Source organism: Mauremys mutica, chromosome 19 (assembly GCF_020497125.1).
Source record: "Mauremys mutica isolate MM-2020 ecotype Southern chromosome 19, ASM2049712v1, whole genome shotgun sequence".
Lineage (NCBI taxonomy): Eukaryota > Metazoa > Chordata > Testudines > Geoemydidae > Mauremys > Mauremys mutica.
This window is the reverse complement of record NC_059090.1, coordinates 7,681,184-7,958,846: the sequence shown is the minus strand read 5'-3', so window position 1 is coordinate 7,958,846 and position 277,663 is coordinate 7,681,184. Positions and strand designations below refer to the sequence as shown.

At 54.8% G+C, this 277,663-nt stretch overlaps 2 protein-coding genes across 2 annotated transcripts; both read right to left on the bottom strand.

The window, feature by feature from the left end:
* Positions 1-37,927: 37,927 nt before the first annotated feature.
* On the bottom strand, positions 37,928-43,228 carry HSPB1 (heat shock protein family B (small) member 1). Its single transcript, XM_044994301.1, has 3 exons — positions 42,734-43,228; positions 38,907-38,970; positions 37,928-38,242 (listed from the first exon to the last, which is right to left on the bottom strand). Exons 1-3 carry the CDS (start codon positions 43,125-43,127, stop codon positions 38,053-38,055), a joined length of 648 nt encoding a protein of 215 aa, XP_044850236.1. The 5' UTR covers positions 43,128-43,228; the 3' UTR covers positions 37,928-38,052.
* Positions 43,229-66,924: 23,696 nt separating this feature from the next.
* Positions 66,925-233,582, bottom strand: SRRM3 (serine/arginine repetitive matrix 3). Its single transcript, XM_044993365.1, has 17 exons — positions 233,461-233,582; positions 167,904-168,032; positions 145,198-145,451; positions 118,687-118,788; positions 105,070-105,195; positions 102,996-103,076; positions 98,567-98,596; positions 97,037-97,105; positions 94,741-94,776; positions 92,193-92,243; positions 91,981-92,085; positions 90,628-90,805; positions 82,614-82,616; positions 75,006-75,343; positions 73,290-73,502; positions 71,970-72,107; positions 66,925-67,560 (listed from the first exon to the last, which is right to left on the bottom strand). Exons 3-17 carry the CDS (start codon positions 145,419-145,421, stop codon positions 67,350-67,352), a joined length of 1,905 nt encoding a protein of 634 aa, XP_044849300.1. The 5' UTR covers positions 145,422-145,451; positions 167,904-168,032; positions 233,461-233,582; the 3' UTR covers positions 66,925-67,349.
* Between the last annotated feature and the right edge of the window lie 44,081 nt (positions 233,583-277,663).

Here is a 277,663-nt window from a genome sequence, read left to right as displayed (position 1 = left end):
TGGGCCCGCTAGGGCTCCATCCTGTGCTGACTGGGGCCCTGACTCAGCAAACCATTTACATGCACGCTTCCCTTCCACTGAAGTTAATGGGACCAAAGCGCATGCTTTGCTGAATCGGGGCCTTGGCCATGAACCAGCTGGAACCCAAGGAGAGCCACCCCCACCCAAAACCCTTAGACCGCTCCTGGGATCCTACCCCTCTGTCCGTTGCGCTGGACCATTGCAGCCCAGGCTATGTGGTACAAGCTGGGTGTCTGGTGCTCGGCTTCAACCGACAAAACGCCACCCCAGCCAGACTCGGAGAACGGGGGCTTGCGAAATAAACGACCCGCAGCCCTGGAATGCCACGTGTTTGCGGTATCGACGTTCTTGGGTACTTCCTCTGTGAAAGTGTTAGAGCCCGAGAACTGCTGAGTACTCCCTCCCCCTGCCCTCCCCCCCCGAGCTGCACGTTCACCAGATCGGGAAGAAGTGAGAAAAGCCGAGCCAGGTGCCGCTCTGTGTGACATCAACACTGGTCAGCTCTGAGTGTCCGTTTCACATGGGGACATGACAAAGAGTCACGTTTGCTCTTTGACTGACTACATGCAGGGGATCTCAGTACTTGTTAAATAAAACTGCTCAGTACTTGTTAAATTACTGGTATAAATGTAATTTATACATTTATACCAGTAATTTATAAATTACTGGTTTGGCGTTTCCTTTCAAGGGTTACTGGTTATCAAATATACTTTGGCAGAACTTTGAATGATTTGTTGATTCCCTGGCCAAAAGGAACCGTTGATCATCCAGTCCGACCTCCTGTATAACACAGACCACAGAACTTCCCCACCTAGCACAACTGGGTCCTGGTGCAAGGCACTAGGGGCTGCTAGTGTGATACAAATAATACATCATCATTCTAATTAAAATGGTCATTCTTAGCACATCTGTATCAATCATTCATGTAGACGCCTATTTTTAAAAGACCCACTAAATAAGAGACTATATGATTCCTGTACGCAGACTTCGATTAGCTTAAGCAGCTCTAAACTGGCCTCTGTGCCTGACCGTTTTAGCTATTTGATGCTCATTCTTTTGATTATGAGGATGAAGACTTGAAAATTAGCACGACGCGCGTAAGAATCCAAGAGGAATAGCATCCTGTCAACTCTGGCTGTCGTGGTGTTCGGTTAAAGAGTTGAAACTGATTTTTCTCCATCGTTTAGGGGATAGAAATAGCGAAATTGTGACCGTGACTTCTAAAGCCTGTGTCGAAACGGGCGAGTCTCGATCTCATCTACTAGTTAATCAATCGTGCAGCTTCTTTGCTCAGCTCAAGATAACCCTGGCCCTTATCAGCTCCATCAAAAGCCCTAATCTTCACCAAACAAATACTGAGAAGCTGGGACCCTAGCTAAGTACAGGCTCCTGTATGAGATTCCTTCAACCTCTAGGCCAAGACAGAAGGGGAAGAGGTCAGGTTTAACTCTGAATTTCTTTGCTTTTAATTGGTCTGTGTCATGGCCTTCAGCCTGGATGCTCTTTGAAAGCAGCTGTCCTAGCAGGGTCCCAGCTTCTTCAGACAACTGCTCTAGTAAGAGCAAATCCCCCTGCCAGTCGCGCCAAGAGCTGAATGGACTGTTTCAAGGTTTCCCTTGACTGTGGAATCAATGACGGAGCTCGGCAAGCAGGAATTCCTCCCCGCTCGAGTCTGACTCCTCTTCCAGCCCCCGCATTCTCTTCCCAGAATTTCTTTAAACAACCTAGAACTGTGCGGCGCTTTCAACGCCCCTCTGCCCGCATGAAAAGCCGCTCGTGGGAAAGAAGGTTCCCGACGTCCGCCTGACTTGCTCTTCCAGCTGAATAGGGGCTGCAGGGGGCTTGGGATCCCCAAGGAACCCACCCATGATCACGTGGGGCCACCACTGGAGAGCTCAGCACCTAGAAAGTTCTGCTGAGCCCTTTTGAAAACCAGGGTCGTAGGTCGTAGCTGTTGATTCCTGCAGCTGTTACAGCTGCCACAGGCACGGCTCAGCCCAAGTGAGGATAAAAATGCACCCTGGGCACTGTCCTGGAGCAAGGGGACCCTTAAAGCAGGGGCTCTGCAGCCGGGGGAGGGAGGAAGAGCACAGAGCAGGTGATCACTAACGTCCTTTGTTCTCAGCGTTTACTGCTTTTTACTGAAAAATCCCGACTTCGACAGAAACGGTCACTCCGTTTTTACTGACGCTCACCCCAGTGTTGGACCATTCAGGCACCTGCTAATAGTGACTGCGTGCAGGCACTCCAACCCATTCCAGCAGGCGGAGGAGTTTGTTAGTAAGAAATCGGTTGACGTGTACACGTGGGGCTGCCCGTTACAGCACACGCGTGTAGGGTTAATGTACCATCCATGAAATAAGCCACGGCTGGCAGCTGATGTTATAGCTCCCTTGGGCCTGCGGCTCCACCCCGTTTTTCCCAGTGATGACCCAGGGGTGAGGGCTACCCGAGGGCTTTGCAGGGTCCATCTTCCGAGCAGGGCGCTGGTGAAGGAAGCTGCGGCTGATGGTAGGCAAGGGAAGTGCTGAGGCCTGAGCTTACCGGGAGCGCTGGGAATTCCCCCCCTCCCAGTGCTCCTAGAGGCGCACAGAGCTGGGCTTGCTGGCGGCAGACGAGCTGCGGAAGGGGTGAGTCACCTCGGTGCTATTTGCCTTCCTCTCCTCCTGTACCCAGCCCTCCCAGGCAGTTGCTGCGCTCTGGCTAGCTGCTGCTACCAGAGAGCTGCTTGCTTTCCGGGCCCAGAGCCTTCGCCCAGCCGGGGAAGCTCGGCCCATTAGCCCTGTGCTGCGAAGCGTGGGCCTGGCTCCGGGCTCGGCCGTGATCCCAGCCGTGGGGCTGCACCGGGGACTCTGCAGCGGGCTGGAGCACACCGGTGCTAAACGAACACAGGGCTGAGTGCGGTCGCTTGCCACGGAACAGCCAGGTCCAGCTGGAGAGAGGCCAGAGGAGGGAGATGGCTACTGATAGGGCTAACTGGCTAGCTGTAGGCCTGGGCCAAAGCCCAGTCAGCTCCCATGGGCTTTGGATCCAACCCTAGATAGCCACAATCTAGATTAGATTTTGCTTCTCAGCTTTCGTGGCCAGTCCATGCTAAGACTGCCCTCCCTGCCACATCATGTTGCACTGCACAACCCGCCCTCAGCTTTCCTTGCCAGGGGCAGGGGTGACCACCAAGGCCCCCTCCGGTTGTCCACTCAAAGCCACTTTGAAGTGCGTGCTAGCCACTGCGTGGCAGCCTGGCCCCCTGTCCGTCCTAGCACAGCTCCTGCCAGTGCCTGGTTTTCAGCGCGTCTCCCATCTTCGCGGGATCTCTCCCGGGCTTGGCCCTTACCCCGGCAGGCCATGGGCGTCCTGGGCAGGTCACACTCTCTGTATGGACTGAGGGAGCGGGACAGAGCCCACTCACCACTCTGGGCACTGTGAAAGCAGTGAGGAGGCACTAAGTGACTCAGGAATGGGGTGGGTGATTCAGCTTGGGAACAGCTCAAAGAGAGGCGTGGAGCTCCGAGAGGTGTGATCTCTCCTGCCCTGGGAGGGAAGGGCTTGGTGGCGGTGGGGAACGCGCACGTACCAAGCACGGTGTAAGTAACGCACTTGGTGCTGAGCCAGGCACGGGCGATCAGGCCAGCTTGCACTAAGAACCCAGGCGGAGGGAGGGACCACGAGATCGGTCGATGTTCCCGCTCAGTGGGCAGCCCTTGTGCTTTGCCAGGTGCTTCCCCGCTCTGGTGGCTCTGGTGCCCGTGCCTGCCGACGTGGGCACCCTCTGGCCATTCACGCAGCAGCGCTTTCTCCGAGGAATCTCCCGGGTGGTGGGTTATAAAGCCAGGCCCCTGGGAGCCCTCACCTGCCCCAGGCTGACCGCTCACCCCTGGCCCAGGCCCAGCTCTGGCCTGCTGCCCCGGCAGTAAGGCCGTTTGTTCCGGCAGGGCTGGCCTGTCGCCATGGCCGTCGGCTGGAGAGAGCGACTCCAGGGCTCTGCCTGCCCCGGGCAATCAGTGCACACAGGGGAGAGCCTGGTCGCCACGTGCTGCCCGGGCAGCGGACGGGGCCCTGAAAGACAGGGGGAGGATTCCTACAGTGCAAGAGCAGTGTAGGGCCACTGTAAACAGCTGCAGGCTGCCCGCACCCCTGGCAGGCCCTGGGGAGGGGGGGATCAGGGCTAGGCCTGTTGTGACCAACACCGGGGGGGTCCTGTGGCTGCCCTGTCAGTCCCCCCAGCTGCTGAGACTGTGGGTGGTGCAAAGTTGGGGAGTAAGATGAGAGGAGATGGGATAGGAGCCAAGTTAGCGCCGTGAGATACCACGGGCTCCATTGCTCCTGCCTTTGCCCGTGTCTCTCAGTCCGTCACGCCCCGGCACCATGCAAAAACCCCAGTCGTCCCTGGCTTCAGTGGAGTCAGCGTGGATGAGTGGGGAGAGCCGTAGTGCTCTGGAAGGCAACGTAGTCTAGTGGTTAGAGTTGGGGGGCTCTGGCATCCAGTGGCCGGCGTTCCTAGCCTTGCCACTGACTCCCCGCCAGTGAGGTTGGCTAACCCAGGTCCTCGTTTTGGTAAATATTGAAGAGGGCAGGTCACCGATACTGGCTCGTTTTCCTAAGCTAGATGCAAGCAACCGCAAGGTGTTTTAATACGGCTAAATGTTGACCTCTAGGAACAAAGGTTGGCCATGCAGGGTGTTGGCCAAAGGACGGGGGGTGCTATCCTGGGAATCCTGAAAAAGGTGCGGGGGTCGTGGTGGATAATCAGCTGAACGGGAGCTCCCAGTGTGACGCGGTGGCCGAAAGGGCTAATGCGATTCTGGGATGCATCAATGGGAATGCAGAGAAGGAGCAGAGAGGGTAGTTCACCTCTGGATTTGGCACTGGGGTGGAATCCTGTGTCTAGATCTGGTGCCCGCAATTCATGAGGGATGTTGATGAATTGCCGAGGAGTCAGAGAAGAGCCACACGAATGAGCTCCTGGGGTGTCTCACTGTGAGGCAGGTTTTCGAATCTCTTAATCAGTCCGTTCAGCTCACCAAAGAGACAGTTAAGGGCTGAAGTGATTAGTCTGTATGTATCTACGTGGGGAACAAATATTGAATAATGGGCTCTTCAGTCTAGCAGAGAAAAGTCTAACACAATCCAACGGCTGGAAGTTGAAGCTAGACCAATCCAGACTGGAAATAAGGTGCCGTTAATGGTGGGAGTGATTGACCAGTGGAACAACTTACCGAGGGTTGATGGATTCTCCATCACTGGCGGTTTTTAAATCGAGATGGGCTGGCTTGGTAAAAGCTCTGCCCGAGGAATGATCTTGGGGCAGTTCTCTGGTCTGGGGTCAGACTAGATGATCGCCGTGGTCCTGTCTAGCTTCGGAATCGCTGAGTGACTCTGTGCCTCGGTTTCCCCTTCTTTAAAAGGGGGGCAATGGCACGACTCCGCCTTGGTGCGCCTCGGGCTTCTGGCGCTGGGGCAGGGTAACGGATGCTCCTCCCTCGCTTGCAGAAGCTCTCCTGGGGGTAAGAACTTGCCTGCAAGACGGGGGCGGGTAAAGCTGGGCAGGTGGCTGTAACACAGCGCTCTGGACTAGCCCCAGCTGCGGTCACCGGCTCCCTGCCGCAATTCAAGCTGGCAGCAAGGGACTAGCAGTGACACCCGCGGCAGCAGCCTCCCCACCCCATGTGCCAGTGTCCGCTCAGCAATGCTGCCATCTTCAGAGCAATCCCCCGCAGTGCAGCGGGCTCACAACCCTGCAGCCCGGCCCTCTCCAGCCGGGGAGGGATGTGGGGAGGCAGAGCTGGCTGAGAGGGCTGGTTCTCGGCTGGCATCGTGTAGGTCTCCGCAGAGCGTGTGCGAAAGGCTCCCGGCCTGATCTGCTTGTGTCGCACGCCCACTGGGCACAGCTGGAAATGAGTGTGCCCGGGGCAGACCAGCAGAGAACCAAGGGCAGCAGGTTGGCTGCAGGGCTCCAGATCTGTGCCAAGTCTGCTGCAGTCTGCATGGTTCTCTCTGCCCACGGTCCCCTTCAGAAATCTACCTCAGTCCTTGGGCATGGGCAGACACCATCACTTTGCCCTTTCATCTGCGTCCTGATCATCCTACGCCGGACCCCCGATCACCTTACCTTGTGTGGGGGCAGCGTACAGACCCCTGGATCTAAATGGATCCTGCATGCGTCTGCCTGCCACACGCTGAATCCCCTGCAACAGCTCTGATCTCTGGTCTCTCTCTCTTCTCCTACCTGTGTGTGCGTCTGTCTCAGTGTGTGTCTTGTCTCTGCTGTTCTCTTCATGTCTTGCTCTCTGGATCTGTCTTCCCGAGTCTCTCTCTGCGTGTGTCTCTCTCGTGCTGTGAGTCTGTCTCTCTCTGCGTGGTTCTCATTATCTCTTTCTCATTCCCTCTCTTTTCTTTGATCCGTTTCGTGGTGGAGTGTTTTGAGGGGGGGAACGCTAGAGCAATGACCGTTCCTGCCCCCCGAACCTGTATGTGCTAATCACATCTGTGGCTTTGCACAGCCCCCGTTCTCTCCAAATCACACCACCACCAAAAGCGCCCAGGCTCGTTCAGCAGTAGATCTCAAAGCACTTTACAGAGAAAGTCTGTATCAGGAGCCCCATTTTACCAGGGCGCAAATACCCGGGCCTGTCCCAGGTGAACGTGGCGCTGGGCTGGAGCCCTCGGTGCAGCACTGGGGTGATGGATGGTGGGGGTTGTGAGCCCCCTTGACATGTCACTGGGGAGTGAGTTGTGCTTTAACCGTGAACTTTGCAGTGGCTCTGGAGTGAGTCCCAGGGCTGGGACACCATTCAAAGCAGAGATGTCATAGCATGCTCCACTGGCTAGGGCCCAAGCCCGGGGAACCAGGAGTCCTGGGTTCAAGTCCTGGCTCTCCCTGTGCCCTAGGGCGATTCCCTATTTCCCCGCCCACCCTCCGCCTTGCCTATTTAGGCTGTAAGCTCTTTGGGGCAGGGACTCTCTCCTACCGGCTGTGTCTATGCTGCAGCCGGCCGTGTAATTTCCAGCTCCGGTCGATATACCCGAGCTACATACGATCAAACCAGGGGGCTGCAGTGACCTGGGCAAGCCGCCTGCGTGCAGTCCCGTGGGCTGGCGACGCTGCTGTTTTCAGTGCGCAGACTCAGTCGAAGCCGTCCCCATGGGGACTGAGGCAGTGCAGCGACTTGCAGAGTAAGGTGTTACGCGGTAGCAGTGAGGATGCCAGGCAAAGTCTGAAGAAGTAAAGGCAGGGGCACGTGGCTGATATGCAGAAGCTGGTAGCCGTGAAAGCTTGAGATCGAAGCTCACCAGCTGTGACCCTTCCTGGCGTTCATGGTGCAGCAAGGCCCACCTGAGCTGACCCTTCCTGAAAATGACCGGACAGAGCTCATGTATAGGGCCCTACTGAATTCACGGTCCATTTTGGTCAATTTCACAGTCATAGGATTTTAAAGATCGTAAATGTCATGATATCAGCTATTTAAATCTGAAATTTCACGGTGTTGTAATTGTAGGGGTCCTGACCCAAAAAGAGGTGGTGGTGGGGGTCACAAGGTTGTTGGAGGGGGGGTTGTAATATTGCTCTCCTTACTTCTGCGCAGCTGCTAGCAGCAACGCTGCTTTCAGAGCTGGGTGGCTGGAGAGAAGCAGCTGCTGGCCAGGATCCCGGCTCTGAAGGCAGCGCAGAAGTAAGGGTGGCAATACCATGATCCCCGCCTAAAATAACCTTGTGACCTCCTTTTGGGTCAGGACCCCCAGTTTGAGAAACGCTGGTCTCCCCCATGAAATTGGCATAGTACAGGGTAAAAGCCCACAAAAGACCAGATTTCACAGGGGGAGATCAAAGTTCATGGTCCATGATGTGTTTTTCATGGCTGTGAATTTGGTAGGGCCCTATTCATGTGCTGTGACCCTCCTGGGAGCTCGAAAGACTCAACGCCCATCTGACCTAATCCTACCTGAAGCTCTCAGAGAGTGACCCCGACATGTGTAACGGGGAGAGCAGAGGCAGTGTAGCCTAGCGGATAGGGCTCTCCACTGAGAGTTGGGTTCAGTTCCTGCCTACGTTGCTGCTTTGCTGGGTGGCCCCGTCCCTGGGCCCCGTCATGTCGCTGACCTATGTTGTAAAGTGCTTGGAGATCTGTGGCTGGAACGTGCTAGAAGAAGCTAGGTATTACTGTCATTAACTCCCACTGGCCTCTCCACTGAACCGGCTAGTGGAGTGTGTGCGCCGTGGACACTTGAAGCAGGACAGAACCAGGCCAGCTCATCTCTCATGAGCCACCAAACAGCCATTAAAGAGCAATCGCTGGAGGCGGTGGTTGTGCTGCAGCCAATGACTTAACGGTGAAAAGGGCTTCTGTGTCCAGTAGCCACCTGCCCTGAGCCACCCAGTTCCCCGGACTCCTGCCCTGAGGAGCTCTGGGGCGGATGAACATACACACAGGATATAAAGCAGAATAAAAAGTCCACCCCCCGGACACACAACGTCTGAACAGATGGACGCTCGCTGTCAAGGAATGAGGGACCCACAGAAATGGAGGGGCTGAGTCTGCTAAGTTACAGCAGGGTAAATCGAGAGTCACTTCACTGAAGTGAACGGCACGATGCTGGAGGAAAAGTGGTGTAAGCGAGAGCAGTGGTCCGGATACCACAGAGACAGGCGCAGTGTCAGAACCTGACTGCAATAGACGAACTCGTCAGGCCCAGGGCTGCAGGGGGCAGGCGTGGGGAGGGTTTTGCACCTTAAGGGCTGACACGGTACAAGCGTGCTCCCCAAAAGGCATGTGGCCGGGTAACTGAGCAGCTCCTCGGCACGTGAAGGATGTGGTCCTGCCTCGGTGCAGGGGGTGGACGCGATGACCTCTCAAGGGCCCTTGCAGCTCGACATTTCTGTGATTCAGAACCAGCAAACTTTGGGGATATTGTCTCAGAGGGGCCAGTTCCCCCAGGGTCATTTTCTTCAAGTCCCTTCACCACCTTCCGCATGCCCATCCACGGACCCCCTGTGGGAACCAGCTGGCCTCCTGGCCTGTGCAAACAGCCAGCCAGCAGCCCTGCTGCCTGACTCACCCCTCCCCGGCCCTGCTCCCGCTGGGGCTCCGGCTAGGATTCCCACCGCCAATCCCCGCACAGCCATTGGTGGCCGAACCCTGCCGGCTGCCTGTCAGCTTCCCTGCCTGTTGCTAGGGCTGTGTGATGCAGCAGCCTTTGGGCGGCGGGGTTTCTGCACAGCTCCCCAGCTCTGTGCTGTGGCTTGGGTCTGCGTGGGTGCAGCCTACAGAGCTCAGTTCCAGGCGGTTCGCTGGGCAGGGGGCCTGGCGTCCCGCCGCCCCCGGCAGCCCCTCCAGACACGGCGTGCCGGCTTGGCCGCCTTCACCTCGCTCGGGTGGGATTCCCAGCGCCAGTAAAACAACCCCATTTCCCATAGCCGCCCTGCAGTGGCATCCAACGCTGCAGAAGGGCGATGCTCCCAGAGAGGGGCTGGAAATTAAACCAGGCCTCACGCTGCCCAGCCGTCTCGCGTGGGGACGGGATGCCCCAGCCCCTTCTTCCATCGCTCTGTCCCTTAGGGTGAGCACCCGTCCCGCACCGGGCGATGTATTCAGACCCAGAAGTACCATTTAAATGGGAAACTGAGGCCTGCGATAATGGCATTGTACCCGTGGGAGAAAAAGCCACCGTCCGCGAAGGGAATTCAAACAAAGCGCTGGCCCTTATCTGTCACCCGGCCTGTGTTTATTTCCTCCCAACCGAGCGGGTCGCCTAAGCCGGGAGCCTGTAAAACAAACCCTGCAGCCACCTGGCAAATCCCTGCAGTCACCGGTAGCCACCGGGGCGGTTCCAATCTCTGTGTCTCATGCCTGGTTTGGGCCGTGTAGACCGGCGCACTGGGACGTATAGCGGGATAGCGATTCCGAGGATGGGAAGGGAATAAGCTACACTTTTATACCAGTGTAACTGTGCCCACGCTAGGGACTGCACTGCTAAGTCAACCGAACATCACCCCCTGAGCCGGTTACAGCCGTACAAAGCCTGCCTGCGGAGCAGGCCTGAGAGAAGGGGGCGGAATTATGTTACTGATCAGCGTTACTGACTCCGGGTGGGTTGACTTGCTGGTACCTCAGGCCGTGCGCTGGTCCCCTCGTTCCCATGGTGCATGAGGCTTTGCTTTTTTGTTTTTGGGGGGTGGCACCTTGACACTTCTAAGCATCCAGAGGTCTGATCTGCACACGGCGCTTGGACCGTTTAATGCTGCCGGTGCTGATTGTAGGACATGGAAGCCCCGGCTGAGATCGGGCCCCCATTGCGCTAGGTACTGTACATACATCTAGTAATGGACAGTTCCCGGTCCAAAGAGTCTAAACAGACAAGACAGCAAGTAGGAGAAAGGAGGGATCGGTGTCCCCTTGTCCCAGATGGTGAACGAAGGCCCAGAGAGACGAAGTGACTATAAGAACCTGTTACCTTCCCAACTCCCTCTGGGACACCTGGCATCAGGGCTGGCTTTACGCCGATTCCGCCGATTCCCCGGAATCGGGCCCTGCGCCGAAGAGGGCTCCACACCCGTGCCTAAGGGGGCCCCGCTCCGGGGGTCTTTGGCGGCATTTCAGTGGCAGGGGGTCGTTCGGTGCCACGGAAGACCCGGAGCGGACCCCCTGCTGCCAAAGTGCCTCCGAAGCCCCGGACTGCCACCAAGTATTTCAGTTGGGCCTGTGGGTCATAAAGCCGGTCCTGCCTGGCATTGGTCACTGTCAGTAGACAGGATACTGGGCTGGATGGACCTTTGGTCTGACCCAGCCTGGCTGTTCTTATGTTCTAACCCGTCTCCTTTCTTTCCCCCGCTTAGTGCTGTTAGCTAACGAAACAGCCGGTGGCGCCGCCGACGGGACGTGAGACCTGCACAGGGTATGGATGTGACGTCGTAATCTCCGTAGTCGTGTTCCATCTCCCCTGGTGCACTTATTTTAATTGGCAGCAATTGAAGCAGGTTGCACGGCTGGGTGCACTGAGGTGACTGACTAGACGGTAGGTGCTGTCAGCGGGGAGAGCCCTGATAACGGGAACGCAGGGGACAGCCTCCCTCCCGCTTTGACCCCTTGGTGCTGGATTAAAGGGCCAGAGGTACATTAAGGGATCCTAAAAGCCTCCTATCCACCCAGGTGAGGCGTGTGGTCCCATCCCCGAGTCATCTCATTTATTATCCTGACGCACGAAACTAAAGCTGCGTCTGCTGGGTCACCCCGAACTCCGAGATCGTGTCTCTGTGCAGACACAAAGCATCGTCTCTGATGAGTATTTGCACTTAGCCGTCCATCCCCATAGGCACGCAAGCACAGAACGAGCCCGGGGCCTAGCAGAGAGCAGGCCATAGCCCCCCCCCCGCCCCCATCAGAGCTGACATTAATCAGCCCCTTCGTCAGAAGTCTCGGCAGAGAAAATTGATTTGCGGGGGGAGGAGGGGGAGGTCTCATCCCTGGCAGGGAGATGCTGATCACGCCTCTGAGGTCACAAAGCAGGGGGAGGAAGTGACTCTGAGCAGAAGGAGAATGAGGAACGCTGGGGCGTCTCTGCATGGCGTAATATGAAAGGTTTCGGAGAACAGGGCGCTCCTGTTTTCTCCCTCGAGGAATGAGGGGGATGGGCCCGGCTCCGGGGCTGCTGAGATCTGCTGAGGTTGCTATAGAAATCCAGAGCTGGGGGCTCCGTGCTGTCGCCATGGTGAGGAGTGGCTACCTCGCCCAGTTGAAGCCCCGTGGGTCCTCCTGCTGTTTGGAGGAGCTCCGTGGGGATGGAGAGGGGGGATTCCTCCGTCCCACCCCAGGTGGCCTCTCCTACTAGCCCTGAGGCCTCTACAGCTGCCTGGCCGGTGGCTGCGAAGGTTTCCCCCTAGATGTTTGCCTGTTGCCTTGAAATCAGAGCATGCTTTGGGAGCGTGAGGCGTGCAGCCAAGATTCGAACCTGGGACTTAGGATATAATGATAATAATGTGATGGAGCTGTAAAGCAGGAGCCAGACTCCCCGCTCCATTGCATATCCCCATCCTTCCTCCCTCCTGGCTGAGCAGGGACTGCCTTTCCCGTCAGCCAGGTAAGGAGAAAGGTCTGGCTCAGTTTGGGAGTGGGACTGAGCCCGTGGCTTCAGGGAGCTGGAGAGAACCCCCAGGAATTGTGGCTAGAGCCGCACGTGGAGCAGGCTGTGATGGCCAGGACTGTGTAGGACTTATGGGGGAGCAGCCGGGCAGGGAACTGGGACCCACCAGGGCTAGCTCCTACAAGCACCTACACCAGGGATGTCACTCGCACCCAAAAGCCTTGGGGTACAAAGTCACCCCAACAATTTCAACAGTAGATTTCTACATGGTTTACAAAGGAGGTCGGTATCACTGTCCCCATTGTACAGATGGGAACACTGAGGCACAGAGTGGGGAAGGGCTGCTAGGCCAAACCCTGAACTCCTCACTTAGTTTCTACTTGGTCCCATGGCCTCCAATGGGAATCATGCCTGAGTAAGGATTTCAGGGCCTGGCCTGGTACCTGTCTGTGCCCAGCTGATGGCAGCTGGATGGCCTATATTAAATGGGATGGTGACTCCGGCAGCCACGGCATCCATCCATTGCCATCCCAAATGGCACCCTGGCTTCCTGTATGTCCCTGGGCCAGTCCCGTAGGCCTTGTCTGCGTGTGCAGAATTGAGTGGGGTAGCTAATCCAGATGTTTTCAAAAGCATCTGTGGTCCAGAGCATCAAAGATATTGAGGCCCCCTAACCTGCATTGAATTAAATCCCAAAAAGAGCAGGGGCCGAATCATCTTAGGTGACTAAATCCCCATGGCTCACAAGTGCCTAATGGCCAGGTTTGTAAAGGTATTGAGATGCCTAAAGTCCCCTTTGAAAATGGAATTTAGGGGCTTTTGAAAACGTTAGGCTCGGTGCCTCAGTTTCCCCATGTCGCATGGGTGTCCTAAGGGTTAGTTAACTAATGGTGATTGCAAAGCGAGTGGGGCTCCTGGGATGGGCGGGACGAGGGAAGTGTAGAACACCAGAACTAAACCTGTTCCGTACTGACCTGTGGGAACACGGGGAGGCATTAGCAGAGACAGGGGGCCAGGAGGCGGGGGAGAGGGTGAAACAGGCACACCTTTCCCCCAGAGATCCCAGGAGCATCCTGCTGCTGTTATACAATTTCCCGTCGCCATCGTGTGTGGGTCCCACCCCCAGCTGCAGACGGCAGTGACCCACACTAAAGCCATAACCCCCTCTGCATCCAACCTCTGGATTTCCATTCAATTGCTCCCACTTCCATTGCACTTCCGCCTGTCCCTCTCAGCCCTGTGCCGATGGCTTCTCCTTCCTGCTCCACACCAGGACCACCCGTGATGGCCATTCTCTTGTCCCAGTGCCCTCCCTGACTTGCGCCTCTTACCCGCTCTGCTCTGTGCAGGGTGTATCTGAGAGGCGTGATCTAGCAGGAGAGGCGCAGGCTAATTGGAGCCTGTGCACCGCCCTGGGAGCCAGGTGTTCCTGAGGTGTAAACCCATCTTTGGCACTGAATCCTTCCGGGGCCTTGGTCAAGTCATCTAACCACTCTGTGCCTCAGTTTCCCCATCAGAAATGGTGGATGTCAATACTGCTCCACTTGCCAAGGTGAGGATCAAGCCATGTCTGCCCTGAATATGACTAGGGCTAAGCCTGAGAGGGCAGCTCCATCAGCTGAGCCTCTGGTGCATAACTCAGCTGAACCTGTCCCAGACTCAGCTTCCGAACTGACCCTCCGTGCGTTGCCGACCCACCGATGCCGCCTGCTTCTTTTTGCTGGCCTGGCCTTGGGGAATGTCACATGCCTCGTTGCGGACACACTTCAGCTGCTGAACTTGCAAGGGCCACCAGAACTGCTGCGCTCTGGTAGAAGGGGCTGAAACAAGATGCTGGGGACACACATTGTCCCCGTTCTCCCAGCCTCTTTTGATAGGAGGTGCCCTGGTGTTTAATGTGTCTGAACCTTGTGACTTCGTCTGCTTGGCACTGCGATTACTTGGCTTCCGCAGCGACTTTGCTTGATGCCGAATGGGCCGGATGTTCTGGAACAAATGCATCCCATTTCACTGGGCGAATAGCCAGCCCGGGGGATCTTGCCAGCCTGCTGTGAGCAACAACCAGACGGATGCTACCTCCTAGCAGGGAGATGTACATTGCAGAGGGGGCTGGTCTGAGATAAGCTAGAGCAGCTAGGAAGGGTGGCCCAGACTCGTGAAGCCTAGGGTCAAATATCTGCTGTGCCACTGACTGTCTATGAGGCCTTAGGCCAGTCACTTAGCCACTCTGGGTTTCGGTTCCTCATCTGCAAAGGGAGGAGAGCAGCATTTCTCTACCCCCCGGGGCTGGGCCGGGAAGACAAACGCACCGGAGATTCTGAGCTGCTCAGGTCCCTCAGGAATGGGGGGCTAAGACAGGTGGACAGGAGCGTTCCCAGCAGGGCTGGCCCATGCAGGCCCATAGTTAGGGGCCAGATGTTCAGAAGAGCATGTCGGGTGCTGAGCGCTTTGGCAAACATGCCCGTCAGTGTCACCCTGGGAGCTGCTGGGCCATTTTCCCTTGGGGAATCTGCCCCTGAATTATACCGGCACCTTTATCAACTGTCTTTTGGGGAGGGACAGAATAATACATTTGGGCTTGCGGTGCCCTTCCCTGGCCCCCCTCCTGGCCTCACGCAAACCTTCTCCCCTGAGGTGAGTGGGGTTTCCAGCCCAGGCTAGCTGGCCCAGCTGGGGGCGGGTGAGTGTGTGGGTGACTGGTGCCACTGCCAGAGCACTGCAGCTTCTGCCCAGCACCACGGGGTGAAATCCTGCTTCCTTTGAAGTCAATGGCCAAACTCCCTTTGACTTGGATGGGGCCAGGATTCTCCATCCCACCCCGCACTGCTTCAGCATCTCCCAGCAATACCTGCAGCTGAGATCTCTAAGGGCGGGTGCTCCCACCGGTGAATGGGGCCATTGGGGAGGGCAGGTGGTATTCCCTTGCCTCTGGGGCAGTCCCGCCCCACCCCGACAGACAGCACCCAGCTGCTGCGGTGCCAGGCGCTACCAGCTGGGCTTTCAAATGGGATCTGCTTCCCTGCTCTGGAGTGAATACAAAGCCAGACAAGGCTGGGATGTGAGCTGCAAACGAAGCGATGCCTGGCCGGTTACTGACATGGAGGTTTGCTGGTGTTTTCAAGTACATTCCCTGCTTGCGTCTCAATAATTCAACCCTCTCGGCTTCCACCCACGCCAATTCCCAGCTTCACTCCCTGCTCCGGCTCCACTACGGGTTCTGCTGGCAATGGAAAGTGAAGGGGAATCAGATGTGTGCATCCCTTTGCAGACGCCTGATCTAGCTCACCAGCCCCAGACATAACCGTCGCTCTCGCTCGCCTTCAGAGCTTCCGGCAGCGCCGCGGCTCAGATGGAATTGCTCTCCTGGCAACGGAAAGGGAATGAGAAGCAAGACCACAGCATTGTAGCAATCAGAAAGCCCCGTTAGCTCCCACTATCCATCTCTCCCGCTGCGAATCAGAGCTGCTCCCTACCTACTGCCCTGCTCAGCGTTCTGCTGGAGGTGAACAATCCCAAGGGCTTTGCCAATGCGCAGCAGCTAAGTAGGGTGACCAGATGTCCCCATTTTATAGGGACAGTCCCGATTTTTGGGTCTTTTTCTTATATAGGCTCCTATTACCCCCCACCCCCATCCCAATTTTTCACACTTGCTGTCTGGTCACCCTACAGCTAAGGAAAGGGGAGGGTTCCAGGAAAAGTGTTTCCCCCTCCTGAGCGTAGGTGATTGTCTTCAGCCCGGCTACCAGTGGTCTGGAGAGCTACCGGCGTCCTAGGGCTGCCTGCCATAAAGCAAACAGGCTTGAGGCAGGAGACAGGAAACGCTGGCGAGAGGCCCGTTTCCCCTGGGGGAGTCGAAGGCTCTCCCAGCACGAGGGGCTGTCAGCGCGCAGCCTGCCTGGAACTCATTAATCTCCTTCCTGCATGGGGCCCCGGCTGCTCCAGGGTGCAGGGAAGCAGGTGCTCTGCTGCTAGGCAACAGGCTGCCTTGCGTTCAGGGGGCAGGAGGGTGTGTGTAGGGGGGGGCACTCACGCCATGGACTGAATGTTGATTTAAGGGCAGGGTGAAGGCAGAGTCCAGGGCAGGGACCGGTGATGGGCCTCGACCCTTTGTCCATCTCTGTTGCCCACTTTGTCCGGCCTCCATTCCTGGGGTAATAAAAAAAAAGGTAATAATTGGAGATATACCAATCTCCTAGAACTGGAAGGGACCTTGAAAGGTCATCTAGTCCAGCCCCTGCCTTCACTAGCAGGACCAATTTTTTTCCCCAGATCCCTAAGTGGCCTCCTCAAGGATTGAACTCACAACCCTGGGTTTAACAGGCCAATGCTCAAACCACTGAGCTATCCCTCCCCCCCAGATAAAAAAAAAATTATAATTGGAGATATACCAATCTCCTAGAACTGGAAGGGACCTTGAAAGGTCATCGAGTCCAGCCCCCTGCCTTCACTAGCAGGGCCAATTTTTGCCCCAGATCCCTAAGTGGCCCCCTCAAGGACTGAACTCACAACCCTGGGTTTAGCAGGCCAATACTCAAACCACTGAGCTATCCCTCCCCCACTGAGCTATCACTGGGTATCGGGTGTGTTTATCCCCCTGGAGGCAGGCCCGCGCCGGAAGGAGGGAAAGGCAGAGGAAAGGGGCAGGGCTGAAGGCCCAGATTCACAAAGGGGTTTAGGCACCTAACTCCCACTGATCAGGGCCTGCAGTGCCTGACTGACAGGCCGGGGGGAGGCGCCTGCCTGCACTCGGGGTTCTCAGCTGTGGCCCTCTCCTGGAGTTGGGGTCCAAGCCTCAGAAAGCAGGGAGACCCCAGCCATTTAGCTGGCCAGGGTGGAGAATTCCGCCCCCGCAAAAGTCTGACCAGCACAGCAATCTGGTGCCCCCTGGAAGCTGGTGCCCAGGGTGACTGCTCTGCTCAGCCGCCCCATGAACAGGGCAAGCCAGGCAGGGGAACACCCCATTGGAGCTTCCCACCAGGGCTCCAAGCAGCTCGTTAGCTGGCGGGTGGCATCAGGACTTCCCACCGGCAGGAACGTAGGCACCTACTGGGCTGATGTCAAAAACCTGTGGTCACAATCTGCTCTGCACCTGTGGGGCTTGTCAGGCCTGGGGCAGGCCCTTGGAAGGAGCTGAGACTCCAGTCGATTCGGTGTTATCGCACAGTGGACTGAGCATGGGCCAGGGGACTAGGAGCTCCTGCGTTCTAATCCCAGCTCTGCTTGATTTGATATTCCTGGGTCAAATTCTGCCCTTCCTGCCACCTGGGTAGCTGCATTGGCCAGTGGAAGTTGCCACCATCCCTTCAGAAGGTGTACAGCAAAAAAACAAACAAACCCAAACGAAAAACGGGGCCGGATCCTCAGCTGGTATAAAAACCATGTCTTTCCATTGACTGCGATGGATTTACACCTGCTGTGGATCTGTATGTAGTTGAGCTGTCTAAATATTTCAGTGGGATTTATGGCTGAATAAGAAACTCCCACAGTGGCAATTTTCAGTAATTATAACAATAGCAAGCCTTGTCATCTTCCTTGGGTGTTAACATGGGCTGATGGGGCGAGCGGGAAGGGTTCCTACCTGCCTGGAGCATTTGCTAGAGCTGCTGCTTGCTAATTTGAGCTCGTGGTTGCTTAGGTGAACAAAGACCAGCTCCTAATGCAACTCACTAGCAAGCCCCAAGGATCTGAATCAATAACCAGTGTTGATGAACTGCGGCCAAGCCTGGGTGTTCAGAAATCATGGCTCAGGCCTCCCAAATCAGATCTACTTAAGAATCATGAGACTGTAAAAAATAATAATAATAACTATGGGGTTTTTTTTATTGGCCTTCTGGGTTTTTCCTGCCTTTAGACTTCACATTCACAAGCCTTTCTCTGCAACCAGGAGAGGATTTTTTTTAATGAAAGCTGAGATTCCCACATAATCACAGGACTCCAGGAGCTGGGGCTTAGGAAACTAACCAACTATTGCAAGCCACATGGTGAAATTGTGAGAGCTGGCACTTGGCAATCCTGGTTAAAAACACAGCTGGATGCTTATTTACCATGTAAGTGATCTAATTAAACCTTCTCTCTCTGATTATACAGCCCTCTCGCAGCAGCATAGTATGTGGTGCATGATCTGTGGATTTAATCCTCATTGCATACCTAAGAAGCGGGGACGGATTATCCCCATTTTGCAGATGGAGAGCTGAGGCCCAGAGGGGGATGGTGACACAAGGAGTCCAGGGCTGGGTTGAGAATTGAATACAGCCCAGAGAATTGAACCACCCTTCCTCTGCAGAGCTGCCTTTGGCTCTAACCTCTCCGACAGCAACCGGATATTTGGAGGCGGTCGTGTTTCGAGGAAAAGCAGCCAGGATTCCCAAAGTGACTTTACAGAAAAATAACAACCGAGTTTAGCAATAAGAGCACAGTGGAGCCGCACAAGCCATGGACAATGCCGCACTCCAGTGCCATCTAGCAGGATGTGGCAGGAGCTAGAGTGTAGGGTGGCGTGTGAGCCCCATGGCCTGTGGCTTATGGACACGGGGTCTGTCTCAGGAAGGTTTCCCTGGGGTATAACTAGTGCAATGCGGGTTCCCCGGGCTGAATGTTTCTGTGGGGCTTGACTGCTTCGTGATGTCCCGAGGAGTCATGTGCAATGACAGACCCAGGCTGGGGGCGTCTGAATACGATCTGCTGGCTGGGACCACAGAAATTGGCACGTGGGCACAAGGGAAGGCTCCCCCCCCCATTCAGCAGTAGGAACCCAGTGCCACAGCCGAGCCTGAAGTCCATGCACCAGGCATGAACCCCGGGTGCTCTGATGCCCGCGGAACAGGTTGGCCAGGACCCAAGAGTAAGTGGCATTAATTATTATTGTTATTTAGTTGTACGGCAGCAGAGCCTGGCTGCTCCAGTCCTGGCTAGGGCCTCCTGGCACTAGGAGCTGTCCAAACACAGAACCAAGAGACACTCATTGCCCCCGAAGAGCTGACAATCGAAGAGACACACGGGACAGCCCAAGGAAACAATGAGAAGCATGAGAGATGGTGGGTCCCTACCTAGCAACAGGCAGGCACTGAGCTGAGCCTGGCCCAATTCGTGACACTAGTGACCTTCCCCCATCTCGCTCAGCACTGCAGTGAAATACCTGCCCAGCCTCTCAGAGGCAGCCTAGGTCTCCCAGCTGCAGCAGCCACCGGGTCCCCTTTTAGTCTCTGTCTCAGGCAGCCAGGAAAATGCAGAGCAAGCAGGAGCAATTACAGGATGCAGCAGTGTGGTCCACCCTGCAGCCAGCAATCCCTCATGCTTCAGCCCACAGTGGGAGAGGGGGGAGGGGAGGGAGTTTCTCTCCCTTTTTCCCCCTGGAGTGAAAAATCGGGACGGGGTGTGTGTGTGCGCAGGGGTGGGGGGGAATAGGAGCCTATATAAGAAAAAGACCCACAAATCGGGACTGTCCCTATAAAATCAGGACATCTGGTCACCCTATTTCACTCCGGCCTGATCTGTGCTGAAAGCAGCAGCGTCCAGAGGAGCTCAGGCTGCAGGTGCACATCACGCCTTCCTTCTACCCTCCGGCTGTCCCCGGCTGACAGCCCCCTGTCGGAAGAAGGCCTGATGCCTCTCTCACTTCTGGAGGCTGCCTCACGTTCAGGGGCCGGGGATCTGCCTCCCGTAATAACCTGAGAGTCGTGTCCAGTCTGGGAGGCACTGATGGACGGACGTCCCTTTTCTTCTCCATTCACGATCTCTAGCTGGCGGGGGGAGACAGGCTGGGTTCCCCTCCCAGTGCTGGTGGCAATGTCCCGGGAGAAGATTTCTGAGCGCTGCTGGTTCCCTCTTCCAAGCCAGCCCCTCTCTGGGACAGCTCCGGTACCCATGTGCAGCGTGGTAGCCTGCGTGCCCAGCTGGAATGAGGAGACGGGCTGGAGGAGAGGTCTGTCCTCCCGGAGACACCAGCAAAAGATGCCTGGGTACCATCAAGCCCCTGGGCTGTGCACAGGAGCCTGGCCTAGTCTGCGTGAGCGTGGGGCGGCACATGACGCATTTTGTTTCTCCAGGCACGCGGGGGAGCGAGGAAAAGTCCCGGCCTAGCTGGTGTGGTTGCAATCTGCACTGCTTTCCCATTAACAGCTGACAGTGCTTCACGGCCTGGCCCCCGGCCAAGCAAGGAGAGTGGGTCATACGAACCGTTTGATGAGTCGAGTGGAGACACGGCCTCGTCCCCAGCAGGGCCCAGGTCTTACAGGGTCTCAGCTGCCGTAGAAGTCAGTCCAGGCATCTTGGTGACTCAGTTACAAGGGTGGGGCCACCTATGAAACAACAGAATGGGGGTCAGCCCTGCGTTCAAGCCCCATCTTTGCCACCTTGGGGCAGCCATTCGAGCTCTGTAAAACAGGAAGCCCGACGCTTTGTCCGCCTTGCCTAGTGAAACTGTCCACTTGTCTAGGAAGGGACTGTTTCTCACTCTGTGTACGTACAGCACCTAGCACCGTGTGGCACTGGGCTTCTCTAGCAGCTACTGTAATGCAATTCATAATTCGTAGGGGAGTGGGATGAGCCAGCCTGTAGGCATGGCTTGGTGTTAGAAAAGCAGATCCCTGTGCACAGTGGATGGACCTGCGGATATTGCTGGTGTGACAAGGCTGGGCATATGGGCAGAGAATGCACTGGGTGATACAGTCCTGGGTAGAGAATGAGCTTTCCATAGGACATTTTGAAATGTGTTTTTGTTCCGAATCAGAACAAAAAAATCAGACTTTCTTGCAGAACTGCAATTCCACAAACTTTCCATTTGGAACCCTCAAAAACATTTCATTTCAATAATGTGAAAACAATACAGTGTACTATGGAGAAGGCATGGGCCTGGGACACAGGGAACCTGGGTTCTGGGCCCAGCTCTGCCCTTGTGTTGTTCTGTGCCTCAGTTTCCCCATCTGTAAAATGGGGATAACGATACCCACCTCCTTCATAAAGCACTGTGAGATCTACTGATGGAAAGTGTGAGATAGGAGCTGGGTATTAGTAATATTATTGTAAAATATATAGATACGTGTAATATATTAAAATTTGATATAAATAAATCGAAGTCAAAACAAGAAAGTTGACAGGTTTTTACCTCATCAAAATGAGAAATTTGAAACAAATCATTTCGACTTTTCCCTCTCAAAAACTTTGTTGGGTTTGACATGTTCCTGCAAAACGTTTTGATTCTGATGAAGCCACATTTGCCGACGGAAAACTGCTCCAATGGGATGGAGTGAACAGAGTTTACCTAGCCCACAGGGGCGCCCCCCCAATGGCAGTGCTCCTCCTACACGGGACAGTCTACCCTCACATTTCAAAGCACGAGCCCGGTAGCTATTTTGTTCTCAGACTTGCTGCAGATCGTCCCAGATGAGAGACGTACACGCTGGCCACTCTCTCTCGCGCACGGTGACATGACTTTGGTTCTTTCTTGAGATTTCTTCTCTTCCTCTCAAATGGCAGTCAGGAGAGATTGGAGACGAGAAAGGGCGGGGCGCAGCCTGGGGCTCACAAGCTAGTATGTTTGCGTTACTTGCGTTACTAGTTGCGTTACTTGGCTTGCAGCCTATTTAAACCCATGTATCTTTTCAAGGTGAGGCCACTGAACGCAACCCATTGATGTGTCTAAAGGGCACAGCCACGTAATCGGAGCCCCCTCAATACCTAGACTGGGTAGAGACCAATAGAATTGGGCTCGGGGACTATTGCCTTGGTTGTCTGCCAGCAACAGGCATGGCACTCAGCCACACTCAAATCTGCAGCCCAAGTTGCTTAGCAACCGGCCAGCTAATTGTAGGCCCCAACCTGTCGCTCACCAGCCGCAGCACCGTCCTGAAGAAGTCAAAGACAACGTCTGCCCTTCTTGCCAGCTTTCAGCTGTTCCTTCTTTCTCCCGGGCTGCTTCCTCAGTCCTACCCCGCTGTTCCTTTCCAGCGAAGAGCCACGGTCGCACCCCCGCCCTGCTAAACAGGCGGCGGGCCTACCTCCGAAACTCCCCCACCGCTCTACAACCGGCCAGAAATCGGTCCCTGCTTGCCCGCCCCACGAGCAGATTTCCAAGTCCCCGGGGACTGTCCGTTTCCCCGTGAGTCCCTGCAGGGAGGCGAGCCAGCAGCTCATCACGCAGAACTTTCCAGGCTGTTTTCGGCACAGCCTAGAGCCAGAGCCTCCTGAGACACCCCCCTCCTGGCCCAACACGTCTCTAGGTCCGGCCCCGGCTGGTGATTATTCAGCTGATTGTGCGGCTTTGTACACTCACTGCACAATCATTCACACGCACACTCGTACACACACCGTCGTTCACACACAGGCTTTTATTAATACACAGGCTCCCACACGTGCGGTATTACATAGTCATTCACTCACACACACTTGCTCATTCACACTCATTTACACACACGGTCACTATTCCACAGTAAGCCTTTCACACACATACGTGCCCTGTGACACACACATTCATTCACACTCATTGGCTGTTACACACACACACACATTCTTATTCACTCACACTCATTCGTGCACACATACACCCCCACTTTTAGGCTGATTCACACTCACCCATTACCCACATTCACACACTTACCTTCATTCACTACTATTCATTTACACACATTTGTTCACTATTATGCATTCTTTCAGACACACCCACTCACTTACTTACCCCTCCCCCCCACACACACACTCATTCCTCGGCTCCATTGTGGCCCAGAAGAGCACAGCTTGGTGCAGAGCAAGGACTGTGACGGGTTCACAGGTGTGAATGCAGCCGCGCTTTTTGACGTGAGCTACCAGAGAACATTGCCGGGTGGGAACAAACCCCACAGCTACTGCTGCGTCTTAAAGCCCAGGAGCTGCCTGGAGGATGGAGCCTTCCCAGCCCCAAATGGGCAGGTTTGTGTGTGTAATTCTGGCTTTGTGGCTGGCCACCTGGCCTGTGTTGTGACAGCGTTTGAAGCTTGGTGAGATCCCCTCCAGTGGCCCGTTCACCTTACCCAGGGAGCCCACGGGGGTGGTGGACGCACTGCATCCTGAGAGGAGATAGAAGGGGGGTGAGGGAGTATCTTTTATTGGACCGACGTCTGTTGGTGCGGGAGACGCGCTTTCGAGGGGCGAGGGAGGAAGCAGCAGGCAGAGAGGAAGGGGAACGGGGTGCCAATGGGTGAGCTGGAGTGGGGAGCCCAGGGCTAGCAAGGGGATGATGGGGTGCAGAGGAGGGGGGTACAGACGGGAGGGGCAGAGGGAGACAATGGAAATGTCCAAAGGGCCCAGCATGGTGGGTGCACTGTGGGTGCTGAGCGCCTATGGAAGTCCAGCTTTGTGGCACGAGGGGAGGCATCTGGAAATCCAGGCCGACGTGAAGGGCTGGCGGGGAACACAGAGGCGCAGAGAGCACAGGCAGAGAGCGGGACTATGCTGTGTTGTCATTACCAGAGATGATAGCTATTTGGGGTCACTTCACCAGCGCAATAGCCTCCCCAGGGGACGTTAGCAGGGTCTGACCGGGTACCTTCAGCACCCGCCTCGATCACTTGAGCTAGAGGAATAACGGCCTGTCATAGGTCCTGCACTGGAGCACAGGCCCTGCTGCACTGGATCAGACCACAGTGGTCTCTGACAGTGGCCAGGAAACCCCATCTTGGGAATGATTCATCTTCCTAGCCTCAGGCAGTGAGTAACACATGAATAATAGCACCTCGCTCGTCTGTAGCGCTTTTCATCAGTAGACCTCAAAGTGCTTTACAAGGGAGGTCAGTATTATTACCCCCATTTAACATATGGGGAAACTGAGGCCCAGAAACTTGCCCAAAGGCCATGCAGCAGGTCAGTGCTGGGGATAGAAGCCAGGTCTCCTGAGCCCCAGTAGGCCACACGGAGTAGCTGGCTTATGTCCCCTAGCTATTGTAAGTGCAGATCTTACTGTTTCTATAGCTAGTGGATCCTCCTCCATTTTTTTCCTCAGTAACATTCTGTGGCAATGAGTTCCACAGGCCCTTTGCTGCTGAGCGAATGGAGATTCTCCATTGGATGGTGGTGCCTGGGGAGCAGGAGACTCTGAGTACCCTGCTAAGCTCGGGGTGGCCCCCATGCGTGGCACAGAAACCATGGACGGGGTGCAGTCTGCATCCAGCATCTCTGGCCTGTCTGTCAGGAGCAGGCTCTGTGGGCATGCCGGAGTGGGAGGGGGCTGTGCTGGTTTAGCTCTCCCTGTGCCAGGGGAGAGCATGCCAGTTCCCACCAACCTGCTGCGCAGCTTTGTTTAGTTATTTGCTCTTCTCCCATAGGGCGGCTGTGTCTCCTCTCCCCAGCTCGTTGCCATAGGCTGCCGCTCTCTATGGCAACCGTCTCCATCTCCTCTAGTCACTGTGGCCGCCCATTGCCAAAGCACAGGATGGCTTGCCCTGGGGGGGTGGGTCTGGCAGTCCCACACAAACACACGCTGACTGAAACACCCACCCGGAAGGGAGACACCCGCACAGCCTGAAACACCCACCGACACACGTACCGATTGAAACACCACCTGTGGGGAGAAGCGCGCACACACAGAGAGACAGACTGAAACACCCACCTACGCGACACACACACACAGAATGGAAAATCCACCTAGGAAGGAGATGCATTCAGAGAGACTGAAACAGTCTGTTACAGGTCACACCCGCAGAGATGGGAACACCCACCTACAATGTACACACAGGAACACCCACCCACAGAGTACACCCACCCACACGCACCCCCACCCCCACAGTACAACTACACTTGGGGCAGGAGGTGGAATTTCCCGCTCCAGGAGGCGCCCCCACGCCAGCTGACTAGAAGTGGCAGTGTAGCCATGGTGGCTGCCATGAATACGTACCCAGCGTCTTGGGTACTCACAGCGGCTAGCCCAGGGGTGGGCAAACTTTTTGGCCCAAGGGCCACATTGGGATTGCAAAACAGTATGGAGGGCCAGGTAGGGAAGACTGTGCCTCCTCCCAAACAGCCTGCCTGCTAGCCCCTCATGCTGTTCACCCCACGACAGCTGCTCTGTCTGTTCAGCACACGAGCTCCATGAATGCTAGTGGGGACGGGGGGAGAGGAGGAGGGGACTCCCTGGCTGGAAATCACACCTCCAGCTCCGTGCAGATCTGCCCCCAGCCTGGGACACTTTTTGGCACCCGGCCGGGAGCCTGAGCGCGTGTGTCTGAGCAGGGCAGCCTGTGGTACACTGCCTGTGGGAGTCTGCTCCGCTCCCCAGGGCAGCACGTGTGGGGGCACCGCTCTGCATTGGCGACCTGTGGGGACAGGCTGGGTTTGTTTCAGGACTCCCTGGGTCTGATCCCCCACTGCCTCGCCCCTTGTGGTGGTTGCTGCAAAGGACAGCCTGTCCCAGAGGGACTGGCCCCTTTAAGGGGGAGCAATAGGGCTAAGAGAGAGCACCTGGGCCATTCCAAGGGGGGAGGCTCTGGCAGGCAGGCAGGAAAAGGGAAGTCACACATGGGTAGGGGTGAGCTGCCTGAGGAGGGCAGGAGAGACCTGGGCAGAAACAGAAGCGGCAGAGGAGAGCGGGACCAGAGAGCTGTTGGTGAGGAGCTGGACTGGCCAGAGCTGGGTGAGTCCAGCTTGTGCAGAGGCCCCAAGGAAGAAGGGAAGGAACCAGCCTGGTTAGGAGAAGCAGCTGAGCCCTGAATAAGAGGCTTGCTGCTGGGGGGGATTCCAGGTGCAGAGGTAGGAGTCCCAGGCCTGGGTGAATGGGGCACTGCCTGGAGCCCTCGTGGGGGAGACCTGACTTGGGGCTCCTGGGGAAATGCGGTGGGTGAGATGGGAGTTTGGGAGCTCTTCGGAGGAGCCCTGGAGAAGGGTAGAAAGGTGGGGACTCGTCTGCAGATGGGCCCTGGGGTGGGGGAGCTGGAAATGGTGCTCCTGAGGGGGAGTAGAAAGCTGCCAGGTACCTACTGGATTTGGGGACGAATGGGGTTTTTCACAAGGGATCTGTGGATTGTTTCATGTGAACATGAAAATTCTGCCTAGAAGGGGGACTTTGACTGGATGCTTTGGGCTTGTCTCCATGAACAACTAGTCTGAAGCAAGCTGGGCTTTGAATCTGCCGTGCACTAGCTGCTCCCCTAGTCCTCTCTGAAACAGGCCTGGATCAAGGTACATTAATGAGTCAGCAGTTTCCATATGGACGGTGAGTCCAGGGCAGACTAGTGTGGGGTAGATTCACATCCCAGCTTCCGCAACTCATTGTGCAGATAAGCCCTGAGAGACTGTTCCTTTTTAATGGGCAAATGAAGGGGAAACTGAGGCAGGGGTACTGGTTGTGCTGTGGACGTGTGCTTGAGGGGTTGCTCGCCTGCCTTGTAACACTTGTTGGGGATAGGAGCTGTGAGCCACTGTGTTATCTCTGCCTCTGCAAACCTGAGCTTTGCTGGTGATCACATTGTGGGTCAGCTCCTTCCCTCACCACCTTGTCTTCCTTCCCTGCCAACTCCTCGAGCCTCTCCCGGCCCAAACCTGGCCCGGCAGGTAACAGTCCGTGAACTCCAGCCCCTAGTGCTGTACAGTTGCAGAAGAGATTAAGTTTGTTCCTCTTTCAAAGAGTCAGCACATTACAGCTGATCAGCGTAACTGGGGGAAACGCACCCCCTTGCCTTCAGTCGCAGCACGGAGTTGGGTTAGCGTAAACACACAAGTTTATTAACTAAAGGCTATAGGGTAAGTGATCCAGGCAGAAGGAATAAAGATAGAAATGGCTACAAACAAATACAAGTAAAAATGTGTTTTCTAATGACTCCCACCTAACTTAACAAGCTACCAGGGTGACCAGATAGCAAATGTGAAAAATCGGGATGGGGGGTGGGGGGGTAATAGGAGCCTATATAAGACAAAGACCCAAAAATCAGGACTGTCCCAATAAAATCGGGACGTCTGGTCACCCTACAAGCTACAGCCTTGGTACAAGGTAGTTTCCTCCCCAATCTTCCCTTCCTAGCAATAGCTGGTTAAATTCTAGACCACATCTCCCCCCTGCCCACCCTTGAGTCCACAGTGCTGGTTTTCCTTGTCTCCTCAGGGGAAGGATAACTTGGGGGTTTGCTCCCCATCTCTGTACAGTCCAGTCAACCTCTGAAATGTGTTCTCCTGCAATGTCTGCCCAGATAAAACTCCTTTTCCCTGCCGGGCGTAGAGGCCATGTTCTCTTCCCCTCTGCTGGTGATATTTTACAATGCAAATGACTTCTGCCTGCAGCCTCCAGTACAAATGAAATGCTTGTTGAACTTGGCCACACGTGGTTTGAGGTCTTGGCCTCTTTTCTTTGGAGAAAATCTGTTTGTCAGCTCCCCCTGACTTGCCTGGTTAATCACCTTTTAGCGCTTTACCCGCTGGACTCCTGTACAGCGTTGTCCCGTATGTTTCACAGTGATATTATTGACCCATGAGCTATTAGTTTTCCAAAGATGCCTCCCAAGGCACGTTCTGTGCAAATATCACTGCAGTAGTGTGAATGCAGCCGTGCTAGGCTCAGGTAGGTCTGATAGCATTTCAGTCTCACTTTGCATTCTCTTTGCCAGGGCTGACCAAGGCGGGAAGTAGAGGGGGATCAGGAGATCTCTGTGTTTTCGTGTTTAAACGTTAGTCAGTGTGACTGTTATAGAAAACGTATCCAGTGACTAATGGGAGGCAGTTTGGGCCAGTGGTTAGGGCACTGGGCCAGATTTCAGCAGACTTTGGTTATGTTTCCAGCTTTGCCACTGAATTGCAGAGTGACCTCAAGCAAGTCACTGCCCCTCCGTGCCTCAGTTTCCCTCTCCCACTCTTGCTCTGTCTCTTCTATTTGCAGTGTAAGCTCTTTGGGGCTGGAAATGGCTCTTACTGTGCGTTCATAGGGCAGTCGGCACAGCGAGGGGTCGCTAGGTACTGCCGTAATACAAGTAAAATAAGGAGTGAGTTGACCCAGCTTTGTGTTTTGGCTTCCAGTGGCTAGTGCTGGAAAATAGCATCTGTGACTATTTAGTCCTGTTCAAAAGCCAGTTTCAGTTCGACCACGTTCGTGGCCCTTTTGCGGTCGCTTTCTGGGTTTGTTTGCGCTCTTAAACGTCACACGTTCAAATGTGTGTGTGAAAAGTGAATTTTCAGCTCAAACCTTTCACCAGGGATGGATTTGTCTGCACGTCTGCTCGTGGAATGGTATGACTGACTTTGTTTGTTGCGTGCTGTAAGCTGCCTGACAAACTAATAGAACCAACACTGTCTGTGTGTAACTAACCACCCCCTGGCTGACTGTGTATGGGGAACCTCTCAAAAATGTTCCTTTTCAGCCTGGACTAAAATAATCCCCCCTCGCCCCCCACAAAAAAAACCAAAACAAAAAGCCACCTATTTAAAAATGCCAATGAACTAAAAAACCAGTTATTCACATTGTTCTATTGGAAGACTCCTGGCAAGTGAACTGAAAGAAGTCATTGGCCATTTGGAATATACCCCCTGGCATTTAGGACACCCAATGTGATCCTCTTAAACCCGCCTTCTTTTACTTCAGTTCTGCCATTAGGTGGACCCGACGCAACAAACTATCTACACTTATTGCCGTGCTTAAAATGACCTTCTACTAAACTGAATACTCGAACAACTCTAAACTATCAAAGGTGGTATCAATTGAGGAAAAAACTCCAGATTTGTCTGGCGCAGCGGTTGGAAGGAACTGAGGTGGTAAAGGATGTGTGGTGTCCAGCCCACTTGTATAGCACCTCTCTCAGAACGATCAGGGTCAGTAACCGTGGGGGCAACCATGCGTGCTAGCAAACTGCTTGGAGAAACTTCTACCGTGACGCACCGCCAGACGGCGCGTTACCCCAGAAGTGTGAATGTTAACAGTTCCTCGAGAGGACTCTGATCAATAACCTTCATTTATGGCCCTACTTCTGAAAAGCACATGCTTAAATCCACCCCGATTTGGGCAGCACTGAAGCACGTGCATAAGTGCCGGCCTGAAATACTTTTTAGGCCGCAATTCAGGAAAGCAAAGGTGCAGGGTTAGCCCAGCTAATGAAGGGGTTTGCATGTCAGATGAAATGCAAACGTGCCAAGCGATCACCACAGCGCACTCCGTAATCTATTTTAAATGATTTTCTATTTGCTCAGTGCTTTGTGCATGAAAGAAATTTGGGCCGTTCCGATGATAACTGTCAAGATCTGAACGTCCCTGGTCAATCCAGTCCCACTCTGGATCCAGCCCAGGCTTTGCCGAGATTTTTAGACTCCTCAGAGCCCAGCACATGATGTGCTTAGTGGAAATGATTTGCCACAGGGAAGGGATCTAATTAGCTCTGTGTGTCAGCCCTAGTCCTATAGGTGGAGATTTTCAAAGCCAGTTCCTCCCCCCCCCATTCCCAGGATTGTTGGTGTGTCTCTACATTAGCACCATGCTTACAGCCCAAGAGGATTGGGCCTGGCTTCTTGATCGAGAACGGCTGTTCCTTGACCAGCCAGCTGGGACACTCTGTAAACCATTGCCGTGCCCTGGGGCTGTGCAGCGTGGGCTGGGGTAGAGACCTAGCCCTGGTTCAGCAGGCTAGGCCACCCGGCAGGACAACTGGCCACGTGCTCCTTCCCCTCGGCACCCTCCTGTCGCCTGGTTGCAGGAAGGAGGCCCTGCTGTCCTGGGATTCCTCCTTTTTGCATATGCTCAGAAATCCAGTTAACCGGGCTGCACCAGTCGCGGGCAGGGGCGGCTCTACAAATTTGGCCGCCCCAAGCAGTCATGCCCGGGAGGCGCCCCCGAGCCGCGGGAGCAGCGGACCTTCCGCGGGCATGACTGCGGAGGGTCCGCTGGTCGCGCGGCTCGGCTGGACCTCCCGCAGCTGCGGGCGGTTCGCTGGTCCGGCGGCTCCGGTTGAGCTGCCGCAGGCATGCCTGCGGGAGGTCCAGCCGAGCCGCGGGACCAGCGAACCATCCGCAGTCATGCCTGCGGGAGGTCCACTGGAGCCGCCGGCCGAGCGTCCCCTCCGCAGGCATGACTGCGGCAGGTCCGCCGGCCCAGCCTGCCGCCCCCCCGGGAAAGGGCCGCCCCAGGCGGATGCTTGTCCCGCTGGGCTGTGGAGCCGGCCCTGGTCGCGGGCTCCATCTGTGCTGCTGGAACGGCTGCTGGTTAAGTTCATTTAGGGAGTCTCTGTCCCTCCTGGGGCTGAGCCCCTCCTGCCAGGTGCTGAGCAGCCTGCGGTCGGAGGGTTCTGAGGGCTCCCAGAAACTCACAGGAGGGGTCCCCCACCGGGATCAAGCCCTTTCCTTTGTGCGCGTACAGTCGGCGCAGCCTGCTGCTGGCGCAGTGTTGCCGAGGTTCCCCAAGGTTGGTGTTTTCTCTTAAAGCCCCAGCTCCTGCCGCTCTCGGGAGAACCTTGCCAAAAGACGAACATTTCTAGCCTTCCTGGTTGCAGAGACCAACGTGACCGGGGTGCACCCTGAAGGCTCAGAAACCAGGCGTTAAACGAAAGGGTTGCCTGCGATAGGAGCTGCTGGGCGTGGCAGAACCGAAGATTTTATTTGGTTTGAAGTGGGGTGTTCTTTTAACTCACGATTTTGGGGGCCTGACTCATGGTTTTGGAACACTTGGCGCTGGCAAGGCTGGTGACCTGAGAGTCTGTCGACGGTGATTAAAACAGGCACAGCTGGCCTGGGTCACTGACTCAGCCACTCGGGCTCCGGCTTTGGAGCTACAATTTAGAGTACGTTCAGGCTCCGGCTGGAGCCCAGCATCTGAGACCCTGCAAAGGGGGAGGCTCCAGCTGACCCTGGCTCAGACTTGGTGCCACAGGCTTTTTCTGGCAGCGTAGACGTACCCAGAGAGAACTCGCGCCTGCGCTCGAGGACCTCGGTTTCCGACAGGCCTGTCTGATTTGACGTCTCCCCGAGAACACACAGCTCTCCCCGGCACACGAACCCTTCTGCACACACGCTCATCGCTAGGCCGGTCGGGGCGGGGGACACAGATCCCTTGCTTCCCTTCGCCTCTCTGCCCTGAAAGCCTGGGGAAACCAGATTCCTCTCTTTGCAGCGTGCTGGAAAGCCACAGCACCAGGCTGGCAGCAAATCCCAGGGGGGCAGGCCTCTCCCATTGACAACTGGGGCCTGCGGCTTGAGCTGGTTTGCAGGGCCGGCTTTAAGCCGATTCACCTGATTCCCCGGCATCGGGCCCCGCGCCGAAGAGGGGCTCACGCCTAAGGGGCCCCCGCTCCAGGGGTCTTCAATGGCATTTTGGCGGCGGGGGAGGGGTCCTTCGGTGCCACGGAAAACCCAGATCGGACCCCCCAGTGCCGAAGTGCTGCCGAAGCCCCGGACTGGCGCTGAGTATTCCAGTGGGGCCCCGCGGGTCATAAAGCCGGCCCCGCTGGTCCGGGTGGAGGGGAGAGGTTCAGGCAGTCAGGGCTCACCCTGTTAACAGCGATCAATTGCTTCTGCTTGTGAACACGGGAGGCCTGAGGGGCGCTGGCCTGATGAACGGCAGGGCCAGGGCGACAGCAAAGCCAAACCCGCTGCATCGCCCAGCCCCTGTCTGAATTCCAGGCATTCCCCATCCCTTGCACTTCTCTCCATATAAGGAGGGATCCCTCCAGGGCTGCACTCAGCTCCTTGGGAGGCCGGGCGCCTGGGATCTGCAGCAGCCCCGGCACAGCGTGTTTAGGCTGGCCTAGGCCCCATCGCCAGCCCAGGGGGCTGGGTTCCCTGCTGCCTGCGGGGGCTGGCTGGGATGGGGAACCAGCAGGTCGAGACCTCTGTATCCTGCTGGCATAGGGGCAGGATGGCAGAAAACCAGCAGGGCACCGGCGGCTGCTCTGCGTGTAAACGGCGAGAGCCGATCCTCTTCTCCGACTACCAGAAACAGCTGCCCCCAAGTGCTAGGCTGGCAGGGCTGGTCCTGTGCGTCATAAAGGACAGTGATCGCAGTAATGAGCCGGATCAGAGCCCTGGAGCCCAACGCTCCCAGGTGTGGGGCTTTCACACATCCAGATCCGGGTCAGAGTTCGCGGGTCTATGGCGGAGCCCAAACCCTCAGCCTGAATAATTCCCCCCTCCCCTTGCCCCATGCAGTGTGTGGGCATTCAGAATCCCCCCCCCCCCCCCCCGTATCTCCGTTTGGTGGCTGGCTCCTATCTCTAGAAGCCTCGGGTCTGGCTGACCAGAAGTTTGGATGGGTCCTGAATTCGAACCCAGACTTGGACTAGAGTTTAATAAATGGGCCCCCATTTATAGCTGGGAGGGGAAGTTGGGCCTCTGGTTAAGACACTAGGCTGGGACTTGGGAAACCAGAGTTCAGGTCTCTCCTCTGCTACTGTTTCTTTGTGTGACCTTGGGCAAGTTGCTTAGTCTCGCTCCATGCCTCAGTTTCCCAGGTCCGCAGCTTGGGTACAATGTTACTACCCTGTCTCCCAGGGGTGGGGCCTCGAAGAGTAAATTAACGATATGTGAGGTGCTGTGTAAGGGCCCAGGTAGGCAGAGTGTAATCTGAACACCCCTGACCTCTGCAGTGTTTGGAATCTGACTCCGGCTGCAAGCTGGCTCCTCTCCCCATGCCAGCTTGCAGCCAAACCCCCAGCACCTCCAAACTTCGGGCGATTGAAAACCCCATCAGGAATTGTGCAGTTCAGCTCAAAGGGAGGGAGAAGTCCAGTGCCGGGTTTCTTGGGGCAGTTCTAGGACACTTCTGCACTAGGATCTGGGCTGACACTCACCAGCTTGAGTTCCTGGAGACCTCTGGGCTCCTGCCAGGCCTTGTGATTTGTAGGCTTCTACCATGGTTGGCTAAAACGGAAGGAAAAAGGAATAGGAAAGAAAAGAGAGAAGGTTGGGAAAGACAAGGGCACACAAAGGGGAGGTGGTGACAAAGTCTCGTATCCCTGATTTAGCTGGAGCCACTGGAGGTGGTGATGCCATCTGGATCCCTCTCCTGACCAGACTGGGCCTTTACGGCTCTGATCTCAAGAGAGATCTTGGCCCATAGGTGTGATGGTAGATCTTGGAGTCCACAGAGATGGTGGGGTAGCAGCTGTGATGGGGAAAGCCCCGTGCAGTGGTTGTTGGCAGCAATTGTTGCGTTTATCTCCCCTACTCCAGCCATCTAGTCCTCCCTCGCCCCCCCAACACACACAAGTCACTTATTTGTTAAAGAACCCCAAAGGGAGTGATGGGTGGAATAGCCCATTGCCTCATTATGATGTTCAGCAACAAGTCCTAATTTCCGACATCCGAATTTGGGTCCACTAACATCCGTTCCTACGCGTGTTTACCAGGGATGATCTTGACACAGTCCTTGAGTTTGGACTAATCTCATCTCACTGATGTGGAAGAGTCAGAGTTTAGATCGTTTAGATGCAGTTTGTGGTGGAACTTTTGGGTTCTTCTCTTGAATGGGACCTGTGACCCTTTCGAGCTTTGCCCAAAGCTCCAATCGTTCTGTTTCTCCATCTAGGTTTTTATACTATGCTTATGGCTATTATATCTAAGCTTTTCTCAGATTACTAGAGTCTTGACCACATCTGTAAGCTATGAAATATAGTTTTAAGAGAATATCTGTGCATGTCTCTATCTGCCTGGTAGGCTCTGAACCCACTGCCTATGGAACAGTTGGTCAGTAATGATATTAGTAACACAAGACACATTTGTCGCGAAGAACCTGCCGTTTCTCAGCAGCTCCAAAGCTCTCATGAGTTTGATTCCATCACTTCTCTGACTCTTGTGAGTGATGCTCCCTCAGCGTGATGGGACGGGCTAGTGAGGGTAATTCCAGAAGTGACGTCTGATGCTGCGCTGAGCAACAGGCATTGACCCAGGGGCTATAAACAGCCTGCATGACTCACAAGGTGCTGTCTGGAGAGGAGAATTATTGCACTGCAGGGAATGGCTCTAGAACAAAGGTGGAAAGATGAGGTGCAATGGGGAAGGAATTCTCCAGGGATGCAGTGATAGTCCTGATGCATGTTGCGGCTTGGCTGTGAGACTAGACATTTGAACTGGGATAAGAATAATCAGAATGCGTTCTGCCCACAGAACGCTGATATTAAATTAGGTCATTGGACTGAAGCCTCATGATGTTCCCCTATGAAGTATGTCACGATCCCCCTCATTTTACCCATGGGAGGTGTGAACGGGGAAGAGGCCATGCAGGGAGTCAGGGATAGGGCTGAAATGGAACCAAGGTGTCCCCTGCTCTAACCACTAGGAAACACACTCCTGAGTAGATCCACGGATGAGCTCTGGGTTAAGAGCCAAGGATGTAAATGATATCTCAGTCCCATCCTCATTGCCAGCAGCAAGCAACTGCAAACACTTCATTTTTTTTTTTAATCGTTATAAACTTTCCGAATGAACGGCGGGGCTGCCCAGGACTGCAATAGGAGTGTGCACAAGGATTTGCGACAGCGGGCTGGGAAGTTTTTGCCAGCACATTTGTTTGTTGGAGAATGCCGGGTTTTTTTGTTTTTGTTTTTGTTTTGGAAACCAAAAGTGTTTGCTGGAAGTGGATCCGTTTTGAAGCGTTGGTTGGAAAGCTTTCTGGGGCCAGGGTGTAATTTCTGGTCAAAACAGCCGCACAGGCGAGCTCCAACCCTGAATAACCAGTAGCCCAGGGGTTGGGATAGTCGCCTGGAAGACCCAGGTTTAAGTCCCTGCACTACTTGATTCCGAGGGTCCTGAGCCTGGGCCTCCCACAGCCCAGCTGCTGGGCTGTATTTCCAGGAACATGTTTGATCCTCTAATACTGAAAGAAACCTCAAAATGTTCTTGTTTTCTGGCCAGCTTTGCTTGCTTCTAACACTGTTTAACCGGGTGCTGGACAGTGAAGTCCATCTCAGGCTGGGAAGGGTGTGCGGGGGGGCACTGCCTGTCCCGGCCCCCAGGCATTCAGCTCCTATTCTCGCTCTCCTAAACAGACGCTGCCAGTTCTGCTGAATCATGTTTATTTGAGACCTGGATTCCTGTCTGCTGACAACCGGGTCTGAGATCTATCATACTCGTCCCACTACGGACCTGGGATTGGATTGGCTCTCCGTGTCCCGGAGGAGATTAACGAGAGAATCGTTGGTTGATAATGAGCAGTTAACCCTTTCCAGGCCGGGGCGGTGTACAAATGCGGCTGGCTACACAGGTGAAAGCTTTGGCCGACTTCTGGAACATGCCTGGATTCCAAGCGCCAGCTCTCCAGGCTCCCAGAGTCTCTGGGATTCTTTTCAGGTCACTAGCACCCGGCAAGTCTCTGTCTTGGAGTCTGACTCAGGAAGGGGGATTAGCTCAGGGATTTGTCAGAGCAATAATATAGTAACAGTGAGTGAGACCGCGCTGCCCATCTAAGGCTGTGTCCGTGGGCCGGGCTGCGGGGAGGGGGGGTGTTGAGAATCCTCCCTGCCCATGGTATCTGTGGGGCCTTTGGCGATCCCTGCACTGGCAGCCCAGAGAACCCCGATCAGTCCAGCCTGGTGCTGGCTCAGCCCTTCCCAACCCAGAGAGGTCAATGCGACGTGCCGGCTTGGATTGTCAGGGCTCTCTGGGACGATAAGCCAGGGGTCCCGTCACACCCATCCCGCGGCCCCAGTGCACACCTGGGGCAGGGCTGTGGGACGCCATGTGGGCGCTGCCATGTCCCAGGGCTGCCCTAGCAACCATGCAAGGGGCTCTGGAAATGTAGCTCATGCAATTGGCAGAGGCAGCCGAAGGAGGCACCTTGGAGCCCCTGACGAGCTTTCCACAGCGTGATTGGGCTCCCTCTGCCCTGTGCTGATGGGCCTTGGCTCCGGCCGTCACCTACCCCCTCCCTCAATTGCTTCATGCTGCACCCGCCCCTCTTATCCTCTTCTGCCCTGTCCCCCTCAAACCCTGCCCTGTCGACTGAAAGCTCTTCAGGGCCCATCGGTGGCTATTTGTACAGCACCCTGCACAATGAGGCCCTGTTCTAGGCAGCTCCTCAGGCACTAGCCTAATAAAGCTGATTAATAACAGCGGCTGTGGTGGATGGGCAGTGCCTCTCCCCAGGGGCCTGGGTGTGTCTGGAAGGGGCAGGGTGGCAGCCACTGGCTGAGCTGCGGGCAGCCTGCCTTGATAGGCACCCTAAGGCTCAGCAGGGGGAGGTGGGATCCCCTCTTTGGGTCAGCCGGGTCTCTTACGGGAGGGCGGGGCCTGGCCTGGGCAGGGCTGGAGCAGGAGCTTAAATTTCTATTTCTTGAACCTCCGGGTAGAAATTGGCTCCCAAGTCCAGGAGCTGGATCGGCATCCAACCCCCTCCAGGCGTGGGGCGCTCAGCCCCGGGGCACCGGCTTGGGCCTGTCTCTGTCTCCTGGGGAAGCTCCTCCGAGCTGGCCTTTGGCCCAAGCCCTGGCTCCGGGCACCAGGCAGTTCAGGGGTTTGCTGCCAGCATTTGGCCCAGCTTGGGACAGCTGGTGCTGTTTTGTGCCCAATCCGGCCTCCCCCCATGGGGCTGGGGGGACAGCTGCCTGGGTGCAGCTCTGGGACCTGCTCTGCTGGAATGGCTGGGCTCCTCCGCAGCCCCCCGGAGAGGCTAGAAGGTCTCCATTAGCCCTGCTAGGCGCTACCATTGTATAACTAAAGACTAATAGTCATTAATGCCAATGCTAGCGCTGCACTGGTGGGGAATCATGGGTCGCTGTTTCCTAGTGTGGATAAAACCCCACTGGGCAAACTGAACGGCTGGAAGCTCAGCAGAGTCCAAAGGTTGCCTGGAGGTTTCCAGAAAACGGTGGCACGTTAAAGGAATGCCAGGGACGGGCAAATCCCAGAGCACGGGTCTCAGGAGCCCAGCAGAGAGCAATTCCTGGCGGATGAGTCAAGCCAGCGTTGATAAAATCAGGCCTAGTTCCAACCTCCGGCCCGCCAAAGCAGAACCGCAAACCTTGGCTGTGGTTCAAAACTGATCCCGGTTACCCTTTAAAATGAAAAGGTTCTTCGCCAAATCCTGGGCACTGCTGCGCACTGGACTTGAACGGGGCTGATTACACCCAGCACCGCTCAGGATTTGGTCCATTGATTCTAATCGCCGTCAGGAGGAAACAGCGCTGCAGCAGGGTTTCCCGAAGTTCACCCCCTCCCCCTGAGCACTAAAGAGGCGGCCTGAGGCCTACAGAACAAGCTCATCTCCTTCCTTCTTCCCAACATGCTGCTGCCAAGAGACTGGGAGAAAATCATTTCCCCTCTGCTTGCTGTCGAGCATGGGAATGGACCTGTGGCCACACCCCGAAGGCCATCACCAAGGCCACAGCAGAAGCCATGAAGCGCTGCTAGGCTGACCAGGTGTCCCGATTTTTATAGGGACAGTCCTGATTTTGGGGTCTTTTTCTTATATAGGCTCCTATTACCCTCCCTTACATCCCCCGTCCTGTTTTTTCACATTTGCTGTCTGGTCACCCTAAGCGCTGTATCTCCTTCGTGCCATGCATGCTGGAGCTCCTGCTAGCCACAGGGGCAGGAACCGACGTGGTCCCCACTCCCACGGGATGCAATGCCTCTAATGGCGAGAAGCCCCAGGTTCAATTCCCAGCTCAGCCACTGACTGTATGAGCTTGAGCAAGTCACGGAGCCTCCCTGTGCCTTAGGTGACAGCTATAAAAGGAGAATAACCATTCCCTGCCTCGCAGGGCTCTTGGGAGGAGAAATACCCTGGTGGTTGGGCGGCACTCAGACATTATGGTGGAGAGTATGCAGAGCATTTCTCTTGGGTTTTGCAGCACTCCCTTACAAAGCAATAGGCCCCACCAAGGACGCAGCAAGGATGTGCGGATGGCTACGCGCTAGCCACGGGGGAGCACAGGGGAGAGGCAGCCGGAGGGTTGGCTTATTTGATTTTTTTTTTTCAGATTTATTTGGGCAACTCAGTGAATGCGCTAGTACAAAATGAAAACAAACAAACATGGTTTTGGGGTGCGAGTGGCGCCAGACGGGCTGCGATCTTCCTCCGTGCCAGGTGCCTACTTATTTCTTGGCAGCTTCCTCAGGCTTTTTGGTATCAGTCGGGGTGATCTGGGCATGGCTCTCAAAGGTGACGGGGATCGTGATCTCAGCGGACTGGATGGCCGGCTTGGGCAGGGGGGCTTCCACCGTCAGCATGCCGTCCGGGGAGAGTGAGGAGCGGACCGAGGTGGCGTCGATGCCAGGGGGCAGGCTGCACAAGGGAGAGGAGAGTGAGGGCTCATGGGGTCAGTGGGCTTGTCAGTGGCGGATTCCTGTCTACACTAGTACCGGATTCCTGTCTACACTCTTCCAGCAGCAATCCTATGATGCTGCCCCATCCTAGCCATAGAGGGCTGGAAGTTGATCCTGCCTGGAACCTGCCACCACTGCTCTCTGCACCATCCTTAGCTTCTGCCAGCCCAGGGAGAGACGTGGCCAGGAACCCAGATTCTGAGACCTGCCCTCCGCTGCATTGCCTCTCATAACCTTTCCATGAACTTTGCTACCACAGGGCTAAGCTGGAGCTGGGGGACTGAGCACCGGGGAACCTTTCTATCCAGGGGAATCTTATCACATGGGAGCCTGCCGGCCCAAGTCTCCCTGGAGAGCGTGTTCCAAATGGTGCATGGCGATGCCAGCCTTCTGGGCATGGCACTGTCTCCGCTGTCCCTGCCCCACTCATCCCAGTGCCAGGGGTTGTCAGCTGAGGTCCGTCCCCTAGGTCTAGCCAGAACCACCCCCCCTCACCCCACCCCCGTGTCCAGTGTGGTGAGCTGCACTGTACTTCTTGCAAAGAAATCTTCCGTGGCTGGTGGATGATGGAGGCCAAGTGTCTCCCAAGAACCTTCTCTTCTCCAGCTGAACCAGCTACTTACGTGTATTTTCTGGTGAAGCACCTGGAGATGAATCCATGCTCGTCCTGCCTCTCCTCGTGTTTGCCTGGAAGAGGAGGTGACAGACAGTGTCAGGGGGGCGAGCGAGGCATGCAGGGGGATGATGCCTGGTTCAGGGGCAGGGCCATGTCCCCAACTCCCCTGAAATTCTGCAGCCAGGGGGCTTACCCAGCTGCTCCATTGCACCGGGAGAGTGGAGACGGGAATGACTCGCCCCAGTCTCTCAGGGGACGCCTCCCGAGCCCGCCTCCCCGGCCATCGTGCCCACCACAGGCCTGCAAAGGTGACTAGGAGCTGCTTGCTGGGGTAGCAGAGAAGGACGTGCTCCTGTTGCAGCTTCATTTCAGAGCTGGGAGCCTCGAGTCTGAAGCTGGGGGCGAATGTGAGGACTCGAACCCCAGATCAGCCCTGGCAGTTCGGTTTCTCCCGCTCGGCCTCCAGTGAGGGATGGCCTGTTTTCCACACAGCCGAAATCCTACGAGATTAGATTCCCACCACCGGGTGGAGAAGCTTGCCCATGGGCGGGGTTGGGCAGAGGACTATGATAGGACTGTCTGGTTTTTATTCTGTGTATGTACAGCACCTAGCGCCGTGGGGTCCTGGTCCGGGACTGGCCCACCGAGGGGCTACAACTACTAATGTAATAGGATGTTCTGCCAAGGCTCCTCCATTGCCCGGCCCGCCATCCGGAAGCTCCTCTGAGCTGAGAATGCCACTGTATTAGGAACGAATAGGCTGAGACTGCCAGGCTGGCTGGCCAGTGGTGAAAAGCTGGTACATCCCCACGTGCAGGCAGCTTCCCTGGCTTGCAGTGCGACCTCCTCTGCACGGAGGGGGCTGGGAACCAGGCCAGAGCCAAGCTGGGCTGAAAGTCTTACAGCTCCCAAAACCGCCGCTCGGCCTCCCCTCCTTCTAGTTCGCTGATCCTCGGCTTCCCTGTTACCATGGTTACCTGCACTCGGGCGGGGCGGCGTTTGCATCTGTTATTATTGCAAATGGAAAAAAACAGCCCCCCCACTCGTCGAGGCAGCTTTGTTACAAAACAGGGAGGTGGGACGCCTCTGAGCAAGGGATGCAGCATCTAGGTTGCTCTCTCTGGTGTGCAGAGCATGAGCCAGGCAGAGCTGAACAGCCGGGAAAAGACCAGGAGAAACTACAAGCTGAAGAAACGCCCTGAGTCTCTCCCCTGCCCCCGTCCATTGCCAAGGAAAGCTGGCATCCAATTCATCTCCTGGATTTGCATCCTCAGGAAGGTAACATGCCAGCTGCAGTCTGAGTGGTTCAAGCGCAGGCTGGCTCAGAGGGTAGCCCTCCGCTCCCCCTGTCCGCAGCTGCCATGCCCCAGGTTTTAGAGGCAGACTTGCTGCATTTTCCCCCACAGGCTGAGTCTAGGGGCAGGTGCCCGGTTTGCAGCCCCTGGGCTTCTCATTAGGAGCTGGCTTCTAACAACCCCCAATTCTCTCTTATGCAGCCCTTTTCACTGTAGTATCTGAGTGCCTCTCAATCTATTCTTGCCAGGGATGTTATCCCTGGCTTACGCAGATGAGGGCCGAGGTCCTCAGGTATTTAGGCACCAACTCCCAATGACCTAAATCCCTTTGGCAAGCTGGTGCCAAGTCCACACGAGGCCTCCACGGCAGAGCAGGGATTTGAACCGGTGTGCTGGTATCTCTGCCCAGCCGGGTCCTGACTGCCGACCTATCGTCCCACAGGAGCAGTGGGGTGTCCTATGAGTGAGCCCTGTCTACCTTGGATTGAATCCCTCATTTTAAGCTTTGATTGTGAGGGTCACCGTTCTGAGTCAGTTTCACCTGCATGTTCTCAAACGTGCACCAGCCCTGCCAAGGGTTAATCACCAGAGCTTCAGGCTTTGCCAGGAGCTGCTGAAGTCCGAAGTGTTGGCTCCAGCTGGAATGGCGTCTGGAAGGGACCTAGATCCTGTCCTGTAACCCATCGCTTTACAAGCCCAGCAGGCATTTCCCCCAAACTGTCGGTGTCTTCTCTGTGCCGCAGATCTGCGGAGCCTTTGCCTGGTCTTAGCGGCTGATGGCAGTGTGGGATGGCTCACGCCGGGCATGCAGGCATCTAGCCTTTATTCTTGAAAGGAAAATGAACTCCCAGGCGTCAACTAATCGAACTGCTGCTTGTCAGCTCCTTCTTAGCCGGTGAGATCTCATTGCTCACGGGCTAGTTGTGCGGACTTCAGTGCTGAAACAGAAGTCGCTTTGCACACCAAAAAACCCAGTTACCACAACTCACCTGCCTCCAGGCTTCCCGGCAAACACTGAACACAGGGTCAGATCCTCAGCTGGTGTGAACTGGCATCACTCCATTGAAGTTTGTACCAGCTGGCGACCTGGCCCTCACTCCATTGAAGTTTGTACCAGCTGGCGACCTGGCCCTCAGCTGGCTGCAAAAATTCCTTGAACAAAGGGTGGGAGGGGATGGCTCAGGGGGACCAGGGCTGATCTATACATGAGCTGATCCAAACCAATTGGGCCAAAGCACAGGGCCATTGGTTGTTTGACTTAATTTCATGGGGTGTTTCTCAGTTGGAAATTTTTTCGGGGGTGGGGAGAAAGGAGGAGTTGAACAGAAGTGGCTGAAAATGGAGGAGGGGGGGAATTCATCAAAAATGCCATCTTCTTCACACACTTTGCTTTTCTCCTTGACATTTTGATGGAAGATGTTGGGTTGTGAAAGATTTTTGCCCAGCTCTTGTTTGGAATCTGATGCAGTGCGGGGAGGGGGAGAGGAGGCTGGAAGGAATAGGATTCAAATCCCCCAGCAGCGGTCATATGATTCCCCTGAGAACCAAAGCTGCCATGTTTCATGCCGTTCTAGAAAATGCGCCAGAGCATTCACCGCCAAGTACGTGCACGTGCTAACGGAGCACTTGGGCCCAGATCCTCAAAGGTATATAGGCTCCTTGCTTTCATTGGAGGATCCTAGCAAAATCTAGAACCGCTGGAGGTAGCGTGGGCTGGAGGTTAGGCTGCAAACCAGAGACTCTTGGAAACCTGGTTCTGTTCCCAGCTCTGTCACTGACCTGCTGGGGGATCCTGGGCAAGTCATTTTCCAGCTCTGGGCCTCAGTTTCCCTTCCCACCCTTTGCCTATTTAGATCGTGTGCTCAGTGGGGCAGGGACTACTCCTTAGTACAGTACCCAGCCCAGTGGGGCCGTGATCTAGGTTTCCATCTCCGGGTGGGCATGGGATTACAGATATTTAATAATAGTAACACGGGCTGGTATAACCAGTTTAGTCCCCGTGTCAATTCCTTCCCCCATCCCTGGGGTCCATGTATTGTATGCACCTAGGTGGGCAAGTCCTTTCCCTCTTCTTCCATCACGGGAGCAAATGCCTTCCTGGCTGACAGCAAGGAGGAATGTGGCCTCTCCCCCTCACTGCAGGCACAGCTGCATCCCCCGTGTGATTGGGAAGGGGCAATGGGCAGCAGCCTGCGGGGGGCCCCGAGCCAGAGGAAAGCGAGAGCTGCCAAGCCGCAGCATGAAGGTTTGAGAGGGCAACGGCTGCACCCGTTCCCCAGCACTCGCCACGCAGGGACCCGCCGGTGCCACAGTCGTCGCTGGCGATAGAATCTGGGCTCGCCAGCGCCACGGGTGGCAGCCAGGCCTGCGGGAGGGGAGCTGCCGCTGCCTCAGGTGGACCGGCCCGGTGGAGGCTGGGTCACGGACCCCGCCCAGGGGGCGGCATGTGCAGCAGGCCTAGGGCTGAGAGCGGCTCAGGTTCAATGGAGACCAGGGCTGCCCCTAGCCTGAGGCGAGAGGAGCCGAAGGAAGCACTCACCGGTGATCTCCACCACGCCATCCTTGGTCTTCACCACCAGCTCCTCCGGGGCAAAGTGGTTGACGTCCAGGGCAACCTTCCAGCCGTCCGAGGTCTGCCGGATCTCCGAGATGCCGCTGCTGAGCTGGCGGCTCAGGGCCCGGCTGTAGGCCGGGTTGGGGGAGGTTGGCGAGGTGACGATGGGGCTGGTGACGGCGACCGGCTCGGCGGCCTGGCTGGGCATCAGGCGGAGGTAACCCGGCCAGCTGGTGCTGCTCGGCCACTTGCCCCAGTCCTCGAGGATGTGGGGCAGGCCGAAGGGCTGGTCGAAGAGCCGGCTGCCCAGGTACCAATCCCGCCAGGGGTCCCAGCTGGGGCTGCGGAGGAAAGAGAAAGGCACCCGGCGCTCCGCCATGTCGCGCTTCCCCGACGGTCCGGCCTCGCTGCTGCAGCTGGAGGGGGAGCGAGTGCCTGCTTCTCTCTGGAGCCGCTCCCGCGGGCCGGCCCCTTATGAAAAGGCAGCCGGTTATTTTTAGCCGAGCATTTCAGCTGGCTATTAATGGAGATTACACAGGGGCTGAGTCACTGCTGATGAACAGCAGGTCAGCTGTCAGGCTCGGCCCGTTTTCTCCCAGCCCCTTTGTTATCCCCACAGCTGCGCTGTTTGTGAGCGGGGGAGAATGGGGCTGGCTCCCCAGCATTGAGCGGCAGGAAGGCTGGCTTGGGAGTGAAGACACGACACTGGGATTCAGGAGAGCTGAGTTTCGTTCTTGGGCCCTGCCACAGCTTCTCTGTAACCCTGGGCAAGTCACTTAATCTCTCTGGGCCTCAATTCCCCCACCTGTAAAATGGGGATAATGATGCTTGTGTATTTGTGTTGTGACCTCTGCAGGCCGGGGACTGTTTCTTACCACATGGTTGTACAGCACCTAGAGCAATGGGGCTTTACTCTCAGGGGGGCTCAAAGGGTACGTCCACACTGCATTGTAAAACTGTCAGAGGACCCGGGTTTGTGGACTTGGTGTTTCAGAGCCCACGGTTGAGCGTCCACACTGCATTGTAAACCCGTGTTTCCAGTTGCTGGACTCGGGTCTCACAATACTAACCTGACTCAGCTCTGCGGCTTGAGCTGTGTCCACACTGCAACCCGACAGGGCTTGGCCTGAGACACAGCAGGACTCTGGCTCTGACTCTCCCACTAGCAGGAGTAAAGGACCTGGGTGCTGAGTGCTTGTCAGACCAATTTCAGTGTGGACAGAAATGGGCAGGGTGGGCCTTGGACTCAAACCTGAGTCAGAGCCTGGGCTCAGTGTCCAGGGGAGAGATTCCCCAAGACTCCTGCAATGTAAATGCCCTGTCCAGCTCCAGCTTGTGGTCCAGGGGTTAGGATGGAGGGACTCTTCCCCTGCACCTTCAGGCTTACCCCTGGCTTTGGGGCTTAAGGGGTGCAATGGGCCACCAGGGAGCCCGCTCGCAGAATGGCTTCGTAGGTAAAATGCAACAGCCCAGAACCACTGGACTCTTTGCTGCAGCTGTATTCCCCCCGCCCCTGCATCTAGCTGTGGCTGGTCTCCCTTGAGCTACTGGTGCAGCTTCTTTGGCAGCCGCGCTGCCGGTGGCGGGTGCCAGGGAGGGGCTGGCTGCGGGCGGAGGCTTTGGAGCCGCATTAAGCTAGAGGCTGGGTGCGGGAGGGGAAGGGGGCTGTGGCTGGGTGGATGGAGCGGTAACGGGGAAGTGCCTGGATGGGTGGGGGTGGCTGTGGGAGGAGGTGGACAGGGGAGGTGTGGAAGGCGGGGCAGAGAGTGCATGAGCTGGTGAAATAGTGGAGAAATAGGGAGACCAGGCCCGGGGAGTTCAGGATGTGGACTGCCGGGGAGCAGCGACAGTGGCCCATGAACGGAATTACTGGCTCCTCTGTATGTAGTGGGGGAGGGAAGTGGGGCGAACGCATCGGCCAGCTGGCCGCACTCTGGCCACCTCCAGCTCAGATACCCCTGGGGCGGCAAGGGTCCCTCTGCCCCATCCTGCAGCCCCGTCTGGCGGTGAGAGGCCAGGGCACGATCCCTCTCGCCCGTCCCTTCTCCCAGCGGGGGGCAGAATCCAGTTTCAAACCCGCCGCTGGGCTGAGCGCAGCTGTTCGGCTGCAGAGGAGCCAGTGCCCACCAGGCCGACGACGAGGCAATTGAGAGCCTGATCCCGGCGCGATTTGCCAGAGGGGTCTCGCTTCTCACCGCCCTCTTCCCTCCTCCCGCCACTTAGCACAGCCAGGTCCGTCTCCACTGCAGCTGGGGTTAATGCTCCGCTCGTACCCGCCGTAGCGCCCAGTGAGCCAGCGCACTAAGTGGAGCGGTGTGGCCGGGGCGGAGCGGGAGGTGGTTTGGGCTGGCTGCACGCGTACGTGACACGGGGCTCGGATGGGGCCTGGGCAGCGGAGAATCCAATCCAAGGGGTGCACAGTGGGGGTCTCTGGAGTCCTGGGGCGAGGAGCAGGCAGGAGAGAAACAAAAGCAGTGGCTCTGCCGCTATGCAGCTGCGGGAGATGGGGCTATCGTGCCCCAGGGCAGCGGGTGGCAGCTTGGCTGGGCTGCCCGGGGAGGGAGGACGCAGGGATGGCCGACCAGCCGCTGCACGCCCCCGTGGTTACAGCCCCCCAGCTAGCCGTCTCAAAGCAGGCGGGGTCTCAGCCACGCGTCCCGATCCCAGCCAGGCCCAGGGCAGAGATGGGGCTGGTGCCAGAGTGGGCAAGGTCACAGCCTCGCCTTTCCCGGCTGCCTCCCTTGGCCGCGACCTGCGCAGGGGCCGGGGGGGCGCGAATGTCGCTTGTTGCCTCAATTACCGGAGACTGACAGGGCCCATCTGCCATGCACCATGCGGCTCCTACAGCTGCAGTAATAATAGAGCCTGATGAGGCGGCTGAGTGCGGGGGAGGCAGGGAGAGACTCTGGGAATCATCCAGCACCTTCCCCCCCCCCCCCCGCCGCGGGGGGCTCCATTCCCAGAACACCCAGGCACAGCCAGCTGCTGCCAGCGGGCTCTTCAAACCCGTCACCCCAGCTTCCCCTGCCGGCCAGCTGCAGCTACCGCACCCGGCCGGGGCACACGCCCCTGGCCTCTGCTCTGTCCCCTGCTCCCAGTCCCTTCTAAATCATCCCAGGGATGAGGCTCCCCCCTCTTTATGGGGCTGGGAGCAAATCTGCTCTTCACCAGGCAGCTCCGCCATGCCCCCCCCACCCCCCCGGGGAGAGGGAGCCCCAGCTGATGGCAAGAACGTGCCTGTCCCTGTGCGCTGGGGTGGGAGGTGACGATGTCTCACCTAGTGGAGCAGTGGCTCAAAGGGTTGGGGGAGCTCATGGGTTTCTTTCTCCTCAACCCAGGCTGATGCTGGGCCACCCCTCCCCTCTTCCCTCCCCCTAGGCAGATGTGGGGCGCGGTGGCCCTGGGGGAGGGAGCCGGTCTGCCCCCTCTGGCTCTCCGTGGCTTTTTATAACAGCAGTTTTTTGTCTGAGGCCCATCGAGGTGTTGGTGGGGAAGGGTCCCCGAGAAGCAAACCACACTGTTCTAAGGAGATGCCCTGGTGATCCCAGCCCACCACCCGCCTGGCCCCATAGCTCTGGCACAAGGCTGGGCAGAGCTCCCAGGATGGAGCAAGAATGAGGACCAGGGTTCAGGGCATTTTCTGGGAGTTAATGGTGGGGGAGCTGGTGGCCATGTTGAGTGGAGGAGGGCTTAGAGAGTCCCCATGTTCATGGCAATCTTCCCTCTCTGCAATGGTGGGGCCAGAATCTCAGCGGTAGCATAAACAGAGGACTCTCGAGTAGAAGCAGAGACATTATTGCACCTGTGTATTTGGCACTGGTGCGATTGCTGCTGGAGTCCTGCCCACAGTTCAAGTGGGATGGTGATAAATTGGAGAGGAGTCAGAGAAGAGCCCTGAGAATGATTAAAGGATTAGAAAACCTGCCTTACAGTGATAGCCTCCAGGAGCTCAGTCCATTGAGCATAACCAGGAGAAGGGTGTAGGGTGACTCGATCACAGGCTATCCGTATCTACATGGGGAAACAAATATTGAATAAGGGGCATGACAGCCCTTTCTCTGCTAGATGAACACGATCCCATGGCTGGAAGTTGACACTAGACAGATTCGGAGTGGAAATATGGCGTCCATTTTTACCAGAGAGCGCAATTAACCACTGCACCAACTTCCCAAGGGTCCTGATGCTGACAATGTTTAACTCCCGATGAGTTGTTTTTCCAGAAGCTCTGCTCTAGGGATTATTTTGGGGCCGTTCTGTGGCCTGTGCAAGGCAGGAGGTCAGACTAGATGAGCACAGCAGTCCCTTCTGGCCTTGCAATCTGTCTGGCTACCTGGCTGGGACTGACACCTTCAGAGAAGATTAGGGTTGGAAGGGATCTCAGGAGGTATCTAGTCCAACCCCCTGCTCAAAGCAGGACCAACCCCAGCTAAATCATCCCAGACAGGGCTTTGTCAAGCCGGGCCTTAAAAACCTCTTAAGGATGGAGGTTCCACCACCTCCCTAGGGAACCCATTCCAGTGCTTCACCACCCTCCTAGTGAAACAGTGTTTCCTGATGTCCAACCTCGACCTCCCCCACTGCAACTTGAGACCATTGCTCCTTGTTCTGTCATCTGCCACCACTGAGAACAGCTGAGCTCCATCCTCTTTGGAACCCCCCTTCAGGCAGTTGAAGGCTGCTATCAAATCCCCCCTCACTCTTCTCTTCTGCATACTAAACAATCCCAGTTCCCTCAGCCTCGCCTCATAAGTCATGTGCCCCAGCCCCCTGATCATTTTCATTGCCCTCCACTGGACTCTCTCCAGTTTGTCCACATCCCTTCTGTAGGGGGGGGCCCAAACTGGACGCAATACTCCGGATGTGGCCTCACCAGTGCCGAATAGAGGGGAATAATCACTTCCCTCGGTCTGCTGGCAATGCTCCTACTAATGCAGCCCAAGATGCTGTTAGCCTTCTTAGCAACAAAGGCACACTGCTGACTCATATCCAGCTTCTCATCCACTGTAACCCCCAGGTCCTTTTCTGCAGAACTGCTGCTTAGCCAGTTGGTCCCCAGCCTGTAGCAGTGCATGGGATTCTTCCGTCCTAAGTGCAGGACTCTGCACTTGTCCTTGTTGAACCTCATCAGATTTCTTTTGGCCCAATCCTCCTATTTGTCTAGGTCACTCTGGACCCTATCCGTACCCTCCAGCAAATCTACCTCTCCCCCCAGCTTAGAGTCATCCGCGAACTTGCTGAGGGTGCAATTCATCCCATCATCCAGATCATTAATGAAGATGTTGAACAAAACCAGCCCCAGGACCGACCCCTGGGGAACTCTGCTTGATACCGGCTGCCAACTAGACATGGAACCATTGATCACTATCCATTGAGCGCAACAATCTAGCCAGATTTCTATCCACCTTACAGTCCATTCATCCAGCCCATACTTCTTTAACTTGCTGGCAAGATACTGTGGAAGACTGTATCAAAAGCTTTGCTAAAGTCCAGAAATAGCACATCCACTGCTTTACCCTCATCCACAGAGCCAGTTATCTCTTCATAGAGGGCAGTCAGGTTGGTCAGACATGACTTGCCCTTGGTGAATCCATGTTGACTGTGCCTGATCAACTTCCTCTCCTCCAAGAGCTTCAAAATGGATTCCTTGAGGACTTGCTCTATGACTTTTCCAGGGACTGAGGTGAGGGTGACCGGTCTGTAGTTCCCCAGATCCTCCTCCTTCCCTTTTTTGAAGATGGGCACTATATTTGGCTTTTTCCAGTCATCTGGGACCTCCCCCGATCGCCACAAGTTTTCAAAGATAATGGCCAATGGCTCTGCAATCACATCAGCCAACTCCCTCAGCACCCTCGGATGCATTAGATCCGGCCCCAGGGACATGTGCTTGTCCAGCTTTTCTAAATAGTCCTTAACCCGTTCTTTCACCACCGAGGGCTGCTCTCCTCCTCCCCAGGCTGTGCTGCCCAGTGCAGCAGTTTGGGGGCTGACCTTGTCTGTGAAGACCGAGGCAAAAAAAGCATTGAGCACTTCAGCTTTTTCCACATCCCTCTGTCACTAGGTTAGCTCCCCCATTCAGTAAGAGGCCCACACTTTCTCTGACCTTCTTGTTACTAACATACCTGTAGAAACCCTTCTTGTTACCCTTCACATCCCTTGCTAGCTGCAACTCCAGTTGTGCTTTGTCCTTCTAGAACCCACCCCCCTGCATGCTCCAGCAATATTTTTATTCTCCTCCCTAGTCATCTGTCCAAGTTTCCACTTCTTGTAAGCTTCCTTCTTGTGTTTAAGCTCACTGAAGATTTCACTGTTAAGCCAGTCTGGTCGCCTGCCATATTTGCTATTCTTTCTGCACAGCGGGATGGTTTGTTCCTGCGCCCTCAGTAAGGCTGCTTTAAAATACAGCCAGCTCTCCTGGGCTCCTTTCCTCCGCCAATTAGCCTCCCGGGGATCCTGCCCATCAGTTCCCCGAGGGACTCTACATCTGCTTTTCTGAAGTCCAGGGTCCGTATTCTGCTGCTCTCCTGTCTTCCTTTTGTCAGGATCCTGAACTCGATCATCTCATGGTCACTGCTGCCCAGGTTGCCACCCACTTCTACTTCCAATCCCAGTTCTTCCCTGTTTGCGAGCAGCAGGTCAAGAGGAGCACGGCCCCTAGTTGGTTCCTCCAGGACTTGCACCAGGAAGTTGTCCCCAACACTCTCCAAAAATTTCCTGGACTGGTCTGTGCATTGCTCTCCCAGCACACGTCTGAGTGATTGAAGTCCCCCATGAGAACCGGGGCCTGTGATCTGGAAACTTCTGTTAGTTGTCCAAAGAAAACCTCATCTACCTCATCCTCCTGGTCTGGTAGCAGATGCCCACATCACCCTTGGTGCTCTCGCCTCTAAACTTAACCCAAAGACCCTCAACAGGCTTTTCTCCAGTTTCATGCTTGAGCTCTGAGCAATCATGCTGCTCCCTTACACACAGGGCAACTCCTCCACCTTTCCTCCCGTACCCTGTCCTTCCTGAACAGTTTATACCCATCCGTGACAGTGCTCCGGACATGTGAGTTACCCCCCACAAGTCTCTGTTATTCCAAACACGTCGTCATTCCTTGGCTGTGCCAGGACTTCCAAATCTTCCTGCTTGTTTCCCAGGCTTCTTGTGTTTTGTGTAAAGGTACCTAAGATAACTAGCTGATTGCCCTGCTTTCTCCGTATCAATCAGGAGGCCTCCCCTGTTGCACCCTCCTCCTCGTGTTTTCTCCTGGTTTCCCAATTCCCTACATGCTGCCTCCCTGCGGTGAGTCCCCAGGGGGCTGTTCGTGAGAGCTGGGCCATCTCCATGAGGATTTTAAAGTGTCCGTGTTTCTGTCCTGCCAGCCTGGGTGACTGAACCCCCTAGAGCAGGCACTGCCTGGACAGCTCCTCTGACACTGCCCCTCCCCAGGTACAGCCTGTCTGCTGAGCCAGCCAGCCCGTGGGCCAGGTGTGCTGCTGGGATTGTGAGGTGGACACTTGTCCATTGAGAACTAGTGTAATTGATTCCTAGGTTTTAAAGCCAGGAGGAGCCATGCTCCCCCAGTGAGTCCTGTCCTGAGTCCTCAGGTGCGTGGCTGAGTGAATGTATCCTCTCCAAAGTGGGAAAGCCTCCAAGTGATGGGGGATTTGCTGCACCCATGAACCCAGACCCCAGAGCAACCACAACGGCTTTCATCACTATGAATTGGGCCAGGTTCAGGGAGAATCTTTCTTTTCATGTCATGCCGGATTCCCTCCACTCCCATGCCCATTGCCACTTTGCGATTGTAGGGTCGGTCTCGGGCCCAGGGCTTTGTTGCTGTAGGGCCGCTTTGCAGCGCGAGCTGGTTTTATAGGATCACACGTGCGTGCTGGGCCATCGGTACTGAATTGACGTTGGAGAGCAACGAGACTAGCCTAGAAACCAGGTGCACATTTTTAACAGCGGGCGAGCGACCCTGGGAACCAGCTCCCAAGGGAAGAGGTGGATTCGCCTTCTCTCGAGGGCTCCAAAGCCAGACGTGAGGCCTTTTGGGAAAAGATGCTTTAGCCCTATACACGTTACTGGGGTAACTGGGTGAAGTCTGCTGGCTGGTGTTACGCAGGAGATCAGACCCGATCAGCCAAGGTTCCCTTCTGCCCTGAAAATCCCCAACGCTACAACTGCTGAATAATTAGTTATGGAGGAACCACCACCCCCGGCTAGCAGGGACTCGGCAAACGTCAGCAGAGCTGAGCTGCAGCCCTTTAAAGCTGGAGACGGATGCGCCCCCCACGGGGACTAAGCACGTGCCCAGACTGGAAAGCCAGACGAGGCCTTATTAGCTTTCTGCAGCTGAGACATTACCATGGCAGCGTCTCCCCTGCTTGCAATGAAACCACCTCCGGGCCAAGCAGCTGCTGTGCATGGAGCCTCAGATAGCACCATTCCCTGCACCCGCTAATGTACCTGCTCTGAGTAGCACTTCCAGGGCTCAGGCCCACAATCCCTGCTCCGTCTAGCAGCAGGGTGACCGCTTCAATTAGCGCCAAGTCCCAGCTCTTAGTTCTTGATGTTTATAGCCCCACGAGCCCTTGCTCCCTCTCATTGGGATCAATTCCCTCTTGGAAGGTGTTGTCTGTCTTTCCTTCCGGCTTCCTAGTCGTCTTCTCATGCTGTTCTTTCATCTCCATTGTCTGCTCTAGCTTCTCTCTCCTTTAGTAGCCACCTAGTTTGTTCTCCCCTCCCCGTCCGTTCATTTTTGTGCCCGTGCTCCCTTTCCACCTCTTAAATGGAAAACAAGCAGATCACCCTGCCAGCTCCCAAAGGCTAAAGGCCCTGGTTGATTTCATGCAACCTGCAGCGCTGAGTTGATTGCAACATCTTTCTCCGTTCCCCTGTGGCACGGAGCTTGTCAAGGAGGGAGAGGAATGACTGAAGGTGGTGGGATGGGGTGAGGTCAGGAACAATGGCCTCACTCCTGCTAGCAAAGCCCTGGATGCTTTGCAGGCAGTGTCGGTATTGAAGTCACATGTGCAAAGTACGTATACACACACACACACACACACACACAGCTGATGATGTCTGTAGGCTTATTGGTGTCAGGGCATCTGCGCTTGGAGGAGTGAGCGCTGCCATGGAAACGGCTGCAGGGTAAGAAAAGCTGCTGACGGGAGTGAGGAAAGTACTACGAATATCAAGGGTGTGATCCTGCCAGGCGCTGACCACTGCGCCCCGACCGCAGGGCAGGGCCGGCTTTAGGAAGTACGGGGCCCAATTCGAACATTTTTGGCGGGGCCCTGGCAGGGATGACTTTAAAAAAAAAAAAAAAAGGCCTTTCATTTCTTCCTTGTATTATTTACTTTCCATAACTATATAAATAATAAAATAATATATTATGTACATTGATTCATATATGCTGTTGATTGGTTATTAATGACCGCCGTTTCACATGTGTGGGTCACCGCCAATTCCTGAGGGTGTGCACATGTGTGGGTCCCATCTGCTCCCTGCCCCCCCTCATTGAAGCAGGTGTGCAGGGTTACTGCCCTGGGAACTGTAGGGCAGCAGTGGACATGGGGCTGGCTGGAGGCAGGGCAGGGGCTGACTGGAGGTAGGGTCTGGCTGCAGGCAAGGCAAGGGGTGCGGGGCTGGCTGGAGACAGGGGTGTGTGGGGTGGGCTGGAGACAGGGGCAGGGCCAGCTTTAGGAAGTGCGGGGCCCAATTCAAACAGTTTCAACAGGACCCCGGCAGGGATGACTATAAAAAAAAATGTAAAAAAATACACGGAGCTTGTACTCACCACGCGGTGCTCCAAGTCTTTGGCGGTGGGTCCTTCACTCACTCCAGATCTTCGGTGGCACTGAAGGACCTGCCGCTGAAGTGCCGCCGAAGACCCGAAGCGCCACCAGGTGAGTAAAAATTAAAAAGGCGCCTCTAGCCAGGGAAGAGATTCTCACTGGGTGCGGGGCCCTCTTAGGCGCGGGGCCCGATTCAGGGGAATTGGTGGAATTGGCCTAAAGCCGGCCCTGCGCAGGGGTGAATGGGGTGAGAGATTAGACAGAAAGAAACGGAGAGGGACCCACTGAAACATGGAGAAACCTAGAGACAGACGCGCTGATAGATTAGCTACCTGTGTGTACCAGGCCTAGATAGCGATCTGGAGACAGAACAGGGTTCATATTGGACAGTCTTTGCAAAACCCACCCCGCATGCACTCTCCAGACACAGACCACTCAGCACCCTGCGAGTCCATTACAATATATACTGTATGTTTTATTAGAATCCATCCAGCTCACTGAGTCTACAGCTGTACTCACAACCCGAAAAAGGGGGCGGCGGGGGGTGGGGAGAGGAAAAATAGGCAAATACTGAAATATTTCTACAGAGTGTTTGTTCCAGTCAGCTCCCTCTGCCGGGCAGGGGACGGACACTGTAGACGAACTCGAGGAAGACTGGACTTTTTCCCTGATGCGCTGTCTTGGTCTGGTGTGTCGCTGCTGTTGGGTGTGTCCGAGTAGAACGCCGGGCTCGAGGGGAGGAGGCTGTGGCCTTTCTTAGTACCTCATGTCACCGGTGGGTCTCCGAACGCAGTCCCTCCAGTGCAGGCCAGCACAAGGCTTTGTGTGTGGGAGGGGAGGGTTTGTGGTCGGTACATTGTCCTTGCTGTGGTATGGGGCACACAAGGGCAAATAAACCGTAACAGCAGGAAATCTTAATGGCAGTTGTTCCAACACGCTACAGAATATCGTTTTGTAACAGCACGTTCCTTGCTTTGCGTCTCTGCAGGAGCCAGTTAGCACAAATGTCTGGGAACGGGGTCGTTGACCGGAGCAAAGCATCGCTTTCCTCCACCAGGAACCTGTAAAGACAAGTTGAACCATAACCCCACCCTCGCTGCTTAATCTGGCCAGCCAGGGCGCTCCAGCCCCGGACAGCGGCGCAGGGTGGCCAGGGGCGTTGGAGAGAAGGCCAATGGCGCCCGATGCGAGTGTGACGCAGGTTGGACGTGCACAGTGATGAAAAGGGCTGTTTGTTCAGGTCCCACAGACTACAGGCGGAGTTTGTGAGGGGCGTTGCGTTCCATCGCAGGGGCTGTGAGCTGCCCATGGGAAGCCCCATCACCTGGGAGAGTCCAAACGCGGCCAAGTAAACACTAGCCAGCAGCCGGGGAAGAATAGCCCTGCACTGGCCGGTCGATTTGTTCCAGCCCTGCCTTTTAAGGGTGGGTCAGTCGTTGAGAGTGGGGCTTCACTGGGGAGCGTCTCCCTCCCATAAACAAACATGGGCGTGACACATGGAGATGTAACAGGCTGCTCCCCCTATTTAAAGCCCTGGGGCACTGGGGCCAGCCTGTCCTGTGTGATTACAGAACACAGCCGGGACGGCGTCAGGCGATCCCTAGCCAGGGCTGGGAGAGCGCAGCTGAAGGGGGGCTGCAGGGAGGAGTGTGGGGTCTGTGACTTGCCCTGGTGGCGGCGAGCAGCGTGATCCGCCTCGGTCCCGGCAGCCTGCTGTGCTTGGGAGCGTTGTGTTTTGTGCCCTGGGCTATGAGTCCTCATGAGCTGGGCAGACAGGCCAGCAGCCTACAGGCCCACCGGCCCTGGAGGCTCACTGGAGTTTGAAGCCAGGCCGGTCTAGGCGTTGTCAGTGGGACGCATCGGGGCTAGGAAAAGAGGTGAGGCTTTCCTCGCCACTCACAGGGATGTAGGTCGAGTGCTCAAATTATTGGGGGGCTGGGTCCCCTGACTGCTTCTAGGTGCTACCTCACGCCTGGCTTATGGCCCCATTACTTCTCACTTCTCTTTAACATGAGCAAGCCACTTGCTATTCAGGACCTGCCTTGGTTTTCCCCCTAAAATTCAAGCCCTGACAATAGCCAGTTGGGTCCCATCCTCCACCTCTGGCCCACAGCAACAGGTCCACTACCCAGTCGCTTAATGTGCCCTTGCTCTGTAAAGAAGCCGCTTCAGCCTGTGCTCCTAAATTAGTCCAAGTCTTAACCCCACTGGGCGATAACTCAGCAAGGGGGGGATAGTATCTAGTATCGTATGAGAGAGTGGCGCCTTTAAACACGGTCAGCCTGTGGAACTCCTCGCCGGAGGATGTTGTGAAGGCCAAGACTATAACAGGGTTCAAAAAAGAACTAGATAAGTTCATGGAGGATAGGTCCATCAATGGCTATTAGCCAGGATGGGCAGGGATGGTGTCCCTAGCCTCCATTCCCAGCTTCTGGCAAATAGGTGACGGGTGGATCACTTGATGACCTGTTCTGTTCATTCCCTCTGGGGCACGTGGCATTGGCCACTGTCAGAAGACTATCACTGGGCTAGATGGACCTTTGGTCTGACCCACTGTGGATGTTCTTATTTCTCTTTAAAATCAGGAAGTGCCCCCAAGTCTTTGGAAAGTTGTTCTGTTCCTAATGTCAGTGGCTGGTTTGCAACGTTTGCTGAAACCAGACTGATGATCTAGGGATGCAGCCTGCTGTTAGCCGTCCCTCGGCACTGTTCATTGCCAATTTCTCAGAGGACGCCTGGTCCATGCAATGCTGGAAGATGGTAGCTCGCTCAATTGGCAGTACAGGTCGAGCTGGTGCCAGAGAACAAAGGAGTTTGCCAGCCTGCATTTACAGAGCGAGGGGTTGTTCTTTAGCAGTGGATACAGTATAAGAAGCCTCCTTGGCGAATTTGATGTCCTGGTCCTTATCACGTCTTTCCTGCTGTGCTGCAGCTGCCAGAGGGCTCAGGGCTGAGGGCCAGGGGATAAATGCGGCTCTATCATGTGTTAGGATTTTTGAGACCACACCGCTGGGCTGTTCATTAACCATTTCTTCTCCTAAACCTATAATAGAGACGGGCTTGAATTGGAACCCTGGAGCTGAGCAGCCTGAGCACTGGAGCTGTTTGAAATATGAACTAGAGCCCTGCTTTACAGAGGCCCCAGCCAGCCTGCAGGGTGCTCAGAATCTGGCCCAGCCTCTGTTTAATGGGTTGGGCCCATCTCTAATGTTAAATCTCTATTGTGTGCATGGGTCCGACACCCACCCACCCACCTATACCCAGTGAGATGTTTTACTCATTTGCACACGACAGGGATGCCAGGATTCAGGAAGTAAAGTTAAAGGCTGAGTGCTTCAGAGCTGACTAGGGGATTTAGGCACGCAACTCCCCTTAGAATTAATTCGTGTGAGATCCTGGCTCATTTGAAGTCATCCTCTGAACGACAAAACTCCCACAGAAATTCAGTGGGCCCAGGATTTCACCCCAGGTGTTTAAATCCCCAAGTCAGCTTTGCGGCGCTCAACCTGGAGGTTCCATGTGTTCAGAACGTCCTACTTTCTGTCTGCGTTCCGATAACGGGACCAGAGTCTCTGCTGTTCCCCGCCCCCGCTTGGCCAGTTTCTCTTGCCCAGGGAAAGGCTGCCATAGCAACACGAGTCCATGCTTTGAAGCACATGGTCCCTCCGTGGGAGGGAAGAGGAATGTTCCTCTAGCGAGTAATGCTGCTGCACTCCAGGACTGGACCCGAGTCAGCCCCCCCGTGGCCCATCGCCTGCCCTGCGGAGCCGCCCAGTCACCGTGCCCATTGGCCTGCGCTATTGTGACCCATGCCCTCCGGCGGGCTGAGGGACTCGCACAGAAATAAACGAGAACACTTTGCACGGCTGCTGGGCCCATTCTCTGAGCGCCACATCGCTCCTTACCCAGGCAGGCATCTGCCACCCTGGGGCCTGCTCTGGGAGGTGCTGAACGCCCTCAACTGCCACTGACTTCGATGGGCGTTAAGGGTGCTTAGCACCTTGGAAGATCAGGCCCTAGGGGTGCAAAGTGCCATCAACATCAGCCTGCTGCATAATGCCCTGGGGCGGCAGCTGTTACGGCCTCTCCTAATGCAGTGACTAGGCGTGGGAGTCACAAAGGGAGTTAGGTGCCTAACTCCCATTGAAATCAATTGGTGCCTAAATACCTTTGGGAATCCCACCCAAGGAGCAGTGGCCCTTCGCTTCTTGCGTGCCATACACTGCCTCTGATGCCATCGGTGCCCACGCCGGGATGTATGACGGGCCAGGCGTGCCGATCTGACAGCATCCCAGCGCCTAGGCGCCAGCAGCCCGGGTCTCACTCTGAACACCAGGCGTTTCAGGCTAATGCAGTGGGATGAGCCAAGCTATCAGGAAACACTCTTATTTCTCCTCCTTACCTTTCAAAGCCATTTGTAATGGCCTTTCTTTCTAAGCGATCAGCCCAGCCCCTCTCCAGAGGCGGAAAAGACCAGCATGGAATAATAACGAACTCCTCTCGGGAGGCGGAGGCTTTTGTAAGCAGTAGTGCCAGGCTCCCGTCAGAGGGGGGTGTTTACTCAGCCAGACTTGGCCTCAGGAGAGTGGCTAACAGAGGAATCAGAGCAAGGCTTGGTTCCCCCCGGAGATGGGGCTGAGGCTGCCCATCAGATGCCAGCTCTGATGAGAGGCGTTGCACTCAGCGGCTGTACCTAGAGCTGAATTGTAGGGGCTGGTGGAATCATTCTGGCCCAGATCCTCAAAGGTATTTAGGTGCCTAAATCCCATGGGGGCTGAGGTGCCTAAGTACCATGAGATTCAGAGCCTCTGCCCTTGATTGGCCCAATTCCTAGACTTGGGAAACAGTTCCCAAGACCACGTCAGCCACTCGCTTCCTAGTCAACGGCATAGACACGGACTTCTGGTTTTGCTGGTGGATGCTTTTGACGAGGGGGCGCGTGTGTGTGTGTTTGGGTGGGGCGCTCTGCCAGTTTTGGGGGGAGGCTATTTTCAGCATATTTATACATTTAGTTCATATTCTAGTTCCTGAATGTGTCTACCATCATTGGTATCTTTACTATTTTAATAATGATTCAATTGTTATGAACTACATAATTACATACTACACTGTAATTCGGGAGCAAGGTCATTGCAATCACCTACAAGCTGTCTTCACTAATGTCCCAGTTTAAAGACATTACGTCTCACTGTAGCTTTCTGGGTGAAACGGTCCGCAGTCTTATTTCCATCGAGTTGCCTGGTATGGTCTTGATGCATGTTAAAGACAGCTACATTATTCAGTTGCATCTGTCCCATTGACTCTAGATAATTTGTAAGTCTTCTGAAGCAGGAGAATGAGCATTCCACAGTTCAGGATGCTCCAGGCACAGGGAGCAGGATTCTTATCAAATTGCAGTACTCTGCAAACAAAATGCATCCAGAGTACTGCAAATGACACCATCGTTTGGTATGTATTGTTGGGATTCTATCTTGCCACGTGCATTACTTTGCATTTAACACTGAATTTCAGCTGCCATTTTGTTGCCCAGTCACCCATTTTGTGAGATCCCTTTGTAGCTCTTCGCAGTCTGTTTTGGACTTAACTATCTTGAGTAATTTTGTATCATCTGCAAGCTCTGCCACCTCCCGGTTTACCCCTCTTTGCAGATCACTGTTGAACAGCACTGATCCCAGACCAGTACAAGTCCCTTGGGGGACACCTCGATTTATTTCTCTCTATTCTGAAAATGGGCCATTTATTCCTACCCTTTGTTTCCTATCTTTTAACTGGAGACCTGGGAATGCTTTCAGGATCATTTACCGATGCTTAATTGAATGACAAGCCTTTTGTTACCTTAAACACCCTGCCTCTGTTTCTAAACAAACACCCTGCCCCCAGGGCAGAAGTTGTTAGCAGCACAGAACTCATCACATTCCACACTCAAGCTCTGACTAGTGGGTGCTGAGCACCCACTTCTCTTCCCCCCCCCATGGGTGATTGAGCCCTGGAGCACCCCTGGAGTCAGCGCCTATGATTGGAGGCCACCACGCTAGAGAGCGGCCGGTGTTAAGGCTTGGTGGACAGAGTATTTAGCTTTTTTCTCAGCAAAACCAGGCTTGGCACCTCCATCTAGCAAGAGGGTGAGGGTGTGTGTGTGTGTGTGTGTGTAACACACACACACACATCACTGTTTTGGCAAGTCAGTGCGCGGAAGGAGCAAGCATACACTAGAGAGTAGCTTATACTCGGATGTCCTTAAATCTCTACTGTCGCCTTTGTAACTGGATAGAGTGACTGCAGGGACCCTACCGTGTCTGCCCACTAAGCATGGGGAACACGTGTATATGTAACACGCTGGCTTAGTATGTGTGATCATGTCTCTGGCCAGTGAGGACAAGACAAGAGCCTATTAGCTGCTAGCAGTGACTCCTTTCAGCCCACGTGCTTTTGGGGCTGGGGGTCCAAGGTTTGATCCCCGCTGATGACTGCAGAGTCGACAGCCTGGACATAGGCCGACCGTGTCTGTGACACTTGCGTTGTATGGAGGGGCCCCTAAGCCCTGGGGGGCAGGCCTATTCTGTGCACATGGGGCTGGGAGGCAGCAGGTAGTGATGGGGGGGCCCCCAGGGAGATACGCGGTTCTGGTGCAGTGATGCACACAGACCACCAGAGCACCCCCTTGTGGAGGGGTGTGATGTTGCGGGGTTTTGGGCTCCGGTGCCCCCCGCAGGCTGTCTTTGCACCCCTCTGGCTGAGAAGCAGCTCGTGTTGCACAATGTGCAGCTGTAGGCCGAAGTCCCAACGACTCGGCCTGTCCTCGGGGCCCTGTGCTCTGAGCTGGGGCAAGGGCAGGCATCTAGCACTGTCCTGCCCAAGCTCAGGCTTCCTGAGGCGTCTCGCTCCACCGGCCTCTGGCGTTTTTGGCCTTTCTTGGGCGCCAGGGAGCCGAACTCTCTCAGCCTGTTCGTAGGGCCCAGCGTCTGCCACGTCACCTCCTGAGCCTGGGTATGTCCCACCCTGGCCGGCTAACAAATACCAGTGCAACTCCTGCCCAGGTGGGCCTGTGCTGGGGAAGGGTCCCCCAATCACAGCTGGGAAAGGGGGGAGGAAGGAATGGAGTTAAAGATGGGGAACATGAGATGAGCTCAAAGGATCAGCCAAGAAAGAATCCCACCACCCCCAGCACCTCAGCATTACAAGGGATCTCCGCGGCACATGCTGGCAATAACCCTTTCCTTGTGCTGCCCTCTCCTGTCCTCCCTGTGCTGCTAACAAAGGACGGCTGCAGACAGACAGCCCTGGCTTTGGGGTGGATCTCACGGGCCTGGGCTGCCAAACGCCCAGGCCTCTAGCCGCTGAGATAACGGGGCAACCGGAATGAAGCAAAGGAGCAACCTGCATCCATCAACTCCACATGTGGCTGCATCCACCGTTCCAGTGGGTTCGGTCCCGGCAGGGCCTGAATTCTGCCCCTCGTTACTCCGGTGTCGAGCAGGAGCGGCTCCCGTGAACTGGGCCAAGGTTCAGTTTCTGAGCCAGCAGATTTCAAAATGCTTAAGCAGGTGGCTCGCTTTATGGATAAGCCCACAAGGTGAGCTGGGTGCCGCTCCCCCTCCTTCCACTCGTGTCCCCACTCCCCTCCAGCCAAGGAACTAGAAGAGTAATTTATTAACTATGGGCCGCACACATATATGTTTGGCGAAGATTTCTGCTCTCCAGAATGCACCCTGGCTGTGGGCTGAGACCTCCAACTCACCCCACAGCAAGCATTCAACTGCGGAGACCACTGAACTGTTAACCCCAGCGGGATTCAAAGAGGCGGCTGGCTCCTCCCAACCCCCCCGAGCCCTTGGACCCTCCTGCAAACAAACGCTGGAAAAGAACAATAAAGCCCAGCCGTGGACTAATCTGCAGCAGCTGCTCCCTCTGCCAGGGGAGGCTCCGATACATCATCCCTCCAGCCAGGCAGAAAGCATGTGGCTCAGAGAGATTAAGTGAAAACAACAACAGAGCATTGTCGTGCCGGCGGAAAGAGGAGATTTTGGAAGCCGCCTCGGAGCCCCTGCCTGCCGCCTGCTGAATGACAGAATGATTATTAAAGCTGATAGAGATAAAGCTTTGCATAAATGTGTCCACAGGCTGCCCCAATCCCAGCCCCATTTCCACTCAACAAAATCCCATCGACAGCACATGGAGCGCCCTCCACAGGGCACCCTGGCCCTCTTAACATTCAAGCTGTCATCCAGGCAGTGCATTGTTCTGCTGCTACTCTGTCCTTCCCTGGTCTGAACTGGTGCAATTACATTCAGGAGCAGCAGCCTCCTTACCGACAGGAGACCTCTGAGCCACTGGTGTGCAAAGGTAAAGAGGTTGTGAGGGCCAGGTGAGCGGGTAAATGGTTGGGCCAAGGTTCATATCTGGAGCGGGCGTTGGAGGGGAAGGAGTGGGATTTGATGGCTCCGAAATCTCTTGTGAGATTTCCACCACTTGGGGCCAAAATTTCCCAAGGTCAGCTGATCCCACAGGGATTTCAGTCCTATCCAAAGCAGGCCCCTTCCCCGTTCAGATCCAACCTGGAACCAGAACCGCATGTTGTATGAAGGGACAACTCAGTGCAACCAGAAGAAGACAATTTACAAGACTGCAGGGCGGGAACTTGCTGCTTTGATTAAGTGCGGAGAGGAAACTTCCACGGAAGGGAGGGGTGGGGCATGGCTCCATCCCATAATACTCCTTACCCCGACTTCTCCAGTATGGTGAGGACACTGAGGCAGGGGAACTTCATTTAGGTGTTGTGATAAGCCAAGGCCTAGGTGTCAGCTGAGAATTGACACACTCACAGCTGGAACCCAGGCCAGTTCACTTGGGTACTAGTATAGCTCAAAGGGATTATTAAATAGATAAGAATGTATTTGGGGTTTTAAACTTCATGAAAACGAATGGGATGCTGCATGCATTGTTTTCACTTATCTGTATCCTGTTAGAATATAATGGCAAACGTTGACATTGTAACATCCCTGTAACTAAACAAGTCATCAAACAAGGAAGAAGCCTTGTGAAATGCCAATGCAGACCTTTACCAGGACAGTGTTAATTCCTGTGCATTTGAAGACGAGTGATCATTGTGCGTGATGGTCGGAGATCATCAATAACTCTACATGCATGCCCCTCTCTCTGGCCTCAAAGAAAGAGCCCATGTGGGTAGTGACCCTGTCAGCTTGGTTTTTGTGAGAAGAAGCTATAAGTAGGGACACACGAGAAAATGTTTCATCTCTGGACTGTTTGGATTCCAACAGGGCCGAGTAACTGAGTGAGAAGACTGAGATCCTCATAGTTCTGGGTAGCCCTGAGCCACTTTTGGGAAACTGGCAGATTACTACAATTCTGCTACCATTTGGAATTATAGCCCATGACTCGCCTACAGATAGATTTAATCTGCTTTAGCCTCTCAATAACTCTTACTTCCTTTTCTTAGCTAATAAACCTTTTACAATTGGTTACCGGCGTTGTCTTTGGCGTGAGATCTGGGATGCAAATCAGCCTGGTGAGTGGGACTGGGTGGAACCTGGTGTTTTGGTCATTTTTGGGTGGAAATGACCATTTATCAGATAGTCCAGCTTGCCTGGATGGCAAGCTAGCCTGGAGTCTCTAAAGGGAGCGTCTGTGACCCCATTAGAAGACTTCCGTAGCACTTTGGGAGTTCACATTTATTACTGGGTTGGCGAAATCTAATTCTAAAACATGCCACCCGCTGGGGGTTTGTGCTGCTTTTTGACATTTTGCCCTGAGGTTGGTCGTGACTCACTCCAGACAGGTGTGTGTGTTAGGCTGTTAAGTACAGAGCAATGGGGCTTTAGAGTATGTGTATGTGCTGTGCTACACCTCGCCCATGCCCCTGAAGAGTTCACCTGTGAGCCCAGGCTGGTACCATGGCTAGAGCCCTGGGAAGCTTGTGGGGAGGCCAGCTCTGGGCCCTGGGCTGGGCCGTTGAACCATAGAGGTCTCAGGGCTTGGCTACACTTGCAAGTTGCAGCGCTGGTAGAGGCTTTCCAGCGCTGCAATTAGTAACCGTCCACACCTGCAAGGCACATCCAGCGCTGCAACTCCCTGGCTGCAGCGCTGGCTGTACACCTGGTCAGGTTGGGGTGTAGCGATTGCAGCGCTGGTGATCCAGCGCTGCTCATCAAGTGTGGACACACACCAGCGTTTTTATTGGCCTCCAGGGAATAAGGAAATATCCCAGAATGCTTTTAACTAAATTACTCTCTTTGTTTTGTTATGCAGCCTCTCTTTGTTTTGTTGTGAACTCCAATCGGAGCGCCGTTGAACTGCTTATCTAAAAAACAAACACTGATCACAGCAAACAGGAGCTATCTGTACCTGGCTGTGAACGAGCAAATGAGAGGCAGGGAGTGAATGTTTGCTTGACAGAGAAACAGTGTTGGATGCAGGCTGTTTGCAATTAAGACTAAGGGTTCGCGAACATTTTGTGATTTTTCAATCCAGGGAAGCTAACACACAGTGTTGGCTCCAAAAATCCACTCTCTCTCTCTTCCCCGCTCCCTGTCACAGTACACCACCCTCCACCCCCCTCTTTTGAAAAGCACGTTGTTGCCACTTGAATGCTGGGATAGCTGCCCATAATGCAGCACTCCCAACAGCGCTGCTAATACTGCAAATGTGGCCACACACCAGCGCTGGTAGCTGTGAGTGTGGCCACACACCAATGCTGTTCCTGCACAGCTGCATGACCAGCGCTGCAACTTTCAAGTGTAGCCAAGCCCTCAGTGCTCAGGGGAGATTGCTAGACAGAGGAGCTGTATCCTGAGATTGTGCCTAGAAACCCCACGTGAGGCGCAATTCCTGGACTCTGTTCAGAGTCTAGAGCAGGGGTCGGCAACCTTTCAGCAGTGCTGTGCCGAGTCTTCATTGATTCACTCTGATTTAAGGCTTCACGTGCCAGTCATACATTTTAACATTTTTAGAAGGTCTCTTTCTATAAGTCTATAATATAGAACTAAACTATTGTTGTATGTAAAGCAAATAAGGTTTTTAAAATGTTTTAAAAGCTTCATTTAAAATTAAATTAAAATGCAGAGCCCCCCAGACCGGTGGCCAGGACCCAGGCAGTGTGAGTGCCACTGAAAATCAGCTCGCGTGCCGCCTTCGGCCCCCGCGCCATAGGTTGCCTCCCCCTGGGCTAGAGGTTTAAGGTACGTGGCAGATCCTGGGCTGGGGTAAATTCTCATGGTGCTGCTGACGCCACCGGCGCCCAGTCACTTTTCAGCAGCCGAGGGTCTGCCCCTGATGGTTCCCGAATGGTGACATCTGGCAGGGCAGGGATTGGCAGGGGAAGGAGTATGTGGCTATAACCCACCTGGGCTATCAACAGGGTTTGAACCTGGGACCTCCACTGCTAAAAGCTCGGGCCTGTACTGCTTGAGGAAAGAGGAACGAGTCCATCTGCTGGAACCTGCAGAGGACTGTCATCTGCTGATGTGGACCTGAAGGTGGACAAAGAGACTGGTGCCCCACTTTTACAAGCAGCAGGGGCTCCCATCAGAGTAGGAACTCAGGCCTTCTAGTGCTTAAAGCACACATCTAGCAAGCAGCTGTAGTTCATGCTTCACTTATCCTCCTGGGGGGACTGCAGCAGGACAACGTCCTCTGCTCCCTTTGGGCATATGAGGCCAGGCACCTCTAGGGTGACACCACCGATCTGATTAATTCCCTGTGCAAACTCAAGGAGAAGGAACGGCTTATAAGTGAGGTGTAACGAGAACCATGGAAAGCTCTGGAGAGCAAGGAGGAGGGACCCATAAGGGATGTGGGAGGAAGTGATCAAAGAGAGACGAAAAGAAAATGGCGGGGGGTGGGGGAGAAATCCGGAACTGGAACTTAAAGGAATAAATGCCAACGCAGGAGCAAGAGGTCGCTCCAGGGATCTGTTCAATTTATCAGCGCACAAATGCAAGAAGGATAAGAAAAGTAGAAGTGCTGTGTATGCCCAGGGAGAAATTCACCTCTAGGTCCTGCACCAGGCCTTAGTGAATTTCACCCAGAGTGAGAGGAGCTTTCGCCCTACAGGCTTCCTTCCACTGAGATACATCAGGAAAGCAAAGATCTAGAAGTCAAATGCTTAGAAGTGATCAGGGGCCGTGGCATGGACAAGGCCTTTGAACTTATTTCTCCAAGGAAGTTTGGAAGAAGGGACCCTGGCGGGATTCTAGCTGGGGAAGGACAGGCAAGGTAAAGGGAACAGAGGACTAACGGGGCAATGGTTTTCCCATCACACAAGAATTCTGAGATTTTTGAAGAATGTTCCCGTCCTGGAGCAGGATCAAAAGTCAAAGTCTTGAAAATTTTCTGAACCAAACATTTTCCTGGATGGGTCAATCCGAACGGTTCCTTTGGCTTTTCAACCTGCTTTTCTTTCGTCTCACCTTTCCTTAGTCTGAAGTCGCTAACGCTTTTGGAACCAAAAATCATTTTGCCTCAAAATACTGAAACTTTCCTGTTCAAAAAAGTTGGATTTTTTTTTGCAAAAGAATTTTGCAATGAAAGATTCAAACTAACCCTGGTTCATGAACGGGTTTAACAAATCGGCATTTTTTGGCAAACAATTCCCCGACCAGCTCTAGTGGCCCCCCCCAGTGGGAGCCTGGGGTGGAAGCATGAAGGGGAATCTCCAAGCAAGGCTCTGCCTTTGGAATTCAGGGTGTGATTTTGACATCACACCCGCAGAGTTATGGGGAGGAGCTACGTTTTGGTAGGACCTAGCGCTCCCAGCTCCCCACACTGAATGGTATTCGCTGCCTGCAGGCGTTTAGTCTACATAGTAAGACTCACAAAGGGAGACACTGAGACAAAGAGCGAGGGTCTGTGACTTACCAAAGGCTACACAGCAGGGCAGTGGTAGTGGCAGGAACGGAACTCGCATCTCTTAACACCTAGTCCAGTTCTTGCTGCGCTAAACCCTGCTGTCTCCCTTGGTCCAAAATGGGCCAGGCTCCTCGCTCATATACATCAGCCTGTGACATGGTGCTAGGTGGATATAAGGGATGTCACTAGGTTGTAACTAACCCTTGCACGGCAATTACCTGAAACAATTGTTCTGGACGGGTAGCTTATCCCCTGCCTTACCCCCCCCCATGGCACTCAGGGTGAACCCTTTCCCTTACACTGGGGAGCAGGCAGTCACCCCCTGAAGTCAATGGGACTAGATGGGTGAATAAGGGCTCCCCGGGGCCGGTGTGGGGTTCACAGCCTGGGCCTCAGAAGAGGCCTGTGACCAGTACATACTCGACTCTCTGCAACCTCTTGCGTTGGGTAAGGACTGGCTACTCACCAGGGCAGGAGGAAGGGAGGCAGGTGCTGGAGCAGCAGCTGGGGGGTCTCTGATGCACACAGCCCCCTAAGCTGGAGCATGAAATGAATTCCACGAAAAAGGCAGCACCAGTTCTGGAAGACGAGCGCCCCTCCTTAGCCTGCCATGCTGGGGGCTGCAGCGCCTGGGGCCCAGGTCCTGGCATGGGCCATTCTGAGGGTGAGCAGATGCTACCGCTGCCAGTCGTGTGACTTGAGGTCATGTAACTGTGACTCCTGTGAGCTCCGCTGCGCCGAGCCTGGAGTGAGGCCATGCAGAGACTCCTCCGCCATGCTGGAGTGTGCTGCTGTTCTACAGGGGCAACTTGCCACGGAGTCGCTGGGACTGGCTCGTCCCGCCGGGAGCAGCTCAGAATGAACAGGGTTCTGCAACGCACCCCCGTGGGATCGGCTGCACCGCTGGGGTGCTAACGGACCTTCGAACTGCACCCGAAAACAGACGCGCCATCCATAACTCTTCAACGGGGGCTGCCTTGCAGCCGGGTGCTCTCCTGGCGGCCGCGCTCCCAGAGATTTGCTGATGGCATCAGCACCCCGCAGCTGGCTGCTTGGCTAGCAAACAGCAGAGGCGAACTTTGTTCAGTGGAGGCTCTTTGGGCGTTGTGTAGCTCCAGGAAGTGGGGGGTGCCCCCTGGCACCTCCCACGGGTGTGATACAGTCCCAAGCAGCCAGGGATTCTACGCGGAAGCAGCGGCTCCTCCGCTGTGCCAATGTACAGTAAGAGCTGGTAGGTTTCTCTGGATTGCATCAATCCCACAGATCTAGTGTCCCCTGACACCCCCACCCTCCCCAATAATTTATACAGTTGTGCTCAAAAAATAAATTAACTGAAATAAAGCGTAAGGACCTGTGACAGGCTTGAGCAACATACATAGAAACAATCCACCCCCACCCTTCCTTGTGTCCAGGAGCTTTTTGTTCATGAAAGGCCCCTCTCCTCTCCCCCGCCCCCGCCCCCCTTCAGGAGGGTCAGGTCCAAGGTCTCTGTTAAGTATTTTGTTCCCTTGCTCCATGCCCCCCTCCCCCACTCTGGCCTTTGTTTGTAGAAATGAGAAGACCCCCCCCGCCCCCCCTCAAAAATTCATGACGCTTTGGAGTCCGCCCTGCCCCTGGTGATGAGCAACAGCAGGGTTGTATTTGCCCAGGCACCGGCGCTGGCTGGGGGTCCCCTCCTCCACTGTCTGGCCCCCGCCTTCATCCAGCACAACAACGGGGGCTGGGGGCTGTCTGCGTCCCTCGCGGTCTCCTCGAGGGCCGGCTGTTAGCAGCTGCCACCGTTGCCCCTGGCCGCCCCGCTCAGCTGTGTCCGCTCCTGGGCTGGAGGGTCTCACCTGGCGGCTCCTCCTCGAGGATGTGCTGGAAGGGGCCGGCCGGCGGGTGTGGGAGGGGTGGGCACGGAGGCGGGTGCCGGGTGAGGGTGGGGGAGAGAGGGGGGCATGCCTGCTGCTGGCTCAGAACCCGGCGCTCTCCGAGCTGCTGCGGCTGTTGTAGCTGGGGCTGGGGCTGGGGGTGCGCGAGCGGCTCTGGGGGCTGCGAGTCCGGCTCCGGCTGGTACTGTAGCTGTCGTAGCTCCGGCTGTAGCTCCGGCTGTAGGAGTAGCTGCTCAGGGAGCTGGAAGAGGAAGGGCTGGGTCTGTAGTAGGGGATTGGGCGCTTGCGGGCACTGCAAAGGAAAGGGAAACTGAGTCAGGGCCAGGCAAGCCAGCGCATTGGATTTGGTTCTGGGCTTTGGCTTGAGCACAGAGGGAGAAGCTGGGGGGGGGGGGGTTGCTCTAGTTTAGGGCCAGCTGTGCCCCACGTTAACCCCGCAAACAAGGGGCAAGTTTAGATTCAGATCTGGATCCGAATGTCCGGGCTCAGTCGGCCGGCCCCAAGGCCAGTTCTGGGCCAGACCTCCGCCCAACGTAGCAGTTTCAGGGCGTCTCTCCAGAGCGGCGGGACGGGCGGGCAGGCGGTGCTGCCGCTCGGGAACACGAGGCCCTGGGGGCCATGGCTCACACCTGTGCAGTGCGGAGGCAGGAGCTGCCTGCTGTGTTAATGTTCTCTGGGGCATCGCCTCCCCCAACCCCACTGCCAGCCCCCCGGCTGCCCCCACAGTGCCCAAGCCGTGCCCCTGGGGTGTTAGTCCTGGATTAGGCGGCTATGACAGAGCAGGAAAAAGGTTAATTGTAGCGTGTGGTTTATTTCCCCGACACCAAAGAGTTAAAGCTGCTGAAAAACAGAAGTTAGGGATTAGTGGGAGGGCTAGGGCAGGCCCGGGCCTAAGGCCCCCCCCCCCAAATCTTCCCCCCGGCCCCTGTGGCCTCCAAACCCTCCCCCATGGGCCCTTGACCGCCACACACTGCTAGGCTGCTGTCTCATGGCCTTCCAGTTCCTTCCCCCTAAGCCTCCAGGTGCTTTCGCTGGGGGTTCCCCCAAACCTGCCCCAATGGCCCCCCACCCCACTTCCTCAGCACCCTGCCCCATGAGCCTTAAGCCCTTCCTCAGCTGGCCGCCCCACAGCACAGCCCCCATTCAGCCCGCCTCACGCTCAGCCCCATTCACAAACGCCCCCCCCCCAGACTCAGAGGGCAGCTCAGGGCGTTAGCCCCTCAGGCCCCCAGGCTCTGTGCAAGGCTCTGTGCCGCTGGCGAAGGCAGGGAGCCAGGATGCCGGCCCCGGCAGCCCCTCAGTCAGAAGTCACAGCCCATCCCCCCGGACCCCGGCATTCGCAGGCTCAGGCCCGTGGAGCTGGGGCTACCAGCAGGCAGTGAACGGGTGAGGAAGGTGTGACTGTCACCGACCCAGCACCCCGGAACGCCACCCGCCGCGGTGAGTGGGGTTAGTGGGAGCGACAGCGCGAGACAGACGGCACAGACGCGGCTTAGCGCTGAAGGCCTCACGCTGTGAATTCAGGGAGACACGGGGAGGGGGGTCCTGGGCCCGCGGCGACGCTCTCCGAGAGGCACCTGGAGATGGGCTGGAAAAGGAGAGGTTGGCATCAATAATGGAGGGGGAGGAACAGGTCAGACAAACACCCGGGGCACAGAGGCAAACAAGGACACTCCAAGCGCCTGCTGAATCGTCCCGCAGGCTGGGGGAGGGGGAGGAGGGCTTGGTGCTCCTTTGCAAGCAAAAGGCCCTGGGGCGGCATCCCGTGTTCCTGGCTTAGGTACGTACGTGGCCGCCCCATTCCTGCAGTGTCCTGGCCCCTCGCCAGCTTTGCAGCACTGCTGGGAGGCAGGGCCAGGCTTTTCTTCCCCATTTTTACAGAAGGGAAACTGAGGCACAGATGGGGGACGGGACTTGCCCCAGGTCCCACAGCAAACCTGGGGCAGAGCAGGGAACTGAGCGCAAGGCTCCCATGTCCTAGGCTCATGCGCTAACCCTTGGACCATCCTGCCGCTACCTATTTGGGCCAAATGCCCCATTTCTGCCTCTAGCCACCTCCCAGCCTAGCCACCCCCAAACAATCAGGACTCAGGTCCCCCCCAAAAATCATGAGATTGGCTTAAAAAAAACAACACACCCGAATGTGACTACAGTAAATGTCAGGTGCTGCTTAGTTGCTGTCTGGGTTTTATGCCTTTGGGGTGGGGGGTGTCATGGTTTCGGGTTTTTTTCCCCCAGCGCAAGGGCTAGGAGCTCCCTTTTCTTAAAAAAAAAAAAAAAAAAAGCTGAGATTCTCTGTAATCACAGGACTCCAGCAGCTGGGGCTTTAAGAGAACCACCAAGCACTGCGAGACTGGTAATAAAATCATGTGGCTGGGCAAGGCTGCACCAGGGCTGGAATCCACTAACACCAGGGGGCCCCCACCCAGGTCCTTGTGTGACAATCCTTTCCAGCCCGTGGGAGGCAGGGAAGGGACAAAGCAGGGCCTCTGTCCAGGGTGATTTGGAGGACCAGGACTGAGCACCAAAATAGGACTGTGGCCCAATTCTGCATTGCCCTGTGACAACGCCCATGGCCTCCCTGGGGGCTGCAGGAAGTGCAAGCCAGCAGCAAGCTTGCCTCCTTACTATAAACACGTGTCTAGGTGACTCGTGGGGTGCTGGGGTGGTATGTCGCAACAAGCCCCCCACGGCCTCCCTCTGACTCGGGAAATGCAGGTCCTGGGGAGGCCGGAAGCTGAGCTGCAGAGGTTTGAAACTGGCCTAGGTCTTACATCGGGGACTCTCTGCCCGTCCCATTCAATGGACGTCACTGCAGCTGAGACACGGTGCCCGATGGCCGGGTCCCCGCCTTGCCCTCTGGAGCTGGTGCCATGGTACCATGGCATTGCTTTCCCATCCATGGAAAGGGAAGCTGCCAGTGGCATCACCCCACCCATACACCCTCCAGTGGCTGAGGCCAGTACAGCCCAGAGCACCAGTGCAGACGGGCTCACAGGACACCGGAGCATCCCACAATCCCAGGGAACTGAAAATGCAGCGCTTTTTTATGGGCCGCTACATCCATTCTTGTCAATAGGGTCTCACAGCCAGGCCCTGTAGGTGTCACACACTGAGAACTCACCCACCTGGCAAACTTCCAGTACCTCCCCTTCATGGAGGGAAAAGCCATTAGAGCTGAAAGGCAGCTTCAGGAGACGATGGCGTAATTACACGTGGGGGTGGGGGACGGGCAGACCCCCAGGTGAGCTCTGTACAGTACCGGCTCACTAAGCCATGGCAGTAACACGGCTTAGACACACGCTCATCACAGGCGCAGCAAAGCAAGTTACTGCGCCGTTACCAATGGTGTCACTTCTCTTTTGCAGTAACGATTTGCCTTGCTTCACCAGCCTGACCCTGCAAACCCCGACCTGCGTAACTTCGAGCAGCCCCGCAACATTACCTGGGTGCGTCGCTCTTGGCACGGCTGGGGCCTGGGTACCCATGATGGCCTGTGCTGCTCTAAGCGTCCTGCTGGTGCAAACGGGTGAAAACTCCTTCGACTTCAGGGGTGTTTTGCCTATTTACATCAGCAGGGCATCTGGCCCATAATAAGGCAGGACTGCACTACTCGAACGTAGCAAAGCCGGGTCAGTAACACCAGCACGTGTTTCATGTACAGAAATCCGCAGAAAGCTTTAGCTCAGGGGTTCTCAAACTTTTGTACAGGTGACTCCTTTCACATTGAGTGCGACCCCCGCAATACATTACAAACACTTGTTTATATATTTAACACCATTATAAATGCTGGAGGCAAAGCGGGGTTTGGGGTGGAGGCTGACAGCTTGCGACCCCCCCCCCAGGTAATAACCTCGTGACCCCCTGAGGGGTCCCGACCCCCAGTTTGAGAACCCCTGCTCCATCTCATTGCACTGGTACTAATTTTCCTCTCCTCTCCGCCTCTTAAGCCTTGAATCTAATTGTCATGGGCAAGTGAGTGCTACACTGCTCACCACATGGCCTAAGGCCTGTTTGCCATAAATCCAGGTGTCCAAATATTAAGGCCCAGTATCTCACAACTGACAATAGCTAGAAACAAACAGGTTAGAAAAGCCAAATCTCAGTTTGCGGTTTAAGTTTCTAGCTCCGAACAAGGTTCTAGACTTTCAAACTGGGTCTGGGCTCAGACTAAATATTGCCCACGCTGGAATTTAGGGCCGTTTAATTTCAAAGAGGGGGAGATTCTGCATTTACAGCTTGAGAGAAAAACAGATCTGGGGCAGGATTTTTTGCTTTACAATATAAATAAAATGTTATTAAAAGAAAATCTGTATTTATTTACTTATTTTGAAGGCGCGTAGAAGCTTGTAATGTTGGTATCTATCTGTTTCCATACTCACGCATCTATCTATCAATCAATCATGGGGCCCACGGGTCGCCACAGAGGCCTTGTCCAGACTAGGATTGGGACAGTGCTAGCTAACACATGTTAACAGCCTAGTGTAGACAAGGCAGTGTACCTTTAACACCTGGGCCATTGATTGAATTAACTCCCTCTTTGCTGACCAGCTGCAGCAACCTGGGCTCTGTCTTTGCAGAGGCGCAAAGGGCGTTTTTGGGACGGACACTGGGGGTTTGAGGCTATCAGTGAATGAGTAAAACCCCTGAGCTGAGCCAGCGCCGGACCCCCGGGCTGAGCCCCTGTACCGAGAGCGCTACCTTGTAATTCTTCTGGGCTCCATGAAGCTGGGAGAGTCACGCCTCCTCTTCCTGATAGGGGAATAGCTTCTGGAGCGGCGCCTGGCCCGTGCAGGATCCGTGTCACTGTGCCGTGTTCGGGGCTCATTGTCTTTCTCTCTGGAGCCAAACCACACATGTTAGCTGGGTCTGCATGTACCACGGTGTGTGTGCATGGCTGCTACAGGCCTATCCGTGTGCGCTGTGTCTGTGAGAGTCCGTATTTACTTGTGTATACACGCTGACCCCATAGGTGGGTCATGTGTGGGCATGGAACCCAGGACCAGTGGAGTTAAAAACACAAGCCTCTACTGGTTGAGCTGCAGGAACAGGGCTGGTACTTTGGAGGCAGTAGCAGACCCATAAACCCCTTGCCTTGTCTAGCTACTAGGGGGAGATGAAGAACCACCCCGTTAGCATAGGTTACAGCCGTGACCACACATGGCTTCCCTGTTCCCTGGCGCTGGAACAGGTCTATTCAGTCCTATCTAGTGCACCTCACAGGGGCCAGTGCAGGACTCTGCTTTGCTTTAACTGTCCCATGAGATGGGGCTTGTCCAGCTACCCCCAGACATGTGGGAAGGGCTGGCTGCAATGGGGCTAGCTCTGGGGGCCACGCCGAAGCCTCAGCTAGTGCAGAATGGGGCAGCATCTCTATGGGGCTGGTCACCCCCAGGCTGGCCTGGCTGCCCTCAGATCTCCGGGTGCAATTCACCACCCCCTGCCTGATCCATTCAGCCCTGTGTGGTTTGGGTGCTGACCCTCTTAGAGATGCTGGTATCTCTCTCCCTGTCACAGAATCACAGACTATCAGGTTGGAAGGGACCTTAGAAGGTATCTAGTCCAACCCCCTGCTCAAAGCAGGACCAATCCCCAGACAGATTTTTACCCCAGATCCCTAAATGGCCCCCTCGAGGATTGAGCTCACACCCCTGGGTTTAGCAGGCCGATGCTCAAACCACTGAGCTACCCCTCCTTACCCCAGCCACTGAGCGAAGGGAAAAGTTGTGCCCAGTGAAGGAGGTGGTTTCCTTCACCTTGGTCTGACAGAGATTGTTGCCCTTCTGGGACATTTATTTACTCAGGCCTCTCCTGATTGGATAGGTTGGTGTGTAAGGCCCGTGTCTCCATGGGTACAGATCTGTCCCCATGTGTGTGCTGCTGTCCCTGTGCATGTATCCATGCCCCAGCGTCTGCTGGCATCCTGACCTATGCCTTTGCCAGTGTGTCTCTGTGCCCAGGCACCGCCCCCCCCATGATCCTGTCTGGGGGGGGGGGGGTCGTGTGCTGCTAGGGCCTTACCTGCTTGCGTTTTTTTTCTGCAATGGAGACTGGCTCCGGCTCCGTGCTGCTCTTTTCTCCCGGGATCGCGACCGGGATTTGGAAGGGGAGCCGCTGGAGCTCCAGGAGCTGCTACGGGACAGGCTCTTCCGTCTCTCGGAGTTGTGCCTGGAGTGCTTGACTGGGGATTGGGAGCAGCTGTTTGGCCTGCCCCGGTGGTGTCTGTCCTTCACCCTGCAAGACCATTGGATCAGACAGCCAGTCACTATCTCAGTCTCACCCCCTGTCACCCGCTGGCGTCCGCCATGTTTCCCAGGAGACAGGAACACCCCACCCCACTTCCAGTTAAATCTCTTAAGAACAGTGCGGTGTGGGCATCCAGGAGCAACAACCGTTAGGGCCTGATTTTCAGAAGTGCTGGGCACCCATAATGCCAAATGACGTCAATGGGCCCCTTAGGTGCTCTGAAAATCAGGCCATGAACATTCAGTGACCCCACACAACTGTGTCAGTTAGGGTGCCCATCAATGACTAATGTAGGGCTAATCATAATTCTACTCTTCAGTAGAATGGCTACTTCTGCTGCCAAGGCACTCCGTATTCTGTACATAATTAACCTATGGAACTCACTGCCACAAGATAATACTTAGGCCAAGTTTAGCAGGATGCCAAAAAGTCTGAGACAGTCATATGACTAATAGGGACCTCAACAGTTCCACTAGATGCGACAAATATTTGTGAAAGGGATACAAATCCTCATGCTTCAGGGCATACGCCAACCACTTACTTTCAGGGGTCAGGAAGAAACTTCCCCAAGGAGCAGATTATCCCACTATTGTCCACTAAGGGGTTTCTAGCACCTTTTCCTGAAGCATCTGGCATGAGCCACTGTGAGGCCACAGGACTGATACAGCCTAGTGATACCTGTCTTCCTAGTATTGGGAACAGAGGCTACAGTGATTTTGGGTTGCCATGTATAGTGTCTGATCCTGATTCTCAGGGGATTGCCATGTGCTCCACAAGACGACCAGAAGAGAATCAACTGGAAGTGGCTTTTCTCCTCTGGGCGCGTTTCCCTGGAAACCGGGAATGTGCAGCTCTAGGCCCTTTCCATTTCCAATCTATAGACAGGGCAGATAAGGGAGGGCAGGTGGGGTCCCGCTCACTGGGCCAGTGAATCCTGTGCCGTGAAAGCAGCTATCCAGCGTACATTTCCCCTTCCGTAATGCTCCCACCCAGCCGGAGCGATCCGTGGTGCGAATGGCCTTTGGAGCCGGGTAGCCTGCGCTCACATCTCCCCTTTAGCAGCGCCTCTGCCTAGCGGGTGGATCCGTGCAAGCCAGTCCCTCCAGCGCGAGGCTCATTTCCGGCACTCTTCTCTGTGCTGCTCCCAGCCCGTCAGTCAAACCTGGCCCCATGATCACCCCACCCTGTTAGCTCCAAGGCCTCTGCTTAATGGGTCTATCTACCCACCCACCGGCATCTCCGCCTCTCGCACGCTCTAATGTGTTTACCCGGCTCCGGCGTGGCTGGCCAGGGCTACGAGCCCCATTGGACAGGCAGGGAGCTGTGGCCCGGAGAGCCAACGAGACACCCAGGGGAGTGCAGGGAGTTTATGGCGGGGCAGGGACTTGAACCCAGCTTTCCGGGGTGAAACGCCAGTCAACCTCGCTGGTGGAGGCAGCGACCGGGCTCTGAGCTCTCCGGGGCCCCTCCCTTCCTGGCCCCGACTCTTACTTTTTCAAGTGCGCCCCGTGGCTCTTCTCCGCCCCCCGCGCCGCCGGGTAGGGGTGCGAGCAGGCCGACCCCTCCGAATCGCTGCTGTAGTCGGTGTGGCTGAGCGAGTGGGGCGACGCCTTCTGGGCCGAGGCCTGGCCCTTGCCCCTCCCCTTGTGTTTGTGCAGCGACGCGGACCGGGAGCGGCGGCGGTACTTGTCCCCGCCGGAGCATCGGCCTCCTTTCTCCGGCGACACCGACCGGGGGCTTCTGGGGCCGCGTCGGCCCCCCTTGGAGCGGGGAGAGGGCGGCTCGGTCCTGACGTGCCCCCTGGGAGAAGAGGACGCGGAATCCAGCCTCTGATGGGAAGAAAGAAAACAGGGGTGGGGAGGAAAGAAGAGAAGAAAGAAGGGGAGAGAGGTCTTTAAAGGGGCACCCCAAGCCAGAGGGGCAATTCACAACGTCAACGCACATTGCATAAGGCAGGCTACACAGAACTCTACTCTGAATCTGCCCTCCTGCTCAGCCTTTCGACCTCAACAATGCAGCTCATGCAACTCTCCGCATGCAAAACACAAAAGAAATCCAGAAATCAAAAACTGGGAGAAGGAAGGGAGACTTCAAAGGAAAAACCATCTGAAAGGGAGTTAAAAAAAAAAACCCAAAATAAACTGCGTGTAAACACCCAACAAACTAAAACAATAAAATCAGAGCGAGGTTGGAGGGGGGAAATAAATTGGACGCAATGAGGAAAAACCAAACCGAACCGGGATGTTGAAGGAAGTGGGCCTGAGGGGCAGGGATGGAGTGGAGGGTCTTATAGATGGTGTTTGGGTTGAAACAAACCAAGGGGTGAGGCAGACAGCACAGAAAGATGGCGAGGGGTGGGGCCGGGGAGGGAGGGAGGGAGGGGCGGGGAAAACAAAGTATAAAAAACAAAAAGAAGGAAGAGAAACATTAAAGAAAAAAAAAAGAAAAGAAAACTCCACATCATTACTGAAATAAACGAATGGTTCTGAACTCTTCCTGGGAAACTGCTTTTATCTGTGACTGCAGAGCCCTGCTGAGTTCCGATCCGCGCTACACGGACTCCTGCTTTCTGCTGCCTTTTTTTTTTTTTTCCTTTTTGTTAAATTCTGATTTTTTTTTTTAAGTCCCTCTTGGTTAACATCCACTTACCAAAAAAGTGGCATTTCCTCCTTTAGTAGGTAAGGTATGAAGAGAAGGGAAAAGCGGGGCAATATAAGTGCATCATTAGATTCACAAAAATGCAAGAGAGAACGAGAGAGAGAGAGAGAGAGAGAGAGAGAGAAAGAAGAGAAATAAAACGAAACAACTCACTTCTCCTAGGCCTCGGAAACATCAACCATGTGAGAAACCAACTCTAGCTGGATTTGCATTTGCGTCAGCCCTGCTTTGTTTGGGAAGCAAGTTCAGCGTAGGAGCACCTCTTTTGGTTGGCTGGACGGCTTTGACTTAAAAAAAAATCGAGTTCAAAGCCTTTAGTGTCTGCATATTTCAGCCAGCGCCCTGCTACGTAGGCCTTCGACAGCATCGTGTCGGCCTGCCAGATCAGCAAAGGCCTGGAAGGAATTCTCAAGGACACGGGCAATGAAATCCCATGGTGGGGATGGGAGCGGGGCCGTAGGGAAGTGGTACCAGCAAGGGTTTTTTTTTCCAATGGTCATATTCCAGAATCTAACCAATGGCCCACGTGGCCCAAGAGAGGCCTATGAGAAAGCAGCACAATTGTACATTGACTCGTCGCTATGATAGGGCATGAGCCTGTGTGTTGGCTTGAATCCCATCTCGCATGGAATTACTGTGGCTTGATATGAAATAGACACACATGGATTTGCACTTGAAGAACTAACTTCCGGGGCCTCGCAGTACATCAGCAAAGCGAAGGGGGGGAAACGGGGCACTTTCTCCCCTGATTTTAAAAGAGTGGAAGTAGGACAAAATGCCGCTGACGCTGCCTGGAACTGCGGGCGTGGCAGTTTCATTCTGTTCCGACTGGGTGAAGACACCCCCTGGTGATTGACCTGCGCTGCCCAGTGGTGGCTGACAGCTCAGCTACCCTGTGACTACCGTGTGATCACCCTAGTGCACCCCGCTAAATAAAGTGAATCAACAAACGGTGTCTGTTGTTGTGCTGCCAGGCTGTTCATGGCCACCCTGCCCGAGGGGTTCGCTCGCCTAGAGAGCTCAAGTGATACTGTAGAAACATTAGCCAAGTCATACCCTTCCGGGGAAGCTCAGCATTATTGGCCCCGTTCCACAGATGGGAAAACTGAGGCACAGAGCAGTTATGCTCACTCCCTAGTCCACACTTGAGTGGCTGGCTCTTGGGTTTCTATTTTACCCTGTGCCCATTTGTACAACCCATAGAAGTGTCCGATATGCTGACAATGGAAACCTAGCAATGGTTCCTTCTAATTATTGTCAGTGCAAACCGCCCCAGGAATCACTATTGAACGTCACACAAATGTTCGTATGTTTCACTAGCATGTGTCTTGACCCCACCCCAAATACAAGTTAGAGAACCTAGGGCTGATACTGCTTCGAGGGGAACGTGGGCCGTTAAAGTCAAGGGAAAGGCCCCCCCTGACTTCAGTGGGTTTCGGCTCCAGCTGTATGAGGCTGAGGATCTCCAGCACGCCTGCAAGCCGGCACAGCCTGGTTCCGATGAGCAGCCAGACGCCATTGAAAAGAGTTTGAGCTAATAAACTGGGGCACAAAAAGGGGTCCTAAGTCTACCCTTAACTCTGCCCCACTCTCATGCCTTTCACCTTTACTGGGTTTTCACCTCCCTGTTGCAATAGTGCTCGCTGCCGAGTCACAGCTGCTAACACAATTGTTTTAGTCACACGTTCTCACCAGTGCCGCTTGCCACACGTCCTTACAGTTCAGGCTGCTGTTTATCCTTCGCTTCGCTGGGGGCAGGGCTAGAGGGCGGACGAGAATAATGGCTCCATTCCTCCAGCTGGATTCAGACCTGCATTTACCCAAGCTGCCCGTGCGACTTAATTCTGATCTGGAGCACCACCTGGGACCCACACAGCGCTGCCCCTGCATCTCACGTTAGACCTGGATTAGCCTCCTGCTATTCCAGCCCTGGGACTCCACACAGTCTACCACCGGCCACGGTATCGTGCACTACGGCAATCCTAGTCCGGGCTAAGCAGAGATTGCCAGCTGCGGCAAACTGATTTGGGGCAGTTGCTGGCTAGGGATTAACCCGAGAGTGAAAAGTTCATTGCCAGGTGGGGCAGGACCCAGCCCTAGCTCCCCCATGGGGAAGACTGCGGCATCCCCCTAACCAATGCTAACGGTGCTCTTCGGCCGCGTCAAAGGGGAACTGGGCTAGCCTGTGCGGTACCCGGTAGGCTGCCAGCTCTGGAGACGGACGTCCTCTCTTTACCCACAGATCAGACAATGTGTCTCCCACCCCACCTCGGGGTCGCCGCACTGCTAGGGAGACATTGTGTCCTATGGGGCAGGGTCGGTCTGTGCTGGACCGGCCAGCGTGGGGGGCTTAGTGACGGGAGTTTACGGACATGGATTCCAGTGCAGGTGGCACTGAACTGAGACCACTGGAATTCACACCGGGAAAATGCTGTCTGCCCGTTGGAAACCCGGGGGCCCCAATCTAACTTTAGGCTCCTAAATCCAAGTGGCCTCCTAGTCAGAGCTGCTCTCAGTCCCCGGGGGCGACGCCCAGTCAGTGAGCTTGGTGGGTGCACAGCACCTTGGAAAACCGGCCTCTAGCTGCCCAGATTCAGGAAACGGTTCCTATGATATGCCAATGGGGGGGGTCAAGGTGCCCAACCAAGGGGCTTCGTGCCCAACTCCTGTTGGATTCCAATGAGATTTGGGCACCTGCCTAACCCCCTGGGGCTCCTCTGAAAGACCCAGCCTGGATGCTTAAGGTTCGGCTCCTACGTCCATAGTTAGGCACCTGAGTGGTCTGATTCTGAAGACTGCTTGAGCAGCAGCCAGTGCGTTCAGTGGGTACAGGACTGTCCCATACGTGATGACGAGGTCTCAGTGTGAACGGAGTTCAATGGCTTGCAATGGGGAACTCAATTCTGCCTCTGAACCCTCCCTCTCCTGGTCTCTCTTGCAGTATCAGGGGCACAGACCTGAGCTTTGAGTTCTGCATCCAGACAGGCCTTTTCTCTCAGTGTCCTTTGCTGCTGACACTAGGGGTAGGGTGGGTTACAGCAGCTTGGCTGGCTTTTCCTGGACGACTGACGGGTAGCAACGCACTGAACATCCAGGGGAAGGAACACCAGGCCGTCAGCCGTTTCAAACCCAGAACAACTTCAAACCGGGCCCAATCACCCAGCGACACGCCCTTGACTCACAGCATGAGCATTTCCACTCTCGTCTCCTGGCCCAAGGACACCCACTCCCCTCCCGGCTCAGCTTCTCCTGCCCAGGGGCTTTGTAACGGCCCCACCCCCATGATTTATCCTCCCTCGGTCTCACAGCCCAGGGATGCTCGTTCCTGCGTTCCCACCTTGTATCTACATCGGAGGATTCCCCCATGCCCCACATCATGGAGTCCCTGACCTTCTCTCACATCCTGGGGGGGTCCGAGGAGTCTCCCTGGCATCTCAGCACCTTCAGACACAACGAACAGTAATAACAGTCACAGCGAATCAAAGCTGCAAGCAACGGCCCTGAACTAAGCGACTGACAATGGCACACAAGTGGCTAGTGTGGAGCCCTGTAACAATCCCCTCGGCTGCACCGCGGAAGCACACGTCCATTCCCCACTTCACACGTATTCAGCCTGGCACTAAGGCCTACATTTTTGACAGCGATGGTAATTAACCGATGGAACAATTTTCCAAGGGCCCTGGCGGATTCTCCATCGCTGACCATTTTTAAATCCAGACGGGAATATTTTCTAACAGCTCTGCTCTAGGAATTATTTTGGGGCAGGTGTTAAATCCAGGCTACGTGATCACAATGGTCCCTTCTGGCCTTAGCAGCTATGAATCTACACCCCCGTCACAACCACCACCAACTCCCCCCCACGGGAGAGGCGCTTAGCTACCGGTGAACACAGCACATTCGAAGTGGAGAGCGCTGCTCTAGTTACCTAGTTCAGACCAGGAGGTCAGTTTTTACGGTTAGGCTCTTGGGTTACATCACCAGCTTCCACATCTGGGTGGCCAAGTCGGCAGGTAGGCCCGGATTTTCAAAGGTGTTTAGGAGTCGCTCCACTTGGCATCGCTGTGCCTAAGTGATTTGGGAGCCCGAGGCCCAGATTTTTAAAGGGATTTGGGTGTCTAATTCCCTCCTAAGCCAGTTAGGTGTTGCATTGCTGAGCGGCGCACCGCCTAAATGCCTGTCAAAAGCTGGAGCCTTTGAGGATCTGGGCCGTAGCTCTGTGCTATACATTTAGCTCTGATCCGAGGACCCGAAGGCTCCATCCTCTCCCCATTCAAGTCAATGACAAAGCTCCTGTTGATTTCAATGAGCTTTGGATCAGACCCCAACCGCCCAGCGGGGTGACTTGATTAAGATGCCCGTGTAGCATAACAGGACTGTGCCTCGGTGGGTTGGAATCGGGGCAATTTCTGCATGTGCTGCCTGGCTTTCAGGGACTCGCACGGGGAGGGTTTAGACGGGCCATAGGCAGCAGCAGGAGAGATTGCTAGAACGAACAGCAGCTGCATTGCTCGAGGTTTCCAGCTGAATTTTGTCTGGGACATCACGGCTCAATGCCACGGGTATGCCTCTGGGATGAGAGACGTGACCCAGGCAGGACCAAAAAGCTGCATTTAAAAGGGACGCGCTTAAAGTTCCTTGCAAGCGAACGGGTAATTGGCAGGGATGGGAAGCGGACTCTGGACAAAGCTCATGGGCGTTAGCGAGGCTCTGGGGAAGATACGCAGGCTGGCACTGAAAGTCACCCCTAGCTTTAAAATGTACCTGGATGTGGCAGGGCTCCTTTAATAAGGTGCCATGGGGACTAACTCCCCCAGGTTGGGAGGACAGGATCCACTGATTCAGGCTACCGCGTACACACATCGAAATTCCATCCAGTGCCCAGGAATTGGGCGGGAAGACACCGCCCGCTTCATTTCCCTTCCTAGCAGGCTCTCCCATGGCTCTGCAGTGGTGAGACTGAGCAGCTCTCTCAGCCTCTGGCCAGTCACACTCTTGTAACGCTGAGAACGACCACATGCTAATTTCGGTCTTTACCGACACAGGGAGAGAGAGAAACAGCCGATCTGCTTGTTGAACTAAAGCTGCCCTCCAGACCTACCCATCTCTGTGTAGATCTGTTTCTTCGCTATCGCTACTAGCACCGGGCGTGAACTCTCCTAAAATACTTTGTCAGGAATAAAAGCAAAATTGACCAACATTGTAACATTCAACCAGAGAAACTCAAGGGCAACAGTGAGCAGGCTCCATTTGTGAGAATGGCTATTATTTTAAATCGACAATGCCTTAGCGGGCGGGGAGGGGCTGGAATACCTCTCCCCAGGCTTGGAACCCAGGCGGGCAGATGCCTATTCCCAGCAGGAGTGGTTTCTAGCAGGAGGTGGGCTACTAACAGCGGTAAGCACGGTGGATGAAAGTCACCCTTGTGCATCCACGCAGCCCAAGGCCTGCGCAGGCATTACGCCCCCTTAAGCTCTAATTTTAAGGCCCGGTGCTGGTCCTGTGAATGTCACCCTTGCGCGAAGTTAGCACGGCCAAGCTTTTCCAAAACGAGCCCCTCAGCTGGCTCATTCCCATAGCAGTGAACGGGAGTTCTGGGAGGCTGGGCACTTCGGACAGTCAGCCAGGTGCCGCAGTACCAGTTTGGCAACCTACCGGTGTGTCTCCTCCCCACCCCTGCATTTGCGTGATCAGGCCCATAATTTACAACACGCTCTCTGGTCTCGGTTCAGCAAAGCACCTACGCACACGTATTAAAGTCAGTGGGACATAAGCAGGTGCTTAAAGTTACGCGTGTGTTTACGGTTTTTCCATATAGGGATGATTTGCTGAATCAAGACCAAGTCCAACCAAAATTGCTTCTTAGCCTGAACCAGACACCACAAATGGAACAAGAGGCTGATTAGAAGACGGGAAAAAGAACATCTCTATATTGTCTCCCCCTTAATGACCTAATGGACTAAACTTCCAATAACCCAAGAAATAAGCAGGCTGGAATAATCATCAGATTTTTTTTTTGGTTTGGTCTCTATTTGTCATTAAGTTTGTCTGTCTTGTTACCCAGCCCCTAAAAAAATCACAGAGGAAATCAAATGGACTAGACAGAATTATACCATTTATGGAAACAAACACATAGTTGGAGGGCTAAACCACACAGAAATGCATTCTAACAACGGAACAAGAAAAGGACCGGGGAGAAAAGGAAAGAAAGAAAGAAAAAAAAGTTACATGGACAGAAAAAAAAACGTGAAAGAAGAGCATGGCTTTGTAGCTAACTGGGAAAAATAATACAAGTTAAAAAATTATACAGAGCCACCAAAAAGAGACAAAGAGAGAAAAAGAGAGAGCGAGAGAGAGAGAGAAAATAACATTAAATCAAGCTACGGTGCTTTTCAACAGGCTCATCTGCAGAAGTGAACGTGCAGAGGCGGACAAAATACCTACCTTCTGCTTTGTCAGTGACAGGAATGCAATAATAAAAAAGAAAACAATAAACTCCACATTTGGAGTGCAGAATGGGAAAAAGACAATGACTCTTTAGTAATGTGATTTCGACCCCTTTGTGAGCAAGTTAGCTTTGTTCTGAGCTGCGTTGGCTTGGTGGCATGGGGCTGGTTTTTACTGATTTTGTTCAGCGGGCGAGCGGGGCAGTCGTATTGGGGTTCGTTTGGTGGGTTAACCAGCCCTCTAAGTAGCAGCACTTCTGTTCTGTTTTAAAGTCTCTAGGTACCATCACAAAGTCCCAAAGAGCATGCAAGGAAAGCAATGGATGAAGGCAGAACATGTCGAGGTTACTGGGTTATTTGGGCACTGGGGTAGGCTAGGAGTGGCCCACAGAAAAAAAAGAGAGAGAGCGAGAGAGAGATACCAGAGAGTGGGGGGAGGGAAGGGAAGGGAAGGCAACCGGAGTGAAAGGATGGGATGAAAATGTGAATGGTCCATTTAAAAGGGAAGTCAACTCCACCTGTTTGCCCCCGACAGGCCAATACTCCTCCCAGGCTAATTTTAGGGGTGGGATTTGGTGAACACCATTCAGGAAACACACTCAGTCAATACAACCTCCCTGACTGTTCTCTGGAGGCTAAAGGACGAGCAATGCTGCCTGGTGGATGATGCAGTAGCAGCCTGTGTCAAGCCCCGCCCCAGCAAAGCATGCTGTGTGGCCAACTCTTATGATGTTACCTCTTACGCTCTTGGGTGGGGGGGTTTAAAGCTTCCGGTCCTGAAGTCGCAAACCCATGAGACACTCAGCTGTCAGGTTCTAGTCCCCGTGACTGTGGGGCAAAGCTTGAAACCAACGTGAAGCCATTTCCTGCATACGCAGGGTTGACAGTTTGGTTTGACGGCTCTCAGCACCCCCACTGTACAAATTGTTCCAGCACCAGGGCAGGGACTACCTTTTTGTTCTGAGTTTGTACAGCCCCTAGCACAATCGTGCTCTGGTCCATGACTGGGGTTCCAAGGTGCTACCACAATACAAATAAATAAATACATAACCAGACTAATAATTAGATCTCGTAACTGACTCCTGTGCCTTGAGAGCAGAACGAAAAGGCCATATAGGGGTTTTTTTTTGGGAGCGGGTTAGATTTTGAATTTGGAAATAAGCCCAGCGACTTTTCTTATCTACACAGTTATCTTCCCTTTTAAATGCTCAGTTCAAAATATAGAGATGGAAATACAACGTTGTCAATATTAAGATAACACGGCTGCTTTTTTTTTTCCCTTCTCCACATTAACACGCAGCAAAGCAAAAAAATTCTAAGACGACACAACGACGACGGGAAAAGAAACAGAGAAATAGAGAGTTTGCATTTCTGTACGTCACGAAGGGAAAATAAATCAATGATTTTTAAAAAAAAAGGAAAACTAAACAAGGAAAAAGCACGTTCAGTCGCCCTCCCTCCCCCCGCCCCAGCCCTGCTTCTGCTGAGCAAGAAATGGAATTGTATATTACCGTTGTCAAACGGGAGGCTAAAGAAAAACACAGATGGGATTAAAAAGAAAACGAACCAAAAAAGAGAGAGAGAGACAGAGAGAGAGAGAGAGAGTTGTCGGAGAAAAGCCCCGCCAGCGCTTGTTAACAAAAGGAACTCGTGTTTATTCAGCCGTGACTCTGATGGGATGGGGCAGCCACGAAGGGACACAGAGATGGTGGGCTCTTTTTGGTCATCTCCGCATCGTTATCCAAATGACACGCTCAGCGGCTTGCTAAATCCACATGGGACCTTTGATCCGGGGGCGGGGGAGGGGGGTTGGGATTTCAGGGAAGGGTTCACAAAGACCAAGGACAATCGATAAATCGCCATGGGTTTGTGAAGGGAGGTGGGGGTGCTTGTGGGATGGGAAGTAGAATCATCATAAAAATAAACCATGTTAACCCCCCCCCACCACAATATAGAGGAAATCAAAGAGCCGCTACAGGGATTGGACTAAATCTCTGGGTTGGGCAATATAATGGGTGGGAATTAGCCTCAAAGGCAGTGGGGATTGGGGGGAGGGAAGGAAAGGAAGGGGAATATGAAAATGTAAAATTTGATTGCCGAAGTATACTAGAGCCATAGGATTGCATTTGCTTAAGGCCACGATACACCATCCCCCCCTTCCCCCGCCACCCCCGTGCAAGAAGATCTCCAAAGCCTCTCTCATCACATCCTGATCATTACAGAATGAACAGGAAATCAACCCCTGCTCTCTGCACTCTGTCCCAAAGCCCCACCAAGTCCAGGCAGAGGCACCCGCTGATTTCGATAGATTTTTGATCAGGCAGCATCCTGATACAGGAGGCAAAAGAGGAGGTCTCTAGTGCAAAGCTTGAAAGCACAGGTCAGAGTTCAAAGGCAGAACACTTCTCCCTGGGAGAAGCCCTCTTGGCCAGAAATCCCTGGGGAAACGTGTCCTAAAGCAAAGAGCGGAGTGGGAATGGGGATTTCTGTCCCCCCCGGAATTCCGACACTTCAGCAGTTGTTTTCGTCCTAAATTGGGATAAAAACGCTGAAAAATATTGACATTTTTCCTGGACTGAAATGTTCTGAAAAGTGCCCATTTGGAAATGGCGAATGCTTCTGTTTCGGCAGTTTTGATGGAAGTGAAACATTCTGATGTTCCCAAACTGAGATGTTTCCTTTCTGTTCGTTGAAATGACCCAGCAGGTTTCGTTGTGAGTCAGTTCACCATTAAACGGCATTTCCCCTGTGTGCCGCCTTGCCCCATGGGAGCTGGAGTTTGGCTGTGACATGCCCAGTCTCCTCTATGGGCCAGGTTCAATGGCCAGACTACATTTCCCATGATGCAGCACACCATCAGTAAGAGGAGAAACTATGTTACATCATGGAAGACGCAGTCTAGTCAGGGTGCCTGACCCACAGGAGGGAATGGGCTCTTCAGATACCCTGAACTACAAGTCCCATGAGGCAATGCTGTAGTTTAATGCTGAACGGACTGAAAATGAAACATTTTGGATCCATTCAACAAACCAGAATCTTTGGGCAAACTAACCCAAAATGAAATATTTTGTTCCCATTTTCCTAATGGAAAAATGGAAATTTTCTTTCAGAAAATTTTGATTTTGCACAAACTACATTTTCCATCAAAAGTCGTTCAAGTGGAAAATTTCCAATCAGCTCCCTCCATTAGAGCCTTCTGCTGAGGGTGGAGGGGCATTTTTTTGTAAGAGGGTGGGGGTGTTCCTCACTGATAGGCAATACTCAAAACCCAAGAGTCAGATCTACCTAAAATCATGAGATTGGCTTAAAAAGTCATGAGAGTTTTTTTTTAAAATGTGGTGCTCTTTCTGAAGGAAGGCAGTGTTTCCTAGTGCATAGGGCATGAGAGTCCAGTTCAACTCCTGACTCTGCCGCTCAGTGACCCTGGCCAAGTCACTTCCCTTACCCGGCCCTCAGTTTCCCCATCTGTAAAATGGGAATAATGACCCTGCTCACCCTTGTGCTTTGAGATCTAAAGATGAAAAGTGCTATACAAGAGCTAGGGATTTATTATTATTTTTATTTGTCTCTTATCTGAGCCTTTAGGTTTCGCATTTTCAAGCATTTTTCCACAACTAGAGGGGCTAGAAAAAAACCAAAGGAGATGCTCACAATCACATGACTCCAGGAGGTGGGGTTTTAAGAAAAACTCCAAATAGCACGAGACCTGCAGTAAAATTGTGAGAGCTGGCAATTCAGGACAGGCGCATGGAGGGCAGAGCTGGTGGAAGAGCAAAATCCCTCTTCATGGGCAAATACTTTTGCAAATAAAAGTGCTGGGCTCCGTTTGTTGGAATTTACGTCAGCTCATTCATTGCTCAAGTATCCAGACGGCTCCTGTGGGATTCCCAGAATCCTCACAAACAAGCATTTGTCCAAACCTTTGTATCGAGAAGTGCTTTGCTCACTAACTGGCTATTGGCCAGGTTCCTATTTAAAGTCAGGAATCAAACACCACGCCCCGACTCAGGCGGACAAGGACGCTAGAGCAGAGCATGTGCTCGAGGCAGCTGGCTGGTGACCGTGCTGTGGGATGGACGCTGTCCAGACAGCCTATTTGCCAAGTGCTAATGAATGATGCACCGGATAGAAACCAGGCAGTGCGAGACATTCGCTGCCCAACAAAGCGGGTAGGGGCCCAGGCCTGCAAAGGGATCCGTGTGGAGAAATTCCTGCTACCTGAATGGCGCAAGGTCCTGCACTCGCCTCTCCCTTTGCAGAGCTGCCAGGGTTTGTGCAACCTCCTCTGTGACGTGAGCCAGTCACTGATTTCCCTCTTGGGACACCCCAGGAGTGGGATGGGTGAGGAGAGGCAGCAGCCCGGCTCTGACATCCCACAGCTGCAGGGTGGATGGGCACAGCCCTGGTCAGCCTGGAGAAGCCAACAGCTGGAAGGAGTTGGGGCTGACTACGGGGGAGGCCACTTCTTTGGGAAGCAGAGAGGCAGCTGAGGTGGGGAGAGGCAGGAGTATTGGGGGGCTGTAGGGGCAGGGGCAGGCTCCCCATTCTGTGCTTCTTACCCCCCCGCCCCCCATTATCTCAGCCTGAGCCCTTCCACTCCTACAGCCCCAGCCTGTTCCCTAGGTCGCTCTTCTGCCCCGGTCCCCACCCCCCGCTCCCCACCCCCCGGTCCCCACCCCTCTGCATTCAGCTCAGGTTGCTTCCCCCTTCTCCTCCCTGCAGGCCGGGCACGGATGAAACACCGCTGAGACCACAGCAGCCCCTGCTGGCCAGGTGTAGCAATTGCTGGGAAAGTCTGGCAAAATCCCTCTGTTGGTTCTCTCATCTGTCCGCTGCCCAGAGGTATCCCGAGTTCTGGGCACCGGGAGAGCGTCCCCCACCTAGTGCCCAGCCCGGGGGAGCCGCGCTTTGATGGCCGATGCCCCCAGCACACAGGAGGAAGCTGCCTGGGCTCAGGGAGTGGGGGGAAGGGATGTAACCAGGCAGACGTCGACAGGCCCAGTGCGTGCCAGCAAGCGCTAGGGGCACGCTCCTGGGTGCCTGGTGCAGTGCAGGCATCTCCTGGCTGCGTGCAAGCCACACACTGGCCAGGCTGTGCTAGGGGTGTTCTTGCATCATAGCTAAGTTCTGTGTTGGCCTGACTGAGTCAAGAAGAACCGTTTCCGTGTGAACCGGCCTCTGTGGCTCCTGACCCAGGGCAGCTCAAAGGGCCCCAAGGACTGAACCCCAGAGAACAGGTGGCTAATGAAGAAGGATCAGTGATAACTATCCTCAACTCCTACATCACTTTTCATCCCAAGATCTCAAAGCACTTTGCAAACATTAAAGGCTGGATTCTGACCTCAGAGAGACTGATGGAAATCTGGAGCGACTCCACTAACATCAGGGGACTTCCTCTGGCTTTAAAGCAGGGGGAGTGAAATCTGAATCTGGCCCTAGATAATGAAGCCTCCAGGCAAGTGTCAGTCATCACCCCCATTTTACAGATGGGGAAAACTGAGGCACGGAAAGGTTAAGTGTCGTGCCCAAGGCCACTCAGCAAATCAGTAGCAGAAATAGGTCAGAACCCAGGAGTCCTCACTTCACTAAGCCCACTTTCTAAAAACCCCACCATTTACCCTTCCTTCCAGCAACTCTGGGAGTCTCCATCAAGCATTCCACCCTGTCCCCGGCTCTGGCACAGATACGTTTGGCTCAGTCAAGTCCAGCTGCTGTGTACTGCAAGCTGGTCACCGCCAAAATGCCAGAGGGACTCTGCTGAGCCTGCCCCTGGGGTCTACCACTATGGTGGTGGACTGGTCCCGATTTCAACTGTGGAGCAGATGTACTGGAGGGTGGCAAAGGAAGGATGGCCTAATAGTTAGGGCAGTAGCTAGGTTCAATTCCCTGCACTGCCACAGGTTCTCTCTGTGACCTTGGTCAAGTCACTTAGTCTCAGTTCCCATCTGTGAAATGAGGATCACGGCAATGCTTCATCATAACTGGCACTATTTATCCCGGCCTCACGGGGGACAAATGCCAGAGCTGGTGGGAAATTTTCAACAGAACAGGTCTGTCAGAATCTGCAGTTTCACTGAAATCAAAGTGTTTTGCAGGAACATCTGGATTTCTGTCGAAAACGTCATTAAAATGTCTAAACAAATAGTTTGGACTTTTTCATTTTCTTTGGAGAAGGTACAAAGTGTTTCATTTTGACTCTCATTTTGTTTTGTTTAGACTTGTATATTATATTAATTTATTATTGCATATACTTAACATTAATGGTAATATATAACGTTTTATATACACACAAGCTTTATGCCATTATAGCTCATTAACTATCTAATGTTTCCGCATTACCAGAAGAGAACATTTAAAGGTTTCCAACTTGACATTTTTCAGAATTTCCTTCTTATGAGAAATTGACATTTTGCTCCAATTTGGATCAGAAAAAATGTGAAAATCTGGAATCTCCTCTGGGAAGGAAATTCTGTTTTCCAACCCGCTCTGAGGGATGCGTTCAAAGTTTGTGAGGTGCCCAGACGCTCTGGCAACAGGGGCCAAAGAAGGGCCTGAGATAAAGAGGCAAACCCTAGTAAGTCTGCTTCTCCTGGAAGCACATTAGGAACGGGCCATTGGCTCGTACAGAGGCACAGTCCAGCATTCTGCACCGATAGCGCCAAGTACCGTAGTGACTTGGGCCATCACCATCATACATTGGCCTGAGGTCTCAATAAGAAGTCTGCTCAGGAGGAGTTTTGGGGTCCATCCTGCATGGTGCTGAGCACTCTGTCTCCCATCCATCGGAGCATGAGCACAGTCCCATGGGAGTCATGGCAGGTTTGAGGCCTGTGGGCAACTTTCGTCGTGAAACCCGCAAAGCACCTGAAACTCGTCCGGTTTGGGGACAGCTCTGAACCCCAGCCAAGGTTCTCCACCTGGAGCCAGGTCCAGTTCTGAGCAAGCAAGGCCTGGCTTAGGCTCCTGGGGGACTCACCATCTCACGTGGTCTCAGCAGGATACCAGGAGAAGCTCTGAAGCTTCTACCAGGTTTTCTCCCCCTTGACTTTTTCAGGCTCCCAGGGGTTGAGCTCTACACGGGGAGAAACCAAGGCTTCCTACCAAGCACCAGGGCCCTCGGGAAAGGCCCAAAGCTTTGTACGAGGAAGGCGGCTGTAGCCAAAGTGGGCATGAAGCCTCCAGATGCAAGGGGAATAGCCAACATCTCTCCAGCCCCTGCTCATGCAGAAGGACTGAGGTTAGCTAGCCAGACCTACAGGCCATGGTGACACTAAGCTGCAGGCCTTGCTCGCTCCATTGACTTCCATGGAGAAAGGGCGGCAGGGTGTGGCCGTGGGGACGGATCTGAGAGTGGAGTTAGAGGATCCCGGTGGATGTGAGTCGAAGGCTCCCACCACAGTGAGCTCCCTGACTCTACTGACGCTGGGCTCCTTCCTAAGAGGCTTCCACCATTCTGGCTAAGGCAGATGCATCGTGGGGAGGGTGGTGACCAACTTTCATCAGAGATGCTGCTACCCCTTGGTTATTGAATTGGGTCCACCGGGAAGCACCATGCAGGGCGGAAGATGGCACTGAATGCTCCCTGCCCCTCCTCAGTGCCCTTGGGAAGAGTCAGTGAGGAAAAGCCCCACTATCTGCTCCCCTCGGCGGTGTTTATTGGGAAATCTTGACGCGAACCGTGAAATAAACCTCAGAAAAGTGCTTCCTGCTCCCACCCACGCCACACGTCCCTCCAGCCACACATGTCCAGTCCCCCAGCAGTGCATCGGGCTGCCCAGGCCTGGGCCCTAGGTGCATGACAATGGTGATGGAGGGGGCGGGGTGATGGAGGGGGCAGTGCATGGCCTGGCCTGTCTGGCAGACACAGGCGCCGGGAGCTGGGCTCGCCCAGGTGAGTTTGCCAGCTCTGGCTTTGCAAGCGCTGAGCGAAGGAGGAGGGTAGATGATGGGGAGGGGAGGAGGAAGGCAGGGCAGGGCGGGGGCGAACGGTGGTAACAGAAGAGCATACGTACATCCTGCTGTTTTTCGCCCGGGGTGCCGTGGCTGTGCCGGCCGTTCTGGGCGCTGCCCTTGTGCCCGTTCTGGTGCGGCGTGGCCGAGCGGCTGTGCCAGGTGCGAGAGGAGGACGGGCTGCGGCTGGAGCGGAGGCTGCTGGGCTTGTGTCCATCCTCTCTGTGCTTGGGGGTTAGTCTGCGGGAGAAAGCAGAGAGCAGATGACTGCGGGTGATCTCCTAGGAGAGGTGAGGGGGCAGCTATGGGCTGGGGGAGAGGCAGGCTGGCATAGCTCCAGTACTTTCTGAAGGCAAGCATCTCCCTGACCGGCATTATACACATACACAGTCACTGGTGGGGCTGCCCCCACAGTGCTCCCTGCTGGCCATGCATGGTGCTGCAGGTGTCTCCTGCCTCAGTTTCCCCCTCCAACATGGGCCTGCCCACACAGGCTGGAGGTGGTGTCCTCGCTGAGCCCTCTGGCCAAGTGACTCACTAAACCTTAACCCCTCCCAGGGTAACAAAAGGCCAAACAAACAAAAGGTTCTGCCACCCGCTGGGCCTCTCTTCAGCCCACCCTGCGGGCTCAGCTCCAGCCCTCCGGGCTCCCTTCCAGTCCCTCTGCTCTGGGACAGAGCCCTGACTCCCGGCTGCTTCTCTGGAGCCCTTCCAGACCCGGCTTCAGGACCTGCCACAGCAGCCCACATGCTCCCTGTGGTTGCTCCCCAAACTGAGCCCTCTGCCCTTTTAAAGCCCAGGTGTTTACCGGGCTGTCACATGACCCCATTAGTCCCTCCCCCTCCAGCTGAGAGGCAGCTAATTATGGCCCCGGCAGGGCTGGCTGGTCCAAAGCCGCCTGGCCCTTAAAGGGGCAGGCCACCCTGTTACGTGCACACAGATACCGCTACACCGACTGCTCCAAAAGCGTGAGTCAGGCCTCCCCAAATCACGAGATTGGTGTAAAAATCAGATTTGTTTAAAAAAATAAATCCCAACCATTTGGGGCTCTTTATTTCTTGTCTGGTTTTGGAGCATTCAGGGGTCACATTTCTAAGCTTTTCTCCAGACCTGCCATGGCTGGAAACGCCCCCTGACTCCAGGCGCTGGCGCTTTTGGAAAGAGCCCCCAGGAGCGCCAGGCTGGTGGTGCTGGGAGGTCAGAACCAGCCCCCCTCTTCTTGCCCCATAACTCAAGGGGAAGGGAGAGGCAGGTCTAAATGGAGGAGCCTGCCTTTAAATCGAAGCTCACGCGCACCTCTGACAGCCTCCCCTGCACTCTGCTCACCCAGCCCTTCCCAGCCCGCCACCCCAGAGCCGCCTTAAGTCTGCCCGAGGTCCAGGACAGGCCAGCGTTCCTCGGGGGACCAAGCTCACCTGCCGGGCGATTTGGAGTGGCTGTAATCGGATGAGAGCGAAGCGCTGTGAGAGCTGCAGCTGCTGTGCCTGTGGCACCTGCGGGCTGGGGAGTTGCTGGGGGATCTGCGAGAGAGAGAGAAAAGGGAGAGGAGGCGGGTGAAGGACCTGGCCAGAAATCAAGGCCCTGCTCCCACCTGGAACCTCCCCCGGGCTTGCATCTGAACCCTCACCTCTTTCGCTCTTTGGTTTTCTCTTTCCGTTTGTTCTTGGGGCTCCGGGACCTACGGAACAGCAGAGAACTGAAAACACAGAGGCAGCGCGCGGCCCAGCCCCGAGAGGGACGTGTGGGTGGGGAGGGGTTGTCTTCCAAGCTGCCATCCAACCGGCCAGCCCCACATGCGGCGCTCAGCGTGGGTGCACACGGGGGGCTTGCACCGGGAGCAACACAACGGAAAAGGGGCTCTCAGGCCCTCTGTCACGCCCATCCCCATCGTAGCACGTGGGCTGAGACCGACAAGGCAGCACACGCCCCACGCTGGGGCAAATTCGCTGCTGGTGTCAGTGGGGGCGGCTCCAATGGCATTTCACCCATTTACGTCAGCGGGGAATTGGTCCCATCACTGCTAACGGTGAGCTGAGACCCCACTGAACTGCTGGGTGCATGTTTACCTCGGCCCATCCCGGGTCATCTCCAGCCTTGGGTGATTTGCATTGGTTTCCAATCCCCGCACCCCCCACTTTGAATTTTGAGTTCAGATGCCCTCTCCCCACCCTCGCTCCAAATTCAGAGCAAATCTCCTTCAGCACAGCGGGAGTCTGGCACCGGTTTCGATGCTACGCCAGCGAGCAGCCCAGGGTTTGCCGAACACTGGGCCCCACGTTCTGAGAGCTCCCCGTGACCCTTGGCTCCGTGTCACGGGGATTCTCCATCAGGCCATGGGTGCGGCAAGGCAAGGTGCCTAACCCCCCGCCCCAGCCAGGACGTCTCCATTGGAGCTGGAGGTGTCGTTGCCAGCTCAGAAGGAACCCGCGCCAGCTCTGATGGAAACAGCAGGCTGAAAATAGCCGTGCAGGCAGCGGGAGGAACTATCCGCCCTGAGCACGGCCCCAGCGTCTCGGACCGGATCGTGCCCCGGGGTTGGCCCCTGGCTCCACCGCACCCACACGGCTGTTACCGGGTGGGTCTCCTTGGGCTGGAAATCACACTCCGGCGCCAGCCTAGCCCTGCCCCAGGCCTGGAACCATTGAATCCCAATAGGGGGCCTGGCTTTTCCGTCCCCACTTGAGCCTTGTTTCAAAACACAAGGCAGAGGGCAAAGCCTCGTCCTCCTTGCTGGAGCAGAGCGATGTGCTTGGAGTTAGACCGGCAACCTGAAATAAGGCACGGATTCTCATGCTGCTGGGGGGCAGGGGGAGGGATCCTGGATCTGGGGGTGCTGCTGGAGGGCAGGGGGAGGGATCCTGGATCTGGGGGTGCTGCTGGGGAGCAGGAGGAGGGATCCTGGATCTGGGGGTGCTGCTGGGGGGCAGGGAGAGGGATCCTGGATCTGGGGGTGCTGCTGGGGTGCAGGGGGAGGGATCCTGGATCTGGGGGTGCTGCTGGAGGGCAGGGGGAGGGATCCTGGATCTGGGGGTGCTGCTGGGGGGCAGGGGAAGGGATCCTGGATCTGGGGGTGCTGCTGGGGGGGCAGGGAGAGGGATCCTGGATCTGGGGGTGCTGCTGGGGAGCAGGGGGAGGGATCCTGGATCTGGGGGTGCTGCTGGGGGGCAGGGGGAAGGATCCTGGATCTGGGGGTGCTGCTGGGGGGCAGGGGGAGGGATCCTGGATCTGGGGGTGCTGCTGGGGGGCAGGGGGAGGGATCCTGGATCTGGGGGTGCTGCTGGGGAGCAGGGGGAGGGATCCTGGATCTGGGGATGCTGCTGGGGGGCAGGGGGAGGGATCCTGGATCTGGGGGTGCTGCTGGGGGGAAGGGAGAAGGATCCTGGATCAGGGGAGTTGCAGGGGGAGGAATCCTGGATCTGGATCCCCCCGGCTGTGTAAGCTGGAAAGCTCGTCTCTCTCCCCAACAGAAGCTGGACCAATCAAAAATACCCCCTCCCCGACCTTGTCTCTCTAATTAGCACGGGGGTCAGGGAGGCACATCAGAGGCAGGACAGTGGGTTTCTTTGCCTTCTCTGAAGCATGGAGCCGGCTATCTGGAGGGCTAGACAAGCGGCCTGGTGGCTCCCAGGGCCTGTTCCAGTGGCGAGAGTCTGTTACGTCTGCACGCTGAGGAGCAGCTGTAGCCCATTCGCAGCGGCCCGGCCTTGCCGAATGCACAGGAGGCTGGGATCTGTTGGGAGCTGCCGGGCCGGAAGGCAGCGTCCCTGGGGCCCAGCCGGTATACATGGTACCAACCTGGAAGCGTCTTACCGGTGGCCTCTGATGGAGCAGGGGAGGTCGGTGCTGGCGGTGAAGTGAAGATGGGGCGTTACCGTCGGGCAGTTCCGCCCCGAGCCCCCTTTGCTCCTGGCTCTCAGGGGGAATCCTACTGGCGGCATGTGCCTCTGGGGTGCAAACGCACCTGGCCCTGCTCCCACACCCACTTGGTGTGGACACAAACAGCCCAGGGGCACCCGACCCAGGCCACCCCTGAACGGTCCCTGGAAGGGAGCGAATTTCCCTCGGGGCAGGGGACGGCAGAGGCCAGAGGGAGGAGAGGGTGCCCTGGGGGCACCAGCGGGTGGGGTGGGGTGGGCCAAGCTAGGGGATCAGGCTCTTGCTCCGTTCGCTCTCACCTGCGTCTTCTCTTCTTCCGGGATCCGGACTCAGACCTGAGGGACGACAGGGACGAGAGAAACAAAGCAGAGGGGTTGAGATGCGCTCTGAGGGGGCAGCTCACAGCTGTGACACCCCGAGGGAGGGGAAACTGGTAGCCAGGGGGCTCTGGGCAGAGGGACAATGGTGCATCTACATACCCCCCTACAAACCCTCTAGCCACTGTCCCCATACACGCCTGCCTAGCCAGCCCCCCAGCCCCAGATATGCCCACCTAGTTATCTACCGCAGACAAATGTATCTCTATGTTTTTCAGCCAGCTCTCCGGTGAAATCATTTCACCCGCAAACCACCTGCTGCTGAATCTGGGTGGGAGGCAGCAGCGGTTTAAACAGCCCATGATACAGCAGCTTGGAACAGGGGAGGCAGAAGACTCCTGTGTCCATTTGAAACGGGGCTGGGATTTAGTTCAGAATAGAATGACCTGCCCCGGGACTGAGGCAGGACCCCGGGGCGAACACCCCGACTCATGCAAAACATGGGCTCTCCACTAACGACAGCTGGCCAGGACCTTGATTTTACATCTGGGCTCAAAGAAGCCACGTTCACCAGCACAGCGCCCCCGGCACCATGCCAGGCCAGCGGCTCCAGGCTGATTCAGAGATATTGTGCCACCTACACCAGCTGTGACTTTCCTGGGGGGTTATATTCCAGGCCTGAGCCAGCCCTGCCCCGGTCACTTCATGAGAGCTGATGGGCTTGCAGCTCAAATCTACTTGCTACCGTAACTCCCGAATGTAACGTCCCCCAGTAACACCAGCGAACGGCTGCCGATGGCCAAACACTCAAGAATATCCACGTACTGTAGTAATACCAAGTATGGCTGCATATCACAGCAGCACCTGCATGCTAGAAGGCCTAAGCCAGCTCCTCTAACAGTGTCTGGCCACCTTCTCTGGTTCTGGTCCAGCTGGGACGAGTGAGATGCTGGCAGGATCACACCTCCCTGGGGCATGTTAGCCCAAAAAGCGGGAGGTGGGGGGGATCAAAGATTTATTAATGATCATGGATTCAAACTTTGGAATCCTTTAACCCAGTAAGATGGCAGCGTGCAAAGGAACCAGTCAGCTGCCCGGCAGGCCGGAAAAGGATTGGCTGAGCCACCCCTGATGTCACCCAGGTTGTGCTTTCGCTCTCGGGATGCTAGTCGCAGAGGGACACAGGAACCAGAAGGGCGGGTGTGTAATCGAAAGGAAAACGACCCTGCCCTGTGTGGTCTCTGGAGTGGGGGTGACCCTACGTGACTGATCTGAGGAGGGCAGGGGGCTCTCCAGCTGGACCCTGCCGATGCCACTCCTTGGCTGGCCCTTGGGATTAGCACCCGGTGCAATCTGTCCACCAGGGCCGAGCCCAGGGAGCGCCACCCCCTGGTGAAGCCAGGTCCAGTGTGAAGCCCAGGTTCAAGGGGAGACACAGGCTCAGCGAGGTTGGGATTTCATTGGCAGAATAGGAGGGACTCGGTGTCACCCACTCCCTGGCCGTGCAGCCAGCCGCTCCTTCTGCCACGGCGGCGTCTGGCGGGGAGAGGCCAGGCAGCGCGAGCGGAGAGCCAGGGAGACAGTGTGGCCAGGCCATGGAGAGAGGTTGACGGGCCCGCTATGGCCGTGGCTGACAAAGGGAGCTCTTTTAGCTCAGGCAGGAGGCTCCTGCTTCGGGGTCCAGAGGTCCCAGGGTGGATCCCCACTGCCGACGACCCGCCGCAGTGGTTACAGCCCAGTCCTGCCTCTCCTTCAGGACGCGGGATGCCACCCGCCTCCTGCCAAGAGGCCATTTGCAGCTGGGCGGCCCCTCGCCCTTCCAAACTCCCTCAGCCCAGGGCTTGCTGCAGGTGCAGGTGCTGCCTGGAGCCTCTGCCCGCTGCATCGGATTCCCCAGCCAGCGATGTCCTAATTGCTTTGCACGGGTCATTTATAACATCCCGCTGCCCTCCTAGCCCAGGGGCCGGGGGGAGGGGAGCGCTGAGTTCAGGTTTAAGGGCCTTAGCCCAGGCGGCTGCTTTGTAAGCAGGATCGGCTGCCTGCCCTGCATTATTCACGGCCCCGGAGATCCGCAGTGCAACACCCGCAGCTGCCGGAAGCTGTTTTGAGTCAATCCAATTACACCCAGGGGAGCTTTGGCCCTTCCCCCCAAGCCACGGGCGGATTAACCCTTCCTGCTGCATGGCCCAGCCCAGCCCAGGAGGGAGCGAGCCGGGGAAGGAGGGTGGAGAAGGATGGAGCCGCGAGGGGAAGGATCGCAGCTCCCCCGGCCCAGTACCTGTCTCGTCTGTGTTTCTTCCCATTCTTCTTTTTCTTCTCCTTCCGGAGCGGCGAGGAGCTGTCGCAGCTGGAAAGCAAACACGGGAGCCTTTGAGTGGTGGGTGGGGTGGAACTTCCCTGCCCCGGGACAAGGCCTCCTCAGGGCCGCAGATTTCGCTAGGACCAGTGTCTGAGAACGGCCCCCTCCTGCCGGATACCCGGCATGGGCCCGACCCCTGCCGAACAGCCAGCGTCGTGTCCCCATGAGCCGGCGCACACCCAGCCCGACGCAGGGAGGTTTAGAGAGAAGGGCTGAGATTAAGGTGACCAGATGTCCCTATTTTATAGGGACAGTCCCGATTTTTGGGCCTTTTTCTTATATAGGCTCCTATTCCCCCCCACTCCCTGTCCCAATTTTTCACATTTGCTGTCTGGTCACCCTAGCTGAGATCCCTCCAAGCGGCCAAAGGGATTTGAACACCGAATTATAACAGGGTGTTCAAATCCACCCGGCGGCTCGGAAAGTCTCAGCCAGCAAAAATAGTCGAGAGCATTAAAGAGGGTCTGAAAAACGGGGGAAAGAATTTTCCTGGGGGGTGTTTTGATTGAAATTTTGTTTAAAAATGTGATTGAAATGGTTTTTTTAAACCTTTCAGCTACCTCTAAAAACACTTTGGTTGCATCTCAGCGCCACCTTGTGGTCCCTGCAGGATCTCACAGGAAACCGGTCACAAAGCCCATGGGCCAAAGATTCCTAATTAGTATTACGAGTTATGCTAATCGTAGGCGCTGGACAAACACAGACTGAACTGAGAGCCCTTGCCCCAAAGAGCTTCCAGGCTACAGAACCTCAATACACCCAGCTGGAATCAGATTTGCCAAAGCCCTCGGCGCTGGTGCCTCCACTGAAGTCACCCGGAAATCACCCGTCTGCAAATCCTGGCTCCAGAGTCAGCTTGTGGGCGCCAGCTGGTGCCAATCAGTGCCGCCCTGCAGGCTTCCCCGCAGCCAGCCCCAGCTGAGGATCTGACTCTGAACCCACCATGTTGTGGACACGATGGTTAAATGAAAGCACTTCACTGACCCCTGAGGGTATCGCAGCACTGCAGTCCCGGGCTGCGACCGCAGCACAAGTAGACACTCCCTAGCTGGCTTTGATCGCGTGGCCACTCCGCTAGGTAGCGGGGGTCCTGGGCGGGCAGGGCCGGCTGCAGATTCACAGCTAGATCCAAGCTAGCTCCGGTCTGTCTCCATGTGCTGCAGTCCCACCTGGTGGAGACATGCCCGTAGATACCCACCTCGCTGGGTCAGGGAGGCAGCCTGGCTTCAGCGGGGGGTCGACACGGACACGGCCCGAGCAGCAGCTGGGGAGGGAGCCGAGGGTTTGGCCCATGGCCTGCAGCTCTGGGAATATGGACTTACCTAGAGTGAGGGAAGAGGCCTGGGCTGGAAAGAATGGCCAGCCTGCTGCCTCCTGCCCTCCCTTACATTTCAGGGGCGCCCGCGAGGAGGGGGAGGGGGAGGGGGAGCAGGCTCCCACATCACTCACCTGCGCTCTGATCCGGGTTTCCTCTTTTTGCTGACATTGGGGGAGGAAACAGATAAATCACGTTAGTGGCAGCAGCGTCTTTCCAGTGGGCAGAGGGCCAGAGCCCAGGACCTATTCAGGAGCTGGGCCCCTAATGGGGACCAAGCTGTTCCACGTAGCCCTTTCTGTGGGGCTCGGGGCCCGAATCCTGCTCAGTTACCACCCCCTGATGCTGAGCATCAGTCTCCCCACGCTGGGCTGGGCCTGCTCCCAGCATGTGCCCTGGAGTGCGTTCGGCTGGGTGATGGCACGTCTCCTAATGACATAATTCCATGCCATGATTATCTCATGCACGCACAGTAATTGCCTCGTTAGGACGTGGCAGTGCAGAGGGGAAACATTACGGGGCTGGTTGCGTTCCAGGACAAAACAAGAAGACATTTAGAAACACAGACTCCCGTCAGAGGAGCCAGTGCTCCCAGCGGCAGAGAGAGCCGGGCAAGGAGGGGATGGAAGCGGCCACAGCGACAAAGGGTCCTTGAATGTGTTTGGCAATCGGGGGCGAAGGGAATTACCCCTCCGCTGTTATCTCCTGTTCTCAGTTTGCATTTGGGCCAGGGTGGCCATATTTACCAAAGTAAAATCGGGACCCCGCACGGGGCTGGTCTGAGCTGCCTGTCTGACATCACCGCTTGCCTGAGGACACACACAACTCCCCGACTCCCACGGGGCTGTCCCAAGCCACCCGGCATTGCTGCTCACCCAAGCCCCATGGCACCCAGGACTGGGGCTGACCACCCACACCCCACACGGCCCTGAGCTAACTGCCCGAGCACCATGATGCCCGGGCCTGGGTTTGTCCACCTGAGCTCCATGACTCCCTGACTCCCCAAGACCCACGTCGCCCCGGGCTGACTGCCGGAGCCCTGCCACCCGGCGCCTCGTGTCGCCACTGGCCTCCCCAAACATTCCTCCGCGCCCCATCAGCTGGCACTCTTGCCAACTGATCAGAGCAACTTGCAGCTGGCAAGGGCAACAGGGACAAATGCCCAGTTTTGCCAAAAAAAGTCAGGACGTCCGGGACAGGGCTTAAAAAGGGGACTGTCCTGGCCAAAATGGGATGTATGTTGGTCATCCTCATTTGAGCCTTACTGTAAGGTGTGTGTGTGCATGTCTGGATGTGTGTGTGTCCTTCCCTCTGGCGGGTGTGTGTGTGCGCATGCCTGGAGCTGTGCATGTTTCTAGCTGTTATCTTCATCTGTGTGTGTGTCTCCATAACAGTGTCTTTCCTTCTCTGCATGTCTCTGGATCTGTGCGTATGTCGGTGTTGTATCTCACCGTGTGTGTCTGTGCATAGCGGTCTCAGTGAGGTGTGTGTCTGTATCTCTGTGAGTGTTTTGTGTGTGTGTGTGTCTGTATCTCTGTGAGTGTTTTGTGTGTGTGTGTGTGTGTGTGCATGTCTCTGTCACAGCACCTTGCTATCAACAATCCTGCCTCTCTCTCCGCCTCGGTGAGTGTCTCTGGATCCCCGCCTGGGATTACAGGCAGCCTCCCCTCGCCCTGTCTGACCCCAGCAATCCAGCACCGGGCACTTGGCCAAGCATGGCAGGGCAGGGAAACACTCTGCCGCCCCGTGGCGGCTGGGACCCCTGGCCCGCCCCTGAGCTGAACCACGCTCCCCCCTCACAGGGTCACACGCTGACTCCGGGAGGGGCGGGTGGAATTTACGACTCGGGGCAATGTAGCGAGCCGTGGGGGTCCTGTTAACATGCCTGGGAGCTGGGTGACTAATTCCCATTGACCCCAAAGCTCGGTGCTGGCTTCTGACAGGCTCCGATGATCCTAACGCTGCATATTCCGGGAGTCACCTTGACTCTGAAAGTGGTGGCACCATATCCATTTCTGGGCCCTTCCCTCTCAAGTTAAAGCTTGCCAAGCGGGGAAAATGAATGGGGCAGACTCCCTCCGAATCGCCCTGTCGCTGGAGGGGGAGGGGAGACCCAGGGGGTGGTGTCGGGGTACAGGGAGTCCCAGGGGACGGGAAGGGGGAGCCGAACAAACAGAGGGAGAGGGTGGATGGAGAGGAACAAGGATAGGCAGGGGTTCGGGTTGGCTGGGGCACAGGAAGGGAGCGGGTCCCACAGGGTGGGGCGGGGGGGGGGTCCACACTCCTGTGGGGAGAGAGCGAAGGGCCCTGTGTCCGACTCCTCTTCCCTCGTTAAGCGCGGCTCGTCCCAGCCTGCCAGGGAGGCAGTCGGTCCCTGATTAATCACCAGCCAGGCCAGGCTCGTTAAAGGTGCTGGCTCAGCTCTGCAGTGCCAAGGCAGGGGGAGGTGGCTGTGCCGGGCGATGAACGTGAGGAACTGCGGGGACAGGGCATGGGGCGGCACATCCCCAGCTCAGAGACCCCCCCCCCGTGCCGAGGTGCCCCCAGGTAACGGGGCGAGGGGCGAGGCAGGGCCTGATCAGGACCTTCCAGACACAAGCTGGGCTCTCTGTTTGGGAGTCCAGCAATGGCGGAGCGGGCTCCTGTTTGGGCTCAGCATGTCTCCCAGCAGGGCCGGGCCCAAGCAGGGGGCTGGGGCTGAGCGGGACAGGTCTGCACACCCCAGCTGGGGGTGGGGGCGCCATGGAATGGGCCAAGGCGTCTCTGCACAAGCTATGGGGACAGTTTCTCCTTCCTGGCTGCCCCACGCAGGGCTGTGGCAGGGCGCCGGGTGGGCTCGGCCAGCAGATCCCCCATGCAGGGGTCTGAGCCCCATTCTAACGCCCGCCTGAGCCGCCTGGACAGCTGCATGGGGCAAAACGAGAGGGGACGGCACCCGGCGCGGCTAGAGTTCGGAGACACCCCCTCTGCCACACTCCCCCTCCTCTCTAATACGCTCCCCCTTTGGGGGCCAGATCCTTGCCAACAGCTGTGCAAAAGGGGACCCACACCTGCTGAGCAGCCCCCCAGCACCTCGGCTCTCCAAACCGGGGCAGCTCAGGGGCGTGACATGGTGGCCAGAGGGAGGTAGGATCGTAGCAGACAGATTCAGCAAGCATAAGCTAGAGCAGCCCGGTGGTCCCTCTACTTTACGCGAGGAGTCAATTTAGCCCTAGGATCGAGGGTGGGGGGGGGATCCATCCCAGAGACTCTAGGGGGACAGCCAATATTGCCTCCATCTGCCCTGGGAATGCTGGGATTTCTGTGAGGGGCTGGGAGCCTGCCAGACAGCAGTGGCGCCACCAATGCATATGGGGCTTGGGGTCAGCACACCAGCTTGGGACAGACAGCAAGCGAGTGAGCTTTTTGCACCAACAGCTTCCTGTCTGGGCGGAAAACACTCCAAAGAAACTTGCAATTAAGCCATAAAACCACCCCCAGTCCATGGACCCAGCCCTGGTCATGCGTCATTTCCAAGGGAGGCGGCGTGGCTAAACGCTGGGCTGGGGCTCCGGACTCCCGGGTTTTATAGGCACGGACTCCCTGTGGGTGGGGCTACACTGCAGTGGGAGGTCTGAGGGCTGCCCGGGTAGGTTTCCCTGAGCTTGCTTTGGTCTAGCAGTGAAGCCAGAGCAGTAACCCTGGGTACTTCTTCAAGTGGCGGCACTGGCTTCACTGCTATTGTTACTGGAGCTGGCTGGATCAACGCTAGCTTGGGTAGGTCACCAGGTGGGGCAGGCACCTCCCACTGCAGAGTAGACATACCCTAAGTGACCTTAGACAAGGCATTCCCCCCCCACACACTTTGTGCCTCAGTTTCCCCATCTGTAAAGCAGGGATAAGGAAGCCCTTTAAATGCCAGCTCCAGGGGGCGCATCTCTCCGAGTCTCCCCTCCCCACAGTCTGGCCGGTCAGCGTCCTGCTGAGGCTGCAGCGTGAGCCGCTCAGTGCGCCAGCCAGGGCTGAACTATGGCAGGTCATTGTGGGCCCCCGGTGGGGCGGGCCTGAGCCTGCTGCTTGGGCACGAGATGGGGGACGAGTCAGGGCAGGGAGCTGGGGGGACGGCAGGAGGCCGGAGGAGGGGCAGGTTGCTGCATCGATGGGGGAAGAGAAGGTGTCTGGCAGGTGCTGGGGAATATCGGGCCCCGGGAGCAAGCCAAGGGCACACTGCAGGGAGAATGCCAGCACCCCGGGGCTGCCCTCCCCCCGGGAGTCCCTGAGAGCCAGCCCAGGGCATGAGGGATGAGGGCAAAGAAGGGAACCTCAGGCTGGGGCGAGGGGAGCATTGCGGGAGGCGCTGCAGCCGTATAGGGAAGGCACAGGAGTCCCTGGCTCTGGCACTGCAGGGGCAGCTGTCGGCTGCGGGGAGAGCCCTGCGGCCCAGCCCCACAGGGCTAGCTGCCCCGCCCTAGCCAGGGGAAGGGGAGGGGTCCCCAGGGAACCGGCTGGAGAGGGGGTCAGGCAGGTATCCCCCTCCCAGTGGCAGGGCGCAGAGGAGCAGGGCGGGGCGGGCAGGTGACTCACCGGCTCCGGCGATGACCCGATTTCTTTTTCTTTTTCTTCTTAGGTGGCGGCGAGGCGGAGCTGCTCATCCTCCTCTTCAGCCTGCGGGGGAGGGGAGAGGCTCAGGGCGGGGCCCCCCTGCGCAGAGCGGTGGGGGGTGCCCCCCCCCGAGTGTGTGCGCGTGTGTCGGTGGGGAAGAAGTGTGTATATCTGGCCCTGTCTTTGTTAAGGATAAAGGTGTTTTCAAACCTGTTTTAGGTGACATAGCAACTAGCACATGTTAAAACCCTAGTGTAGACGCAGCGGTTTATATCTCAGCACGTGCGGGAGGATGTCAGCCCTACGGGGCAGCCTAGAATGTATCGTAACAGCTAACACCTGTTAAAACTTCGGCCTACTGCTGCTCCCCGCTAGGATAACAACCTACTACTGCTGCCCACTAGCAGAGCTGTGCCTGTAGCTCAAACAACAGAGGTTAGTGCTGTGACGCTGAAGATCCCAGGCTTGAGGCAATGTGGCAGGGGGAGGTGATTACAGAATCTCGGCAGCGAGCCTCCAGGTGATCGTTGCTTAGGAGAGGAGTAACGGGTGTGCGCACAATGCACCGCGCCGTGCTTCCCCCGGCCGGTGTTGGACGCTCACCTTAGCAGACCTGGCCGCAGAAGGAGAGACACCAGGCTTGGTTTCTGAGCTCATCTGCGGCCATGGCCCAGCCGTGCTGCCTGGGAACACCCGGGCTCGTCCTGCTCCCACCGGTGGGTGGAGTAGCTTGTCCGTGTGATGCACTTGCGCAGGGCCTGAGCCAAAGCTCTTTGAAACTGCCGGGAAGATTCTCCCACCACCGTGGGCTTTGGATCGGGTCTGGCGGGCTCGGCCCAGGTCCCTCTCTAGTGGCTCTCCCAGCCTGCCGCGTGCGCCTTTAGCTTAGGGCTTGTGCTTGGGGCCAACCGGGTTCCTTGGGGGCCGGCAGCTTGTTCCTTTAGACCCAGGTTTCTACGCCCACTGACAACGCTGACGTGTGTCTAGATGTGTCCTTACGAGGGGGCTGTGCGGCGACCCCTTGTGGTGGATGTGTGCATCGGCCTGGCAGCACCTGCCTTGGCAGAAAGATTCTGCAGGAAGCCAGAGGCCTGGCTTTGGCACTGGGCTGGCAGCATTGAAATGTTCATTTATTTTTCATCTCAAAGCTCGGGCTTTCCCGCCCCCCCCCCCCCCGGCACCTAACCACCAGAAGGAGGGAGCCCACGGAGAGCAGCAGTATGGGAAGCCATCAAAGGGCTGGGAGGACTGACTGCCGAGGGAAGATTAAAAGCGCGAAAGCTGCGTGGGTTGATGAAGTGGGCACACGACTTTCAGCAAACATGTGATGGCTGGGAACAGCTGGGAGGGAGCGAAATCTGCTCAGGGCGTGAGTGGGGCTGTGTGCATTGCTAGAGGCGATGGGATCACAGGAAGGAAAGAAAGATTTAGGCTAAACATTAGGGAAAGCATCCCAGCCTGGGAGGTGTTAAGCGGCACTGGAGGGTCCCAGGGAAGGAGTGGGAGCTCTGTTACTTGGCCACTGGAAACTAGATGGTCCCCCCGTGGGGGTCGGTGCCTCCTTTGGAAAGCTCTTACTGCACACACAAAATGTACGTGCAAATGACTGCACGCCTGATTGGCACGTGCAATTCCCGTGCTTCGCGGCACAGGCTGGGCACTATTCGGCACGCACTCGGCCGCCCGCTGGGCGTGGGCCATTGTTGCAACAGGCCCCCGTTTGACTGCACATGTGGCCACACAGTCCCAGTCCGACCCTGTTTCCAAACCGGGCCTCCTGTGTCTTTCCCATGTTGAACATTTGTCGAACCCACGGCTGAGAGCAGCTCACTGGCCCCGAATCCCAGTTCAGTGGGACTGGGAGGAGCGCTTGGTTCTCAGATGTACCCTTGGCCGCCTGCAAACACCTGAAGGCTGCGTGTGTTGGACTGTGAGTCTGTTCTCCCAAGAGCCCTGGAGCAGAGCTGGTGCCAGTAATGTCAGCATGTTCTCCGGGGCACCCGGGCATGGACCTGGCACTCTCCAATGGCCCCCTGCCAGCCCCCCAGCCATTCACCTGTGCTCTCTGTGGCTGCAGTGGTCTCGGTAGCAGTCGGCTGGGCAGTCACACGGCAGCAGGCAGCCCTCTCCGTACGCTGGGTACTCCACGGCGTACTCCTCCATGTGGTGGTTTTCGATCACTCTGCCCAAGGGAGAAGACACAGTTTGATCAGGCTTGTCACTGACTATAGACCAGGCTGTGTCAACGCCACCATCGCCCCAGGCCTGTGCCTAGCCTGTCCTGGGGGGGCATCTCTCCAAAGGCCTGGTTTGAGGTGCCTTCTCCTCCAGCACTAACCACTGGGCCATCTGTCCTAGCCCAAAGCAGTTCACTGGCGACCAGGCCAGCGGAGCAATGCATCAGCAGTACAAATGCCCCGGGGGTGACTTTCCTTGAGCCCAGGTGCAGGCGCTGTTTCATTCAGACGCGACTGCTAATTACCCTGGAATTATCCAGTGGCCCCTACGTTCCTCGGGCAGCAGCAGCAAACCAAGCCCCAGAGACGGCAGGAGTTCACGCGAGCGAGAGAGAACGACATGGGACTGAAAATCCTTCGGGAGACAGCGAGCTGCGTGGGCAGCAGCCCCGGGCCACACCAGTGGGGAGACCCATCCTGCCGGAGGGCCGGGCCCCTTTTTGGAAAGCAGAGACTGGCAGCAGTTCCCCCGACCGCTCGTTCCAGCCTGAGATGGGATCTGAGCCCAACCTGTCCCAGGGGAGAGCAGATACCTCCCTTCCTATTGCAGAGCCAACACAGCACCCAGAGCAAGGGGGTGCTGGGCCTAGGCGCTACCGTAATACACCTAATAAACAACATGCAGCCCCCAGCACAATGGGGTCCTGGTCCGTGACGGGGGCGCCTAGGCGCTACCGTAATACACCTAATAAACAACATGCAGCCCCCACTTCAATGGGACCCTGGTCCGTGACGGGGGCGCCTAGGCGCTACCGTAATACACCTAATAAACAACATGCAGCCCCCACTTCAATGGGACCCTGGTCCGTGACGGGGGCGCCTAGGCGCTACTGTAATACACCTAATAAACAACATGCAGCCCCCACTTCAATGGGACCCTGGTCCGTGACGGGGGCGCCTAGGCGCTACCGTAATACACCTAATAAACAACATGCAGCCCCCACTTCAATGGGACCCTGGTCCGTGACGGGGGTGCCTAGGCGCTACCGTAATACACCTAATAAACAACACGCAGCCCCCAGCACAATGGGCTCCTGGTCCGTGACGGGGGCGCCTAGGCGCTACCGTAATACACCTAATAAACAACACGCATCCCCCAGCACAGTGGGGTCCTGGTCCGTGACGGGGGTGCCTAGGCGCTACCGTAATACACCTAATAAACAACACGCATCCCCCAGCACAGTGGGGTCCTGGTCCGTGATGGGGGCGCCTAGGCGCTACCGTAATACACCTAATAAACAACATGCAGCCCCCAGCACAATGGGGTCCTGGTCCGTGACGGGGGTGCCTAGGCACTACCGTAATACACCTAATAAACAACATGCAGCCCCCAGCACAGTGGGGTCCTGGTCTGTGACGGGGGCGCCTAGGCGCTACTGTAATACACCTAATAAAGAAAATGCAGCCCCCAGTTCAGTGGGACCCTGGTCCATGACGGGGGCGCCTAGGCGCTCCCACCACACATATAACTAACAATCCGATGCCCCAAGAGGCCGCAGCCCAGCCAGCCTCACCTGGATGAGCTTCACAATCTGGCCCTTATGGCCCTTCTTACAATGGAAGGACTGTGGTGGATCTAAATCAAAGAGGGGAACTTGATTGAGCACAGAGCCTAGGGACCAGTGAGACCTACGTCAGCCCCACGAGGACTCAGTGGGGGGTCTGGCCTCAGTCTCTGATTTTCCGGGTGATGCTCCGGGGCCCATGTGACTTTCCCACCCGGATGTTCTCCCATGGAGAACCCCACTCCACTCTCGAAAGAAGCAGAATTCTGCCTCTGCCTCCTTCCGTCCAAAGAGCCCAGCGAGTGGCACGAGCCCTGAGTGAGAACTGGGCCTACTGAAGTCAATGGGTGTCTGGTAGCGCTGGGATTCCACCCATCATGAGGAAACTGAGGCCTGGGGAGCTGAAGGGAGTCACACAGCGAGGCAGAGGAACCCAGGAGTCCTGATGCCCTGCCCCTGGACTGCACTCAGCAGCAGGGAACCGATTCAAGGGGTTGGACTCTGGAGCACGCTATGCCCAGGAGGTGGGGGGCTCACGGGGGTGGCACAGAAGGCACCAGGATGAAGAACTCGGCCACCCCAGCAGACCAGAGGTTACTCCCCAAGGGCTGAATGTGCAGCATATCTCCGCCCTGGGATCTAATAGAGGGCAACCACCAGCTGCAATGCACCCAAATGCACCAAATGCCTCCAGTGCCTTAAAGTGGGACTCCCCTAGCAGGAGGCAGCGCCCTGCCTCCAGGCCCCCCGCAGCGTCCCTGGCTTTGCCCGCTGAGATCAGGCAGCATCTCCACAAGACACCTTCCTGGCTGCCCTGCCCTCATGCACTGGGGCTCCTCCTTCCCTCAGCACTGCCTGGCTGGAGCCCCAAGCTCTGATGTGGCTCATGTCAGTGGGGGGCATCTCTGCTCCCAGGGAGAAGCAGCAGCAGGCGGCGTAACGCGGGGCAAAAGTCCCTCTAAGAAAATGCTACAGAACCCCCCCCCCCCACACCACCATCGTGTTCCACCAGGCTCTGCCGGGGGCGCGGCCGATGTCCCAACCTCAGCGGGCCTGAGGCTCTGCACTCACCGATAGGGTGACCAGATGGCAAGGGTGAAAAAACGGGCTGGGGGTGGGGGGTAATTGGCAGGTATACAAGACAAAGCCCCAAATATCGGGACTGTCCCTATAAAATTGGGACATCTGGTCACCCTGCTCACGGAGGCACTTGCAGGGACAGCCTCGCCGGGGGTTCAAACCTTGCTTCTTCCCTCTGATCTCGGCTCTTCCTCCTCCCCGGGCATCGCGGCGTTCGCTGCTTCCCCGTTTGTGAGCTGGGTCCCCCTGCGCACGAACGGCTCCATAGGGGCAGCTCCGCCAGAGACACACGGGGGCCAGTGAGGGGGCCTAGCGAGTGGCTGAGAAAAGCGAAGGGGGCGCCCCAGGCCAGTGGGAGAGGCTGGGGGCCAAGCCCTGGGGGCAAGTCATGCTTCTGAGACACATGGCAGGCTCCGGGGCGGGCGGATGTGCCCTAGGCAGTGCAGCCGAAACGGGCCTCCTGTCTTTGCCCTGCGGAGAGCTGGAGCGGTGCAGCCGGGCTGGGGATTTCAGGCCACGGCGGCTGAGGCTCGGCAGCTGTAGTCACAAGGAAAGGCTGGCTAGGGAGAGGCGCTTTGGCCCAGCCCGTCTCCCACCTCTGCCCTGTCCCCTCCATGCCAATGACCCACACTCATTTATACTCCTGGCTTCAGCGGCTTTTCTAGCTGCGCCTGCATCCCCCTGGTGTCTTGGGAGTTTGGCTCATGCTACAGCATGAAATTTGCTGCTTCCCGCATCGCCTGCGTCACCCAACGGCAAGCCCGGGCGCTGCAGAAGTTGCTTGGCATGGCTGGCAACGTCTGGAGCAGGCACTCTTGCCATTGGCTCCAATGCCCGCGGAGAAGGTGCAGAGCACAGACCGATCTCCCCCCTGGCTGAAGCTGCAGGGAGGCATGGGGCAGAGCTGTTCGGAGCCGTGGAAAAGCCAGGTGACGGAGGTAAGGAGGCAAATCTCTGACCCTCTGGGTGGATTTGTCCGGGCGCGTCTGGCCAAAATGCGCCCCTGCTTGCTATTTTGCAGCATGGTCCCCGTGGCTGCATTTCACTGCTGGGGTGGGCACCGGGAGCCTGCTTTGTAAGGGCTCTGGGACCCTCCTGGAAGAAAACCGCTCGATAAATGCAGGTTATTGTCCCCTTAAAATTCCTCCCACTCTGAAACCCTGCGAAGGAATATTATTGGTTGCATGGTTTTCTCTCTTGCCTGTCAGGACCGTGGGTGTATCAAAGTGAGCGAGCAAGAGGAAAGCTGCCTTCTGGTTAAGGCAGGGGCTTGGGAGTCGGGAGAGCAACACTTGGCTCTACCATAGATTCCCTCTATGACCTTGGGCAAGTCACGTCATCGCTCTCTGCCTCAGTTTCCCATCTGTAAAATGGGAATAATAATTCTGTCTTGTCTATGTCGATGGTAATCTCTCACTGAATGTGTGCACAGCACCTTGCACAATGAGGCTTTGATCTCAGTTGGGGCTTCCAAGTAGCAGTCAGGCGATAAGAGGGAAGGTCCTTTCATTATAAGATAGGAGCCAAAGGGGAGGAATAAATGGTCAGTTTTCAGAACGGAGAGAGGTAAACAGTGGTGTCCCCGAAGGCTCTGTACTGGGCCCAGTCCTAGTCAACATGTTTGTAAATGATCTGGAAAAAGAGGTAGACAGTGAAGTGGCAAAGTTGGCAACGGGCACAAAATTACTCATGATATTGAAGTCCAAAGCTGACGGCGAAGAGCTACAAAGGGATCTCACGAAGCTGGGTGACTGGGCGACAAAGTGGCAGATGAAATTCAGTGTTGATAAATGCAGAGTAATGCACAGTGGAAAACATCATCCCAACTGTACATACAAAATGATGGGGACTAAATAAGCTGTAACCGCTCAGGAAAGAGATCGTGGCATCACTGTGGAAAGTTCTCTGCAAACATCCGCTCAGCGTGCAGCAGCCGCCAAAACCGCAAACAGAATGTTAGAAACCTTTGGGAAAGGGAGAGATAATAAGACAGAAAATATAATGCCACTATGTAAATCAGGAAGTTCCTCTTCACAGCCCGCACAGTCGACCTGTGGAACTCACTGCCAGGGGATGCTGGGAAGGCCAAAAGTCTAACTGGGTTCAAAGAAGAGTTAGATAAGTTCCTAGAGGGTAAGTCCATCAGTGGCTATTAGCCAAGATGGTCCGGGATGCAACAGCCTGAGGATGTTGAGGGCTCTGGCTGAGCTCACCACAGTGGTTGCAATATAAAGGTTCGATGGGGTCACACCCCATTGGCTGGGGTCAGTGGAATGGAGCTGAGGTTGTGCGGGGCTCAGAAGATATCTGGAGTTGCGGGAGATGTTAGCCTGGATTTTCGCAGTTCCGGGGGGCTTGTGCGGTCCCTCCGTAGATCAGAGAAGGATTATCCGGGATTAGCAGGGGGGTGAAGAAGTCAATGAAGATCACTGGGAGAGGGTTATACCAGGTTATCACTGAAGGAGCTCAGCCGGTGTTCTGTTGAAAGCCGGGATGGATTATCCGAGGGGAAAGAAGACTGAACAGCAATCTGGGGACTCAGCAGGATTATCTGGTCATTGGCAGGAGCTGCCCAAGATGATGTAGGATTTTGAGCTGCTCACCTGAGTCACCAGCGGGATATTTGGAGCTACTGAGGGTCACCTTCCGTCCACCTGGGGTCAGAGGCCATGTGGCAGTTAATTGCCAGTGGATCAGATCTCACCACTGGTGAGTGCAGAGGCTTCACAGCGGCCACGTAGGGTTACCTGGGAATGGTAAGGGTCACCTGGAGTGGTAGGACAAGGTTATCTGAAGGTCACTTATGACCACTTGAAGGTGAGATGGTTTCAGTGTCAACTGAGGCTAGTCTGTGTGGGATACCCAGGCCAGTCGAGATGGGGCGGGGTCTGGCTTGCCTGTTACAGAGAAGCTGGGAGAAGATGGTTAATGAGAGGAACGGCATGAGGGAAACCCTTGGTGTCTCTCCTCCCACCAAGGGGTTTATCTGCTTAATACCAATGGGTGCAATCATGTTCCCATGGAAAGCAAGGGGCTTTGCCATGGGCTACAATGAAGGGCAACAGGGTAGTACTCACTGGGAGAAAGGGTGTCGCAAGCTAGCCCCCAGGGAGGGAGGATGTGGGGGGCAGGGTGTGGCCAAGGCACTAGCCAAGCCTAGAGGATCTCGGAGTCTGACCCCCAGCTCTCCTACTGCCTCCCTGGCCCCGGCTCTCCAAAGCGAATTCAGCCCCCAGCAGCTCTGATTGACACACCTAAGCAAGTGGCTGGTTTTTCAAAAGTGGCCGGCTGCCATCAAGAACAATGGGAGGTGTAGAGTGCTCCTGAACATCTGGCCTGCAGTGCCACATCTGTAAAGCGGGGTTACTAGCACTGCCTTTCCCCCACCGGGTGTGCTTAGACCGTCGCTCTCCAGGGCAGGGACCCTCTCACCTAACACATCCGGGCAGGGCCTAGCGCCAGGGTCCAGAGATGAGCTCATGTAACGCTGCTGCTCATCACTAACCTGAACTGCCGCTCCTGCAGCACGATCTGCAGGGGCGCAGGCCAGTGCTCGTGCTGGGCCCCCCGGGCTGCCCTGGGGCTCTGCCTGGCTAGATCAGACTGCAAATCATGGTGGCCTAAAAACAGTGAGCCTGGGCTGGGCTAAAAATCAGGCCCTGGACCTAAACACTCCAGTTCTCCAGCATTTCCCTGTGCACACAGCTCCCACATCCCCCGCTGGAAGGGGGCGGCAAACAAGGACTGGCCAGAACCAGCTCCTAGCGAAATGAAGGTGGGGATGAGATGGGCTAGGGTGAGACCCCCTAGCTGGGGAGTTGGAAGCTGGAACTGGTGGGCAGTGACTCCACATTGTTCCCCTCGGATGGCTCGTTGGGGGCCTACAGAACGCAAGTCAGGCCGGTCAGTTCCTAGTGGCTGAGCATCCGTCCCATTTGCCCCTTGTCCAAGAGGCCGAGGGCTGAGGGGCCTCAGAGACAGAATTCTCCATCTAATCCCTAAGGCTGGTCTCTCCGGGTCAGCAGGGTTGGCAGGGCAGCGTAGGGGAGCTCTGGGGCTGTACCACGGCCATGGCCGTCAAGCTGACTCAGGCTGCCTGCGCTGAATCGGCTTGTAAATCTTCAATAATGCAGCAGACAGAGGCAGACAGCTCTGCTCAGAGCCGGCGCCCACTGTTGCAGCGGGATTTGCAGGGCACGTGCTGCCCGCAGATCTGCCCCTCCCTTCAGTAGTTGAACCCTGCAGCAATTTCATTGACTCCTGACCAGCACCGGGGGACGGACCAGGCCCGAAGCCTTGACACTACTCCAGTGCTTGGAAGATGGCTCCTTAGCCGCTCATTAAGCATCAGATAACTAGTGTCACACTCCTTCCAACTGGAAACTGCATTTAACAGAGCCGGCAGGACCCAGCTCAGGCTTCCCCTGGGACTCCGACAGCAATGTATTTTTGTGATGTGATTTACATTAAGGCCGATAAACGCTCTTCGAAACCAGCCTCGCTTTGCGCCTCCTTCCCCTCTGCAGCCATTGAGCAGGGGACGACAAGCGGCAGCATCTCTCCATGCACATGAACCTCTGCCACTCGGGGAGTTTCACGCAATTAAGAGCCGAGTGAACAATCGCCTGTTTTAAGGGAGTGAAAACCAGGGTGTTGTGGACTCAACGTACAAGCCAGATCGCTTCCTTTCTACTGCAAATTAGCCTTCCTCCCAGGAGGCTGCCAGCTGCCAGCCAGAGAGACAGGGACGGTGGCTGGTATTAGAAAGGCTTTTCTCAGGTTAGCTGCCTTCATTTTTCCAACGGCGTGTTTCTCGGTGATTGGGTTGTGTGACTTTTGCCTGGATGTGCATGCAGGCCAGGCAATGCCTTTAGAGTAAATAAATATGATTCTTGCTGAATTTTGACCACTTGGCCAGGTGATAACGTTCAGCACCATGAACAGCTCCCAGGCTAGGCTGTCCCGGCCAGAGTCCCTTACTAAAATCACCTCATCCGAAGATTTTCTCCTCTTAGCTTTGCTTAACCGGTCAGGACCAGCTTTTGCTGCCTGGCTGATTTTTTTTCTCTTCTCCTGAAACCTGTGTAAGATTTTTTTCAGTAACAGCAAGGAGCCCCTTAGGAGATTACCAGGATGGGAGGGGAGCTGTTTGGCTGGGCTAGAGGGGGTTAGAAAAGAAATGCTGGAGTAGGAACTCAGAGGTAGTAGGAAAAGTGAGCAGAAGACCTGGGTTCTATTCCTGGCTCTGCACTGGCCTACGGAGTGACTTTGGATAACCCACTTTAATCTCTGTGTGCCTCAGTTTCTCCATCTGTAAAATGGGGAGATCGCTGCTGATGTTGACAGGCGTTCTTGGCGCTCAGTGGCTTCAGAGAGCTCTGTGATTGGTATGTAGCACATACACCAAACCGACATTAGAAGAACATGAAGGTTGCAAAGCCGAGCACCCAGAAATGAGGAAATGCCAACAGTCAAGTGTGTGACCCCCTTGTGCACACGCAGCATGAGCCAGTCTTTAACGACATGACCACACACGCTTTTTGCCCCAGAACCCCGGCCTCATTCAGAGACTGGGCTGAACTGCGGCCCCTCAATAGTTTGTCGTCTTCTCATTACTCACTGTGTGGCCCCAGGCGTTAGCTACTGCCCACGATTCAAACCCCGCATCTGAAGCCAAAATTGTTTTCTTCCTGGGATTTCTGTTGCGTCCGAGTGCTTCACAGCCGTTAATATAGCCTCACCACTCCTCTGCGGGGTGAAGGGGTGGTATGATTTCCATTTCACACCTGGGAAACCGAGGCACGCAGAGGTTCAGGTCCAAAAGTCTCCATTCCTTTGCGGTGCCCACTTTGAGACAGCATTATCCAGGGAAGGACCTGCTCCGGTCACTTCAGCTCTGGGCTGGGGCATGCTCGGTGTGGATGGAATGTTTGGGAATTAGCCTGGGCTCTAGCAAGGCTCCTCTGACTATGCGCAAGCAGCAATTTTTCAGAGGCTTATAGTTTGGCCTAATTTGGGGAGATTTCCACAGGGACAACAAAAGGCACAGCCCTGGGACAAAGGCTGCCCCCTGCCAAATTTCAAGTCCCTGCTCCAAAGCCTGCTGGGTGCTAGAGCTTCTAACAAAGGTCACGAGGATTTTTTACCATGGGCAAAACAATGTATGTTTCCCTAACCTTGTACTCGGAAATGGCTGAACCAAGATTGGGTTTAATGCTTGTAAAGGAAATGTGTCTCTGAAGCACTAAGGGTTGTTAGCAAGGCAGAGTAGAAGAACCCTCATCCGAGCTCAGCAATTCCCCTCTATCCCCAGGGGTAATGCATGGAAATTCATCAGCACATAGACACCTCTGCAGGGGAAAACTACTATACTGAACTACTACTACTAGATGAACACCATTTGTTGGGGAAGAGTCAACATGATTTTTGTAAAGGGAAATCACGCCTCACCAATCTACTAGAATTCTTTGAAGGGGTTAACAAGCATGTGGACAAGGGGGATCTAGTGGACACAGTGTACTTAGAGTTTCAGAAAGTCTTTGTCAAAGTGCCTCACCAAAGGTTTGTAAGCAAAGTAAGCTGTCACGGGATATAGGCTGGATATTAGGAAAAATTAGGTTAGATATTAGGAAAAACTTTTTCACTAGGAGGGTGGTGAAGCACTGGAATGGGTTACCTAGGGAGGTGGTGGAATCTCCTTCCTTAGAGGTTTTTAAGGTCAGGCTTGACAAAGCCCTGGCTGGGATGATTTAGTTGGGAATTGGTCCTGCTTTGAGCAGGGGGTTGGACTAGATGGCCTCCTGAGGTCCCTTCCAACCCTGATATTCTATGAAAATGGAAGGTCATCTCATGGATCAGTAACTGGTTAAAAGATGGGAAACAAAGGGTAGGAATAAATGGTCGGTTTTCAGAATAGAGAATGGTAATAGTGGTGCCCCACAGGGTCTGTACTGGGACCGGTCCTATTCATCATATTCATAAATGATCTGGAAAAAGGGGTAAACAGTGAGGTGGCAACATTTTCAGATGATTCAAAACTACTTAAGATAGCTAAATCCAAAGCAGACTGTGAAAAGCTACAAAGGGATCTCACAAAACTGGGTGACTGGGCAACAAAATGTCAGATGAAATTCAGTGTTGATAAATGCAAAGTAATGCACATTGGAAAACAGAATCCCATCCACACATATAAAATGATGGGGTCTAAATTAGCTGTTACCCCTCAAGAGAAAGATCTGGGCGTCATTGTGGATAGTTCTCTGAAAACATCCACTCAATGTGCAGCGTCAGTCAAAAAAGCGAACAGAATGTTGGGAATCATTAAGGGATAGATAATAAGACAGAAAATATCATATTGCCTATATATAAATCCATGGTACGCCCACATCTTGAATACTGCGTGCAGGTCTGGTCACTCCATATAAAAAAAAAGATATATTGGAATTGAAAAAAGGGAAACAAAAATTATTAGGGATACGGATCAGCTTCCATAGGAGGAGAGATTAATAAGACTGGGACTTTTCAGCTTGGAAAAGAAACGACTAAGGGGGGATATGATAGAGGTCTATAAAATCATGACTGGTGTGGAGAAAGTAGATAAGGATGTGTTATTTACTCCTTCTCATTGCATAAGAACTAGGGGTCATCAAATGAAATTAACAGGCAGCAGGTTTTAAAACAAACACAAGGAAGTATTTCTTCACACAACCCACAGTCAACCTGTGGAACTCCTTGCCAGAGGAAGGCCAAGACTATAACAGTGTTCAAAAAAAGAACTAGATAAGTTCATGGAGGATAGGTCCATCAATGGTTATTAGCCAGGACGGGCAGGGATGGTGTCCCTAGCCTCTGTTTGCCAGAAGCTGGGAATGGACCACAGGGGATGGATCACCTGTTCTGTTCATTCCTTCTGGGGCATCTGGCATTGGCCACTGTTGGAAGACAGGATACTGGGCTAGATGGACCTTTGGTCTGACCCAGTGTGACTGTTCTTAGGTTCTTATTCTTAGCTTGTAAGAATCTTGGAGCAGAGATTGTCCTTTTGTGATGTGTCTGTACCACACCGAGCACAATGGGTCTAGGACCAGGGCTCCTAGGCACTGCTGACGTACAAATCAACAAGAACATTAATAATATCAACCTCACTTACGCCCGGGACCATCTCTGTTCTGTGGTTGTACAGCACCTAGCACAACGGGGTCCTGGGCCAAGAGTGGGACTCTTTGGCGCTGGGGTTTCTTCTATGCGAGTCCACCGCCCCCTCCGCCCAGCATAACCTGAGAGCGACATCTACACTTGAATTCCTTCCCAAGTCCATTTTCTAATCCTGCACTAAGTTTCCAGACTCTTGCTACCTCGACAGCAGCTGGAGCATGATACACAGGATTGCTTTTTTATTACTTAGACGCCAGCCTGCACCTACCCCCGCCCCTGCTTTACGGCCTGCAATGAAGATCCACGTCTGTGCGGGTGAGCTGGGAGAAAGCAGTGCGGTAACTGGCAGGATTTATAGAATGCCGACCAGGTGTCAGACAGCTCCGTTTCCTGTCCAATGTGCCGCATGAGTCTCGCAGCCCTTCGCCCCCCGTGGGACTCCCCGTGACATTGCCAAGTCTGCAAATAGTTCGACTGCAAACCCCGCCGCCTACGCACACTGCAGAGGCGTCAGGAGGAGCCCAAACCCGGCATCAACCACAGAGCAATGCCCATTTAAGCCAGCTGGCCCCCTCCGGACCCCAGATCTGCGAAACTGCAGGTGCGCCTGCAAAGCATGACTGCTGCCAAGGTCCCGGTGAGCAAGGGGTTAATCTTAGCTCACACTGCCTGCTTAGAGGGTGGAGATGGAGGCCCAGGGACCAGAGGGCTGGGGTGATCTCCAAGCTGGTGAGTGTTTTCCTAGTCGCTTTCCGCTCCTGGGGGTCTTATTTTGCCTCCTCGTTCGGAAAGCCCCCCCTAGGGGAAGAGATGGTGCTGACTGCAGCTGGATTTGCTGCTGAGTCCTTCCACCAGCCCCTCGAGTGAGCGACCGAGCAAAGGAACAGATCTCAGCAAGGCCTTGCGACGCTCCCCGACACCGAAACCCGGGTACCCTTTGAGCCGTACCATGCTGTGCTTTTCGGCTGGCGTGTGGTTACAGAAGTTTCTGCCGCCCCCCACCCATCCCCCTGTGCTGCAGTTCTTTCTCGCTGCCCTGATTTCCTGAAGCATTAATATTCAGTGAACCTACAGGATCTATTCCTGTCCCGGAGTGACCTGCTTTCCAGGCTGATAGACGATGTGTGGCTTGCCAACGGCGCTCGCTGTGCCATTAAGCATTTCACAGATAAATCACGCTCAAGCTGGGGCAGAACCAAGCGCTGACAGGGATATTCCTGGAGCTGCGCCAGGGGAGGAGGGAGAGGAGAGCGGGGAACAAAATCACAGACTAAGACTCGGGGTCTTTGCAGCACAAGCTGTGCCACTCACCTGACCGATTTGAGAGTGGAAACCCCTTCATCCCATTCCGGAGACACACACACGTACACAGGATGGGAGTTCTCCGAGGCCAGAGTCTGACTTCAGAGGAGTCGCTCCCGATGCGGAGCAGTGTAACTGACATCAGTGTGTTCACATGCCTCAGGGCAGCCAGGGGAGTTACTTTGGATTTACACAAGATGCGAAGTGAAAAATGAGTGGGGGCAACTCTGGATTTATACTGAGCTAACCCTAATTACAGCAAATTCAGTGCAGTGCCTAGCAAAATGGGGCCGAGGCAGGCGGTGTAATCGATTGGCACAACAGTGACTGATATCAGGCTCTGCTGAAGTCAATGGAGTTACTCCAGATTTACCCAGATCTGACCCACTCCACTGGAAATTAATTTCAAGGGCTGACAGAGAGCTGCACCCCATGGCCTCCCCGATGCAGAAAAAAGAGAGACTGACAGGAGAAGAGCAGAGGAGAGATTTTCTGGAATGGCAGGAAGTGGCCAGAAGCTTGGAACGGCCTAAGCTGGGAAACCCTGGAACTCCTCACAGAGCTGAGACTCAAGGGACTTGGGTTCTCTTCCTGGCTGTGCCACTGGCTGACCTGGGGCAAGTCACTTCCCTCCCCGTGCCTCAGTTTCCCCATCTGTAAAATAGGAGTGATGGCACTGATGCCTTCTGCTGATGAACAGTGCGATATAAAAGCTAGGCGTTCTCCACAGGCATAAGGGCACAGAAGGCCCCGCTTCACATATTTCTTACCTCTGCTGCGGTGAAGGGAGATCACCACTGCTCATCCTCCCTGTGCACCATTATTTATCTGAGTAACCGCAGAGGTATCGCATGCAGTGAGACTTCCCAGGAGAGCTGAGAGACGTTGGTCCTGACACCCTTTCTCCCCGGCGGGCGAGCAACTGGCCACTGCGAACCTGCTGTTAATGACTCAATACCATTCCAGATGTTGGGATGTTCTAAACCCATCGCTCATATCTGTGTGTGCTTCAATCTAATAAAGTGCAGTGTTGGAGCTACTGACTTGCATGAATCTTATCAGCCGGAATTGCTGTGTTCCCATTGACATTGCCTGGAGTGAAATCGTTAAGCTGCCCCTGCTGGGGGTTCTGAAAACACCAGGTAACAATCTCAGACCCATTCATTTCCTCCACCGTCAGCCTGTGCAACGTGATGGGGGCACGAATGCAGCTCCCCGTCGTATTTACTGGGTGGGGAGAGAAGGGAAGGAGAACTGCCCTGCGTCAGTGGATCCTGATCCGCGAAATTGGCGTGACAAGAGATCAGGAAGCGAGGCCAGGGGTGAGGTGAGAATTCAACCCTTCCCCATGCACCCCCGCACCCGAGCCTGGCGGAGTGACCCTTCCATACTCACATCTGGCGCCCGTGCTGGTCCTCCCTGGTGAGCACTCCCTCCTTCTCCATCAGCATTTGCCGGAAGGTCCCCACTTTCTGCCGGATCTCCTCTTCCGAATACCTGGGGCGGAGAGAGAGCTGGAGAGTCAGGGACGCCGTCGCCCTGAGCTGGCACTCCGCTGACGACGCCTCCCCCACCCCCGCACTTCCTCCCCTCCCTCTCCTCTCCGGGCCTTCAGCTCACCGCTCCCTGTGTCCGAAGCCCCCGCCCTGTGCCGGGGCATCGCCCAGCCCCCCCGGCTGGCGGGCTCAGCCGAGCGGCCAAGGACGGATCGGCCCCTGGGGACCCAACACCCTCCCTTTCCCCAGAGGATAAGGGGGGAGAGCAGGGTGGGGAAAGCACCCACATTGTTACAATGCCTGTGGGGCAGCACACGTCTGCTGCCAGCATGGGCCAGGACAGAGCCACCGCTGGGTATTAGCTCTGCCAGCTCTCCCCACCCCTTGGGGGCAGGGCCTGGCTCTCCTGGGGTGGGAGTGCCCAGCTCTCCTGGCGGGGCGGGAAGTGCCCGGCTTCCACCCAGACTGGGCTAGGGGACCAGCTCCATACCCCTCCCCACCCCCTGCACACTGCAGGCTCCCGAGAAGGGCCGGGCAGGACGTGCCCTCCCTCCGCTGTCCCCCACTCCCAGTGACTTCGCGGAGGGCGTGTGGCCTGAATAAGGGCTTGGGTCTGTGTTAAAGCAAAGGGGCCAGACCCTGAGCACAGACTCCCGACTGGGGGGCGTTCTGGGGTGGGCAGAGAGCGTGACGGGGCACAGCCGGAGCTCTGGGGACCTGGGCTGGAGGGGGGGACCCCTGCCGGCTGGGCGGTAACCTGCTCCGTGGCACAAAGCCGACGGGAGCTGTCAGAACGAAGGAGGAGAGGATGGATAGCTTCCTCCCCAAGGGCTCTGCCTGCTCGGAGAGAAGCAGAGAACAACAGACCCATCTCCTCCCTCTCCCGCGCACGCACACGGCAAGCCAAGCGATATCGACCAGCTGGCAAAGGCAGCAGGGAGCCCGCCGGAGACCACAGCCCATGAGCCGCGGCTGGAGAAACGGCCTGGGCCAGCAGAGAGGCCTGAACTCAGGATTAACAACTCGTGTGAGCTAGAAGACGAGGGAGAATCACCCCCTAAATGCCGGAGCTGGCAGCTCGGGGCGGCCTCAGCATCGTAGCAAGGGAAAACAAGGCCAGGCTTTAATCGCCCAGGCCAAGTGAGCGGGATAAACTGGCCCGATCCCTGGGGAGTTTTCACTCCCATCGCCCTCTTCCCTTTGTCCCTGGTAACCCCCGAGGCCCATATCTTCCCGGAGAGGCCCTGGTGTGCCACTGCCAAGCTGTGCTAGGGCTGGCAGCTTGTGCCGTCCCTGCCGGGCCTCCGAGTGCCACTGGCTGCCCCAGGCGGCTTTTGCCTCAGCCCCTGGAGGCAGGAGGCTGCCCACTTCTGCCTCCAGAGCACCACATTGTGGCCGCACAAGGAGAGTGCAGGCCCTAGGAAAGGAAGCTCAACCCAGCAGTTAAGGAGTTTGCCTGGGACTTGCGAGACTCTGCCACAGACGGCCCGTGTGACCTTGGGTAAGTCACTTGGTCTCTCTGTGCCTCAGTTCCCCCTCTGAACAACTGCCCTGCCTCTGAGGGGTGTTCTGAAGATAAGTATGTTAGCGCCTGGGGTGTTCAGACACCAGCGTGAGGGGACCATGCGAGCACCATGGATAGAAGGGCCCCAGGCCCCCAATTTGCAACTATCCCTGCAATATCTGGGTACGGAGCCAGCCCCTGTGAGGGGCGTGCAGCTGCCGAGAGCAATGCTCATCCTTCCTCGTGGACAATGGGGCTTTGAACTACGGAAACGGCAGGCTCCGGGGCTCATTAGCATTAGGCCTAGTAATGGACGCGTCGGATCTCAGCGGTCGGTGCTGTACGGGGGGGTTAAAAACACCACTTTACATGCATGTCCATGGGTACAGACAGCTCATCCTGCCGTGCTGGGCCCCCTTGCTGGGGATGACTGCTGGACACCCCACGCGGGAGGGGCAGGCGGTGACACCCCTAGCTTGGTGCGAATTCCTAGGGATGCAGACAGCCAAGTGCCTCTGCACCAGAGGGCGAGGCCCGACTCGCTGCCAGATGGCGGCGAGGGTGCGTCTCCAGGGAAGAGCCCCTCCCCTGGGCATAGGCAGCACAAACAGAGCTCGCTATGTCTGGCCTAACACCAATGGTGCAGAGAGCAAACTCTTGCCACTGACCTCCTGGTAAGCTGCCTCGGCTCCATCCACCTCCCAGCTTCACCCTCCCTCCCCCCAGTGGGCTTTACTGCCCAAAACAGACTAGGATTTGGTTTATTATTCACAGGGACCAGCGTCTATTTGGCACCCATCACCGTGGCATCCAGACACCCACAGTGCTTCAGTGGAGATGATCCAGATCCCAGCTGGAGACACTAAACGCCCAGACGTGGTAGCTGCACTGAAGAGCTTTGCATCAGGAGCTAAGTAGCCAAGGACGGTGGTGTTCATTATCCCCACAGTACAGATGGGGGACGGAGGCAAGGGGAAATTGTGTGACTTGGCCAAGGTCACCGACACAGCTGAGACTGGAACCCACAAGCTCCAAGTCTGGCCTGTGGATGGATTCACCCTGGAGCAGGGCCCTGGGCAAGGAGGTTCTTCATGGTTTGTGCTGTGAGGTGATCCCCTGCTGCCCAAGACGGGCTGAGAGGTCCTCAGTGACAAATCCCATCCCAAGGATGGTTTATAATTGGGTGGGAGGCAGGCAATCCCTTCAGCAAAGCCTCCGCCATCCCATGGCTCATCACCTCCTCCCCTCATGTCTCCGAGCCTCTGTGGCTACTCAGGGGCAACCTTGAAGCCATCTCAGACACGCCACCCAGTTTACAGCCACCTCCTCAATTATTCTCCCCGCAAGTGACAAATGGAAACGCGATTTCTCCGTCCCAGGCAGGGACGAGCTTAATGCAAGTCCGTGACTCAGCCACAACCAATCGGTCCTGGAGCTGGCACCATCGGGCCGCATCGCAGGTAGGGAAGCCACAGCCAGAGAGCTGGGCGGGAACCAGATTGACTGTCTTGCAGGAAATTCTGTGATTTGGAAAATGCTTCTGCTCCACATGAAATGAACACGATTCTCCACCCCACCCCACCCCAAAAAATTTCCCCATGAAACGAAATTGTGAACAAAATTTTGGGTTGAATTGTTTCATTTTGATCAAACGGAAACATTCTGTGCTGATTTTGACTTTTCAAAAGCAAACGAACACGGGATTCGAGAAATTTGAAAACAAAGTTATTTCAAACACAAAAAACAATGTCAACACAATGTTTCAACCCACTGAAAACTCCCCCACTCCCCCTCTTATTTCCTTCCACCCGCCAGAAACAAAGTTTCATTAAAATAACACGTTTCGGAGAAACAAATCGGCGTTTTCCAGCGAGGTCGTTTGCCCTCAGGTAATTTCTTCCCAGCTGTACGTAACATCCCAGGGTCTGTGTGAGAGCCCTGGTCCCCCACAGGGAAATGCCACTGACTGGCACTGAGGTCACGTGACTTTCCTGCCAGACAGGTGGCATTAGAAGAGTCGAGCACTCTGAGCTGTTTGTGGGCCACCAGCTGGCATGAGCCACAGGTCACGCGCTCCATTCTGGAGCAGGGGCGGCACGTTCTACGCCCTTTTACAGAACTTTCTCTGCCAGAGGGACTGAAAGGCACCAAACCAACAGGTCTGGGAGCTGGAGCTTTTGCTACCCATGGAACAAAGGCAGCATCAGTGAAAGTCTCCCATATACACCCGCCAATGTGCCATATGCCTGAACAAGAGTGGCTGATTATGGGACGTTGGTGTCATTGACCTTCCTAATGACGCCACCGAGGGATCAAATCAGTGGCAGACGTGGGGGTGGTTTCAGGGATGTGGCTGTTAAATGAGAGTTAAACGGTTTAAAGGGCTTAATTCATTCCTCCACACTGGGGTGGATTTCAGCCATTGCATATGAACTTGGAGCACTCCTGAACCAGCCCTGAGCACAGCTGTGAAGCAAGGAATCTGGAGCACTTAAGTAGGGGTGCATGAGGAAGCTCTCGCCCAAAGCAAGCAGGGGCTGCAGCGAGATTAGGCAGTGGCCCGCTTGTCTGGAATAAGCCGGGAGAGGAAATCCCGCGTTGGCTCATTCAGCTACTGAGTTTTGTCACCAATGTTCTTTTTGCCCTGTTGGGCTGTCCGCAGTATCATTCGATTTCACCCACGTAGGCTTCATTTTCCTGGGACTGTTTTCTCAGGGCCAGATCCTGAGCCCTGCAGAGCACTTGCCACTCGTTCCGGCAGCTCAGCGCCCTTCCCAGGATTGGGCCCTAAATGTGGAAGTTCTGGTAATTAGGAAATCAATTATTCCGATTCATCTAACTTCAAAAGCCGCCCGGATGTGAAAAGCCAGAGCGCTGAACCTGGCTGTCAGTCAGCAGGGCTTTGAAGAGGAGGGCGGCGGTTCAGAGACATGGAAGATGTGCCTGCTAGAGGGAGAGAGCCACCGACGTCTTAGCGCAGAGCAGATGAGTGGCAATTTCTGAATCCAGCTGGATCCAACGGCTCATTTGAGGCCTAGTGGTCTAAGCTCAGGACTGGAAAGTCGGATGACGGGGTGTAGGCGCCGACTCCGTGGGTGCTCCGGGGCTGTAGCACCCACGGGGAAAAATTAGTGGGTGCTCTGCACCCACCAGCAGCCAAGCTCCCCCCCTCGCCCCCTCGCCCCACCTCACCTCCTCCCCCGAGGGCGCTGCGTCCCCGCTCCTCCCTCCCAGCCAAACGGCTGTAGCGAGCTCTGGGAGGTGGGGAAGAGGCGTGGCCGGGGTGGGGATTTGGGGAAGGAATTGAATAGGGGCAGGGAGGGGGACTTTGGGGAAGGGGTTGGAATGGGGGCGGGAGGGGCAGGAGAGGGGTGGAGTCGGGCCGGGGCTTGGGGGAAAGGGGGGGTCGAGCACCGGCACCTATGTGACTGGGGATCTAGTCCCACTCCTGAGAATGCCTCACGGATTGTGTTTACACAGGCTTAGTTGCGTGGATGCTCTTACTTCAGTTGAACACTGGCTTACTGCATTTCACTGGTCCCAATCGATGCGAGCAGAAAGGAGAAGGGCCCCTCTGAAACTGAAAGCCGATTATCCGCAGAGAGGTCTGCGCCAGTTTCACTACATCAGTTTAAATTCACACCTTAGGTTAAACTGGTGAAACTTTTCCACGTGGACAAGGCCTAACTGATTTAAACTAAACTTGATTAAGGCTGGTTTAAACCAAAATAAGTCAGTCGACGTGGCCTTTTGTGCCAGTTTAACAAAGCCAGTTTAAAAGTCACCCCTCTATAAACCAGCGCAACTCTGCGTGTAGCCAGAGCCAGAGGTTGGACAAGCCACTAATCCGCTCTGCCTCCATCCTGTGATCTGTAACTCAGAGATACAAACACTCATCCCAGGGCTTGTCTACCCAGGGGAACTGACCACAGTTAAATTCACTCCCTCTTTTATTCTGGAATAATTTCCCCATGCAGACACGCCCTACTTCACAAGACCGTGGAGCAGATCGGTGAATGTTTGAAAGGTGCTTTGAGGATGAAATACACAAGTGCTAAAGACTACCAGGTTCCAGCTAATCTCTATTTCCCCGTAATCAAGTTTTCAGGTAACAGCAATAGACCTGTTAAGCCATGAGTTCTTTGCTGGAAAAATCTCCCCCTACCCCGCCCCTTGAATTTGATTTGATATTGGAAATAATTTGCTGACTCATTTCCAGGAATAACGCTCAATTGGGAGACCTCTATTCAAAATGTAAGCTATTGTGATTGGGCACTGTGATGAAGTGGGACTCTTCCGTAATATTTTTGTGCGGCCTGTGTGTGCCTCAGTTTCCCCTATGTGCAGCAGGGTTACCTAGTGGGTAGAAAGAGTTGTTTGCTCTTTGCTGAGGCTATGACACAGGTGTGAATGGTACCTACCTGTCTGGGGCTTGGGCCAGCTTTTGAGAACACCATGGCAAACCCAATCACTAGGACTTTGATACCTAACCATCAACTCCTACGGGTGGCTCACCTTTCTGCAGGAAGCCAAGCAGCGTTTGCCCAGCGGGGGAATGGAGGAGTGGGGAGGTGCCGGGGGATGGTTAAGGGTTGGCTGCTGAGGGCTGCCGGGGGGCCGTTCTGACAAAGAGAGGTCAGAGAGACAGAGCTGGACCCCAGGGGTTCACCAGTGGGTCTCAGACTTACCCGATCACACACCCCTTCTTTGTGTCTGTAGTAGTCTATGTCTCGCCCTCCCCCCGCCACACCAGTACACACACCAACAAAACCCCCCACAACGTGCGTCTCTCACTGACTGTTGAAAACAGTCTGGCGCTGATTCAAACAAAGCCAACCCCCCATTGTAATACGCAGGGCCGCCCAGAGGGGGAAAGCAATTTCGGAGGCCCCTTCCATAAAAAAGTTGCAATACTATCGAATACTGTATCTTGTGGGGGCCCCTGTGGGGCCCGGGGGCTGGGGCAAATTGCCCCACTTGCCCCCCTCCCCCCCTGGTAATAAGAACAAAAGCAAAACTGGGCTCGTGGGCGACGCTTACAATTAACCACGTGCCCCGCGCCGTAGCCGACGGACTGACGTACCGACGGCAACGACTCTGTCTAACGCGCCGCAAGCGTAACAGAAATCCAGCCGCACGCACAGCGCCATCTAGAGTCAGGGGCGCAGCACCGCCGGGGACCTGATCTGTCGGGAGGAATCCGCGTTGGATTGGGAGGAATTCAGTGTTGGGGCTAAAATGTGAGCAGTACCTTTTCCCCCAGAGCGTCTCATGCCCCCCCCCCATACAACCCCCCGCCCACCCCCCCAGTTTGAGAACCTCTGCTCTAGGGTAACCGCAACGGACTGGACTCCAACGCCCATTTCTCTGTGCTCACCGCAGGACTTTCTGCGCTGCCTTCCAGCCGCCGAACAAACCCGGCAGGGGCTGAGCGGCCTGCGTTGGTGCACGGCTCCCTGGCGGCGTGCCAGTCGCAGCTGGACTCCCTGCGCAGAGCTCAGCAGGAGTGCGGGCAGCCCAGGTCCAGTCCAAGGAGGCGGTGAGGCCATGGGGCTTACCCGGGGGGAGGAGTGAGACCCCGAGGGGGTCGGGCACACTAGGGGGGTTACTGACAGAGACTGCTCTAAAGCGAGACCCACAGCACCAACCCTGTGGAGCTATGACTGGCACCATCACCATGGCAAGGACGGGTGGTGCAGAGGCCACCTGCCTCAGTTTCCCCAATCAATACTTCCCCCACCTTCTCTGGTGGTTTCCATGACTCAGCCCTCCAGCCAAGTCACTACAAAGGCCAATTCCTTCCAAGCTAGCAGAGTCCAAAGTCGCTATCCAAAGCACCACAGACTAATCAAATCCATGCTACAGCCGGGTTTGCTCTGGGTCCTTTCAGGCTTATCCAGCTCTCCACCGCCCCACTGCCAGGGCCTGGCCTAAAACCCATCAGCAGGTCCAAACAGGTCCCGGTCAGAGCCTCCCTGCCCTCCGGGGAGGCTCAATCAGGCATGAATCCTATCCTGGCTTCTCTCGCCGCACCAGGGCTGCTGGTCTTTTCTGTAAGGAAGGGGAGCTGCGGGCGGTGACATTAGCTAGAACGGTGAGCCTGCAAGGAAGGCCACGTGGGACAGGGGGATTGAAGGCAACAGCTGTCCTGGTTTTTAGGAGCCAACCACTGGAGCTAACCAATGAGGGGCCCAATCCTCAGCGGGTCTAAACGGGTGTAGCTGCATTGACTTCAGTGGAACGACGCTGCTCACTTCAATGGGGCAACACCGAGCTGCACTAGCTGAGGGCCAGACCTGCAATTTTGGAGGCCTCCGAGATCCTGGAGCGTCCCAATTCCCCATTCCGAGGAGACCTGCGCCATGTTGGACTAGATACCTCCTGAGGTCCCTTCCAACCCTGAGATTCTATGTCTCTGCGCCTCTCTGCTCCCTCGCTTTCATTCTGATCCAAAAACCCACCTTCCTTCCTTCTCCCAGAGGCTCCGTTACGTATCGCTGACAATCAGCGCTCTCTGGCTCACGCCACCGGCTCTTGAAACACAGCCAGGCACGGCCTCGGCGCTAGGTCTGTGCTGCCCAAATCTGGGGCTCTTTGGACCTGGTGTTTTGGTTCGGTACGCTAGAGAGATGGGAGACATCAGCACAGCATCACTGCTGAGAATCTAGATTAGAAACCGGCAGAAAAATTAAGTTCAAACTCTGAACCTTCCTTAAGTTCAAAGGTCTTGGGATCGGATCCAGGCCCATCTCTCCCCAGGTGTATCCCGTGCCCGTTCGAGTGAAAGGGAGATGAGGCTAGAGCCGTTACCATTCTCCCTCCCTGTGATCCTGTCTTGGGTGACAGCTGGTGCTACCAGATGTGAGCAGCTCAGGAGAGGCCTGTGCTGATGCCCTTGTCCGGCTGAATTTATCACGCTTCAAAAGCCAGCCGGTCCCAGAATTCCCCATCTATTGGGCCCTGTGGCACGGCCCCGAAGGGACACTCTGTGTTTTCTGCTCGGTAACCTGCTCCGCCATTTGCCAGGAGCAGCCCCTGGTCTGAAAGTCTGGTGTATTTTTAATGTCATGCCTGGAAGAGGCAGACCGGCCCCCTCCGTGGGGTTGCGATTGGCTTCTGCAGGCCGCGGCTCGTAAGAGGACACCAGGGAGCTTGCAAGGCCGGGAAGGAGGGGAGCAGGAGAGGAAAAAGGCAGAGGAATGTGACAGGCTCACGGGCCGCTCTTTAAAATATGCATCAAAATGCGCAGCTGGAAGAGAGAAGCTGGCTGCAAAGCGAATGGCTGCCAGAAGGCGAGCGCCAAGCCGGGATCCGCCCCGAGAATAGAAGGATTCGTGGACCCCGGCACTGCCCTGACTTTAAATGGCTGACGCCGCTTTGAAATGTCCCAGCAGGGCGGCTGGGAGCAGGGGAAGGATTAAGGCACCAAGACAGCAGTTTCCTTCGGTCCTTCCAAACGGTTTCTTTTCCGTAATACCTTTAGGCACCATTCGCCTGTGGAATTCAGGGCCGGAGCTGGGCAGGACATGGATTTCTTGTCCTGGAAAATGGTTTGAGATTTAGAAAAATTTCCCATCCCGACTCCTGGGAAGAGAAGTCGAACTCCGGACCATTTTTGGCAAACTGAAAATTAGAAAAATCCTTCAGCTGGGCTCAGTTCGGGTCCCGCCCCGGAGCGAGCCCCGTGACCGCTGCAGCAGAGCGATCCTGATACGTCGAAGGAGACCCGCTCTGTGGGTAGGACTAGAGTCATGCTCATGCCTTGTGCTGGCCTGAATCTCACCTGCGGCGCAGCGAGTTCACTACTCTCACGCCCAGCGTGGCAACCAAGCACCCCCTGCCCCTAACCCCCCACTTCAATCCGAATAGAATGAAACCGCGTCCATTTACACGAACTGCGGGCGGCTCTGGCCCGTTCGCTCCAAGGGAGCGACGCCCCGTTGACACCAGTGGAGGATGCAGCCCCACTGACTCCAGAGCAGCGGAGGGTCCGAGCCCCGGTTAGTCGGCAGGAAGACGAGGGCAGAGAAAGCAGAACGCCCTGGTCACGCAGGGGAACGTTTTAACGCCCTCACTCAGAGGTTCCGCGCTTGGATTCACACTGGCCTCGGAGGCGCAGTCCCAGCCAACCCGCTCTCCCTCTGCTGAGCCCCGAAAGTTGGTCTGTGTCACAAAAGGATGAAATGCGGGAGATCCCCTGACATGTCTGCACAGGGCAGGGAAAGGGCCAGCGCCAGTCTCCGGGCAGAGCGATCTGCCCCACATGGGCTCAGTGTCTAGGTGACGCTTTGTCTCGTGTATAGGATGAGATAGGAGCCCAGGGTGCTGTTCCCAGCATTGGCACCGATGTGCTCTGTGACCATCCACACGTTACTTTCCCTCTCCATGCCTCAGTTTCCCCTCCCACCCTTACTCTGCCATGTCTGTCTAGATTGTAAACTCACTGGCACACTTAGTCTCTCTCCCCAGGTGTACGTACAGCACCTGGCACAATGGGGCCCTGATTGTTGCTGGGAGCTACTGTTAAACAAATAGTAATCCAGCAGGGAAGCTTGCAACTCTGCAGGAATGATTTCCCCTCTGCTAAGCCCTTCACTCCCATTCCTGGGGTCTGTGGCCGGAGTACAGGAGGATCCATCACCGAGAGAAAGAAAAGCCGGCTAGGAGCTCGGAGGGAGCAGCGTGGGGCTCCCGCTGCGTCAGACGCAGGCCCTTCCAGACGCTCTGGGATACAGCAGCCTGCAGAGCAGGAGGATGTGCGTCTGCTCAGTGGATAGCGCTCCAGAGGGCCTGATCTCGCCAGAGACTGCCTGGCTCGCTGCCCCGCCAACAGGAAACCCCAATAACAGCGCTCTGCCCTTCCCAGCCGAGGGCTCCAAACGCTTCAGTGATGCTAACAAATCAATCGCTCTGCGAGGCAGGTATCGTTAGCTCCAGTGTACAGATGGGGGAAATTGAGGGCCAGAGAAGGAAAGGGACTTATCCAAGGGGCTGAGCTGGAAACTGAACCCAGGAGTCCGGACTTCCAGTCCCCAGCACTAACTACATCCTTGCACTTAACAATACCATTGCCCAGCTCCTGCCATCAGTAGATCTCAAAGCGCTTCACAAAGGAGAGCGCACTCATTATCCCCATTGTACAGATGGGGAAACTGAGGCATAGGAAGGTGAAGCACCTTGTTCCAGGTCACCCACCAGGCCAGTGGCACAGCTGGGAACAGAACCCACGTTTCCCGTACCTGAGTCCAGGGCACCGGCCTCTGGACCGTACTAACTCCTAACTGCATTAGTCACATGGGCAGCCAGCCCACACGAGGCAGAGAACAGTCACCGCAAGGAGAGCCAGACGTAGCCAGGCACGGAGGCTGCAAGGAAGCCCTGGGGTGGTGGGCGTCTCAGCGGCTCGCTGTGCTATTCCTCCTCCCCCATCTGTCTCATCCTTTTGCTGCCATTCATACAGCTTTGTTCCTTGAACGTTTCCAGAACACGGAGCGTAATGAAGCCACCTCAGTGCCCCAACCGCACCTTGGGCGGGGACTGCATTCATCCCAGGATCTGATTCTCTGCTCTCCTTTCCCTTAGGAAGTCATCTCCGTCAGGGCAGGGTGGGTGCACCATGCTACCAATCAGGCATCTCCAGTCACCCCCCTCCCCCGGGGAGCATTTTGCACCTAGTTGGCCCAGGTGTGAATGACAAGGCAGCGGGGAAGCAGGCGCACAGAGAGGGGAGTGAACGGGCCTGTGGCAGCAGATGGTCTATGGAGGAGCGAGGAGGCTGCGGTGGCAAGGCTCCACACGCACGTGTCCCTGGTAGGTCGGAGTTGTGTGCGGACACACGGTGGGTCGGATACACCGCTGGCATAGCCCCACTGACCGCGCTTGCTTCCATGGAGCCGCCCTGGTTTGCACCAGCACAGCCGAGCTGCACACACGAGCGCCCCGGAGCTGCCAGGCTGCAGCCCATGGGAAATCCCAGCAGGCAGGCCTCATTGGCACGAAGGAGTATCTCCCTAATCTCGGTGTGCGGCGCCGGCAAAGCAGGGCGGAGGCCGGGGAACACAGCAGGCAAGGCCTTAGAAACCTTGGCAAAGACGGGCCCGAATGGAACCGTAGCTAGGACGTCCTGCACAGAGGCAGTAGGGACTAGAGCTCCAACAGCCCAGGCTCGGGTTTGCCCCGACGTTAAATCCCGCCCCGAGCAATGCCGGCGAGTCAATCAGGGCCGGGATTCCCACAGGAGCAGGAATCATGGGGACCACGGGTGGGTGTAAATCGGTGGTGTGACCCGAGGACGCTGGCCCGTGGATGTCGAGCAGTGCTTCGGCACAGGGCTGGGACTAAAAGGGGTGGCTCGGGGCGTAAGCCAAGCAGGGGAGCCGAGGGTAGGTCAGCCAGGGCTGCGAGTGGGCCGGGTACCAACTGTCAAGGCGGTGACTCGACGGGGGTGCAGTGAGTGATTGGTACAGGCCACTCCACTCCCCGTCCAGCCATTGCTTGCGCTGTATCTCTGCTCTGAAACGCCAAAGGGCTCCGGAAACTGCCTCTCTCCCTGTTCCCAGAGCCTGCACAACCAGCCCGACTGGCCAAGCACGAGCGAGCTGGGTACAGAGCATTCAGGGGTGGAAATCGAGACGGGCTGATGAATCGGGAGTGTCAGCTGATCAACAATCCAGTCCGGGTGTACGTTAGCCAGGAGTGAAGTGACGCGGGTGGGAACGGATGGCGTGAGCCACACGGGGGTGTAACCAGGAGTGCAAGCTGCTCAGTGGTGTAACTGGGGCAGAAGGGGGCCAGGTGTCATTTGCACAGGGGGTGTGATGCAGTGCAAAATCCCGCCCCCCCACCATTAGATCTGGTGGAAGTATCAGCCCTACCCTGAATCTTGAGCCACACCAGGCTCCCAGGGCTGAGCATCAGGCCACACGTCTCTCTCTAGTTGCCAGGGTGTCTGGGCTGGGCTGCGGCCGGCTGCCTATCTGAACCCCTATCCCTTATCACTGGCCCAGGACACGTCGGGTTGGCATGATCCCTCCTGCCGTTTCCACCCGCTGTCCTTCCACTGATGGCGCTGCATCTGCTCTGAAACGTCTGGGCTCCGGAAGCTGCCTCTACCTATTCCCAGAGCCTGCAGAAATGTTCTCAATCAGCCGGCTGCACATGCTGTGAACGCCGCTGCATCTCAGAACCCACCGTCGGACTTGAAAGAGCCGCTAGCATCCCGGGGCGCCTGTGCCCAAGGGGGACCCAGAGTGGGGATGAGGCAGGAAAGCGAACAGCACAAAACGAAGGCCCGTACTGAAATTGGAGACAGCAAGGATAACGCAGACTGCAAACATGCTGCTCGACAAACATCCTCCCGGCTTCCTGGGGACCGGAGAGGTGTCCATGGGCTGCATACGGGGGATCAGGGAGGTGTATGGGAGGGCGCGCTGGCTTGCGGGGTGATGGTGAGTCTGTGTGCGGGATACTGTGTTTGTGCGTATGGTGGGGGTGGATAGGCTGCAGTGGCAGGCGTGGGTGGGTGCTGGGCATACAGCCTTGTCACCATCCCAAGGTCAGCATTCTCCAAGCACAGCCATTTCCTCTTCCAAATCTAGGGGAACTCCGCACTGTGTCGGGCAGCAGCTGACCCGTGGGCCAGGCTTCAGCCCATGCAAGCTGCAGTGCCGTGGGCTGGGTCCTGGCAGAACCGCCTGCAACCCTTCCCCTCCCCAGATTTTCTAGGGCTATTTAATCTCCTCAAACGCTCTTTGAAAGTGTGAAATTCACAGAGCGGCTCGGGAAAGAGGGGAAGGAATTAATATGAACGAGCTCATTTGCACCGAAATGGCCTCATTAGCACGCAAGCTGGTGACAGTTCCTGAAACCTGCTCATCGTGTGGACCTCCCACCCCCTCCCCCCGGTCCTAAAGACAGAGCCCCCCCATCTCTGCTGGGGAGAACCCCAGCCCCGCACTGGACAAGTCTTAACGACCACCGGGGCCAGCCCTAGGCTTTGCCAGGTATGTACAAAGTCCCCTGGGTCCCCTGCAGAGGTCCCAACCCCCCTAGCCGGCAGCGCGGTGACATGAAGTGTGGGGATTTCGTGGCCGGAAGCTGGGGGTCGTTAGTGGGTTTGCTACTACTGGGGGCAGGGAGCAGAGCAGGTGCCAGCATGTCAGGGCCTGGCACAAATGGGGGGGTTCAAGTGGGCGGGGGCAGTCGTGGGCATTTGCCAGGATAGGGAGGGAGGTCGGAGAGCAGCATCCCCAAAGGGCCTGTCAGGAAGCTGCATCCCTGGACCAGTCTATTGTCCAACCAATCAGTCCATTTAATGCGCTATCCTAGATCTCTCTCTCATCCCCAGACACACCCAGCGTCCATCGATCCCCAGACACACCCACCCACCATCCATCCATCCATCCATCCATCCATCCATCCCCATACACACCCACCATCCATCCCCAGACACACCCACCCACCATCCATCCATCCATCCATCCCCAGACACACCCAGCGTCCATCAATCCCCATACACACCCACCATCTATCTGTCCTTCCATCCATCCATCCCCAGACACACCCACCATCGATCCCCAGACACACCCACCCACCATCCATCCATCCATCCATCCCCATACACACCCAGCGTCCATCCATCCCCATACACACCCACCATCTATCTGTCCTTCCATCCATCCATCCATCCATCCCCATACACACCCACCATCTATCTATCCTTCCATCCATCCATCCCCATACACACCCACCATCTATCTGTCCTTCCATCCATCCATCCCCATACACACCCACCATCGATCCCCAGACACACCCACCCACCATCCATCCATCCATCCATCCATCCCCATACACACCCAGCGTCCATCCATCCCCATACACACCCACCCACCATCCATCCATCCATCCATCCATCCATCCATCCATCCCCATACACACCAGCCATCCATCCATCCATCCCCATACACACCAACCATCCATCTATCTCTCCATCCTCAAACACACCCAGCATCCATCCATCTATCCTTCCATCCATCAGTTCCCATACACAGCCACCATCTATCCATCCATCCCCATACACACCCAGCATCCATCCATCCATCAGTCCCCATACACACCCAGAATCCATCCATCCCCATACATAACAACCATCTGTCTATCTCTCCATCCCCATATACACCCAGCATCCATCCATCTATCCTTCCATCCATCCATCCATCCCCAGACACACCCACCACCTATCTATCTATCCCCATACACAGCCACCATCTATCTATCCATCCACACACACACCAAGCATCCATCCATCTATCCATCCAACCCAATACACACCCATTAACTATCTATCTATCCATGCCCATACACCCCCCTCTATCTCGCTTTCCATCACCATGGCATCTGGGCCCTTGATTTAAGGTTACTGATAGAAACCCCATGGAACTCAGTGGCTCAGCCTAGTTCTGACCCCAAGCTGGCCGATCTCACATGCCTTTTTCTTGGGGTTACTGTGTTCAATCCCAGCCATCCAGGAACGACTCAGGGGCCACAAGCAGAAAGTGACCCAAAGGTTTGCACTGCCTGAGCTCCCCACAACCCCCAAGCAATGCCCCCCCAGCTCGGCATGTGACACAGCCCTAAGCAGATTACGCCTCCTGGAGAACAAGTTCCTGTTTGCAGGGCCTGATGTGCAGGGGTGCTGAGCACTACATGATGCCAGCAGGCATCAGGGGGAACGGTGGGTGCCCAGCACCTCTGAGAACCAGCCTGCACCGGAGTCAGTCCCAGCTGCAGCCTCGGGCCAGCTGCATGGGTAAGACCCATGGAGAAGGCAAAGAGGGGAGGGGGTTTGATTCAGAGCTGGAGCAAAGCTCTGGAGTCCAATGCAGATGCCACGGTCCCCAGCATCCTCCTTCCCCCGTGCACCCAGCAGCCTCCGCTCAGAGGTTCCACAAAAGAGGATTCCTCACATAAAAACCGTCCCCGTCCCCCCAGGAGGCCACACTATGATTCAGCTGCTCTCTTCCTTAGGCCGAGCGCCTCACGCTTCTTCTGCCTGTCGCCCCTAGATTAAAGAGCCCTCTTGGAGCCAGGATTTTCTCCCCCCAAGGTCAAGGCACCTCTGGAGCTCCCTTTTCACAAACCCAGCGGATCGAGCTCTTTAAGTCACTAGCTGTGAGGCCTTGCCTCCAGCCCCCGAGTTATCTGTGGGGCTCTCCTCTGCACCCGCCCCAGTTTTTCAACGTCCTTAGAAAAATGTGGCACCCACCAGGGCTGGATTAGTTGCCCCGTCTCGCCCGTGCTGCATACAGAGGTAACGTCCCCTCCTGGCTCACTACTCCCCTCTGTGCACTGCTGCGTGGCAGGCTGCCGGCCAGGAAAGCTGCAGGGCGGTTATCGAGCCCCTAGGGAGATTCAGTGGAAAAGAGGCTCAGAGAGGCCTGGGCATGATGAGAAATTGCCAGGATGAGGGTTGCCAGGTGTCCAGTTTTTTACCAGAATGTCCGGGCAAAAAGGAACCCTGGTGGCTCCAGTCGGCACCACTGACCAGACCATTAAAAGTCTGGTTGGTGGGGCAGACAGGCTCCCTACCTGGCTCCGCGCGACTCCCCAGAAATGTCCTTAGGCTCCTATGGGCTCCTAAGTGGAGGCGCGGCCAGGTGGGCTCCACGTGCTGCCCCCACCCCAAGCACCAGCTCCGCAGCTCCCATTGGCCAGGAACCGCAGCCAATGGGAACTGCGGGGGGTGGTGCCTGTGGGTGGAGGCAGTGTGCACTGTGCAGAGCCATACGGCTGTGTCTCTGCCTAGGAGCCAAGGGGCACGTTGCCGCTTGCGGGGAGCCCCCTGAGGTAAGCGCCACCCCACTCCCGCTCCCCCTGAACCCCTAATTTCTGGCCCCACTCTAACCCCCTCGGCTCCACCCCCCAGCCCGGAGCCTCATCCCCAGCGCCACCCCAGCCCCTGCACCCGCAGCTGGAGCCCTCACCCCCTCCCGCACCCCAACCCTGCCCCATCCTGGTGAAAATGAGTGAATGACTGAGGGTGGGGGAGAGCGAGTCACAGAGGGAGGGGGGATGAAGTGGGGGCAGGGCCTCGGAGAAGGGGTGGGGCAGGGGGCGGGGCAAGGGTGTTCGGTTTTGTGTGATTAGAAAGCTGGCAACGCTAGTCAGGACTAGAGGGATTTGGCTCATTAAGGAGAAGAGCTAGAAAGGCCTTGACGCAGGCAGGGAAAGTGATTGAGGGCCTCATGCAAGCTGCTCAGCACCTCCTCTTTGCATTGCTCTGGAACAGGGGTTCTCAAACTTTTGTACTGGTGACCCCCTTTCACAATCGAGTAGGGGCACTGGCAACACCTTCGTTTTCCTCTGCAGCATCGGGCACCAGCAGGGCCTGGATTGCAAACCAGCTAGACCGACAGGCTGATCCGGCGTGTAAACCCCTACCCGTGCCATCACACCCTAACTCCTTCCCCAACACAAGTGGGGCAAACTTCGTCCCGGGTCTAACCCCCGCTGAGGTCAATGAAATTAGCCCAGGGAGACTCTGGTCCATGCCAGCTCGAGGGTGGGACAGGAGTGCTGGCCTTTTTTGGACATAGTCTGGAGTCATCTCTGTAGGTTGCGCATAGTGCTAGGAAAGGCCGTAGCACAACGAGGAGAAAGAACGACACAGTGGCTAGGTCACAGACCTGGGTTCAAGTCCCTGCAGACTCCCCATGTGACCTTGGTCAAGTCACTTAACCTCAGTTCCCCATCTCTGAAGTGGGGATAAAACCCTGCTCTGCCTCACAGGGGTATCATAAGGATAGGGATTTTACAGACTGTGAGGCACTCAGATATTGCTGTACGGGGGCCATGTAAGTACCTGGATAGATCCCTGTTCAGTGCATGGTTGTTTGCTGACTGGTGTCAGAAATAATGCAGAGGCAGCAAATATGGCAACTCCCAAGTTGCTCAGGGTTTTGAAGCAGGCGATGGAGAAGCAGGAACAAACACGTTGCTGGGGGTGGGCTGTCCCCAGGGACACAGTTAATTCAGGTCTTCCAGGCTTTGGCTTTTATTGACGGGACGCTGAAGAGTGGGATTGTAGGAGCTGGGTCTCCAGCCCTTTCGATGGAGCCTTCTGGGACTCAGCAGAACCGGGTTCAGGTCCTTGTTCTCTCTCCGACTCCTGGCTCGTTCTTTGCCTCCATCGCCCAGCTGGAAAGCAGAGGGAATGATCCTTCTTTCCTCTAACCTTCTTGTGTATTTCAGTTCTAAGCCCTGCGGGTCAGGGCCTGTCTCTCATTCACAATGGGACCACGCTCCGAGGCTGGGGCGTCTAGGGTCCTCATGCGGGACACATAATGAATGAGATTCCCTCAATCTGTGGCTAGGTCTGGAGTGAACAGGTCACAACGCAGCTAAGGGTGCCGGCTTCTAAAAGCAAATTGCATCTGGTTGGTGACAGATCTTCTGTGACTAAATTGCTTGGTAACATAAAAAGCGGAGCGGGGACTCAGAGGCTCAGTTGCTCCCTTGAATGGGGTCTCCACCTCCTGTTAGTTCTATCTCTGGGCTGCCACTCTTCTATATACTTACAGTCTGGCCTGTTGACTATTTAATGGACAGAGACTGAGCTTTTCCTGGAGTATTTTGTGCCTCTCTCAAGCGGATCCTTTCCACTGGGGCTGAAAGTTTCTTGTTTCCCTTCCCAAATGATTAAGCGTGTTAAATGCGAAACATCGACCCGAGGGAAGGCAGCAGGGTTAAAAGCAAAGCCAGGAAATGCAGAAAAGAGATGCAGAGGGGAATGTGCGGTCTTTACACACACTTCGATACGATAGGCCAGATTTTCCAAAGGACTCTGGCCCAGATCAAAGGTATTTAGGCACCTAACTTCCACTGATTTGAGGGGTGGGCCTTGGGTGCATCTGGGTGCTGAGCCCTTTGGAAAATCTGGCCTTATGTGTCCCACGGGGACTTGCGGGGTGCTGAGCAGTGTTTAAAATCAGGCCCTTATTTTGGCACCTAAATGAGAGTTATGTTCTGCTACACATCTGCCCGGGTGGGTGCTGAGATATGTACAGCTAGTCCTCCACTGATGAGTATGCGTGAAACACCAGAGAGAGGTTATGTTTCGTATTCCTTTTTGTGGGTGTGCACGCTAACGTTTTCTGTTCATTCATTATTATTCTAGTCGAGCCCAGCAATAACGATGCCTGGCTCTTACATAGCAGTTTCACCAGTAACTCTCAAACCACTGGGGAAACTGAGGCACGAGGGGTCGGAAGCGACTTGTCTAAGGTGACCCAGCAGAGCTGAGGCTAGAATCCAGGTTGCCTGAGTCCCACTCCAGGGCTCCATCCCACTAAACCACACAGCCCCTAGGAACGCAACACAAGGATCAGGGCCTCAGCAGGTGCTGCACAGCAAAGAAACAAACAAACAAAAAAATACACTCCCTGCCTTGGAGATCTTTTGCAGTGCTGAATCTGCTTCATAAAATATACTTCACTCTCACAGAGAAATCTCCATCCATGGATTTCAAAGCACTGAACAGAACAAAGACAGCCTCATTAGCCTCATTTTGCAGCTGGGGAAACCAAGACGCAGCTTGGTGAAGTGTCTGGCCCAACAAAATCCAAAAGCCCAGAAAACACCCCTGACTGGGCGCAAATCTAAACAAGAAACTGGAAACAGCCAAGCGTTTCTCCAGGGGACAGTCTTGCCCTGGCAGGGAGATGGACTGACTGAACAAGTCCCACCTCTAAGGTCTGTGATGCTACGCTATATACCCGTAGGACACACCTTGTTAGATCTGAGAGGATCTAAAGAGCTGAGAGCTCTTTGCATCTCATCAGAGGAGACAATCCCCCACTTGTCTGTAGCCCCCAAAGTCTGGAGTCCAGGGGAATGTCTTCAATCCACCTCTCAGGACGCCGAGGTTCCAGCCAGAGACCTGTGCTGGCAGCTGTATCGCTGTGGTCCGAAAGCAGCCCCCAGTGGTCAGTGAAGATAATCCCGTCTCTATCTCCGCTTCCCTCCTCCCTTCTTTGAAGGTGACCTCTGCAAATCTTCTGACCTGTTTCTCCCAGCTGTAGCTACATGCACTGAATAGCAACATGGCCGGGCATTTCAGCACATTGTCAGCTAACCAGGACCTGCCAAATAACGCACCAACGGGCACCCTTGCAAATCCCGCACAGCAAATTGGGCCCCGTGAAGTGATTTGGGCAAGAAGAGGCCCGCAGGCAGGAGAACCACAGACTTCCCAGCTATAACCTGAAACTGCTCGAAATGCACTTGCTGGCAAAGGCAGAAATACAGAGCGTGAAACACCTTTCAGAGTCAGAACACGCTTGTCAGTTTCGATTCAGGAAGCCCCTTGCCCAAAGAGAAATGGCAGTCGGCTAGTGCTTAGATGCCAGTCACGCTGCCCTCCCTTTGCCGTTCAAAGCTAAAATTCAGATCATCAAGAAAGCAATTTAGAAAAACTCCAAAGCAGGTTTCTCAGCCGGTCTCTGTCACTCACACAACCACGAACGCTGGAAGCTATAGGGCTGGCTCTGCTTTTTGCAGTACTGCTTGCTTGGTGCTGGGACAGTCTGTTGATTCAAAGAACAGGCCCCAGGGTCTATCGCAGGGTTTTATTTTGCCGTTTGTCCCCATGCCCTCTGGGTGCCAGTGTTCCAATAAGGATAAACGTACATAGGTCAACTTTTCATTCAAGATCTAACAGGGTCCCTGTTGCGAGTGCCAATTATGGGAGAGCCGCAGGGTACGTCTACAGTGCAATCCGCGGCGTGACTGGGGTGTGTGTAGACACCCAAGCTAGCTTTAATCTGGTTCCAACAGCATGAGTGCCGCTGTGACTTCACTGCTCCTGTTAGTGGTGCTAGCTAGACCCAAACGAGTTTGGGTTTGGCTACACATGCTCCATTCACACCTCTGACCGCATTGGAGACAAACCCCCAGACTGATTTAGGGGTAGTTGGTCAGGGTTTTAGGTTGACCGCCCGGTATCCACCCCCAGGCCATCAAAGGTTTTGGACCCATGTTATTTACTGGGGAACAAGTGATAGTTTTGGTTTTTATAAACGTTGTTAAAAGCTCTCAAACAAACCTAAAAATATCTAGAAAACATCTCTCCAGAGCTGAGCTGCTATTAACACTGCTAAATTCAAAGGATCAAAGCAAAATCAAACAAATTAGTCTCAGTATTGGATTGGCGCTGAATCATCCAATTAGTACTAAAAATAATCAATCCTTATATAAATTCTAAGGAGTCTAAGGAGGCGGCTCTCCATTGAGTTCTAGATCCCAAAGCTCAATATCCACCTCCAAATACAACTTCCCCAAAAATAAGGACTGAGAAACCCCCCGGCACAACTTGTTACTCATAGGCCACTTTCCATCAGGAGATTTCAAAGCGCTTTACAAAGGAGATCAGTGTCATTATCCCTGTTTTACAGGTGGGGAAACTGAGGCACAGAGCAGTGACGTGACTTGCTGAAGGTCACCCAACGGGGTAGTGGCAGAGCCAGAAATAGAAGCCAGGTCTTCTGAATGGCAGGCCACACCCCCTCCTGCAACAAAGCCAGCGGATTAAACGCTCACTCCTCAGCGACCTGCAAATAAAATCAAACTTCTGCCATCAGCGTGACCATCTCCACTTTCTTCTCTGCTAATCGAACCAGAGACATATGTTCTTAGGCTTCCTGGAAGCGAGGCGATTACTGTGACCTTTCTATGCTGGCCTCGGACTACAGGGCCGAGAGCTTATCCTCCGAAATCTACATCTCGACGGAGAAACGCTACTTGAAAGATCATCAAGATGAACCTACTTCAAATGAAAGGAACTGGGACACACGTGCCAGGCTAGGTCCAGGCGGGCTGTCCCCAAGCCACGCCGCAGTGGAAGTGCTTTGGATCTGCTGGGCCAGGCTCTGAGCCGCGGGGAGAGGCGAGTAACAAGAATCTCTCTAGAGAGACAAGCCGGGATGTAATTCTGACCATGGTGGGTGGAGGCAGAGAAGAGAGGGGACCTAGCTGGAATGAACATCCAGGGACGTTTCTATTGGGCAGCTGGACACAGACAGACCCTGTGGTTCTCTCTGGCTCTGCTGGCCACAGCCAGTGCTGCCTAGGGACACCACAGCTGCATCTTCCCGAGGCTGCCGATTAGTCGCTCCACGCCAGAAAGGAGCAAAGAGGGGACGGGAACAAAACATCTAGGGGGGAAAGAGCAGGGGGGAGGTTTGGGTGTGGATTCGGGTCTGAGACGGAGCCTGGGTTCCGACGTGACCACAGCAAGAATCGCGCCTTGCTGCTGCTGGGACGTTTTGGCTGAAGAGGGCAGAAATTTCACATGATCTACTGACCTGGCAAGATTCCGGCCATCTCCCTCCTTTAGATCGGACCCGGACCCACAAGTATGGGAACCCAGATCCCAGACACCAACCCTGCCCTATTCTCCAACACTCAGGGGAGTGGGGAGAGTTGGTTTGAGGTTCCTTTTTGGCCCCATCACTACAATAGCTGCGATGTCCGTACCACACACAGACAGCCCCCTACTTCCAGCCAAGCAGCTGCATCTGGCGCAAGGACCAGAGTTGGTTGTTTAGCCAGAGATACACGTTTTTAACTGAACCACTTGAAAAAACTACCACTCCATGAAGTTACATTTCAGAGGGGAAAAAACCCCTTTTAAAACGAGGTAGCAGCAGTGTTTGAACCATGCACCTGCCACGCGGAAAAAAAGCAAGCGTCTCTACCCCTTGAGCTAAAGCTCCATTAGCTTGCAGCAGTAGTAGGCTCTTATAGTCTTACGCTGACCAACCACTAGAGCGCAACAAAGCCCCACCCTGTGCTAGTGGCGGTTACACGAATTCACACCCCTTTTGTTAACCTAAACGGAATCGGTTCCAAGGCCCCAGAGGCTGCTGGGTTCTCCCCAACCCCGGAACCAGACTGGGCCCAAGGGATTGCGATGATGAACAAACACATGGCTTGATGCACGACAGGAAGGCGCTCAGAGGACGAGCATGGTAGAAGCTTCCCTCTCCCCTCTGCTGCTATTTCTTGTTACTGCCCTAATGCTGCAGAGGCAGACAACACAAGCCAGGCCTGGGCTGGGGGTGAGGAGGGCAGGTGAGCCCAGAGCGGTGAATCGCACCCAACGTTTGCCTTGGCTGCTGAGCGTGAAATGCAGTCTCGCCCTGCGCGCCAAGCATGTCAAGTGCCTGCCACCGCCGCCCCCCGGGAGGCCAGGGAATAATTGAAAACCTCAATAATTTATCAGCTACTTTCACCAAGAGCAGCGGTAAACAAAGCAAGCAAAGAAACACCCTCTCCCGCCTCCACTGTAAACCAAGCCATGGAGCATTCAGCTGCCGCCCTGCTGCTTTATTTTCTCCGCAGCCTCTTTCCCAAGCCCTGCGAACTATGGGAGGAGGTCAGGGCTTCAAAGCAGCGTTTAGCTGTGGAGCAGTGCAGGGGTCCCCGGTTATATATCGAAGGCCGGGCACATGTCAGGCCCGGGCCGGCATCAGCCACTGGGGTGATGCACTGAGCAGGAGCAGAGCTGACACGGGCTCTGGGGGACGTCCTCCTGGAGAGATTCGCGGCTTGGGGAGTTGGACACAGTTAGATCACTTAGATTCGAATCTATGCTTAGCTCCCTTCTACGAGATCTCGCGTTAAACACCGTTGCAGCGTCTAACCAACGATGTGGCCAGATCAGGTTTCAAACAGGGTTTCTAGTGCAAATCCCCAGTCAGGTGGTGAAACCAGGCTAGAAACGAGTTTAGCGGGCAGTTCGGAATCCCTGCTGCAGTGATCGGAGAGCAGAACGCTGCCCCCTGCTGAAGGCTCAAGGACTTCTCTTGGCAGAGATACTCTTTGCAACATAAACCCACACAACGCACCACCCCATTGTGTACCCAGCTCTGGTACTGATGTGCTTGTCCCTTAATATCCACATGCCACAATCTTTGCTGCATTTAGCCTCACAGCACCCAGCAGAAGCAAGGCGAGGCTATTACCCCCATGGTACAGAGAGGGAAACTGAGGCACAGAGAGACGACATGACTTACCCAGTCTGTGTCTGAGAAGAGAATTGCACTCAGGTCTAGGTTCTTGCAAGCAAACAAGCAAACCACTGAACTATCCTTCCACACATGGAGGATCGGTCCATCAATGGCTATTAGCCAGGCTGGGCAGGGATGGCGTCCCGAGCCTCTGTTTGCCAGAAGCTGGGAGTGGGTGACGGGATGGATCACTTGATGAGCATCTGTTCTGTTCACTCCCTCTGGGGCACCTGGCATTGGCCACTGTCGGTAGACAGGAGACTGGGCTAGATGGACCCTTGGTCTGACCCAGTATGGCTGTTCTTATGTTCTGGTCAATGACTCACTCACAGCACAGGTAACCCTCAATCCTTCTTGACTTCAAACCTGTGTTACTCCTGCGCACTGAATTGCTAACCTGAATCTTGCCAAAGACACTGTGAGCACTGGGTGTCAACACGGATCATAGCCCAGTTTTCGGAAGAGATTAGGGCCAAATAGCCACCCGCTCAGTGCCCACTCGCTCCCACGTGCACCTTCTCTTGAAAATTTGGATCTTACGTGCATGAGGCGTTTGGCCTTTGTTCTCGGTAAGACTTTCGGAGAAAGGTGCCCCCTCCTCTCCGCCCAAGAAAAGCGAGAAGAAAATTTTAGCAAACAGAGAAAACATGCATTTCTACAGCCCCGACTCTCAAAAATACCTTCAGGCATTCCAGAGGGCCTTTGCACGGACACTGAGGACTCCCACCCATACGGAGAATTTAACCCAGACAGGGAACAACTGGGGCTGAAATATGCATAATTAGACAGTGGAACTCATTGTCACTGGATGCGGCTCAGGCCAAGAACATAGGAAGAATCAAAGAGGGATGGGATATGTATATGGATAACAAGAATATCCGGAGTTATAACGGTTAATGTTAATACATTTTTGGAAGGGATATTAACCTTCCTGCATCAGGCCTTAAACCAATCCCTAATTAGGATGAGACCTTCATGGGGGGCAGATATCTGCTATGGTGGGGTCTCCTGCACCTTCCTGAGGCATCTGGTGCTAGGCGCTGTCCGAGACAAGATCCTGGACAAGTGGATCATGGGTGTGATCCAGTCTGGAGTTTCCTGTGTCCCTAATTGAAATATGATCACCAAGCTCCTTTCCCCATGCAAACCACATGCTCTAGCTTGCCCAGAGCCCTAACCCTAACTCAGTCTGCTGGGCATTTCCTCTGGAGTCATTCCTGTGGCTGAACATTGCCAGGATTCTCCAGGCCCATCTACGCCCTGATCAAAGAGACACCCTGCGCCACCGGGCTGCCAGCCAGTGAACCTGGCATGGGACCGGGCTTGCTGCAAAGCTCTCTGGCGATGGAAAGATGGAGACAGCCTCTCTCCATGTGTGAATGCCCCAGACTGGCAGCTCCAGACAGCTCTGGGTGTTGTCAGTGCAGATGACATCTTGCCTGCCTACCCAGCTGGAGAAATGCCGAGGGTGAGAAGCTGTCAGAAACGGCTGGGAGAAAATGACAGAGATGGAAAAGAAGGGTCAGACGGTTCCCCTGCGATCAGACAGAGAGAGGGTATTCAGAACCAGGAGGCAGCCACTTAGCCACCTTGTCGCTTCTGAGCAGGACAGAAAAACACAAACACAAACATCTCACTGCCCCTCTGCTTATCTGCCTGTCTCTGATCGTACCCTGCAGTGCACCCACCTGCCTGGGCTCAGTAAGATCCAGCCCCAAAATACTTTGGGACAGATCCCCTGAGGGCGCAGAGCAGCCTGGCAGTCTGGACGGAGGAAGAGGGAATGGAGAAGAGACCCACGTGCTAGTCATCTGGGTGGCAGCATTCTGGGTGAGATGGGGCTGATTCCTGTGTTCCCGGGAGAACATGATGTGCTCTGAGAGGTGCACGAGCAGGATCTGGCAGCCTTGGGGTGGACCGTGGATCTGCCAGGACCTCTGGTTTGGTAGCAGCAGCTTAGCCTTGGTGCTTTCCCAGTCTTACACCCCATACGGGAGAGAACCCACCGCAGGAACCACCCTGCACCCCAACCTCTCGGCCACTCCAGCCTCTCCCTTGCTTCCTCTGACTGATCACTGGAGCGGCAGCATGGTCTGCATGAATGGGCACGAGGCTGGGAGATCCTGAGTGCGAATCCTGGCTCTCTGTGCTCTTGGGCTGTCACTTTGGCCCAGGTCCTGGGGCTCCCAACTTCCACTGAAATCCACAGGCGTTAGGTACCGAAGCCCCTTGAGGAGCTGTCAGGGGACACAGAGCTGGAGTGAGGCAATGGCCAATGTTTCCAACCAGAGGAGCCACAGCTTAGTCTCCAAAATCCATAGCCACAGATTTCAGAAGTGCCTCTGGGAGGTAGGCGCACAAGCCCCACTCAAGTCAAAAGGACCTTTGCTCCTAACTCACCTCGGCACTTTTGTAAAACCCACCTACATTCAGCCACAGGGGCCTTACTTGAAGCCCGTTTTTGATCCTTTGGGGCCAGCGTCTGTCGAGCACTGGGGCTGTATCAAGCACTAGACAGCTGCCTCCTGCCCTCAGGCTGTAACATGAGCAGCCCTGGCCTAGACGGCAGCGTGGCGAGGGGTGGAGAAATCCAGCATGGTCTAGTGGATTGAATGTGGGGCTGGGGCCAGGGATTCCCAGGCACTGCCCTGCTGTGGGTGAGGACGGCCAATGGCCTGCGCCGGGGCGTGATGTACTGGGTTGCAGGTGGCCTGGCTCTGATGGCCTCTTAGGAGAGCAGTGTGCCTAGACTGGAGTGTCTGGTGTGGGCTTTGCTAGGGGAGAAACGGTCCCCCCCTGCCACACTCAGGAAAGCCTCCTCCTCCAGAAGGCCATCACTCACCCTTGTTCCTCCATCATCTCCTGCAGCTCCATGCACTTCAGCTCCACCCGCCGCTTCCGCTCGTGATCCAGGATCTCCCGGTGAGCCTTTTTCACCAGGCTGGGCTCCACCAGCCGCACCTCCTCCTCCGGCTTGTGCCAGGTGCCGGAGGCGCCGGGTTGGGGAAAGCCGTTGGCCGCCTCCTGGGGGGAAGGCATCTTGGCCCCGTTATTATATAGGGCCATCCCAGCGTGCGCCCTCCGACTCCACAGCCCCTGCGAGGGATAGAAACAAATTCATGGTAAGTCATTTCCAGCTTCCCTATCCCCAACCAGGAGGGAGGAAAAAAAATACAGCTGAGCACTAAGCCACTCTGCTAAATTAATACTGACAGCTTAATGGGGGACGAGCTGTTCTAATCTGCTTCTCAGCACATCGGGGACGCACGCCGGCAGCCAGGCAGGGCGGCTGCTGTTAAATCAGAGAGAGAAGGAGATTCTAATCCAGGAGGGGTCCTGGAGCCATGGGGATACAAATGAAAGGGCCGTGCACAGTGGGCACAGATCCCATGTCATCCGGCAATAAAAGCATCACGTGAAAACCCTCCTTCAACAGGGGATCCCATCCCTGGACCAACTGCAGCGAGGTCCAGCTTGGTTGGCTTTAGAAAGTGAGGTCCTACTCAGCAAAGAGACTGTAGAAATAGCATCTGGGTTCGTCGTGTCAACAGGATTTCCAGCTCAAACCTGATCAGTTTACTAGCAAATGCCTGGGATCTGAGAGTCAAGCTGGGTTCTTTTCTTTCTTGCACATCATCACCAGTAATCAAGGTTCTGCTGGCCAAACCATGCCGCTGGTGACATCTATGCAACCCCACTGTCTTCCTCTTTGCCCTGGATCACAACTCTGCAGCCGCCACCCCCACATCTAAACCAGCATTCCATGGAACTTAGCAAACAATTCTGCCACTGATACACCGGGAGGGCCGACAGGCCACAATCCATTTGGGTTCCTAAAGGCAGCAGATCCGACTGACACACAAGGAAGCAGGGCTGTGGAACTAGGAGGTGCCTCAATAGAGGACAGCTGCATTTCAAATAGCACCACAAGACCGTAGTCACCTACCCCTGGAAAATCTAAGGAGAGCTGACCCAGCTGGGATTGAAATCTGTATTCACAGTAAGGCGACCCACGTGCTTCTCGCTGTAGCCAGACTTCCAATGCAGCTCTGCTGTCTCCCTGTAGAGGCTGGACCATGCACAGAGCTGTGTGAATCTATTACTGCCTGAGAGCTACAGAGCTGGTTATTAAGATCACACAGTAACGGCTCACGCTTTTAGAGCCAGACGTCCCAGGTTCAGCGCTCCCGGACAGCCAGAGCAGGGGGCTGCTTCCACACCAGTCAGTCGTCCCCTCTGGTAGTGGTAGCATTCGACCTGCTTCAGAACCGCTTCCCCGCATCTTAATTTGATCCTGGAGTTTGGCCACTGGCTTCAAGGGAAGCCAGATTCAGCCGTCTCCGAGAGCTTTTATACAATTCTAAGACATGCAACTTGAGAAGAGATCTCTCTGCCCTGCTGCACTGAGCCATCTCTTTTGATTCCCTGGCTGTAGCAAAGCACGTGGGTCATCTTGTTGAACTGGATTATTTCATTAAACACAAGCTCAAGCCGGGCATTTTGCACAAGTCTAGGAGGTTCTATGATGGCCACATTGAAGCCTCACTGCAGGAAAACCCCAGCTGAGCTCCTCAGCTAATGATAAAGGTTTGAGAGAGCTGGGCGTGCTGGGAGGAAAGCCACAGCTACTTGCTAGCTGAGACAATGATTAGGTGCCGATTGCGAATCACCAGGCACAGTGCAGCCTCCCATATCCCTAGAGCCTGTAGATGAAATCTGGCTACTGCGTGTCTCTTGGAAAGTAGGTTATGAAATTAAGCACAAAACTTAATTATTCGTATCAGGTGCCCATTGCAAAAAGCCTTGGGGGTGCAGTTTGCTTGGCTTAGAATAAAGGCAGGAACATCCCCCCAGTACAGGGAGCCCCCTGCAGCCTCCCCGTATTTAGAGGACAGAGACCAGGAAACTTGCTGAGCAATCCCAATGCCTGAGTTCCAGAGCTGGGACAAAGAGGCTCCCCTACGGCCTAGAGTGCATCAGTCTGGTTTGCCCGTCCGCCTCGTTGCAGCAATGCATTGTGGGACAATCGAGGGCGCTGGCCCGGAACACCTCAGTGTCACTGAGATGAGCGTCTGGCCCACTCAGGCTCTTGCTGCTGCATCCTGAGCAAGCGGGAGCAGAGAGGAGCCCAGAACAAGCCCAGACTTGTGGCTCACCACTGAGGGGGCGGCTACAGCTGGTGCCAGTCTGCCAGGGAGGGGCTCTGCCAGGCCGCCGCCCCTTTGCCTCATCCGAAGGGAGCTGCAGGGGCGGGGGGGGGGGGAGTTTCAGCAGCGCCCTGCACCTGTCTAACCCTGCCCCAGTGGACGTCAAGGATAAACCCCCCCAGCACTGAAACCCCCACTGACTTCAGTGGCCATGGAGTTCTCTCCCGCCAAGGCGAATGGCTCTTCTCCTCCAGAGCCCAACCTCGGCGAGACCTTAGGGGCACACGGCTCTGGCCAGGAGCCCATGCTCCGGTCATTTCCTTCCACCCACGAGACTGGAGGGAGTGACGTCTCCAGACTGCCTTGGCCAGCCGCTGCATCCCCGGCTTCCTAGGGGACAGCACTGCAGGTAACCTGCATCCAGGTGCCCACCCTGGCAGGCTGCTTGGGAACGAATGGGACTCCCGGTTCGGGTGCCCTGGGCCAGACCAGGACTGACCCACTGCGAGAGCAGGATCAATGATCAACGGATCCAGGCAGGAAAGGGCCCAAACCATTCAGCTCCCATGCCCTGAGTGCGCTGGGAGCCTGCCTAGGGAGGTCAGGAGGGCTCTGCATCTCGGAGAGGCCACAGCTGGGCAGACCAGGCTCCCCACCCCCCGAGCCCCCGTGCAGAGGGACTGGCCCAGTGCCCCCTCTGCAGGTGCAGGAGATGCCAGTGCTAACCCGTTTCCAGCTCCCTTCCCACCCAGAGGACACTCCGCTTGGCATGGAAATCGTACCCACAGGCACCATTTAGCCCCATACATGTGCCAGTTAAGAAGAGCTTACGCTAATGGGGGCTGCTCCGTCTCTCTGTCTCTTCCCCCACAGAGCTCTGAACTCGTCCAGTCATCTCTTTGCATCTGGGTAACAAACTGAGCAACTTGTCTTTACAGAGTCGTTAAAGCGCCGGTCTGGGACGCTGGAGAACTGGGATCTATTCCCAGCAATGCCACCAAAGCCATTCGTGACCCTGGGCAAGTCACTGCCCTGCTCTGTGCCTCAGTTTCCCCCTTTGTAACAGTGGGGGTCAGCGCCTGGGTGCAGGACTGGTATAGGGGGCTGGTGTGTTTCACGGTGGGGGGAGGTATCCCCTGGGGTTGGTTCTCCCCTTCCAAGGCCCCTATGCCCTACCCAGGTGTTGTAAACGCCTGGCAGATTGGAGACGGGGGGTGTAATTCACCCAGGAGTGGGTTCTGGGCCAGGACCACAGAGTTTGCCCTGAGGAAGGACTGAGTCAGGCCCCCAGGCCCCGGCACGCTGCTCCCTGGCAGCATGGCTCCAGGCCACGCACTGGGCACAGGGACAAATGGCAGCTACGGGGCTCCTTAACTGCTCCAACTTATATTTGCAAAGGGTCAACATCCAGAGCTATTGTAATTCACTGATCCAATGTACTGCCAGTTGCCAGGCAACACAGCCCTCTGTTGCCGCCTGTGCGGAAGCTTGTAAGGACTTCGGCGGCGGTGGAAGGGGAGGGGGAAGGAAAACGGCTCCGAAAATGCCATCCCCAATGCCCACTGCATCCCCTGCCCATTCCAAAGCGGGGGGGGGGGGGCTCCAGGGCCTTGTGCCAGAGATGCTGGCTGCCACGGGCACTGTACCACGAGGGGGGAAGGGCAAGGTGTGGTGGGGAGCCCATGGACAGTGCCTGGCTATGGGAAAGCACAGCATGCAGCCAAGCTGGACACCACCACAATCTAACCAGACAAAAGTCCGGAGGGGAAGTGGAGGCACAGAATGGAAAAGTGACTTGACCAAGGTCATGCAACACATAAGTGGCAGACTCGGGACTAGAGCCCAGCTCTCCTGGCTGCCAGCCCTGTGCCCTACCCACTAGCCCATGCTGCCTTGCTGCCCAGGGGTACTGAAGAAGCCTAGAGCTCCGCCTCCTAAGGGGACCCAGTGGGGTGCATACCGCCTTTTGGGGGAATTTCCTTAATGGCTCCCAGCATGCCTAGGGGCCACTGCCCCCACCCCAGTGGGCAAAGCGCCTCTGATCTCAGCTCTGCTGAGGTGCCCCTGTACCATGGCTGTAGCCCTCCACATGGAGGCATGAACAGGAGTGGGCCAGATCCACAGCTGGTGTAAATCAGCTTAACCACACCGCTTAGCACTGGGGGCATGTGGAAGGCCACCCCTCCTCTTGTGGTCGGAGCCAAGAAAATCCTACCCTAGTACATATCCGCTTTGTTGTGCGGATGGAGGAAGGCGGAATCCAGCCAAGCTTGTTCTAACTCAGCTGGCCAGAAGGAAAATTTTCCTGCTCCTGCATCTCTCTTACGAGTGATTCTTGTCTCAAGAAAAGCTTTTATCTATTTATTTGGTCATCAAATATTAACACGTGTCTGGGACGCTCCTAGAGCCTGGAAAATTAAACGGGAGAGGGGAAGCCCCACAGGGTGGCTGAAAATTCAGAGGTTCCCATGCAAGACTAGGTGAGAATTAACGGCTGGGTTTTCTCCGCAGCTCAGCAGGTTGGCTGCATGGCTCTGAAAAAAATCTGCCAATTGAGTCTACAGCAGAGACGGGAATTGAGTCTACAGCTGTGTGACGAAGGGGGAATGTTCTTAATGTTTTCTCTGAATACTGCGAGTGCCTCAGTGTCCCCAATGCATTTCTCAAGTATCGAGGGGCTGGGACAAGGGGGTGTGGTTGTTGCAGCGCCTGAGAGGGCCAGTGTGATGCTGTCTGCACAGAGAATGGCCGACACCCTGTCTCCCGGCAGCCGATGGCCTGGGCCCCTCCCCTGCAAAGGTGCCAACTGAAGGTGTTGGAGAACAAAGAGATCAGGTGCCCCCTGGCCCTGGGAAAGAGACAAAGGTGAGAGGAGGTCTGGAGAGTTTCAGGGAAATGAGGGAGCCCCAGGGCTGGGCTCTAAGCTCCCTGCCCCCCAAGATGGTCCTGTTTCCTGTACCTACAAGCTCTGTTTGGGACTGTGTTCCTGTCGTCCAATAAACCTTCTGTTTTACTGGCTGGCTGAGAGTCCCAGTGAATCGCAGGAAGTGGGGGGTGCAGGGCCCTGACTCCCCCTCACTCCGTGACAAGCTGCGTGATGGATTAGGTGACCTCCTGAGGTCCGTTCCAGCCCTGTGATTCTACAAGCCACAAGCCATGTGTTCAGCTCCAAACACCGCGTCCAGCTCATCCCCTCCCTCTCTCTTCACACACACTAGTACCCTCCAAAGACCCACATTCACTGGCGCACCGGTAGGCAACAGCACTTGGATGGAGGACACAGGCGCCTCTGAAACAGCGGGGTACCCGTGCATTGACTCATGGCTCACGCTTTGATTCCAGGACTGCGGAAAATGACTGTAAATGAACAGACCAGCTGAACACCAGGGCCCGGTTTGCATCCTGCTCTCGCCTCTCGCACACAACCACGGTGCATCCGCTCCCTTCCAGACCCAGTCCTGAAGCCATCTCCCCTGAGCTGGGCTGGGAAGAGGCGCTCTTGTCCGGGGAAGCAGTGGCAGGCCAGGCCAGGCTGCTCTGATGAAGATGAATTGCCAGTGAAACGACCCAGCTGTAACGCGGCACCCAATCTGCTTCCAAAATTTCGCCTACCGCCGGGGAAAGCTGTTACGCTAATGAGCTAATCACTCATGGCGGAGCAGCACATCCAACCATGTCAGTTTCAGGAAGTCCTAGAGGAAGCTTATCTGGGCGATAGCAGCCTCTTGCTGGGGCTTGGAGCCAGTCACCTTCTCAGAGCAATTCACTGCAGCTACAAAACATTTCCACAGGGCTACGGTCGAGGGAGGGGAAGCATCCCCTGCCCCCACCCCTAAATCTCAGGGGCTCAGGTGCAATCTGATGGTCCCCAGTCGTTTGCTGTCCAAGCAGAAAAGCGTATTGGTGTGGCCTGCCGGATAAATACCCTCAAACAACAGAAATATGACCCGGCTTCAGGATCATTCATTCATTAAGCCTCACAATCCACTTATGAGACATTATCCTCATTTTACAGGTGGGGAAACTGAGGTACAGAAAGGTTAAGTGACTCACCCAAGGTCACAGAGCGAGGCAGTGGCCAAGAGCCACTAGAATGAAGGAGGCTTATCTCTAACCACTAGACATGCTCCCTGAAACTTTTGATCTCGAACGGCGCCTGCTCGGATTTCATTTACCAGGCAACCCTTGGGCTGGTAATGCTCCGATTTACAGACATTTCTGAGGCAGTATTGGGCCCAAGCAAAGCCAGGAGTTCTGTGGGGCACCCCCAAACTCCATGCTGCTACAGTGAATGGGCTTAGGACATATGAGCAGGTCTACCGGGGTGTATAGCTGCCTGCTATTGAGTGACAGCTCCAGGAGCTGCCTGGTTTGATCGCCAGGGCCCTACAGGGTGTTCTCATGCACACAGCCACAGCTTCTGGCACACTTTCTGTGGGGCGTGGGGAAGAAACAGCTCCCAACGCCAGGCCTTCTACAGCAGGTAGGACCACCAATCGAGGCCCTGATCCTCCACCACGGCAGTTGGAGGCCAAGCATCCCTAGTAAACTCTGCAGGTCATTGGCTGGCCCCGTCTCCCATCCCAATGCCGGCACCAAAAGAGGAGTTGTCTTACTTCCTGGCCCTGGGGCCCTGATCTTCTTGGCCCTAAATTCCTTAAAGTTTAAGGGCTCAGGGATTAAAGGGCCAAGAGATCCCGCTGCATCTGATCCTCCAGACCCTCTGGGAATCGCACGGTGCAGCTGGAAGCCGGACCATTTGCCCCTCCGGCTGCAATGCCAAGTGCCTCACAGCCCATCCCTGTCATCTCTGTCAGCTGATCTTAACCCCACAGAGACGCACGCACCTTCCTTGTATGCTGTGACGTGCACACATCGGCCAGGGCCGCGCCATGGCGCCACCCTTTAGTGCTTGGGTCCTGAGGGGCCGTGCCTGCCGGCTGCTTTGATTCAGACCCTCCCCCAGGTGGAGCTGAAGACTCAGCCGGGGGCGTCCCTCCCTTGGATCCATCCAGTGCTCACTCAGTGCCTCGGCAGGGCACTAGGCGCCTGTGTTGAGGGAGGGGCTGCCTCTTTGGGGAGTGATCCTGACCTCTCGAGGTCACTGAAGCTCCCATGGCAAGTCTACTGCCAATGTGTGTGTGTGGGCGGGGGGAGGGCTTGCTAAAAGCCCAGTGGGGTCAGTGTTAGGTGCCCCAAGCAAGCCCCCATCCCAGATATTCCACCTTTCCCCAGTGAATCCTCTGAGTCGACCCTCCTGCATCTAGTGAGTGCTGCTCAGGATGGGATGGATGAGAGTGGAACCCCTTCTCCCGCACTCCCATCAGTCCCAGGACCCCTATCGCACGTTTCTGTGCTTCCCAAACAGCAGCTTGGTCAAATCCCAGCCCTGGCAGTTTCTTTCCACCTGTCCACATTCGCCCTGTGGTTTCCATTAAATACGCAGCCCTTCATTCCCCGTCCTACACCGTCGGCTGGGGTCGCCATGTGCAGTTCAACAGCGGCCATGCCCCACCCCAGAAGTGGCTACAGCTCTGCAGTACAGTCGGCTGTTGCTCTTGTATGTACTGCAGCAGCACCTAGCTGGGATCAGGGGTGCACGGTGCTGCACGGTGTATACACCTGGGCCTCGTGCAGCACAGATTACACTCCGTACGTGCAAGGGAGAGAAACAGGAGCCTTGAGCAGTAACTTGGCCACGTCGCACCACGGGGGCAAGAAACCAGAGCTCCTGAATCCCAGCCCACTGCACCGCAGCCGGCTCAGTCCCCCTGCTAGTTTGTCAAGCGCTTCGAGAGGCGAGCCCAGTATGGACTATTAACGGCTGGACCACGCCAGCGGGTGGAAGAGCCTTTGAATAGCCGACGCTGTGGCAGAGGTGAAAAAGGCAGCGATTCTACGCTGGTCACGCAGCCGGCTCTGAGCTAATCCATGAACAGTCTTTGAATTGCCGATCGCCGCTCAGCACTTCTAACCCACAGGGGGGGCAATGGTTCCCCAGCCAAAACGGGCGCCCAGGGTCTCCCTGCAGCCCCACCCGCCTCCCCAGCACCTGTTTTCCATGGGAGAGGAAGAGCCCGTAAGAGAAGAACGACACTTCTTGTTTATCATCCTCTCTCTCCTCCCCCACTGTTCTCTCCTGCTCTTTCACCTTCACGTGTCCCTGTCTCCTTCCTCCATGATCAAATTCCATTCTCTTTTTCTTTGCTCCCAAAATAACCAGCAGAGGAGGAGACACCTGGGTCTCAGCAAACATTCCCAGAGGCCGGGGAGGAGAGACATCATTACTCTTGGATCCAGGATGCCCCAGTTCAATCAGGAAGATGAGAGGCGTGGCCTGGGCGTCTATGCAGGTTGTGACATTCTGCATCCACCACCGCATTAGGCTCAGCTCGGACTTTTCCTGGTTTGACAGTCAGGCCCTTGTCTTCTGGGGAGCAACAGCACACTTGTCTTTCCTACCCACAACTCCAGCAGGACCCAGGAAGCAGAGCCAAGGGCCTTGCCTTGTCTGTACAACGGGGAGCCAGCCTGATCTGTACATGCAGATCTAGGCAGCGCTTCCAGTGACTAGATCCAGGAGTCCTGTGGCCCGATTTTCAAAAGAGCAGCATGCCCAGCATCTCCTACTGGTGGGTGCTCATGCAGGTGCCTAAATAGGGATTTAGGGCTGTGAACTTTGGGCATCTAGTTTTCCAGATCCCAGCCCTGAATTCTAGTCTTGGCTCTGCCAGGAGTGATCTTGAGCAAGTCACTGCCCTGCTCTGTGCCTCAGTTTCCCCATCAAAAATTGGGCTAATAATACTTCGCCACCTTTTGTAAAATGCTTTGGGATTCTTGGCTGAAAAGCCCTATCTGAGTGCTTAGTGCTCATTGGATATATTCTTCTTCTTAATAATCAAATCAAATCTGTGAAGCGGGAGTCTTTGCTTTGCCTTTGATGTTCAGTGATTCTTTCTGTTGCCAAAGAAGTCTCCAGAAATGGAGAGGTCTGACATCGCAAATAATCCCCGTGATTCTCAGCGGTCAGGTGCGCCGCGCTCTCTGCTAATCAAGGCCCCTTTAAGGCAGCACAAACTGCGCAGTGAAAAATGGATTTTACCAATCTCGGCTGAAACCCTTTGCGATTCCTTGGGACGGGCGCAAGCCCCGTTTGGATAATCCCCCTGGGTCAGCCGTGCAATCCTTAGCGTAGGCCCAGCTCCCTCCCAGGGTAGGTCTACACTGGGGCTGAACTCAGGTGGCTAGTCTGAGCCGCTGGCCATGCAGAAACGGCCACGTTACCAGTATGCTAGTTTGATCCCTTATAGCTCCTGTCTGTCTACCCAAGATGCTCCCAGCTGCAGTGCAGACATCCCCACGGATGTCCCCTTATAACCATTTAGCATAGGCACCTCTCTCCCTCTCTTTCCCCTGCCATCTATCCATCCATCCCCATATCATCTAATCTACCTAACCCAGTGGTTCTCAACAAGGGGTACGTGCACCCCTGGGGGTACACAGAGGTCTTCCAGGGGGTACATCAACTCATTTCGATATTTGCCTAGTTTTTACAACAGGCTACACAAAAAGCACTGGTGAAAATCAATACACACTAAAATGTCATCCAGACAATGACTTGTTTATACTGCTCGATACACTGAAATGTATGTATATTTATATTCCAATCGATTTATTTCATAATTACACGGTAAAAAGGAGAGAGTCAGCACTTTGTCAGTCATAGGGCGCCGGGACACTTCTGTACTTTTATGTCTGATTTTGTCAGCAAGTCGTTTGAAAGTGAGCTGGAACTTGGGGGAAAACTCGAGACAGGGGTACCGTACTCTGGAATGGTTGAGAACCACTGATCGAACGTCTGATGCCACCCCCCTCACGGTCAGGTCTAGAGACATGAGGTTGTAATGTTCTGGGGGGATTTTAAAGGAGAATCCCAAATATTGGCGACTTCTCACAAGTGCAAAAGTAGCTTCATTGTGGGCTTGTGTCTTGACAGCATCATCCGAAATGTCTCATTCTCTGCTAGGACTTTCCTCCCCTCGCAGCTGGGCTGGGAAGGGCAGAGCTGGCAGTATAGCTGTGTGGTGGGAGCTGTCCGCAGGGCTGCGGTGCTGAAAGTATCAGTGAGAGACCTCGGGATAGCTACTTCCATGGAGGAGACAGGCTCCCCAATCCGGCTGTGTAAGGCCACGGCCTTCTGCGGCCTTCCTTCCTGGGAATTACTTATGGGTTCTCCTGGGACTGAAAGTCCCTGCAGCTCGAATCGTTCTGGGACACACAGTAAAGCTGTGTCAAACAGCCTTGCACAGTGGTTAGAGAAGAGGATCGGGAGCTGGGACACGTGGTGTGAACAGCACCTGTGTTGAAGCTCAGATACACTTGAAATCAGCTCTGGCTGGAGTCTGATCTGTTTGCAAGATCATCGATAGGCCACTCAGGGTCTGTGTCCATCCTGTTCAGGGAAGCTGGATAGGAAATTTGGGGTCTCTCTCTGGGTAGCTGAGATCTTGCTGAGTCTTCCCATCCCCAAGGCCCCCAGCCATGGTCCCATGGGACGCATCGCAGGGCTCAGTCCAGCATGGCCAGTACTCCCTCCTCCTGGTCTCACCACCCCAGAGCTGCCTTGTGGGGCACAGCGAGATCCAGCAATGGGAAGATCAAACCTCGACCTTTTTCTGTTGTTACACTGCAGAGCCTGGAAACCCACACAAAGCTGTTCTGACAAAAGCCATTCGTAAGCCGACTCTGAACAGCACTTGGAAGGGTTCGCTCAGGACTCCTGGGTTCTATCTCCTGTACTTACAGGGTCTCCTTTGCCATGGAATCTGAGCACCTCACAATCTGTGATGCATCTGTCCTCACAACACCCCTGGGAGGCAGGGCAGGGCTGTTATCCCCATTGGACAGATGGGCCCCAAGGCACAGAGACTAAGTGACTTACCCAAGGCCACGCAGCGACTAAGGAAGTGAACCCAAGTCTTCGGCCAATGCCCTAACCACTGGACCCATTCTTCCTCTGTAGGGCCCACCTCTGCTACTGACTCATTGTGTGACTTAGAGCAAGCCACTTAGCCCCGGATTCTGCCAACACTTAATCACATGCTCCACCTGAGCACTGCCATTGAAATCAATGGGACTTACTCACATGAGAAAAGTTAAGCACATGCCTTGGGGTTTGCAGGCCTCTTTGTGTGACAGTTTCTCCACCTGTAAAACAGGGGGAATAATACGGAGCCCTTTCAGTTTGTCGAACTGACCCAAAGTGTTTCATTTTAAGTCAGTTCAACATGAAACTGTATTTCCCTATAGTGCTGCATTGCCTCCTGGGAATTGTAGTTCATGTGCCCTGAAGCCCCCATTCTCCGCTACGGGACTGGCTGTCTGGCTGGACTACATCTCCCAGGAAGCAATACGGTCTCCCCTCTGACTGAGCTGCGTGGTACATCATGGGACCATCTTTTTATTATAGTTTTTTTTATAGCGTCCAGCACAATGGGGCCCTGATCCCTGCTCTGCAATACAGAAATAAAGAATAAAGACATGCTTCAAGGAAGACAAGTGAAAAAATGATAATACAACTGGCCAATTACACAGTACTAAACCTTGGGGTCAAAAGGTATTCTAAAGCCTCTGTCGAATACTAGTTTTTATTTCCTTATTCCATCACGGTGCACCTAAGCAGTCATCTTAACTCTATTGCTTATGCACTGGAGTACGTGATCATGCTAGTGCCAGTCAAGCACTGTCTCTCTCTCTGTATATATATATATATTTACAGAGCTACAGAAAAGAGAGGAGGAAAAAGCGGGCACTTGAAAAAATAATTCATTCCCTAACGGGAGCTCCTCAGCTCTGTTTCCCAGTACAGTCTCTGGGGAAAGCCCCCTCAATCCATCTACACTTCAAACATCCAGTCTCTGATTTGGACACGCTAAAGGTAGGTGCAGTTGGATATGAGCTACTCCTAGAAAATTAGGGGCTGGCAGTCAGAGCATGGGCTAGTGGCGAGGTAATTTCCCCTAGATTGGCAGGAATCACATTTGACCTCCGATTTCAGGATACAGTTATCTCCATATAGGAAATAACCATCATCAAAATACCCGGCTCTTTCAGCTCTATGTCGGCTCCCACGACCATTTCGTCAGTAGATTGCAAAGGCGGTCAGGATCATTATCCCCCATAGAGTCTGATCCATGAACTATTATTATTATTACAATAGGACTCAGAGGCCGCAGTCAGGATTAGATAAATATACTGACACATGAAGACAAGGGAGTTCTCTTCATGTGTCGGTATATTTATGCCTGCATCTGTCATTTTCACTCCATGCACCTGAAGAAGTGGGGTTTTTACCCACGAAAGCTTACGCCCAAAGAAATCTGTTAGTCCAGTGGCACCTTAAAAACACCTTGTTGTTTTTGTGGATACAGACTAACATGGCTACCCTCTGATACTCGACAAAAATCCATGAAATTTGGCCTCCGCAGAACTTTGTGAGAGCGAAATTCTTCTTACCGTGTGTTACTGAGCAAGCGGCCTGACCAGCAGCACATTAAACTCCAGCGATGAAAACAGGATAGATAGATAGATAATGTGAACAGTCTGATTGAAGTCAATGGGTTTTGTCACTGATGATGCAAAGCTTTGTAGAGATGCCAGATGCTTCTAGGCGTTTTTCTAGGTGGATTCCCCCTCCTCCCCGACCCATTCAGATGCCTCCCTGGGAGCCTCAGTCTGATCTCATTGATACTAGTGTAAATCAGAAGTAAACCCACTGAAGCCAATGCAGCTTCACCGGTGGCGTAAAACCAGGGTCAGCGAGATCAGCACCCGGCCCCTTTGTATATTAGTGGGAGCATCTTGTCCCCTGTTTGCTTCCTTGAATTCAAGGGGACAGTGAAGCCTGGGGGTGGTGCATGGCGGAATGGGGGGGAAGTGCTGAGGCAGGGACGTTTCCTGGGGCGAGCTGCTGGGGACCGAGGGGGAACCACTGTGGTTGTGAGGGAGAACAGGATTCGGGAGAGAGAGGAGGAGCATTAATAGAGACGGAAGGCGAGAAAGTGAGAAAAGAAAAAAGAGAAAATGAAAGAGGGGAAAAGAGGCTAGAGGGAGCATAAATGAGCGAAAATAGAAAAGTGAAGGTGAACGAAAGAGAGACCAAGAGACAAAGAACCCACCCCCACCCCAAACACACATGCCTCACTGTAGTCCACTTTCCGAGGCAACGTTTCGATGTACTTAGATTCAGAGACGAGAGGGACGCCCTGTCGCAAAGTGAATACAAATCAGCCGCTCGCAGCCGTGTCCTGCTGCGTGTGTTGCTAATTCCCTGCAGCCACCTGCTTTCCCCGCTATACCAAAGGGATCCGAACGGAACACGGAAAGAGTCTCCACCGGCTCAGATTTACCTCCCAGTGACTCTGAAACTTACCAACCTGCCCAAATCACTCTAATTGGGAAACATCGCTTGGATCCCAACCACCAGGTGTCCTACCTGTCCCCAGACATTTGAATCTGTCGAGGGGACATGGGAATACATCTCCAATGCACAGCTGCAGTGCAGCCATCTGTATTTTGTCATGTTTTACCCAGCGGCCATTGGTGCGGTCAGCCCTCCTGAAAGGCTGTCCAATGTTATTTGTACGAGTATCATCGAATCATTTCACAGACGGATGAAATCACCCTCCCCAGCTATGTGGCTTTCCCAGGTAATCTGTCCTCCAACAGCAGAAATGGGGCGAGCTTTGACTTGAATCCTGATGAAACTCCTGGAGTCAGATCCACTAAGGCCCTGATTCAGCGAAGCACGTGCTTAAGTGTTTTGCTGAATAGGGATGAGATTCCTAAAGCTTCGTGCCCACTGGCATAGATCCTGACTCCGTGGACCCCCGAGGTCCTGCAGAAAGGGCAGGAGATGTTTTATCACCACCTCAGCCCAGATTCCCCCCTTTCACAGGGAGAGGAGGTGTTAAACCAGCGTCTGGGACAAGCGCTCTGGCCTATTCCTTTTGGGGCTGCCCGGTTTAGTGCTGCCTGCTTCACACCTGGGGCCGAAGCCGGCTGGGCCATCGGGCAGGGTTTCCAGCTTGTACGAAACCTGCACAGACCAGCCCTTGGCGTCACCTTCCAGGACTGATAAACCAACAGGGGAACACGGGGGTTGTAAGGCCAGAAGGGATCATTAGCTCACCCAGTCTGATCTCCCGCATGCCACAGAGCATCAGCTAGTTAGGCCCGTACGGAGCCCAAAATCTGCATCAATGCGACTGGGGCTCGGCCATGCTCAGTGCGGTTCAGGGGCAGGGCTCAGGTTCAGACCCGGGGGCGGACCCGTTCTCCCTTTTCATACCCCTCTGGGGCCCAGGCTGGCTCAGAGCTGGACCAGTCTCACTCTTGGAACAGGGCACGAGGCTGAAATCGGGGCTAGCTCAGTTGGGGAGAGGCCTGGCGACTGGGTGCATCTCACCCGGCTCTGCATTGGGCCTAACAATCCTGCCACCCACCGTGAGCCCAGATCCCTTTGTTCTTCCGCCATCTGTTCGCTCCGCTGCTCAGAGACGCTTGTTATTTTTCTGAAACAAACGCTGCCCCCATTATGCTCAGATCACGAGTGAGTGACACCCCCAAACTGCGACTGGTCTAGAGATCCCCCCGACCGGGTTCAGTGCCGCGAGCTAACGGAGCCCTTGAGAACCACACCCTTAGGCATCATCCAGGACTTTTCTTTTGCAAGGGGCGAGGGGGGAGACAAACCTGTTACTAGAGCAGCCCAAAATTTGCACGGCTGGTGAAACTGGCGAGGGAGAGTGATTTGTCCTTGCCTCACATTTATGATGCAGACACAAATGGCTGTTTCACTCTGCCTCGCAAATCTGGTGAATTCTCTCTCTCTCTCTCTCAGACACACACACACACAATTTTTGCCCCCACCTTTTTGGGTCTGTTCAGTGCATGGAACGGCGCGAAACTCAGCAAGGAGGGAATCCACCTGGCCTGGAACTGAAAGGAAACATCACCTGGATCCCTACGGAACCCAGTTTCTGGCTTTGTCCAGCACAGTAACTGGCCTGTAAACAATGCTGGGAAAAGGGGGCGGCTTGGGAAATCTAAGAAACCGAAGGCTTGAACTTTAAACTCCCATCCAGGAGCCCTCATTGAATCAGTGGGAGCAGGATCTGGCCGGAAAGGGGGGGTGGGCCGTTAGTAGGGGTAAATCAGAGGACGCGTCAATGGGTAAATGCAATCCCTCTGCTCTCCTCAGCGCGGGGCCTGCCTCCTAGCAGTGCCAGCTACCCCAAAGGGGGCAGGGAGCAGGCAGGGTGATTGCACGGCCCATCGGACGGCCTAGGGGTGCTCTCCCCGGGGTGGCACAGCTCTGCACCATTCCCAGCACAAGGGTGCCCCTAATCCGCAGAAAGCAGGGCTGTCTCTCCCACAGCCCAGCAAGGCCCTGGCGCAGAGACACTGGTCTTGCTAAGAGACCCTCAGAGCTTGTGGAACATCCCCGGATTTCCCTCTGCAACGGGCTGCCCCTCGCAGTCACTTGACTCCTGATAACTCTGCCTTCCCAGCCTCGTCTGATTACTTAATTACAAGGCTTTGTTCTTATTGCACTGCTATCAGCTGGCAGCCTCTGCAGCCGCAGAGACCGCGGAGGGCAGGCAGCTGTATTTATTGCCTGTCCGTTATCTGAACGCGCTGCGCTCTCAAAATGAAATGCCCTGAAGATCTGTTACGCCACAAGCCCGCCCACAGGATTTCATGCTAACTCATTACAACTCCTCCTTCATTACACACACACACACCCTGCCCCGCTGCATCTGCTCGATTTCTTTATGCTGGGCGCAGAGGGAGCTGGATCTAGGCAGCAGCACCGGTCAAAATTCAGAATTTCCACGTGGGAGAAGGGCAGAAGAGTCCATCAGATCATCTGGTCTGACCTCCTGTATATCACAGGCCACTACGCCCAGCCCGGTTAGGCCTGCATTTCAACCCCATAGCCTATAGTTAGGCTTGGAAAGATTCGACGGTTATCAGGAAATGTCGGTAAATGTGTTTCACCCTACACACACAAACCCAGGACAAAACATTTCCATCCATAATCATCGCAATTTACAAAGTAAAGAGAAATGCGGCTTGAGAAGGTATCCCGCTTTGATTTAAGGATATTTACTTTGTATATTTTGACAGGTGGATGTTAACAATTTACATTTTAATAGTCATAAAGCGTCAGCTTTCGGAATGTTAATATCTACTGCCATTAACACGTCTCTCCGCCCCCAGTGTCTGATCCCCCATAAGTTCCTGCAACTGGGAAATTTTAAAGTGATAAAAATAAAAATAAGTGCTTAAAATAAACATTGATATTATCCGTCTAAATGAAAAAGGTAAATAAAAATCAAGTCTCCATACAGTGAACTAACGTATTAGACAAGAGCCCACCAGAGACTAACCAGTTGTGTGCCACAGGCAGAGAATAGGGGGATGTTTTGACTTTTAAGTATATTAGAAAGAGCCAGACAGATGCCCAGTGCGGTTTCAAAGCCCCGTGGCACCTAACTCCCATTAAAATCTTTGGAAAATAGGGTGTAGGCTCCTAAGTCACTTAGGAGTTTTTGAAAATCTTACAATAAGTGACTTGCATAAAGGACCCTCTGGCCAAGCCCCTAACTGAATCCATATTCCTCACCTCATTGTTCAAAACACTTCAACCGTTTCCTGTGAAATTTGAGCTCCATGTGTACTCATGCAATTGTCAAATCGGCATTTTCCGTTGCAAAGTTTCTGACCAGGAATAGGGTAGGGTGTTTGTGCATTCTGTGCACTGGATGGGGATTCGGGAGATATGGATTCAATTTGGGACTTGGCCAAAGATTCCTCTGTGACCCTGGGCAAATCACTTGGGCGCTCTTGAAAATTTGACCCCAAGTGACTTAGGAGCATAAGTCCCATTTCCAAAAGATTTCAAGTGGAATTAGGTGCCTCAGGGGTTTGAATACCCCATTAAGAGTCTATCTGCATCTTTAGGCACCTAAATACCTTTGAAAATCTGGCCCCCAGGAGGCTAAGTCCCATTGACTTTAAGTGCAACTTCGGCTCATTTTTGAAAATGGCACTTAGGCTCCTCGGTCATTTCAAGGCTTTTGAAAATGTTCTTACTTACTTTTGCATTAGTAAAATGGGGTTAGTAGCATTTCCTTTCTCCCACCCTGCACCCGCCTTGTCTTTTTAGACTGCAGGATTGTTTACGTACAGCACCTAACGCCGTGGGCCCCCAGTCTCAGCTGAGGCCTCTGCTTACTGCTGGAATACAAATAACAACAAGCCAGGGACTAGGATTCAAGAGACATGGAATATGGCCCTGGCCATGCCCTGACTCACTGTGGCACCTTGGCCTGGTCACTTCCCCTCTCTTAGCCTCAGTTATCTTATCAGTAAAATGGGAACAACTCAGATTCTGAAGCCTGACAGGCCCACTGTGATCATCTGGTCTGGCCTCCTGCAAAACACAGGCCTTCGGACTTCCCTGAATTAATTCCCATGTCAAGCCTAAGGCTACGTACCCACTTGGTAATGTGCTTTGAAATCTGATTATGAAATATTGATGCTACTCCGTAGTACCGTGTTCTACTTTGCATAGCGCCTCTGCCCAAAGAAATTTAGACTATTATGTTATTATTTACCACAAACAGTGAGAGAACAGGAGATGGAGATTCAGAGCAGTAAAATAATTCAGATGATATTTCCATATTATTTTTCATACTAGCTGGCTAGATGGGGACATATGGGGATAACCAGGTAGATAGATGGAAGGGGAAACATAGGGATAGCTTGCTAGCTCGAGACACATGGAGACAGATAGATAGATAGATAGATAGATAGATAGATGGGATGTATGGGGATAGATAGATAGATAGATAGATAGATAGATAGATAGATAGATAGATAGATGGGACGTATGGGGATAGATAGATAGATAGATAGATAGATAGATAGATGGGACGTATGGGGAGAGATAGATAGATAGATAGATGGGACGTATGGGGAGAGATAGATAGATAGATAGATAGATGGGACGTATGGGGATAGATAGATAGATAGATGGGACGTATGGGGATAGATAGATAGATAGATAGATAGATAGATAGATAGATAGATAGATAGATAGATGGGACGTATGGGGAGAGATAGATAGATAGATAGATAGATGGGATGTATGGGGATAGATAGATAGATAGATAGATAGATGGGACGTATGGGGAGAGATAGATAGATAGATGGGACGTATGGGGATAGATAGATAGATAGATAGATAGATAGATAGATAGATAGATGGGACGTATGGGGAGAGATAGATAGATAGATAGATAGATAGATGGGATGTATGGGGATAGATAGATAGATAGATGGGACGTATGGGGATAGATAGATAGATAGATGGGACGTATGGGGATAGATAGATAGATAGATAGATAGATAGATAGATAGATAGATAGATAGATAGATAGATGGGACGTATGGGGAGAGATAGATAGATAGATAGATAGATGGGATGTATGGGGATAGATAGATAGATAGATAGATAGATAGATAGATAGATAGATAGATAGATAGATGGGACGTATGGGGATAGATAGATAGATAGATAGATAGATAGATAGATAGATAGATAGATGGGATGTATGGGGATAGATAGATAGATAGATAGATAGATAGATAGATGGGATGTATGGGGATAGATAGATAGATAGATAGATAGATAGATAGATAGATGGGATGTATGGGGATAGATAGATAGATAGATAGATAGATAGATAGATAGATAGATAGATAGATAGATAGGATGTATGGGGATAGATAGATAGATAGATAGATAGATAGATAGATAGATAGATAGATAGATAGATAGATAGATAGATAGATAGATAGATAGATAGATAGATAGATAGATAGATAGATGGGACGTATGGGGAGAGATAGATAGATAGATAGATGCAAATCACTTTAGGAAGTGCTCCCTGATATGAGTAAAGGGGTTGTAATCTGAATGGTATAAAACTACCCTATGCCTTCCCTTCCGGTAATGGCTGAGTACGGAGGCTGCATTATCGGAAGGCAGTTTGGGGGAGCCGTGAGCTGAAAGCGCTCCGGTGGAGTACTTTGGTAGGCGGGATGAGAACCACTCCAACAAGAGCTGAAGGAATTTCTAATGTGGCTTGGGGGAGGGGATTGGGGCCTATCTGTCAAAGACAGGTTGGGGATTTTTCCAGAGCGGGTTTGAGGAAACGGAGGAGAAAACTGCAAGGTTCTGGCCAAAGGACATTGTGTGGGCACCAGAGCTGATGGGGCATTTCGGTGTATTTCAGCCAGATGTTGGCGTTTGTGATCCAGGAGAAGTTCTGCTGAACGTGTGTCCCAGAGCAGTTATGGGGCTAGCACTGTCCGTTGTAAGAGCACAGATACTCCGGCACTGGACTGGCAGTGTCAGACGAGATTATGCCTATATCTGGTTACGGGGCAGCACTTATCCACTCAGCGGGCAGCCAGAGCCAGCTAGGAAGCCCCTTCCTGCAGGATCAATGTGATAACCATTAGTTGGCAAATCTGCGCCGTTGTTTATTTTAATGCTGGCAGGGTAGCGCTGCGCGCAGGAGCTCATGGGCATGAACACAGCACTGCTTTGATTGCCCCAGATGCCACAGTGGACAACTCTGGCTAACGGAGGTGTTGGATAATTGAGCGAAGGTTCAATGCAATTCACAGACGTGGGCAGGCGTGACCCTGTTTCAGATAAGAGGGAATCAGGGTTAAATTAGGCTCAGATAACTGAGGCTGTGCGGGGCTGGTTTAGGTTTATATATAAAGGATCAAGGAGACGTCTGTTCTTCTGTGAAACTCTGTTCATTTTGTTACCACATCTTCCCATTCACCCCTTCCCCATGTGTCTGATCATATACTTCATCCTGCGGGCAGGGGGTGGGATTAGATGACCTCTTGAGGTCCCTTCCAGCCCAACATTTCTGACCCCTTGCCAGCAAGCTTTCCTGGGCAAGGACTGTCTTCTGTGCTATTTGTCCATGCAGCACCCAGCACAGCGGGGCCTCATCCTTGACTGGGGATCACAGGTGTAACCGCCGTCACCGCGGCCTGAAATTCTCCAGCTGCTATTCTGCAGTGGGTCAGAACAGATGATCAGAACGGTCCCTTCTGGCCTTGAAATCTCTGGCTCTAGGGAGCAGAGGGGAATCCCGCAGTGTTTGATGGGATGAGGGGCAGCGTCAGTTAGAATAGCCAGGGGTTGCTCTAAGTTGCACTCGTCTCCCAAGAGCTGCCTCTGGGACTCTGGCAATACCCCTCTCACACTAGCTCACCCGATGTGCCAAAGTTTACAATGGCAGCTGGCAACGTAGGGGCGCTTCTGGTTGGCATAGGCAGTGCCTCCACCGGGGGGGATTCTGCCTGGGGCTTTAGCAGTGGAGGGGAGAATTTCTCCCTAGAGCGGGTCAGGAATTTTCAGACTAAACATATTTTCGCTGGGGGATGCCGATTAGTTGAAACTGTTCATGGAAAAGGATCAGTTTTGACAAATAGACTCCTAGACTTTAAGGTCAGAAGGGACCATCATGATGATCTACTCTGACCCTCCTGCACATCGCAGGCCACAGATCCTCACCCACCCACTCCTGTGATAGACCCCGAACCTCTGGCTGGGTTACTGAATCCTCAAAGCATGGTTTAAACACTTCAAATTACAGAGCACTCACTATTTACACTAGTTTAAATCAGCAAGTGACCCGTGCCCCATGCTGCAGAGGAAGGTGAAAAAACTCCAGGGCCTCTGCCAATCTGACCTGGGGGAAAATTCCTTCCCAATCCCAAATACGGTGATCAGTTAGACCCTGAGCATGTGGGCGAGACCCACCAGCCAGACACCTGGGGAAGAATTCTCTGTCGTAACTCAAAGCCCTCCCCATCTAGTGTCCCGTCACCAGCCATTGGAGATACTTGCTGCCAGCAGTCACACACTGCCTACAATGGGATGTAGCTGGTCTCATACCGTCCCCTCCATAAACGTATCAATTCAAAAATGTTTTTTTAAAAAGGAAACGTTCAGAAATGGTTGAAACATTTTGACCTTTTTTTAAACAAAAAGTTTCATTTTTTGGTCGGACACAACTTTTTAGTTTGCAATTAAATACTTTTTGAAAAGTTTAAAAAACCTCATGAAGGTTCGAAATCAGAACAAAACATTTTGACATTATCAAGACCAAATGATTTGACTGAACCGATGCAGAGTTTCTTTCAGGGCACCAGTGCCGGAAAAATGTTGAGATTTTGATGTTTCATCGTGATTCAGGATGGGGAAATATTTCAAAATCTCAAAAACTCTCGTGGGATGGAACAACCATTTCCCAGCCAGTTCTGCTGCTCCATTGCTTTTAGAAATGCACCTCCGATCCAATCCCTGTCCATTCATGCCTTTCCCCCCCGACCCCATCCCCTTCCGCCCAGGCACTGCACCTTTTCTGACTCCCAGGGGCATTTCCAATTCAATTCGTTCCACCGGAACTCAAATCCAGTGTCACTGAGAACCCTCGCTGCAGCCCTGGAAAGCGGCGGTCAGGGATGCCCTAGGCTGAAGCCATATTTCTCTCCAGCCTCGGGAGAGGACAGCAGAGCCATTCCTTATTCAAAACTTCAGATAATCTACTCGAATGAAAAAACAGATCGATAGGAGAGTAAATCTGCTCAAAGGGGATATTTACTGCTGAGGCACTGCCTGGATTTGAGATGCAGCAAGGCCGTGATGGGGGCAAAACAGTGTTAAGTGAGATGTACAGAAGAGCGCAGCTCCCTGGCGCAACGCAGCACAGGGTCATGAGACACTGGGGGGACGGGTGTCCCGGTGAGGAATGAAGTGTTGACAGGTTATCATCATTCCTCACCTTATAGTACCAACTCAATACCCCTAAACAAGCGCAGCTCCCTGCAGCGCTAGGTGCTGTACGTATACATTGAAACACTCCCTGCCCCAACGAATTTACACTCTCAATTAACACAGGGAAGATTATTACCCCTTTTTACAGACGGGAACTGCGAGACTAAGCAACATGCCTGAGGACACACAAGGAGTTCGTGAACTGCAATGACCCTACATCTCCAGAGGCCCAGCCTCGCTCTTCGACCACAAGCCCAGCTTTCTCCATTCCTGCTACGGGCTGAGTTCTGATCAGTGTTTTACAAGGGACAGGGCGGACAGACCTCTCCAGAGACCTGCGGTGAAATCCGGGCCCCACTGATGTCAGGGGCTAAATTTCACTTGACTTCGGTGCAGCCGAAGAACCACCCTAGTAAGATACAACAACACACCCACCCTACGACCGCCCAGGCCCAGGCTCACCTCTCAGAGGGCACGGCCCATCGGCCGCTGCACGGCTCCGGTCCTAGCCAGCTCAGTTCGCGACCTTCTTGCCCGCAGCAAACTTTTCCTCTGGAAGCCTGACCGGTCCAGCACTGCTGGCTTCAATGCCTGGGAGAAAGGCAGAGAGGAGATCCCTGTTAATCCCAAAGCGGCTGGAATTCTCCTTTTCCCCCACTCATCACCCTCCGACTGCCCGTTCTCCATGTCAGCGGCCAGCCCTTCCTCCAGTGCAGCCGCCTGCCAATGATTAGAAGGTAGAAGCGAGGCCCGTGTGCTGCTCAGGGATCACTCCGTGCTGAAGGCACTTGCCAGAGATCTGCTTTATTCTGCGTCCACTTACAACCAGCTGTGCCTAACAACCAGAGCCTCAAGGCATCTCGTCCAGCCTCTCTGGCTGGGAAGCTCAGCCCTTAAAGGTCCAGTCCCCCATAGCACAGCCTGGAAGCCAACATCCCATTTCAGCTTCTGGAAGGAAAGGCCATGAGATAGTAATATAGATCGTCATCCCATTGCTGCCCAGTTACAGGCAATCCTCATCTTCCAGACTGGGGGTCAGATCTTCCCCTCTCCTTCCACCCAGCCCCAGCGGAGGAGAACTTTCTTAGTTGTCAGTTTCACAGTGGGTTAAACGTGTTTTGAATCCCAAGCAGCAGCATTAATCACAGCAGGTGATTTCCACCCCAGCTATAATAATGTTGGATGCCTTGTTCATTAGCCCAGCCTTGTCTTCCTGCCAGGTGTCTGTGTTGCAAACGGGGCCTTCCTGAACCAAGATCGGCTGTTTCTCCTCCAAATCCACCAACTTTTTTTTAAAATTTATCATCTGAAAATCGCATGGATTAATTTTTAGTGTGGGAGGCCAAAGTTCTACCACACGCAGGGGTGTCCGTGTGTCACGGGAAATGGATCCATTGAGAAGTCCAAACAAGCCTCAGAGTCTGTGTATCATAGCCCAGGGGTAGCCGTTAAACTACAGGTTCTGTTTGCACCTCTGGTCTGTTTATTTTGGGCTAGCTTGGGACCCATTTGGTCACGTTGCTGAATACTCACGTAAGCAGTCCCCCTAGAAACACTGCCAACCCCAAGTATCCGATAAATCATGAGCCAAGCCCCCCAAAATCATGAAACTGACTTAAAAATCATGAGAATTAAAAAAAAACCCTGACAAATAATGGCTTTCTTTTATGTTTCTTTAGATATTCCTGCACCCCACATCCCATTACACCCTCATTCACAACCATGCAAAGTGGAGGCCAAATTCTGCCATCTGATCCGGTAGAGTTTTACATCCACATTGTTCTCACATGGCACTGGTGTCAACGACCACCTAAAATGGAGAGTCCTGGCTTTGTCCCTGATTCACAGGGTGACCTTGGCTATGTGGTGAAATCTGCCTGTGCCTCAGTTTCCTCCTCTGTAAAATGGAGATAACGTGTCCTGGCCTGATTCACGGGGGTTAGTGAGCAGTTTGGTGGCCTGCAAAGTGCCTAGAGATCTTGCTGTGGCTGGTGTTAGTAAGCCAGGCTAGCGCCGGCATAAGGGAAGGTGCCTGCTTCTTTTCATATTGACATTCCCGTCAGAGAAAAGCCAGTAACAAAAACCCAGTCCGCTGGGAAGCCGCTCAAGGGTTAGCTGGTGAATCCGTTGCTCCCACTGGTATGGAGGGTTTTTAATCAAGAGACTGGCAATCTTTGGGGCTTTTCTTAAAGCCCCAGCCCCTAGAGTCAGGGGATTACATGAGACTCTCGGGTGTCAGTAATAAAAAGTTTTTTAGCCCTCATGGTTGAAGGGAAAAGCTTGAAACCGTGACCATTTTCAGGTCATGGTTTTTATGTGTCTAAAGCAGGGGTTCTCAAACTGGGGGTTGGGACCCCTCAGGGGGACATGAGGTTATTACATGAGGGGTCGCAAGCTGTCAGCCTCCACCCCAAACCCCACTTCGACTCCTCACCACTGGCCCATCTCCCGAGGAGCTCTGCAAGCATCCCTCTCCCTCCCCGCCCTTTGCACGTCCTTGCACAGAAAGTCCAAGGGCAACAGAGCCAGCAAAGCTGCCTACACGCAGACTGCAGACCTGGCCTAGACCCAATGGCTGGGGCACTTGCCTGTGCTCTGGACGGCATCTCTAATTTCGTCCGTCTTGGCTAATCTAGCCTGAGGGGAACGCGCAGTCAAACGACTGTGCTCCTCCCAGCTCAGCAATGCAGCCGGGGCTGGTTTAGCGCCAGTCAAATCATGTAACGCAGTGACAGGGCGACTTGCCCAGGCCGTGCGCTCCTATGGGACCGGGGTGGCTTTCAACCTTCCAGCGACACCAGACATCCAGACACGGCGGCAGGCGTTGGAGCAACTGGCGGGTGTAAGCAAGAGAGATGGTCTAAACGCCTTGGGAACCTGCCGGGAGAAGAGATGGCCGGGGCCGGGGAGGGCCTGGCATTGCTCGGCTCCCGGAGCTGTCCCGGACAGGTGCCACCTTACACACTGCAGCACGAGCTGGGGGGCTGGTGGATCCCTGCCTCGTAGCAGGGAGGATGGAGATCGCTCAGGGCTGCGCTGGTGGGTCATTCCTGCAATTGAATGGGGCTTTCACCAGGGCCTCACTTTCTCTGATCAACATGGTTGTGGGCCCAGACACCAGGCTTCTAGCTGGACAGGCTGGGATCCAAATACGGCCCTAGATGGCCGGAGGGGACAGGAGATTGGTGGCTTGTGCTTCGTTCCCTCTTTGTGCAGAGCATGAGAGCTGGCAGCCTATGCTCGAGTGGAGCTGTGCTAGTGGGGGATCGAGGGGCGTTGGCAGAACTAGGTGTATGTGCAGAGGCCAGGAATGGGCTAGCAGGGGCTGTGGGTTGGGCTGGGACTGAGGGGTCATGGCAGAGCCCAAGTCTGAAAGAGCAGCGGATGGGGGAGCCGGCGGCCAGGAATGGGTTGAGGAGTGGACACTGCACTGTACCAATTTCCAGCCTCACTCTCATTAGCATGTATAGTTTTAAGCCCCAGATCCTTCCTATAACTGCCCGGTTTTTAAAATAAAGACACCACGTCTCTGTACGTAAGAGGCCAGTCGCGCATTAAATCACTGGGAAATCGCACCTCCTTACCCAGTCTCCTTAAAAACCCACGCCAGAGGGAGCGTGGAAAACCAGTTCCAGGAAGTCACGAGCCCAAATCCCGTTAGCAAAGCAGCGTGGCAGCTAATTCCAAACACAGACCCGCCCTCCTTTCAACAGAAAGCCGGCCACAGCTTAGGAGAGCAGCCGAGTGAACCAAATTGTGCTGATTAACATTTAGGGCAGCCAGTCCTAAAGCCAGTTCAGATGTTCATCAACATCTGGCTCGCACGGCGCCTACAGAACGCAACCGTCACTCGGCTGGAAGGCAAGGGAGACGTCGGGACATGATGTGACACACACACACACACACACACACACACACACACTTATGCCTTTAATAGAGGGTTTGATTTGATGCTTGCCGGGGTTTGCCTAGGTCTCTGAGGGTACGTCTACACTGCAATTAAACAGCCGTGGTTGGCCCATATCAGCTGACTTGGACTCACGGGGTTATGGGGCTCTAATATTGCTGTGTAGACCCTCGGGCTCAGGTTGGAGCTTGAGCCCTGGGATCCGATGTGGGGTGCCAGAGCCGGACTCCAGCCTGAGCCTGAATGTCTACACTGCAATTAAACAGCCCCCTAGCCTGAGTCAGCTGACACGGGCCAGCCTCAGGTTACCGGCAGTGTAAGCCCAGGGTTGGTAGAAGGCGAGTTAGCAGACCCTGGGTTTGTTAACATAAGGCTTGAGCGTCTACACTCAGTTAGGGATTGTTGAGCCCTGGGTCCCAGCCTGGGGCTCCAGCGTCTACATTGCATTATGCGGGCCCAAGTCCAGCCACTCGTCTCCCAGACTTCTCAGCGCTCTCCCAAAAGGTGGCCGCTGTAGCCCTTTGTTCATGGAGCAGTTTGGGAAAACTTGACTGTCCGGAGGACAAAGGAAGTCGGCCTGTGGGATACTTTGGGAGGACTCCAATGCGGCTATGTCTACACTGCAGAGCAATAGAGCTTGAACCCTGGGTCCCAGCTTGATTCAGGCTCATACCCTCCACCCCCCGTGGGGTCCTGGGACCGAGTCCTGGGTTAGTGCAATTTGTGTGTAGACGTAAGGGGGTTAGGCTTGAGCCCGAGTTCGAACCCTGGGCTTACGCTGCAGTGTGGACATACCATAAGGGCTATAACCCTCAGACAGGCCAGATCCTCAGTGGTGTAAGTCCACATAGCTCCTATGACTTCAGTGGAGATGATTATTTCAATGGAGCTATGTCGATTCACGGTGCCAGAGGCTCCGGCCCTTTGCACTCTCCCTTGCTGTCCAGGCGCTAGAGGTGACAGGCGGGAGAGCGGCTATTCTTAACCGATGGGAGGTTTTTCCTACCGGCAATGAACCTGAGTGTTTTACACTGGTTGGACCTGGGCAGACACAGCTCATGTTTCCCACCCCCAGCAGCAAACAAGGCCACCGCATCTCAGCCCTGATGTGCAGCCACCTCGCCCGCTCCCCTCCCGCTGCAGGGGTCGCTGGGCGGAGGTCCATGGGCGGAGGTCTGTGGGCCATGCTATGCAGGAAGGCAGCCTAAATCATCATAATGGTCCTTCCTGGCCTTCACATCTATCAATCTACAAACTGCCCAGCGGGAACGGGACTGAAATAACCAGCTCGCGCCCCCTGGGCCATCCAATAACCAGGCTGGTGGGTGGGGGCCAAACCCCCCCAGTGTAAGTTTGGTGACATCCAGGGATCACCCCAGGGATGGACTTGCCTCTTGATGTCAAGTAGCAGCGTCGAGAGCCAGTGGGGTTCAGTGGATAAACCACTCAACATGGAGAGCTGGGGTCTGGTCCTGCCTCTGCCACTGAACTGCCGGGCGACCTCGGGCTGAGTCACAGCTACAGCTGGTTGAAAATTTTCCAGTGAAGCAGCTTTGGGCCAGGGCACGCCCGTTCCATGGGAACCCAGCGACACTGCCAACATTTCTGTGGGAAATAATCTAAACGCTGTGGATTGACTTTATAACAAAATTGGAAATGATAAAATCATAAGAAAATATTTTTGGACTGTTTCATTCCACAAAATATTTCAAGATTTTGACTTTTCTTCCCAATTCAGGATGAAACAAATTTTGAAATCGCCCTTTTCCCACAGGACAGAAATTCCAGTTTCTACCATTTCTAGTCACTGCCACTCGGTTTTCTCTCCCAGGGGCGGCTCTATGTATTTTGCCGCCCCAAGCACGGTGGTAAGGCGGCTTCCGGCGACACGCCTGCGGGAGGTCCGCCAGTAATGCGGATTTGATGGCTTGCCTGCAGGACGTCCGCCGGTAATGCGGATTTGATGGCTTGCCTGCAGGACGTCCGCCAGTAATGCGGATTCGGCAGCATGCCTGCGGGAGGTCCGCTGGTAATGCGGATTCGGCGGCATGCCGGCGGGAGGTCCGCCAGTAATGCGGATTTGATGGCTTGCCTGCAGGACGTCCGCCAGTAATGCGGATTCGGCAGCATGCCTGCGGGAGGTCCGCTGGTAATGCGGATTCGGCGGCATGCCAGCGGGAGGTCCGCTGGTAATGCGGATTCGGCGGCATGCCTGCGGGAGGTCCGCCGGTAATGCGGATTTGGCGGCTTGTCTGCAGGACGTCCGTTGGTAATGCGGATTCGGCGGCAGGCCAGCGGGAGGTCCGCCGGTAATGCGGATTCGGCAGCATGCCTGCGGGAGGTCCGCTGGTAATGCGGATTCGGCAGCATGCCTGCGGGAGGTCCGCTGGTAATGCGGATTCGGCGGCATGCCAGCGGGAGGTCCGCTGGTAATGCGGATTCGGCGGCATGCCTGCGGGAGGTCCGCCGGTAATGCGGATTTGGCGGCTTGTCTGCAGGACGTCCGTTGGTAATGCGGATTCGGCGGCAGGCCAGCGGGAGGTCCGCCGGTAATGCGGATTCGGCAGCATGCCTGCGGGAGGTCCGCCGGTAATGCGGATTCGGCAGCATGCCTGCGGGAGGTCCGCCGGTAATGCGGATTCGGCGGCAGGCCAGCGGGAGGTCCGCCGGTAATGCGGATTTGGTGGCTTGTCTGCAGGACGTCCGTTGGTAATGCGGATTCGGCGGCAGGCCAGCGGGAGGTCCGCCGGTAATGCGGATTCGGCAGCATGCCTGCGGGAGGTCCGCCGGTAATGCGGATTCGGCAGCATGCCTGCGGGAGGTCCGCCGGTAATGCGGATTCGGCGGCAGGCCAGCGGGAGGTCCGCCGGTAATGCGGATTCGGCAGCATGCCTGCGGGAGGTCCGCCGGTAATGCGGATTCGGCGGCATGCCAGCGGGAGGTCCGCCGGTAATGCGGATTCGGCAGCATGCCTGCGGGAGGTCCGCCGGTAATGCGGACTCGGCGGCATGCCGGCGGGAGGTCCGCTGGTAATGCGGATTAGGCGGCTTGTCTGCAGGACGTCCGTTGGTAATGCGGATTCGGCGGCATGCCAGCGGGAGGTCCGCCGGTAATGCGGATTCGGCGGCATGCCAGCGGGAGGTCCGCCGGTAATGCGGATTCGGCGGCAGGCCAGCGGGAGGTCCGCCGGTAATGCGGATTCGGCGGCATGCCAGCGGGAGGTCCGCCGGTAATGCGGATTCGGCAGCATGCCAGCGGGAGGTCCGCCGGTAATGCGGATTCGGCGGCAGGCCAGCGGGAGGTCCGCCGGTAATGCAGATTCGGCAGCATGCCAGCGGGAGGTCCGCCGGTAATGCGGATTCGGCGGCAGGCCAGCGGGAGGTCCGCCGATAATGCGGATTCAGCAGCATGCCTGCGGGAGGTCCGCCGGTCCCGCGCCTTCAGCGTAACCGCTGCCGAATTACCACTGAAGCTGCGGGACCAGCAGACCTCCTGCAGGCATGCCGCTGATGGCAGCCTGACTGCTGCCCTCATGGCAACCGGCAGGCCGCCCCCCGCCCCACAGCTTGCAGCCCCAGGCACGTGCTTGGTGCGCTGGTGCCTGGAGCCGTCCCTGTTCCCTCCAGCCGTTCATTTGCATAGACTGTACGCTCTTCGGGACAGGGGCTGTCTCTTACTCTGTGTTTATGCAGCACCTCACACAGTGGGGGCTCTAATTTCACTTGGGTCTTCTAGGCACTACTGCAATGTCATTTACCAATGGTTTCTTTTGCCGCCAGAGCCCTGCATTTGGGCTGTGGGAGGGGCAGCGTCACCGACGTCGTTCTGTGCCGGTATTTCTGTGTTTCCTTCTTCTCTTGTTTGAAAGGCTCTGTTGGATTTTTATAGGCAGTTTAGGACAATAGGGGAAAACATACCCAGACATGAGTAATAATAATAATAGGTAATAACAGCAACCATTGCACTGAAGGTTTAGGTGCAGACATGAAAACAATGGAACATAAAACCACCGTGAATGCAATGCTGCTATAAATAGCCAGGGAGCAGCTACACAGAAAACTGAATGGTCGCAATCCCCGCAGCGACAATCACGGCAGAATGCAGCCATAAACGGCGCGGGCTCAGAATGAGCCCCCTATCCCTAGGGGAATGGCTTACAGAGCGGGCATTGAACCACCAGGCAGCACGCAATACATTTGGCCATGGGTTCAGCTCCCCCAAAATACAGGGCTATGGCTGGTCTCTAAAGATCAAGGGGGATTTTGGGATCAAACATTTTTTATTCAGCTCATCAGAACTGAAACTTTTCACAGCCATGTATCAATTTGCTCTAGGAATTATTTGGGGGGCAGTTCTCTGGCCTGTGCTCTATAGGGGATCAGACGAGATGATCCCAATGGCCCCTTTTGGCCTTGCAATCTACGAATCTAGGACACCTGTTGCCAGGAGGGTCTGTCAGGACCAGGAATTTATGATCAAACCCAGAGGGCAAGCCCCCTCCCAGAGCCAATCAGCTTGGATGTGGGAGACCTAGGTTCAAGTCCCTGCTACCCCTGAGCTGGAGCAGCATAACTTGAAGCTGGGCCTGCAGGTCATGTGGGAGAGCCCCAGCCAAGCAGCAATTGGCTACCACTGGGTTGGGCTGCCTCCTGCTGGAGCTGTTCCAATAATTAAATATTCACTGAGCCAGAGCCTGGTGGTTGGGGCACTCACCAGGGACATGGGAGAACCAGCTCTGAATCAGGCCTGCCATGGGAGTTCTGGGCACTCTCTCTCTCTCATTTTTTGGTGAAAAATGTTGCAGAGTCTTGGTTTTTGCCCTGATGTGGCAAAAAACCAAAGGCCAAAACCGCCCCATTTTTCACAAATCACCATTCTTGTTTCCTAGAGAGCTGGGCGATACCCAGGCCCAGGGTGGGAGAGGTATCATCTCTTCAGGATCAGTCAGGCTTTTTCCATCCCAGAGGAGAGCAGAGAAGTATTACTCAGCTGATCCCCACCACTGCAGTCACTCAAGCAATGCCAGCTCTTACAGCCATGGTCTGGGGGAGAAAGCACGTGACCGGGGCTCAGGAGATCTAAGGCACCATAGGATCTGAAAACTTCACACTCTTGAATGTATTTATCTTCACAGCCCTGCTGGGAGGCAGAGCAGAGCTGTTATCTCCATTGTACACGTGGAGGAAAATGAGGCAGGCAGCCGCTAAGTGACTTGCCCAAGGTCACACAGGCAGTCTGTGGCAGAGCCAGGAATTGGAATGCAGCTCTCGAAAGGGCACCTTGACCACCACGCCATCCTTCACAGCCCTGCAGTGGGTCGTTTTAATGACCGTGAGCAAACCACTTGCTCTCTCCAGGCCGTAGGTCCCCCTTCCTTGTCTTGTGTGTTTAGACAATGTCTCTTATGACATGTATGTACAGCACCCAATACAACTGCTACTGGAAAATAAATCACAAGAGCCGGCTGGCAAGACCATCACAGCATGGCACTTATGATACCAGTTACTGCAAAGATGCCCTTGCCCCATTACAGAGCCTGCAACATGATCCAGGCCTCCAGCAGTTATTACTCATCACTGGAACACAATAAAATGACCAGATGCTTTGAGTGCATCAAGCCTCAACCTCCGGCAGCACTAGCTGGGTTGACAGAGGAATGTTTGCCAGGCCCCGAGATGTCTGTTAGTTTAGCTCTCGGAAGAGCAGCCATCAATGCATTGGACCTCGGCCCCCTACCAGGGAATTGGTACGGAGCTGAAACTTCAGACGTGCGAACGCGCCGCGCAGCCACGGGCAGCGCCGGGAAAGAGTGATTGTTAGAGAGCCGCGTGCGGGAGGGGCCCAGATCCAGATGGGGGTATAAAGGAAACGAACGACCCAAGATAATACTGCCACGTCTCCACCGACACACATCCTGTCTAGTCCATTAGGCTTAAATACCCAGTGAATTCCACATTTAATGGATTGACATTTTGCAGAGTCATTTTAGTTTAATGCAGCATAGAGCGTACAACAGACCATCATTCAGCTCTTGAAAAACACTTTGTACACTCCCGGAGGCTTCCTACCCCACCTGTCCTACAAGGAGGAAGCGTCCTTCTCTTTAAGAAACAGAAGCTTAATGTCATGCAATGGAAATCCTTTGCAAGACAGATGCCAGGCTCTGCCACAGCCACCTTGTGTGATCTTGGCCAAGTCACTTAATTGCTCAGTGCCTCAGTTTCCCCATCTGTACTATAAAGACAATACTGCCTTTCTCCCACCTTGTCTCTTTTGTATGTTTAGACCCCAATTCCGTAAAGGAGGTGCTTAAATACCTTACTGAATCAGGGCTGGAGCTGCAAAGCTCTTTGGGGGCAGGGACTGTCTTTCACTATGGGTCTGGACAGTGCCTAGCGCACTGGGGCCCTGGTTTTCACCCGGGGATGCTCGGCACTACTGCAATACAAAGGAATAAATAATTACTAATTATCATTACGTCTCCAGGATTGTTTATAGATAACGGCACTAAGATACAGGGGGAACGTGGTATAAAGTAGCTGCACGGAATGGCTACTGCCTCGCTATAGTCTAGGTAGGTTATCTAATGCAGAGAGGGAGAAGAGTGATTCTGTACAGTGCAGCCACGCAGAGGGAGGGGCTAGCTATCATCTCATCACAAGCTGGCCTCCCTGGGGGTACCCTCCGTTCCCCAGCACTTGACCAACAGGATAGGCTCAGATCTTGCACTTTCTGTCCGTTCACCCTGTTATGCAGATCCCAGGTGGACTGCCCGCATTGGAGGTCTCTTGCTCAGTGGGCTGGGCTTCCTCCAGCTATTGGACCTTTCCTCCGCAGGGCCCAGCCCGTTTTCCCTGCGAATTACCACAGAGGACGATGCACATGCTTGGCAGCGGGGGTTCCAGACTCATCCTCTCCCCTCCCCATCCACGGATCACCAAGAGGAACATGATGCTTGTTGTTTGGTGATCAGACAGACAAACAGCATCCCTGTCACCTTCAGTCTCCTCAGTTCCGGCTGCAGCCCAGCATTGCCAGCATCCACCCTTCTCTAGACGCTGCCGCAGCTGAAATCCCAATTCGGGCTCAATTCATCTCCTGCAACTGGTGTTTCCTAAGTCCCTTCCCCAAGAGGAGCCAGCACAGTGTAGCTCCAAAGGAGGAGGACAAATCTGTCTCCATCTGCTATCGGCTTTCCTGGTTTCCGCTCTTTCTCTGGAGCCAGTTATAAATGGTGCTCCGTGGTGCAGCTCCATCCAGCCCTTCAGATACCACACCCACCTTCTCTCCCTGTTTGCTCAGGCATTCCACGGTTCCCAGCGACATCGACTCTCCACCCCATTGGCCAAGGTTTCCAAAAATGACTAGTGATTTTGGGCACCCAATCTGAGATGCTTTGAAAGGGCCTTAATTTCAGAAGGCGCTTGAGCATTCACCCTCTGAAACTCGGGCCGCTTTAGGACACCCCGGATGGAGCATCCTTGAAATCATTAGTCACTGAGGCCCATGGGTGTTAGGTGCCTAAATATCTCTGAGCATCCAGGCCCAAAAATCGTGGCCAATCAGCCTTGGGGTGTGCAGGCTCATCTGTTAATTAATTAATGTCCTTATTTAAGGTTTTTATCTATAGATTAAGTGGGGCCCTGTGCCTCTGTTAAAATCACTTGCCCTTTTCAATATCACCTAGATGCTTTCCTGTCCTCCCTCTGCTTGGATGACTGTAGGGCTAATTCTCTCGGAAGCATCTGGGGACACTCGAGATGACGGATGTCACATTAATATACACGGTGTTGTGTTTTATGAAGCTGTCAGAATATTGCTATCCAGTCCCTGGTTACGTTGCACAATCATCTCATAATGTGCAGAAAGAAAGGCAAGTGTGTCCTTTAATTGAGCCCTTCAGCTCCTCTGCTGTTCAGTCTATAAGTCTATGAGACAAGATCTGCTCTGGTAAGCAGCAGGACACAAGCTTCTCCTTCACTGCCATGGATTGGATGGCATCCCAGTGCCAAAATCCGGCTGTCCTGACAGGGCAGGGTACCGACAAGGGGACCTGATCAAAATGCGTCTGCCAGCCCCTGCAGCTGCCTCTGGCCCACGGGCCTTGTTACAATGGGGCACCCGAAAGCAGTCCAGTCTGCCCAGTGCTGAGAGCACCAGGCTCGTACTTTGCTTATAAATCCTCCTGGATTTCTTTTGGCTGGGAAGGGAAGAACATCTCAAATGTGGCAGTTCGGGTGATGCTCATCCTTAACGGGCCTGATTCAATTCATGCCGGCGGCAGGCGACATTCCACAGAGCTGTGTTAATTCCCCCTTTCGAAAGGTCACGGTAAGAGGCTGCCTCAAGCAGATCAGCTACAAATCCTTCCCATCCAGCCCTCTCCCCGCCAGTATCCAGTCTCCTGGCCTTGCTGGTCTTCCGTGTCTCGGAGATGGAAACCTGGCCAGTGGCCTTGGGGCACTCGAGCGGTCACTGCCCAGGGTAGCGCTTCAACTGCCCCTCTCAAACGCCATGGGCATGCACGGCTGGTGGGTGCCCGCGAGGAGGGATGGCTAGCAGGCTGCTTTGTCAATCGGCCGTGGCTTATTCTCTCTAGTCCCAAAGCTCTCGAAGGGCCCAATCCTGCACCCTCAGCCCTCACTGAAATTGTCCTCGCAGGCTCAACCCATGGGAGTCAATGCAAGTGCCTCTTGGTTTCAATGGGATCCAGATTGAGCCCTAACAGCATGACTCTATTTAGGGGCTGTCTACACTAGCCCATGGAGGCCAGGGACAGTGAGGGGCGTCTGTGTTCTAGCAGGGTTTTGTTTGCAGCCTGGACAGGACAAATCCGTGAAACACAGGTGCATCGAGTCAAGTATCAGGGGTAGCCGTGTTAGTCGGTATCCACAAAGACAACGAGGAGTCCGGTGGCACCTTGAAGACTAACAGATTTATTTGGGCATAAGCTTCTGAGGGTAAAAAACCCACTTCTTCAGATGCCTGGAGTGAATGTTACAGAGGCAGGCATTATATAGTGACATACGAAGAGAAGGGAGTTACTTCACAAGTGGAGAACCAGTGCTGACAGGGCCAATTCAATCAGGGCGAATGTGATCCACTCCCAATAATAGATGAGGAGGTGTCAGTTCCAGGAGAGGCAAAGCTGCTTTTGTAAGGAGCCAGCCAGGGAATCCCGCTGGGCCGAGATCATGGCGGTTCTACGACCATGTGGCCACCCCCCCCAGCCACACCAGGGTTGAAATGTGGACAGCCCACTTGCGCCGTCGGACATCTACGGTCCTACAGACAGCACTCCTGTGTTCCTGGTGCCTGCTCCTGCACCATTTACATCAACAGGGTCCCGGCCGGAGCAGGTGCGAGTCAGTGCAGTTGCTTTACCTACACTGGAGCTAATTCACACCAGCTGACGGCCTGGCCCAGTGTAGTTTCCTGAGCACTTATAAGGATGGGAGATATCACTTCTGCTGGGCGGGACAAGGGACGATGCCGGGTTAACCCTTTGCTGGCAGGCAGACACGCTGGGTTATCTAACGAGACGCCGCATCTCTATCTCCTGTGATCCAGAGTCATCACAGCCTGTTGGACTCTTTCTCCCGCACTCAGAAGATCCCCAGCAATGAGAGGCTGCTGGAAAAAGCCACACCACTGCTGTCCGATGGCCCCTCCTCTGCCCGTTGCTGTGGTTTAGTGGCTTTGATCCCATGCTCTGACAGGTGCTGGAATACAGCCGGGATGGCTGGGTCTTTCATCTCACAAGTTCAAACCTTTTTAAAAGGCATTTGCTGAGCAAGTTCCACCGCATCCCAAATACAACCATCCCCATGTTACAGAGAGGGGAAACTGAGGCACAGAGCAGGGACGTGATTGGCCCACGGGCACACCCCAAGTGTGTGGCAGAGCAGGGACTAGAGCGTGGGAATCCTGGTTGCTAGACTCAGCCTCTAACCACTAAACCATGAGCTGTTTTAAAGCCCTTTGAGAGCCTGGCATGAAAGCAGCTAGCGCTGGATGGAGTCTCACTGCAAACCTGCTTCCCTTGTACTTCATACGTTCCCTTGCCAGGGCGGCTAGTCACCAGCGATCCTGGTGCTTAAAAGGAGGGGATCCACCTCGATTATTAAAGCAGCTGAGATTAGAGCCCAGAATGCTGGACAGCTCCAGAGCTAGCAGCCTGGGGCTGTAACACACTCCCATCCGCGGTGGATCAGGGCCCAGTGGGTTACCCGTACAGCCGAGGCAAGACGGACGAAGCACGGCAAGGAGAAACAGAGGGGAGGCGACCTGCCCAAGCGCAGTGTCAGAGCGACGATTACAACACAGGCCTTCCAGCCCCCAGACCGGTGCCCCAACCCCTAGGCTGCTGCCCCAACTCATGCGTCATCCGCTGCTTGCAGGGAAGCCTCAGGGCCAAAGCCAGGCCTGGTGGGAGCAGGCCCCACTTCGCTGACTTCGAAGGACCCGCACCGGCTTACAGCAGGGCCATCACTAATCACTGGAATTATGGTTAAGCGCAGGGGGACTCCGCCTTCCCCCCGGCTTGTGAGGGGCTTGTCAGGGCCCGACTGCCGCAAAAGGGACACAGAAGGGCAGTGAAATGTCCTCTCTTCCCAGCACATCTCAGCTATGAAAGCCCCCCTTGAAACTCCCCAAGCGGCTCGGCCGAGCGCTGACATTTGGAAGGACGGGTGTTTGCCCAAGAGACGAGACGAGCCGCAGCTCGGGCGGATGCATAAGCAGGCGGGTTTTCCTCCCCCGCGAGCCGGTATAGCCCAGCAGAACGGCTCCTAGCCCCTTGCGCCGTTACATAACGAGGAGTCAGACACGTGCCATCTGCAGCCAAAATCGTTATGAAATTACACGAGCTAAAGACACCCAGACGTCAACGTCCCCATCTCCAGACGCTGACGGGGACCGGGGCGCCTGGGGCTGGGAACTCGCTGCTTCTCACAAACACACCCCGGTCGGAACGGCAGAGTCTGGGGGGAGACGGCCGGAAAAGTGAGACGCCTCAAGCCCCAAGGAACGGCCGCTGGAATGTGCGTGCAGGAGCGGGAATTGCTGCCCACTCCGAGAGCGAGCCGTGGGAAAGCGGGGAGAGACGGAGTAAGAGAGACGGGGAATGAAGCCAAGGCCCAGGGAAGGGAAGGAAACGCAGAAGTCAGTGTCAGTGGGATGCAGCCAGAAGTACAGAGGGCGGGAAAGGGAGACTGGAGGAGCGAGCATGGGGGAGACAGAGAGAAGGCTGAGGGGGAGGAGGAACAGGACTGAGCCCTCGCGCTCGGAGAGGCCCAAGGCAACACCCTCCGCCATAAACTCCGAGCGGTGAGTGCAGCGTGAAGGGGCCAGCGGGGCTGGAACTGCCCTTGGCCGCAGGACAGGGTGGCTCAGAGAGGTGAGGAGCCACATGGGAAATTAGAGCCCAGCCGGCGGAATTCTCTCTCAGGGAGAAATATCCAGGAGCCCTATTTTCTGTTCCCAGCCTGGGCCTGGTATCTACCACTGCGCTGGCCCTTCGGACGTCAGGGGAGCCAGGCCGATTGACGCCCGCGGAGCTGCTGGCCCAGCGTAAGCAGATCCAACTCCACTGCTTCAAGGGCCCTGCGTCTCTCTCGGAACCGAGCCCAGCAACACTCGGCGTGGCCCGTCAGTCCGTTCTCCTCAGCACGGCTAGTCGCGTCCCACCGACAGGTGCCCCATGAGCCGCCCTTGGCACGCCACCACGGCAGGATTATTTGGATGAAGGGCAGCTGCCTCAGCTGCTCCTGGGTCTCTCTACAGATGCCGCATTTGGAGCTGGCTTTAATTCTTCATCTGCTTTGGAAATAGCTGCTCGGAGAATCGGACAAAGCCAGATCCAAAGCAAAAGGCCTGCCAGGATCAGGGCCGGCGGAGGTCAAACGCTTCACAATCTGATTGGCCTTTGGGTGCTAAGGGCTGGCAAGGGAGAGGGTTAGTAATTAGAGAATTAGGCAGGCGTTAGCGTCGGTTGCTAATGAAGCTGGGGAAGGGACATGACCACACATCCGACCAACTGCCCAAGAGAAATCAAAAGCCCCAGCAGGTGTCACAAATGATTGCACGGCCCTGCCCACCCTAAGCAATGGAGACCAGCTGCTCCAGTGGGGTGGGCCAATGACTTCATGGCGAAAGGAACAGAGGGGCCATTCCTGAGGTCCTCACTCAGGCAAGACTCCCGTTGTCTCCAAAGGAAGCTTGGAGAACTCAGAGCGTGTCCCTTTATGGAGCCATACTGGGAAGGGCAGGGAGTTTCCACCCCACCAGGAACCTCTGCCCCCATCCCACGTCTAGGGCTCTCTGCCCCACTCCAGCGCCTGGCCAAGGTGGCTCTGCTGAAGCCGACGTGCCAAGGCTGCCTACGCAGGCCGCTGCCCTGCAAACCCCAATGCAGAGCAAGGTTTAGTGGGGACAGACACGGATAAGCAAAGCAGGACTGTGGATTTCCCAGGGGGCTTGGAGCTGGTGACATGCAGACTTAGATGGTCAGCTCTTCGGGGCAGCGACTGTCTTTCTGTCCTGTGTTTGTTCAGCCCTGCCCCATGGGGGCCTGGGCCGGGACTGGGGCTCACAGGTGCTACTGCCATATAAATAACCCAGAATAATTCCTCCTACCCCACCAAGCCGGGAGTAGAAATCCCTTACAGCCCAAAGCCACCCCCCCACCCCCACTACGTGCAGCAGAATAGAGCGACGCCCTGTCTGGGCCCAGTCCAGGAGCCTACAGCCCCACCTCCTGCACACGGGGCTTTCCCAGCCGGGTGGGGCCCGGGCCTCTGAAGGACACTGAGTTAGACCCTCCCTGGGTGGGGGCAAATGGCCTTTTAAGACTCCAGGTTTGTCTACCAACCCCCCATCCGCGGCTCGGCACAGCACCTGCAGCGCCTCCTTCCGGGATGGAACGCGTGGGGATGCGGCACCGACGTCTCTGTGTGGCCCATGGAGCTGTAAACCCACAGCTGGGAGGGGGGAAGCAGAGGGTGGGGGCAGCAGCCAGCACATTCCTGCATCCCCCCAAGCTCCCATCCCCCCATGGCCCACCCCCTGCATTAGCTCTGACCGAAATGCCTGGCTAGACTCAGCTAAATGGAAAAGCAGGGTCCCCGAGGAACGGCCGATGATTGATACCGGGCCGTTTCCCTCAATTAGCATCAGAACGCAAGTCGACCACATTCACTCTCTTACTTGAGCTACCAGGTGGTCTGGGAGCCATCTGGGGGTGGGCCTAGCGGGCCAGGTGCCAGCTCCTGTTTAATGTGAGTCGTAGTGAAAGGTGATTCACGCGATTTCAGGGACTGGCAGCCAAACTGCCTCAGTCTTTAAGCCCCGGACTGAGCCTAGCGCAGGGTTTGCGTCCAGAGACAGAGAAGCTGCCTGAGGAATTCTACCCCTGGAGGCGTGATGGGGAGGAAATGGGTATCTCCCCCAGGGGCAGGTGAGGGGCCGGGTGGCAGGGCCGCCCAGAGGATTCAGGGGGCCTGGGGTCTTCGGCGGCGGGGGGCCCCCGCCACCGAATTGCCACCGAAGACCCGGCACTTGGTCCCGGGGCGGAAGGTCACCCCCGCCGTGGGTCTTCGGGGCACGTCGGCGGTGGGTCCCGGAGTGGAAGGACCCCCGCCGCCGAATTGCCGCAGAAGATGCTCTGGGGGCCCGGGCCCGGTGGAGCGTCTCCAATACTCACAGTGATGCAGCTGTGAGCAGCATCCTTCCCCGGCGGGTGCAGCGCCGGAAGGAGCTGGGCACCAGGCCTATCTGTCAAACAGAGTTTGAACCTGAGCATCTATTACAATAATGAACAACCCACCTGCCCTCAATTTGTACCTCCACAGCCGTCCTCGCCCCATGGTCTCAAAGCACTTTACACACAGTGGATACTGCCCCCCCCCCACTTATTTCTCAGATGGGGAAACTGAGGCAAGGAGCGGCTCAGCGCCTTACCCAAGATCCCACACTTGGCGGCAGAGATCAGAACAGATCCTTCCTTTGTATCTAGTCAGCCCTGCTCTCCTTATGTGTGTCCCACCTATGTTAACTGTCCCTCCGAATTCTGCCACCTCTGCCTTTACCTCGGTGCACGACAGAGCACATGGCCTCCCGTGAGCCGGGCGTTAATGTAACCCCACGGACTGGCTGGCATGGGGCTGAAGAATGCCCTTCACAATGTTATTCTCCCCCTCGGCCCCAAACACAGCTGGGACTGCCCAACTCATCTCACACTCTGCTCTTCTCCAGCCACTTCAAGCCATCAGCTGATTGTGGAACCTTGGTGTCCGACCGGGACGCCCAGCTGCTCTCTGGCTTCTCTCCACTGGGGAGACTCCTTCTCCACTGCGGCTGGCGGCACTGACCTACCCCCTGCGCCGCGCGTGTGTGATTGACCTCGGCCTGGCCCGATCTTCCAGCTCCCTCCCCTTCCCGAGCCCAGCTGGAACGGGCGACAAGAGGCCAGGCTGGAAGGGGCAGGCCAAGCGAATCCCATTACCTCGCCACGGGAGCGCTGGCCTCCTGATTATCCTCTAATTCTTTCATTCCCACTTGAACCTTAACCGCCCCCTTTTATACAATCGAGGGAATTAGAGCCAGCCCGCTCCTGCTGCCGGGGAGCTGGTGATGCGCTCTCCTGGCCTGCTCCACACCGAGGCAGCAGACAGCCACCAAAGGCCCCCAATTATCCTACCGAGTTCCGTTCGCAATCCCACGGCCAGGAAGTGACTCCACAGCCTTGCTCAGCCGGTACCTTACAAGCACATAACACAAAGGACCCGTCACAAACTGTACTCCAAGGGATCTCTGCAGCTACCTCTGGGGCAGAACGTGGCAGCGGATTGCGGTGCACTATTAATCACCCGCCATGCTCCACCCCAGAGGTAGACGCAGGGCTCCCTCTGTGAATATGGTTTGTAAATCACCTTTGTGCTATGCCCATGGGACTGTGTAGCATTGTTGGGCTCCACTTCATAGTTTATGTGCAGCAAAAAGGTCCCCAAAGTGCTTTATGAACTAGCCACGATTATTACACAGTGATACTGGCAACCAGTTTGGGCCCCACTGTGCTAGGAGCTGTACAAATGGCCCTCCCTCCCCCCAGGAGCGTATTGGTTAGAAGATAGGACAGAAGCAGTGGCGGAGACAAAAACAAGTAGGTGAGGCTGGGGTGGGGGAGCCAGGAACATAAATGCTATTTATGAACTATATCCATAGAGAAACGCCTGCAGCCAACTCTGGGGTGGAGCATGACACCTCACCAAGGGCGCACAGCAATGCTTGAGACAGAACGGAGGGAAAATATATATCTAATTGAAACTGCAGGCTAGGCCCCAGCACCTGTCCCTTTAGTACAAATCACCAGAGGCTCCTTGGAAGCCTTGAGCTGAGAAATAAATCCCCTCCAGTATGGAGACCTTTGTTGGCCAGGCTATGAACAGAACAAGAGAAGTGGGCTCAGAGGTGCCCCGTTGCCCCGGGCAGGTGACACAAATAGACCAGAATGCAGGGCGCAGAGAGCACAGCGATTGGGGACACACACACACGATCCCACGGCTGCTTGCGGGGATTCCCCAAGAAGACTGCAAGCTCCTGGGGAGCAGCTCCCCCTGAGAACTCCCCTTCTTTCACAGGCTAAGGGTGTGGCTGCCCTCATTGTCACCAGCTCCAGAGGATCCGGGACAGTAAACACTCCCTCGGAGCACGGCTTCCACGGGAGAAGTCCAACGCCACTCCCTTTACTAGGGCACGGCGTGGGGCGTCTGAGGACTCAGGGGCCTGAAGGATCTGCAGCCTAAATTCCAGGAGAGGAATTTACTGGCCTACTCAGTGCCAGTGACCATGGCTGGTATGATGAGGCTGAATGGTCCCTTCCCACCCGGGTGGGAGGACACCAACCTGAGCTAAGGGTGAACTCCTCCCCATCCCGACCGTGGGATTTCAGCTCCCAGCATGACCGCGCCAGCATGATTCCCAAGGAGCGAGTCTGGAGGAGGAGAGCTGAGAACCAGAGTCAGGTGCTTGCTCTTGGCCAGGGGAGGTGAGGAGGCCCAGAGGTGCTGGCGAGCCGGCCAGAGAGGCGGGCGGAAGAGCTAGCGCTGTTGCTAAATGCTCAGCAGGCCAGACCAAGTTTTGAGACTGGGTCTCGGGGCGCATTAAAGGCAGTGGGCCGGGGCAGGTCGTCCTGGGGAGCTGAGCCCCCATGGCCTTTGGGGATGCTGGACAAACGCCAGCATGCTAGACCCCCGCTGGCTTCCCTTTGAGTTTGACCTTTGCTCAGATGAACCAGAAACATGAAGCAGTTCTGAGGCGTCTGGGGATGGCCACCACTGGAGACGGAACTAGGCGGGCGTGGGCGAAGCCCAGCTGGGGAGGACACGCCCAATGAGCTGAAATCGACAGGTTTCATGCAGCTGGAGAAATCAAATTCCATCGAAACCATCCCCTCCCCGTCGGGATCAGCATCCAGCCAACAGGCTCGGCAGGGCGAGGGACGTGCGGGTGAAGTGACAGGGTCCGGAGAGCTGAGTTAATCCGATTTGCTGATCGCCTTGTGGAGCTGCATGCGGATTGGTGCCGAGTTCCCACGGCTTTCCAAGGTCGCGGCCCACAGTGATTCGCCCTGGGTCAGGGCCCTTTCCTGCAAGGCTGTGGCAGATCCCAGGAAGTGCCACTGCCCGTGTTCAGCTCTGACTGACAGAAGCAGCTCGGCCCATTCCTACTGGCTTTGTCACCATGGCTTTGCTCCTGCTGTGGCGCGGGCTTGGCTGTGATCCTGCAGCCAGCCCAAAGCAGGCTCAGTGCCTGGAAAGCTGAGGTCAGTCTCCTCAAGGCTCCAGACCAGATCCTCCCCTGCTGAAATCACCATGGATCTGTGGGAGTCAATGGGACAGCGCCCCCAGCAGGTGTAAGACTGCACAGCTCCACTGGAGTCAAGCCAATGGCAAACTTCAGTAGCGGAGATCAGAATCAAGCCCCTCTTCCTTTTCCTGAGTGTCTGCATTTGGGGATCACGCCCCCAAACCGCTCCAGGCATTTCCCCGTCCACACTGGCCACCGGAGCTCTGAGATTTGGAGATGCTGAGGCCAGAAGGAACCATTACCGGCTGCCAAGCGGCTCTCCTGCAAAACACAGGCCAATCATTTCTGCCTCAAGCCCATAACTTCTCTTTGCGCTAGGGTCTGGCTAGCCAGCAGGGTAAGCTAGAGGGCTGGTCAAAGGGTCTCTGTCCAGCCGCTCGCCTTGACCCCGTCCGCTCCGTTCCACCACTGGCCAGCTCAGCACCCTGTCTCTGTCTGCCTTAGCCAATGCCACCTTCCACTCCACTGCATCCTCCGATGCAGCATGGGCTGGCCAGGTCAGTCCCCGCTGGCCGCCTGTCTTACGGCACTCCACGCCTGACTCCGGAGCATCAATCCCCCGGCTGGCCCATCTGACAACACCCCGCTGCTCACACTGACGCAGCACAGCCCAACAGCTAGCACACAGGGATGGCAGGGACTCCTCTGGCACCGGAGGAGCTAACCATCTGCCCGAGCCCCTCGGTATCCTCCCGGCAGCTACTCCAGCAACACGGTCCTCAGTGATGAGAGAGACAGAGACATGAGAGAGGAATCACGTCCTATCTCAGATTGTTATGCCACAATCCTTCAGGTAAAACCACGCGGGGACAAATGCCTTCCAACAAGCAGAGCGCGCAGATCAGCTGGGCGGATGGACTGCCCCAGCGGCAAGCACGGCGAACCCACACACGCTCGCTCTCCTCCAGACGTCCCTTGGGCTCTGCTGCAGCCGCCAGCGCAGGCGACCGAGGGCCAGACCCGCAGCTGGGGTAAAGCAGCTTAGTGCCACTGGAGTCAGTTCAGTGATGCTGTTTTACACCAGGTGAGGGTCTGGCCCTGTATCCACACAGCCAAATTACTGCCAGCCTCGTGCCTGTTAATTGCATGGCAAAGGGCTGTATTAACCCACCCCCCACCCCTTATATCGCCCTCTCCCGCTAGCCGGAGACGCCTGCTTTTGTGTCCAACAGGCTATGGGGCACAGGGGGAGGCTGCGGCTCGAAGGCCCAGATTCCGATCTCAGGGACACCAGTGGAAATCCAAGGGGAGCCCAATGATTTAAGCAGCCTGACTCTATTTATGCCGGAGAAGCAGCTGGCCGCAGCGGGGTCCCATGGATGGCGCAGGGGCCTGGGAATCAGGCCGGGCCTGGTCCCAGCTCTGCTGCTAACCCGCTTGTAACTTCAGGCAAGTCTACGTGCCTCTTTCCCTGCCCACCTCTGTCCGTTTGGACTAAGTTTTCAGGGCCAGGACTGGCTTGTACTGTGTGCGGCTGTGCAGCGCCTTGCGCAGAGGGACCCTGAGCAGGGCCCTACTGGAATACAAGGCAATGAGTGAGAGAAGAAAAGCCGCAGGAGAGGCCACGTTCTCAGGCACAGGGTGGCTACTTCGCACCGGGTCACCTTCCGGGAGGAGGCCACAGAGCCAGCGGGAGGGGCCGTGGGAGGATCAGTCCCGTGCCCCGCAGCTGGTGTAGGGGGTGTCGCTGGAGGCTATCGGGCAGGGCTTTTGTACAACCTCGTTATCTCCAATGGCTCTGTCAGCCCCTCAGGGTCATGAGCTACCAGCACAGCCCAGAGCAGCTTTCAGGCTGCTCTAACTTACGCCTTCGGACTGGATTGGCACACAGCAGCCCCAGGATCGGGGGAGGGCAAGGAGGAGCCTTACTTCACTCACCCCCCCCCCCGGCTCCTCTCATGCTCACAGAGTGGGGTGCTGTCCTTTAACTGGAGCCGTTACAGCACGGGGGCCCAGGTCCGCTTCCCCACCTGGGCAGGGGTGGGGATTCCACAGGCAAAGATCTGACCCCTTATCTTGGTTCTCTCTTTACACCAGATTTGGGAGGTGCCTGCCCAGCTGTGTGAAGCCCACACTGGCTATTCGATACTGGCACTGCCCCCCGGCCACCTTCCCACCTACCGCACAGGAGCGCTTGGGCACCACGACGGAGTGCAGGCTCCCTGCCCCCCCGGGGATGGCTCCGTGCCATTCTCATCACACCACTGGAGAAGACGATGCCCAGCAAAGGGGAGCTTCCGGCCTGGGGTCGCACAGAGAATCGCTGGCAGAACCAGCCTCCCTGCGCTAACCACTAGGCCGTCGCTCAGTTCCCCATCCGAAGGGGGGTGCCATGGGGGTCAGATCCAGCAATGACTGGCAGGCGCTCAGCAGTGAGGAGTAGCTAAGCACTCCCCCAGGCAGAGAGAATCCCTCCTGCCCAGAGAGCGCTCTCGGTCTTCTGGGGAGGAAGGCTGCTCTGATGAGTTCAAGTTCAGAGACGAGGCACAGAGTGTATTCCCACCCCCCCATACCCGGTGCCTTGAAAGCCAGACACTTAAATCCACAGTCAGGCACCCAAGTGGAAGTGCCTGTTTACCCCGTAGCCCCCAGTGGAGCTGGCTGCTCAGCGCCAGGGACCATCAGGCTAAAATGTCAGCCTGTGTGATTTACCCGAGCTCAGTTAGAAGAGAGGGGTCTAGAACCTGCCCCCATCCTCTGCCCTAACCACGCCTCCCGGCCCCTCCAAGCCCAGCTGCAGGCTGCATGACAAATACATTTTAACGCCCCACGGGCTGAGTCCTGGCAACCTGTTAAAATGGCCAGCACAGCCCGGAGGGGAAGGGAGGGATTTTTCCCTGTGACCACTCCCCTTCACACTGGTGGGGTGGGCTGACACATTTGCTATTCTCTTATCCCGGCAGCGGAGCTGTGATGGCATCATAGAGCTGGGACCATCATTACTCTGAAAAACACCCCCGAGACAGCGCTCCGTGAGTGGGAGGAGGAAGTTACCAACACCAGCAGCTTTCTCCCCGGATCAGCGCTACAGATCCGAGTAAACAGAGTGGCTAAATATTTCATTGCAAGCGGTAATTACACACACATCATCTAACACCAGCAGCAAAAAGTCCAAATTGCCTTTTGCAACTCGCCAGGTTTACAGTGAGGAGAGAGAAAGGGAGCAGATGGGAAGGTGTATTTCCTCCCGTCACACACAAAAAGCAAAACGACGCTTCTAGCCTGAAGGTCGCAGGGCTGACATTAAGGGGCGGGAACACGTCAAAGAGGAACAAGTCACATTTCCAGGAGAGAGCACAGTGTGTGCATCTCCTCTTGAACATGCTTCATTAACTCTGCCTTGCCAAATGACTGACACTCGGCCGCAGACTCCTTAGATATTTAAAGCTTAAGGGTCCCTCTCCCGCTAGCCAGAGACTCCTTCTTGTGTCCAACAGGCCATGGGGCACAGCTGGAGTCTGTGGCACTAAGGCGCAGATTCTGATCTCAGTGACACCAGTGGAAATCAAACGGTGTGACTGCCAGCAGCTGTGCTGCATGGGGCTGAGTCTGGGGGAGGTAAGCACATCCCCCTCCCAACCCGGGGGCCAGACCTGGCCTGCTGCACAGCCCCTCCACACCTGCTATTCTCCATCCACAAACCTTCCCCACGCAGTGGCCAGGGCCACTGAATTTGTGTTGCTGCAGATTTAGCAGCCTCTCCGCGTCAGCCTGTTCTGGGCCAGCACTGGGTACATTGGAGGTACAGTCAGAGGGGCCCCCAGAGTATCTAGGCTGACCTCCCGTAGAGCACCAACCACCAACACCCGGACACGAACCCCAACAGCCGAGATGAGACCAAGTATCACAGCCCCTGGGAGACTAGACTATTACATGCCATGGGCAGAGGCGCAGCAGTGCCCGAGGCTCCTGCAATGTCAGGGAAGTGATTAAGTGAGATATACCCGGATTATCCTGGCAAGTTACCTGCACCCACGTACTGCAGAGGATGGTGGCAACCTCCCCAGGTCACTGCCAATCTGACCTGGCGGACATTCCTTCCTGACCCTGTATATGGTCACCAGTTAGCCATGTGAGCAAGGACCAGCCACCCCAGCACCTGGGAAAGAGAGAATGTGTGATGCCACCTCAGAGCCCTGGCCCACCCTGCCCAGTGGCCCATCTCCAGCCTTGGCCATCCCTGATGCTTCAGAGGAAGAAGATGAAAAAAGAACCTTCCCAGAATCAGAGGCGGCTCTAGGTATTTTGCCGCCCCAAGCACAGCAGGCAGGCTGCCTTTGGCGGCTTGCCTGCGGGAGGTCCCCGGTCCCGTGGATTCGGCGGTACGCCTGCAGGAGGTCTGCCAAAGCCGCAGGACTAGCGGACCCTCCGCAGGCACGCCGCTGAAGGCACCCTGCCTACCGCCCTCACGGCGACCGGCAGAGTGCCCCCCGTGGCTTGCCGCCCCAGGCACGCGCTTGGCGTGCTGGTGCCTGGAGCCACCCCTGCCCAGAATATATTGCAAGAGAGGTGAAAAAAATCCCTTCCTGACCCCTGCCAGGTGAAACCATGAAGCATGAGGCTTAGGAAAAGATGACAAACCGGAAGGGAGCCCCAGGGCTGTTGAGCCCTGCCCCCTACCATCACAAGCAGCAATATTATAAAATTGCACTAATAAATATGTCCAGCTCTCTCTTAAAGCTAATTACGTTGTTTGCCCCCACATCTATTGGGAGGCTGTTCCAGGACCTCACCCCTCTGAGGATTAGAAACCTACTGCAGAACGTGCCCCCCCCCCATAGCCTCACCCCACCACACACCCTGTACTGCCCTAACAAGTGCTTCACTAGCATGGAGGGCCTTGAGCCACCGCCCTGGGGTGAATTTCCCCTTGAAGGTTTGGTGAGCACAGGGCTATTGTAGGGCAGGATTCTGGGTGTGGGACCTGAAATCCAAAGAAATCACCAACAATCAGGCTTTTCTCTCAACTGCAGCTGGTCACAAACTTTGTCAAAAGACTGATTTTGGGGGCAAAACCCGGGACCAATTTTTTTTGCACAGCACCAGCTGCGTGTGGAAAATTTCATGTTTTTCCAACCAAAATATTTTGTCTGAAAACTCAAACGCGGGTGGCAAATTTCAACACAGACAGAATTCTCATTTCCATTCAACATTTCCACCCGGGGGGCGAGGGAGGTGGAGAAAGGAAATCGGGACGAGCTCCAATCTCAACATCAGCCTCAAAGGGTCACCGCCTCCTGCTGGGCCCTCGGCAGTGCCCTTTCGAGTCAGGGATTCACCGGCCCACTGTCCCGTCCTCGCTTGCAAAGGGATGAGCACACAGCAGCAACCTGAGCCAGGCCCAAGCTCCCAGGAGGAGCCGGGCTTCCAACAGAGAATCTTGCAAGGACATTTTCCCTGCACCAAGATGCAACTGAGGTTTGGATCCCGGCTCCACCACTTTAGGCCTGATCCAAAGCCCTTGACCTGCGGTGGGTTTTGGACCACACCCTAGCTCAGGCTGAGCCGACAAAGACCTGACTGACGCGGTTCAGCTGGCGTAGCTGCTTTCCCTTCCAGCCAGCCATTTTCCTGACACCTTCAGACCCAAATCGGGCCTTTATAAAGGGCAAAGGCCAGCCAACATCGCCTGTGTTTGTACAACTCCTAGTACAACCTAGGAGCTCCACAACGGAGAAACCACTCCCAGCCTCAGCCTTGGGGCAGGTCACCAAGGAGCCATCGGACGTTACAGCCACATTTTGCTCCAGCTGTTTTTCCTGCGGGGCGGGTGATGCCACTGAATGCCAGTCCCACCAGGGGCAAAGACCAGCTCCGACTGCCCGTGGGTGGAGCTACTCATGGTATTCAAGGGAAGATGGGAAACGCTTCACCACTCACGGATGCTCTGGGCTGTGCCAGACGCCCCTTCCGGTAGGTTTTTGCATGCATCCATATTAAGAGCCGCACGTGAACTGAAAACCACCCCCACTCATTTCTCCCCCTCACTCCTGGGTCCCCTGCCTCTGCCTTTGATCTTGAGAGTCTTGCAAGCTGAAGATAGTCAACAGTTGGGTAGGAATCACTGAAGAAAGAGCCAAGTGCTGCAGGGAGCAGCATGGGCCATGCAGGGGGGAACTGCTCTTCCGTCTGAGCTGGTGTCGAGTACTCAGCGCTAGGAAGCAATGATCTGCGGAGGCAGGACGCACAACTCCGCACGGGTGATCTCTCCTCCGAGTCCACATGGGATCAATGCGTAGGAGAGGTGCTGTCTTTTGGCCGAGATGTAAAACCAAGGCTCTGAACGCTTAACGTCACTGGAGACCCCGGGGCGAGGACAGGATCCCTGGCTAGAGCTGGCGGAAAAGTTTCCTCTGAGGCTGTTTCCCGACAGGAAGTGGCTTTTGACTCAATGGATTTTTTGTTTTTGGTTGGGGCTCTGTCCAAAAAACTAGAAAAAAAAATAGTCAGTTTTTCAGTAACCGATTTTAACCCCCCAAAAGGTTGGTTCGTGGTGACTGAAAACCAAGACAATTATTTCAACCACAAAGAAAACTCTTTGTTTTCACTGAAATTGTTGTCCGGGAAGAAAAATCCTTGAAGTTCCTTCAGTGCCTTGTACTCTGTCTCCTAAATCCCCACCTCAAGTTCAACAGGACACGGGATTCTCCTTCACTTCCTGTCCTAAACTGTTGCACGCCGTTTTAACAGCCACAGCAACAATGGCGGCATCCGCTCCAGGGGACGCAGTGTGCTCGCCCCTATTGTAGGCCCGGCAAACACAGCTCAGCCATGTATGTGCTGAAGCCAGCAGGCAAACACTGACTCTAGCAGGCGCAGAGCTGGCCTCCAATCGTCCCTACGGGGCCTGGAGATCCTTCGATGCTATGGAAATGATTCTTTCCACCACCAAGCAGATCCCACGGGGGCCGAGGCGTTCACACAAAGCACAGAGAGGCAGCAACGGCCCCGATCATTTGGCAGCTGTTGTGCCTTGCTCACGCAGGGCTCCCACTCCGCCAGAACGGGCCGCGTAGCCTCACCGGGCCGCGCACAGAGGCGATCCCAGCACTGCGGGGGTTAAGGCTGACCTCATTCAGCAGATGGCGACCTGACTTCCCCTGCCCGGGTTGGGGCTCCCCTGGGAACTGCTGCCGCCAGTTAACAAAGGGAAGGCAGCAGTAAAAGCATCCAGCTAAATTATTCATTTTCATCAAGGCAGCTAATCCCTTCCAGGGGAGACAGGCTGCCGTCACCCACCCAGCCAGCCCGCCCCGGGCAAGGGGCAGCCAGCGACAGGGCTCACGGGTGCCCTGCTAGGGGGGTTATTGCAGGCAGGGAGGGGGCACATGGCCACCGGGAGGCATAGCAGGGTTTGTAGAGGCACAGCTGTGCATGAGGGACTTGCGGGGGGTGGGGGGTGTCTGTGTCCGGGGGACGGTATCTGTGGGTGTGCACGTCCGGGTGCAGATACGTCCAAGCGTGCCCGTGGGCGAATGGGCACGCGTGTGGGAGTGCTATCCCCAGCTGTGGGAACCGCCTCCCCGGTCTGACTCCCCGCCATGTGTCCCCAGCCTGAGGGGATCTCTCCTTCCTGTGAATATGTTCCCAGTGGCCCAGCCATGGCACTGACCCCATCAGCACCGCAGAGCTCATTTGTGTGGCGTGCTCCTGTTGCTTGCCACGTTGGCATGGGCATGGGCTGTTCCTTGGGCCACGCGGCCCCTTGCTGCAAAGCTGGAGACCTCAGCAGCCCTGGCTCCTGGCATCTAGGCAGAGCTGTGGGTGCGTGACACTCCTTCCTATGCACCCTGCTCTCGCTACAATGACCCACGGTGCCATACTGCCGAGGACACAGATTTGCTACCGAGTAGATGGCTCTGGCTGAGGCAGAGGATGTTAGCAAGTGCCACATACACGCAGCATGTGTGAGGCCACATTGAAAACGTATCCCGGCAGGGCCCCATGCCAAAATGGCTCCTCCTCACCCTAGCAGAGCCAAGCAGGCTGCTCCGGCTGCAGACTCAGAGTGACGGAGAGAGAGATGAGCGCCTGTGAGCCCTTCCCAGCCTGATGCAGCTGTGGCACCCGTGCCGGATTCTATTTCACTGCATGCATCAAGAGAAGAATCTAAATTCCAACCACAGTATCATGGGTTCACCACATGGGCTGTTGGGAAACCAGAGCTCACTGGAGATGCAAGTTGTTGAGAAGGAAGAAATATGGAACCTGGGGATATTATTTCCATCAGGCTGCTTTTCTTGAGCGTAACGGTGTAATTTGAAGACTAGAACTGGCTGAAAAAAATGGGGAAACGACCTTGTGAAAAAATCAGAAAAAAAATAATAGAATCTCAGGGTTGGAAGGGACCTCAGGAGGTATCTAGTCCAACCCCCTGCTCAAAGCAGGACCAATCCCCAAACAGATTTTTTTTTTTACACCCAGTTCCCTAAATGGCCCTCTCAAGGATTGAACTCACAACCCTAGGTTAATGTGAGCGTTCAAAGTTGTTTCCATTTTGCAGAGGACCAAGCAGCACTATTTTTAAGTTACATTTTTAAAACAAAACTTTTTTTTTAAACTTTTCTTTTACTGAAAACCTGGGTTTCAGTAAGAAAGTGAGGTTTCCGGTAAACAAAAGGTTTCCAAAACAATAAGGATAAACATTCTGGGAACACTGGATAAAATGGGAAATAACAAAAATGTCAAAATTTTGACATGAAAATTTGTGTTTGGTTTTTTTTTTTAAATGGCCAATTCTGATTTTAAAATTTTCCATGCAAAACAGTTTGAGCCGCTGTCCTGCTGATTTAGCGCAAGTGATTGAAACCCACTGGTGATATGTTACCAGTCTCTGTCTGTGCCTAATCCACAGCTGGGAGGGCTTGCAAGCGTTGTGAAGGACAGAATTAGAAATAAAAGTGATGTTGACAAACTGGAGAAATGGTCTGAAATAAACAGGATGAAATTCAATATGGACACAGGCAAAGTGCTCCGCACAGGAAGGAATAATCAGCTGCACAAATACAAAATGGGAAATGACTGCCTAGGAAGGAGCACCGCAGAAAAGGATCTGGGGTTATAGCAGAGCACAAATAAATATGTCAGACACTTTTGCAAAAAAGAAGCGAACATCATTCTGGGCTGTATCAGCAGAAGGGTTGTGAGCAAGACAGGAGAAGTCATTCTTCCGCTCCACTCCGCGCTGAGAAGTCCTCAGCTGGAGTGTTGTGTCCAGTTTTGGGCACCACACTCTGGGATAGATATGGACAAATTGGAGAAAGTCCAGAGGAGAGAAACAAAAACGATTAGAGGTCTAGAAAACATGAGCTGTGGGGACAGATTGGGGCGGGAAATGGGTTTGTTGGAGAAGAAAGAAGTCTGGACAAGAGACAACTGAGGGGGCACATGGTAACAGTCTTCAAGTATGTAAAGAGTTGTTACAAGAAGGAGGGAGAAAAATTGTTCTTCTTAATCACAGAAACAGGAAGCAATGGACTTAGATTGCAGCAAGGGAGGGTTAAGCTGGACATCAGGGGAGGGATAGCTCAGTGGTTTGAGCACTGGCCTGCTAAACCTAGGGGTGTGAGTTCAATCCTTGAGGGGGCCACTTAGAGATCTGGAGCAAAATCAGTACTTGGCCCTGCTAGTGAAGGCAGGGGGCTGGACTCAATGACCTTTCAGGGCCCCTTCTAGCTCTATGAGATAGGAAGTTTTTCCTAGTAAAATAATACATGGTGATATACCTGTCAGAGAGGTTAAGCACTGGAATAAATTGCCTAGGGAGGTTATGGAATCTCTGCCATTGGAAATATTTAAAAGCAGGTTAGACAAACACCTGTCAGGGATGGACTTAGTCCAGCCTCACTGCAGGGGCCTGGATGAGGTCACCTATCAAGGTCCCTTCCAGTCCTGCAATTCTAGGATTGGAGCTTGTTACAGCTGCAGCTAGTGACCACCGGGTCTTTAGCTCACGCTGCTCGTGCTTCTAGCTTAAGATGTCTCCAGATCAATCCCCGAGGTATCAGCTAAGATGGCGGCCATCACATAACGACGTCTCCCTGGCTTGTCGTCATTGCAGCGTTAGCATGAGGTGTAACTCGAGGGTTTCCCTTCATCCAGCCCCGGCCCACCCACAAATCTCTGCTTTGAGTTACTTTAAACTCCAACTAGCCGGACCAGCGAGGGCGGGTGGAAGCGTGAGTGCTGCTGCTTGAGCTGGGAATGCAGCTGCCCCATGCCGCTAATCCAGGCGCTCCGTGGGGCACTGGCTGTATTTCTGCTGACGGGGCACACCGACAACTGGGCCTTCGTGCCAACACCGGCCTTGGGCCAGACAGGGAGCTGGAGGCAGGGAGCCTGCCTGGCAAGCCAGGGAAGAGAAGAGTGACCCGAACGGAGCGGTTGCCTTCCTTGAAAGGCGTTCGGAGAAGGCCTGCCTGGCGACTTCCTCCCCAGCTCCTGTCAGCTGGCAAGGAGCGAGAAGGCAGGTCACTCCCAAGTGAATGATTTTCCTGTGCGGAGCTGAAGGAAGAGGCTGACTTCAAAGTCACTGCAGCACTTGAGCAGAGTGAGCGTGAAGCTGCCGCTGGCAACAGAAAGGACCAGATGGCTCAGTATCACCCGCCGAGGAATGACAGCAGAGAGCCCCGGGACGGGACGAGAGAGCCCCCAGGACTGGCTCCAAGCTCTTACGGATTCAGCTGCTTCGAACGCGGCATATCCGAACCCATCGGCTGTGAGCCACCGGGCCGGAGATCTCACAACAAGCAGGCTGTCGAGTGTGAGACTTGCACTGCGGTGTGGCAGTCGAGAGGGGACTCTGCCCTTCACTGCTCCTACTACAGAGGGTATTTTGTCCTCGTTCACTTGCTTTGCTGGGAGATGCTGCTGCAGACAGGTGCGGCTCTGCAGTGAGCTCTGAACACTACTAAAGTCAGAGCAGCGGGGGCGCAGTCCAGCCTCCAGGCCACAATATTCTGCTACCAGCTCCCCCATGTTTCGCCCCAGGATCTAAGGGCTTGAACAGTTAACATCAGGACTTTGAATTTGATCTGTTGGGCAGCCAGAGGCGGGACAGCACGGATGCAATACTCAGCAGGCTGCAGAAGATTCTTGCTCTGTTATTTCATGCAGCACGAATGCTGGGTATCTTCTGAATATGATACAGACATGGGGCAGGTTTAAGATGCCCCCCAATTCAACTGCAACCTCCTAAAATGATCGGCAATCCATGATCCGACACCGCGAGTCCCAGCTGCTAATGTAGCTAAGCCAGTCAATGGCACACGGCTCCTACCCGTTGCTCGGGACATTAACCATACTAACTCCCAGGGGACTGGGGGTGCCCCATAAATATGTCAGCCTCACTGAAGCAGATGACAGGTTCTAAGCAGCTGTTATGCAAATCAGGGCATGCCTCCAGGAGTCCATGGAGATTCTGGTCTCTGCTGTGGTATCACAACCTGCCCTGCCCTGCCCCCTCCCCCGTAGACAGAGGGTACTTAGTTCCCCCACCCATCACTTTATCAACCACACTTACACACCTAGGAGGCAATGTACCCTTGTGGCTAGTGCCCTAGACAAGGTCTCAGGAAACCTGGGTTCTAATCCTGGCTCTGCATTAGCCTGTTGAGTGACCTTGGACAAGCCACTGCTCCTCTCTGTAACTCGGTTTACCCATCTGTAGAATGGGGACAATGACACCAAATGCCTTTGAGAGGATGGAAAGTGCTATGACCGGCCTGGCGGAGGGCTTGCAGGATCAGGCCCTGTAAAATACCTACGGTTTTTCTAGGGCCCAATCAAGCAAACCCCAGCTCAGGCCCTGAGTCTTAAAAGGGATCAAGGTTCCTAACTTCTGAAATCAGTGGGAGCTTGCAGCCTCACTCTTTCTGAGGGCTACAGAGGGAACTGCAGGATCGGGCCCTTCTCCCCCCAACTGGGATTTTCAAACAAACTAAGGGAGTTAGGCACCTGAATGACATTGAAATTCAATGGGCCCAACTCCCTTTGAAAAATCCCAGCTCATGTGAAAATGCCCCCTGCTTCCAACACCTCCTCTGGTTCCAACCATCGGCCCGCGGCAGCCGTCAGAGAGGGTGGTGGCTGGGCTCCAGACAGGAAGTCCCCACCTGATGCCGTTCAGCATCCCGCCTCCTCCCCTAAGTTAACAAGCAGCCGTTTAAGACGCGCCCGGCTCAAGCTCATCGTTTTTATGCCGTTCAGACATTCTGCCTCCCGTCTCAAGGGAGCCAGCAGCCTCCTGACGTTGCCAAGGAATGAGGCGCTAGCCGTTGATAAGCATCCCTGCAGGACAGCCTGGGGGCCAGCGGAGCAGCTACAGCCCATCAGGGCAGGGGGCTTTGGATTAATATGGGCGAGAGTGGAGGTCACACTGCCGAAGCTTTCTGCTTCCCTGGAGTCCCAAAAGAAAGGCTTCCTATACGTGGTGTGACAAAGTTCCTCCTCTACCTTGGTGGGTCCTGCGCTTATTGGCGGATTTGCTCACTTCAGTGATTTCCCCACAGTCTGGGTCATCTTCTCCTGTGTCTGATCAGGAGTTGGGAGGAACCTGGGCCCGCCCTCTACTCCGGGTTCCAGCCCAGGGCCCTGTGGGTTGCAGCTGTCTAGAGTGTCTCCTGGAACAGCTGCCTGACAGCTACAACTCCCTGGGCCGCTTCCCCATGGCCTCCTCCAGAAACCCTCTTTATCCTCACCACAGGACCTTCCGCCTGGTGTCTGACAACGCTTGTGCTCCTCAGTCCTCCAGCAGCACCCTCTCACTCTCAGCTCCTCACACACACTTCCTCTCCTCTGGCTCCCTGCACCTGACTGGAGTGAGCTCCTTTGTAAACCCAGGTGCCCTGATTAGCCTGCCTTGATTGGCTGCAGGTGATCTAATCAGCCTGGCTGCCTTAATTGGTTCTAGCAGGTTCCTGATTACTCTAGTGCAGCCCCTGCTCTGGTCACTCAGGGAACAGAAAACTACTCAGCCAGTGACCAGTATATTTGCCCTCTACCAGACTCCTGCACCCCACCGGTTTGGGTCTGTCACAGCGGCCATGCAGTCCAGTCCAGCGTGCTGGGAATCAGGATGGCTGGGTTCTGGGCCTAGGGTTAGTCACACGTCGCTGCCTTGTGCCTCAGTTCCAAAGGGAGATGTGTGACACCGAGACCCCTCAGCAAAAGTTCTCCTGTTCTTTCCAAACAACTCCCACCTCAGACCTGACAAACTCACTGCACCAAACACATCTCACAGGAGATTTAGCCATAAAGAGTAACAGGCACAGAAAGCTCATAACTTGCCATGGTTCATAATTCTTGCAAGAGGTACATACAGGTAATATTGACAGAATAATGTCTTAATGTTCAAAATTTGCTTTATGGACTTGGAGTAGAAATTAGTCACTGGGAGATAACGTCGCTCTCTGATGGCCCACTCAGGCCAAGGGGGTTTTTCATCCCGCCCTGTTTGGCCAGTGATGCAACGCCAGGCTGAGTTGTTTCACCTTGCACAATACTACAACTTTCAACAAACAATCGAAACCATTTAAAGGTAAAAAGGAAACTTGACGACAAGACCGTGGTTTGCCCTGTCTGTGAACAGAAACAAAAAGCTGTTGGGGGTATAACACAGAGGAGGGAGAAGCACTCTGTATTCATTCACTGAGGAAACCCCTTGTGGCGCAGGGTGGCTTTCATGAAAGTTTGATCCTGGTTCTTGTAAAACCAGCCAGCCCTGCAACAGACTAAATGGGGGGAGGAGAGACGCCTACTTTTGTAGGAAGGGAAGGTAACTATTGATACGTGTAGACCCATGTTAATGATTTTGTTGTGTGTTGTTTCTATCACTTTAAGAAAGTAAGAACAGCCACACTGGGTCAGACCAATGGTCCATCTAGCCCTGTCTCCTGTCTTCCAACAGTGGCCAGTGCCAGATGCTTCAGAGGGAATGAACAGAACAGGAATATTTTGAATGATCCATCCCCTGTCATCCAGTCCCAGCCTCTGGCAGTCAGAGGTTTAAGGACATCCAGAGCATGGGATTGTGTCCCAGACCATCTTGGCTAATAGCCATTGATGGATCTATCCTCCAGGAATTATCTAATTCTTTTTTGATCCCAGCTATACTGTTGGTCTTCACAACATCCCCTGGCAACAAGTTCCACAGGTTGATTAATTTCTTTCACTTCCAGTTAAATCTTTATCCTTCCTTAAATAAACCTCCTTTTGTCGTGTGTGTGCTCACAAGTGTTGTGTGGCACCCAGGAGCGGTGGTTTAAGGTGAAACTGGGGTGCATGGTTCCTTCGTGGGGCAGAGGGCCTGGAATTTCTGGGAGTAGCCAGTGTCAGGGGCTGGATATCACAGAGGATTGAGTCAAAGGGACGGGAATGCACTGGAAGGGGAAGCTAGGGCTGGCATAGCCCGAGGAGAGTGCAGGAGTGGCTGAAAAGCTGGCGGTGAAATTCACAATTCCATTTTTTTTTTTGCATCCACACTTGAGTGGAGGATGTAAAACTGGATCCTTGCCCCTCCTCCGTTATTATCTGACTGCACGTGCGAACGTAAGGGAGGGGAATCAGCCCTTTCGAGACATAACCCTTATACTGCCTCCACAATAGAGCGGATGGGAGTCAATTATAATTAGCCTTTGTGAAGGGCTTTGAGATCCTTAGACCAGGGGTTCTCAAACTTCATTGCCCTGCGACCCCCTTCTGACAACAAAATTACTACACGACGCCAGGTGGGGGGACTGAAGCCTGAGCCTGCCCCATCCCGGATGCCTCAGGAGCAGGAGCCAAAGCCCGAGGGCTTCAGCCTCAGGTGGGGGGCCTGTAACCTGAACTCCGCCACCCAGGGCTGAAGCCCTCGGGCTCTGACCCCAGGAGGTGAGGCTTGGGCTTCAGCGTTGACCCCCAGCCCCAGCAAGTCTAACACCAGTCCTAGTGACCCCATTAAAATGGGGCCCCTACCCACAGTCTGAGAACCCCTGCCTTAGACTATTAGTGGCAGTACTTAGGGCTGCAGCCGAGATCAGAGCCCCACCCGCTAGGTGCTGTGCAGGGCAAGAGAGAATCCCTGTCCCAAAGAGCTTACAGTCTAAATAGACAAGAGAGGGTGGGAGGGGAAACTGAGTCCCAGGGAAGGGACGTGACTTGCCCAAGGTCACCCAGCAAGTCAGTGGCAGAGCTAGGAACAGGCCAGAGCCCTGGATCTACCAGACCATGTAGCCTAAGGGACAGGTTCTATAGCAGGAGAAACTCTAGAACAGGTTCCAAGGGGGGTTGTGGAATCCCCTCACTGGAGGTTTTTAAGGAAGGTCTGGGTTGACTTGGTCCTGGCTCAGCATAGGGGCAGGGGCTGGACTCTTGAAGTCCCTTCCAGCCCTACATTTCTATGATCCGCGATGAACACTGACAGCCTTCAAAGTATGTGATTGCAGAGCTGGCTACGCAGCCTGGCAGGCAGGGAATCCAGGCGCTCATCCCCAGGGCTCTGGCTGTTCTAGCCATGTTCTTAGTGCAAGCCCATCACCCTGGTGTCTGAGCACCTGGGGGCGGGGGGACAGATGCGCTTTCAAGTAACCCTCCCCAGCCAATCAAGCAGCAGCAGCTAGGCCCCGCTGGCTGGAAGGACAGCTCAAAGGGGGCAGCCTGTCATGAATCTCTTCCTCAGGGGCACCTGTCCCTGGCTGCATCGTGGCATGAGACCCGCCCCCTAGTCTCCCCAACCAGCGCCAGTATCAGCCCCAGCTCTGCAGGGAAATATCCGGCGAATGCCACCAAACAACAGCGAGCCCAGGTATCCTCAGCTGCCCGTCTGCTGCTGATTAAAGCTGTTCCCGCCGGGTACTTAGCAGAGCCCTTTAATTAATTCTCCCCACATCCAGATGCACCAGACACAAAAATGTCAGGCTCCAAATGCCTGGAAAGAGGTCACGTTGGCGGCGAGCGCAGGAAGCGCACCGGGCAGGCTGCCACCATGCAGTCGGTGGCAGCAGCTGGCTGGAGGCGGCAGAGGGAGGGCAGCCTGCCACACAGAGCTCACGCTGCGTCTAACAAAGGTACCGCAATGGCCCACAGTGTCGTAGTATCTCACCCCCTCCCCTCCCCTCACCCTGAGGCGCAGAGACTAAGTGACTTGCCTCGGATCATGCAGGAAATCTGTGGCAGCGCAGGGACCCGAACGCAGGCCTTCCAAGGCCACCGAACCACTCGCCCATCCTTCCTCTCCCTTTCTGCGGTGCTGACAGCCCCAGGACTGGAAGAACGGTGTAGCCAAGAGCATCATTCATTTCAGACAGGTCCCCTCTGCCACCCGCTCGAGGCAGCCTTTCCACTGACCTGAATGGGCCCATGCAGACACCTGGGACAGACTCGCTGAGGTGGGCGCAGCAGCAAAAATCCTTCCTGCAGAACGTGGGTGGACGCGGAGGGTCAGAAGAGCTCTGCCCTGTTCATTGGCTCCCTTCCACAGCTCACCTGAGGACTTTGGAGCGCACTGGGCTGGGACCAGCAGGCGTCCTAACTTGGTCGAGCAGGTGGAGCGGGAGACCACGAATCAGAACCCCGGGATTCTGTTTCCAACCTTATCTTTGCTACTGTGTGCGTGCAGCTCGGACAATGCATTTCCCCTGTCTGGGTTGGCGCCAAAGACTTAATGGATTTTGTACTGGGCCCTTCTGTGCCTCAGTTTCCCCAGCTCTGGAACAGGAGTGATGCTTCTTAGGCTGCCCTTTGAGATCTGCAGCTAAGAGGGATGCCGTACCATGTGTGCCAGGTCCGAAAGGCGCAGGAGTGATCACTGGAACGCTGTTCCTGGTTTGAGAAGAGCTGTATTTTTCAAACCAGCAAAAGTGTTTACCTGCTCCCATTATATCATTAGCAACATGAACAAACCTGTTCCTGGGAGACTTCCAGGGTCTTTGCAACATAAAAGGCAAGCAGCCCTGTTAGAAAAATCAATGGGGCTCTTCTACCTCTGATCTTTTGGGCACTTGTCTGAACAGAATCTGCAGCATTCCACTTAGTAACAGAGACCAGGGGTGACGTGCTGGGCTTCCCTATTGAAATCAGGGGGAGGTTTGCTAGTGACTACAGTGGGGCTGGGATTTCAGTCTCGGGACAGCTGGGCACAGGGGAGAATTTATGCCAAACTGAGTCACAGATCATCTGTAGTCTGAGCTCCTGCCAATCACAGGCCACGGTCACCCCTCTGCTCCCCCCCACAACCACGCAGCACCTGAATACCGAGCCCAACAGCTAGAATCAGGCCAAAATGTGTTACAGCTCTCAAGAGACTCACCCATTGGGTGCCACAGGCAGAGGGCGGGGGGACCAGTGCCCAAGGCTCCTGCAATGGCAAAGAACTGATTTGGTGAGCGGTACTGGGCTGATCCTAGCCAGTGACTTGCAGCCCACGCAGCAAGCAGAGGAGACCCCTAGAACTCTGGTTTTGATGTTCAAAGGAAGCTTTTCGGAGTCGGGAGCTTTTCTCCCTTTAATCTGAAACACTTGTGTGATCAGGGGAAATGTGATTAAGGGAAAACAAAACCTAGTCTCTAGCTGGCAGCCTGTGCTAGGCAAAACAGGAAAATTTCCCTCCTTTAAAGGGATTTGTGCCCAGTTTCCCACATGATCCAGGGAGCAAGTCAGCATGAAGCCGCCTCCAGCCTGCAGTTTGCTAGAGCCAAAGGGAAGCAGACCCTCTGAAAGGACAAGCCCCGTTCATAAGCTAGAACCCCCGTTTTTCAGGTGGGTTCTAAATCTCAACACGGGTTCTCCGATGACCACAGCCTGAACCAGCCCTGTTCTAAGCCAGGCACGAGCCACTTTAGCATCTTACTTCCTGGAACGTTGCCTCCTTGTTGTTGGAGGAGCAGTGTGGCCTAGTGGCTAGGTCTGAGCCCCAGTCCCTATCTAAGGTTATTGGACTGTAGCTGAGTGTTTTGCTAGCAAAGCTTAAACCCGCTTCCCGAAGGGAATGAGCTAGGACTAGAATCCACGTCTCCAAGGTTGCTGACATCCCACCAAGGGGCTTGGGTTAAACAATCAGCAGCGTCTAAGGAGGTTGAGGGGGGGCCTTTTGCTGCCCTTTAAGGGCATGTCCACACTGCACACAATGCCTGGGCCTGTGGGAGCTGGGTTTGTGGACTCGGGGTTTCCAAGCCCACACGTGAGCATCCACACGGTGTTGTACACCTGGGCTTACATTAGCTGGACCCGGCTCCCCCAGCCGTGCTAATGCGTCCATACTGCACCATGCCGACCTTCTGACTCGGGTCTGCGGCTCGAGCTGTGTCCGCACTGCAAAATGACCGGGCATGGACCCAAGTCCTAGCAGGACTCAGGCTCTGACCCACTCCCACAGCAGGGTCCTAGGACCCGGGTCCTGAGCACCTGCTGATCAGTCAGACTGATCTGAGCGTGGATGGAAGTGGGGCTTGGGCCCATACCTGATTCAGAGCCCAGGCTTAGTGTGATGTGTAGACACACCCTCGAGGGAGTCGCACCTCGCACCAGCAGAGAGAGACATTTAAAATGTTAACTGAAGTGCTAGAGTGCCTGTACCAGAACAGCGCCCAGCCCTCGCTGCCCTGCGTGCTCCCGCCTGGCAAAGCCACGGTGCGTTTGGCATTGCTTGACACGGGAGCAGTCACCTTTCCTGCACCGGATTCCAGGCGCCGCTGCCAGTCTGAAGTGGCTTGCAGTTGGGGACTGCAGGGCTGCTGTGTCAGCCCCGAGGGCAGATGTCTGCCATGCAGAGCTGGGACGCTGACCTTTCCGCTTGGATTTTAAAGGTCTTTCTGCTTCCTTTATTTCACTTCAGATTATGCATTGACCTAAGCACGTCTAAATCTGGAAAATGCCTTTGGATCCCCTCACACAGTGACACACTCGCTAGCAGGGGATTTGGAAGCGTCCCTTACTTTTGCAGGAATTTTCCTCTTGCAGTGCATTATTCACTCCACTAGCATCACGCCATCACATGGGCTCGAGTTCCCCTGTCACCAGCTCTTCCTGCAGGTTCTTACCCCCTTCCTTGTGCCTCCTAGCTGAAGCATTCAAAGCCCGTTCTACCCATCACATTAGCCTCCCCATGCGCCTCTGGGAGGGAATTTTTAAAAAAAAAATACACATTCCACACATAGGGAAACCGAGGCACACAGGAATCAAGGGACTGAAAATGGTACCTGCGTCTCCCAATTCAGAGATCCCGATTCTAACCTCGGGACCAAGATCGGCTAGTTTTTGGATTTTGAAGGTGACCTGCAAAGGATTTTGAAAAATTGGGCTTGTGTCTCTTTTTTAAACAAATCCTCAGATGGTGAAAAAGCTAGGGAAATTTTAGACCTGCTCAGGATTTCTTTTTATCTTAAAACATCAGGTATGTAAATCTGGTCTTCCCTGGTTCTTTGTCAGACTTCCCTTGAGCCCACTGGCCGCAGAGCTCGGCCCAAGCAGAGCCCTGTGGAATAATCCCCCCTTTCGATGCCTGTTGAACACCAGCACCGATTGTCTAGGCTGGAGGGTGAACCGACCGTAGAAGCCCCCTCCTGGATAAAGTGATTTGGGACTTGGCAGGGAAGTGTGGTGTATAGGATTGGGCCCTTTGTCCAGCCTTCTAGTGGGCCCCCCGATCTGCTTTTGCAGAAGCCATCAAAACCCTGCCAGGGCAGCAGCGCACAGAAGTGGCGAGGCCTTGGAGATTTGTACCTGGTTAATGAACACGGTTATTTGCAACCCAACGGTGTCGTTGTGTCAAGAGCAGGATGCGTTCAGCTTTTCCACTGCTCCTCCTGCCCGACGCCCAAAGCTCTCCCAACAACCCGAGTCAAAGATGCAGGATCCCGTGGCCCGGCACCTGCCCCGTCGCCATTTACATCGGGGGGGGGGGGAAATGCTCCCTAATCACCATGGCAGCCGTTGCACGGGGCTCAACGGCTGCACAAGGAGCATGACAGCCGGGACCCGGGCCCAAGATGCTGCACAAAGGAGAGCAGCAGACGCGTTCTGCTCAGGGCTTTCCTTAGCGCGAATGCGAAGAACCAGGGTCCGTCTCCGCCCAGGGGATTATTGGAGAGGCTCGGCAGCCACGGCAGAAAAGGAAGCAACGAAGATCATTCTGTTGGAACTACCTCAGCTCTCTCCACCCCTGCGTGGCCTCTCCCTCTGGGCTTTGCTCAACACTTCGTCAGTTCCCCATAAGTCAGGGCTCATCCCACTCCCAATGTACCAGGCGCAGGGGGCTGGAAGGAACATGGCACAAATGGGCAGCAGGGAGGGGACAACCTGGAGAAAGCGCCACGCGTGGGAGAGGAACTGGGGTGCTCGGCTGACTGCCGCTCTTCGGGGCCCTCAGTGCTTCCCACAGCTTGGCTGCAGGGGGCGCTTTAGAGCAACTGTCATAGAATCATAGAATCTCAGGGCTGGAAGGGACCTCAGGAGGTATCTAGTCCAACCCCCTGCTCAAAGCAGGACCAAACCCAACTAAATCATCCCAGCCAGGGCTTTGTCAAGCCTGACCTTAAAAACCTCTAAGGAAGGAGATTCCACCACCTCCCTAGGGAACCCATTCCAGTGCTTCACCACCCTCCTAGTGAAATAGCATTTCCTGATATCCAACCTAGACCTCCCCCACTGCAACTTGAGACCATTACTCCTTGTTCTGTCATCTTCTACCACTGAGAACAGTCTAGATCCATCCTCTTTGGAACCCCCTTTCAGGTAGTTGAAAGCAGCTATCAAATCCCCACTCATTCTTCTCTTCTGCAGGCTAAACAATCCCAGTTCCCTCAGCCTCTCCTCATAAGTCATGTGCTCCAGCCCCCTAATCATTTTTGTTGCCCTCCGCTGGACTCTCTCCAATTTATCCACATCCTTCTTGTAGTGTGGGGCCCAAAACTGGACACAGTACTCCAGATGAGGCCTCACCAGTGCTGAGTAGAGGGGAATGATCACATCCCTCGATCTGCTGGAAATGCCCCTACTTATACAACCCAAAATGCCATTAGCCTTCTTGGCAACAAGGGCACACTGTTGACTCATATTCAGCTTTTCGTCCACCGTAACCCCTAGGTCCTTTTCTGCAGAACTGCTGCCCAGCCATTCGGTCCCTAGTCTGTAGCAGTGCATGGGATTCTTCCGTCCTAAGTGCAGGACTCTGCACTTGTCCTTGTTGAACCTCATCATATTTCTTTTGGCCCAATCCTCTAATTTGTCTAGGTCTCTCTGTATCCTATCCCTACCCTCCAGCGTATCAACCACTCCTCCCAGTTTAGTGTCATCTGCAAACTTGCTAAGGGTGCAGTCCACACCATCCTCCAGATCGTTAATGAAGATATTGAACAAAACCGGCCCCAGCACCGATCCTTGGGGCACTCCACTTGATACCGGCTGCCAACTAGACATGGAACCATTGATCACTACCCATTGAGCCCGACCATCTAGCCAGTTTTCTATCCACCTTACCATCCATTCATCCAGCCCATACTTCTTTAACTTGCTGGCAAGAATACTGAGGGAGACTGTATCAAAAGCTTTGCTAAAGTCAAGAAATAGCACATCCACTGCTTTCCCCTCATCCACAGAGCCGGTTATCTCATCATAGAAGGCAATTAGGTTAGTCAGGCATGACTTGCCCTTGGTGAATCCATGCTGACTGTTCCTGATCACTTTCCCCTCCTTTAAGTGGTTCAGGATTGATTCCTTGAGGACTTGTTCCATGATTTTTCCAGGGACTGAGGTGAGACTGACTGGCCTGTAGTTCCCTGGATCTTTCTTCTTCCCTTTTTTAAAGATGGGCACTACATTAGCTTTTTTCCAGTCATCCGGGACCTCCCCTGATCGCCATGAGTTTTCAAAGATAACGGCCAATGGCTCTGCAATCTCATCGGCCAACTCCTTTAGCACCCTTGGATGCAGCGCATCCGGCCCCATGGACTTGTGCTCGTCCAGCTTTCCTAAATAGCCCCGAACTACTTCTTTCTCCACAGAGAGCTGGTCACCTCCTCCCCATACCGTGCTGCATCCTCTCACTACTACACTCAGGCTGGGATTCTCAGGCCCTCCGTTCCTGTGCTTGGCACAGGGGGAGGGGGCTTCAAGCCATCTGTATGGTCCCTGTATTGCCGGGCTTGCCCAGCCCCTGGTTTAAATTAGAGCAGCCCCGGGGCTGCTCTAACTTACACTCGGCTCCCCATGGGCTCTGGGAAATGCCCTCCAGCCATGCCCCCAGCACAGCCAGTGCTAGGAACAGAGCCCACCTGCCAGCTCTACCTATGATGGGGAGGCCCCGTAGGCAGGGAGGCTGTTTCCACTCCTTTACCCTGCCAGAGCAGCACAAAGAGACCTCGGTGTCACTGAGACTCAGGCCCTGAGCCTTTCCTCTCTGGGCTGGCTGGCTTCCCCTGCTGTAACCTTTACGCATTCCCCACGGCTCGCTGCACGGGCACTTTCACTGCTGAATAAAGCATCAAGCCTTCAGCCCTCTGCCACTCTGCCGAGAGCCATATTGCATTCGGCAGCGAGTCGGCAGCTGCTGCAGAAATGGGCCCTGCAGGACACGGGTCTCTCAAGCTGGGAGCAATATCCATGCCACTCTGCTGTCTCCCAATGGGCACACAAAGGGGATGCATTTCTGCCCCCTCGTACAGGGCACAGAGTCTCCTCCAACCCCACCTTGCATCCCCATCATGCAGGGGCCAGGCACAACCGCAGGCTCTGCTGTCTCCTGAGTGCAAGTCAGGGGGGCAGGGAAGAGGGCTGGCCATGCTGCCCCTCCTCAAATCAACCAATGGAGCTGGCTTCAGAGGGGCACGCACGCCCCCCTCCCGCCAAACAGTGGGACAGCTGGTGCCAGGAGCTCTGGGAGAGATAGCGCCTCATGGAGATACAGGAGCTGCTACAGGCTAATACAAAATGGATCCACCATTGTGCCAGGAGGCCACGATCAGCTGAGCCAAGTTATACCCTCAGGCCAAGTGCACTCTAGTGGCCAGCCACAGCTACATAACACGCTGCCGCTTGCAACTAGCAGAGTGACCTGCAGTGCAGGCGAGAGGGCCTCGTGCTGTGGTGTTTACAGCCCCTGCTCGAGCCCTGCTCGTGAAGCATGGTCACGTGTAGCCATGATTCACTGCACAAGTACCTGAGATAGCTCTCATCTTCTCCCCCGCTCCAGCCCCGCTGCTCCTCCCATAGCGAAGGGCCGGCCACAGACATGCACTGCGGGTCCCAGGAGAGGAGAGAGAATTCAGGACCTTCTGCACCAAAGCGCAGGCCTCTGCCACTTGAGCAAATGGAGACTCTCCATCAGCTGGCAGCAGTACTAAGGCTTTTATCCTCTAAGTGGGGCCTCCAGCTACCAAGTGATATGATAACCAACAGCAGGTCTGGCAGAGTCCAACCAGTACAAAACACACACGCACCAGCCAGTTCATTGCACCCACACTCCTTTATATACCATAGGAGCCTGATTTGCGAAGGTGCTGAGGACCGGCAGCCCCAATTAAAGCCAATGGGAGCTCAGCACCTGTGCAAATCAGGCAGCACCACATATGTATGTAGAGTCCTCTCTCCCTGCCCCTCCCAGCCCGGTCCATCAGGGAACATCGCTGTGTGGCCAGTGCAATGGGAGGAGACAGTGGAAGAGATCCTGATTGCTGGCCCACACGTTCCCAGTGGAGTACAGAGATCAGAGCCCTGTTAGATGCTTCTGCCTGCTTTGGCAGGGGGAGGACACAAAGGACAATCCAAAGGAACGTGGGCATTTACTATAGGCCACCACTGCTTCCTCCACCTCCCCAGGTTTTGTAGCATCGGTTGTTTGCTTGGATCAGTTTTCACAAGCTGGTTGAGGTGAGGGATCTCTCCTGCCAGCTGTGGAGAGAGCTCACGGGCACAGGGGGATGGGCCCGGCACAACAGGGACTTAACCTGTCTCTTACAGCTGCCTGGAGTCCACTCACATAGCTCAGCCAGGGGGAGGAGCGGGGTGCCCCCCCCCCGCCCCGCGGGACTCGGCACTAACACAGCAGGAGATGCTGAGGATGCAAATTGAGAGGCAGGTGCAGGACCTTTTGGTCCTGGTCTGGACTAACAGGGGTTGATATAGGATGGGAATTGAGGGACACTGTGCGTCCAGGGGTGGAACAAACTGGGAGCAGGAGCGCTGCGCACAGATGGGGCTGTTGGGGGGTTCAGAACCGGACTAAGGGACTGTAGACGTGGATTACTGTGCATTGGGTGCTCCCGACTGAGACACCAGAGGGGGCTGCAGGGGAGGAGAGAGCTACATTACCAGAGCCATGTGATGGACCCAGGGAGCTTTCGAACCGTTGGTGTTGGGGACACTTTGCTGTATCAGTCGCACCCCGTCAGAACAAAGCCCTCGGCTGCTTCAGGCACTGTGTGAAATTAGCAGAGAGGAGAGGTCCATGCTGCTGGCCGGCTAGTGTCCTGTGATCATTTTGTTACCGAAAATTCTCGCACCCAATAGCCTCGGTCTGCGCTTCCCTTTGTGCCTGCCACGTGCTGCTTCCAGGAGCCATAAAGCACCAGTCAGGGTGCTTGAGAGCCAGGAGACAAGGGCGCCTGATTCTGATCGCTTTTACACCACTTACTCTACTAACTTTAATGGAACTGCTCCAGATTTACACCGGTGTAAGTGACAAGGAGGATCAGACCCTTGATCTATATATTTTTTTAAAGCTTTGGCTAATGGACTTTGTTTAGGCTCTGCAGGAGGAGGGGTACAGTGGGAATTGTAGCCACTGATTGGCATCTATCCTGGGTTGCTAAGAGACTCAGCTCCTTTGGCCAGCACTTGCCACTAGGGCTTAGGTACCAGAGGGGCGGGGAAGAAGAATACATATACACATTTTTAAAATAGATCAGTCATCTGGTACAGAAGCTAGAGGGTTGCCAAGCAACAGGGCTCCTTCCTGACTTCGTGGATTGCAAGCAGCTGGGGGAGCGACCCAGCTCGGAAGGGAGAAAACTTTGGAGAAAGGGTTAATTTGGCTTTTCAAAAACGAATCAATATTTAGCCTTGCTCTGCAACTCTGAGCGTTGCTCACATGGGGCTCAGATCCAGGTCAGCAGGGAATGCCTCACTCCCGCCCATCACTTCATGCTGCCGCCTCCAGATGAATCAGACGGGAGGAGAACGAACCCTTCCACATCTACTGCTGAAGGCAAGAGGAAAGCGGGTGCTACCACCAGCCAGGCCAAAATGAGACGGGCCTGTTAAAGGAGGGATGAGTCCTCAGTTGCTAGGGCTGATCCTCCACCCCTCAAAGCTTGCAGGTGGTTGGACTGACTCTTTTCAAGCTCAGGCAGGAGGAGCCCGCATGTCTGAGGACGGATACATTAACATGGAAGACACAGTCCACACAACATATGGATTCAGCTTGTGTGGTCCCTAATCATAGAATATCATAGAAGATTAGGGTTGGAAGGGACCTCAGGAGGTATCTAGTCCAACCCCCTGCTCAAAGCAGGACCAACCCCAACTAAATCATCCCAGCCAGGGCTTTGTCAAGCCTGACCTTAAAAACCTCTAAGGGTGGAGATTCCACCACCTCCCTAGGGAACCCATTCCAGTGCTTCACCATTCTCTGAGTTCAATAGTGTTTCCTAATATCCAACCTAGACCTCCCCCACTGCAACTTGAGACCATTGCTCCTTGTTCTGTCATCTGCCACCACTGAGAACAGCCGAGCTCCATCCTCATTGGAATCCCCCTTCAGGTAGTTGAAGGCTGCTATCAAATCCCCCCTCACTCTTCTCTTCTGCAGACTAAACAAACCCAGTTCCCTCAGCCTCTCCTCATAAGTCATGTGCCCCAGCCCCCTGATCATTTTCGTTGCCCTCCGCTGGACTCTCCAATTTGTTCACATCCCTTCTGTAGTGGGGGGACCAAAACTGGACGCAATACTCCAGGTGTGGCCTCACCAGTGCTGAACAGAGGGGAATAATCACTTCCCTCGATCTGCTGGCAATGCTCCTACTAATGCAGCCCAATATGTCGTTGGCCTTCTCGGCAACGAGGGCACCCTGCTGACTCATAATGCAGCTCCATTGCTAGTCATAAACCTGCACTTCATACTAGATCCGGAGTAGTGTCTATTACAGCAGTCCCTAAATTTCCCCCTCCAAAACCAGGGCACCATGGTGCTAGGTGCTGTACGTAGACACACAATCCCTGCCCTAATGACCTTCCAGTTTAAACAGACAAGCCACACACCGAGCGAGAGAAAGGAAGAACAGTGAGGTTTCGTTTACAATGGGCTAATCAATGATTAACAGGTGCTACACTGTGTGACAGATGTGAGCAGCATGGAAGATCTGCTCTAAAATTATTGTGGGGCAGTTCTCTGGCCTGGGCTCTGCACCAGGTCAGGCTAGATGATCCCAATGGTCCCTTCTGGCCTTGACATCTATGAATGTAATGGACAATTATAAGCCGGGGTGGGCAAACATTTTGGCCAGAGGGCCACATCTGGGTATAGAAATTGTATGGCGGGCCATGAATGCTCACGAAATGGGGGTTGGGGTGTGGGAGGGGGTGAGGTCTCTGGCTGGGGGTGCGGGCTCCTGGGTGGGTCCATAAATGAGCAGAAAGCGGGAGGGTGCAGGGACAGGGGGGTGAGAGCTCCAGCTGGGGGTGTGGGCTCTGGGGTTGGGCTGGGGATGAGGGGTTTGGGGTGCAGGAGGGTGCTCCAGGATGGGACTGAGGGGTTCGGAGGGTGGGCAGGAGATCAGGGCTGGGACAGGGGGTTGAGGTACAGGGGGAGGCTCAAGGGTGCAGGCTCTGGGCAGCACTTACCTCATGCAGCTCCCGGAAGCAGTGGCACGTCCCTTCTCCGGTTCCTACATGAGGCCGACCAGGCGGCTCTGCTGCATGCTGCCTCCTCCGCAGGCACTGCCCCCGCAGCTCCCATTGGCTGCAGTTCCCGGCCAATGGGAGCTGTAAGGGCAGTGTTTGGGGCAGGGGCTGCGTGCAGAGCAGAGCCCCCTGGCTGCCCCTACTCATAGGAGCCGGAGGTGGGTCATGCTGCTGCTTCCGGGAGCCGCGCGGAGTGGGCCCCGACCCTGCTCCCCGGCTGGAGCGCTGGAGTGGGGCAAGCCCCAGACCCCGCTCCCCAGCAGGAGCTCAAGGGCCAGATTAAAATGGCTGGTGGGCCGGATCTGGCCCACGGGCCGTACTTTGCCCACCCCTGTTATAAGCCCATCACTAGAAAGTCCAGCATGGGGCTCCATACAATCACTCTTAGCAGATGTTAAAGCATCTGTTAATCATTTGACCTTTGAGAAGGCCCTTATAAATGTTACCTTACCAAGGATCCTTATCCCGAATTCACAGATGGTGAAACTGAGGCACAGCACGTCAGGGAATGTCGGGAGTTTAAGGGAGGTATCTAGATGGTATGTAGCATCCTTCATTAATGTGTTATCTAAATCATTTGGAGTCTGACAAGATCTGCAGTGTCCGTGGGCTGTGGATTTCATGGTGGCGTTTAATCAGTGTGTGGGGATAATTAGTAGTTGGCAACATGGATAAATGTATATTTAAGAGCATAGGATTTGCCATACTGGTCTGTGGCAGGGTGCGCCCCGTCCTGGCCTGGCACGGCCTTACTCACCCTGCTGCAGGGTCTCGGCTGGGGGGCACCACCTCTCACGGCGTCCGGGGTGGTGGAGTCGTTGCCCTCTGGCTAAGACACTGTCCTGTTGCAGCCCTTGCAGTGGGTCAAAGCCCCCAGACAGGGAACTCAAGAGGGGGGCGTCCTGCGAGTCGCTTCCTGTCTTCTAATGACGGGTCAGTCTCCCTGTCCCCGGGGAATCCGCCCAGCAGGCTGACTCTGAGCACCCAGCTGTAGCCAAGCTGCCTTGCCCTCTCCTCCCTGAGCAGGCCCCAACGGGCCCGAGCCCCCTGCTACACCTCCCAGAGGCCCTCAGTAACCCCCTCCTGGCCAGCGTGGGGTTGGCACACCTCCTTGTAAAGTGAAATCCTGACCCCATTGCCAATCATGGCAAAGCTCAGCAGGGCCAGGATTTCAGCCCTAGCTTTTAAGGCCAGGCAGGACCGTTCTGATCGTCGAGCCTGACCTCATGAATAACACGTTATTGGCCTGGCCTATGCCCCGTGCATGAGAAGAAGGCAAAAGAGAACAGAACGCTGGTGGCAAATTGCTCTGTGGGAATAAAGGCCCCCCGGCCCCGACGGGTGGGGAAGGTATGCCCTCGAGCACAGCTATACTTTCCAGATCCAGAACGGCAGCAAAACCCTGACCATACACAGCCACTTGGAGACAACCCTCCTGGCTAAGCTAACAGCTGATCCATCCAGCTAGCCCCCGCCCCGGCTAATGCGTCTGCTCCCAGAGCTAAGAGGCCCATCCCAGTCGGGCAGGGCAGACTAAAGACACATGCACAGTCAAACTGGCAACCCTCTCCGGCGCAGCCAGGCACAGGGTACAGCGACGGCCTGTCGTGCTCTTCAAACGCTGCTCTAGACCCAGTAAGAGAGAAAGAGGCGCCGATACACCTGCCACTTTCTATGGTCACGAGGCTTTGAGCTTCAATGTGACTCGCAAGGGGGTTGAGAACCCAGCCCCTTATGGGTCGGTCGCCGGACAGCGTTCAGGGAGCAGATCTCCTCCAAACGCAGGCAGGGCGAGAAGCCACCCCTAAAGCCCGCTAGTCCTTCCTGCATGGATGGCGCTCGCACAAATCAATGGCTAGGGGGAGGGTCATTTGAACTGGAGCCTAAGGGTGGGGGGTAGAGTCCTTAGGAAATTCCAGCCGCAATGAATGAGTGGGAACCACGAGATCGGGGTGGTGGTGGGAGGGTGAGCTGGGCTGTAATGTGAGGAGGAAGTGATACAGAAATGGACACAGCTCCAGCTCCGAGCTCACCCCCCAGGTCAGCTGGCCTGCAGGGAGAGTCGGGAACATCCTGTACCTTTCAAGCCCGGCGGCTGGATTCCTTATGCAACCGTCACATTTCTAAGCTGAGCGGAAAACCGTTCCTAGCTCAACAGGGAGGCAGCTCTCCGAGTTGATGTGGGGACCCCAGGGAATGGCCAGCCACTTTCAGCTTCCCCTCGGGGAACCGGCTCGGCTCAGCTCACTGGCTATTGCTGAGGGTCGCCTGCGGGGCTGCTTGCTACAATGTGTTCCTGCCTGGAAGCTGGAGCCAACCGCTCACCCACCCGCCCTGCAGACCCGGGGCTAAAGAGACGAATCATGTGCATCTCACTGGGCCTGCACAGGCAGCCCAGAAGGGCCAAATTCCCTGCTGGTGTCGCTCCACAGCAGCAGATGGTTTCGCCCAGAAGTGTAGCAATGAGAAGCCACTCTACGTAGCTATCACTCTCCCCGGCCGGCATGTGCACAAGCACACACAGCATGGCCGAGTGCAGGGGTTCTCCACCATGGGGGTCAGACACGGGTCCAGAGGAGGAAAACACCCCCCCCTTTCTTGAGGGCTAGAGGGGAGCAGAGGGGCCCTGAAACTTTTTTCCGTCATAACGTGGAGTCAGGTTGAGGTTGAGAATCAGGGTCTAGTGGTTAGACCTTTAGAGAGGGATTGGGTTCTATTCCTGAACCTCTGTGGGACTAGGGCAAGTGACATCTTTCTGTGCCTCACTTTCCCCATCTGTAAAATGGGGATGGTTCTTAGGGAACCTTTCTCAAGAGCTTGGGGAGCCTGAGATGAAAGGTACCATGGAAGTGCAGAGAGTTAGAAATGTGATATTTTATGACATGATTATTATTAAATAGAGAAATAAACTTGTGTGAGAGCAAGATGAACCCTGTTATCTCAGTCTCGTTCCCATTTCTGAGACAGAGAAACTGAGACACAGAATTATTAAAGTGACTTGTCCGAGCTCACACTGTAAAGCCATTGGAAGAGCCAGAAATAAAACCCAGGAGTCCTGGCTCCACCCCTCCATGTTCTAACCCACACACAAAACAAAAGGACTGGAGAGCTTTATGCAATGAGACCATCCATTGCCCATGGACCAGGCAGTGATACGGCAGCAGAAAGACAGACAATCTGCTATTATTACCAGTTATGCAAAGAAGCTGTCTAGAACTCTGGAATTGCCAATCATTGATCAGATCCCGGGTTCACCTAATCCAGTATCCTGTCTCCAACAGTGGCCAGCAGCAGATGCTAGAGAGGAAGGGACAAGAAATCTCACAGCTACAGAATAACCAGCAAGCATTTCTTCCTGACCACCGTCAGTTAGTGGCTGGTTTATGCCCTGAAGCATGAGGGTTTATCTTTGGAATTTATACTGCCACCCATCACCATAGGATCTGAGCGCCTTCCTCGTGTAGCCCAAGTAAAAAAATATATCCCTTCTAAATCTCATTTCCTCTTTGTCTAATGTAATTATGGACGCTCTCGTTTTCCATACAAACACGTGGTCCTTTTACAAATCATTCCAGACACTGGAAACTTTCATAAAATCAAGGGGATGAACAAAATCCCACTCTCAGGATTCCGGGCGCTGCAGTTTAAAAGGAGTTTGGTAAATTCTGGGTTTGTCAAATCAGGGATGTCATGTTGCCTAACCACACAACTGGCTGGTGGAATCGGCTCCCTGAATATCCTTAGCCTTCCTCCACACGCAGCACAGAGGCTGTGTAACGGACAGAGCAGCCTGCTACTTCCCAGGGATCTTGCTGCTTTCAATCCAGCAGCAGGCCTCGTGCGAACATCTGCCGTCGACGCATACAGCTTGTGGCAGCAAACACACAGGCCCACGGTGAGGCTCCCACGCTTTCAGTGGGGGAACGCTATCCGGCATATCCATATATATATATATATAATCCCAATTAGCAGCCCCACACTCTAGTCTGCTATCACAGCACCGGTTCCCAACTCTTCCGCTGAGCCAACTTCCGCAGCAGTGTGGGATGGCCGGGGCTGAGTCATGCAGCGCTACATTCATTCACAGCACAATATCATTATTATTAACAACAGCAGCAACCGCGGTGAGAGCAGAGGCATTGGTGTCACAGCGGGACTCTAGTCCCAGCTCTGCCACTGACAGCACAACCTCAGCCATGTCACAGTAACTCTGTGCCTCGGTTTCCCCATCTGTAAATGTGCTTTGAGATCCTCGGATGACAAGTGCTATTGAGGGCTTCGTCTTCAGGGAAGGTGACTGCAGGCACCAAGTGCTTGCTGCTGGCTGTTTGAGCAATGCAAACTCCCCTGTTCTGGGGGGTTTAAGGCCAGAAAGCCCACTGGGGCAATGGGAGAGGGGTCAGCTGCAGGACGTTAGGGAGGGGTTTTATAACTCAGCCCGGATAAAGAGGGGGGCTTACGTCAGCAGCAGAGATGCTAAGAAGGGATGTATTACAGGGCTGGAAATAGCATGGGGGGGGATTTATGCCAGAAATATAAGAAGTTATAGGGGGATTACGTAAGAGGGTAAAGCTTGGGGCACGCAAGCGGCAAACTCAGCTTCCCGCTGGGCCTGATCCTGAACGGAGGGCTGAGCAGCTGCCAGGCCCATTGGGTCCCATGGGACCTGCCAGCGCTCAGGATCGGGCCCCATGCAGGTAGAAAAAGCAGCTCAGACCAGCCAATGCCCAGTGCTGTGACCTGGGCTGCCCCCGGCCCCAAAGCTCTGCCGAGAAGCCAGAGGTTACAGCCGGGCCCCTATCTTCCCCCCAGCGTGGGCGTGCTGTGCTCGGGCTAAGCCGAGCCGACTGCCCCCCTCCACGGCGCTCCCGTTTGGGCTCCTTGATGCAATTGATCTAACGCCGTCACTGACGAATGGCCCGGCTCTCCGAGTCACGGGGCTTGGAAATGGCTGTATGGACCCACAGGGCTCTAGGCCAGCGCTGGGGTTCCCCTGGACTTTGCGCGCCAGGAGCGTGCGGGGCGGCCGTGTGCCTGCCCCCCAGCAGAGCGGTGCAGGAGCGGAGCAAGGTCTCGTGCACCTCCCGACCCATTGCACGGCCCCGCAGCACTAGGCACGGTCCGGCCCGCCACGCGCTGAAGCCGTCGGTGTCCTCCCTCGAGCACTAAGATGGCAGGGGGCTGGATTACGGAACTCTGGTAAAAGCAGCAAAGAATCCTGTGGCACCTTATAGACTAACTGACGTTTTGCAGCATGAGCTTTCCTGGGTGAATACCCACTTCTTCGGATGCAAGTAGTGGAAAGGGAGCTCTGGTAGGGACCCTGTTGTATTTCCATGGGTCGCTGCTTAGCAGGTCCATCTTGTGGAGCTAGTGAGCATGCAATGATGCTGCATGGTTAGCGAGGGGTTAACAACATTAATGGCGGGGGCTGGGGGCTCACTTTCCTGTCTCGCCCAGCTTGTCTGGTGGTAACACGCTGCTCTGAGTAGCCCCGGCTCTGCCTAAGACATGGGGCAGTCCCCAGTCCTGCAGGGAGGGCGAGCCCTTTAGCTCCCAAGCCAACCATGCAACTTGCTGTTCAGTGGACCCTGGCCCGTGCTCTGGGTGCACTGGGCGAGCCATCAGGGTAGCCCACATGCTCCTGCAATTGGACGGAGAAGGGGGTTGGGGAGACAGGTCCCCCCCTCCCCACCAGCAGAAAAAGCAGTGAAATATCTGTGTGACAGGCCAGCCGACAACAGGAATCGCTAGGGCACAGCCCCCCGCTTTTGGCAGGAAACTCCCCTTCCCCCGCTGAATTCCCCAACAGCGCAGAGCCCCTTCCGCCACTCCCCAATGAGTGCCCAGGGCCTCCCTCCCTGCCGTGAAACTGTAAACAATGCTACAAACGACAGCGAGGCTCGCGTCTGGCCCTGCTTGTGGCACACATGGGCAAGCCGTGTCCACATGGCATCCCCCCCGCCCTCCAACGCAGCCACACGACACTCGCGCTTCTGCCTTCGCGGCTACGGCGCTGCCTCACCAGGCTAGGCTGGGAAAATCCGGGCAGCTCTCCCCCGTGCCTCAGCCGGGGCTGGAGTGCCGGGCAGACGTGCACACCGAGCAGCACCCGCAGTGCAGCCAGGGGAGAGCTGGGGAGGATCCAGGCAGGGCTGGAGAGCCCCAGAGCCACTGCAAAACACAGTGAGGTGCCCTTGCGGGGAACACGGCGAGGGTGTGTGGCCTAGTGGTTACAGGTGCAGCGCTGGGGAATCTAGGTGCCTACACCCAGCGCTGTCGCTGGCCCCGTGTAACCTGGAGCAAGTCACTGCCTTTTGCTGCGCCTCTGTTTTTCCCCAGCTGTAGGGAAACCGGTCTGCTGTGCAGGCGTTGTTCGTGTAGCCTCTGCCCAGCCCAGCAGGTGCACGGAGCTATTGTAATTAATGGGCTCTTGGATTGCCTTCTGCACAGCAGGTGGCCTGCCAGTCCCGCCCCCTCCCAGGGAGTCTCCGCCCCCTCAGCTGCCGCGTCCCCTGGCAGCGGCGGCTCTCCAGGCTGATGGGCGGACGACATGCCCCAAAACGCCAGCGCCGCAAATAAGAACTTCGGCTCCCATAGGGGGCAGCGGAGAGAAGCGTGGGGGGGGGGCAGGGCGCCAGCCCCCTGGCGACATGTGCCGCCCCAAATGCCAACTCCCGGCCCCATCGTCAGTGGGAACCGCGGGACCTGCTCTTTGGTGGGTTCCGATGGGGTGCCGTGAGCACAGGCCTCCGCGGTGTGAGGGACACCGCGCACTCCCGGGGGAGCCGCCCGGTGCGGCCGCGTGTTTACTCAGCAAATACTGGCTACCCGGGTTAACCATCCATAAACGGCACTGAAACAAACCACAACAAGCCAACCGACAGGTTCCGGGACTGCTAGGGCACCGGGCGGTGAGCACCGGGCCGGGGGCAGGAAGGAGGGCCCGGCCTTGTCACTAGGAAGAGCTGGGGTCAATTCCCGGCTCTGCCCCAGATTCCCTGGGTGACCCTGGGCATGTCACTCGCTCTGGACTCAGCTCCCCAGCCCATCTGGGAAGTGGGGATGATGCGCCAGCCTTTGTCTGTGTCCATTGTGAGCTCTGCGGGGCAGGGGCTCTGGCTCGGGATACGTGCAGCACCTAGCACAATGGGCCCGGTAGGGACACTGCAATAATACCAACAGGCCCCCCCGCTAAGCCCTTGGTTGGCCAGCAGCCAGGGATGCCTCCGTGCTTCCGAGCGCCTGGGGCGCGAGCCTTTCATACTCCCCGCTGCCCACTTACAACGGGGCCCCGTCTCGGCCACCCTCTAGGTGGGACCGGAAGAGGAAGGGTACCGCTCGCTAAGGGAAGCGAGGGTGAAAGGGGCCGGAGGTCTCCGCAGAGCATCCTCCGGGGCAGAGGGGAGCTCTGAGCTAACGGGGAACCCTCTGGCCCATCGTTTCACAGGATGGGATCTCGGGGCCCGCACAGAGGTCAGAGAACGACGGGCAGCACGGCCCAAGAGTTCACTCGTGAAGCCTAAACTAGGGCAGAGGGGGAGAGGTTCCCGCCGGACAGGGCTAACGTGACCCCTCAGGATAGGGGTAATGGGGGGTCCCCTCGGGACAGAACTAACTGGGGTGGGTGGAGGACTCCCTCGGTATATGGGGTAATGGAGGGGCTCTCTTGGGACAGGGCTAATGGGGTCAGGTGGGGGGGCTCCCCCAGGATGTGGGTAGTGGGGGGGTCCCATGGGACAGGGCTAACGGGGTCATGTGGGGGGGCTCCCCCAGGATGTGGGTAGTGGGGGGGTCCCATGGGACAGGGCTAACGGGGTCAGGTGGGGATGGGGCTCCCCCAGGATGTGGGTAGTGGGGGGGTCCCATGGGACAGGGCTAATGGGGTCAGGTGGGGAGGGGGCTCCCCTAGGATGTGGGTAGTGGGGGGCTCCCATAGGACAGGGCTAATGGGGTCAGGTGGGGAGGGGGCTCCCCCAGGATGTGGGTAGTGGGGGGCTCCCATGGGACAGGGCTAACGGGGTCAGGTGGGGAGGGGGCTCCCCCAGGATGTGGGTAGTGGGGGGCTCCCATGGGACAGGGCTAACGGGGTCAGGTGGGGAGGGGGCTCCCCCAGGATGTGGGTAGTGGGGGGCTCCCGTGGGACAGGGCTAACGGGGTCAGGTGGGGAGGGGGCTCCCCCAGGATGTGGGTAGTGGGGGGCTCCCGTGGGACAGGGCTAACGGGGTCAGGTGGGGAGGGGGCTCCCCCAGGATGTGGGTAGTGGGGGGCTCCCATAGGACAGGGCTAACGGGGTCAGGTGGGGAGGGGGCTCCCCCAGGATGTGGGTAGTGGGGGGCTCCCGTGGGACAGGGCTAATGGGGTCAGGTGGGGAGGGGGCTCCCCCAGGATGTGGGTAGTGGGGGGCTCCCATGGGACAGGGCTAACGGGGTCAGGTGGGGAGGTGGCTCCCTCAGGACAGGGGACCAGGTCTGCAGCCAGATGAGCTGGGGCGAGCTCCCCTCTCCCCTCTCCGAGTGCCGCTAGCACTCCCAAGCCGGTGTGCCGCGTACCGAAGCCCCGGAGAACAGTCTGCTGGTGCCATGGTAACAGGGCAGCCTCTCAAGCCCGAGCTGTTCCCCAGACTCGCTCCAGCCCTGGCACACACAGCTCCCGGTGCCCCCGGCGAGGCCCAGCTGCGCCCTGCCTGTACCGCCAGCAAGCCGCCGGCCCCCGCACCTGCCCATGCCCGTCCGGGAGGGGAGCGAGGCCCATCGCAAGCCTGTCCTCGGAGCTGCTGAATCGCCAGCATTACGCGCCTCGGCGGGAGCTCGTCCAGACGACACGGGGGGGCTCCGAGCGCGTCGGTAGATGGCAGGAGTGCAGGGAACAGCTGCTCCCCGCCTCTCCCCTTGGCTGCGCCTCGCCCCTCACGCCAGGCCTGCCCGGCTTCCCTCCAGCAGGTGAGAGAGCCCGAGGGGCCCAGAGTTTAAGGCCAGACGGGGCCACCAGAGGGATCTAGTTTGACCCGCCGTCCAGCACAGTCCACCACCCCCACCAGCACCCGCACACTAACCCCAACAGCCGAAGGGAGCCCACGTATCTCAGCCTGCACGAGAGTGGAGTATTATGTGCCACAGGCCAAGGGCAGCGGTGCCTGAGGCTCCCGCAATGGCAGGGAATTAAGTGAGACAGAACCAGATAATGCCAGCAAGTCACCACCCACCCCACTACAGAGGGAGGCGAACGTCCCGCCTCCCCACCCCCGGTCACTGCCAATCTGACTTGGGGAGCCCACATGGCGACCCGTTAGACCCTGAGCATGTGCGCAAGAATCAGCCAGCCAAGCCCTCCCGCCCAACGTCCCCTCTCCAGCCATGGCCGTTCCTGATGCTTCAGAGAAAGGAGATTAAACCCCACCCCGAAACCAGAATACGCCGGGGCAGGGGGATCCCTTCCAGGAGCTGGTTGAAACCACAAAGCATGCGATTTAGGAACGGAAGACAAACAGGAAGTGAGCCCCAGAGCTGCTGCCTCCTCCCTTCACAGGCAAACCCGTTACACAGTCACGCTCAGAAATCCGCCCAGCTCCCTCTCAAAACGAATCAAGTTCTCTCCCCCACAACGCCTACTGAGCAGCTCTTCCAGAACCTCGCCCCTCCGCTGGTGAGAAACTTTCTTCTAAGTTCCAACCTTTGGATTGTGCCGGGGCACTTGGCCCAGCTCCTTCGCGGAGTGTCACAAGGTGCCTTTTGCCAGAGTACCACGCGGGGCTTCCACTGGCCATTCACCCGCAGAGCTCTGGGGTCCAGCGGCTACATGGGGATCGCGGGCTGGCAGCTCTCAGTCCAATCCCTGTGCTACGAAGCCTGACTCAACGCAACTAGGAATCTCTGCTCCACAGAGGCCAGGAAGGGAATAGTGGGGCGCGGGGAGAGATAGGTTAGAGGGGCACGGGCAGAGCTGGGGAAAGGCCAGGGATGGATTTTGTTGGGTTTAGCGTGCAGGTGCCGGGTGGTGTATGGCAGATGACCTGGCCTTAAATGCTACGGACTCACAGGGGGCTACAGGACAGACAGGCATGAGCACAGCTGTGTCTGGGGGGCCCAGGACTGCAGCAGCAGCGGGTGCTGAAAGTCCAAACGGGGGCATTATGGCAGAGCTGTGGAGAATGGGGCAGTGCCACGGGCCGGGTATGAACTGCGTCGACAGAGCTGGGACGGAGGGGCCTGGCATAACACAGAATGTTTCCCCCGGATTCGTTTGCCCACCTCTGTCTCTCCTTTGGCTGCCTGCCTGGGGCCAGGGGCCATGGGTGCATGGAGTCCCCTCCTCTCCAGGTGTGCTTTGCCTCTCTCCCAGCCAGCTGGAGGATACACCAAGTGCCAAAGAAGGGACAGGAAATGGTAAACGATCCTGTGCAAATAACCCCCCCTCAGCTTCCTCCTGGGAAGTTGCATTTTCCTTGCCTGGAGGAACGGAGCGGTGGCTGTTGAAGCGTACTAGGGACAGATTCCGCAAGGCTCCTTTCGCTTGAGGGGAGACGTGCAGATTTACACCAGCTGAGGAGCTCATCCTTGCTCCCCTAACCGCCAGGCACAGCCGGCACTCGCAGCAGGCAATCTCCCCAGCACCGGAATCAAGGACTTCACAGCGAGCGCGGGCACGGGTCAAGTCTCTCCTGAGCGCTAAACACCGCAAGTGGGCACTGTCCTTACTGCAGAATCTTTCCATGGGCTCCCAGCCCATCCTCACGTCCTGCAGTGACAACTCTCTCCAGAGCGCCTGGGACGTCAAACACTCAAAGCACCCTAGTTGTTACTGGACATGGCAAAATGACTGGCCCTTACACTCAGAGCTGTCAGTACGAACGGCTTCTTCTATCCCTCCCCATAGTGACTGTCTGGAACCAGCCCTGTGTACCCACGTGCCATCAGCCATGTGAACGCACCACTATTCTAACTGGGCAAACCTCCCACCCCAAAGGTCTCGCTGAGCGTCCTCACCAGCTCAGTTTAAACCCAGGCTTCAGTTCCAATCCATGAGAACCTTCTTCTCGGTAATACAACCATGCTGGCAATGTCTACCTTTAAAACACTGCAGCACAGACACCCCACCAGCACCACCACAGCAACGGGAGGGCTTCTCCTGCTACTGTACCTAATCATAGAATATCAGGGTTGGAAGGGCCCTCAGGAGGTATCTAGTCCAACCCCCTGCTCAAAGCAGGACCAACCCCAACTAAATCATCCCAGCCAGGGCTTTGTCAAGCCAGGCCTTAAAAACCTCTAAGGATGGAGATTCCACCACCTCCCTAGGGAACCCATTCCAGTGCTTCCCCACCCTCCTAGTGAAATAGTGTTTCCTAATCTCCAACCTCGACCTCCCCAACTGCAACTTGAGACCATTACTCCTTGTTCTGTCATCTGCCACCACTGAGAACAGCCGAGCTCCATCCTCTTTGGAACCCCCCTTCAGGTAGTTGAAGGCTGCTATCAAATCCCCCCTCACTCTTCTCTTCTGCAGACTAAATCTACCTCCCCGAAAGGCAGCAGAATTCTTCTGTCAACCTAGCACTGTCCACACTGGGGGTTAGGTCAGAACAGCTACCTCTGTCAGGCTGTGGATTTTTCACACCCCTGAGGGACACGGCTATGCCAAAGTAAGTTCCCAGCGGAGCCCAGCCCTGAGCTTTGCAGAATAGCCATGGGGCAATTCCTTTGACGAATACAAGTACTGGACTAACGCCTCACACCTGTTCTTGGGGACACACAAGAACATGCACATGCACGTGATGAACACACTCTTGGGCACGCCTGCATGTGGTGTGCGCACACAGACGTGGACTTATAGATGCACGTGGTCTACATACTTGTGTGTAGCACGGATGTGACATACACACGTGCCCACATGCAAGTACTACCCCGCTCGTGCCTCCCCCAGAAGAGGGATGTGAACATTAGCAAAGCACCAGGGAGTGTGGTGTAGCAGTGCTATGGATTATTGGGCCAGTGGCAGAGAGCGCCAGCAACTCCAGCTGGGAGCACGCAGCGCCTCCGAGCTCAAGCCCTTGACTTGAGCGCGACATGGGGAACCGTTCCCCGGCTAAGTCGGGGTGAAACCCACTGTACCCAGGCCTCACTTCAGAGCAATGCTGACAACCCGCAAAGGCAGCTGCTTCCTGGGGATGCTGATTCCACTGAACTGGGATGCTGGGCCCCAGGGGAGCCACGTCAGGGGTATTTGAAGGCTGCAGAGGTTGTGGGAGGGAACACAGACCCTTTCACCTCTAGGTCAATAACTCAAATCCAGGGCAGGTCAGCAATGACCACAAGGCCTCATGGGCGGCTGGCAGCCATTCAGCAGCCTCTGTGAATGAGGTGGGGTGGGGGGGTCTCTGGTGGCAGAATCTGTCTCTGCTATTGGTCCCCTTTCAAGGGGTGACTGGACCACCAAGAACAAGCTACCTTCTTGCGAGGCATGGTGGTGGAACTGCTGCCTATCTACTTAGAGCATCCCTCAGCCCCGTAGCACCGTCCAGCCGTTAGCGTCTTTATCCTCGCCGCAGGCACGGCTATTAACCCCGTTTCACAGATGGGGAACTGAGGCACTCGGTGGCTTACTCAGGGTCGGGCAGGGAGTTTGGGTCGCAGCAGGAAGCAAACCCAGGTCTACCGGAGGGCCAGGCTAGTGCTTTAACCACTGGCCTGGTCTGTGGCCAGCAAGAGGCCTCCAGTCCCTAGGGCCGGCCAGCGAGCTCCCGTCCGCCACGCTCCATTCCCATGTTGTGTTCAAGGAAGATCTCTGCCCTAGGGCGCTGACCCCCTCCCGCCTGGGGGATTTCCGAGCGCGGCAGCAGGAGATCAGGGCACACGGACCCCCAGCCCGGCACTCACGTACCGCAGGGGCAGAAGGGAAATTGCTGCAGTAAATTCCACCCGCTGGAGAAAAGCCCGTGCTGATGAGCTGGGGCCGGGAGGAATAACCTCGCGGGGTCCCTTGCAGCCCAGCATTTCTATGGAGTCTGTGATGATTGCTCTCCCTGACACGTGACATAACTCCTTGTCATGCTGAGCTCGGCCCGGGGGTCTGCGTCAGAACAGGCTTGGTGCAGACCCGCCCCCTCCCCAGCAAAACGCTCTCCCCCCCCCTCCCCCGAGGCGGCTCCCACCCTCTGCCTGCGCCTCCCATTGATTACAGTTACATAACAGCGGCGGCTATTCCTGGGCTGATGCCATTATATAACCTTACATGCCACCTGTCAAGAGAGGGGAGGGATGGGATATGCGAGCGGGGGCAGGGAACCCTGGTTCGTACCATCGGACGTCCGGTAATGATCTCCCCGGCTGTAACACGCTGGCTGGCCAGCTGCCAAGCCCCACGTGGGTTCAGAATGGCAGCCGACTCCAGCAACGTTCTGCCAAGAGCAGGAACACCTGAGCCCCAAAGAAGAGGTGAAGGACGGGCGAGTGGTTAGGGCACCTCAGTTCACCATCTGTAAAATGGGGATAACACCACGACCCTACCCTGGGGTTTTGGCAGCAGATACGTTAAATGCGGTGAGCTGCTCAGATGCTGTGGTGATGGAGGCCAGATACACACCAGACAGATTATCCTTCCTATGAAACAGGAGAGCGCTCCCAACCCCGCAGCCTTTGACACACATGGTTCATAGTCAGGTTTTTTTTTTGGAGGGTTGGACAGCACATCAGCCGATTCAGGGAAGCATCCCCCGTCAGGACAGTCTGGAAAGTGCGTAAGGGCTGCCCTGAACTGGGGGCCGAGCCGGGAACTTCAGAGATCCTCTCTGTGCGCAGTAACACAATGCTGCTGGGGTAGTGAGCGTTGGAGCAGGGTTACAGCGGAGGGCTCGGAGTTAAAAGGCTCTGACTCATTGATTTCAAGGCCAAGCGGGACCACTGTGGTCATCTAGTCTTACCTCCTGTATAACCCAGGCCAGAGAACAGCCCCATGAGAATTCCCGTCATCTAGAGCAGACATTTTAGAAAAACACCCAGATTTAACTGTTGCCAGTGATGGAGAATCCACCCCGACCCTTGGCGAGTTGTTCCATTGGTTAACTGAGATGGTGGCCTTCGGGGGGGGGGGTCACATGAAAGAAATGGCATCTCCTTGCCTTTGGTCATAATGGTGGGTGCTCAGTGCTTCTGAAAATCAGGCTCTCGCGGTCTCAAGTTGGGCACTAAAAAATGGAGACTCCCCATTGAAAATATTGCATTAATGCCCACCGTGCCTCAGTTTCCCCATCAGTACACTCTGGACTGTGACGTTTGCGCACCTACCTCGCTGAGAGGCCTAGCTGATGTCTGAGAGGGGGTTTGAACATAAATCCATGTATAAGTCCTATACATTCTCATTCTCATCTTAAATCCAAGACCCACTTGTGCCCGGTAATAACACCCTCTTGCACAGTTTGTGGTTTATGGGGGGTAGTAGGGGCTTGTGGTTAGAGCAGGGACTGGGTTCTATTCCTGACCCACTGTGGGACATGGGGCAAGCCCTATGTCGGTAACCTATCGGTCAGTACTACCACCCTTATCAAGCCACCAACCCCTATCTGCCAGGGCTGGTAGCCTCAATTGCCTACCTAGGCACTTCTCCTCCAAGTCCCTCCATACTGTCCCATGCCACCCTCCCCCCGCATGGCAAAGGCTCCTGTCTATACGCAGAAGGCCCCTTAAACCCCACCTCTGCCATATGCCTCCACCTCACTCCCATTTGGCCCAGGGTGTGCAAGTGGTGAGCTGGGACTTCTGCTTTCCTGCTAAGCTCGGGTGGATTTATGGGTCTCTCATCTTCTCAACCCACCCTCAGCCCATTCGTCTGTTTGGTCCACCGGCCAGGCCTTGGCTGACACGAAGGGTGCGAGCCATCGGGGTCTGTCATTTGTCTGGACAGCACCTAGAACAAAGGGGCCCTGGGCCGTGGGTTCTAGATGCTACTGCAGCTACAAATCAGAAATAGCAATAGCCGCCGGCTCAGGCGCACTCCCATCCAACCAGCTAACTGCTTTTAAAACCCAAATATCCAACCATCAGCCACGGTCCCTACGTCTGTGGCGCGCACATAGAATCAAAACAAATACGCTTCTCTGAGATGAGAACAGATGCTGGGGGGAGGGAGCAGCAGGGGTGTTTGGGCCCGAAAGGTGCTAAGTGAGGCATGTCATGGGCAAAAACGGGCCCGTTTCTCCCCCTGTGAAAGCACAGGCCCGAGGGGGGGTGTGTCAGGAATCAGTATTTGCCCCCAGGGAAGAGGAGGACAAGGGAACGATGTTACTGCCCAGCTTAAAAGGGGGGGCTCCTCTCCCGCTTCCCAGAAAACAAGAAAGAGGAAGCGTTGCCTTCAACGTAAAGGCAGCAAATTCAAAAGCAGGAAGAAGGAAAAAGCTCCTTCAGCCTCTGATTAACCTGTGCAGCTCCCAGGGTGCTGCAGAGGCAAAGGGAGCACTGGGTGCTCTCAGCAGCAGGGGGTGACTGAGCGATGCTCCGTGAGCCAGGGGAGCAGACTACACAGGCCACTGCTGTCGGGAAAGAAGCAGAGTAAATTCACAGGTTTCAAGGGACCGTTGCGATCATCTCATCTCACCTCCTGCATCGGGCAGGCAGGACCCCAAACAAACAAAGATGGATCATTCATCGGGTCCGGTCCTGCAGGAGGCACATTATGGCAGGCAGCGTTATGGTCCAGTGGCAGCTCGCATGGTCACTGATCAGCTCAGATTTTAACACCAGAAGGGACTATTCTGGTCACGGAGTCTGACCTGCGCAGCCCCGGCCAGAGCTCGTCAGCCACTGAGCCCGGTAACGTGCGGCGTCTCTTTCTGAAAAGCAGCCTGCCTGGAACTCCGCCACCTCTCCCGTGGCACAGAGAGGAAACGTACAAAGAGGAAATGTCCTTTTAAGGACGGGCAGGTCGGTGTAAACTTTGCTTTAAAAAGCCCCACGGTCTCTCCCTCGCAGTCACAACCACCGTAAATAAGTCCCGCTCGGAAGCCATGGAGGCCATTCCAGCTAGTCACACAGGGACGCGGAGGAAATCTGCGAGACGTTCCTTCTGCCCACCGCTTCCAAGCATGTCCAGCCACCCTCTGGCCGGAGATAAGAGAGTCTGCATGGAAGTCCTGGACTTACAAGAGCACACGGCTTTCTCTAGGGGAACAGAGGTCTCACTTGCACCCTCCTCAATGGAAGAGCCGTCTGGGGGGCAGTTGAGCCGCTGGCTCATCTGGGAAGGTGAAGCGTTTTCCCTTAGAAAACCAAGGGGCTTGCATACGACTCTCCCATCCCTGGCTGGGGATGCTCTGAGTCTATGGAAAGAAACATCTTGCGTTTTTCCTCTGCCTCCTTCGCAGCTAGCTCAGCAGATCCCCTGCCACTCCAGGGGAACTTTCTTGGGCTCCCAGCTGCAAGGCGGAGTGGAAGGGTCGTTCAAAGCAGGTGCTGGCAGTGAGATCGTGGGAGAGGGAGGGAGGGTGTGCATACGTGTCAAGGTGTGCACATATGCAAGTTGTCTGCACGTGTGGGACAGGTCATGTGATTATGAAGGGTGGAAACATGCAGCCCAGAACAAGGAGAAACATGTAGATTACAACCCCTGATACCTGGGGTCACTGAGGGGGTTAGGGCCCTTGGTATACACAGTCAGGGCTCAGAAGGAGCTGGAGGACACATGCACCCCATTTCCAGACGCCAAGGGATTCCTGTTGCAAGAACACATCCAAAGGGAAGGCTGGATGGCACGCAGAGGAGCCCTCCAGCCAGCTGACTCGGTCACTAAGCCGGTCAAACAGCACAGCGTGGGGCTTCAGGCTGGCTGGCAAAGGTGTTCTGGTGCATTTCAAAGCCCCAGGATGCTATTGCTAGCCACAGCACTCAGCGCAAAGGCCAAGCACAGGACGGGTCTGGATCTCACTGTCAGACACGCTACCCTGCCAAGGAGCAATCTTCAAAGCTAGATCTCAGAACATGCGTGTGTGTGTTCACATTATATATCTACATACATACATACATACATGTATATATATCTACCACACATGCACACACAGTTCTATCATCTAACACTCATTCCCCAAACAGTGGCATACACATATCTGTACTGTATTTCTACTGTATCCACTCTATGGTTACAGCATGACTATATGTTGCCATGGTCTATGTGTCTTGATATATTTGCAGGATAATCTCTAACTATTCCTCACTTATGTAAACCGTTCTGCGGTAGCTGTCTCAAAGCCCAATTCTGTAAACCCCAAAACACCCAGACCACGGTATTTTAAAGAGAAACCGTCCACTGTGCAAATGAAAAACAAAAACAAAAACACAAAGTCAAACTGCCATCCAAAATTCCCTAGAAAAATGTCAGGCCCCTCCCTGCTCCAGGATGAATTAATTAATGAAAGATCACACGTCAACCTGAAATTTGCTAAACTTCCTCGTAGCCACCCCCACTGCTCCAGCCCTCCCACCAGCTAAACTGGAGAGCGGCACCCAAAGGCCATTAGAAGAGTCCAGTTCCCCAGCTCCAAGGAGACAGGAGTGCAAGACGCTGCTAGGAAGGCAGCGGGCCCCTCTTACCTGCATCCCCCTGCCCCCCACTACGCCTCACCCGTCCCTCTGGGTTTTTAGAAGAGCTGCTGGCGTTGCTCTAAACTCTTTCACCGGGTGAGAGAATCACATTCCAGGTACAAAAAAAAATTCCCGAGCAACATGCTCCTCCGAAGCTGCTGGGGTTTAACCACCCCCTAGGGTGAGTGGGGACTCTTAGGAGTGAAGCCAGGGGTACAGTCTTGGCTTAGCGACCTCTCTCTTTCTTAGCAGGGGAACGACCTGGTCCCCGGGTCCCCAGAGCCATTCCCTCCCTGCCCACGGGCAGCCTTGTTTTCGTGGCTCTGTCGGTGCAAGGAGAAGAGCTGGATGTCCTGCTCTCCCGGCCGCGCTGCAAAGGGGAGCTGGAGTTGGAAACTGGAGTCTCTCTCTCCGGAGCGGGCGCCTCTCCCGGCTGACATCTCAGCCTTTTTCCAGCGGCGAAGGTGATCTCTGCCCCTCTGGACCCAGCAAACCTCGGCAGCCTCAACCCAGCCCATCGGTGGAACGACAGACCCGCAAGCCCCCGCGCAGGGGAAATATTGTTAATCCGCACGCCTGGCCCCCTTTCCCCAGGGCTCCTCGGAGACAGAGCAGCGGCCTCCTCCCCCAGCCCCACCTACACCGACTGCTCCGTGGGAAAGGATAACCCCCCCCCCCCCATGGCCTGACAAACACACAGCAGATGGGATGGCAGCCAAAATACACCCCCCTCCCCCCAGCCAGCACCACGGCCATGGCTCTGCTCCCAGCCCCCCGCGCCCCTCTCAGTGGGCCCTGCCTGCCTTACCTCCTGCGTGGCCGGGCTTGTGCTTTGCAGGCTGGCTGCCTCCCTGCCAGCCTCTGCTGCTGGGCTGGTGCTCTCCTCTCTTCCCTCGTCCCCGGCCGTCCTTCCTCCTGGATCCTGCTCCCTCCTCGCCACCCTGCCCCACGGGAGGCCTCCCCCCGCCTCCCACCCCTCTCCCCAGCACCGCCTCCCTGGAGCCCTTCTGCAGCCGGTGCTCGATGCAATGCTGAAATGCTGGACAGCTCAGCGCCACTGAGCAGGCCTCCCGTCCTCGCGCCAGAAAGTCGCTGCTTAGCAAACCACATCCTCTGCCACAGGGCCACCTGGAGCCCAGGAGGGGCTGATGCAGCAAAGCAGGATCTCTCTCTCTCTCTCTCTCTCTCTCTCTCTCTCTCTCTCTCTCTCTCTCTCTCTCTCTCTCTCTCTTTTTGCAAAGGAAGTATTCACCCAGGAAAGCTCATGCTCCGATACGTCTGTTAGCCTATAAGGTGCCACAGGACTCTTTGCTGCTTTTACAGATCCAGACTAACACGGCCACTCCTCTGATACCTGGCTTTTTGCAAAGCGTGTCACTGGCTGCACCTGACTTTGCCGGGAAGGCTGCGAGGAAAACCGCTGCGCGGTGGGAGTTTTAGGGCAGAGAAGCGAGATCGAGGGACAATAAGACCCTAGGAATGGACATGAGAGAGAGAGCGGTTGCCAGGGGCGGAGGATTTTTATGCGGCAGCGCCACAAATTGGCCCCCGGCTGGCAATCCAAATGAAGAGGTCCCACTAAATGCCCACAGGCTCCAAGAGAGAGATGGGGTGCAAAATGTTTTTCAGGGCTGACCCAAGATAAAGACATGCTATAATAATGGTGCAGGTGTGATGCAGCAGGGAGTGGGGAGTATTGACCCGGGAATGTTGCAGGGGAGTTTTACGGGGACTGTGCGTGGGATGGGAGACTCTCCTTGAGGGAAGATACCCAAGCATGTAACATGAGAGCCCAGGACGGGGGTTGGGGCCAGGTGATACCTTCTGCCCTGGAAACTGGACAAAGGCTGGAGGAGGAGCCGGGGGGAGGCTGGGGGAGAGGCTGGAGGGGGTTTCAGTTTTGGAGCTGGCTGGGGAAATGGAGGGAATCCCAGGACTAGGGTCTAAGCTCCCTGCCCCCAGAAGGACTTGACTGAGGGGTCCTGATTGTACCTACAAGCTCTGTTTGGGACTGTGTCCCTATCGTCCAATAAACCTTCTGTTTAATTGGCTGGCTGAGAGTCCCGGTGACTCGCAGGAAGTGGGGGTGCAGGGCCCTGACTCCCCCACACTCCGTGACAGCAGGCCCTGGGGGAGCAGCAGACAGTGCTGTATTTTGTCTGCGAGTGGTTGCAGGTTTGAATCCCGATTTAGTGGTTGCAGAAGAGATGCAGATCCTGGTATTTAGGAGGTTAGCAACTCTCCGGGCGGGGACCATCTCTTTGTTCAGTGTTTGTGTAGCACCTACACAGTAGGGGTCCTGCGCCGTGACTGGGGCCCCTAGGGGCTAGGAGTTATACAAATAATAACTATAGTACGACTTTGCGCTTCCCTGCCATAGCGCCTTTCAGCTGAGGATCTCAAAGCACTTCATAGAATAAAGCCACCGGCGTGGTAAGGAAAGCACTGCCACCCTCATTCATAGAGGAGGAAATGGAGGCACATCTGATTTGCACAAGGCCTTTTTTCAAGCCTTTTTTTGGACTTAGATTATAAACTGCTCAAGGTAGGAATCGTTTTTTTGGCCTGTTTCTGTATCGCACCCAGAACGATGGGGCTCTGGTCGATGATGGTGCGACCACAATAGAAATAATAATTTTAAAAAATTATTGTCACTTGGCTCGTCAGTGGCAGTGCTGGGGGTGGAACCCGGGCATCCAGAGAAGAGCGAGGCACGAGGATGGGTTTTTGCCCCCTCCTGCTCACAAACTGATTAACATTTCCCAGCATCCACTGGTTATTTGAAATGATTTGCTCAATCATTCCTGTGAACAACTCCCAGTTGGTAGCTTGTTTGTGAGCAGCAAGCTGCAAGCGTGCAAACTCCCAGCTGTTGGGCTGGCACATGCCAGTCTGGTGGCATGTTTCGGTTCCCTGGTGCGACCGCTCACAACTGCAAGCGCATAATTCACTTTTCCACAAGCAGTCTCTAGTCCCTTCAGATGGTTATGTCCAAAACATCCCTCTCAGTAATTTCATTGGGCCAATCCTCAGCTGGTGGAAAGCACTGACTTCAGTTTACACCTGCTGACAATCTGGCCCCTTGGCTAGAAGTAGTCATAGTATTGTTTGATGGTAGCATCTAGCGGCTCAACCGAGATGTAGGACCACACCGTGCTATGCGCTGTACATACACACAGTAACGGGCAGTCTCTGCCCTGAAGAGCCATTTTATAGCTAGAGAACTGAGACAGAGAGAGATGCAGGCCAAGGATTTCCAAAGTGACTGGTAATTTTGGGTGCTCCACATGAGCCATCTGAAGGGGCAGTCTGGCCACTTGACTGTCTCTCAGGCTGGGTGCCCCCAAAAAAATCAGAGCACCCAAAAATCACTAATCACCTTGGAAAACTTTGGCCTCTTGGGACTTGCCAAAAGTCACATAGGAAGTGAGTGGCAGAGGTGGACAAATGCATCTAACAATTCGGATATGCACAGGAGATTTTTCTGTTCCGTTTATCTGGATTTGAACCACTAAGCCAGACTAACAATTCCAGCAGCACCAAATACCCCCCTTTATATAATGCAGAGAGGAAGGATGGTACTAGCCTGGAACTTGGAAGACCTGGTTACAATTCCCTGCTCTGCCACAGTCCGCCTCTGTGTCCCTGGTCAAGTCACTTAGGCTCAGCTCTCCAAAGTTATGTCACTCCCGTTGAGCTTAGCCTTCGAAGATCTGGGCTGTTGCCTCACTCCCATACCTGACGGCTGGGCTGAATATGCGGAAGATTAGGAAGTGTTCAGATTCTGTGGTAGCAGGGCCCATGTAACTACCTTCGATAGATACCAACTTGGAGCAGGGATTGGCCCTTACTATGTGTTTGTACAGTACTTGGTACAGTAGGGCCCTGGCACCTAGGCACTGCAGGAATAGAAGTGTTAAAAACACCCGTGCAGCCCAGAATGCTTTATGGAAATTCACGATACAGGCCCGAAGCCTGGGGCCCTTAGGGCTAGAACGAGCCAAGAAGAGGCTCTTGGGGGAAAGCTCTTGCTGATCAATGGATGGGCCAAAGCTCTTTCTTTAACCTCAGGGACACTGGGGCTGCCCCGCTGCCCTCCTGCCCGTCCGTCACTAAGAGCCAGCTTATGCCTGAAACTCGCCCCTGCCAGGGCTGTGAAAGTAACTGATTACAGCGGCTAATGAGGTGCCATGGGATTCCCGATTTAAAGGCACAGATGACAGTAATGGATCACGTTTTTAAAAACTTAATCCGGGGAGGTAATGCAACTGTTCAGGATGAGAAATCACAGACATTACTTCCCGGTCCTGGCTATTAAGGGAGGCACAGGACTGCAGTTCAAGCGCATGACTGGCTGTCAGGAGACCTGGATTCTACCCCTGGCTCTGTCACTGGCCCCACTGTGATGCCAGGAAATCACCACCCCTTTCCGTGCCTCAGTTTCCCCACATGTACAATGAAGTTACTGATACTAAACAAGGCCAAGTAGTGAGGCTTAATTCGTTATCATTTCCCTTGAGATCCCTGGCTGGATGGTGCCAGAGGAGGGCAAAGTATTAGGGCTCAACCCTGTGCTCCCCTGATGCCCAGGGCTGCCATAGGCTGGTTTGACATCTGATGTAACTTAGAGCAACCTCAGGGTTACTCTAAATTACATCAAACCGCAGCCTCTAAAGAGCCATTCTCCAGCCAGGGAGTGTGGAAGTGATGTTCTGGCTACACCCCCTTCTCCTGATCATGCCCCCAACACATCCCCCGTGGGAAGGGGCTACAAGGGAACGGCACAGAGCTAGACACATTGGCCCTGCCCCCGCTGGAGAGTTCCTCGCAATAGAGGATCCCAAGCGAGTGAGATCCAGCAGCTTTACAGCCTTGTGAAGGGGGCATGGCAATACCACGGAGCTGGCCCTTATCTGCCTGGGCCTCACCAGTCAGTGCAAGAGCTTTCTCCTCTGCAGCCCTGGCCACCTCCGCCCCCCTTTCTGCATAAATCAGCCTCATCGACTTGTCATCTCCCTCGCACTCTTTCCCCAGCTTTATGCAACCCAGGGATTCTCTCAGCTGCAGAGCAATGCCCAACATCTTTGCACTGCTGAGTCAGTGCAAGGGGCTGGAGCTGGATGCCAGGATCCAGCCCAAAGACCTAATCCTTTATGGCACATTGGCAACAGGCCCCAGAGTTCAGATGAAGGGGGAAGTTCACACCTCTCTGAGCTATTGTTTCAGGCTCTCTACAGACTCAGGCAGGCACCAGCTATGCGTGTCCGGTTTTCAAACTTTTCTTTGCATCCACGAAGGCTAGAAATAGTGATTTTAAAAAAGGGAGAGCACTGAGAGTCTGATCTCATCACGTGACTCCAGGAGCTGGAGCTTTGGGTCTGGGTTTATAGCACTTGTGCCTTAATCTAGCCCAGGGATTGGGCAAGATTTCCCCCCAGCCCCTCAAACACATTAGATAACTATAGAGATTTCACACAATAAAAATCAACCGGTTCTAAAGACAAAGGGCCAAATTCAGCCCTGCTGTAATTTCACTGAGTTACACCAGCCTTAATTAGGCTCAAAGCAATCCAGGCGAGCGTTGCTGGAGAGGAAAGCATCTCCCCAGTTGCTATTCACCGGGCAAAGCTCTTTCCCTCTCCCCACACCCCCTTTTCCAATCAAAACTCCAGGCCAGTGGGTTCAATTTGGCCTGTAGCAACGGTAATGACTTTCTGGGATGCAGCCGAGGCTGTATCAGCACTAAGTGTTATTGATGTTCTTCTTGTACATGTGCAGCGCCCTGGGACGTACACAGGGAGACGGCAAGACACACACACGTGTCCAAATGCTAGTGCAGTTAGAGCGAGGCCCAGGGGAAGGGTGGGCTGAGCTGAGACACAGCCTGGGGGGCCTGCATCTGGGGATACAAGCCTCCAGCCCAGGCAAGCAACGGACAAGCCACAATCCGCCGCCCCTTCCAGGTCAAACATAAGCGGAGCTAACCCGCCGGAGGGTCAGCGTTCTTCCCAGGCAGCGCCCGTCTCTCCCAGCCGCTGCCAGCGCCAGCGTCAATGAAACCTTTCACATCGATCCAGTCAATCTGTGCCGAGACGCTCGGCGGGATCTGCTAGTGAAAGGCCAGCCGCGGCAAGGAGAGGTCGGCCACAGGACGCTGGCGCTGGCTTGCCACGTGGGCCCGTAGGGACGAAGAGAGGCTACGTCAGATGGCAGGGCCTGATGGAAGCTTGGGTCTCCTTCCCGTTCCTCATTCCTGGGTCAGGCGCCCGGAGCTTGGCAATGGCTCAGACTAGCCCCGCCGGACAGCCTAAAATACCTCCCGCCCATGGGTCCAAGGCCCTGGCAATGGAGCTCCCCTTTCCCAGGGGTGTCCAAAGCCCAGGTAAATCAATGGAAAGATTCCCATGGACTCCGGTGGGCCCTGGATCAGGCCCCGTAACCCTTGGCCTGTGGGGGCAGCTCAGCTGAGATTAACCCCTCGTTGGCTGTGGCCTGGGTACAACCCCCGTGGTCAGCCCATTGCACCCAGCCATTCGCACAACAGCCAGGAATAAGACCCCCAAACCCTGGCCTGCCAGCCTCATACGCTAACCTCTAGACTCTGCTGTCTCCCGAGAGAGGGATGGGGGAGTTTAGTCTACCAATGACAAAAGCTGAATTTAGACTAGAAATAAGGTGAACATTTTTAAGTGAGGGTAATTCACCCTTGGAACAGCTTCCTGCGTGACATCTCCATCGCTTGCTGCGTTTAAGTCATAGAATCATAGAATCTCAGGGTTGGAAGGGACCTCAGGAGATCATCTAGTCCAACCCCCTGCTCAAAGCAGGACAAAGCCAAGAGTGGCTGCCTTTTTGAAAGATATGTGATAGCTCAAACAGACTTCAAACTTCAAAAAAGTTCAAAAAAGAACTAGATAAGTTCCTGGAGGATCGGTCCATCAATGGCTATTAGCCAGGATGGGCAGGGATTGCGCTCTAGTCTCTGTTTGCCAGAAGCTGGGAATGGGCGACAGGGGATGGATCACTTGATGATCACCTGTTCTGTTCATTCCCTCTGGGGCACCTGGCATTGGCCACTGATGGAAGACAGGATACTGGGCTAGATGGACCTTTGGTCTGGCCCTGTATGGCCGTTCTTATGTTCAGACATTTCGGGCTTGAGGCAGAGATCACTGGGTGAGAACTGGCAGCCTGTGTTATGCAGGAGGTCAGACTAGATAATCACAGTGGTCCCTTCTGGCCTTCCAATCTATGAAAAGACAGAAGGCCCAGGAATTCCAGAGTACTGACGCTTCCCAAACTAAGCAGTTACTTGCTGGGTAGAACAACCTATTCGCATTACAGTAGAGCCCAAGTGAGATCGCACACCCAGCCTGCTAGGCACTGTCCATACACCTCGTGAAAGACAGTCCCTGCCGCAGAGAATTTATAATCGAACTCAACAAGGAAGATAAAGGATGGAGAAAAGAAATTATTACCCGTTTTACAGATGGGCAATGAGGCAGAGGTCGCACAAGAAGTGTCAAACCGGGGAATTGAACCCACAACCCCAGTCCAGCATCTTAACCAAAAAGCAGCTGCGCTCTCTACGTATAGAGTCATACCTGCCTGTGGCTACCAAAGGGTTAATGTTCTAATGAGCTCAGCAATGTTTAGTGTCAGATGTTTGTTCAGCATTATCATACCTGTAGGCTTCTATCAGGGATGTTATGCCCCAGAAGTAATAGATTTGTCCTGCAAATATAGCTTTGCAACTATAAAAAGGAAAGACGTGTAATCAAATAGGACTGCTGGAAGCCTGTATATCGCTCGGCATGTATTAATAAACTTTGAAATCACGCAGGGGAAGCCAGCATGCACTGCCAGGCAGCATGGTAAATCACAGCCCCAGAAATTAAAATTCCTAAATAAACCAATAAATACAAAACATAAAATCTCCAAATACCTGAATAAATCTGGAAGGAAATGATTGCTATTGGGGTTGGGGGGAACAGAACCTCAGCATGAGAGCGATTGGTTAAGAAAATCACATTGGATTAATCTGCAAGTCAAATCTCTTGAAAGCAGGGCTTAACTGGGAGAGCCAGCCTGTGCAAACTGGGAGGTGAGCCAAAGACTCTGTCTTAGCACTAGCAGCCAAGTTACTGCAGCCAGTCGGCATGGGGGCATTGCAGAGGGCCCTGCATCTGAAAACCCCTGCACTTTGAGGGTGTTCAGAGCCAGGTGCAGACCTAGATCCAAATTGTACCATTCTAGTGGGCCAACGTCCTCCTTCCATCCCCCCACACTGAGCTCTGGAGGAGCTCAAAACCAGACCCACGCGCTGCATAGTTCTAGCAGGCTGGAGCAAAACCCTGGGACTCAGCTCTCCCTCCCTTCTCCTCCTCATCCGCACACGCGAAGCTTTCGATGGAGTTTAGAACCAGATCCAAACAACACAGCTCTAGCAGGCTGAGCCACGTGCACAGAGCAAGCTTTCAATCTGAACCCGCTCTGCAGCAAAACGTACTGTGCCCTGTCATTCGGAATCCACTGCAGGGGGCTGTGTAGCCAGAAGGAGTGCTACTATAGACACACATACCTGGGGTAAGCCAGAGGTACTCGAGTCAAGTGCTGGCCGACATATTAAGATGGCAGGGAGATAGCAGGGCAATGGCTACGTTATAAAATCCAAGACAAAGAGAGATCAATGGGGTATCCAGGAGTAGAGGGGTTAATGATCAGTGAGTAGAATTCTTTCTTTCCATATAATAATAATCATCCCTTGTTCTTGTCATCAGTAGATCTCAAAGCTCTTTACAAAGGAGGTCGGTATCATTATTCCCATCTTGCATGTGGGGAAACGGAGGCACAGAGAATTGAGTTGCCCGAGGTCATGGCACAGCAAAGCCAGGAATTGAACCCAGCCCTCCTGAGTCTCAAACCAGGACCGTACAGGCTACACTGCCTCTAGCGAGCTGACTGCCTTCCCTATGCCCCTGAATTGCTGCTCCATGCATAGCTCCAGTGGCATCACACCACAATTTGCCAGGCAGTGACACCCTGCTCCAGTGAAATGGGGGCACAGAATTGGGCTTAAGATTGTCCCAGATCAGGTCCTCTCTGTACTCAGTATGAGGGATCTGACCATAGGCCAGGAACAATCTCCCTACTCCAGTGGTTACCAGCCTTTCCATACCATGATCCCATGTTTCAAGGCTCCCCCACCCCCGACGTTCTATCTATTAGCTCATCTGAGCAGCTTCCCTCTCCCCCCAGATCCTGAAATGTCCATAGTACAGGGTCCCATTAGACATCACCTTGAATCTGATAGAACCTATGGCTGTGCCTGATCTTCATGGACCAGGAGTGGAGGACGTGTTATGAGGTCCATGAGGAGCCCAACTATCCCGTGTAGCATCTCCCACCGGCTGCCCTTGTGCCACCCCCCACACTCCACCACTGAACCTGCTGACTGCTATGGCCTAGAAGCAGTTTAGCAGACATCAAGCAACAGCTGTTTGCTGTGTTATAATAATTGTGAAGGACTTTTCCGCCATCTAGTATCTGCCTCTGGCAGGGGCTAATGACAGATGCTTCTGAAGAAAACAAACCGTGTCGTCACAGTGCTGATATGCTACATACATGGGGAGAAATTCCTTCCTGACCCCTGAAAATGATCAGTATTAAACCCTGAAGCATGAGACTGAATTGTCCTAGCACTAATAAAAATATATATGATCAAATTCTGAGTGGGGCTGAGCGCCAGCAACTCCCCATGGGAACACATATGTGCTCAGCAGCTCTCAGAAATTGGCCTTTGATTAAACCAGCCACAGGATTTGACCCAATAACCTTTGACAGACCTGATTTCAGCAGGTTGTCTATAATCTGGCAAAGAATGCTAGCTGGGCTCTGCCAGGGCCTTTCCTCTCTCTGGGGCAGCACAGCCTGGAGACGCCATGTCGGTGCTTTGGTCCCATCTGGGAGAGGAGCTAGTCTGTCTGAATGCTTGGTGCACTCTGAACCGAATACGTCAGCCTTTGGCGGGGCTCCAGGCCTTTGGATGCGCTTGCTCAGCCAATCCCATATGCAGGACTGATGTCAGTAGGCGTGCTGGCACCTCATGAAGCCTTTGGAGCCTCCACAGCAATTCCTGCCCCTGGCAGATGCCGTTGCTTTGCTGATACTTAGCTTCCGAGCTGATGCGCTGCCTTCCACCCACTCACTTTGGTCTGCTGCATAGCCCTGGTCCGTTCTGGTTGGCCCCTGGGCATCAGCCGTGCTGGCTCTGGTGAGATGAATGCAGAGTGGACCATCGCATCGGGCTCTGCTCAGATCTGCACTAGCTAGGGAGCAAAGCCTTGTAAAAGCTCGCTGACTGGCACAAGAGCACCTCTTCAATTCCAAGAGCAGAGAGCTGGGGTTCTTTAAAGAAACACTTCCGGACCCTTGCGGGAAAGCAAAGCAGCAAACATCCGCCCACCCACCCCCGGCGAAACCCACCCATCCTCAGTCATTCAGCCTGTCTGGAGGAAGACGAGACAAGGTTGTCCAGGTAGTGGGACAATCTGGAGACATTGCAGGCCATGACAGGAGCAGGACAAGGCTTATTTATCATTTCATTGAATTTTCCAAACTCAACCACAATACCAAATGACCAGCTTCATCGGCCTACGCAAAGCCGACAAAGAGGGTCAGGCTAAAGGGAAGGCGGGGGGAAGCAACGTGCCTAGGGCCTACATTAATCAGAGATCCCTAAGAAGTCAGCCTCAATAAGGTTGAATTTTTCGGGCAGACTGCCAGTCATTCACTAGCAGCAAGGTCGGGCATTTCGGCTGGGGATCAATGTTTCCATTTCTGCAGGATTCATTTTTTAGTGACCAAAGCTGGACATTACCAGGTGACCCAGGTACAAGGAATACCTCCAAGAGCGAAACTGAAGGGGGAGGGCCCCGACGCAGCCGCCAATAGCAAGCTGGTCCTTTGACCCACCTCATCCCAGAAATTCCTGCTAGAGGGGCACTCCCAAAACGTATGAGCCAACGTAGCACCAAGGGAACTGCATTTCCAACATCAGTCAGCATTTATGAGGCCCATTACCCGTAGCCTACAGGGGGACCAGTATATTAAAAAATAGTGTCTTTTGGTGAATAAGCCAGAAGCTCGGGTCTATAGCCGCACCCCCTGGCTTGAAGGGGTTTCCATTATATACAGAGTTTACAGTTTGATTCAATGGCTCCCAGCACCCCCACTCTACAAATCGTTCCAGTCCCCCTGCTAGAGGCGTCCAAAAGCCTCTTCAGAGACAATGCCCAAAAGACGTTATCTAGGCCATCTTTACTGAATCCCTCTTCAGCTAAAAATAGCTGAACTTGTATATTGACAGCCGACTGCATTGTATATGATTAATTTATATATTATATAAATACTTCCATGAAGAGCAGCGATCTTATTTCTGTTAGCCTTCTGCTGAAGTCTATCTGCCAACGGCTTGCCAACTCTCTCGCCAGATTCCCAGTAGTTTTGCTTCAAACAGAATAAAGCAAACTCTGCCTTTCGGGACCGAAGTTTGCTGACTTCACATCTTAGATTGACGAGGGTTCTGACGCTCTCTGGGGGTGGGGCAGAAGCACAGTTTACATTCAAGGCCTTAATTTCCTTCGCAAGGGTATCGATTCTATATTTCTCTCCATTTCTTTTTGAAGGTGGCATAAGAAATGATACGGCCTCCGGAGAAGGCAGCTTTAAGGCTGCCCAGAGTGCAGCAGCTGACGCAGCGGTGGGGGTATTTGTTTTTTAAAAAGAGTTCTAACTCCTGCTGGAGAGAATTAACAAATGATGTATCCAGCAACGGAGAGGTATTTCACCTCCCCATTTGAGTGGGGCTTGCATACCCTGGGGGCCTAAAGGACATATGTATCTGAGCGTGCTCAGATAGCACAAAATAGGGTAACCAGATGTCCCGTTTTTAAAGGGACAGTCCTGTTTTTTGGGACTTTTTCTTATATAGGCACCTATTACCCCCCACTCTCATCCCGTTTTTTCCCACAGTTGCTATCTGGTCACCCTACACAATAGTACCAGTGCCACAATCAGTGACAGAACTGATCAAATCTCGTGACACTAAGAAATAGTCCAAACCTGAATACATTGAATAAGCTGCAGAAAGACAATTTATAGCCTCTGGCTGTGTGATTACCCAGTCTCCACACATCTTGTGAGCCTAAATCAACCATGTATGTATGAGGTACCAGTATTCATGGCTTTATATCATAGACAATTAGGGTTGGAAGAGACCTCAGGAGGTATCTAGTCCAACCCCCTGCTCAAAGCAGGACCAACCCCAACTAAATCATCCCAGCCAGGGATTTGTCAAGCCAGGCCTTAAAAACCTCTAAGGTTCCACCACCTCCCTAGGTAACCCATTCCAGTGCTTCACCACCCTCCTAGTGAAATAGTGTTTCCTGATGTCCAACCGAGACCTCCCCCTCTGCAACTTGAGACCATTGCTCCTTGTTCTGTTGTCTGCAACCACTGAGAACAGCCGAGCTCCATCCTCTTTGGAACCCCCTTTCAGGTAGTTGAAGGCTGCTATCAAATCACCCCTCACTCTTCTCTTCTGCAGACTAGATAAACCCAGTTCCCTCAGCCTCTCCTCATAAGTCATGTGCTCCAGCCCCCTAATCATTTTCATTGCCCTCCGCTGGACTCTCTCCAATTTGTCCACATCCCTTCTACAGTGGGGGAACCAAAACTGGACACAGTACTCCAGGTGTGGCCTCACCAGTGCCGACTAGAGAGGAATAATCACTTCCCTCGATATAGAGATGGAGAAGATTTATCAAGGACTGGGTCTAGACTTTCATTAAAGTCTCCAGCTGTAATAGAATGATGGCCCATGTCATTTATACTCATCAAAAATTTAGGAAAAACATTTAGGATCATCCTAAGAGGAGGAGAGTAGACGGGTGGGGGAGGGCACAGAGGTTGGCAAAGATGATTATAGAATTTCCATTTTCAGCCATGAGGACAGTAAATCCGCCCTCGCTGACCGATCTTGTGCTCAGAACATTAACATTCAACTTTTTATGCATCATTATAACAACGCCCGGCACTGTACAATTAAAGCAACTAGAAACAGAGAGGCTTACCCAACCTCTGGTCCATTTACAAGCTTCAAGTTGGGTCTGACGTATCTCCTATAGCATAGCAATGCCAGCATGCTCTTTTTTAAGCACTGAGTATATTTTTTCTTTTAATAGGGTTATTAAAACCCTTTATGTTCCAGGAGACACATTTAATTATCGGAGCCAGCATTGTTAAAATATACCTGATAGACTATAAAGTCGCAGTGTGAAGAAATGAGAAATTGCAAATTTTCCTGAGCAGCATACAGGCTCCTGCAGATCGAAGCAGCAAGGGTTATATAATCCGGGCATAGGACGTCCTTTCCCAGTATATATTCTACAGGAGTGGGAAGGCAATTCCAAGCTTGGGAGGGTAACAGGAGATGGACCAAAAGAGGACTTAAAATAAGTGGAAAAACAAAACAGAAGAGATAGTGGAGAGAGAAAAATACACATTAGTACCAAACAATCAACCAGAAGAATCTGTTTAAACGTTCCAAAAATAGACACGACACAGGAGAAATGTCTACACGGGAATAAAAGACCCGCAGCCAGATCAGGGGAAACTTGGAGATGCTCACAGCCCCCGGGACCCCAAGCATCACCTACTACCAACAAAACCTGGACACACGAGTCCATAAGGAAGCACCATATAATTAAGCAATGACAATATATAATAACTCATGAGAAAGGAGCATTAATGTAAAATCTATCATTTGATTAGTAAAGGCAACAGGAAATAAATTAATAGCCCTTTAACCCTTCAGGCCCAATGAGAGAGAAAAAAAGAAAAGTAACTAACATATTAATATCAACTAGCGCCCATCAACTTGCTTAGCGCAGCCATATCAGATCTCAGGGAGCAATACATAAATCCCATAATGGCTGATCAGCCCAGAGATGTCTCCTCTTGTGGGAGAGGAGTTTGCAGATTTTTGAGGTATTTTTCCACCTCCTATGGGGAACTGCATGATACTGTCTTCTTGCCATTCTTAACGTGGAGTGTTGCTGGGTTTTTAATAAAATGCTTTTCCAGTCCATGATCCTGGCCAGTATCTGCATCACTATGCCTGTGATGTGGTTGCAATCCTGAAAAAGCAGTGTTTTAATTGCTGGTTCTCCCAGAACAGCTCCTCCTTATTATGTGGATTTTTGCTCCTTATTGGTAAACATCAGGAACTTCACAATCAATGCCATAGGCCAATCTTTTGAAGCGGGATTCAGGGTAAGGATCCAGTGTGCCCACTCTATAGCAAAACAAAAATCTACCGGCAGATCCAACCACTTAGCAGTTTAGGGACAAATTCAGAGGGTTGACTTTTCTCTATTCCCTCAGGGACACCCACAATCCAAGATCCATTAGCTTGTTCTTAAAATTGGTATTGTTAATGTTCTTCAGAACTTGTCATTTGTTCTCTTTGAAATCATGGTCATCTCACCTCCGCCATTTTGTCTGCCTTTTCTATGCAGCCTCTGTGGGGCAGGGACTGTCTGAACGTCCATCCCCTGGTGCTCTGGGGTCGGACCTCACACAGGGCTAGCGGCCACTGCTCTGGTACGATAGGAATGGCACCAGCATTAACGGGGCTCGGCCCTTTTCCTTATCAAGTGACAACTCCTCCTGTGGGATCCTCCCCATCGTGGCTTCGAGGCTCGGGGCGTGATGGGACACCTCACAAGGAAAACGGGTCTCATAACACTAGCAGCGCAGCACTGGGTGATGAAGGCCAGGGCTGCGGCAGGAGGTAGCCCCCAGCTGGTTTGCGCTGCCGCCTCACCATGGCAAATCTAGGGCCCAGCTCAGCTCCCTGACCCCCATGTCAACCCAGAGGAACTCCAGGTGCACCCATGTAACTGGGAAAGGGCGGGTCCCCAAGGGGTATGCAGGGAAACGGTGCCCTGGGTGAACTTGCATATTGGCACCCCTGGTGCCCCTCCATTGCCCCTGGCCTCCGCGGGCTCCCTACCTCCCTGCACTGCTAATCCCTGCACCCACATGGGGAACTGACCTGGGTGCATGGAGCTGCTGGCTCCCCACACTGGGAACGCTGCTCCTCCACACACTCCCAGGGGGTTGTGTGTGTGTGTGGGGGGGAACGAGGGCTGTCAGGGCTGCCCGCATCCAGGTCACTTTCCCCCCATGGGCTGCGTGAGGGGAGGGCAGAGAGCAGCAGCTCCTGATGCCTCACAGCTCAGCCCAGATTGGATGCAGAGAAACCTAGCCACCCCCAAGCCCTGCACGTGGTGCTCCCCTGCCAGCCAGGAGCAATTTCTGACACTGCATCTGTGCTGCTGCACGGCGCCCCCCGACCATGACGCCCTGGGCAGTTGCCCGCCTTGGGGGTATGGCAGCAGAAGCCCCACCACCCTGCAGAGGTCCCTGGTGCTGAGCGCCCTGCAGCCCCCTGTACAGACGGTCTCCCAGCTGCGGGTTAGCACCCTGTCTGCTGTTCCCATGGGGGGCCCCCATCACCCTAACAGGCTGCTCCTGGCGCACGCGGCCCCGGGCACAGTGCGTAACCCGAGGCGGCCGCGTGAAATGATGGAGGTTAATGGGGATGATAATTAACGACAAACTGTCTGTTTCCAGGAGGGTCGCTCCCCACGCTGGAGAGATCGAGCTGGCTCTGCTGGGAGGGTTGAATCATTGCTCCTTCGATTCCCATAACCTGCAGCCTCTGATCCCCTGAAGGAAGGCAAGAGCTTTCAGCCAGGGTGCAGCGGGGGAAGGCCCTCCTGATCCCAGCTGCACCCTGAAACAGAGTGTCTGAGGAGCAGGGATAGGCCTGGCCTGGTCTGACCTGCACTGCCAGCAGTCGGTGAGAGCTCCCGGCCTTACAGGAGCCTCTGCCCAATCCCTTTAGACCTCTAGCGCCCTATGGCGACGGCTACATGCAGCTGGGTGTGAGCCTCCCAGCCCTGCTAGGCAGCCTGAGCAGCTCAGGTGGAGCCACCTGAGCTCACACCCAGGGGGGCTTGAGAGCCCCAGCTGCTGCCCAAGCTGCTCTGCTCCTAGCGCACTAGCTCAAGCCCCGCAAGCTGAGCCGGGCTGGGAGGCTCTGTCCCAGCTGCAGCCTAGACAGACCTGCTGGGGCCCAAAAGCCAGGGACTGGAGTCACTGAAATGGCGCTTCACGCTATCCCTGCCAGCAGCTGTTCAAGCAAAGCCATAAAGCAGGACCAGACTTCGGGGCTACTCCCGTCAGCGCCTTCCATAGAGACCCGGGTGGGTGCCCCAGCCTAGGGCTTGTAAGACAGCCGGCCCGTCAAGCCTCACTGGGCCCTGCAGCGTCTTCACTGGTTTTGCCAAGTTACCTCTTTCTCCAGCAAGGAAACGAGAGGCCTGTTCAGCCTGTAGGGACTCCCCCGAGGCAGAGAGCTCCCAGGAGACCCTGGCCCCGCCAGCTCCTAGGCAGGTAACAGCAGGGCCAGGCACAGGACAGAGACTGATTTCTGCCCTGCCTTGTGTCAGCCGCCATCCCTGTGCAGAGTGAGTCCAGTGCTACCTGCTCAAAGTGCTTGGGCCTGGTTCTCAGTTACAACAAGGCCCCTTGGTGCTGCAGGGCAGAATTGGCAGAAGGGCTCCATGGCAGTCTTGGTCTCAAGCCCTGGCATAGAGGCCAGATGTAAGGAGGAGATCGTGGCTGGAATAGAATACTTCCCAATGCGCAGCGGGAGCGATGAGCTGCAGAGTGTAAATTAGAGCAGCCCCAAGGCTGCTCAAACTCACTCCTGCACCAGGCAGACCCCTACGTGGCCGCCAGTATCATGCAGTAGAAAGGGGGCTTTACTCCCACCTCCACTCCCGCCCCAGACACAGGAGTGCTTGAAATCCACTTTGCAGAAGGCAAGAGGCCAGGACAAGTCGTGCCTGTCTAAGGTTTGTTTTTCCACTCCACAGGCTCTTTGCCTGGCCATGGAAGCTCTGGAGTTGGTTGCCTCTGCTCCCCAGCACCGTCCCAACCTGAGCAGCTTGTCGAGCTGCCGTCCACAAATGCTTTGTGGCAAAGACAATGAGCCAGAGCTAACGAGCATGGCGCACTGTAATTAATTCTCATTTCCTCGAGTGCAGGGGATGCCAAATGCAGTGGCAGTTTTCCTACCTCTCCGATATTAACCTTCGGGTGACGCATCTGTGGTAACAGTGACAGCTGATAAATATCAAGAACAGACAAACGACCCTCTCCCCTCTGGAGGGCAAGACTCGGGCTGATCCCCCCCGAGCAGGGCTGCGATTACACGGTGTCATCAAGCCATGACACGGAGAGATGCCGTCAGAGGGCCAGCTGCTTAAGTGGTGGAAATGGGCTAAGGAGACCGGGTAAGGCTCAAGCCCCAAAATTGAAACAGAGGAAGACATATGCCTCGAGGTTCCTAGCAAAGCTTTATTCACTGAGGATTGTAACTGGTGGGGCCCACTCATCAGCCAGCGCATCAGCTAGTGCTCCCACCAGCGGCAGAATCTCAATCCCTTCCTCCAGGGATTGGCTTGTGCCTGAAAGCCAACACATTGCAACAGAAACCAGGCCCTGCTGCCCGGCTCAACTCCCCTGGCCAGAGAACTGAGGGGCTTTCTCACTAAGGACCAGGTAAGCCACAGGCCATCACCCATCCCTGGCCTCAGACCCATCACCTAGGAGGTAGTTAAATAGTCACAGCTGGGGCTAACCCCACCTCTCTTAAGGGGCCGTCCTACCCTGGGACAGAGAGATGGGCATGCCATTCTCCTCTCTCTTTATCCCCCAGATCTTGGGTCGCCAGAATGTCCATTGGCCCGCACCCCTCCGCCGCTCTGCATTAAGAATCTCATGCTTCAAGGCTTCGCCAAGGTGCCTGCAGGGGTCAGGAGGGATGCACGATCAGCTAGATGTATTCTAGTATTCCCTCCCGCCAATGCCTTCCTCAGGAGCATCAGCCGTTGGGCACAGCTGGAAATACGACAGCAGACAGGGTTCTAGGTGCCCAGGTGGTGGGTCTTGCTCACCTGCAGGGTTAAATTAATCACCAGATTTGGGGTCAGGAAATAATTTTCCTGGAGATCAGAATAGCAGAGACTTTAGGGGGTTTCAACTTCCCCTGCAGTATAGGGCACAGATCACTGGTGGGATCATGGGGGCATATCCCAGCCATATCCCACTGCAGGGGCCTTGGCAATCAGTGGCATTTCGGTCTCTCCTGTTTTTTGCCTGTAGCGCCCAACAGCTCAGACTCCTGAGGACTGAAACGCTTTAGCTCATGCTCCAGTTATTGGGCATAACACAGGGGTAACTGAGTGGAAGTGAACAGCCTGTGCCTACAGGAGATCAGCCTAAATGGTCTAATGGTCCCTGGAAGCCTTTGACTCTATGGAAGAGCAGCTTTGAGTGGCTGGGGTGAATCTGGTGCGCCTGGCAGGGGCTGAAGGCAGAGAGGGCAGTTGTGGGGAAAGGAGAAGACAGCTGGTGGGAGCTCAGGGAAGATCTCTGCTGAACACGTGGCTGTGGTCAAACACGGCTAACATGATGTTAGGATGCGTAAGGAACGGGGTGGAGAATATTCTGATGGCTTTAGACAACTCAATCAATGGTGCTGCCTCATCTGGAACACCCTGCTTCAAAGGAGATATTGCAGAACTTGAGGGGGATTCAGCGTATGGGGAGGCGAATGATCAAGAGAAGTTCTCAGATGAAGAGAGAGATTGAAAAGATTGGGACTGTTACCTTGGCAAGAAGACAATGAGGAGGAACAAGACAGAAGTACATAAAATAATGACTCGCTAGAGAAGGTAGCTAGGGCAAACAGAAGTTCCCTGGCTCCTAACACAGGAGCCAGGGACCGGCCAATGAACGTGAGCGATGGGCATTTCAAAACAACGATGAAAGGAAAATCTTTTTCACACACTGTGTGGCGGTGGAACTCACTGCCACAGGAAGGTACTGAGGCCTAATGGAGGGATTAGCTGTGTAGATGGATCACAAGAGGATCCTGAGTTAACATAATTAACGACAACTCCTTTTGGAAGGGATATTATTAAACCTCTTGCTTCAGGGCTAAAACTAATTAGAGATGGGGGGCGAGGGAAGAAGGGGGGTACACAGATGATTCCACATCTGGGCAAGGCCTGGCTCAGGAATGTCTGGAATGCCAAGGGTATGGCCACACGTCAACAAGAGAACCATGACGTGAATCCGTGCGGTGTGTGTGGTGGTGGTGGAGGGGGTGGGGTTGATTTTGCTGGGGAGCAGCTCTCCCGTTGGTCTGTGTCTGGCTAACACACACGCCGCAGCCCCGTTAATGCGCCAGGCCTTGGCGGCACTCAGCTTGACGACACACGCGTGAGCCGAACGCTGCCTTGCTAGCGAGGGGAGAACAGACAGCGGATGATCATGCGAGACGGGCACTGGCCTAGCGGGGGCAGCGAACGGGTTCCCCGCTCCAGCAGAAGGGGTTTCTTGCTCCAGCCGAATCGCACTCGTCATCCTGTCAGCTGGCAAATGCGGGGTCTGATGCAAGTCACGGCCCCAAAACAAGGAACACGAGGCAGTTCCCTCGCCAAGGAGCTGGGCGTGCTCTCCGGATTGGGTTGCATTCTCACCCCGTGCACGGTGGTCATGGCGCTCAGAGCCCACTGTGACAAGCATTGCACGGACACACAGGGAGGGACAGCCCCTCCCTCCAAGAGTATACAGTCGAAACAGACAAAGGAAGGTTTATTCTCCAGATTTTACAGAACTAAGGCCCGGAGATTAAGTGACTTGCTGAAGGTCAGAAGAGAAGTCAGTGGCAGAGCCAGACTCTGAACCCCACTATAGAAGCAGGGTGGTTGCTCCTAGCTCTGAGTTTCAGGCCTCACTCTGCTAAACGGAGGAAAACAAAAGACAACCCTATGCCTCCAGAACAGGACATGCACAATAAACTGCAGGCCTCCACTTTAAAATCGCATGCAACCCGGCAGCGACAGGATTCCCTGCTCAGAGCACTGGCACCCAAACAATACACGTCTCCCCATCCCGGACGTACTGCAGCTCAGCAACGCGGCTGCTCCGTGGGCACCCAGCCGGGGGGAGGAGCTGTCTCAGCATCACCTTTCTCCCACCCACCACCGCGGCTCTGACTAGCTCTGCAGAGAGAGGTGCCACCTCAGAATGGTTCAAGGGGCTCAGAGAGGGGCTTTCCCCCTTCCTCCTGCAACCCCCTCTCCATGCCCGGTGTCTCCTGCACCCTTCTCCAACCTCCACTCTCTGGGGCTCATTCTGATCTAGGGTTACCAGACAGCAAGTGTGAAAAATCGGAGTGGGGGTGGGGGGTGGGGGGGTAGTAGGAGCCTATACAAGTAAAAGACCCAAAAATCGGAACTGCCCCTATAAAATCAGGACATCTGGTCACCCTAGTATCCCTGCCCCCTTCTGTCTCTGAAGTGGGGGGTGGGGGCAGAGATGGGTCTAATCATTACCTCTGCCACAGGCCATGCTTGCTCTTTCCCATGGCCCCTCCCCCACGCTCTCAGCCAGGCTGCCACACGTCAGGAGCCCCCTGCCATCCCTGCAACATGCCAGCCGGAGCCCCCAGCCACCGCCCAGCCACAGCAGTTATGTTAATGCTGGATTATCTGGCCGGGGATTAGCAGACGCAGGGGCGGGAGGCGCAGCAGAATTATCCAGCTCCTTTGGCCGCATGCTGTCAGCTAGACCTCAAAACAAGCCCTGGGAGCCCAGCAGATGAAGCCCCAGAGGGAAGTCACCAGACGCTATTGTCAGTGTCGAGCACAAACCAGGCAGCGGGAGAGTAGCTAGAAGAATGCTTTGGGAAGCTCCTAGTGTGAGTTTTTCAAATGCCACCCTTGGGATTTCAGGTGCTAAAATTCCCATCAGTTTCCAACAGGACATGGGCAGGCAGAGTTTCGGCAGCTTGGAAAACCTCACCCCGGATGTACAGCCCCATGCACCAGACCTTCACTGGGAGACGGCTCTCTCAGACTTCGGTAATATGAGACAGGCATGAAGCAATCCACAGAGTCACAATCTTTAGCCCTTTGACAGCACGTCCCATCCCAGGATCTCAAAGCCCATCACAAATAAATCACAGCGTCACAAATAAATCATACCTAGTTCTTGTATAGAGCTTTTCATCCAGAGAGCTGGAAGTGCTTTGCAAAGGAGGTCAGAATTAGCCCCATTGTACAGATGGAGAAACTGAGGCACAGAGCAGGGCAGTGACCTGCCCAAGAAGCCCGTGGCAAAGCCAGAACAGACCCAGATCACCTGAGCCCCATGCCAGTGCTTTAGCAACTATGCCACACGGCTTATAAATAGCTTGCAAGTTAGGGAAGCATCACCAGCCTCTATTACGTGGCTGGGGAAAGTGAGGCCTTGCGAGAGGAAGTGATGCACCAAAGAAAATCACAGTGAGTCAATGGCAGAGCCACGGTCGCCCTGCTGCCCAGTCCCTGGGGTTCCACCATCTATTCAGTGATAAGGCAGCTTTCACAGTCACCTCTGAGTGCGGGAAATGAATCTGCGGCCGGACCCCGCAGCAGATTGGTAACCAAAAGCAAACCACTACCAACTGGGCCAGATCCGCAGCTGGCGTAAGTCAGAGGGGCGCAGTGTCTACACCAGCTTGGGATCTGGACCAGCATTTATTGCAGTGAGTCTATGTTAACATCATGAAAAAACGCCAGCAGACCTTGGCCAGCCCACATTTTCACTGCAAAGCTAGTGGCCGAAGGCCCAGATTCTGATCTCGGTAGAACTGGCGTAAGTGTGTCTGAGGTCAGTGGATTTACACCGGCATCCCTGACAATAGTATCTGGGCTAAATCTGAGCCGGAATGTTTCATGCGTTTAAAAAAAAAAAAAGGCAGCAACCCTGAAGATATGGAACCTTCTGGATTCCCTTAAACCAGCAAAGCCCCCTAATCAGTGAAGCAGGGAGGGCTTGATCCGGTTTTGAAACGAGCTGGAGTCTGATCTCTTACGGTAGCGAGCACTGGGAGTCACTTCATTGTCTTCAGAAGAGGCCTCAAGGCTGCTCTAAATGACACCCTCATCCCAAGATCTACATTCTCCGAGCGTGCAAAATGTCCTTCAGATGAGACTTAATATTATAGATCATGTTGTTTTGCTTCTCCAACCTGCTTCGCTATTTCCATTAAATGAAGGAGTATTTGAGGATGATAAAAGATAATTAAGCGCTGAGAATATAGCCGTTCATCCAGCAGGGAGAGAATAAAAGAAAGGAGAGGCCAAGCCATTTCCTGATTACCGCCTGCTAGTTTGCATCTTTTTTGTCTGCCGAGTTGGTTGGGGATGTAGTAATTGCCTGTAGATTCTTCTGAGTCATCTGTAACTGTCTGCAGAGAGCCAATAAAATGTTAATGGGGAAAAAGCAGGAAGGGATGGGGCCAGGCTGGCTCAGGCAATGTGATACGGCCCTCTGCGCTGAGGTCATGGATTTGATTCCAGCCTAGATCAGCAGGGAGTGAAAGCTGTTACCATCCGATAGCTCTTTGCCCCTATGGAAGAAAGCCCTATAGAATTGGATAGGGAGGAAATCAATGGGCTTCTGTAGAGGTTTAATAGAGACCTCCAGAAGGGATTTTCAAAGCCCGCAGAACTGAACACGGAACGAGGTTTTGGAACCGTCTTAGAGGATCCTGTTGCGTGGATAGAATTCTCTGTTCAGTTCGACATGGGCTGGGCCGAAAGCCCTCAGCTCTCCCTGTCTAGTCAGCTCTGTAGCACCTTCCGCCGTGGCCACTGATCTGACGAGGTGGTTCCCACACTGTGGGTTGAACCCCATTTCAATGGGGTCGCCAGGGCTGGCTTAGACTTGCTGGGGTCCTGGGGTCCCCCCTCCTGAGGTCTTGTAGTAATTTTTGTTGTTAGAAGGGGGTCTCTGTGCACAGCACAACAGGGTCCTGAACTCTGCTGGCCCCTCAGGGTGCTACGGGAATCCACACAGGGGTCCCTGGAGCTCAGAGAAGAGGCACGCTGGCGAGGGGAAGGGGGCGACTGCTGCTAGGCCTGGCCCAGGGACCCGGCCCGCTGGAGAGGCAGGCCCTCCGTCGGCAGCCGAACGCTCAGGCTGCCAGGTTGATATCTTACGCCTGGTGATTTGATTCCGTCACTTAGCTCAGCGTGGGTGATTCAATGAGACAGAGGAGGAACAAGGAAGAAAAATTCAAAGGTCTTGAGTCAAAATAAAAAAAAAAAACCCTAGAGACTGTGACTGGAAACCGCCAAATCCAGGGATGAGCAGAGAACAAGGCCAGCTTGGAGGACCTTAGCAGGGCAGTGCCCAGGGACTGCTGGAGCAGAGACCCCTCCAGGTGGTGGTTTCTCTCTGGGCCAGAGATGGCAGGTCACAGTGACGAAAAGGCGGAAGCCAGGTGGCATCTCAGGCAGCCATTGCGCAGCCAGTTCTTCGAACTGAATTGCATCTTTCTATTGCAGAGCTCTGCTGCCTGCGAACACTTCCTAAGCCAAGATCCCAGCATTATAAGCCTTACGCATCCCTCCTTGCCTTGTGCTAATCCATCCGCGGCTATTCGCTTAGCACCTTCGTTCAGTCACCGAACCTTTCCAAACGCCAGCAGCCCAGGGCTTCTAGCTTGTGCCTCTACTGCACTGTTTGGCAGAGGTGGAAAAGGGGTAAAGTCCACCGTCAAAGATCCTTCGAAGGGTTTGGTGTAGATCTGTGCCCGAGTAACAAACTGTCGATGCAGACACAGCACCTGTCTGTCAGCGGGAATCAAACCCTGGGTCTTCAGCCATTAGGGTGACCAGATGTCCCGATTTTATAGGGACAGTCCCGATTTTTGGGTCTTTTTCTTATATAGGCTCCTATTACCCCCACCCCCGTCCCGATTTTTCACATTTGCTGACTGGTCACCCTATCAGCCATAAAGGCACAGGCCTCTGGCACTACAGCTGAAGGAGAACTCCGCCAGCAGAGAAAGCAGCGAGATGTAGTTACCGAGACCTGCTACTAGAGGGAGACAGGGTCACATACACTGGGGCCTGGGTTATCATTCAGCCAGCGGGCCACAAACAGGAGGTGGGGGCCAATCCCCCTTTCTTTGTAGCTAGATGGGGCCCGGGATTTGTTTTCTGAGACCCACTGGTCTGGGTCACTGTATGATATTACACATGGCTTAGGGGCCTGGTAAGGGGACCCAAAGCCTTTCACCCCCTCAGCCTGGATGGGAGTGACGGCAAGTGATCTCAGTATTTGCTGAGCACCCAAGAAACCCAGGAGATGGAGACCCATTGCCCTGACGCGCTTACCATTCGAGCCAGGCAAAGGAGACGGGCTGCGCTGTTGACTCCACCCTTGAAAAGGGCCTTCAGGAAGGATGTGAACGAGAAAGGGGTAGTGGCTGAACAAACCAAGCATGGGAGAGCCTTCCAGTCAAGCTGTCCAAGCTGATGGCGGTTGAGTGGCCTAGAGAGAGGATTCGTGGCCCCGCTCTAGGCCTTAGAGGATCCACAGGCCCTCATGAACCCCACCCCCAACCCCTGGTCGGTGCTGGGCCTGTACACCCCCTCACAAGGGGCAATAAAGTTGATTTTTATGAACTGGAAACGGCTTCCTGCGTCCAGCTCTGAATAGCTACAAAGCGTTAAAGAGAAAGAAGTGTGTTTATGGAGCTACAGTCACGCCAACAGTCCAGGCTAGCCCTGCTCCGTGAGGATGCCCTTTGTTTCCAACCACATTCATGTCACGACTTTACTTCTGTGGTAACCTCTACGGATGCCAATCATGGAGTGTGTGGACCCTGTCCAGACATCCCCTGCCTTACTGTTTATTCCCCAGCACAGAGGTGGTGAACCGCAGCATCCATGGCATCAGCTAAGCAGGTTCTGCTCCTGGTCCCCATCAGCAGCCCCTCAGTCATTGGCCAGAGAGGTTTGCAAATGAGCAATGAGAGACGATTTGATCCCAATCCGTCCCACAGACAATGGCCACTGCTAAAATCCCAAGCAGCCCAGACTCATCGCTGAAGCTTCGTCGCTAAGAAAAGGCTTTGGGATTCCGGCCATGTAGAGTTACAAATTAAATCTCTGGGAAGATGATTCAGTCATCAGCTATTTTTCCAGCGGCATCTATCTCCAAGACACTGTACAATTAACAGACTCCATTCTCTAGAGGAACCGGCAGCGGGAACAGAAGGTCAGCGCTGCCTGAGAACACGCTCCTTTGGATGCGTTTTAATCTCGGCGATCGCAGGGAAACAATAAAAGGCTTTAAATGGAATTTGTCTTTCGAGCAAGGCTGATGGCAACACACACACGCCAACAATTAGATGCTGTTTATGCAAACAAAAAGCAGGGTGGGGGGAAAAGAGAAGTCACCATGCGGATGAAAGAGCCACAGGTCATAGATCCATTGAAATGATCACGGACAAAACACCCACAGCCCCTTTTATTCTAGGTAGGTTTTTAAACGGCATTCTTCACCCTAGTATCTGAGTGCCTTCCAGTCGTGCATTCAGCAACATGCCCACACATCTGACACATGTTTGTTCTCTCACCCTCTTCCCAGAGGGAGAAGCACACGAAGGGGAGCATCTTGTTTTGTTAGTGTTTTCTTGGGGTTGTTACATAAGTACATCCATTGCTCTGGATCTGTGTTAGAGAAGGCAAGGTCAGAGAAACACCCCTTGTGCTTGGAGCAGAAATTGTGATGGTCCTTAGAATCATAGAATATCGGGGTTGGAAGGGACCTCAGGAGGTATCTAGTCCAACCCCCTGCTCAAAGCAGGACCAAACCCAACTAAATCATCCCAGCCAGGGCTTTGTCAAGCCTGACCTTAAAAACCTCTAAGGAAGGAGATTCCACCACCTCCCTAGGTAACCCATTCCAGTGCTTCACCGCCCTCCTAGTGAAATAGTGTTTCCTAATATCCAACCTAAACCTCCCCCTCTGCAACTTGAGACCATTACTCCTTGTTCTGTCACTGCCACCACTGAGAACAGCCGAGCTCGATCTTCTTTGGAACCCCCTTTCAGGTAGTTGAAAGCAGCTATCAAATCCCCTCTCATTCTTCTCTTCTGCAGACTAAACAATCCCAGGTCCCTCAGCCTCTCCTCATAAGTCATGTGCTCCAGCCCCCTAATCATTTTCGTTGCCCTCCGCTGGACTCTCTCCAATTTGTCCACATCCTTCTTGTAGTGTGGGGCCCAAAACTGGACACAGTACTCCAAATGAGGCCTCACCAGTGCTGAGTAGAGGGGAATGATCACATCCCTCGATCTGCTGGAAATGCCCCTACTTATACAAACCAAAATGCCATTAGCCTTCTTGGCAACAAGGGCACACTGCTGACTCATATTCAGCTTTTCGTCCACCGTAACCCCTAGGTCCTTTTCTGCAGAACTGCTGCCCAGCCATTCGGTCCCTAGTCTGTAGCAGTGCATGGGATTCTTCCGTCCTAAGTGCAGGACTCTGCACTTATCCTTAACCTCATCAGATTTCTTTTGGTCCAATTCCTCCAATTTGTCTAGGCCACTCTGGACCCTATCCCGACCCTCCAGCATATCTACTACTCCTCCCAGTTTAGTGTCATCTGCAGATTTGCTGAGGGTGCAGTCTATGCAAGCCTCCAGATCATTAATGAAGATCTGGAACAAAACTGGCCCCAGGACCCATCCCTGGGGCACTCCTCTTGGTACCGGCTGCCAACTAGACATCGAGCCGTTGATCACTACCCGTTGAGCCTGACAATAGCCAGCTGTCTATCCACCTGGTATAGTCCAGGGGTGGGCAATGTTTTTGGCCTGAGGGCTACATTGGGGTTGCAAAACTGTATGGAGGGCCGGGTAGGGAAAGCTGTGCCTCCCCAAACAGCCCCCTCCCACTTCCCGCCCCCTGACTGCCCCCCTCAGAACCTCCGACCCATCCAGCCCCCCCTGCTCCTTGTCCCCGACTGCCCCTTCCCAGGACCCCCGCACGCCGTTCAATTCCCGGCAGTGTAGCTGCAGGGGAGGGGCTGGGGGCTAGCCTCCCCGGCCGGGAGCTCACAGGCTGGGCAGGATGGTCCCACAGACCAGATGTGGCCCGCGGGCCGTAGGTCACCCGCCTCTGTTATAGTCCATTCATCCAATCCATACTTTAACTTGGGAGTACTATGGGAGACTGTATCAAAAGCTTTGCTAAAGCCAAGATATGTCATGCCCACCGCTTTCCCCATATCCACAGAGCGTGTTCTCTCATCATAGAGGGCAGTCAGGTTGGTCAGGCGTGACTTGCCCTTGGTGAATCCATGTGGACTGTTCCTGATCAACTTCTTCTCCTCCAAGAGCTTCAAAATGGATTCCTTGAGGACCTTCTCCATGATTTTGCCAGAGCCTGAGGTGAGGCTGTAGTTCCCCAGATTCTCCTTCTTCCCTTTTTAAAAGATGGGCACCACATTAGCCTTTTTCCAATCGCCATGAGAGTTTTCAAAGATAATGGCCAATGGCTCTGCAATCACATCAGCCAACTCCCTCACCACCCTCGGCTGCATGAGATCCGGCCCCAGGGACTTGTGCTTGTCTAGCTTTTCTAAATAGTCCTTAACCCGTTCTTTCACCACCGAGGGCTGCTCTCCTCCTCCCCAGGCTGTGCTGCCCAGTGCAGCAGTCTGGGGGCTGACCTTGTCTGTGAAGACCGAGGCAAAAAAAGCATTGAGCACTTCAGCTTTTTCCACATCCCTCTGTCACTAGGTTAGCTCCCCCATTCAGTAAGGGGCCCACACTTCCCCTGACCACCTTCTTGTAACTAACATACCTGTAGAAACCCTTCTTGTTACCTGTAACAGGGTGCCGGCCAAAAGGCACTGACTCAGCCCCTGTTAGCTCAGAGCCTGCTAGCTCAGCTCCCAGTAAGGGGAAGTGATTGGAGCTGACAGGCTGGGGCTGATGAAAGCCCTATAAGAAAGACACCTGTGAGCTTGATGGGGGAAGGCCTATACAGCTAGCAGGAAGGAAGTAGGAGGAGAGGAACAGGAAAGTGAGGAGCGAGGGCCTGTTGCTCCCAGCTAGCTATAAGAGCAAGCTGTTCCCTACCTGACAGGGTGAGCTGTAAAGAGCCGTATATACGTGGTGGTGGGAAAATACAGGGAAATAAAAGGGCACTGGTGTGTGAAACAGTGGTCTCCAGCCAATTTGTACCGCGAGCAAGGAAGCACACGTCTACAGTACCCTTCGCATCCCTTGCTAGCTGCAACTCCAGTTGTGCTTTGGCCTTCAAGATCCAACCCACCGCACCCCCCGCATGCTTGAGCAATATCTTTATACTCCTCCCTAGTCATCTGTCCAAGTTTCCACTTCTTGTAAGCTTCCTTTTTGTGTTTAAGCTCACTGAAGATTTCTCTGTTAAGCCAGTCTGGTCGCCTGCCATATTTGCTATTCTTTCTGCACAGCGGGATGGTTTTTTTCCTGTGCCCTCAATAAGACGTCTTTAAAATACAGCCAGCTCTCCTGGGCTCCTTTCCTCTGCCAATTAGCCTCCCGGGGATCCTGCCCATCAGTTCCCCGAGGGACTCTACATCTGCTTTTCTGAAGTCCAGGGTCCGTATTCTGCTGCTCTCCTGTCTTCCTTTTGTCAGGATCCTGAACTTGATCATCTCATGGTCACTGCTACCAGGGTTGCCACCCACTTCTACTTCCCCTACCAATTCTTCCCTGTTTGCAAGCTGCAGGTCAAGGGGAGCACGGCCCCTAGCTGGTTCCTCCAGCACTTGTAACAGGAAGTTGTCCCCAACACTCTCCAAAATCATCCTGGATTGTCTGTGCACCGCTGTATTGCTCTCCCAGCACACGTCAGGGTGACTGAAGTCCCCCACGAGAACCGGGGCCTGTGATCTGGAAACTTCTGTTAGTTGTCCGAAGAAAGCCTTAGTTCCTGGCAGAGTTCACGTCACAGTCCTGGACCTCCCGGAGAAGGTTCGGTCTCCCATACAGACCCGCTTATTGTGGAGAGTTCCATTGTGCCACAAAAGCAAAGCTGTTGCTTGTGATCTTCATCCCAGAGTTTTAGATGGTCTTTTTGGTATCCTGGCCCCAGCTGAGTGCTTTGAAGAAGAGGACTGAGACACTGAACTAAGGACAGGCATGAGGTACTCACAGTAGCCTGTGTCACCGAGGAGATGCGCTGCAGTGTTTTGTGCTACTTGGAATGTCCTAAAAGCTGCAGGTTAAGGTACATTGCATTGCTGTAGTCTAGCAGAGAGGTGATGGAGGCCAGGTCTTTGTCCACCAGGATGGCCTAGAGTCTCCTAGCCAACTGGAGGTGGTAGAAAGCGTCATGTGCAGCCCCGGGGGTGAGAGAGCTCAGCCTCAGCAAGGAAGCCAAAAGTACCTTCAACTCCGGACTGAGCTGACCAATTGTGGTGGTGTACTGCCAACAAGAGGAGGCTGCAAACTCCTCAAAATGCGTTCAGCCGACTGTTCTTCCTCCAAGCACAGGGCCATCTTGGTGCTGGTGGTGTGGTCATATGTGGGGAAGGACAGGCAGAACTGGGTGACATCTGCCTACTGCTGGCACTTGAGCCCACGTCATCTGACCAGTTCCCCCAATGGTTGCCCGTAGATACATGCAGACGAACATCCTGGCTGGGTCTGAGTCTTACAGAGTAGCTTCTGCAACACCAGCCTTCACTACATGCACGTGACTGGAGTTTGTCGGGTCCTTGAGTGTCTACAATGGATGCTGGCGTGATATGTTTGTGGACAAAGTTGAGGATGGCAAGGAACGTTTGAGTTCTGGATGCACAGGAAAAGCGCCCTGCCTACCTTACTGTGTCTGAGCCCCGGGGTTTGGAAACTTTCCCAGTTCAGAGCCTGAGTTTGGGTTTCAGTCCATCACCCCTATGGATGTGGAAGGCCCATTTGCTCTCCTGGGTAACTCCTTTGATGTCAATGGAGTTCAAAGCAAGGATGAATTTGGCCCATGTGTTAATGCTTCAGCTCCTAGACCACAGTCTCCTATTGGAGCAGATCTGCCATAGCTCCACTGACTTCCACCAACCTACACCAGTTTCAGTCAGCTGAGGATCTGGCCCTCTGACTTCAAACCAGCTGAGGACCTGGCCTGTTGGACTAATAAGTACCAGCCACTAAGCATCTCTGATGGGGCACTGGAACAATAGCAGTGCTCCACCTTGGATGCTGGTTTCCTGCTGACCAGTGGAGTTACTCCAGATTTACAGCAGTGTAACGGAGATCAGAATCTGGCCCACAGGGTGTCTGTCTGAATACAGAATGAGTAAGAACGTCAGAATTCCACCCCAAGGATCTGTTGCTCAGACCCACGGAACAGCCACCACTTTAATTGGATCTCACGGGACCCGCAGGTGCTCAGCACCACTGGAAGAAAAAAAAAAAGCAGGCCCTCTGTGCAGTTCTCACTCGCATCTCTGGAGATGGGGATGGTGCTCTGATGCCTTGTGACACTGATGTCACTCCTGTGCTGGGAGAAGAGGACCAGCAGCCCTGCTGTCATGGCATCATCTAGGAGATGCAGGGATATCCGTGGTGATGCAATAGCCCTTGCTCGCGCAATGACCCCTGTCTTGAAGGCACACCGGGGACCTCTAGAAGCAAAGCTACATCTTGAACAAAAGCTCTCGAACTTGGGCTGTAACTGACTCAGATCAGCTGCGGCCCACGCCCCAGCGGGTTACGCGTGCGTTTTAGAGCATAGCCGGCTGGCTGGAGCATCTTGTTTTAGCAGAACTATGCAGGGATGCTCCTCATTGTAATACTCAGACTACTGCCCTCCCATTACCCCAGGAATACACCAATTAAAACAACACTGGCTTGCTCCTGGGGTCTGGTCTAAGCACCCCTGCAGTTACCCAGTGACCCATTCAGCATCATGTCTGATGCAGGCGCAGCCGCAAGAAGTTCGAAGCAGCATCTCAGCAGAGGATGCACCAGCCCCTGCAGACAAGAATCCAGACAAGCCTTTGAACCATTCAAAGTGCGAGCAGCAGTTCCAATTTAAAGGCAGGTGCAAGAACAATAAATATTGAGCAAAGAGAGATCACCCAGAGCCAGAGCATTTTAATAAATAAAAAGTTGCCTTAAAAAAAATCCCAGTACCACTCTTTAGAATAAAAATCAGAACTGGCTGGCTGCTCAGCATCTAACTGGCTTCCTGCTGAGCTGATCCAGACATGCCAGCCGCTGAGCCATTGGAGTCAAGAAGGGTTTCAGTTCCTTTGGAAATCAGTCAAATTACAATCGTTCACGGAGATGCCAGAGTGGTCTGGTGGCGAGAAGCCTCGACTGACAATCAGGAGACTGGATTTGAGTCCCAGCTCCGCCACTGACCTGCCCGTGCGCACCCAGCAGGTCACTTCCCCTCCCCGTGCCTCATTTTCCACCTCTCTAAAATGGAGCCAACGATACTAGTCTCTTTTGCGAAGTGCCTTGGGAGCTGCATCTACCCCATTCTAGTACAAAGGCAGCAGAGGGCCCTGGTGAAAGAATAGGTTGGGGACCTCTTCCTGAACCCCAAATGTGCCCCTCCCAGCCCCAATCCGGCGTCTCTGCCCCCAGCTCCTCTCCAGCCCCAGAGCCCCAATCCAGCTCCCCTGCCCCCCACTTCCCTTGCTCCCCCTCCAGTTCTGATCCAAACCCTGCAGCTCTTCCTCCACCCTTCAGCTCCCCAGGTCCTTTTAGCACCCCTCCTGACCCCAACTTCCTTGATCCACCCCCAGCCCCATTTCAGACTCCCCAAGCCCTCCCCCAGCTCCCCAAGCACCCCCCTCAGTCTGCTCCAACCCCCCACTCCATCCCTCCAGTTCTGCTCTAGACTCCCTGAACTCTGCTCCAACCCCCTTCCCCCACCCTCGGCAGCCCCGATTCAGCCCCCCAGCTCCACCCAGTTCTGCTCCACCCCCCCTTCCCTTCTCCCCCACCCTGATCTAGCCTCCCAGCTCCCCTGCCCCTCCTTCATCCCCCCCCCCACACACACACACTCTCCCACCCCATGGAAAGTGGCCAACCTTATGCCCGCACATATCCCCTGGTGCTGTGACACCCCCCCCCCCCCGCATGCCTTCTCCATGCACCCTGTCCAGCTGCTCACACCCAGGGCCTGAGGTCTAAGGATCCCACCCACCCCATTCCAGACGCTGCCCTGCTCCAGCAACAGCCCTTCTGGCTGGGCCCCCACAGCTTCCTGGGCCCTGCTCGGGCTGCTCCCCTTGCACCACTGACTGGCACTTGACTTCCTGCTGCTTGCCCCAGCGGGTGTCACCTTAGCAAAGCCCCGGAGAGGGAACAGCGAGTGGAGTTCTCGAGCGAGGCCCCTTTCTATTCCTGCCTCTTCCCAGGACAGACCAACCCGCGTGGCCTGGGCATTCCCGTCCCTCGCCTGCCTGTCGAGCTCCGTCACGAGGCGCAGGAGAGGCCTGTCTCCCTGCTGCTCCTCGGGACGGATGCGCCAGTTCAAACACCACCGGGTTCGGAGAGCGACCCATCGGAGAATGTGGAAAGGCACCGCAACAAACACACAGCACTCACAAACGCTCCCCAGCTCCGGGGGAGCCAGCCGAAAGGACGGGCGGTGGCGAGGCACAGAACGGGCGCTCAGCTAGCGCAGGGGTGAACAGCAGCGCCGCCCTGGTCCAGCGGGGAAGTTGGTCTGGGGTTTCGATGCTCACCGCCCGGAGGCCAAGGAATTGGCCAGGCCTAGCAATGCACAGGCTGCTAACGGGTACCCCCAGGGGATGGAACCGGGGCCGGGCTAGTCTACTGCTCGCAAACAGTGAAAATGGACAGAGCTCTCGGTCTTTCAAAACTCTGTCTCCTAGGAGAGGCCTTGGAGTTGGCGCTCTGGTAACAGACAGCACTGGACTCGGTACGGCACAACCGTCTTATTGAAAAAACTAGACCGGGGTTCTCAAACGTCACTGCCCTGCGACCCCCTTCCGACAACAGAATTACTACACGACCCCAGGTGCGGGGGTCTGAGCCCCCCCAAGCCTGGAGGCCTCGGGAGAGGGGGCCAAAGCGGAAGGCGGGGGGCCCGTAACATGGCTTCGGCCCTGGGCCCCAACAAGTCTAATGCCAGCCCGGTTGACCCCTTAAAACAAGGTCGCGACCCACTTTGGGGTCCCTACCCATCGTCTGAGAACCGCTGAACTAGCCCAACCTACAACGAAGACGGGCCACGCTAAATGGATTAAAAGCTGGCTGACTGACAGGCCTCCAACGGTAACGGTAACGGGGGCTCGTCATCGAACGGGTGCGTTCCTAGTGGGGCCCTGCAGGGATCGGCTCTTGGCCATGTGTCACTGAACCTGGAAGAAACCACCACCAGCGGCGGTAAAGTTTGCAGCTGACACAAAGATTGGGGGAGTGGGAAAGAGTGAAGTGGCCAGGTCCCTGATGCAGAGCGAGCTGCCTCGCTTGGTAAGCTGGGCGCAAGCCAACAACATGTATTTTGACTATGGCTAAATGTAAACTGTTCGTATCTAGGAACAAACACAGGCCATACTTACAGGACGGAGAACTCGATGCTGGGAAGCAGGGACTGGAAACGATTTGGGGACTGTGGGGGATAATCTGCTGAACGTGACTGGCCAAAAGAGCTAATGCCATCTAGCTCGAGTCGGAGTAGAGAGGTTATTTGACCTCTGTCTTTGGCACTGGTGGGACCACTGCCGGGAATACTGTGGCCAGGTCTGGTGCCCACAGTTCCAAAAGGACGTTGGTATAGCCGAGAGGGTCGGGGAAGAGACAAGAATGATGAGAGGATTAGCAAGCCTCCCTTACGATTGTTAAGCTAAACAGACAGACTCAAGGAGTTCAAAGAGAAGGTTAAGGGGTGACTCGATCGCAGTACCTACATGGGGAACAAATATTGAATAATGGGCTCTTCAGTCTAGCAGCGAAAGGTCTGACACAAGCCAGTGGCTGGAAGCTGAAGCTAGACAAACTCAGAGTGGAAATAAGGCATACATTTTTAATGGTGAGAGTCGTTAACTATTGCAGCAACTCACCGAGGGCCGTGATAGATTCTCCAGTCTGAATTTTTAAAATCAAGATGGCGTGGGGGGAGTTGCAGCACCAGTGATGTTTTTCTAAAGCTGTGCCCTGAGAATTATCGTGGGGTAGTTGTCTGGCTTGTGTTGTGCAGGAGGTAAGACGAGGTGATCCCAGCGGTCCCTTCTGACCTGGGAATCTATGGATCCAGGACAGTGGTCCCCAACCTTTTCTGGGTGGCGGGCGCCGGACGACGAGCCACCGAGGACTATGGCCGGCGGACAAGCATCCACCGAGAAGCGGCAACATCAAAAGGTGTCGCCGCCAAAATGCTGCCAAAAATCAGCGGCATTTTGGTGGTGATGCCTCTTGGTGATGCCGCTTTTCGGCAGCATTTCGGCGGATGCTTGTCCACCAGCCAGTACGCGGGTGCACAAAGATGCCCCGGCGGGTGCCATGATGCCCGCGGGTGCCGCGTTGGGGACCACTGATCTAGGAAGTGCTTGGAATGGACTCCCATTCTAATTGGCCTGGCTGATGAGAACAAGAGGAATGTTGAGTTCCCGCAGTGGTGTGTCATTTCCAGAAGCACAGGCTCAAATCCTGATTATCAGGACTGCCGAGAACAGGAATCAGGGGTCATATCAGAGACGTCCCGACTGGCCACTTAACCTGCATCGCCATACCCAGAATTAGCATGGCTAGCAACCTGGACTCTGGAAATGCCCAGGCCTGGGATATCAGGTATGCTACAGCTCAGGCTTGGCAGATTGTGGGAGTGGACCGGGAATCCCATCCCTAGAATTAGCCTAAAACATTTAAGGGGTTAGGAAGAGACCACATCTGCCTCCTCTGGAAACAGCTGGTGCTGCCCTCTGTTGGAGACAGGCCCTGGGCCTGGCAATTCCTCTGTCCCTACAGCAGCCTGGGGCGCTGCAGGCACAGTAGCAGAGACAGGGTGGGAGGCTGCTTTGGCAGAGGGCAGCTTGCCCAGAGCTTTAACTCTCTGGACTTGCTGTCCTCAGCCCCTTGGGCATGCGGGGGGGTTGGGAAAGAGGCTAGTTTCGGGAACACCTGCTCTGCTGATAATCAGTCCTTGCAGCTGCACAGAGGACGCTTTGCTTCTCAATGTGAAAGGCGCGAGATCATAGCCCAGGTGACCCTTAAGGAGCCAGTGCACCTGGTGTTTATAGCACGTAGCCAAGCCATTGCTGGAGGGGTGGGGTTGAGGGCAGCTTGGCTGTGGGCTGACTGTGCTGCCGGCTCCATTCCCTACCTATCATCCTGCCTTTCTGTCTCTCGCTCACGATGCAGCCTCTCTTGAACCCAGTCGAGAGGGTCCAGATCTCGTCCTTCACAAGCAACACACTCATGTTGCTCTCTGACTACCTCTTCACTTGGCCTGTCATGGGATGTAGAAATTGCTTCTTGCAACACCGCTCCGGGCGGCTCCCTGTGGTAGAGGAGCAGAGCCGAGCGCGGTGTCCTCCCCGATCCCAGATCCAGAGGTGTCCATCAGCCTGGAGATGACAGGCGCCCGACGTCTCTGTTTACACAGGACCCTCAAGATAATTCTAGGGGGGTTAGACTTGACAAGGCCATGACAAAGCAGCTCAGTAAGAGACCCTGCGGAGGATACAGGGCCCACATTTAATAGACAGTGTTTTGTTAGCCAAGTACCTGGACCTTGGTTACACGGGTGTTTGCAGAACAAGTGCGCCGAGGCTGCTGATTTTTAAAATATTCCAGTAGGTCAGTGTACATGGGTAACCCTACAACAACAAACCAGTGTGTACAGTCCACTGCTGCCGAGGAACCCTACGACAACAAACCAGGGTTTGGAACAGGTCCCATATGAGGAGAGATTAAAGAGGCTAGGACTCTTCATCTTGGAAAAGAGGAGACTAAGGGGGGATAGGATAGAGGTCTATAAAATCATGACTGGTATAGAGAAAGTGAATAAGGAAAAGTTATTTACTTATTCCCATAATATAAGAACTAGGGGCCACCAAATGAAATTAATGGGCAGCAGGTTTAAAACAAATAAAAGGAAGTTCTTCACACAGCGCACAGTCAACCTGTGGAACTCCTTGCCTGAGGAGGTTGTGAAGGCCAGGACTATAACAGCATTTAAAAGAGAACTGGATAAATTCATGGAGGTTAAGTCCGTTAATGGCTATTAGCCAGGATGGGTAAGGAATGGTGTCCCTAGCCTCTGTTTGTCAGAGGGTGGAGATGGATGGCAGGAGAGAGATCACTTGATCATTACCTGTTAGGTTCACTCCCTCTGGGGCACCTGGCATTGGCCACTGTTGGTAGACAGGATACTGGGCTGGATGGACCTTTGGTCTGACCCAGTATGGCCGTTCTTATGTTCACTGCTGCCGAGTAACCCTACTATAACAAACCAGCGTGTGCCTCAGATGGAAGGGGCCAGTCAGTTCCCCCTGCTGAACCTCAGTTTCCCCAGCTGTAAAATGGGGATTAGAATTCCTACCCAACTTTGTAAAGTGTGGAGAACTCCAGATGAAAAGGACAATCAGAGTGTTATAACTAGGTTACTTTGAAATGGGAGTTCTGGGAGATGTGCCAGAGAGCAACACGCAGCAGAGAAAAGCTTAACACACGGTAACTCTCGCTGCCCTAAGGGGAAGGCTGGCCTAGTGGTTAGGGCATGAGCCTAGCCTCAAGAGAGACTGTTTCAATTCCCTGTCCTGCCACAGACTCAAAGCATGAACTCGGGTAAGCCACTTGGTCTCTCCGTGCCTCAGTTTCCCATCTGTATAATGTGGTATTGCCTTGCTCTGCCCCACAGGATGCTGTGAGGGTGCTCAGAGGCTATGGTAATTGGCGCCGTATAAGTAGTCCTAGCCCAAGCAACGTTCCCTTTTCACTCACCTTCCCCTAGTTCCTTGCCTTTCATTTACCTGTACCATAATTTTGTCCTTCCCTTGGACCTGCAGCTGGGCCTAAGGTCAGCCGGCAAACCACGGCTGAAGCCCCTGATAGGTCAGAGCACCCGAGCCGCACAGCTCGCTTGGCCAGTGGCTGTTCAGTGCTCACACCCGAAGCTGGGACAGTTCCTCGGCCTGCCTTGCTCCAGCCCTGCTCAGTTTCTGACTCCTTGTTCCGGACTCCAGCTCCAACCGCTAGGCTTGACCGTCCCTGCTCCGACCGCTAGGCCTGACCCCTCGCACCCCTGCTCCGACCACTAGGCCTGACCCCTCGCGCCTCGGTCCATGATGCTCTCATAACCATAATCAATATCAGTAAGAGTCTGGTCAACATTTTCAAATCTGGGCGCTGAAAGTTAGTTTCACTCCAGGCTAAGGCACCCGCACAAAAGGGGCCTGGTTCCCAGATGCCCTGAGCCCCCACAGCTCTCCTCGTGTTCGCTCAGCCTCGAGAGTCACAAGCCGCTGTTGCAAAGGGCCCAGATTGCCAGACGTGGCTGGTGATTTGGGCCTGATGCCCCTTCAGGGGGGCTGGTTTTCAGCACGCGCTGAGCACTCGCCCTCCAGAGATCCGGCCCTGCTAAAGGGTCACAGGTTGGGTACCCAAAAATGAAGGCATCTGATTTGAAACATCTTAGCCAAGCTGCTTAAATAGGACTTGGTTACCCTGAATTTCACCTCCTACATAGGAGTTTTGCCTGCCTGGGTCTTTATAATGCCCCATCATCCTGGTATCAGAGCAGTGGAGGAGCTTCCTGCCTCCAGAAGAACCATGGGGCCACGGGTGTGGCACAGAGCTCTGAGCAATCCAGAGCCATTCTAGATGCATTTTACATTCACATCACTGTGTTTGGCCAAGGAGAGACCCCAAGAGGTCAACTGGACCAGGATACACCTCATCCTCACATGACACCACAGGGTGGGTTTGTGGCAGGGACTGAACCTGAGGCCTACGTGCGTGAACCTCCATTGATGAGCTACAGAACCAGCTGGAGATACAAAGCTCTGTATGAACAGTCCAGCCCTCAGAGGAGACAAAGAGCCACCAGTGTTCGTGCAGGTCACACTTGTGCTAGAGTCGAGACTGGCTAGCTACTAAACCGCACATGGAGCATTTAATTTGATAGCTGCTTTCAACTGCCTGAAGGGGGGTTCCAAAGAGGATGGATCTAGACTGTTCTCAATGGTGGCAGATGACAGAACAAGGAGTAATGGTCTCAAGTTGCAGAGGGGGAGGTCTAGGTTGGATATTAGGAAACGCTATTTCACTAGGAGGGTGGTGAAGCACTGGAATGGGTTACCTAGGGAGGTGGTGGAATCTCCTTCCTTAGAGGTTTTTAAGGCCCGGCTTGACAAAGCCCTGGCTGGGATGATTTAGTTGGGGATTGGTCCTGCAGGGGGTTGGACTAGATACCTCCTGAGGTCCCTTCCAACCCTGAGATTCTATGTTTCAATCAGAGTGCAGAAAAATAGAAACCATGGCGACAGCGACATTAGCCCCGTCATTATCCTGGCTTTGAAGATTCCCCAGTCACCAGAAAGGCTGCGATTGAAGGTGCTGGGGCCTGCTGTCCGTGCAGAAAGGGTGCATTCGATCTGTTACCTGCCACATGAGGAGCTGAGCCCAGAGCATTCGAATGGTTTGATTTGAGGCCGTCGTCTCCTCATGGCATTGATGTTATTTATGCTGGGAGATAAAGGAGCAGATTGGTTATCCCCATCTCACCCCAGTGTGCCAGACAGCCTGTGCGGTAAAACCCCCTGAGCCAGGAGAGGGCTGCCTGTTGATTGCTATGGCAAAGGGTGATATGGTGTTAAATGCATGGAAAATTCAGCACAGTCAGTTCCAAGTGGTCAGAACTCATGAATCATGAGGTATTATAAAAGTGATCTTTTTATATTATTTGCCTTCTTGCTCTTCAGCCTTTAGGAGTCACATGTTCCAGCTTTTCCCCACAACCAGGTGGGCTGGAACGTTTTTTTACTGGAAGTGAAAGTCAAGATTGGCACAGAATCCCCTGACTCCAGGCGCTGAGGATTTAAGGAGGAAATGACACCAAATCTCGCGAGACTCTTGAGTTGGTATTTAACAAACAACAAGAATTTGTCTGAGTGTCTTGTACCTTCCTGCCAGAGGGATCTTAAAGCATTTGCTAGCCCTGCGTTATCCATAGCAATCACTTCCCTCCCCCACCACTGAATGGCATCCACCTCTGAGGCAAAAGGCAGCAGCTGTTTCACCTTGAGAACGCAAATTGAATAGCTGGCCCTGCATTTCAAGATCATGCAGCTGAAGCCAAGAAAGAGCTGGGACACTGATGGGCTAATGCACAGAACTGAGTGTTGGGGACCCCAATCTAGTCCCATTATGCCCCAAACTTTCTGGGTGTCGGGCAAGTCCCTTCACCCTCTTGGTGCCTCAGTTTCTCCATCCGTAAACTGGAGCCATGATGCCTACCTCCCAGGCGGGTGACTTCATTCCTTCTCTTCGCAAAGAGCCTGGAGATCCTGGGACTGTAACTCTGCTGCTTGGATGGCAGCTATGAGCAACGGACTCCTGAATCTATCCCCCTCTTCTGCCCTTGCCCTGGAGTGGCCCAGTTTAAGCCCTTCTAGCTCTTGTTGCTCAGTTCCAGTTTGGGACTGAGCATGTCTCTCTCTCACGTTCTCTGTCTCCTGCGTTGCAGCTCCTTTGATGTGCCTCGGGACAGACCATTCACAAAGTTCCCTTCATCTCAGCCTCCCTTTGGAGCTTTGCCCCGGGTAATTTGCTCGCACTCCGTTCATTCCAACATGCCAATCCCTGCGACACATCAAAGGGGCTGGAGTTCAAAAGCAGCTGCTCAAAGAGACCCAGTTTCCTTTTGCAAACCGCTTAAATTCCATTTAAATTATTAGGAAGCATTTTTGCTTGCTTGCCTTCTCACTTCGGCCATTCGCTAGCAGGAAAACGAGTGGGGATGGAGGTTTGTCACGGGGAGAGACAAGAGACTGGGGGGCGGGGGGTGAGGTCCAATGGTGCAAGTGTGGCATTGGTATGTAAAGCATGGACATAAATACTGTGGCCCCTTTGGCCCAATCTGTTGGCCAGTATTCTGATCCTTTCAGCATTGTTTCTGCTGAGATAGTGAGACAAGCCTGGGGTCTTCCTTGGTGTAGCCAAAGGGACTTTCACAAAATCCAGTTTCCTTGTATACACCAGACACAATCAGCAATAGCAATTTCCTTGCTCAGAAATCCCCAAGTCTGCTACTTCAGAAAGCTCTGTGCCCAGGAAGCCATGTCTCTCTGCCTCCTGTCAAGGTCACGCCCACAGCTCCTTCTCCAGGCTTTCTGCCTCTATCACGCACAAGCCGCAGAGCCCATATCCTGTGTTCGCAATCCTCAAGTTCACTCCACATAACTCAGCTCTAAGCTACCATATGCCTTGGGCAGTCTCTCCAGTGTTTGAAGCTCTCTCTGCTACATAATGGAGCTTAATTACTCCTCCAGAGGAGCTTGAAAGTGTGTTTGACCATACCCATTGACTTTAACTAGGTCTGTGATTGTCTTTGAACCAAAGACTCACCTGGCGGCAGCCATTAGCACCTTGTCCCAGAACAATACTATGGGCCAGATTTTCAGAAGGGCTCAGGGCCAGATTTGCAAGGTTTTCCAACAAGCTCAGCATCTAATGTTCTGAGCTGCTTTGAAAATCTGGCTCTCTCTGTGTCATTCAGAGCCCAACCACAAATTAGGACCTACATAAAAAACAGAGTCAAGAATTCCTCCATCCCAGGGCCGCCCAGAGGATTCCGGGGGCCCGGGGTCTTCGGCGGCGGGGGGCCCTTCCGTTCCTGGACCCGCCGCCGAAGTGCCCCGAAGACCCGAGGCAGGGCCCCCCGCCCCCGAATTACCGCCGGAGCGGGACCCGCCGCCGAAGCGCAGCCCGGTCTTCGGCGGTAATTCGGCGGAGGGGGGCCCTTGCCGTGGGCCTTCTGGGCACTTCGGCGGCGGGTCCAGGAACAGAAGGGCCCCCCGCCGCCGAATTACCGCCGAAGACCGGGCTGCGCTTCGGCGGCGGGTTCCGCTCCGTCTTCGGCGGTAATTCGCCGGTGGGGGTCCTTCCGCCCCGGAGCAGAAGGTCCCCCCGCCGGCGAAGACCGGGAGCGGCAGAAGCTCCTGTGCCCGGCCCCACAAGAGTTTGCCAGCCCCCCAGAGCGAGTGAGGGACCCCGCTCCAGGGGCCCCGAAAAACTCTGGTGGGGGCCCCGTGGGGCTCGGGGCCTGGGGCAAATTGCCCCTCTTGCCCCCCCCTCTGGGCGGCCCTGCTCCATCCCACATTGGATCGGACACCTCCTGTAGCTGTGGGCGGATCACTTGGAGCAGGATACAAGACAAGAGGAGGAAAGGGAAAAGAAAATCTGAATGAGCGTTAGGAGCCTCAATACCTTTGGGGATCTGGGTGGGAGTCCTTTATACCACTTGTTCACCCTGGGAGTGGCTGGGATCTGAGCACTTTTGAAGGATGGTTTCACTTTTACTTTCTCTTTCCTCAGTTTGTTGTTTTCACCCACTGGGTTTTCTCTCAACATATGATACATTGCAAGATCTTTGCAGCAGGGACAGTCAGAATTTCATGTGTGTAGAAGTCTTAGCACCATGGGCCCTGATCCCAGTGCAAACCCCACCCACACAATGAGTCATGTTAGCCTGGCTTAATTCATTGCCCAATGCCACAGCGAAACAATGGCGGTTATAACAGCACCACCAAGCTCTTTTCATCGAGTAGCTCTCACAGCATCTTGCAAAGGAGGACAGTGTCATTAAACCCATTTTACAGATGGGGAAACCAAGGCCCTTGGAGGTGAAATTGCCCAAGGTCACCCCGCAGACCAGCGGTAGAGGTGGGACTAGAACCCTGAGCTTCTGAGCCCTAACCCAGCCTCCTCAGCTAGCGTGGACAGAGCATTACACAAGCTGCAGCTCAGAGCCTCAACAAGCATCCCTTCATTCCCTGCATCAAGGTCACCACCCTTATTCCAGCCCAGGAGGACTGGGCTGGGGCACCCTTCAGAGGCCACCACGGTGGGTCTGGAACCAGCCAGAGGGGTTGCTACTGGGTAGTGCACGGCAATCTCCTCTCCCCACCCGAAGCTGAGCATTTCAGCCTGGAAGGGTTTGTTAAGCAGGAGGTCTCCCCGTGAGGGGCGAGAGGTGCTCACGCCACCAAACCTGGACACCAGCAGACATGCCAGGAGGAGAGAGGAGACGCTTCGGGAACAGATGCTTAGATGGCAATTGGAGTCTAGCACCGAGAGCTGGCTCACTTGGATTTCTCCTGTTAGCAAAAAACGAAAACACTCCCAGCTCACCTGAACCAAAGAGTTCAAAGAGAAACTGGCATGTCTAGTCAGACCTGCAGGAAAGGACAAGTCATTTAAGCTGTTTGGGAAAAAAATAATCCTAGGTTTTGTAATTGCTCCTGGTGCTTTGCATGAGAGAGGAGCAAACGGCATCAGCTAAGGGCAGGGGGAGCTAATGGTTACGGGACTGGCCTGGGATGCAAGAATCCTGCATTCAGTTCCCTGTTTTATCGGGCTTCCCGTGTGACTATGTGCAAGTCACTCGGGCCCAGATCTTTACAGGCACTTAAGCTGTTGAGCCACTGAGGATCCGAGCCTTGATCTCTGCCCCAGTGTACCATGGGGATGCTGATTTTTCTTTTCTCCCAGCCTTCGCTTGTCTAGTGCATCTGGGCTGCAAGATAAATGGGGGATGGATTGTCTGTATGTCCAGTGCGTCTTGGCTTCACTGTCAAAACAACAGCAGAGGTCAAACTAGCATGGGCCTTCACCCCAAACCTCCCAGCGAGACCTTTGGGAGCCCTGCTTTTCCTGAGGGCCCCTGCACCTCTTCTTTGCACTCACAAACGGAGGTCTCACCAGAGGGGATCCAGCCTGGTTTTCAAGCCAAAAAGTTCAGGGAGCAGACCCAAGCCAAATGTCTGCACCTTTAGGGGGTTTGTCTGTCCCCACTTTCCAGGTCTCTCCCTCTGATGTGCCATAGGCACAATTTGCAGAACATAATTCCATGGCTACCTAGGGGTGTCCATGCTCGGATTTTGGAGCAATCGTCGCTACGGGGAGAGCGGGGGGAACTGTACACGATCATAGCGTTGTGACTGCAGTAGGCGTGGACAGACCTGAGCTAGTTTTGATCTGACTAGCACCAACATTAGCAGTGAAGCCGCAGCAGCAGGGACTGTAGAAACCCAGCCGGTGTCCTCGTTATGTACTTGAGCAATTAGCCCATGCTGCTACAGTTTCACCGCTATCATTATTCAAGCTAGCTCGGGCCTGTCTACACCTGCTGCAGTCACGCCTCTGACTGCAGTGTAGACAACTGAGCGCCTTCTCCCCCTGCAATGCCAGCCTCCAACACTTGAGCTCAAGGAGAATTTCTGCTCGCTCAGGCAGGGCCAGCCAGTCTCTCTGCGCCCCAGCAGACCTCACAATCGGATACACTAGAGCAGGGCTGGCGTGCCATCGCCCAGCATTGGGCCACAAGTGAGTGATGCTGGCCCCATCCCTTTGCCAAAGGTGGCACCCAAGCCTCATGTTGCAGGTTATCAAGAGGGCTAAAGGCTGAATGGTTTTTAGGATTCGGGAGCACAAGGCAGCACCCCCACCCCCAACCCCCGAAAACACAGATGCCCAGCGCCAGCCCAGTACAACACCCTGCTGAAAGCCCAGCCCAGATTCAAGCCGGTGGCCTGTGTTGAAAGTGTCTATAACCCACCGCCAAGCCAGCCCGTTCCTAAGGGCCCACGGGGAGTTGTTCAGATCGGGTCTCATTTTTCATACTCCTGTGGTTTTATTCAGCTTCCATAGCTGCCGGGTTTTAGCGAGCGAGTTTCCCCGTTACCGACCCAAACAACAACGGGCTGAGCTAGATCGTGGCATTACGCTCTGACCCTGTCCCAGTCAGGGCTGGCTAGTCGGCCACGGTCAGGCTCTGTCCAATGTCCTTGCTACCGATCTACATCCATAACCACCCACACGAGCCTCCCCATCACGGCTCCCTTGCTCCTCTAGCGAGACCCTCGAGCACGGCGGTGGCTTCTCTTCCAGGGACTCGGCCCTCTGCCATCTGAGGTCCACCCCTTCCAGGTTCGCAGTTGTTCCAGATAAGAGTCCAAACGCGTCTGGGCTTGTAGGCCTCTCCCTGGGGCCCGTAGGAGAACCCAGTCCCAGCCTGGGGCAAGCTACGCTGTTACATAGGGTTCTTTAGGGCAGTGGTTCTCAACCAGGGGTCCGGGGTCCGCCAAGCAGGGCCAGCATTAGCCTCGCTGGGCAGAAACCCGAAGCCTGGGGCCCTGAGCCTCGCCATCCAGGGCTGAAGCCAAAGCCAGAGCAATGTAGCTTGCGGGGGGAGCTGTGTCACGGGACCTCAGGCAATTGCCCTGCTTGCCACCCCCTAGCGTTGGCCCTGGCTTTTAGATGCAGAAACACAGTTGTGGCACAGGTGGGCTGTGGAATTTTTATGGCATGTTGGGAGTGGGGGCTCAGGGAGAAAGGGGTTGAAAACCCCCTGCCTTAGGTGACACTAGCCTGTGAATTAGCATTTTGTTCCACCTCTGTGACTCTCCTTCATCCGTTGCCATCTACCTTGGAGGGGCCAGATCCCTGGCTGGTGTAAATCAGCCATAGCTTCGCTGAAGTCAATGAGCCAGGTCCCTGGCTGCTGCAAAGCATCGTTACTCCATTGACGCCGACGCAGCCACATCAACGGACAGCAGCTGAGTCTCCGGCCTGAGGCCTTTCACTACCTTTGTAGCAAGTCGGATGCTCTAGCGGTTGGAATGGGAAGCGGCTCCGGACGACCTTCGCTCTTCCCTCCAGTCAGTTATTTGCAACACACGTATTAGGAATGATTTTGAGTTATGGCCGCAATTACCGTTTCGGCGCTTGCCTTGGTATTAAATTATTACGACAGGATTTAATTACGTT

Coding starts and splice junctions, on each gene's coding strand:
- HSPB1 (XM_044994301.1), bottom strand. CDS start 43,127: ATGGCGGAGCGCCGGGTGCCTTTCTCTTTCCTCCGCAGCCCCAGCTGG. Junction 38,971..42,733: donor TGGCGTGGTGGAGATCACCG/GTGAGTGCTTCC, acceptor CTCCTCTTCCAG/GCAAACACGAGGAGAGGCAG. Junction 38,243..38,906: donor TGCTTCACCAGAAAATACAC/GTAAGTAGCTGG, acceptor TCCCTTGTGCAG/CCTGCCCCCTGGCATCGACG.
- SRRM3 (XM_044993365.1), bottom strand. CDS start 145,421: ATGGCCCTATATAATAACGGGGCCAAGATGCCTTCCCCCCAGGAGGCG. Junction 105,196..118,686: donor GACCAGCACGGGCGCCAGAT/GTGAGTATGGAA, acceptor TCCCTTGGGCAG/AGTGATCGAAAACCACCACA. Junction 97,106..98,566: donor AAACCCGGATCAGAGCGCAG/GTGAGTGATGTG, acceptor TTTGCTTTCCAG/CTGCGACAGCTCCTCGCCGC.